This window comes from Canis aureus, chromosome 17 (genome assembly GCF_053574225.1).
Source record: "Canis aureus isolate CA01 chromosome 17, VMU_Caureus_v.1.0, whole genome shotgun sequence".
Taxonomy (NCBI): Eukaryota; Metazoa; Chordata; class Mammalia; order Carnivora; family Canidae; genus Canis; species Canis aureus.
Genome location: NC_135627.1, coordinates 41,336,485 through 41,580,277, shown reverse-complemented (window position 1 = coordinate 41,580,277; position 243,793 = coordinate 41,336,485). Strand labels below are relative to the sequence as shown.

Here is a 243,793-nt window from a genome sequence, read left to right as displayed (position 1 = left end):
AGAATGGGGAATCAGGGCATGCGCTGTGGTAGGAACATCAGAGCCCAGTAGGGCAGCAGAATGCATTCCTAGATGGCCACCTGGAAAGAACTGAATAGCAGGTGATGGAAGGTTGATCTGGGGTTAATGACTTACTATGGGCCCAGATCTGAGGAGCAGATGTGCTCAGACTGGGACCTGAGCTTTCTGTGCAGCTCTCAATTTACAGGAAGTGCATACTGGGCATAAATATAAATACTATTCTTAAGACCTGGAGTGATTGGACATGGGAGGAGGGGAAGGCAGGGATGTAGTCAGAATTAAGCTTGTGGAATCAGAAAATGGAAACTTTTCCAGTGCAGTAGAATTCTCTTCTTGCTTCAGCTGCCAAAAAATTTACAGCCAAGATTATTGCTGGATTGTTGTGTTCTATGCCAAGGACAGAGCTGGAAGTACCTGTCTACCCCCAGCCAGGTAGACCTTCTTTTATTCTTAATGAACCTATTATGCTTATGCCCTGAGTCACCTTGTGTTCTTTTGGAATTGGGTGGGACATGGTTCTTATATAAACAATGTCAGCAGTTCTGAGAAAACAAAAATCAAATTATTTAAGAGACCATTGAAGAAAAATTAAATGTTTATTATATGAAAAAAAGGAAAATAACATCATATGCAGAATATAATTGATTATTTTTAAAGCAATACTAACGATAACCAGTATAATTTCATAGAAGTGATTGAAAGATATCTAGGTCTAGTGGATATTGAATGCCTACTATGTGCCAGGACACTGTGTGGAGAGACTTAAAAATCACTTTTATTACCACAATGAATGGTTACTATTATCATCATTATCATTTTATTTTTACTCTGACATGTGAGAGGCAAAATGTCCAAATAACAAAACAACTATAATAATAAATAACAACTACTATTTAATGTTTCTTAAGCTTATAAATCTTGGCTTTGGAAGAAATGAAAACAAAATGCATTTATTATTATAATTTTCTTATGTGACCACTTATATATTTGACCAAAATCAGAAGGAAACTACTGATAATTCCTTCTCTTTCTTGTCTTATATCTAAATACTTATATAATATTAAGTACAGAAATAGTGGGCTGTGTCATGTAGCAATCAAAGTAGATTAAATGGCAAAAATTCTTTTTTAAACATTTTTATTTAAATCCAATTAATTAACATAAAGTGTATTATTAATTTCAGAGGTAGAGTTCAGTGATTCATCAATTGTATATAATCCTTTGTGCTCATTTTATCACATATGGCAAAAATTCTTATGCATTTACAGACTCATACATTTTATTTACTAAAATAATGTTCTACTGATTTTCCTGTTTTAGTCAGTAATAACTATACCCTCCTCAAATGCTCAGATTGGCTATTTTGATAGCAGTTATGAATGAATGAATTAGGTAGCAGTCACTCTATACAACAGTTGACAAGAACAATAGCAAGAACCTCATCATTAGGCATCATAGCAAAGCACTGAATGTTTACTTCAGTTGGTAGCTCAAAATTATGTGTTATTAGAAAAAGGATGAGGTCCAATGGCCCATGCTTTATGATACCATTTTACTAATGACAAAGTGAAATTTGCTAGCTGAATCAAGGAGTACAGAAAATTGGTGCTCAATACAAGATAGAAGTTAAGATTTGGCTGACTACATAGCAACTTCTTTTTTCTCCTAAGATACTGTAACTCTGGGTTCTTTCATGTAAACAACAGAAATTCAACTCATGGTTATTTAACTACAAAAGGGCTATAAAAATCTGAGTTGTTGAGGCACTTGGGTGGCTCAGCTGGTTAAGGGTTTGACTTGATTTTGGCTCAGGTCATGATCTCAGAGCTGTGATATTGAGCCCCGAGTCAGGCTCCTGTCTCTGCATGGAGTCTACTGGAGATTCCCTCCCTCACCCTCCCTCCTCTCCCCCACTTGCTCACATTCTCTGAAGTAAATAAATAAAATTTTAAAAAATCTGAATTGACTTTCATGGACCATTTCAGATATTTGGAAATGAAAAAAAAACTTTGGTAAAGCTATTACATGTCTCATAATTATTAAAAGGGCAAGAGGAAAAATGTTAGCTGGGCTTTGAGAATTTTTCCCAAAATCTAAAGACTGTCCAAAATGAGTGAACCAACTACACACACTTTACAATCTTGAATAGCAGAAAACCACCAGTGAGATTGGTGATTTCAAAACATATCATTAGACTCCTGATGCCAATCAACATGGCATAAGCTAATCACAACCTATCTTTCCCATTGATTACAATTAAAATCCCTAGACAATAGGAGATTGGGAGATTTGAAAGGTAAATAAAGAATAAATTCAGCAGATCCTAGATGTGACCTAGGAGCTCAACATCTTCTGAAACTGATTTGAAACTGAAGTGAAATATGTAAAATACTGGAATATAGTGGAACACATTAGAAACAACATATGTAAACTCCCTCTTTCCTTTCTTTTAAAAATGTTAATAATGTTAACCTAGTGATTGTAAATTCCAACTTCTATTCTCTTCACACACACACACACACAAAGCTTGCTCTAGATTCATCTAATCAGTATCTGAGAAAGACTGCATCCCTTGATCAATCCACATGTAGATTTGATTTTCGTTCTTATTGTTGATGGTGGCTGTAGGATCTGTGTTTGTTTTGTTTCTTGCCCTACATTGAATTTAAGACATTTTCAGCAGAATAAAGAAGTCTTCATGGATAAAAAGACCTATGAGAACCAGAAAAGACTCAGAAGAAGGAAGTTTTATTTAAAAATAGTGTTAGGGCAGCCCAGGTGGCTCAGTGGTTTAGCACTGCCTTCAGCCCAGGGGGATCGGGATCGAGTCCTGCATCAGGCTCCCTGCATGGAGCCTGCTTCTCCCTCTGCCTGTCTCGGCCTCTCTCTCCCTGTGTCTCTCATGAATTAATAAATAAAATCTTAAAAAAATAAAAAATAAAAATAGGATTAGATGGAGTGCCTGGGTGGCTTAGTAGGTTGTGTCTGCTTTCGGCTCAGGTCATCAACCCAGGGTCCTGAGATCAAGTCCCACATGGGGCTCTCTGCTCAGTGGGGAGCCTGTTTTTCTCTCTCCCTCTGCCTGCTGCTCTGCCTGCTTTTGCTCACTCTCTCTCCCTTTGTAAAATACATACATACATACATACACACATACATACATACATACATACATACATAAAATATTTAAGAAATAATTAAAAAAATAAAAATAGGCTTAGAAAAAGAGAGGAGTGCTATGATCAGAAACATTCGTAAGTTCAAAAGTTTCTGTTGAACAGGTCAACAAAAATGTACTGAGTGATAATTTCATACGATTTGTAAAAACTCTTTCATATATTTTTGAACAAGTAATTATACATAATATATATATACACTCTCTCTCTCTCTCTCTCTCTCTCTCTCTATATATATATATATATATATATATATCTCCATTATTTCTTTCTCTATTCTATCCATCTATCTGTCCATCCATCCTCACAGTGATGAGTACTTAGAAATTACAGATGAGAACAATTTGTGTGATAACATAGATATTGAGATTAATTGGAATAACTGATCAGCACCATTGGACAAGTTATCCAAGTTGGATCAAAGCAAGAACAGCAAATATTGCTCTTTACTCTCTTTGAACTTAACTACACCTTTTAAAGTGTTACGCATTGGGAGAGATGAGCTACTAAAAGGAGCCTATCTTATAAACAATAGAGATGGAATTACTACCACATAGCATATATTTAAGTAGGTTCGGTAAGTTAAAGGGGTTAAATATTAATTCATTTGTTAGTACTTCAGTTTTATTGTATAAAGTATGTCCATTTTGTTTCCATATAAATATTACTAAAAGTAAGGCTATCAATATAATTCTGTTCTTAGAAAAGAAAAGCTTAACGTATTTCAATTAACAATCTCCTAGATAATTACCATTATACTAAAATAAATACTAATTAACATGCTAATTTTGGCAATTAATTGATATCCAATCAACTCACTATAGTTGTTTTATTAAACACCAGTTAATTGTTCAAATTCTTTGCGAGTTTAATGTATAAATTTGGGCAATAAAGCACATTTAATGTTTTCCTTGTTGAGACAATTATATGGCAACTAAATTAACTTACTCTTACTCATTTAAGTTTATTACAATATCATGTATTTAGTGTACAATAAATGTGTAAACTAATTTAAATACTGAGTAAGTGCTAAGGTTTATGTAGTTCTTGACTATTTAAGCACAGTTCCATAAACCTTTCCTAGGAAGAATGATATAAACTGTTTTTTGTGGGTCTTATTCATTCTTTGATTATTTAAATTATAGTTATGAATGTGTGTATATTTATATATAGATATTTACAATAAATAAATTTAATGCTCTGGCCTTTGAAATTACTCAGAACTGTCTTATTCATAAAAGTAAGAATATTTGTCCTTCTAATATATGGTAATAATTTTAGAAAACTATCATCTATTAAGTAGATACCTTCAAATTATTCATTACAGTCTTTTATTTATCAGAAATTATTCAGAAGCAAATCTGAGTAAGCAATATATCTTTCTGGGATTGTTAACCACGAAAAGCTTAATGCAGTTAAAAATTACTTAGGAATCAAATGGAAACACAAACATGCTAAAAGTATTTTTTTCTTTTAATTTCTAAACTTTCACAACCTAAATTTAAAATAACTAATAAAGCCTTTTGCTGTTAGGTTTTTTTCCCTGATTAGTCATGTAGACATCTGCCTCTTATTCATATTACAAATACTTTAAGAAAAATTAAGATTTATTATACAAAGTATACATATTAGCCATCTATTTTTTCTGAAATCAGTGAAAATAGTAATATTCACTTTGATAATACAAGTTATTGGCTTCCATCCAGCCCAGCCTCTGCCTCTAATTTGACCTACCTAAAGCCCTTCCCTTCTAGGATGTGTCAGATGAGTAGTCAGCAATCTTGGGGAGATTGAATATATTTGCCTTACAAACATTTGGGCTTTTTCATTTTTATTTTGGGTCAGTTGTGTAAAGCCTATTTCACAAGTTCTTTATGTGTGTGTGTGTGTGTGTGTGTGAATAAAACTGCCTTTTATTTATTTCATAATAATGTAGACCTGCACTGATGCCCTTTTCTGTTATATAGTATATGCCCTGTTGGCATTCCACTTAATATTGGTTTGAGCTTTGTAATAAAAATAAAGAACCGACTCTTCTCACTCAATTTTTTTCCTCACAATCTCAGAGTTTTCTCTATGGGCAGAGGGCGTCATTCCTCAGTGTCAAAGTATTCAGCCAGAAACATTTGTTGAATGTATCCACATGAATGAACTAAGCGCGGCTGATGCAGAATTCAGGGATGTAGGTACCACTCAATCCTCAGCCTCTGGTCAGTTCCTAGGAATAAGTAAGGCCCCAAACACATAATTAATAGTGTGATATGGCCCCTGTGTGTTGTCAGGAAGAATCTAAAATATTATCAGGAAAGAGCATAAGAAGCCCCCCCTCCCTGATACGCAAAGTTTAAGCAAAGTCAAAGAAAGGAATTATTTTTCCAAGTTTCATGGTGAGCTCAGGAATAATACTGATTTTGACAGGCAGACAATGAAAATTTCAATGAAAACAGAGTCATATTGAAGCATAGTGATTTTGATTCTTAGAATTACAACATAGAAACTGGTTTTGTGTGAAATACAATGACTTTTGTTTTATAATGCTATCACAATCATGGAGGATAACTTGGAATGATCCTAAAGGCAAGCTATTATAAACATTTTCCATTTGCAGAAATGTAACTGCAAGGAGAAAAAATATATATATTTAGAGTGGAATATGAAAAATGAAATTATGGTAAGTCTATAAGATGTTTACATAAAAGTAGATTTTTTTCTATTGCATGGTATCTTAGGGTTCTCTAGAAAAATAAAACCAGTAGGAGACAGAGAGAAAGGGGGAAGCAAAGAGAGAAGAAGAAAGAGAAAGATTTATTATGAGGAATTGGCTTACATGTTTATGGAGGCTGAGAAGTCCTACAATCTGTCATCTGGAAACGTAGGAAAGCCAGTGTTGTCCTTTCAGTCCAAGTCTAAAAGCCTGAGAACCGGAAGAGCCAATGATGTAAATCCCAGTCCCAGGGCAGGTGAAGACCTCTGTCTCAGCTCTAGCAAAAAGGATGGAAGTCAAAGGAATGAATTCCTCCTTTCTTTATGTTTTTGTTCTATTTAAGCCCTAAACAGATTGGATGATTTACTCAGATTGGGGAGGAAAATCTGCTTTACCATGTCCACTTCTTCAAATGTTAATCTCATCTGGCTACATCTTCACAGACATAACCACAAATATAAGGAACCCCTCAGCTCAATCAAGTTGACACAGAAAACAATCTTCACACAAGGTAGTTACAGACTATTAGTGACCAATAAAAGCAAATTATAAATAGTATATATCATATGGTCACAGGTTTATATTGTGTATAAATGTCTTTGTATTCAAAGCCATACCTGTATTTATTTATGTCTTGAAGACATATATAAATTTTTAATAGTTTTGTCTCTATATATTGGGATTATAAATAATGTATTTTTTCTTCTCAGAATTTGTACAATTAACAAATATACATTATTTTTGTAATTCTTTGTATTTACCTGTTGCTTTTATGTGTTTATCTTTCTCTACTCAGAAAGAAAAATTAAGCACAAATGTATTTTTTTTTTTTTTTTGTAAGTAGAACATAGAGCCCAATGCAGGGCTTGAACTCACAACTCTGAGATCAAGACCCGAGCTGACGTCAAGAGTTGGATGCTTAATGGACAGAACAACCCAGGTACCCCACAAATGTACATTTTTAAATTACTTTTACAAAAGGCATCTCCAATTGAATCAAGAGTAAAAGAAATCTTGTCCATAGAAAAGAGGAGAGTGCCTTCTACATTGTGGATATTCAATGCATGTATATTTATATGAAATAAGATTTCTTATCACTCACTAAATTCCTTAGCCTGTTCTGGTGTATTTATTTACAGAGAAATTATTATTTCATAGTTAGCAACACTTTTGACAGTCCATAATTTACAAAAACATTTCATTTGACAATCTGTAAGTTATAGGAATCACAATACAGATTACTGAAAACAATAATAAATAAATAAATATTCAATAGATTGACATATATATTTCTCATGAATTGCTAATTTCATTCATCCTTAAACTCTGTTATACATCATTTGGAGGAAGTCTATGTATGAAGTTAAAGGGGCACATTTTCTTTTTCTTGATTAATCTTATTTTCCATCATTTATGTCAGGTGATGGCCATAACTCCCATGTAAAATTAAACTACTCCCAGGTTATAGTCATGCCTCTAACCAGAGGCTAAGAATTACACACAGAGACACACACATAGGTGCAGGTAGATATACACAGCTAATATTGTACCCAGATATACTTCATCAATTCTTTGTCAGGTTTAATTTCCATTTCTTTTTCCATAGTTCTTTCTACTTCTTCATAGTTTTTCTCACTTTGCTTATTAGTACTAAGAAATGTGACTGCAGACTGCCTCAAAGTGACACAGATAAATAGCAGGTCTAAGCCAGTAGAGGATTCCAGATTCTATTCTGTACAATGACAGAGGTGAGAGTATAATTAGCTTTTAAAAAATTTTATTGATTATCCATGCTAAAACAAGATGAGTTATTTTCTGAATAACTTTGGCCTTTCATTTTATACTTTAAGCTTTATGCTGTAACAGTGGTTCTACACAACTGTATGTTTAAGTCATTCTGTTCCTACTATAAGACATATAGATACTTGAACAAAGGCATACAATATATGGTACATTAAAAATATATAAGTGAAAATAATGTTTCCAATTACCTTGTGGATGCACCTTTGGTGCAAAAGAGGTCATTCATCATATGCTTAACACTTGAGAGACAAGAAAAACAAAAATATGTCATTGACTAACCCTGATTTTCCTTGCCCAAACCCAAATCAATTAACATTATGTTATTTTTAATTGGAGTCTTTAAATATGCATTTAGATAAGGAAAAACTTATATCACTGTAAGAGAGAAATCCAATAAAATTGTTTTATATTGTAATATTTGAGCAAACCTATAGTGGCCACATCCGAGGCAACTTCCTCTCTAATACATAGAATGGTGCTATTTTAGAGCTGCAGAAGACTTGAAGATTTTTTTTTAATATCATCATTATAAAAGGAAAGAAAGGAAACAATTCTATGAGAATTACCTGTTTTATCCTAAAGTTTTAAATGTGTTGGCCTTAGAATTGGAACTAAAACTCAGACTTCCTGACTCAATGTACATTAGATAAATCTTTTATGTAGCACATAAATACTTGAACATAAAATTTCAGAATTATGTGTCATCTTAAACATAGACTTCCAAAATTACATATGTTGATACATTTAAAAACTAAATCACACTTTCCCAAAAGTTACAGCTATTTTTGACAGTGAGATAAAATCTGGGCAGTTATGAAACTATAATAAAGTATCACCTCTACTATGAGACAGTAAATAAATAAATGTGTTGTATAAAACAATAAATAAGAGAAACCAACTGTTAATCTAAACTGACCAGTTGTTTATCTGAACTAGTGATGTTTTTAGATTAATATTTTAAAATAATTCTAAAAGAATTTATAAAACCCCAAAGGAGGTAATGCAGTGGGGAAGCAATGAGAAAGGCATTTATTAACTTGTCATTCTAATAAATCTATGTAAACTGTGTAGTCAAACAATTTTTAATAAACTCTTATGTCTATAGACAACTTAAAATTATAAAGATAATATACTTTTATTTATCATTTTCTTTCTTGTTTGAAATATTGGTGCATTTAAACAATAAACCTCCTCCCCCCAAAAGAAAAGAAAATGAAACAAATAAAAAGAAAAAAAATAATGACATGTATCTTTTGGTCCATGGGAAACGATCTTATTTTACTTCTCTTGTATTTCTCAACACAAGGCAAGTAAATAGGATGGCAAATATCATTATATTCTGAAAATTACACCTGGAATACAAATATAAATCATGTCAATATGATGCCACACATACTTGGGCTCAATTTTGTCTTCTAAATATCATCCTTCTCTTCATACTTTAAATGATATGAAAAACATCAGGTTATATTAAAATTTTTTAATAGTTTCTGCTTGGAACTAGGACAAACAAATGAATATAGAGAAGGTGGGCAATGAGTTGAATGAATACTAAAAATCCTAAAAGTAAATTTATGAAGCATGATGCACACATTCATTTGTTGACATCCACTCTATGTCATGTAGCCCAAAAGATAGTGATAACAAAATAGCATGAACAAAATACACTCCCTTACCATAAGAAGATACACACTGATAAGGGAGGCAGGCAAATGAGCAAGATATTACATATTGATGATGACTACAATCATAGAGGTATGTATCAGGTGCTGTGTGAGGCTGGAATGAGGACACTAATCACAGAAGAGGACAAAAGTAACAGTTACAGTCAGCCACTTCAAGAAAGGTGGTGATTTAGCTGAATTTTCAATAATAGTCACAGACAAGAAGAGAGGATACATCCTTCAAAGGAAGCAAGGGGAAAAAAGAAGCAGGAATGTGCAAAGACTGAAAGAGATCTGGGACGATATTTTCAAGGTCACCTAGAGGTCAAAACTGAGGGCCCAAATTAAATGTGTAAATAATGGGACAGAACCTGTCAGTATAGAAAAGTGTACTGTCTAGGGCTTATAAGCTTAAATTTTTATGTCTTCTATACTTGCCTTCAAATTCCTTTCATCTAGGGATGCCTGGGTGGTTCAGCGGTTGAGCGTCTGCCTTTGGCTCAGGGATCGAGTCCCACATCCGGCTCCTTGCAGGGAGCCTGCTTCTCCCTCTGCCTCTCTCTGTGTGTGTCTCTCATTAGTAAATAAATTAAATCTTTTTAAAAAAGCAAATTCTTTTAATCTAAATACTAGCTTTTTACAATAAGCAAGTAACAACTTTTTTCAGTGTTCTCAACTGCAAAATGGAGTGAACACTATATATAACTTGCATGTTGTTGAAAACTTCCATGGTAATGTTTTTATTTTTTTTTCATGGTAATGTTTTTAAAGCCCCAACTCTCCAACTAACCAAATCTGTTCATTGTAACCATGATTTATGCATTCCCAAATACAAAGGATAGCATTTATATTATCCTCAATCTCTCAATAGCATTGCAATATTTCACGCTCCTTCTTTCTGGAAGGCAATGTAGAGAACTACAGTTCCACTTTCTGTTCCTCAAACTTTTCTGACATCTTACACTTAACATGTCTTTTTGTTGGGTCATGTTAATTTTGAAATTTGTCTTTTTGCGTTCTCCTCATTTATAATTCTATATTTTTAGTTTTTTTTATATTTTTAGTTTTATGAATTTCTTTTATTCCCACAATCTCAAAAGCCATATACGTCTTACAAATATATATTCAAGAGCTTAGTTACCTTATCTGAGCTCTAGTCTACATGTCTAAATGTTCACTGAGTATCCCCACTTGGTATCTTGCTAGTATCTCAATCATGGTAAAATAAAAATTATGATATTGACTGCAAAAATACATTAATTTCCTTTGTCCTTTATTCTAGTAAGGACAGTTACTATTCAACCAGTTAAATTCTCAATTCTGAACGCTGGAAGCCAATATTGACAGCTTCATCTTCTTTCTTTCTATTCATTGTCAAATCTTGCTCATCCTGAACACAGTATATGAATTAGATTCCTCAATTTGTAACCATCTCAGCTTTCATAACCCTGTATTAGACTATTATTCAAATAGTCTTTGAACTAATCTCTTTCTCAACTCTTCTCCAATCCTGGCCACCATGTCAAACCATTCCTTAAGTATCGAATAAAATACACAACATCAAGTTTTTCAAATGCTCAATTATTTAGTGACTTTTCTCCACCTGGATAAGATCCTAAATTTTTTTAGCCAAGATTATAAAGCCTTATAACTCTACCTGAAAATATGCCTCCTGACCATTTTTTCCTAGCTAATATCTACAGCTCTGTTAATTACTGTTTCTACAAAGAGGCATTAAGTAACCCAATCAAATTTGACCCATCCCCCTTACTCTTCATAATGTCTATTGCAGTCTTGAATGTTACATGTATTTGTATACTTTATATTTATCCCCACCACTAGCTTATGAGCTTCAAGAGGTCACGGATTTTGTATGTGACAAAAGCACATAGTAGGTGCTCAAAACAGTCATTGAATATATGTGTGAATGAACAAATTAGTTATCTCTTGTAGGTATGAGTCAGCATGATCACAAGCATGAAATAGCTAGGATATATGAAAAGTTACTCTTTTTTCTTTTTTGCAACAAAGCAAATAAATTGTAAGCTAAATCCTGTGCCCAAGAGTTTTGGTCAGACTATGCTATATAAACAGTAAAATTTTTAAATGAGTTCCTTTTCTGTCCAGGAGAAAAACAAAACAAAACAGCAACAACTACATCATCAATTTGAGCATTGTTTCTTTATAGACAAAGTAATAGTATAAGAAGTAATTTTCCTCAGTTCTTCACCTTCAACCACTACTATGTAAAGGTAAAAACAATGTCATCCTATCTTTCAATTTTTGTAATCTAAGAAACCAATGTTGCTAGAAGTTTACTTTTCATCAGCAAGAGCTTGAGATATTGCTCATATAATATCAAATTGAAAGTGACAAGTTGCTGTTGTTAAGACTTCTGGTCTTTGTAGGTTTTCTAGTCTCAATGCAGATTTCTGACATCGGATCAAAAATAACCTGTTTTGTCAAGATAATAATAATGAAAAGATGGTCGTGGAACTGGTTTATTAAGGTACTTAATCAGATTTTCTCCATAAAAACAAAATAGTTCTATTAAATCTCTTTGGCTTATTTTTAACAGAAAAAAATTAATGTAGTATATGATAGCTAAATAACTTGTTACAGTAAATATTTTTTTATTTTTTCTCAGACAATAATAATTAGATACAAAATCTAATGTGATCTATGCTACATAAAAGTCTCAAATTTACCTATGAGTACATAGTTTCTTAAATGTATGTTGAAGAACCAAAGATGCCTAAGAGAGAGATGGGAAGCTTTCTTGAACTTGCAGAAAAAGTACTGTCAGACAGATGTTTATGTCTGTGTCTATAACCATTTTTACACCTATATCTATATTTAGATCTATATGTTTTTTCCCCTTCAGACACTTCTCAAACCTGGAAAATGGAAGGACCTTTTAGGTGATGACAGCCACAGGGAAGTCTTAGTATTATGCATGAAGGGGTTTCAAAAGGAAGGCATGAATTTTTTATGAAGTGTGAATGATGGCAACAGAAGATAGTGAATAGAGAGCCCAGGTCTTTTCTAGTCATAATTGTAGTGAGTCCAAAGAGGTACAGAAAACCAAGTAGAAGGGAAACAGGCAAAATTTGTCTCTATATTTTTGTGTATTATCATTGAACTAATTTGTCTTTTTTTTTCACCTGAGGAAATCAAAGAAAACAACAAAACAATGAAGGATTTGTGCTGATATCAGATTTTTTAAACTAATTCTTCTTTTATTTTTTACTTCAGTTTTTTCTGAATTCTTGCTTGTATAAATATTTTCAGTTGCTAATTAGAAAGTAACACATAATATTTGTTAAAATTGGCTTATCAAAATGAAATATACATTTAAAAGGATCACAATATAATACTATTTTCAAATAGATCTAGAAGTATATACCCTTAAGCATAATCGATTCACTTTTCATCATTTGTGTGTATATGTATGTTATCCCTAGTATGTACCAAAACCCTATCTTGTGGCTATAAAATGTACAAAAGTGAACACTACATAATCAAAATCAACTCACTGTATTGGCACTGCCACATCCCTGGAAGTATTCTGGAAATGTCACTGGTGAATATTTATTAGCTACATTCAATTGATTTTTAATTATAATACTTGAATCTTATCTGTCATTTGTGACTGTTTCTCCTCCTTAAAATTCTCTGTTTTGTCTCATTCCTCTTCTATATTTATGGCAGCTGATTCCCAAATTTCTGCTAGAAGTTGAAGAGAAATGGAAACTTTTATCTCAGGAGTGTGAGAGTTTATGCTCCTATCCTAAAAGTAGTCTTAAATACCTGCACCACAAAGAGTAAGGATTGGGGAGTGGCCAAAGAGTAGGTCCCGATGTTAGCACAGCGGCTAACACATATAGAAGTTCAATAAATTGGGATGCCTGGGTGGCTCAGTGGTTGAGCATCTGCCTTTGGCTCAGGGCATGATCCTGGAGACCTGGGATCAACTCCCACATCGGGGCTGCATGGAGCCTGCTTCTCCTCTCTCTGCCTGTGTCTCTGCCTTTCTCTCTGTGTCTCTCATGAATAAATAAATAAAATCTTAAAAAAAAAAAAGAAGTTCAATAAATTATAATCTCTCTCTCTCCCTCTCTGTTTTTTTCATACACGAATTATTTTATTGGGCTTTTTGCTTCAATTTTTTGTGTCTTCCTATTCTCCATAAGACAATGTTTCAAGATCTAAGTAAGTCATGAAAGATCCTACATTACTTCACTCATGAAGAGATTTCCTTCTTTATATCTGACTTCACCTACCTTTTCTGTTCTCTGCAACAGTGGTGCTCTCTCTCTCTCTCTCTCTCTCTCTTTTGATACATTATCTTATTTTATTCAAATACCAGTCTGATCACATATGGTCCAAGAACACTCAAATAATAAGCCACATAGAAAGATATGTTAAAGATTGGTCTTCAAACATTATAGCCAATGATGCCAATTGGACAGCCCTGTCCAATATGAAGTTCTGAGATGATAGAAATGCTCCACATCTGCATGATCCAATATGGTAACCCCTCATATTTGTAATTATAGATCCTCTGAGTACTTGTGGCTAGTGCAACTGAGGAACTGAATCTTTAATTTACATTTTTAAAAAGTTGTATTTATTTAAATAATCTGAACACCCAACATGGGGCTCAAATTCACAACCCTGAGATCAAGACTCTCATGTCTTCTGAGTGAGCCAACAGGTGCCCCTGAATTTTTTATTTAAATTTAAATAGCTACACGTGGCTACTAACTATCATATTGAACTGCACAGATCTGGAACTTTTATTTACTAGAGGGTTGAGAATTGCAAATGCATTGGACAGGTGTGCTAAAGGATTCATGATTTGTATAGTAAGTATTTTTCCTTAGATTTTATGTTTATTTATGTCACAGAAGGCAGAGATGATTACAATTATAGGTAAATTAAAACTTTCCTCCATGCTGTTACTAAAACTCCCCCAGTTTATATTCCAGGTATAAAATACTGCCTGCAGTTCCCTGAATTCACTATGCTGTTTCACACCTCAAAGACTTTGCTATTGCATATCCTCTAGAATGCCATTCCACCCTTGGCTGCCTGGTGAACACATATTTATCTATCAAAACACAGCTCATTGTCACTTTTTTTTTCATTGTCATTTTTTAAACATAGGTTTTCCAGAAACATCTAAAATATTTGAGATTCTCTCTAGAATTCCCTATTGCCCTTCATCCCACCATAACAACCTTATATTTCTTTCCTATTTCCATTCTATAGTTTCCTATAATTCTGTCAAGCAGATTTTCTTGGTGACTTAATGTTTTTAGGGAATATGATGACAGTCCAGATGTTACAAATGCTGATTTCTTAATGGCCACATGAAATGCATGCAATAGCTACTTCAATGAATGCAATAATAAAAAATAAGCAATACACAACTTCAGATAGAGTTCCATTAAAGTAGTTTTTTATTACACTATTTTCATTCAATTTGTTTTAATTTTTTGCATGACATTTCAGTCCTTTTTAAAACTTACCCAGAAAACTCGAAATGGTGGTAACGTTTTACATTTGATAAGTGTTCTATTACATAAGTTTTATAATAGAAGATATGAAATTTATTTCATCCAATATTTGTTGTTGTTGTTTTGTTTTGTAAGCATCGGTTGTCCTCTTTTCTTGTTTGAAAAGGGCTTACACTGAAGGAGGGCACTATATTACTTGGATTTATCTCTCTCCTTTTGCTAGCAAAACCTTTACTCTTTTATCTTCATCTTTTAAATCTGACAGTTTGAATTTAATTTTTATCAGTTTTGTCATTCCCATTTTTTAGCTACATGGGAGCTTGAATATCTCTCTACGGTGTATTGATTTTTGTCCTCATTTAAATATTGTAAAAATTACTATCGATTGTCTCAAGATGATCCTGATGCGCTTCCTCCCCACCCCAACAGTCTCCTTCATTACCAGTATCTTCATGCTAATGGTGTGAGGGTGACTTTGACTGGGAAAGAGCTAAATTAAACCAGGGTCGTGCTTACTGCTATGTCCTTGGAATACTTTCCTTTGGCAGCAGCACTTCCTTTCTTCCTCCCCCTGCTCTTCCTGCAGTTTTGTACAACAACTTGTTCAGATATGCAAGTATAGTACTGAGTCCAGCTTTGGTATCCATGGCAGCAATTTCTGCCCTAGTTTTATCTGACTTTTCATTTAATTCTTCTGAAAGGGCATTCATCCCTTTGTGGAGGAAGCTAATGAGGCGCTGGTACCAGAGCCCTGGTTCCTATGTGCCAAAAACAGCATCTTGCAAAGCTGCAAGACACATGACCTTGGGGAGTAAGTCTCGTTGAGTAAATTTTGCATTTCAAATATCTTCAAACATTGTCCTACAATATTAAACTTTTTCAAGTATCAGAAATAGAAGTGGATGAATAGATTTTTCACTGAAAATTTTTTTCACTATTAGGGGAAAAAAGCTCTTTTTCCCTCTCTACCCACATTTGTTGAGTTTTATCCACTTTTTGAGAAATACAGAATATTCCACTTCCACTGGATACAGTGCTCCAATGAAAATTTGATAGCTATGGTCAAGAAAACTTCTTGTGCTATTTTATAAATTACAATGGGATTTCATGGTTCATAGAACATTTAAACTCTATTGATACTTTGAAAGATCAACTCTGAAAAAGCCAATACTTGAGAAAAGTATAATACAAAATAGCAATTCATGTAGTAAAGTTATTAAACTTTACCAAATAATACATAAGCAGAAGTGATTAAAAAAATGGATCAATAGTAGTAATGTCTTTGCCATTGTCCATCTCCTTTTGTGCTAGTTAGCTCAGCTTTACATATTTGTGGCAGAAACAGTGGCTTTAGCTTCAGTTATACTCTTTTATTTATACTTTATGTAAATTAGTAAAGCTAAGCTAAATAAAGTAGCTTTTTGCCTCTGGATCAGAAATTCCAGGCAGTGTATTTTAAAAGTAATATTAATCTTATACTAATACAGAAAATCACCAAAATTGCTTACAGAAAAAATTACAAAATATTATGCACTTAGGATAAGCATAAATGTCAGTTTTTCATAAAAAAATAAAAAACAGTGACTATGTATCTAAAACGCAAATCTTATTGTCTTTGTTTTATTTATGGTATTTTTATTAGCATTTCTTACTATTTTCCGAAAATGCCACTATTTTTAACATACACTGATCTTATCATTCTAACATATAATTGTAAATAGTACATATGTTGTATGATATGCTTAGAGATACAAAAACTATTCAATAATATTTTCTTATTAGCACTTGGTATCCTGTATATTTAGAATTTTGAGAAATCCGGTATCATTGCCATAGCAATATAATTATATAGGGCCTTAATTTTCTTAAAATGTCTTCCTGAAAATTAAAAACATATGTATAAAATATACATATCTATTTTAAGAGCAGTTTTCACTTAGAATGCATAATACTATGCATAATAATGTTTGTTCTTTATTTAAGCAATAAAAACAACATTAAAACCAAGAACTCTTTTGTTGAATAGTAACCCAGGGTAATATGAGATAAGAAAGTGTCACTAAATTAATCTCTTAAAAAAAATTTAGATTTTAATGACAAGAGAACATACTTTGTTTCCTTTGAATAATATTTTAAGAATCATAATCTCATCTTTTGTATCAGAGACCATAAAGGAGGCAGGACTTGTGTGCTTAATAGTGAGATTTGTCTCCAATTTAATGGGTGGGTAATATTTTAGGTAGAATAAATTTAAAGGGTATTTTTAAACTAATTATTCATTGATGCAGTAATGCTAACTAGCAACCAGAAAAGGAAAAAAAATAGTAATGAGAAAAAAGTACATTCTGACTGAAAAAGTATAAAGGATTAGGTTTCAAGGAAAGGCAGTTGTCACAGTCTGAAAGAAAATATCTTAGAAAACTCTAGACAAGATAGGTAAAAATTACAGCTTTCAAGGTAAGTCATAAAAACTGCAATTGTTATATAAGATAATTTTTTGCAGAATGCATGTGACATGACAGAAGCCATCCTGCATGGTATGTGTCTCTATTCATACTGTCAGATGGTAAGCCCGTATAACTTGGTAAACATACTTCACTTAAGTTTTTACCCATTAAATTAATTTCCAACTGAAAATGCTTGCCTTTACCTCTCATTTTTCAATCATAGGTAACTCACTAAATTTCACTTGTCCTTCTCTCAGGTTTATCAAAGCCTTTCCAGAGATGCATCACTCGACACCACTAACCCGGTTAACTTGAGATTGTAACACTCTCTGACGTGAAATGGAGCCTCCCTGGTAATCCCCACACTGTCCTTGGGTTTGTGTTATCTCTGCTCCATCATCTTTCTTTCATCTTCTACGTACTAATGTGTTCTATTTGTGTACAAATTAGACTCTTTAAATCTTCTTAAATAACACAATTAAATGTTATTAGGTATTCTGATCACAGTGATCCTTTTTTAAAATAGCTGTTAGTTTAAAATCAACAAACATTTAAAGCACAGTATTTTATTCCCTCTAACTTTCTTCAGATGTTGAATAGAGAGCATGAAAATATGGTTTAGAAAAATAATGATTTTTCAACATAATCACCTCTTAATATGTGCACACCTACCAAGTTTTTCCAGACTGGAAATCCCAATTTATATTCAATGCAGTTATATCCCTCTTCATTTTGTTAAAATAATTGATACCTTGCATTAACTTCCTAATCACTCCCTAATATTCTCTATGCCTAATTAGCCCTGAATATTCTCAATGCATGCTTATACAATTTCTAACATCTAGCTAATTTTAAATACTTCCATTAGACATCAGTAGATAGCAACTTTTCTTCTGAAAATTATGTCTGCATTTTCACTGTTTACATTATCGTATATGTGAAAGATTATCTAGGCTGATATTTCTATTTCTGACTTGATAATGAATTGTCTTTGTTTTCGTAGCCCTGCTTCCCTGCTCTTTTTCTCAGAATCTTTGGTAAAATGAAATCATGAAAAATCATGAAAAATCCAGATAAAATATATCAAGTAGAATTCTTAAAAGGACATTTCAAAACTAAAACTCTACAGTGAGTTTACTCGAACAACCTAAGTAGTAGCTAACAAAACACAATGTAAAAGATCAGAAAATTAATAGAAAAATAATCTGAACCTGAAGAACCACATAAAAATATGTCTTGAAGCCCAGAGCAATGAATGTGTATGATGGCATATGATCTAGGATTTTGCTGATTTAAAAATGCTTCATAAATTCTATTTTCTTTGGTTTAATTAAAATAAGTGTTTTGGTAATTATGTGTAATGATCAAAGCATTTTTTCTTAATAAGTACTTTTTTTATTCATCATCATCTCTGTGTTCTCATCACTCTCATTCTGTTCTTTAAATTTTTCATAATAGGATTTATTTTATGACTTATTTTTCTCTTTGGGTGTTCCCTATATGTTTTCCAGACCATCAGTATGTTCTTTATAGAGAACAAGAGAACTGTGCCCCAGCTGTGGTTTAATCCTGCTTTATGATTTAAGTTCATGCCTGTGGTTGTATATCCAACTGTTGAATATTTTATCATTTTATGATAAAATTTGCCTTTTGTCCATAGTTCTTCTCTGGCAATTTTTCTGACATTGTTTTAGATCTGAATGCTTAGTGCCTCTTTTTGGCACTCGTATATGCATGCATCTTAAATAACAATGTGCATAATTACATAATTTAATTATATACATATTGAATGCTGTTCAGCTAGAACACATGATTGCAAATCTAACACAAAAAGGAGGCTGTTTAAAGTTCCAATTTAAAATGTTTGCTTCTCCCTTTACTAATGCATGTGCTAAAGCTGACTTCGTACCCTTTCGCCCATTCTTTTAATCTCTGCAGATTTTATTGAATCTTAAATCTTCAAGCATAGTATTTGCTTTTCCTCTCAATTTTGAATCATCTGCTTCTCAGCACTCTATCCAGATTGTTAATAAATATGTTAAATAGCTATGGGCCTGAAACTAATCCTAGAGGGTCTTACTAGATGCTATTTTTTGAAAGCCCAATATGGTTCTATTAATAATAATACCTATGCATTTTAATATGATTCTCCTTTTGATATCCACCATATTATGTTGTACTGGAATAAATTTTAATAAGATATATTTGATAATAGACTTCACAAATCCTCTATTTTGAAGTTATTATTAAGTTGAAATTGAAAGAATAGTATTCTTCATACCTATACCAAACACAACACGTGTATATAATCCTATTTAAATCCATTTTAAGCAAGTATAATAAATGAAAACATTAAGCCAATGCGGAATCACCCAGGAGGAAACCTCTAGGCAAGACACAGTCAATTACCTAATTTTCTGAACCTTCCTTGGGGTAACCCTGTAAAGCACAACAAGGGCCGTGAGCATTTGAATTGATTATCTTGAGATTTCCTCTTTGGTAACCTGAAAGTGTTGAACTCATATCGAAAGTGACTTCCTTCTTTAAAACCCACAGGGATTAATAAAATCAGCTCCAGAAAGGACACTTTTAGTAAAGACAGTCCCCTTGAAATTAAACCTGCATGTAGCTGAAAATGTTGGCAGTCTTAGAGACCTTAATTTTCAGAAGAAATTCTGTACATTTAAGGACCTGGAATTAAAGTTAACTGTAGCTGCAATAAGCTGCCTACAAAAATCTTATCTGGACCTTTACACAAATTACTCTTTCTTTTAGGGTCGTTTCATGTATATGTTTTTAATGTAAGCATACTTTATTTTTGTCTCATTAGCCTTTTCTTATACTTTGATGTCAAGTCAAATATATGGTTATTTCTTGATTATGCATTATTTGGGGGAAGAAACACAGATAAATAATCTGTGAAAACAGAAAACCCAAGACATTTATGTTGAACTTTAAGAGTGATTTCTTATTTGTATTTGCAATTATGTTTACACTAAATGTTCAGTACATGTACATCATGCCAAGCGATGCAGTCATAGCCAAGTCTAAACTTAAGAACAACCCCAGGATCTCTTTATCTTTATGTCTGAATACTTAACTCTTTGCTCTCCTCTATCATCCAGATAGAGAGAAGCAACATAGCTCAATCATAACGCAAAAGCAAAATAAAACACTACTTTCGTAATTCATATTTACTTTGAGAGAGGCAGGTTGAAGATATTTCGGCCAAAAATCCAGGCCCCTTCTCCCTTCCAAAGGGAAGAGATAACAGCAGGTAAAAGCAAAACTGGATAAATCAAGTTATAAAACTGAAACATGCTGGATGAGATTATACATGTAAAACAATCTCAGACATAAAATATTTCCTGAGCTGGAAAACAGGAAAGCAAGAGCCAGTTGTACCTGAAGGGAAACTGCTGTGAAAAGAAAATGTCTGTAAAATGGCAGATGGGTGCCATTGGTCTGTTCCTGAGGCAAGGAAAAGCATTGTTAATTCTGGTGGGTACATTTGTCACTAGAGAGTGCTTCCTCATTACAGGGCAGAGACTGCATTAGTCCAGAGGAAATACCTTTCAGAGATGCCTACTTTTCGCCTTTGCTCCGTGCAATGTTTGGAATGTTATTTTATCTTCCTTGTTAGTTCAATAGAAAGAGGGTGCCTATGTATGGGAGGTTGGATTAATATATTTCCTTTTCAATTGAGTAGAAAGGCAAATGAACATCCTGGACAATAATGCCCGAAAATTCTGAACTAGTGGACAAACATTACAAGGAATTGCATGATTAACTATGAAAGTTAAGTAGCTTGTGAGCAAATCTCAACAGTACTTACTGTATGATCATACTTGTGTTAAGTATTACAGAGGGCACAAAAAGAACATGGTTCACTTTAGTTTTATAAGCAAAAATGTATAGGAATTTGTAAGAAAAGGCTGAAATACACAGATGTTTTATAGAGGACAGGGAATTTAAGTTGGACCTTGAAGGATGTTACCACTTGTGCATTTCCAGCATGAGAAATGTTAGAAAGCTCTATCATGAGCTAAGTGTAACCTAATATGGTGATGAAGTACTGCTGCTATTATTCACCATTATTTTCTTTTTAAAGATTTTATTTATTTATTGATGAGAAACATAGAAAGAGAGAGGCAGAGACATAAGCAGAGGGAGAAGCAGCTCCCTAAAAGGAGTCCGATGTGGGACTCGATCCCAGGAACCCAAGATCACACCCTGAGCTGAAGGCAGATGCTCAACCACTGAGCCACTCAGGCGTCCCTCATTCACCATTATAGATGGCATTCTTTCGTGTTTGCATTGTGGTTGGTTGTTACGTAATAAATTAGGATTCAGACTGAGTACTGGGTCTAAACGACTAATGTTGGAATTGAGTGAGTGAACTGACACGTCACTCAAGTAAATAATATGGCACTTTGTTATGCCAAACCTAATATCTTTCTAAAAGAAATCTACTAAAACAACCATAGACTTTCTTTGGGTGGGGAAAAAAAAGGAGACCTGGAAATAAATTAATTCATTTTAGTCTAAAAAGAAAATAAGCTAGTGTTGCAATGCCACCCTCCCAGGAAATCCATATTAACTATTTTGTTTAATCACATATACATTTTTTATATATTAGCAATTTTTGTTTCCTCCTAGAATTGATTGTTGAGAGTTAAAAGCATTTATGACTAATTCATTCAAATCTTTGAGAAAAGCTTATGAAGCACTACTGATTTTAAATAATTCATTTACATAGATAACTTCAATTGCTTTACCTTTCCAATATGTTTATATTTCTTTATGTTTGTGTGTGTGTATGATTTTGTTAAATAAATATTATATTTAGCATTCTAAAAGATGCTTAGCTACTCCTAACTACTTTATTAAGGAAAAGTTCATATTTTGCACATTCTCTAAACTTACACAAGTTGTTTGGTGGGCTTTACAACTGTCCGTGTAATATTGGCTTTAACTATATCCAATATATTAACATATATTAAAAATACTAATTTTGTAAATGTTATATTCAGATCATTTATCTTTATCTGTGAATTACTACTCCTCTCTTTATCTCCCATTCCTATTTTAGTTACGTTTTAGCAGAAGTAGCATATAATTATAAAACATAGTGAGGCAACCTAAGTTTGGATTTCTGCTCTAACATTTCACTCTATAGTTCCTAAGAAGTTACTTATTTTGCTCTATCTTTGCTTCTTCATCTGTAAAAATGGATACGAATTTCACCTCTTGGGGTGCCTAGGTGGCTTATTCTGTTAAGTGCTGGATTCTTGTTTTCAGCTCAGGTTGTGATCTCATGGGTTGTGGGATCTGATGGAGCCTCACGTTGGGCTCCTTGCTTAGTGAGGAGTCTGCGTGAAAGATTCTCTCCCTCTGCCCCCCGCAATTAAATAAATAAATCTTGAAAAAAAATGTCAACTATCTTGTGGGGGTTTTGTAAAGTCTATTATTTTTTGGGGGGGTGGTTGTAAAGTTTAATAGGATCATTTATTAAAGAGCTTGGCAACTGAGGAGTACTCAATGAATATTACTAAGATTATGCTTCTTGTACTTAGAAATCTTTCCTTCTGTCCAGCATATTTGATTTCAGAACCTCATCATCAATCTGCTAGCATTTTTTTGTGGATTATAACCCATTAGTTGGCTGTAGAATCAATTCACTGGATCTAATTGAATATCTATTAAAATGAAAATAAAATCAAATGAAAAATATCAGATCACATCAAATATAGTAAGATTAATAATTTTTATTATGAGACTTATCTTAGTTATATGTGTGTGCATATAAAAATATTTTTTATATTCTAAATCACATTAAAATTCTAAAAATCACTTTCAGTGATCCTGTATCTTTCTGATACAGAAAGATATCTGAGTGTTTATGGAGTATTTAAAGTATCTCTATAACTTGGCGTATTTGAAGTATCCCTACCTATGGAGTATTTGAAGTATCCCTACCACTCCCAATTCCTATTTTTCTAAAGGCTGCCAGAGTTAATTCCCTGAAAGGTGAATCTTCATAACATAACAATCTATGTTTATTTAAAAATGAAGACAAAACATAAAAATCAGCCAAATTTGGAGCTCCAAACTTAGCATGCATACAGAATTCCTTCATAAATGAATTCCAACCTCTCTCTCCTAGGAATTCTATACTCTTGTCACACTGATTTTTGCTCATAACTTCCTAAATGCCATGCACTTTCACCACTCTGAAATACTTGCCTTTCCAATCGTTTGCTTTTATTCATCCTTAAGTCACAACTCAATTATTTTCTACTCAGGGAAGCCTTGGCTAACTTGAAAGACAAGTGCATGCCTCCCTGGCTATCTGTCAACAGTTTGCTCTTTGGTGTTAATACTGATATGTGATTTTGTCTATTTAAAACAAACAGTAAAGTTAATAGTAATGAAATAAATTTTAGCAGTGAATTTTTTCAATTAGCAATAATCGCGCCTCGGATAAACCTCATTGGCTACGATACTGCCACTGCGCAAAGCTAATTTTTTCTATTAAAATATTAAATTTGCCTTATATTCAATAGTTATCAGTAATAACTTTATTACTTTGGAGCTAGAAAATGATGTTATATTTATGACAACATGTTGTATTTTTCTCTCTTGCAAGTCAAATAACTTACACAAATAGACCACTAGGAGAGCCAAATTACTAAATCCCATTATTATATTGATCATTTAATTTACATATCAATACAATATTACAGAAATATGGTCACTCTGACACATCTCTACCACTTGAGAATTTAATATTTTCAAAAGCCCACTTAACTCATTTGTTGTGGCAATCTTTCTATTTCTTTCTATATTTAAATGAGTAACGCATATTTATTTTTCCATAGTACTTTACATTTTTTATAATTTGGGGATCAAGATTAACATCATTTGAGAACAAGACATGATCTTATTTGTGTTTAGCAGGCACGTCTTTATGTCTGTGCTTGTAAGTTTTGTTTTATTTTTTAAATTTTGTTTTGTTTTTTGTTTCAGTTGAAGTTAAAATATGTTTTATGTCACTCCTTTAGTGGTTAAGAGAAAAATGGGAAAAATAACAGACATAGCAATATAAAAGTAGATTGTCATTCTTCCAGGAATAAGTAGAGTTGAATTAAAATAATTCTGAGCCTGAGGACAATACTACACTCATATCCAAGAGGAGGAAAGGATGTAGATAGGACTTGAAAAGAAGGGGTGCCTTCTTATGCTTGACATAAAACATTTAAAAGCCCATATTTTTGTAAGAGGATCTGAGAAATACCTTCCTCACTGAATTTCACAAAGCTTCCAAGTTATTCTGTATCTGGATCCTTGGGGCTACCCCAATTTATAAAAATCAACAACTCAGAATCATATAACCATAAAGGCATTTTTTTGCATTTGAATGAAAAACTACAACCAAGGGAAGATACACTTCTTAGCTTGTATAATATATGCAAGAAAGAAAACTTACGTTGCAACAATGAGGTGGGGAGTGATACTAGTGTATGAAATACAGTATTCATTATTACTAACAAAAAAGTAGTCATCGTATAATATGTTGTCTTTATCATTTTATATATTTGTAAGACTTGTGAATGCACTTCCAATCTCAGTATAGCAACTCTAATGTGTGAGAAAGATTTTTAATTTCTCAATTTTATCATAATATGGGGATTTTTCAGGAAAATAATCCTTGTACAAATTGCGAGGAAGAAGGATATGCAAGATACAACACATAGTATTTATACTCACAGAACTCATAATTATGTGGAAAATAATAACATTTATAATGATGCAACAATTAGATAAAGGTAGCTGCTAACCCAAATGTATGAATATATAATGGATGGTCATTCAGAACAGTAGAAAAAGACAAAGTTTTCATGGTTGCTTTCAAGGTGATGAAGTTGAGAAATTTCCCTAAACTGATTAAGATTCAAATAAGCAGATATGAATATAAAGTACATATGTAATGTAAGTATTCAAATACCACTAATAAATTCAATATTTTAAAGTTTTTCACCATTAAAATGAAAAGCAATAGATTAACAGATGGCAATTTAATAAAATGCCTTGAGATATTGAATGTAATAATTTAACAACATAGATACAATGTTATAAGAAAATAAATGATTAAGACCAAATGTGTTTATTCATAAACTTTGTCCAGTTGAGAGAGGAATTATTTTGGGTAGAACATGGTAAAAAGTGTATCTTCATAGTTTTATAATTAATTCAGTTATGACTTACAAAGATATAGTGTGATTTGAGCTGTTCCATACAAAGAGAGTAACATAATTCAAATAATTTTAATAATGGTTTATTCAAAGGCATTGACCAGACTAGATTTGTTCATAAGGGTTTGGTTTAGTAGATAGAGGCAGATTGTCGTGGAATGCCAATGCCCATAAATCCAAACTTTGTGATTCACGATACCCATTGGGTTTATTATCATTACTAGTCCTCAAGTGTGTACAACTTTGCAATGTCAAAATGCACTTATCTATTTTATGTCAGTTTGTTGTTGGGTGACTCAGTTGGTTAAAAGTCTGTCTTTAGCTCAGGTCATGATCTCAGGTCCTGGGATCGAGCCCTGCGTCTGACTGCCCACTTGGCAGGGAGTCTGCTTCTCCCTCTCCCTCTGCCCCCTCCCCTGCTTGTGCTTCTCTCACTCTCTCTCTCTCAATAAATCAATAAAATTTTTTTTAAAAATTATTTCTGCAAACTAAGCCAGAGAAAGGTTAAATATTTGCAAGTTATACATCTAGTAAGTGGAGCCTGGTTTTCTTAAGGATTTGAAGGAATATTTTACAGAAGCACATTTTCCTGAACCTCCCTGGGAAACATGCATATTGTTGATAAAGTAACTAGAAGTGAAATGAAATTACTTTTAGACCAAGAAGACCCATCTCTTGAGTTGGTGGCAGAAAGTTCTCTCATGTCATATATCTCACGTCAGATATCTCATGAGGTAGATAATCTGAATGAAATTAGGGTTTTTTTCAGAAGGAAGAAGGAAGTATATGTGCTGTGTATGACTCAAATTGTCAGTCTTGTTCTGTGGTTTTTCTCTGCAACTATAAACATAATATGGTTACTAAATGATCACATACCAAGTGACTAAACTGATACAATGTGTGTGATCTTCATTTTTTTTTTTGTAGGCGCCATACCTGAATGGAGCCCAAACTCGGGCTTGAACTCATAACCCCGAGATTAAGACATGAGCTAAGATCAAGAGCCAGATACTCAACTGAGCCACCCAAGTGGCCTTGATCTTCTTTAAATTAATGGCATTTCATAATTGGAGGGCATTGGTTTCCTATAGATATTCTGTAATAACCCATCACAAATATAGCATCTTAAAATAACACTATTATCCTACAGTTTCATCCTTTAAGTTTTGTAATTTACAAATTACACTAAAATACATACTTAAAATGGTCCGAGAGTTGTTTGACTACACTGGATATTTGATGTGTTATTATGAAAAACATTAAGGTGCCAGCCACAACTGCATTTACTGATGTAGTGCAAAAACATTTGTTTGATAATGGGGATACTTGGATTTTGACTCAAATTATGTCGGGGGAAACTTTTAAACATTCTGCAAGCCAATTCATTCCTGTAGCACTCAGTTGTCTCATGTGGTGATTAGACATTATCATTTATGGACGCTTTCAGCTATACCACCTCTAAATGTCAATCTAAAATTCTGGAAAAAAATCCAAGTCTATAGGTCACCATATTATAATGATCAAACTATATGAATTGACATATTTTTATTAGAAGAATATGAATTTAGAACTGCAGAGACTAATAGTTTCTTATAGTTCCAATTCGAGAGATGTTATTTGTTGCGAAATCATTGACTTACCTTAAGTTTGCTAACACAAATAATTCTGTCTTGAGAATCCATTTTCCAAAATACATACTGTTGTTTAAGATCATCAAGGCCCTTTAGAAAACAACTTAGCAGGTACCATCACCCACACCTGCTTATTTTGTCTTAGATCAGATTTCAGTGTGAAGAAACAAGTTGAAAACAGGTGAGACACATTTCTTTTTAAGGCAAGAAAATTTATAATCTAAACTTACAAATGGGGGCAGCTGGGTGGCTCAGTGGTTGAGTGTCTGCCTTTGGCTCAGGGTGTGATCCCAGAGTCCTGGGATCGAGTCCCACATCAAGTGCCTTGCAGGGAGGCTGCTTCTCCCTCTACCTCTCTCATGAATAAATAAATAAAAATTAAAAAAAAATAAACAAACTTACAAGTGGGAATGGCAGAAGATGGACAGGGCAGATTTGAAAATGTAGAGAAGATTATTTACAAAGGCAGTTTTTCATGTAAATGCACCCAGACCCACACAGATATGCCTACATGCACTTTTCCAAATTTTTTCTCTGTCACACTAGTCCACAATTCAAAGTTTTAATTATTGCTATATCTTTCTAAATAGAATTTGTTTAATATTCAGTGTAGAATTATCTTTAATTGAAGAATTGTGTAGCCATATGATGAGTGGGTGTTCAGAATTACCAAATTCTATCAGTACCCTAATAATTCAGAAACATATAGGTAAAGGGATTGCTTTGCTTTGGGTCAAAATTGGTTGGAAGACTTAGTGTAGATACATTGGGATCTCTGGAATACAAAGATCAAAACAGAATGAAATTTGAGTATGTTGATTTCTAGGGTAGGGATACATACTATTTTAGATTTGACTACATTAAAAAATGCTCACATCACTAAGTCACCATTTATTTTCTTGCAGTGTGTAGGTACCCTTAGCTTTTATTTTTGAAGTAGCCAGTACACAATAAGCAAAACACAACACCATTAAAAAATAAAACATTTCTAAATAGAGATGTTCTAGCTCTATTTCTTTTTCAAAGATTTTATTTTTTTAAATTTTAGACACAGAGTGAGAATGGTGGAGGGAGAAGCAGAGGGGGGGTAAGAGGAGGGGGAAAAAAATCTCAAGTTCACTGGGCTCTGAGCACCAAAGCTGAGGCAGGGCTTGATTCCCCTACCCTTAAATATTGACCTGAGCCATGACCGGAACCAAAACCAAGAGTTGGTAGCTTAAACAACTGAGCCACCCAGGAACTCCATGTTACTGTTCTAGTTTTAAATAACCTCCATGGAGGCAACTGAGTTGCCCAGTTAGTTAAATGTCTGCCTTTGGCTCAAGTCATGATTCCAGAGTCCTGGGATCAAGTCTTACATTGGGTTCCCTACTCAATGGGGAGTCTGCTTCCCCCCTCCTGTACCTTTCCCCCCAGTTCCTGCTCTCTCTCTCACTCTCTCACTCTTTCTCTCAAATAAATAAAATTTTTAAAATAAATAAATAAATAAATAAATAAATAAATAAATAAATAATAAATAACTTCCATGGAGTTTCTTACTGTGTTGCTTTTTTATTCGGTACTGATTAAACAGTAATGTGAAAAGTTTTATTTCAAAACTGTCATGTGTCTATCAGGTAATCCATCCTAGGTGATATCTTATCTTTGATCAGTTACCTTTTTTTGTTGTTGTTTTGAAGCACAATGCCATAAAAATCTTTTCAAAGGAATAGTACTCTTTTAGATTAACTATTTTGATCCCTCATTATGGCTTTTATTAGCTGGACACATTTTTATTAGAGAAACTATCTTCCAAGAAAGGTAAAATTAAAAAAAAATTTAATGTGCAAGTGAAAATTTATTATTTATGATGAAAATTCAGCAGAAGAATTAGCAAGCAGTTTTCTATCTTTAGACTTTAGTTTTCAAAAGACTTTCCTAGTTTTATGGTCCTTTTACATTTCCTCTGATAGGAAAAAATCCTCCTATCCTTCTAGATCTGACTCTAATTAAAATGAGATTATTTAAACAAGAAATAGCTCTATGTGATGGGTTCTTCAGTTGCTACATTTTATTCACTTCAGATGTTTCCCTTCTCTGTGACAACATACTCAGAACTTCATATAGAATATTCCTCTCCCTGTGAAAAGTCACAGCTATTAATCCCCACTACAACACCAGCCTGTATTTCAATTATTAGGTTGTATGTCATGTAAAAATCTTTAAAATCTAAATTGTTTCTATTGCATAGAAAATGCTAAATATTGATTAAATGAAGTTATCAGAATTAAAGCAAAAAATTTATGGCAGGTTGAGCACTAGTTAAAAATACTGTAAGATTTCCATTACAATAAAACACAAGTCTTCTAAGCTACTTTAATTGTTGTTCCAGATTTGAGCAGCAATTGCAAATACATACAAGTCATTCTGCATGTTTCTCTGTATGTGAACAATGTAACTTACCTTTTCTGGTATTGTTTTTGAATTGTTTAAATGGCCCTTTAAATTATTGAGAAATTATCTGTGTTAAGAGAAGATGTGAAGGGTTCTTTGATTTGGTTGCACCTTAGATTTAATGTCCAGATAGAAGGTTTAGACAGAAGCAATTTTCAATCACAGTTTACATTTTCTTTCACAAAAAAATTTGTGAAAATGTCTGACATTTATAAAAATAACAATTGACGGAGAGTGTGGTATAACTATTATGATCATTTTTGTGTATTTTATGCTGCCTAAGAAATTGCGTCCAAAATTACAATTCTGTCAGACATTATGCTTTAGGAGGAAATAGAGTTACCAGGATTTGAGGCTGCTTAAACATATTCTCTAAATACATACCATTGGAATAGAACTGAAACGATATATAGCAGAATAAATCCACTCATTGTTTTATATCTGGGCTTTGAATAACTTTAACAAACATTTGTCAGAGGAAAATGTCAGAACTTAAGATTTTTTATTGTGGTCAGCTGTGAGTATTCATTGAAATGATAACAGTCTTTGTTCAATCTAGACTTACCATTATTCGAGAAAGACATTTTAATATCTTTTTTGAAAACTTTTATGTATGTTATGCAGAATCTGTATATTGCTCCATTCATTTAAGTCTACTTCACTAAAAACTGAATTCTTGTTGTATGAAAAGATTTTAAAATGGATCAATTAAGTCTTCCACATTATGAGGATAGGATATCAGTAAAACACAGAGAATTGAACAATGATTTCTCTAAAAGTAAATCATTAAAATAACCATCTGCATTTACAAATAGGAAGCACTGACTGGTATATCAATTATTTGCTGTATCAAAAGAAACTATTATTTTTGAAAATCATCAATTATATTCAAATTATTTAATATTTATTAATCTTATAAGACTGCTGGGGAACAGTAGCTTCACAAGGTTCACATAATTACTGCAGTAGAGGGTAGAAAAGTTGTGAGTTTCCCAACTTAAATTCAAAATGCCATGTGGGCTTCTGGTTTAGTAGTCACTTAATTAGAATAATGTCATTGAAAAGAAGTCTGAACTGAAAGGACACCCTAATTTTAACCAATTTGATGAATAATACACAAATTTGTACAAAATTAAGTCACAGTATTTTAACATTTAAAAAAACTAATTACAAATCCCTTTCCTATAAAACTCTCTAAAACCAGCTTTTCCTTCTTAACTCCAATTTGTTGGTTTCATCCAGTGACCAAAGACAGAATCTTATAATCATTTTTAAGCTCCTTTTGCTTCTACTCTCCTATGTCCCTTTATTCCTTACATCTCAGTAGTAAGTGTAAGAAGGTTATGAAAACAGTAATGTAAAGCACAAGTAAGTCTGATGGAAAGACATCCTGTAAATATCCAGGAAGTGGATATTAAACACTGTGGGGATACTGGTACGATTCAGTTGCAAGACGTGAGAGGCACCCGGCCAGTCACACAGCATACAATGTTCAGTCACGGTGGTGCAGGATATATTTGACAGTCCAGATGGATTCCAGCAGGCAGCTTCAGAGCAGGGAGTACTGAGACCCAAACCAGAAGAGGATTTAGAGACAGTATGCATCAAAAGACATAAGGCAGCAGGTATCAGAGCCCAGATTTTGGGCAGAGAAACAAGGGCAGGAGTCCAGAATCTAATAGGGCTGACAACATTTATCACAGTACTGATGATGAGGTATCCAATACTGATCATGGGGCTCTGAGCAAAGTCTGATTTTTTTGCAGAATTACTCAAGTGTCTGTTCTCAGGATCTTAGTTTGTCTCTAAGGATGAGCTCTGAGTTGTTCCTTTTTGCATTCAAAAGTTATTCAGGATCTTTAAAACTCTTCTTCCTCTGTATCTTCTGTGGAGGAACTCTCTGTTTTACTCCTGTTGTAACAACAACAACAACAAAAACCAAAACACAGTAAAGATTCTGTTTATCCTATTACCTATATTAGTAACCTCTTCAGTGACTACTGTACTTTTACTTCCTTTCTTCTTTAATCCAAAGCAGATAATGTTGCTTGGTTAATCTGCCTGTTAAATTCAGTAACTTTCAATTGCTTGAATTTGTGTACCAAACTGAGTGCAAATTTCTCTTTAGGATATTCAAGATTCTTTACAATAGAAACTCAATTTCCTACTTAAATCTCCTATCTTATTATCTTTAGTGCCATGCTTTACTCAGCCTTTACATGCCAGTTTGCTTCACCTATTTTGAAGAATTAGTATTTACTGGTTAGACATAGATTTTCCAAATGTTTTTCATTCATTCTTTCTGCTGAAAATATAGCCATAAACTCTGTTAAAATTTTCTTTCAATAAAAGTTGAATCTTCCCATAAATTACCACCTACCAAACCAACCTCTCCTTGTGTTCTTTCTTCACCTCCTATTCCAATAAAGAAATATTGTTTTGAACAGTGGAGGTGTGGCAGTAGGGGTTGTGAATTACTTGCAGATCCTTTTCACATATGAAAAAGAAAAATATGAGCTAGCAGAGTGTGGGGAGCATAACAGAACGAATTCAGTCTACATGGCTTCTTCTTAACACTGATTTTTGAAGTTATTTTAATGATGTGGTGATCCAGATAAACCAATGTGACCACCAACAAAAATCTTTATTGATTGATTTTGCTATGGATGCTTTCATTTTTCATCATATATATGTATTTTTTCATAGGTGTATACATACATCTCATACATACATTCATATATCCCCATACACATTAAGTTGGGGCTGTGTATTGCTGATTTCTACAGCTTTGGGCCGGATTTGTTTCTAGAATGACATCTGTAGTTAGATTTCTCAAGTTCAGTTGCTTGCCCAGAACTACTTGTTTATTTAATTTCAAATTTATACTCATACAGCTTTATACTTAGATTTCCATATGTTGTGCCATTCTGTCACTGAGTACAGTATGTTGAGTACAAGGTGTCATATATTTATCTCATTTCCATAACTTTTCTTATTCTTTATTAGTCCGGATGCCTAAAATTTAGGATTCTGTATAATTAAAACTCTGCAATAATTTTGGTAAATTAGGAAACATGATTAAGAACTATGAACAAGTGTTATCTACTCCTAATTTTTACAATAGTTAAATATTTCAAAGGAAAAGAATTGCATAAAGATCAGTCAATGGTATCCTAATAGGGCTGTTTTTATTAGTTAATATGTAATTCTCACCAAAAAAAAAAAAAAGTGAAAATTGAGCATAATCATCTTTATGGAGATCCAAGACCTAAATTCTAATGCATTAGTATGTAGATTTTAGTCAGTATCAAAAAAGGATGGAGAAAAAGGAAAATAAATATTAAAATACACAAAAAAGGGATCCCTGGGTGGCGCAGCGGTTTGGCGCCTGCCTTTGGCCCAGGGCGCGATCCTGGAGACCCGGGATCGAATCCCACATCGGGCTCCCGGTGCATGGAGCCTGCTTCTCCCTCTGCCTGTGTCTCTGCCTCTCTCTCTCTCTGTGTGTGACTATCATAAATTTAAAAAATAAAATAAAATAAAATAAAATAAAATAAAATAAAATACACAAAAAATTAATTTTGTTAGTGTTAACTGTCATTAATACATTTTGATTACCTGATATTCTTTATTCCTACCATTGTGTCATTTCTGTGTGAATATTTTAAATATTAATGTATTTTAACATCATTCTTGACCTCCAGTTTAAATTTCAATACAAAGTTCTGTTGTGCAAATATCTCCAAGAACTTCCAAAACAGAAATTCAGAAATAAATTCCTTTTCATCTGAAGGTAAGCAAATCTTAGGGGAAAAAAATTGTTAATATACGTACGACTGTCCTCTTATAAAAACATATAAGGGATTTTATCACAAACAGAACAAAGTATATCAAAACAAAGAAAGTTAGCTAGATGGGGTCAACAAAGAAAGATACTTTAAAAAAAAAAGAAAAGAATCAGCATTTCTGTCAGTGAAATAAAACCTACCAAGAAGATTTTAACCAAGGAAGACATGTTAAAACTTTAAACGCCAATAGGAATATTTATCAAATTAAGTACTTCAAAAACTCTATTTATGTCAGCATTTTTAAATGGTTATTTCCCAACCGTAAATAATAATGTCTTTGAATCACTACAATTCATTTGAATTTGGTTTGCTTATATTTCACAAGAAAGTTTCACTAGTTTTTTCACCGAGCAACTCACCAGACGCCAAGAAAGTGATTTGAGATAACAAAAAATTGCTTTCACAATAAAAATACAATCAGGACCTGGATTCCTGAATCTGAGGCTGTAAAATGATAAATGTATAACATGAAGAAGAAACATGGGACAACTGAGGTTACCAACAGAGCTTCCTGACCTCACTGGAGTGCTTTTTCATTTACAAAGTGATGCTCACTTAATTCTCCCTGTAACTGAATATCAGGACAAGTTTCCTCAATTGACAAAAGGGGGTAGTTTATACCAACAGCTTCGTGTTCCTTCTTTCTAAATTTATTTCAGAGGTTTAGAGATGCAAAGCACATTGACAAATTAAAAAAAGGACTGTGTAGAGATTCTACCTTTATTCCTTTGCATGAGGATATCCAGGGTCCTGGCATCATTTGTTGAAAAAGCTATTATTTCCTCCATTGAATTGTCTTGGCACTTTTGTCAAAAATCAATTGACCATAAATGTGAGGGTTAATTTCTGGATTCTCAATTCTATTCCATTAATCTATATGTTTGTCCTTATGCCAGTACCATACTATCTGGATTTTTGAAGTTAGGAAGTGTGAGCCCTTCAGCTTTGTCCTTTCTTTTCAGGATTGAGTTGGCTGTTCATGGGTCCATATATACTTTCACATAAATTTTAGGATCAGCATCTCAGCTTTTGAAAAAAAAAAAATCCAGTGAGGATTTTTATAGGAATTTTGTAGAACCTGTTTATCCGTTTGGGGAGTACTGACATTTTAACAATATTAAGCATTCTGATTCAGGAACTTGATGTGTCTTTCCATTTATTTAGGACTTTTTGAATTTTTTTTTCAATAATGTATTGTATACTCTCAATAAATAAGCCTTGTTCTTGTTTTATTAAATTTATTCCTAAGTGTTTATTAATTTTGATGCTTTTATAAGTGAAATTATTTTTTTAAATCCATTTCTGTATGGTTAATTGCTAGTATGTACAAATAAAACTGGTTGCTACTAGCTGCAGCAAGCCTTTTTATGCTTATAAAAAATAAGTGTAATAATTAAGTGGGCATTTTATATACAACCCACTAGAAGTCGAATTCTGTTTGAAGAGAAGAAGAGAAAAAAAATCAATTCTTGATTTATCCAAGCTCTTCAAGTTCTCTTAAAATAGGGTTCTTTTAAAGCCCTATAGAAAATACATAGTCATATGCACATACTAAATTGTTAAAAGAACAAAAATGGTGCAATAAAAATTATTCCAAATAAATTCTTGGTTACTTACTACCTTTGAAAAAATCTGATATATATATTAATTGATAGATTACTTTTCAATATGGCTTTTGTTTCTAAATATATCTGTTCAATGCTAAGTTCAACTACTATAACAAAATCATCAACAATCACTTGCTTAGTTTTCTGTATGTTTAATTTCCTAGGCCTAATGGAATTATTAGACTTTGTTCTCTAAAACTGTTGAACTGTTTTTAATTCATAACAGAGACCAGACATGTTGAGGTTAATTTATAAAGATTTGCAGTTGTACTTGTGGGTGTGTGCCTATGCATGTGTGTGTAAGTTCTTATACATATATAAGAAAATACACACATATATATGCATCTTCATCTCGTTTTTTCAAATGGATACAGAATCCTTGTCCTCATTTGGTAGCTGTTTTTTTTTTCCTTGGGATTTTTACTTTAAATCTATGTATAATTTTTAATTATAATTTTACCACTCAATGAACCTCACAATGGCAACATTTTAGCATCTATCCACCATGGCAGATGGCAAACTAATGAGGCCTGCTCTACTTGCATACTGATATCTTTTCTACATAACACTTCTCTGATCCATAGGGAGGTCAAAGAGCAATTCTTTTATAATCTTCTTTGTTTCATTTGGTCCTTAAAAATCATAAGGCTGATTATTAAAGAATGTATATTTCAGGCCTCTTAATTACACTCGTTGATGTTTATTTCATGCATTTGATGAATATGATTGAAGAAATCACTGTCAGTGCCGGAAATGTGTTTTCACAATTTGAAATTTTAAATGCAGTGTTGAGTTAACCTCAGTTACTTTCACATTAATTAAGTAGTCCTTCCGAATGCAGAAAATAAAATTATCTGCCAAATATGTGTGTGTGCATAAAAGACATGTACGTATTTGTATACATAGATTTTTAAAATACTAAGTATGTAATTTTTTGGTGGTGGTTTATTTAAAATGTATCTTATTAATAACTTGTAAATGACTAATCTTTTCTCAGGCTTTTTCAAGCTTTCACATTTAAAGACCAATCCATTAACAACCATTTTAGTCTGAAGATAGCCTAAAATTTATCTCCATAGTCAGTGAATACTCTCAGAAGCAAAATCATCATTAACTGAAATGACTTTCATGTGAGGAGGAGCCTTATCTAGCTTGTCCATCACTATCCTTTACACTCCTTGGCATAGGGTAGCTGTTCATTACAAAATGAAATAAAGTAATCTTAATATTCACTTATCTTGATACTTTTTCATCCTTTTCAAATGTTGGTCAAAGGAATAATTTTGTACAAGGAAGGGTCATCATGAAAAGAGTACAATATTAGCTTGAAGTTTCTTACAAGTATTGAAACAACTTACCTTAAGTCAGAATTACAGATTAAAGGTATTTCCAAACAATATGTAATAAAAACAGTAAAATATGCTGATTCATTTACTATTTCATGCCAATATTATACTTTCCCTCTGTTAATAATATATAATAAGTCAGGCAAAGAAAGTATTTCTATTTGTTTATTCACTTAACAAAATCTTTTTCACCCACTTCTTTTAGCATTTATTTGTTGTTCATGTCTGTCTTTTCTCTCCTCTTTACCTCTGAGCTTAGTGAAATAATTGTGTCTATTTTCTCACCTTTCTTTCCTTCTATGAGTCCAAGCACACATTACTTTCACAAGCTGTGCCCTCTAAAGTTACCAAGGGTCTTATTATTTGCCACTAAGTAGTAACATACACTAAACTTATCTTAAATGACCTCCATACTGGATATTATACCTGGCTCTCCAGTATTGTTTCCAATAATCCAGGTTTGTGTGGAGCACAGTCCCACATTCAGATCCTGAAAGGAAGTGTGGTTATGCTAAGCCAACAAAGCTAATGTTACCCACTCAGTACCCAGGCCTGGCCAATTATTGCAAGGCAATGAACTTGCACAATTGATTGTTTCAGAAAAATGACCCAAATCACAAAAATAAGACAGGAGGAGAGATTTGCTGAATGTTCCTGGTAAAGAAATCACCTCATTCCTCACGGAGAGTCAGACTATACATTGCTTCTGGATGTGGTCATGTGCAGATAAGCATTTTGGAACTGCTACAGTCATGAAGGCAGCCATCATTAGGGGAAAAAATTAAACACAGAGAAGAGGATAAACTGAGGGAATGGGCAGACAAACAGCAAGCCATAAGGAGAACAGTGTGCCATTATTTAGGTGAAAGATGAAGAAAGGATACATGGCCATATTTCAGTTGAAGGGTATTTCTTTCTTTTTTTAGAGAGGCAGAGAGAGGGAGGGAGGGGCAGAAGGAGAGAGAGAATCTTAGGCAGGCTCAGCCCACTCCCAGCATGGACCCCAACACTGGGCTTGATCTCACAACCCTGAGATGAATCTGAGCTGAAATCAAGAGTTCAATGTTTAACAGATTGAACCACCTAGGCGCCCTCAGTGAAGAGTATTTAAAACAGAATTAAAAAAATACATTATCCAAACAACATTCAATCCTTTATTATCTTGTCTTGACTCTCACTCAAAATATAACTGATCTTTTACTTCTCAGAGACAACTTTGTGTTACATACAAACCTATGTAATTGCACTAGCCTTTGATCTAGTTATTATATGTTTCTTTTTCCTATTAGAACCTGAACCTTTTAGGATAGAGGTCATGGCTTTTGCATCTGTGTACACCCACCTCATGGAACATAATTGACATTGAATCATTTTTACTGGTGACCCTAATGAATTAAAAAAAAGAAAACAGATCCATGAGAAATTGGTGCATGCTTTCACTAAAATAGCATTCATTCCTTAGGAAATTCAGTTCAATTCAGATTATTTATATATTTATTCATCCATGTATTTTCCAACTCATTTGAAAAAAGATGTGACATGGGTTCAGTCTGTAAATATTATAGATGACTGATATGGTTTCCTTGAGCCACGTTTTGAAAAAAAAAAGCCTCAAACAAAATTATGAATTTGATTTCATTAAAAGTATATTGATGTTTCTCTCCTTAGTAATTGCTAGTTATTTGGTAATGTCAATATTTTAAAAATAATATATTTTTCTCTATCTTAAGGCAAACAGAAGAGAAGGATAATGCTAAAAAAGGTAAAGAAAAATACATGCTATAAATTTAATATAGTGATTTTTCAGATTCTAAAGTCCTTGATATTCTTGCAAACTAAGAAGGTAATTATTTTCAGTGTTTTTTAAAAGCCTAGTGGAACTTTAATTAAATAGTAATGAATCTGTCCATAACACATCTTTTGCATTTTTTCTTTTTTGATGCAATTATATCAACTAGGTATGTTGATACAGAAAGAGAGAAAACAAATTGGTAGATTCATAAATAAGCAAATTCATAAATTATTGAATATTAGTAATAACAAATCCTGTTTCAAATGAAAGAATCAAATGAATAAAGTAGTTATTTGCTAGCAATTATGGAATTGTTACAAATTTTACTTTTTTAAAAGATTGTATTTATTTATTCATGAGAGACATAGAAAGCAAGGCAGAGACAGGCAGAGGGAGAAGCAGGCTCCATGCAGGGAACCTGATATGAGACTTGATCCAAGGACCCCGAGATCATGCCCTGAGCCAGAGAGAATATCAACCACTGAGCCACCCAGGCATCCTGGGAATTGCTACAAATTTTAAAAACATTTTTCAAATAATAGGATCTGTAATGCTTAATTATAGATTCAGGGGAAGTTTTTGGCTAATTTACTTATTAAAATTGTCAGTTCTGTAAAAAATTAGAAGTATGTAATCTGGCAACAGAGATAAAGCAAAAGTGTAAAACAGGTACAATAAAAGAAACATTCATACTTTGTCAGATGTCTTTGGAACTGAGTATTTATCATGTTCACTCCTGATTCTGAAGTAGTTATTTCTGGACATTCTCCACGTCAACAGGAGAAAAACTGACATAAGAATCTATTTCCTATTTCTCTCTGACTAGGTGATTGTGAAGGGAACTCAGGTGACCTAATGTAGTTCAAAGAAAGCTTACATTTGAAATGAAGGGGAACTTCACAGAGAATCCTGGCTGGTCTCCCAGAACACTGCATTACCTTGTTCTGTTCAACACAGTCTAAAATTGGCCCTTAGTTTAAAGGCTAAGAAACCTGCTTTGCCAGCAATTGGCCCTGGAGTACGAATCCGTCTGTGAGGGATGGATTCATGTTAGCTAACCTCACAGAAAGGGGGAATATCTCCTTCAGAGTGAGAAATGCTGCTGACATCAGGGCCAGAAGAATTGAATTTCTGTGACTAAGCTTGGTCATCTTTCCCTGTAGAAATTCTACACAAAAGTCAAATCATGCCTAATATGTAAGCACATTTGCATGTAAAGCACTGTCTTAAGTGCCTTGTCTGCATTACCTAATTTAACCCTCCCAATAATCATGAGGAATCTATTATTGGTAGCCTCATTTCACAGATGAGGAAACTAAAAGTCAGAGAGGTTAAGTGAATCCCAGGAAAATAGCTAGAAAATTGGAAGAGACAGAATTTGAATTCGAGTAGTAATCAGGTTCAAGAATCAGAGTTTTAGTGCAACATGCTATACTACCTTTTTGACAGGAAACATGATTTGACTGTTTTATTTTCACCTGCCTAATCCAGATTGATATTAACTTCTCCATGCGAGAGATACATCTGGAACCAGAAGAGCCCAATATTTGGATCAGAACCCTTTTATCCTTAGGCAATTATTCAGTAAGTACTACAAACTTGTGATGGTAATTCTCCATTTTCTAAATTTCCACCATAGATATGCTATTTTAAGATATTTAAATAAAGATATAGAGGGATATTAAATCAATATATATTCTAGTTTCAATTTTAAAGAGTTAAGAGGCAGTATCTGGTGGCCTTGTATATCTTTTCTTTGATCCATTGCACATTGACTTTATAATTTAACTCTCAGAGAGTTCTATTAATTGTAAATTATTAAGAGAAAAAACCTTGTGGAATTCTCCTGATAACTACTAGGTCAAGATCTCTTTAACCGTTTGTATGTTGCAAGGAAAGACGGGGAAGTCATCTTTTATGCTTTATCTGCATTAGGGAGATAGGAAGATGCACAAGAGAATATTTCTTTCTTAGTCAGTTTTCCCCTTCTCCATATTCTATGGTGATAGTTAAACCAATATGATAAGCAACTAGAATTTCAGCCTTATTCATTATTATAACCCCTAAGGGATATTCTGCTTGAGGTCTTTTAATTTTGCAATTAACAAAGAAAAATTTGACCTTGTCTGATATTGTGTCTAATTGCCCAAACTTCTAATTTAAAAGACGTTCTCTAAGGATTTACACAGCTGACCCCCCCACACACGTACACACAATCTCTTACTGCTACTGTGACCTCAGAATTTTATTGTATGTTGTGAGAGATTCGAGGTGAAATCGTAGATCTATATTGGCTCTCCCTTTTACAGATAGTATCTCATTGTTCTTTTTCTTTTCTATAAATAGAAGGCGTTATTCTCAAATTAAGTGCTGAACAACTAAAGAATAGAGCAATGAAAGGATTTAAATAACAAATATACAGTTTTGGGTCTTAAAAATATTAAGTATGTTCTATTCTAATATTTAATTTGGTCTTCTAATTTGACACTAGAGATTTAAATAGGCCAGATGTTATATTCAACTTACAAATGCAAAAACTGAGTTTCAGATATATTGTGATTGATTCAAAGCTATCAATTTCAAAAGTGAGGAATCAGGAATTTTAAACAATATCTTCCTTATTCCCTTCTTTCCCGATTTCCTCTTTCCATTACCTCAAGATCACACATCTGTTCAATGACATAGATAGCATAGTAGTCTTTTCAGAAACAAACAAAAAAAGCCCTGAAATTTCCAACTTGGATACCTAGATCATCTCTTTATTCAAATTTCTCACAAGTCTCAATTATTTTGTGATTATGAAAAAATTTCTTAAACTAATTGTAAAAATGTTGCAGTAATATGCTCCAAAGCTGCAAAATACAAAACTTTAACTGTGTAATATTCAGATGTGAGAGTAAAAGTGCAGATAAAATTCGCATGTGTTTCTGGGGATTAAAGGAGCATGCCTTACTATTCACATGATCTACATATTAGGAAAGAATCTACAAACAAGAAAGGTAAAATTCACTTCTGGAAAGCAAAGTGACTCTGGGGCGGGAGAAGGCTTAACAGAATTTGCTTAAAATACTGGATTAGATTTGAAAAGTCTTAAAGTGATAGCACACTGACAGTTAAAAAAAGGTCAGTAATTTATTCTCGACTTAAAAATATATGTATTTTGGTCTGTGTTTACACTAAAACGCCCAGGTTAAAAGTAAGAGCATGTTGGAGGTGACAAAAACTTGATGGAGGATCAAATTCGAAACATACATCTTACTTAAGGCAGTTGTGACTTAAGTTGCTTCCTTACTTTTGATTTTAGTTTTTAAATTAATGACAGGCAGTAAGTAATGTGGGATGCTCTCAACAGCCTTTTCCTTATCTGAATGGTTTTTTTCTCTCTGTTTTTGTCAACTATCATGCAGTCTCATGAGTCATGCCCACTAATCTGACTCCTAGTTTTCTGCACGCAGAAAAGGAAGGCATCCGTGCTCTGCTTCATTTCCCTCAGCAGTATTTGAATTATACCAATATTTTTCCTATGTTAAGCATCATACTAAATATTTTACATAGATTTCTATACACCTATTAAAAAAAGCTGATTTAGGTATAATTGCTATCCTCATTTTATAGATGAGTGAAGTATGCTTTAGGAAGCTGTAGCAACTTCCCTATATTTATTTTGTTGATGGTAAGCATAAGCTTTGGTCTGATAATATAACTTCATATGTGTGTGATGAATTTCTTAGAGTGAGCTTATTTTTATACATTCAGAAGGAATCCGATCTTACTCCAGGAGAGACAGAACTGGAAATAGAAAGGTAACTTGCTTTGAAGCCAGGTACACCTGGGTTCGAATTACATGTTTGTTATTTCAATAATTTCATTTTTATATTTATGAAAGAGAAACATATCCTACCTTGTAGATACTTTTGGTAGGGCACTGAAGGGGAATTGATATATAAAACTTCATGGACAGTAACCGAGACAAAATACACTACAAACTTGGGGCCAAAGGGAGTCAGTTCACCCCGTGCCTATGTTCTTAAAAGCACCTCATTGGTACCTTAACAATTTCATGGAACACAGATACTTTCTCAAGAAACAAGGAAATTAAAATGTCAAAATTAAGTATTATTTTGCTTGGACTACCACAATCTGTTGCATTATACATTCTATTTTAAAATAATAATATTAATTATTTCTAATTATCTGTTCAATTGAGAAAATAAGCCCGACCCCTTCACTATCATAACTCAGTAGAACAATAGCTATATTTCTGATTCATTGTGGAGTAAGATGTTCATATAATAGGGAAATTAGACTAAACTCCTTAAACTGATTGCAGCTTTTTCATCAGCTGCCACAAACTGAGAGACAGAATTGCTATTTACATTCATAAACCTAGAATATACTTCTGGTTTTACACAGAAAAAAAAGAAATATATATATATATATTGGTGATAATGAATAAATTCGTTTGAGCTTTAGGGAAGAAATTCTTCATGCCAATTTTGATTGCTCTATATTTTTATGTTTATATGCATGGTATTTAGGAGATTTTTTAAAATATATCTACTCAACATAAGAGGTTTTTATGAATATGATTAAATACACAGTAATCTATTCATTATCTTAATTATTTGCATGGAATGCAAATTATAGTCTGAAGCTGTTCAATCAATGTATTTTTGGAAAAGTCATGCAGAGAATCAACATTAAACAAGTATTTGCTTTCAATTAGGAATGTGTGACTTTCTTAGAGCCAATCATTTGGAAATATAATTTGCACACTAATTGTAAATTGCAAAGTCATCTTCTAGTTACATTGCTTCTTGGTCCTTATATTTTTATGTGAATTTTAACTTTCATCTCTAGATGGTGCTCTAAGTACCTGCTTTGCGGCCAAGCAGGTTAACAACACTATAAAAGGCAAAAGAAACAAAAGTTTAAAAATAAAAAGTGATCGAAAACCAAATAAATTGACTTAGAAAATTTCTGGAACTTTTGCTTTAGGCCAGAAAAGCATATGTTATCAGGTGATTAAGCCCATGACAAAGATGTCTGAGTACTGGCCTTATAAGAATGACGAAAACAGTGACTGTAGGGAAGTTTTTTACATCTAGTTAGCAAACTCAGAATTGGTATTTCCCCAACTAAATTATATTTCTTTTCTAACATCCACGAATTGTGGTGTTAATCATGTGGTAGAAGAAACTATACCCACATAAATTAACCATAAATCAACTTGTTCAAGTCCTTTAAGATATTTTGGGAGCAAAGCCACAGATTAAATGCATAGATGAAAACAGTTAATCAAAGCTTTATTTAACCACCCACTGGCAAACTAGGGTCTGAAAGCCAAATCCAACCTGCTGCCTGTTCCTGTGGGTCTCATGAGCTAAGAATAGTTTTTACCTGCCTAATATTGTTTTTAAATCAGAAGAGTATGATATTTTGAGACACATAGAAATTGGACCAAGTGTGAGTTTCAGTGCCTATAAGGTTTTATCAGAACAGTGCCATGCCCATTTATTTAAGGGTTGTTTTTACGCTAACAACAGAGTCTAGTACTGGGACAGACACCGTATGGTCGGCAAAGCCTAAAATATTTACTATCTGGCTTTTACAGAAAAAGTCTGCTCAGTTCTGTACTAAATGAAAGCCAGACTGTTGCATGATTTAGTTAGCTGCTGATATTTTTATTGGGAAGATAGCCAAAATAAGCAGATCAACTGAGCTTTAACCTGGCATCTTATATTAACATGACATAGTCAAGCCAATAGGAAATTTTTCATAATTTTAAAATTTGGTGTTTTAGAGGATTTCTCACTAAAGGAAATTCTGAATCTTATATCCTCCCAGGAACAAAATACTATGTTCAGAGATTAAAAGTCCATGTATAGTTATCATTTGGTATTGAAAATTGTCATTTGGTGTCATGTAGCTAAGACAATTCCAATGCAAACCACATAGAATTTTAGTGAATTTAAATAGGCTATGAATCTGCTATCTGGACTGTATATTCTCCTATAATTGTCCCCAGTGTGACACTTGCATATTAATGAGAATTTTGGTCTTCCTAAGTATGTTAGTTTTTATCAATTGTTCCAGCAATGTATATCTCTGGAAAGAATTACAGAAATAATGATTTTTGCTGCTACACTTCAGAGCCTTATCATTCCCCTCTCTTATAACCTCTATGGTCTTCATTCTTATAATTGTGTTATCATTACTTTTGGTTTCAAGTGAGTGAAACACAACTCAAAACTACTTTAAGAGAGGAAAAAAATAATTTGTTAGAAGGACACTCAGTCACTTTACGTAATAGAAATGGAAATGAGTGGAGAGATCAGCCTTATTCCCTGAGTGCCATGTCTCTCTTTGGCATTGCTGCGCTCCCTTTTTGCACTAAGGAATGAAATTTAGGAATGGTTAAAACATTAGAAACTAAGCAGAAAGAGCAACTTTGAAAGAAAAGATACTTTATCCCCAACCTATCTTTTGCAAAATGAGGTCTATGTAGAACAATGAATGGCAAAGCAATTATAGGAATAACTGAGACATTATATTTGCTGTTGTCTCAATTCTCCACTCCATTTTGTTACGACAAATTATTTTACTGGGGTTGGAATTGTCTAAATTATGGAAGCACAAGCTGGAAAATATCACATTAGACATTAAACTACTGAGGAGCCTTTAAATTGTGCATCTCTTCAACATAGAGCACTATCTTTGAGACAGATTTTGGAAGCTGCATCTACTGCATTTAATTTGTAGTAAGATTCTACTAGGGACAGAAATTCTAAGCTTCTTACTAGGAAGTTTTATATTAGAGTAATACATAGAAATTTATTGTAATAAATAGAAATTATTGACTCAGCCCATTTCTAGATAATATAAATAAACAGAACACAAGACTTCTGTTCCAGATATTTCCTTTGGCTAAATGGCCAATTCAGGTTGCCACACAGTCAATGTGATCGACTGGGTAGTAATTAATTGGCAATTAACATGGCCCCTAACATAAACAACCATGAACTAATTTGATGAGTGAGTACAGAAATGACCACAAATCTGAACAACATGTTATTGAGTAGAAATGTATGATTACCCTTTCGTAAGCATTCTATTAATCTATACTCATAAAAAATGTATCCTGTAATATGTCAACACAGTTTTTTCTTGTGCCTTTTACTAAGTAGTTTGGATCCAACCCATCGACATTATAAAAAAAAGTCCAATTCTTTTTCCTTAAAACAACATTTCTAGTAGTTGAACCAAAGATATTACATTTTCCTGATTTTTCTTTTTCCCAGAGTAAAAACTTCAATTTCTAGGTCAATTTCTATTGTGACGTGATTTTGTTTACTATTGTCTGCTATACAAATTCTAGTTTGTCTATGTCTCTTTTAATATGTAGTGCCTGGTAATTAAAATACAGACAGGTTATCAGCATCTCATTTTAGATACCATAATTCTATTAGTACTATACTTTTGGCAGTTACATTACACCTTGTTCACACAGTAACATAGTAGACTAAATTGCCAAAATATATTTCACACTTGCTTCAATTAAATCCTGACTTCCCCATCCTCATTTCTGCATTATTTTCACTATAAAATTAATTATGTTAAGAAAAGAAAGTGACGTCTCATCAATAGGTTACAGACATTTTGTGTACTCCTTGAACCTACTTCTGTTTGCTTTAATTGTGTAATGCATTGAGCAAAAGCCTTCCTGAAAACATTGTGTGCTTTAACTACAATAACTCCAAACTTTTGTGTTCATCTGAGGTGCAAAACATTGCTAAAAATCCACATGCAGAGAGTGAAATTAGACCCTTATCTGCACCATACATAGAAATCAATTCAAATAGATGAAAGACATAAATGTAACGCCTGAAACTACAAAATCCCTAGAAGAAAACGTAGGGAGGAAGTTTCCTAACATTGGTTTTGTTAATGATTTTTCTTGGATATTATACCAAAGCACAGGCAACAAAACCAAAAATAGACAGGTGGGACTCATTAAACAAAAACTACTGTGCAGCAAAGGAAACAACCAACAGAGTGAAAAGGTAACCTACAGAATGGGAGAAAATATTTTCAAACCATGTATCTATAAGAGGATAATAAGCAAAATATATAAAGGCTTACCTTGGCAATATTGTGGGTTTGGTTCCAGATCACCACAATAAAGCAAAATCACAATAAAGCAAGTCAAATACATATCTTAGCTTCCTAGTGTGTATAAAAATTATGTTTTCATATATCATTATTTATTTATTCAGTTAGTTTTTGTATATTGTAATTTATTAAGGGTACAACAGCATTATGTTTTTAAAAAACAATATACTTGGGGATCCCTGGGTGGCTCAGCGGTGTAGCACCTGCCTTTGGCCCAGGGTGTGATCTTAGAGTCCTGGGATTGAGTCCCACATGAGGCTCCCTGCATGGAGCCTGCTTCTCCCTCTGCCTGTGTCTCTGCTTCTCTCTCTCTCTCTCTCTCTGTATCTTTCATGAATAAATAAATAAACTCTTAAAAAAAAAAAACAACAATGTACTTTAACATGAATTAAAAATACATTTTTTGCTTAAAAATCCAAGCCATCATCTGAGCGTTCAATGTGTGTGTCTCAGGAAATAGGGAGGCTCAAGGAGAGGACAAGAGATGGAGGAGTAGCCACTCAGCGAAGCCGTCAGACATACAACATTTATCAAGTTCCTTGTCTTAACATGGGTATGGTTTGTGATACTCAAGAATAATTATAAATGTGACACTAAAGATCATTGATTACAGATCACCAGAACAATCAAAGTTTGAAATACTGAATTACCATAATGTGACACAATCATGATGTGAGCAAATGCTGTTAGAAAAATGGTACCAATAGACTTGCTCAATGCAGGGTTGTTGCAAATCCTCGATTTGTAAAAAACATGACACCTGTGAAGCCCAACAAAATGAAGCACAATAAAATGACATATGCCTATAAAGAACTCTTGTAACTCGATTGCAAAACAAGAAAAAAACACAACAAAAAACAAATAGCCTGATTAAAAAATCTTCAAAGGACTTGAAAAGACATTTCTCCAAAGAAAATACATAAAATGGATGCTGTCACTAATCATCAGGGAAATGCAAATCAAAACTACAATAAGATATTACCTCACACCTTTTAGGATGAACTTTATAAAAACAAAAACATAAAGTAATAAGTGTTGGTGAGAATGTGAAGAAACCGGGACTGTCTTTCACTGTTGGTGAGAACATAAAAAGGTGCAGCTTTTGAGTTTCCTCAAAAAAGTAAAAGTAGAACTATCATATTATGTAGCGATCCCATTTTTGGGTGTTTATCCAAAAGAATTTTTTAAAAGATCTCAAAGATATACTTGCACTCCCATGTTCATTGCAGCATTATTTACAAAAACCAAGAGGTTGAAACAACCTAAATGGTCACAAAAAGACAAATGGAAATGGAAAATAAAGTACATACATACAGTAGAATGTTACTCAGCTTTTAAAAAGAAGGGAGTCTTGTCTTCCACTACAATATGGATGAACCCTAAGGACATCAGACTAAGTGAAATAAGCCAATCACAAAAAGACAAATCATGAGGTTTGAAGTAAATTGAGATGTCTAAAATAGTCAAAATCATAGAAACAGAGAGTAGAATGGTAGTTGCCAGGGACTATGAGAGAGATTAGGGGACTGATGTGTCATAGGAATAAAGTTCCAGAAATGCGATAAAACTTTCTAGTGATCTGCTATGCAACAATGTGCATTTAAGTCAGCAGTCCTGTACACTAACAAATTTAAGAGAGTAGATTTCAGGTTATGTGTTTTTTATTACCTAAATAAATAAATACCAGATAAACAACAACAAACTCAGTTGGAGGAACTAAAGAAAGAAAATATTTCACTTTGAAAATTTTGAAAAATAATCTTAATTAAAATGATCAATGAAACTATGCCTAGTAACTTTCCCTAAAGGTGTACACAAATGATATGATGCACTCTTTCAGCAGTAGAGCATTTTGAGGTACAAAACGGTTCAGACAGGACAGATGAACTATTAGGGGAAAAAGCTCCAGATTTAACTGGTCAGCTTATTATCCAGGAAACCACTGGACAAATTCTTTAACCTTTAGCTTTCTCTTGTCAGATAAGTGAGAATAACACACTACCTGAGGTATTCTTAGATATTAGGTATTAGGTATTCTGTGTTTTTCTTAGATAGCAATGTCCTTCTAAAATTCCCTAAAATTTCTCACACAGCTGCTTCTGCCTGAACGGCCCTCATTCTCAAGTCTGCATGAAATATTTCATTGTATCCTTCAAGTCCCCGCCGCCCAAAACCATTAGTAATTTTCCCATATGCCTTTTGTGACATATGCAGGCACAATATTTCTATCATTGTGCTTTCAAAGACAAGTGAACTTCGAGCAGAGGATGGAAGAAAACATGACATCCCCACTAGGTGATAGATGTTGGTATAGTCATCTTCTGTACATCATAGAGGAGCCTGGTTAAGCCTTGCATTGGAGGACCAATGGGCAGTGGGAGGTGTCACCAGGAAAACCCTTTTGGGGATTATTCTTTGGAATGAAAAGTAAGTCACTGTAACTATTTTCAATAATATCATTTCAAATAAGTGTCACTTTTAATAATCATTTTTAGGCAATTGATTTACCTAAATGTGATGTTTCCAAGAGATCTTTCAGGTATCTGTAAAGTACTTCTGTTTTCACAGAAGTTAACTGTGGCTGCAGACTTCACAGTTCCAGCTCTCTGGGCAAACTTTTGTAGAATACTATCCTACTATTCTACACAAGAATTTCCTAGTAGTTATCATTTGCACAAAGTTTATATCTTAAGAATGCTTAGCCCCACGTAAACCACATATGTAGAATTTTTAGATACGTAGCTAAATTCATTAGTCTTGCCTGGCTTTTAAATGTGTCTTTAATATCCCATTTTAGTATCATTTCACACCCTGTAAACATTAATACATATAAGGTATGACTTGCAGGGTTATTAATTCAGGTCTATTAAATACATGACAGTCTTGTTTTCTTTTGATTTGATTTTCTTTTGACTTTCAAAGTATTTTATGGCTTTGTGTGTGTCGGCCGCGAAGTATTGGCTGAGAGAAGAAACACTATAGTCATTGGCATCAGACGGAGCTCTGGACTTAGATCAGCTGATCATTAGCTGAATGATCTTACTAAAAATCCCTCTGATAGTTTTATCCTGAATGAAGCACCCAGTTCCCTTCCTTGAGAATTCTATAGCTTAGTTTCCTTATCTGCAAAATGACTTGGTTGAATTAGGCTATTTCTCAAGTACAATATGAGTTTACCTGGGAGAGATTATGTACTTTATTCAGTACTCCCCAAAAGATAGTTTTGATTTAGTACCTTTAGTTAACATTAAATATAAAAATGTAAACAGAATAAGTACAAACTTGAAAACCATTCAAATACTGACAATTGAAGGCCTGAAGCAGAAGCCTCTCCTGTACCAGAAAGGAAAGAGCTGTTTGTTTTTCATTTAATAAAGGTAATGGAATACCTTGTAAATCCTACGCTTGTAAATTCAAAATTAAAACTCTATGTCTCTAACGGGTATGATAAGTTATTTAATGTAAAAGTTTAGATTGAATGAAGTTTCTTTAATTTGTATAGTACCTAACAGTGTAAAACACTTTTGGCCTGAATATAATTCCATTAGGTCTGCACAGTTACACTGGGGGAATGGAGAGAGGTGGAAGGGAGCCAAGGTGCTGAGGTTAGCTGAGGAATGCATGCTGGTTTTGTTTCTGACACTTTAGCAATGTGTGTGATTTTAGTGCATGCCGCCCCAAAGAAAACCACAGCTGTGGGAGTCAAAAGACTTGCCCAAGGGCATAATCAAATAATTGGAAGAGTTTGCTTTGATTAGAGTTAGGTATTCAGATCCCATATTCTGTTTCTTCCCCTAAAAGATAATGGATCTCAGATACACATGTAATTCTAATTCCATTCCTGTAGCTCAGAGAATGGCAAATCAGGTTTGAAACAAGGAGGAAAAAATGCATTCTTCATCAATGACTAACCTACCAACATCTTATTTTAAACAATTTACAATATAGAAATAAACAGCAAAAATCTCCTTCCATTTAAAATATGAGAAAGCTGTTTTAAATGAGATAGTAGCGATACATCACATGTAAAACAATCACTTAATATAGTTCTTAAAATGTAATTCCTGATGCATTTCAGAATACAGCCTGAATTCCTTGGCTAAAAACACTGGTTCCACCAATTGTTATTCTAAAGAGAAATATAAATGCATCAGTGAGGTGCATGACCAAAAATTTGAAATACTGTCAGGGACCATCATTTTTGCCCCAAATAGGAGCAGTTTCTCCAGTGATTTTGATTGGCATTTTGAAATGTGCTTGTGAATGAAACAGAAAGAAAATGGCATACCTCACATTCCAATGCCCACACAGAGATAATAATGGAAGCAATGTTTTATGGGTCATTGGGGAAGGCAATCCCATCTGAATGTTTGCTTCTGAGGATGATAAGAGCAGAGTGAATATTCTTCTGCATCACATAACCTGGACTAGAGGAAGAACTGATGGATGATGATTGATTTAATACAAAAAGGCTGGGCAACAGAGGGTGGAAGACAAGGGAAACAAACAGACAAACTGAACAGGAGTTATTCTAGATTCTTTGGTGTGATAAATTCAAAGCTCTGAATTTACTCAGCCCTAAGAGTACATCTATAACTTTGCCCCCATCTGTGCCCTTAGGTGTAAAAGGATAATGGAATTATAGAGTCAAGGCAGACAAAATGTTAAGAGAGACGAGTTTGTTTATTTGTTTGTTTCCATGACTAGAATAAGTGCTTCCTCCCCAACTTTCTGAAACAGATGGTTGTCTGTTCTAGGATAAAAGATTAGTAGTAAAGGAAATTCTTCAGCCCTGCCCAGAAGCACACAGTCTGTGCTGGCAGGCAGTAATCAGAGACAAACTGCCCCTTTTGAAGCAATGTTTTTAAGAAAGCTTGAATTTGAGAGGTAGAGCAGTAAATAGGATTATTCCATTTCTTACTGTTCTCTCTCCCATCCCCTGAAAACCGCCTTGCAGCCCCTTCCCTTATCAGTAGTACACTGAATTCACTTAAAATCCTTCTATGTCTTAGAGATCACCTGGAAAAATAAAATTTCTTTCTGTTTTCATACATAGAGTGTAAAACAGGATAAGCCGATCTTATGCATAATAATTGTTTATAAAAGTCATCTGATTGTTTACTATTTTTTAACTAAGAAGTGGAGCAGGAATTATGCATGGTCATAGTCTGAGCTACCTACATTGCTAGGAAGAAAAGAGTCATGTATTAAACACAATAATTACTTAGAACATAGAAAGGAATTTGCCAGATAATGCTTTCTCACAAATAAACACACTGGCACACACTTGAACACACATACATGATTTCATGTGATTTTAGGAGGCAATTTGGTGGGATTTTAAAGTTTGTGTTCATGCCACTTATGAGTTAAGGCCCCCTGACTATATTATAATTCTCATTCAACTTTTGTTATCGGTGACTTCCACATGAACAATGGACTTGTTAATTATCGGTCACTTTTAGGTATATATCTAGTGCATTTGATAATCAAACGTTGGCAAGTCAAATTTTATGACTTTGAGCGGAACTTCTGGGAACAGAGAAGATGTCAAAATAAAACAACAATGTGAGTGATATATGGGCTTAAAAAACAAGGAGTTTTGCTAGGTTTTATGGTATAGAGAAAGATGGACCAAGACATAAGTACTTGATCAGATAAGAAAGCAAACCAAAATGATTTCCTGATATTCTTTTTATTTTTTAAGATTTTATTTATTTATTTATGAAAGACACAGAGGGAGAGGCAGAGATATAGGCAAAGGGAGAAACAGGCTCCCTGAGGGGAGTCTGATGCGGGACTCAACCCCAGCATCCTGGGATCACGAGCTGAGCTGAAGGCAGACACTCAACCACTGAGCCACACAGGCATCTGATTTCATGATACTCTTATGCTTTATGTCTAATAAAGAAGTTGTGTCAACATGAGTTTGGTTTAAGTTCATCAGACATGGAAACTTAGTGTGGGCTGACCAGAAACCAGAAAAATGGGCTTTCTAAAAAGATAGCATAAAATCCAGGATTGTATCTTTCTCTTGGTTGGAGAAGTGCTTCTCACTGTCACACCAGGGGTGAGGCTGAATATCGTTTTGACAATATTGAGACATCTGTGCCATTCTACTTTATCTCTCTTGTTTTTTTTTTCCCCTTTTCTTGCATTCAGAAAATTAGACTAATCACTCTGAGAGAATCAGCATTATGACAGTAATATTAGCGTGACCTGTCTAAACATTTCACCATGGTTTTTAAATGCTATTATTTTACTTTCTTTTTTCTGATGTAGCATTAACATACATTCAGTTAAGTTGAAGTAAGTAAACTCAAAGTAAGTTTATAAGTATTTTTTAAATACTAAGTGGTAATTTTATTAATTTTTATCCTGGTCTTCTCCACTGTAGATTAAACAAGTGGAAGCTGTGTTATTCTTGGCCGACATTACATTTTCTGGTTTATAATTTATTTCTAGTACTTATACAACTTCTCCACAACCACATTAAGGAAATTAAAAAATCTTTGTTCAAAGACATGTTATACATGATTATAAAGCCTATGCTTTATTTTACTGAGACTTTAGACAAGAGGGAAAATTTGACCAGACTAGGGATTTTTTTTTTTGCATTTATTAAAAAAAACTGTTCCAGCAATGTCCACAATGGCCAAACTATGGAAAAAGCTAAATATCCATTGTGGGGTGAAAGGATAAAGAAGATGTGGTCTATACACACAATGGAATATTAATCAGCCATCAGAAAGGGTGATATCTTACCATTCACATCAATATGGATGGAACTGGAGGGTATTATGCTGAGCAAAATAGGTCAATCAGAGAAAGACAAATATGGTTTCACTCATATGAGAAATAACAGAAATAGTGCAGAGGAATGGGAAGAAGTCAGACAGACAAACTATGAGAGATTCTTAATTATGGGAAAGAAACAGGGTTGCTGGAGGAAAGGAGGTGGAGGGATGGGATAACTGGGTGATGGGCACTAAGGACGGCACATGATGTGATGAGCACTGGGTGATATGTGCAGCTGTTGACTTACTGAGCTCTACATTTGAAACTAATGATGTTTTATATGTTGGCTCATTGAATTTAAATAAAAAATAAAATAACTGTTCCAATAAATATTTTTCAACTTAAGGACAAAATATTATCTCCTTTTTTATTTGTTGAGTTAAGTCACTTAGAAACAGGTGCAAGTTCTTTTTTTTTTTTTTTTTAAGATATTTATTTGAGGAGAGAGAGGGGCAGGAGAAGGAGAAAGAATCTTAAGCAGACTCCTTGGTGAGTGTTGAGCTGGATGCGGGGCTCAATCTCACAACTCAGAGGTCACGACCCTGACAGCTGAGCTTAAACCAAGAGTCAAATGCTTAACTGACTGTGCCACCCAAGAGGCCCAACAAGTGCAACTTCTTGACACACCTAGCTATGTGCTTCCCTTTGGCATAGCTTTAGGGACAAAGTAAAAATAATTACTTGGGAGTTAGGTTTTCCCAAAAGGTCATGATTAAGTTGAGAAAGACAAATAAAACCAAAACCAAAATTCCAGAGATATTAAGATTGAGAGATCCTGAAGGACAATGGAATTAAGAGACGGCACAAGACATAAAGGTGAGGCAAATGACCATGCATTATTATTATTATCATCATTGAATATAAGGGAAGGGAGAAGAAATGTGTGGGAAATATCAGAAAGGGAGACAGAACATAAAGACTTCTAACTCTGGGAAACGAACTAGGGGTGGTGGAAGGGGAGGAGGGTGGGGGTTGGGGGTGAATGGGTGACGGGCACTGAGGGGGGCACTTGACGGGATGAGCACTGGGTGTTATTCTGTAGGTTGACAAATTGAACACCAATAAAAAATAAATGTATTATTAAAAAAAAAAAAGAAAAAAATAAAAAGAAAATCTCCAAATCTTGAAAATTTGATGGCTAGGATTTTATCTTTTTTCTTCAGTTATTTCAGACATTCATTTAAAACTGTCATACGACATGAAAGATGCAAATTTGTGATAGCTTTACCCTGCACCTGCTCAGTTGGAAATTACTGACTGATTCTTTTTTATGTTTAAGTGGCTTTGTGTAAGATATGGAAACAATGCTAACTCTCATTCTCCTCTAATAAGACAAATGTAAAATATTTCACTTACTTTGTATAATATTTGACCAAGAACAATTAATTAAAAAAAAAAAAAAGAATCCTTATGTTTTAAAGTTTCATAGCCCAGGGAAGAGTAAGAGATGAAGAAGAACAATAATTTAAGGAACAATAATAATGATATATGATACAATAATAGAAAACCTATGGAGATATTATTTTGTCATCGAACCTACAGGAAGACCAAAGAGTTCAGAGATTTTCCCTGAGTTTTGTCTATCTCAAAAAGTGGGCTCTCGCTTTCCAAAAAAAAAAAAGAGACCAAAAGAAAACAAAATGCTTACCTGTTGGACACACTGTGAGTACATTTTATAGGGGAAAAAAAAGGGAGAATAAGAGTTCACTTGAAAGAAAACTTATGGCATGATTTAGAGAGGAGAATTTATAGACCATTAAGGGAAAAAGTTTGTAATAAATAGCCAGGTACTTGTAAGCGACTCAGATTTGTTTGTTTAATTATTTCTGTTTCTGAGCAGCAGGGAAATATTTCTGGATTCCTGCTGCTAGTGAATATTTTTTAACATAAATATTTTCCTTCCTTCCTTATTACATGTATTTTCAAGACTGTTCATATAAATTAAAACTTTCCATTCTACTTGCTCTTCTAAACTTGGCTTTGACACAGCCCCCTTGTGCAGGTGAGTTTTCATGGTAGGAGAGAGTATTCTAGGTTCCTCTTCTTGAATCTGGACATGTCTGTGATTCACTTGCATCTAATTGAATGTAGTACAAGTGATGCTGTATGACCTGTAAGGTGAGACTATTCAAAGTGGTGCACTTTGTGTCTGGTTTCTTTGACATCTTGGGCATACAAGGAGCTCTGAGCAAAGGAGCTAGTGTCCTGAAGCCTCAATTCAAGGAAGCTGACACAAGCCCATGCTGAGAGGCTCCAGACTAGGGAGAAAGAGAGAGATGCCTTACCCACTCACTAACTGCTCAAGCCCCCTTCTCTTCCCGCGCTTACCACAGCCTATCAGCAACCTCATGAGACAGAGAGGCGGTACCCTTGAGTTGAGTCTTTCTGAATTCCTGAACCAAGAATTCTTGCTATTTTGAGATGATTTGTAAAATTTGAGATGATTTGTAATACAGAAATAAATACCAGTAAAAGATTTAGTCTTTCTAATGGGCCTATGATTGGAGAGATACAATGGATAGAGATAAAATGGGTTTGCATTTTCAATTTCTTACCATTTTAACTTTTTAAAATGTTTTCAATGTGTTTAGTTTCTTTCTTTTTCAACAGTTGTAGTTGTTTCTGTGATGAAAACTAAACCATGCAACAATTAGATTTAATTTGATTTTAAAGAATGACTTCAAAGATATGTCATTAATTGAATTTATAGTTCTTTATATTTATAAATCATTACAGTGGCGGGGCTAAAGATGCATTAAGTAGGTATGATACTCCAATAGTATAATGCCTAACATGCTAGAATATTACATTAATTTATCAAAAAGGAAAATAAACATATTTACTGAAAGCCTTCATAACAGATTTTATTCTGGGTATAAGAAGATAATGATAGTATGGACCTCAAGGATTTCTTAGTAAGTTCCAAGAAAAAAATACATTATGTATATATATGGATTATATATCTTATATATGCACAATATGCTACTACATGCCATACTCTATATTACATATAATATATAATATACATTACATGTCTATATAAGTATATGTACTATGCTTGTGCATGTAAATGTATGACACAATAGTATTATATTATATAATGCTTATATATGCAATATATGATGTATTATTAAATATACAACATATAGTTATATACAGCTATATACATTATATATTTATACTATATAATGTTATTTATTATTGTGTACTGTATATTATTTATTGCATATATGTTAGTATTATCTATAAATATAATACTTACATATATGTATTTAACAAATTCAAATAAGTTTTAACCTAGAAAAGAAGTGCTGAGAATCCCCAGAGCTGGGGAGATTTGTGGGGAAAGCTGTCAGTGCTCAGAACCTTGTAGAGCCACAGGGACAGAGGGCATGACTGCTTTAGAAACCAGTGCCAGGCTAAAACAAGATTAAAAGAACTCAGATTTGGCAGGGCTTTGAGAACAAACTTCATCTACTTTATAAATTGTTCTAGAGCTGGTTCCTCACTTCCTGATGGTCTTGATTTTACCTGTTATTGAAGTTAATAGTAACATACAGTGGCTGATTTTCATGAATTTGCATGAATTTATTCACTTTAACTTTACCATTTTAAGCCAAGCACATTTAGCTTGACATCTCATGTTCAGCCAGACCCCAGTGAGCTTCCAAATTGAATGTAAAACAGGTGAACTTCAGCCAGCTCTTTTGGGTTCACCAGGTTTTGACAAGTATTGTCATATTTTAAAAAGAAACCTGGTGATGAACTCAAAAGGAATCACAAAACCTTATGAATTCTCAAGAATTTGCTACAAAAACTGAATGACTAAACTAAATTGAAATAGTGAACCCAGGTTTCAGCTAATCCAGAAACAATGAAATACTTCATTTAGAAACCTAAGCAGGGTCTAGACAAACTTGACTTTTTTCTAAAATTGAACTCCAAGTAGCTGAGTTTGCATGCTATTGGATTTGAAATGAAATCTCTCCTTGACGTTTGCTGAGACTAAAAGTATGAATTTTTAAAAGCTCTAGGAAGAGAGAAAGAGGTATTGCTTAATTCCCTGATTAAACATTAAAGGGAACTTCAAGATCATTTGTCTAAAGAATTATAACTCGGTTCGTTTTTGGAGTAAAGATAGCCAAATAGTTTTCAATACTCTTCAACAGCTGGGTTTTATTTCTCTTCCAAATAAAAATGGGCCGGCCAGTAACCTCTGGTGAGTTCCATGAATGTAATTCTATCCCATTTTCCGCAGGTATAGCCTTCACAACAACTAGCAGGTTCTACGTCCACTATTTTGGAAAATTTATTTTTAGAGCACTGAACTTCATGAAAGTAGTATATTACTGAGGAGACCACTAGGAAAGTCCTAAAACAGGGTTCTAATTTAAGCGAGTCTTCCAGATGACCCTGTGAAGGCACTTGGCATGTAAACAAAATGTTCTCATATCTCTAGACTGGCCCAGAAAGCAAGCGAACAGCTTGAGTCATCATAGACATTCAACTCCACCACGTGAAGAAGTATTGACTTCCAAAGTGCTGCTGAAATTCCTGACCACACTTCATTAGGTGGCAAAATTTTGGGGTGCTCCCTTATGCAGCTTAGCTACAATGGATTATATTATTAAATTAACCTCATTATTACTCATTAGAAGGTAAATGAAATACCTTGATTTTAATAACAGCTGTCTTCAATGACATATTCTCCCAAAATTTGACCAGTTTTACAGTTTGCACTGAAAGTGTGAATTTCCTTCAAGGAAGCAATGATGCTAACCAAGAAATGTTTTCAATCTAAGTCACCTCTCAAAGGCAGTTCTCCCATGTGACATCCAAAATACCAGCCCAGAATTCAAAATCAACTTACATCAAAAACAAACAAAATTATATGAAACAATAATAAAAAATAGAGTGATAATATAATGTACGTGAATCATTGTCTAGGATTTCTTCCTGAGGTTATGAAAACAAGTCATCTTAATCTAATATGTGATTTCTCACAAAACTAACAGTCATAGTCAGCTGTTTTTCAATTGATTCTGATTTTTGCAATATAAATGACCAATTTCTGCACCATTGATTCAACTAGTCATGCAGTCAATAGCACAACAGAAAATGCCATGAAGAACAGACTATTTTGGAATCTTTTATTGTAAAAGCTTGGCGATAGTTTGTAAGACCATAAACTAAACTGATGTTTATTCCTTTGTAAAAGTATCGTCCAAGTCTTTGAGAATAATGTCCTAAGAATAACTTTAATATCCCAATAGAGAAATTAATTTAAAACATTTTCAGTTACTTCTAAGTAAAATTATCTGATAAACTGTAAAAAAAATTGTATTAATACAAGTGATATATTATAAAGAAGTCAAGAGAACATATAGGAAACAAATTTCACTGAAATAAAGAATAAACTATTATTCCTTTATAATATTCACTTACAGAGTTGGAAGGATGATAACAAAAGTTCTGAATCATTCTGTTTAATATTATGTTGTAATTTATCTCAATGATGATGATCATCATAATAATATATATTTTGATATTCTACAAGCTCAAATCACAAAACTTTGAAATCAACCTTTTTCCTTGTCACTGGGTCTAAAGATTTTACCTCTAGGTTCTACTTCTTCGATATTTTAAATTTATTTTTCATAAAATTTTCTGTGTATTGCAATCTAATGTCTTTGTATTTTCTAGTTTAATCTCTAATCCTTTCTTCAATCACTTTTATAACACCCCTGGGAAGAAGTGATGCAAATAATGCTTAAAACGCCACCCTAATTCCTGATGCACCTCTTTCTTCTTGTGGACAGCTCTGAATGTTGGAATGTTCTTTATTATATTGAGCAGAAATTCAATTATTTATTTTACTTCCATTTGTTATACAACCCTTAGAGACATATAGAACATTTTATACATCTTTGCGGATATTTGAGGATATCTATTATATACTTAGTATTGGATCCTTTCCCCATTAAAGATAATAAAATCCTCCAGTTCTTCTTCACTTGACAAAAGGCACTTCACCATCCATATGGCTATTCTGAATCTGATTTTCTCAAAACACAAAACTCAGAATTTATAACATACTAATTCTGACCTAAATAGCATTGGGTAGAATAGATCTATACCATTTTATTTTAGTACTCTAATTAATTAATTCATACAATAAACATTTTTAAGGAGTTATTCTTACCTTGCATTGTCCTGAAACTAGGAATCTAGCAATCTAAAGTGAAGGAGAAAACATCAAAAGTTCTGCTCTTACGAAGCATATTTAGTGTATGTATGTGTGGCGGGTGCTATGGAGGCAACACAATAAAGTGAAACTGAATGAATTATGTACTGTGCTAGAGAATGAAAAGTGCTACAGAAAAAAAAAAAAAGAGAAAATCAAAGGGATAGAGAACAACAGACACGGTGGCTGCAAATGCCATTATAGGAACCACAGTGATAAGAAGATAGTTGAGCAATGGCCTCAAGAGAATGACAAAGAAACATATAGAGGTTTGGGTTATCATATTCCGGGCAAGGAAACTAGTCCAAAAGTTATGAAGAGGGAGCAAGTTTGGCATGTTAGAAAAATGATAGGATGTCATTAAGTGCAAGATGACTGGAGAATGAAATTCTACTCTATTATTTTTAATACTCTCTCGTCTTGTGCCTCATTTTCTTTTCCCTTATTAGATTTGATCCTTCATTGCAAATATCGTCCCATATATTTGATATTCCTCTTGGAATTTTGTCACCAGTGAATGAGGTATTTTCTATGATGTGACTCACATCATTGATTATATTATCAAACATAATGCTGGCCAGGTCAGACTCCTGAATTATGGCATTAGAAAATGCTTTCTGCTTCTTAAGAGTTATCATCACACATTGATCATGGAAACAATTGTGTTTTTGAGAGCTTTCCCATTTTTTTTATTTAAAGAAATATTTAAATTTTTACTTATATGTATAATAATATCTCCCTATATAAAATTGAATGTTAAAAATAATCAGTAAAATCTTTGTGTAAAACTGTATGTATAATATTCACAGTATTTATATCTGCATATATATAAAAGATATATATTTCAAAGTAGGGTGAAATCACTTCTATTTTGAATAGTTAAGTAGAAAGTTCATGAGGTGGTTGATTATGAACAGGAACTGAAATATGAAGAGGATAACAATGACTATAAATGGAGGGCAGAACAAGAATCAAAGACACATAGATAGGAAAAAAAAAACGTACATTCAGTGGTTGTAAAGTAGAGCAGTTTGATGTCAAAATGTCACATAGGTAGCTCTGAGGCTAGAAGATATTTTAAGGCTACACTATCCTTAAAAACAACTATAAGGCATTACAACCTGAAAGAGTAATAAGAAGGTTTTGAGTTAAAACGAACAAAGGGAAAAAGAGAGAGAGAAACCAAAAATCAGACTCAACTACAGAGAACAAGTAGATGGTTACTAGAGGGAAGGTGGGTGGAGAGATGGGTGAAACAGTTGAAGGTGGTTAAGAGAGCACAGAGCAATATATAGGATTGTTGAATCACTATATTGTACATTTGAAATTAATATAACGCCGTATGTTAACTATACTGGAATTTAAAAAAATAAAGAAAGAAGATTTGAGTTGGATTCTAAGAACATTACTTAGTTTTTCTATAGTTAAGAATATGCAGGAGAATTTAGAAGGTGTAGTTACCAAGATTACAATAATGCGAAAGGTCTACTGTCAATTGCAATCAGAGGAAAAGATAAAAGTCACAAATTTGGAAGGGTGAAAAAGTTATAATCCCCAAAGACCAGTGTCTATAGTTCTCCTTAGGTTTTAGTAGATGGTTATGAAAAATAATGAATAAATTAATTAAGCTGACTGAATTAATTAGTCTTTGTTAAAATGAACATCAAGATGAAATGGAATGAGGATAAAATTAAATTTCCATGTAAATAAATCAAAACTACAAAAATATATAATGATAAAAATAATCAAGTTTTAAAATAAGAAATACCCAAGAATCTTCATGTCCTCTGTGCTCTGTGTCAGCCAAGTATGTGACATGCCAGCCTAGACACCTAATGCTATTTTAGACTTCAATATTATATAAATAGTACACAGATCAAAAAGGTTACAATCTCTCTGGGTATTGGTCATAGAGCATCTGGTAAACCAGGTATAGTATTTCCTCATATCTCTATTTCTTGTAGGATAAAAGCTAGAGGCATGTTTAAGGCTTTGTTGAATTTAACTCCAACCATTACTTGGAGCCACATCTTTAGTAGCCACCTGTCCTCCACTAATTTATCTGCAAACCTCCTCAGAGCCTTCTCCCTCAAGGCCTTAAAGGGGTCAAGAAGTTAAAGTAAAAAGGAGAGATTAGTGATGAATAATAGAATGAAAAATCCATCTGAAAACAGTCACTTTTTTGGGTAAGCTGTAGGCTGCCTGCTAGCCATCTGTGGCTATTAACTTTGCAAAGAACCTACTTGGCAGTATTCGCCATTCCAGAAATTGTCTTGTTTTCATTTCTTCTCTGATTACATTTATAGTTTTCTCTTACATAGATTTTAATTATTCTCTCAACATTCATGTTCCAAGAAAAATTGAAGCTATCCTATGAAGATTTCTTCTGGTGTACCAATCAGGAAACATCCCTCCTGTTATGTTGCTACAGCAGTTCATAGATAGGTTTGCTTGAAGGATCATAATATTATATTGTATTATTTTTACTTTAAAAAAATCTGTTAAATTTTTTCATTACAATTTCATATACACACACCCCAAATCAAAACTTAAATTCAATTAAAAATTAAAATAAAAGCATCTAATTGTTAATAACCTACAAAGATTTATATTCTTCATGGCTTCTTGTTTAGGAGTCAAAACAAAACAGCTTATTTTATTTTTTTAAGATTTATTTATTTATTAGAGAGAGAGAGAGCACGTGAACCTGAGTGGGGAAGGGAGGGACAGAGAGAGAAGAGAGAGAGAATCTCAAGCCAACTCCCTACTGAGCATGGCCTGATTCAGGGCTGGATCCCAGGACCATGAGATCATGACCTGAGCCAAAATCAAGGGTTGAATGCTTAACTGATTGCCACCCAGGTGCCCCAATAGTTTATTTTAATTTTGGGAAGAAAATCAATCTTCCTTAAAAATAAACCATACATCGTTTAGGGCTTGGGAGAATTGTAGATAATTCTGGGGCCTGTTTACTAGTGATTTTTTTTTTTTTAATACTGTGGATAACACATATAGGATTGGGTTCAAAGAGATGAGAACAGATCCATCTCAGGGTCCTTGCTGAGTTAATAAAGAGAGAGACAGAGACAGAGAGACAGAGACAGGGAGAGAGAATAAAATCAGAGTTATTTGTGTCTTGTGGACTTTAAATAAATGGAAGGACTTTAGTAACATAAGTGTTAAACAGATGTAGTGAAAGTGAAATAAGGACCAGCTAGAAAATGAAGAGTGTATGATTAGAAAGAGAAATGCTAGAGGTGAACTAAGTTTTAATTAACACAGAGCATTTGCAGATTGTGGCAACATCTAAGGTGGCGCCTTTGGATATAGAAAGCTACCAAGAAATATAGAGAAAGACATATGGGGTAGAAGATAATCAGAAATTCTTAGATTCTGGTGCTGTATTGGTCATTGACATGAGCAATACATCAACAAAGAGAATAGTATAACTTTAAGTAAAACAGAAATAATGAGCTGGGTGCCAAGTATTTCAATTAATTCTGGGAGTATTGTTAAAATGTCAGTAGATTACAGCAATAACTAGCATAGTGGATACTTGAGCCGCCTATCATGAGCCTCAAATGAGGGAGTTATTTTACACAGGTGTTAAAGAGTTTAAACATTTTAATGAGGAGCTAGGTGAATGCTAGCCACCTATCCATGAGACTTGGGAAAGTAAGTGAACTTATTAGATAGGATTTAAGTGAAAACAGTATCTAGGAACTGAACAAGATTTTTTTTTAGCAGAGGCAAGAGTCAGAAGAGTCAGAATTTTAAAAAACTTTAAGTTGCAAGTAGAATTGTTTAGTATGAAATGGATATTCTAAAATGCACTGTGGTACCATTTGGCAAGAAAGAAGCTGTGCAATTATAATTTTGGTAATAAAAGCTACAAAACATTTTGCAGACAAAAATAATAAAAATGAAAGAGGAATAGAGTCTTTCATTCACAGAAGTATGAATGGCATGAATATTCACATGTTGACCTTAAACCGGCCTCATATTCCAAAAGAAGTGTGGTCAAATTATGATGTACTCTAGATTTCCTAATATCTAGGTAAGAAATTTAGGATGCTGTGGTTTTTAATAGGCTGTCAGTAGAAATAGTTTACTATTCTAAATGTTCTCCATACTGGATGAGCCACTTTAAGTAATGATTTCACACTTGCAATTTTTTTATACTTTTTGAATTCATGAATATAGCAAGATGTTGTCTTTAAACATTTGTCTTCTCCAAAAGGCCTTATAAGAGACAATTTCCCTATTGATTCAGAGACATGATTATGGCCTTGAGATAAAGTAAGTTCTTTATAACATGAATACAGGAAAAAGAAACAGTGTCTAGTTTTGTACCTGCAAATTAGGTTCTAGAAGCTCATGTCAAATCCAACAAAGAGAGATCTCACAACATCTTTAATTTACCAATTTGAACATATGGAAGGGAAACAAAGACACAGAAACCATTGTGGTCATACTTAGCATATGATGCAGAGCCACATTAGCTGTTTTGGGGATTTTTTTCTCCCTATTTTTATATAATTCCCATTAACTATTGAGTGGCACTGAGCTCTGATCCAAGATCATCAAAGCCTAAGAGGGGACTCTGGCTTATAGAAACATACTCCTTTTCAATGGTTTGGGGTGCTTATAATTAGGATATTCATTCCTTACATTTATAATCTCAATTTCCACCAGTTTTCTTTCTTTCTTTCTTTTTCTTTCTTTCTTTCTTTCTTTCTTTCTTTCTTTCTTTCTTTCTTTCTTTCTTTCTTTTCTTTCTTCTTTCTTTTCTTTTCTTTCTTTTCTTTCTTTCGTTCTTCTTTCTTTCTTTCTTTCTTCCTTTCTTTCTTCCTTTTTTCTTATCTTGCACTTTCAAATGGGACCTGTTGCAGATAATTATCTGATCAGCCTATTCATGAAACGTCCCATCCTCAGTCCCTCTTCTTTCAAAGGAAAGAATTTGATTAAAAAGAATATATCTGACATAATAGTAGTATTAGAAAAAATGGCAATGTATTTATAAAATAATCTTTATAATTTATAAAATAATTTCTTTCTTAGTGTGACTGAAAACTCTGAAGCACTTAAAAGTACTGATAAAGTAAACAAAAATGTTTAAAAATAAAATCAAAGATTACCAACAGATCGTCCTCTATAAAGAGTTTATGAAAATGAAATATCCTAAAACTCACCAGATAACTGAGAAAAAGACATGACTAGAAATATACAAGGACTATAACAAAAATGAATAATTTTAAGTAAATCTTAACCATATGGAAAGATAGTCAATTTCACTCATGGAAAGGTAACTTAAAACTAAAATCAAAACCACTTTTCTCTATCAAATTGGCAAAAAGCAAAATGTTTGACTACTTCATCTGAAAAGACTCAGGGAAATTAGTGGGAGTGTACAAACTATGCTCCATATAAAAAAATATCAGTACAAATGTGAAGATATATTTTCTTCAAGAATTTGAGTAGTTTTACCACAGATATACTTAGCTTTCCGAAATAGCATGTGGTCAATACTTTTCACTGCGACTTTCTGCAATAACTAAACAAAACAGGCCTATCACCACTACATCATCCTGGTATAGTTCTTTCCTGATCACTACCCTTCTGAGTGTCAAGAATTTGATTCCTCTGTCCCATCATTTAAGGCTATTGCTGCCATGCTTGTTTATTCAAGTTCATACCAGCCTTAACCACAGTCCTCTTTCTACCTTTCATTTTTAGTATCAACTAAAATTGTATAAAAAAGGGAAAAATCACATAATTTGATTTTCCTTTGAAGGGAGAGGCACAGAGAGAGAGGCAGAAACGTAGACAGAGAGAGAAGCAGGCTCCTTGCAGGGAGTCCAATGTGGGACTTGCTATGGGAATTGTTGTGGGACTCTATCTGGGACTTAATTCCCAGACACGGGATCACACCCTGAGCCAAAGGCAGATGCTCAACCACTGAGCCACCCAGGTGTCCCTTAGACACCATTTTTATGAGCTCCTTTACACTTTGCATATTGCAACGTTTTCAAGAGTGCTAGGTCCTGTTGCTTCACTAATTATGTTACCGGTATACTGACCAGCAGGCTCCCCAACAAGCAGCACCATCACTTGAGAACTTATAGAAGTGTAAATACAGTGGCCTCAACCCAAAGTGATGCAAGTAAAGTTTGAGAACCACAGTTCTACATCATTAAATTGAATTAATTGACAGTTACCTAAGGAAAGGAATCTGTTTAGAGAGGAAAGGTACATGTAGTTCAAGGAGAAAGACTGTTACAAGTTGTAACCAAGTACCTAAAATGTTTTACCTGCTTCGCAATTTTGCTTAGGGCTACCACGTTTACATCAATGTTTTGACAAGGAAGGATTTTTCAGTATGATGGAAAATGATCACAAGGATTGTATAGGAGTTGCAAGATGAACTAGCTCTAACTATCTTTCCAGCAGGGTGGATAGCCAGATATAAATGAGCCTCAGCATTAGCTATTAATCTTAGCTAACTTAATTGGGATTATATATTACTTGTTTCTTATTTACACATCTAAATTTGTTCTTGGATTATACCTACCTTTTTTTCCCTGCTTGATTCTTTCTCTCCTTAAATGTTCAGAGCTTTACATTTTACATTTTATTTGTTGAAACTCAAGCATTTATGTAGTTTAAAATCCATCCACTCTAGTAGTGAAAGCTTGATTATATTAAATAAACAATAAAGCAATTTCAATTCAATTTCAAACAATACAAATTGATATCATCTTCTTTTACACTTTATTACTGTGGTACAGTGACCTTTAAATTGCAGCTTTGGAGTTAACGATAATATAGATGGTGTTGTCAGTGAAATAATTTTTACATTGTTTAATGCCAATTAACAATTTACTCCTCAATGAGTAAACTCTATATGGGGAAATTATTAGAAGGTTAGAAGCAGAGATCAAAGCAAGTACACTGACTCAGTCATACTAATAAACCTATATCAGTCGGCTGGTAGGTAATAGGCAAAAATAGGTGAAACTGGGGAAATTCAGATTTTCAGTTACTGGGCTGAATAACTCCCCAGATTCCTAGCCTGATTGCTGCCTGAAAACCTGCATTTCTGTTGATGAAAAATCAATAAATATATGCTTCTTGTTCTTGTACAAGTCAACATCAGGAATATGCTAATATTTATAAATCTGACCATTTCAAAGACTTTATTGTATTAAAAGTATTATTTGTTTCATCTTCAAATAAAAATGAGTTATTGGGTTTAAGAACTTAATGGAAAATATATGAAAAAAAAACCCACTTCATCGATTTAGATATATCTGTATTCTAGCATGTAGAATATTATTTCTAATTTAGCAGACACTAAATAAATAATATGTAATCCATCAATAGTTTTCTATGATTTTCATTTATCTCTACAAGTTTAATTGATGCTAAACAATGAATGGTAGTAAGAGGATTGTGGTTAGGGTTGATGTACACTTGAATAAATAACCATGGCAGTAGTAACAATGATAAATGATACAGAGGACCAGAAACAGAGGAAGGATTTCTTTTTCTTTTTTTTTTTTAAGATTTTATTTATTTATTCATGAGAGACACAGAGAGAAAGAGAGAGGCAGAGACACAGGCAGAGGGAGAAGCAGGCTCCCTGCAGGGAGCCCGACGTGGGACTCGATCCCGTGTCTCCAGGATCACACCCTGGGCTGAAGGCGGCGCTAAACCTGAGCCACCAGGGCTGCCCAGGATTTATTTTTCTGACGAGTTCTACATCATCTTGCAACTTAAAAACTATCTTTAGCTTTGGAATACTTGTACTGAGGCAAAACTGACTTGGAAAGACAAGTTTATGGATATTGTCAACAATAACAAATTAAAGTAGAAACTGATCATAGCAGCAGAAATTATCAAGTTAAAATAAGATGATCTGAGCTAGGATTAAAAAAATAATGCATTTAATTTTGAGGATACATGACCAGGAGTTTCAAGTCCAAAATTAATGTCATGACTTCATTGGGAAAACTTCCTAGGAGATAGTGTCAGCTGCTGAGAGAGAGAAAATAGTGAAGTTGGTCATCAGTCAGGAAACACAAAATTTTTATACAAACTGAACTGTAGTTTGAGAACAGACTCATTGGTCAATTTCAAGTTTAAAAAATTCTTCCAAAAAGATTGGATTTATCAATAATGTTTTGTCTTTTTTTTTCAAATGGATAGGGCTCTGTTTTGGGAGCCTAGCTAGAGGTAATTGATAGATCATGTCCTATTGACTAGAGAACAGTAATAGAAACTTCTTATGAAATTAAAGAAGATATGATCTTTATCAACCTCTTGCATCAAGCACAACATAAGATATAAGAGGTTTTTATTCTTAAATAGTATTCGCCCCTCAAATAAGGAGTGATTTATACAAATAATTTAATGTGTCTGAGTGCTTGACTCTTAGAAAGAGTGCCAATAAAATCCATTACTTACATTTTCATTAGTCTTTGACGATAGAACTGAAATTAATTTGCTCCAAGAGTACAAGATAGAGTCTTTCTTTACATTTTGCTCCATGTAATTTTGTCTTAGCATTTAATTAATCTTTTCAAATACATAGCAGTTAGATGAAAAATGTCTTGTTGATTCTTTTTACTGTAAAATTCAGAGAAACTTGTGCTTGATGTGTAATTGAATCCTATTAAACTAAACAAGAATTTTGTTTGATTCTTAAAGCCAAGAAAATGAAGTTTTAAATAAACGCCTAACAAAATAGAAAGATGTCACCGTCTTTTTTGGTCTCTTTTGTTTCTTTCATCATATTTTGGTTACATAAGAATATAAATAACTGATTTAGCATCAACTTCACTTGAGACAAACTTTTCCATATTATGAAAATAAAACTAAAACAGACCAAAAGACCCCCAAATCCTTGTAATATTTATTAATCATTTAAAATTTTAAAATTCAGAGTTTAGGTCTAAATGGAAAAGGAACATTTGTCTGATTTTTGATCATGTAACCAATACACTTATTCCTATGACATGCTTTTTAATGGAAATTAGCAATTATTATGGATTAAATGACTAGATTTGTTTTTTTGGGAAAAAATACAGTTACAATAATTTTCACTAATTTAGATTAGGAAGAAATGTATTGCCAAATGTATTTTTTTTTCCTGCTTATTTTTTGTCATTTGTTTTAGTTTGTTTTTCCATTTTAGCTGCTGTGGTCACAAAAAATTCCACTTCTGTAATATTGTCATTCACTGATCACTCATACATTTTACATGAAAAAAAAAAACCCCACATAACCTCATGTAGGATATATATTCCTTCTTTTACATTCTCCTTAGTTTTTCTATTAAATTTATATGGAAAAAAATTTGATCAGGTACTATTTCTTTATCATAGTGGACTTTCTAGCCCATCAATTAAAAACAGCTCTTTTTTTTAATATGTTTAAAATCATTCTTTTTGTCTCAAACAAAGATCTTTTTGCATAAAAAGATCTCTTAATTGTATGTCTGTCATAGAAATGAAAAGTCTGGTGGTTGCAATGAGGCATTGACAATTTCCTTAGCAACAGCCTGAGTCAGCACCTGCAATAGACACTAGATTGGTTTTACTACATGTAATAGTAGTCAAGCGTGAGTGTGTTCATTCACTATGAGATCTTGCTAATTTTTGTAGTAGTTGTTGTTGAATTTGGAAAAAGTTATCCCAAACTAGTACTCGGCAGAAGGATGGAAGGTAATCTGGACTGAGGATTAAGTGACACAGTCATTGTCCCCTCGGACACTGCTTTGGTAACATCACTGCTGCTTTCAAGATTATACTAAGTGCGTCTATAGCAGCAAACACTTCCTGCACACAGAGTTCAGTCACTTACACTGTACATTAAAAAAAAAAAACCCCAAGATATACCAAATATCCACTCATTCTTGATGTTTCTGCTGCCTTAATACAGAACTATGATATACAGAATATTGTGAAAAAGTAAAAAAAGGCTTATGAGAGGATATACTGTTTGAGCCATAAGGAAAAACAGGTATGAGTCAGATAAAGTCAGATAGATGTTGTGAGGAAATAGCCTTAACAAAGACTTATAGATTAAAAAGATGGCATAGAAATTGTCATAGGAGTTGATTAGGGTTCAAGACCATGAGCAGGGAGGTGAGACTGACAATGTGGGCACTTGTCAGAAGGCAAAACTTGAAGGACAGTCTCTGTCAGCTTAAGGAGGTGAAATTTGATACGAGATAAGGAATAATTGCAGAATTTTACCTGGAATGTGTTGGGATCATATTTGTTTTTGAGGTAGCTAATTCAGTAATTATGAAGAAAATCTATGATAAGAACCATAATGCAGGCAACAAAGAAAATTGAGACTTTTTAGTTATGCAATTAAGAAAAGTAAGTATTCTGATATAGGACATGGAAAGAGCTATATATGTGCTATGAATTTTGAAAATTTTTGAGTTTGATTGAACACTGTGAATATAATAGTGGGAAGAGTTTAACATAAATGTCAGTTTTCTCTTGAGTAACTGGATTGATGGAGGCATCTCCAATCAAGATGTAGAGTAGGGACAAGTTAAGAATAAAATGTGAAAATTAAGTTAATAAATGTCGATTATAAGATGCACATGGAAAATTCAGATATAGATATCTAGAAGCCAATCAAATCCATGGTTTGTGGTTCAGGAAATAGTAATGGCCTTGAGTACTGAATTGAGAAATCAGTAGAGTGTAGGCGGTGGTTGAAACAAAATGAGAATGGGTGAGATCACCTGAGAAAATATATTGCTAAGAACAGTGAGCTAAAAATAAAATTCTGAGTAATAACATTATTTAATGGGTCATGAGAGAAAAAAGAATCTCATCAAGATAAAATGAGGGATTAACCAAAGACATCTGAGGAGAACGAAGATAGTGTGGCAAAAAAAAAAAAAAGCCAGAGGAGTAGAGATTTATTAAGTGAGCAAGAAAAAAATCCTGACAAATAGCATGTGATTTACAATATTAGGATATTGCCGTCAAACATATTAAATTGATGAAAACTCAATTTAGTTGGCAGATGAGTTCCTGGGAAGTAAAGAAGGGAAAGAGCATGTGTGTACTACTCTTTCAAGAAATTTGGATAAAAGGAAACAGAAGTAGATTGGATCTATAACTTAATGCAACGTCCAAGCAGAGAAACTAATCAATAATGGATGAATGAAGAGTGAGACAGAATGGGAAAAAGGATGGGCATCTCTGGATGTTGCAAGTCCCACAGGGAGCCACATATTCAGAATCATTTCATGAGATTTCTGAAAACAAAACCAAAGGCATATGTTCTATTCAGCATATTTAAACTTTCATATCATTTGCTTATTTATGATGTCATATATCCATATAGCAGTTTTTATAGGCAAACTCGTCTATTGTATATTCAGAGTTACAGTTTTGACCAATAAATCTTTTTTTTTATTTTATTTATTCATGATAGGCACACAGTGAGAGAGAGAGAGAGAGAGAGAGAGAGGCAGAGACACAGGCAGAGGGAGAAGCAGGCTTCATGCACCGGGAGCCCGACGTGGGACTCGATCCTGGGTCTCTGGGATCGCGCCCTGGGCCAAAGGCAGGCGCTAAACTGCTGTGCCACCCAGGGATCCCTTGACCAATAAATCTAATCTTAATCAGAAATATAATGAAATAGAAAATTTATATTTAATTTTATTTTTTTTCTAAGCAATTTGAAATGTGGAAAGAAAAGAGGAGAGCCATAAAAACATATTGACAGAAAATGGAACTTAGCTTCCTTTATGGAATTCAAAAGTTGGTGAGATATTTTGCATCAAAAAATAGTAAACTATTACATGAGTTAATATAAATATTTAATAGACTGGCTGATATATTCTATTCAAGTTCGACTAGCAGCTTCACATCCCTTCAGTCTTTCCACTCCTGGCTGCCCTAACACCTGTTCTACTCAATTCTGAAATAAAATGTACATCAGATTTTCTTAGTGGATTGTAAACATGTTCAAAGGCAGTCCAGGGTGAGGATGTGTGCCTGGTGCAAATTGCTTTTTAATATTTCTAGATATATAAACCTCCCCTTAGCCATCCTCCTCACACAACTTCATATTAACCTAATGATCTGTCTATAACAAATTGTCGAACTACATTTTGCTGCCAAACTGTTTTACAGTTAAGCTGTTGCTTTGTGCTTGCCCCTTTTTGTTCAGCCAAATAATTTGCTACTCAGATCCATGGCATAGTAAAAAGTGATACACAGGGATTTGGAATGGATATTATCATGTACACAGCAAGACAAATACCACCAATTTATTTCCAATGTATTCCACTATGCATATTTTGTATTTAGGAGTAGGATTACAGCTTTACTGAGGAAACAAAATATAAAGAGACTTATTTTATTATTGTTTAACATTCATAAATAATATTCATAAGTATATCATGATAATTCACAATATTAAATATTGAATAGTATCTCCCTGTTCAAGAAATGTTTTGTAACTCTTAATTCCACCGTTAGATGAATACCTTATAATTATGTAATAATAATATTCATCATCTATGTACCTCAGATTTAATTTTCAACTTTGATTCAAATGACATTTGACCTCCAAAAGAATATAGTATTCCTCCCCTAGGAAGAAATACTATAAGCCACAAACACAACACTACAGCTGCATAATACAATAAAGGTAATGAAAGTTACCTGAATAATTTTCCAGCAGCCTTTGTTTTATGAGTTTCTGATTCTTAAGATCACCCACCATTCAATTATTGTATATTTCCTTCACAATTATGTTAACTTTCTCTAGCTTTTGACCAACTAAGAGTTCATATTAAATTATGCTTAACTATTCTTACTTATGTGTAATTTCTTTTAACCCATATTTAGATAAAGGCACAGTTTTCAACTTATTAAGGCTTTTAAAAAATATATTATCCTGAAATTTTCCCACTAATTATGACAAGATTGAATTGGCTGGTTACAATTCATGATTTGGGTGATTTCTGAAAAGACTTGTATCAGAAAATATAGTATCAATTTTCAGGGGGCTGGTTTCACTTATTTATTTTTTAGGTTGATAAATTTTTAATGAGGGGTTAATTTGTTCTTGGCTCTGTGTTAAAACACATTTGCTATTCTCAAGGACCTAATTCATTAAAATGTTCTTGCCCAAGGCTGAAACTAAAAACAATTGCTTTAAAAATAAATGCTCAAAATGAAATGCTCATATGGACATTTATTTATATAAATTATATACATGATACATAGGTAGAATATTTAATGATAGATAAGTCTTAATGAGAATAGAATTTTAGGTATAACAGATTTCTCATTTTCTTATCAATTAGCTCATCAGTTGCATTTTCTTAGTCTTATAAATTAAAATTCTGCCACTGTCTACAAGCAGAAAGTGTTTTCAAGAGCTCTTTGTTTTATAAGACCAGACTAATATTGCAATGAATTTCCCCCTCATCAGTTGATTTTTTCTGATTAACAAGTTCATTATTAATTTGCTAATCAGAAAATTCTACATTTTTTCACTTCTTTCCATTTTACTCTCTGCAACACTAACACTGTCCATAAACCTTCACTCAACAAACTTTCTACTCTTCACATCTATAACCCTCAACTAACCTTTATTTGATTTCTTTTCTTTCTGTTCTTATTCATCCCCTCACCAATTGGTCGGTTAGTCTGTCAATAATGAGAAATAATTAGAAATAAACTTTAGCCTCAAGGAATTCAAAGAAACATAATGCGATATTCCAAACCTCCTTCTTTCTATTAATTTAACAAAGATGTTCAGCCATTTCCACACCTCAAATTCTTTTTTTTTTTTAAGATTTTATTTATTTATTATTGAGAGACAGAGGGGGGAGAGAGAGAGAGAGAGAGAGAGAGAGAGGCAGAGACACAAGCAGAGGAAGGAGCAGGCTCCCTGCATGGAGCCTGACATAGGACTTGATCCCCGGTCTCCAGGATCACACCCTGGGCTGAAGGCAGACACTAAACCACTGAGCCACCCGGGCTGCCCCAGACCTCAAATTCTTAAAGACTCTCAAATATTTGTCTGTGGTTTCAAATTCCACCTGAAGTTCTAATTGCACCCAACTCTTGACTCTTGACAAAAACACTGAGAGCTTGAGAAATGAGTCAAGTGCTAACTTGCTGAAGCTTTAGTCAAGTCCCATAACATTTTAGTCCTCTTTTTCTCCACCAAATAAAAATGAAATTAAACTAGATTACCATTGAAACCCTTTATAAACCTAATATTATATAATGCCACAAGTGGCTTCTGCTTGAGTGTCCCAAACATGCCATCTCTTTCGCCATAAATTAGTCTCCCCTCATAAAGTCTCTGTCAGCTACGACTGCCATGATCTTCATTACTTCATATCTTCAGATAACTTCATATACAAGTTATCTCTTTTTTTGTCCTTTCCTAATCATGAAATCTAATTAGTTGCCCAAATGAAAGAATCAGGGATTTTATTACCTCTATCATTTTGGGCAAAATTCAAGATATCATTCAAGATATAAGACAAAAAATATATTTATTGAGTGATATATATGGGAACTTCCTGATTAGAGTTGTATTTATCATGTTACAGTGTTCATGAAATGCAAATTGGCATATAGTTTCAATCATCTTAGAAAAAAATAAACTTTTGGTGTTCAAGTTTTCTAGGGTTCTTTTCAAGCATATGACCCTATAGCTTAGTATATATAAAGTGAGTTTGGAGCACCTGGGTGGCTCATTTGATTAGGCATCCAACTCTTGATTTTGGTTCAGGTCAGGATCTCAGGGTATTGGGATTGAACTCCACATGGGACTCTGCACTCATCAGGGAGCCTACTCAAGGATTCTCTTTCTCTCTCTCTCTGTACTGCCTCCCACTCTCCCACTCTCTCAAATAAATAAAATCTTTAAAAAAGCTTCAAAGCTCTATATTATTAAAAAATAACAAACTAAACTAAACTAAAATGAAATAAAATTAGTTTAAGTCTGGAAAGAAAAGTGTGACATAAAATGAGGATAAAAAACAATGTAGAAGCAAATACTGAAGGACTTTATGTATCATATTATGGGATTTGATTTTTATTTTAAAGGCAAGGTGTTCCCATTGAACTAATTTGTATTGGATTGTGATATGATCATCTTCATTTTAAAAGATAAAATTTTACATCAAGTTACAAAATGAATTGGAGAAAAATGATTGTAAGTAGAAAGACCACTTATGAAGTTTTTGCTGAAACTCAGATATAAGATGATAAAGGCCTATCCAGGGTCTTGTTAGGAGAAATAAGCAAAAAGATATTATTGGAGAAATTTAAAGATCTATAATTAACAGGGCATTTTTATACCAAATTTTATGCGGGAAATAAGACAGGCAGGAGTCAAGGAAGACAACAATGTTATGGTGTAAGCCATATTGTAGTGGATGATTATGCTTCTCACCAAAGTAGGGGATTGATGAAGGGGAGACATCATTGAGGAAATAACTTGCTTGTAGATTTTGAGCTGGGTATGGGATGTGTAAGTAGAGGACTAGAATATGTAGCTGCATGTTTGTTCTCTGTGTCTGCTCAAGAGTTACAAAAGGGTAAATGGGAAGCCAAGTGGTCTGAATTGAGGTTCCCACTTCTACTTCAATAAGAAAAGCTCCATTTTTATATGTTAGATTTCCATGAAGTGTTTCCTATGTACAAATATTTCCAAAGCTTTAATAAAGTCAAATGAGATGACAAGTTGACAAGTTGTGACTTTCCTGCAAACACACATTTTCTGACTTGTGGTCCAGTAATCTCAAACTTATTCATATATATTTATAATTTTTAGAGAACTACACCTGAGTACTATAATGTGACAATAGATATATATCACTGGCAGAAAATCTGTGTGAGATATTGAGAAACTATTTCTATAAAAAGTCAGATAGGTACCCAGGGCAATTTACACATTCAATGCAATCCCTATCAAAATACCATGGACTTTTTTTCAGAGAGTTGGAACAAATAATCTTAAGATTTGTGTGGAATCAGAAAAGCCCCCAAATAGCCATCACAATGCCGGATTTTAAGTTGTACTACAAAGCTGTGATCATCAAGACAGTGTGGTACTGGCACAAAAACAGACACATAGATCAATGGAACAGAATAGAGAATCCAGAAATGCACCCTCAACTCTATGGTTAACTAATATTCGACAAAGCAGGAAAGAACATCCACTGGAAAAAGGACAGTCTCTTCAATAAATGGTGCTGGGAAAATTGGACAGCCACGTGCAGAAGAATGAAACTAGACCATTCTCTTACACCAGACACAAAGATAAACTCACAATGGATGCAAGATCTAAATGTGAGACAAGAATCCATCAAAATCCTAGAGGAGAACACAGGCAACACCCTTTTTGAACTTGGCCACAGCAACTTCTTGCAAGATACATCTATGAAGGCGAGGGAAACAAAAGCAAAAATTATTGGGACTTAATCAAGATAAAAAGTCAACAAAAACTAAAAGACAACCTACAGAATGGGAGAAGATATTTTCAAATGACATATCAGATGAAGGGCTAGTATCCAAGATCTATAAATAACTTATTAAACTCAACAGCAAAGAAACAAACAATCCAATCATGAAATGGGCAAAACATGAACAGAAATTTCACAGAGGAAGACATAGACATGGCCAACAAACACATGAAAAATGCTCTGCATTACTTGCCATCAGGGCAATACAAATTAAACCCACAATGAGATACTACTTCACACCAGTGAGAATGGTGAAAATAAACAAGACAGGAACAACACATGTTGGAGAGGATGTGGAGAAAGGGGAACTTTCTTGCGCTGTTGGTGGGAATGTGAACTGGTGCAGCCACTCTGGAAAACTGTGTGGAGGGTCCTCAAAGAGTTAAAAATAGAGCTGCCCTATGACCCAGCAATTGCACTGCTGAGAATTTACCCCAAAGATACAGATGCATTGAAAAACTGAGACACCTGCACCCCGATGTTTATAGCAGCAATGTCCACAATAGCCAAACTGTGGAAGGAACCTTGGGGTCCATCAAAAGATGAATGGATAAAGAAGATGAGGTCTATGTATACAATGGAATATTACTCGGCCATTAGAAACCATGAATACCCACTATTTGCTTCAAGGTGGATAGAACTGGAAAGTATTATGCTGAGTGAAGTAAGTCAATTGGAGGACAAACATTATATGGTTTCACGCATTCAGGGAATATAAAAAATAGTGAGAGGGATTAAAAGGGAAAGGAGAGAAAATGAGTGGGAAATATTAGAGAGGGTGGAAAAACAATAGAGACTCCTAACTCTGGGAAACGAACAAGGGGTAGTGGAAGGGGAGGTTGGAGGTGGTTTGGGGTGACTGGATGACGGGCACTGACGAGGACACTTGATGGGATGAGTACTGGGTATTATACTATATGCTGGGAAATCGAACTCCAATAAAAAAATATACCAAAAAAAGTCAGATAGGATAGGTACAAACTTCTAGTTATAAAATAAATGCCATGAAGATGCAATGTACATTATGACAGCTATAGTTAATAATACTGTGTTGCATATTTGAAAGCTGCTAAGAGAGTAAATCTTAAAAGTTCTAATCACAAGAAAAATAATTTTGTAACTATGTGTGGTAAAGAATGTTAACTTGCTGCGATGATTACATCATAATATATACAAATTTCAAATCATTGCTCTCCACCTGAAACTGGTATGATGTTATAAGTCGATTATACCTCAATAAAAAGTCAAGTAATAGATATTTTAGCTTTTTTCAAGCCAGATAGTGTCTTCACAACTACTCAAATTTGCTGTTTGTAGAGCTAAAGCATCCATAAAGAGTACACAAGCAAATGGGTGTGGCTGTGTTCAAAAAAATTTATTTTACAAGAAATTTTTTTTACCAGCAAGATTTGGCCCACAAGCTACAGTCTGCTGATCTCTGTACTATGTAATTCATTGGTCATGGACTCAGGCTGTAAGACTCATTTAAGAGTAGTTGAATGTGATAAGAAATAGAAAAGAGATTTCTGTTCTAATCTATAGAGTACTAGACTGTAAAGTCATTTTAATATGACAAAAAAGAGGTCTGCTCTTTCAAAGCAGACAGCATTGTAGTTAGGAAAAAAGGGGGAGAATATTGTATTTGCCACCAAAAATATGTGACCGTTATACATCCCAATCCTAGAAAATAGACTACCAGGTTCCATGAGAGGTATTAAAACCTTGGTTCACAATTCTTTAGATGGATAAAGACAAAATAATTGTCTATAAGCAACCAGTTTGAGAAAAAGAAAATAAAGTATCCTTAATAGACAACTCAGAATCACATTTAATTCTTACATATGAGTGGGATGAGAGAAATCATCTGTACTTGTACATTTCAGAAGAAATTTATCTTGAATTCATGAAAATTAAAAAAAAAATTGACACTAGAATGAGGGTGCTGTGTGTTCTTTGCCATTGTGTTGAAAGATTTAAGTATATTTAGCCACGTAGTTCTTTTAAAATTCAGCACTGGGTACTTAGCATTCTCTTCTACTACAACAGAGCTGTTATACAATGAAAAGAAATATGAGGAGGCTGAGGTATCTCTACTACACACTTTTTAATGTTTTTTCTTGCCAGAGAAGTGATTCTTTGGCCCTTCACTATTTGGCTTGCTTGCTCTTTTCTGTTTCCTTTTCAGGGCAATGAATAATGTGTCAAAGTGTGAGGTGCATATGAATTGAACCCAGAAAGGAGAGTTATTATTAACACTCAATTGTTAACATTTTGCATTGTATTTATTGGATTGGAAGGGGAAGGGGATATTTAGAATTTGGCATATATATATATATATATATATAACTTAATATTCTAACATTCTAGAATTGTTTCAGGAATAAAAATGTGCCTTTTCTTAAAAAAACAGCCTTCTAAATTTTCCCATTAAAAATAAGACAAAATGTCCTTAATACCAAAGATAAACTTAAAATGAAAATTGTGTATATGTAATCACTTAATTTAGGGAAATATATATCTTTGGAAGTGTGAAAAAATAATTCTGCCTTAACTAATAATGCTGTTTTGAAGATTAAAAAGGTAGTAACTTCAGATTTTCTTTTTCTTTTTTAGCAAGGTAAGACAAAAATCACCACAGAAAAAGGAAAATGCTAAAATGTCCTCATTTATCACTTGTGAGGGTAAGGTGTATCCTACTGTTATTAAATGTTTAATGTAGCTGTTGGCAGGTGTGTATAATGAGCTATGTTTCAAGTCTGGGACACTGTTAATATAACTATTTCTCATTCACCTGCTGCAAAGTGTGGATATTGTCCCTACTCTTTTGAAAATTCATTACAGTATTATTTCCTTATAGTTTAAATGGTTTGTGGCATACAATTGTTTTGGGATCTGTTCAATTTTATTTGCTTTAAATAAAATGGACATTTTTCTTTGTTGAGGAATATAAAACAGCCGCTAGTTTTACTGAATTTAAGACGACTTTGGTTATTAAAGGTCAAGTGCATTGAAGGGTACTTCTTATTTGATAAAACTTTACAGGACCTATTTAAGTCTAAAATTCCTCCAATGAGGGATCCCTGGGTGGCGCAGCGGTTTGGTGCCTGCCTTTGGCCCAGGGCGTGATCCTGGAGACCCGGATTCGAATCCCACATCGGGCTCCCAGTGCATGGAGCCTGCTTCTCCCTCTGCCTGTGTCTCTGCCTCTCTCTCTCTCTCTCTGTGACTATCATAAATAATAAATAAAAATTTTTTTTAAAAAGGGTAAAAAAAAATAAAAAAAAATAAAAAAAATAAAATTCCTCCAATGAAGTTATATGTTGTGTTGTGTCTTATTAAATTCATTTATTTTGGCGGCTCAGTGGTTAAGCATCTGTCTTCAGTCCAGGGCATGATCCTGGAGTCCCAGGATCAATACCCACATCAGGCTTCTGCATGGAGCCCGCTTCTCCCTCTGCCTGTGCCTCTGCCTCTCTCTGTGTCTCTCCTGAATAAATAAACAAAATATTTAAAAATTAAAAAATTCATTTATTTTAGTTTGACCATCTTTAGAACATCTTGATTTAATTCCTTCAAATGAATGCTATTCCATCAATTCAACTTGTACTCAGCTGAAATTAATAAATATATAATAGGAATTATAATTGGGAAATATTAATATGTCAACTTTTAAAGTAGTAAAATATTTTATAGTTATATACTTCACATTAAAGATTCCCAAACTGTAACATGTGTAAGTATAAACTATATAGGTTATTTTTTTTTTAAATCCAAGGTATCAAATCCAAAAGGTTTTTTATTCATGAGACTCAACAAAACATGCATTCCTATAAAGAAGTCCAAGTGATTCTGATGCAAAGTGTAAGCCAACTGAACAGAGAAGCACACCTAAATAAATAGTTATAAGGAACCCATTCTGAATATTAAAGACACAACTATAAAACCTCTGCAGAAAAACAGGGAGCAAGGTATTTGCACAAAATCTGTGCTGAACATAAAGGTAGTTTTGAAGAAAACACAAATATCTCCTTTCTCAGAAATATATTTCAATTTTGATGGTATTATAACACTGATGTTATTAATTTCTATAACACTTATTACTAGAAAAAAATAAAAAATAGTGATCTGTTCTTTTAAAGAAATAAAAGAAAAAATGGATATTTGAAGTGAACATCCTAAATTAGATTTTAACATAAAGTCTATATATTTACTCTTTATTTAAAATATGTACTGTATAGTATATCTATATATTCCACACTATATAATAATCACCTGTAGTACTCATTATAAGTGCAGTCTTGATCCCACATTCAAGGATTCTGATCTGGCAAGTATGGTCAGACAAAAGACTTGCATTTTGTAATCCTCCCTATAACATGGCCCTGATCCAACTGATTTGTCCACCACATTCTGAGAACACCGATCAGGGTAAAAAGACTGCAAATGAAAAAAATTATTCATAAAATACAATTGGTCTGAACTTTACCAGAATAACAAGAGGACTGTGTCTAAATCAAGAAGTAATTCAGGGATCCCTGGGTGGCGCAGCGGGTGCCTGCCTTTGGCCCGGGGCACGATCCTGGAGACCCGGGATTGAATCCCACGTCGGGCTCCCTGCATGGAGCCTGCTTCTCCCTCTGCCTGTGTCTCTGCCTCTCTCTCTCTCTGTGTGACTATCATGAATAAATAAATAAAATCTTAAAAAAAAAAAAGAAGTAATTCAGTTGTTTCCACTTTAAGACACTCAAAGTTGCCTAGCTTAACCTATTAGGAAGAATTTCCTACCTACTTCTCAGATATAGTTAAAGAGTCCTCAATAATTATTATAATATTTCTTGAAATAAGAGTATAAAATTAAAATTCATATTGCTTTTGCTTAAAAGCCCTACTCAAGGCCTAGGGGAAATGTGAATGAAATGCAAACAAAAGTAAGTCAAGCCTAGTTAGAAAGAAAGAACACACCATATATGGTCTAAGTTAATGCCCTTTTAGTTTCAAGTAATATAAAGTCAATCAATATATTTGAGCAAAAAAGAGTTTTACTATAAGCCAACAAAGTGTCTTACAGACCCAAGGGACAAACAGCCAGACCTCATCAGAAAATCAGGAGTTATGTTCTGAATTTCTCATTCTTTCCCTCTAGAACCACATAGTCTCACATACTCATATCAATTTTCATATTTACTTCTTACTTTTCTTCAAAATAAGCTTTCCCTGACCACCCACAAGAGTGAGTTTAAAAATAACCATTTGTAGCTCCTATCTTGTCAATTCTCTTCTTCCTTAGTTTTTATACTCTTAAGAATGATTTTTATCACAAATGTAATTTTTAAGACATATTTTAGGTCATATTTTGACAATATTTAAGTCAAATGTTTCCACAATCCTTCAGCCAAGACATTCAACATTTATTTATTTAAGAGACAGTATTTAGAATCAACAATGTTCTTGACATTTGTCATAAATTTGTAAGAAAAAAATACATAACAATTTGCAGTCTAAAAAAATTGCAGTCTAAAAGATAAAATAGAGTAGGAAGAGAAGCAAACAACTCAATTACATATAAGTTACACAGTAGGAGACTCTCAGAGAGTGTTCCTAAGTCTTTTTACAGAATGAAATGAGACATCACAAAGGCCATGTTTGAAAAGACATTTGAAGGATAAGTATAGGCTTTTTAGATGGACAAAGCAAAAGAATATCTGAGGCAGAGGGGAGAGAAGATATAAAGTCAAGTGGATATGAAACATCACAGTTTGTGAAGGGAAAGATAAATCTTATACTATGAAAGAGGCATGAGATGTAAATAAGAGAATAGCAAGGATTTTGGTGAGATAAGAAGCCAAAAATTATAGATCAGAATCTATGCAATAGATCAGTAAATCATGAGAATCATACATATCAATCAACATCTTTCATTTTCACACCTAGTATTCATATTATCCTTTTCTGATGTACTACAATTTTCTTCAGGATACCTCACCTCTATAAGCTTAGTCAAAGATTTGGTGAATATTCTTGGTATCCAGGCTCAGATATGTGAATCAATGTCGGTCAATTAGAACAAATACTTGCCAAACCACAATGACTGGTTAAGAGATGATATCATTACATACAAATTATAGAGATTTTTTTTTCTCTTGTGACTGCTGTGAAAGATATTGGCAATCCACTCAACCACCTGTATTGTTACATATATGAAATGCTTAATTCCTAGGAAATGACAGTGATTTTCATAAAAGAAGATTTTAGCCCTCCTTCCAAATTTCTACAAATAATTTTGTAAATGAAACATCTGGCACACAGTTAGAAATAACCATGCATATAAGGCGACAACAAAATATGAGTGAAAAGCGGAGGTAATAAAAAGAAAGAGCTATATAAAAGAAGACCCACAATGAAACAAATTAAGCAAACAATCACAAATTTCAAATTATATATCCAATGATCAAAGAAGTTAAAAAAAATGAGAATTTTGGTAGAGAACTGGAGATCATGGCAAAAAAAAAAAAAAAATACATGGAAACTATAGAATCCAAAAAATAAAATAAGTAGAAAAGTTCTGCTTCCAAACAAAATGATGTCATACAGAATACATTTTTCCTGGAAAAACCAAAGAGAAAAAAGAGAGGAGAAGAGAAAGGGAGGGAAGAGAAGAGGAGAGGAGAGGAGAGGAGAGGAGAGGAGAGGAGAGGAGAAGAGAGGAGGGGAGAGGAGAAAGAAAAATATTAAAATTATTTTCATCAGACAGGACAAGATGAAATCAACAATGGCCTTAAATTACAGCCTCGCTAGAGTTCTGGGCTGATGGAAGTGACAGGATAGTGAAACCAAGGAAGCTGGATTTTGCAGAACAAAGTCAGAGAGAGAACTCCAAAGTGCCACAGAAAGCCTACCATTTGTGAACACTAACACTTGTATATAAGGAAAGTACACAAAGCCAAGGAAGAAATCATCTACAAAATTGAGAGGGGAAAAAAGCCTGTAGTTCACACAGAGCTGGGAGAAGTGCCCATTCCCAACTAGAATATATTATTCATGGAGCACTGGTTAGAGTAAACAGAAGATCCTTCTACAAGTGGTAGGGAATAACTATCCCTACACTAAGCACTCTTTTTGGCTCCATTTAATGAATCTTAAAAGCAAAACCAAAGAGAATTGAACTGTTTCCATGTAAGTAAACCATGTACAAAAGATAAAGCAATAATATTTACAGGAATTAAAAATATTCAGCTCCAAGGGCACCTGGGTGGTTCTGTTGGTTAAGCCACCACTCTTGATTTCAGCTCAGGTCATGATCTCAGGGTCATGATCTCAGCCCTGACTCAGGGCTCCATGCTCCGCACAGATTCTGCCAGAGAGTCTTCCTCTCTCTCCCTCTGCCCCTCCCCCCAGCTCTCTCTCTCTCTAAAAATAAAATAAATAAATCTTTGAAAAAAATATCCAGGCCCTAATAGGGTAAAATCACAATGCCTGGTATCCAGTTAAAAACTAATAGGCATATAGGAGCCAGGCAAATGCTCCACATAATGAAGAGAAGAATCAATCCACTGAAACTGACCCAGATATGATACATATATTAAAATCAGCAGATAAGTTATTTAGAATAGTTAATATAACTGAATTACCTATGATCAAATATATAAGTGAAAGCTGAAAAAAGACAAAAATATAATTTCTAGAAATAACACTACACTATGTGAAATAAAAAACCACGCTGAAACATATCACAAGTAGAAGAGACACTGAAGAAAAAATCTTGATAAATTTTAGTCTTGAAGACATGGCAATATAAACAACCCAAAGTGAAACAGAGAAAAGAGAGAAAAAAAATTGGAATATCAGTGAGCGATGAGATAAATTGAAGAAGCCCAATATATGTATATTTTGAGTCACCAAAGGAAAGAAGAGGAGTTACAGAAAAATATTTTAAAAATTAATTGCTAAAAGTTTCCAAACATAATTTAAAAATTCACAAAAATAAGAAACTCAGTGAAACTCAAGATCCACAGACATGAAGAAAACTTCAAGACATCATAATCACATTTCTCAAAATTGGTAGTAAAAAGAATATCTTAAAAGCAGTCAGAAGAAGATGCCAGATTTTGTACAATGGAATAAAATAAGTAATTAGAACATCTGATTTCTTATTCAAAACAATAAGCAAACAAAACAAAACAAAACAATAAGCAAAATATTGTAAAACAACACTTTTAAAGTACTAAAAGCAAAAGACTGGCAACCTTGGGGTTCTATAGCCAGAAAAAATATCTTTTATAAACACAAGTGAAATAAGAACTCTTAAGACCCACAGAAGCAGAAATACTTTATAAACAGCATACCTACATTCTAAAAAATATTGTAAGAACTACTTCAAGCATGAAAAAAAAAAAGAGTACATGGTAGTACTCTTGTTATATAGGAGTAAGAAACATAGAAAATAGTAACTACTTAATAAAGACATAATGTATTTTTCTTATTAATTAAACCCCCTTATAAGAATTGGACTATATAAACAAAAGTAAGAATATAGCATAAAGATTATGATGACTCTAAAAGTAAATTATATGACTACAAAAACACAAAAGCTAGAATGGGAGAAATAAACATATACTCCTGTATGATCTTTTTATGCATAATGTGTTATAATATCTCTTTAAAGGAGACTGTCGTAGGTTAAGGGTGTAACATATACACTGAAGCAACTATCCACGCTTATTATCCAATAACCCAACTGAAGGGATCAAATGGAGTCATAAAAAAATAAATATGCAATCCAAAGGAAAGCACAAAAAGAGGAAAAAGGGAACAAAGAACAGATGGACAAATAAAACTATATAGCAAGCTGATAGATTAAAATCTAACCACATCACTAATCACATTAAATTTAAATAGTCTAAATACCCCAACTAAAAGAAAGATATTATCATATTGGGTAAAATCAAGCCCAAATCAAATGCTTCCCATAAGAAACAAACTTTAAATAAAAAGGCTCAAATGAAGTAAAGTAAAAAGAATTGGAAAATATATTTTATGCTTGCACTAAAAAGCTGGGATAGCTGTATTAATATTAGGAAAATTAGATTTCAGAGGAAAGAATATCACTGAAGATAAAAAAGTTTATAGTCAAAGGGAGTCAATTCATCAAGAATCATAATACATCAAAATTATTTATGTATATAATAAAGATCATAAAGTGAAATGCATAGTTTCAAGGAGAAATGGACAAATCTACCATTATAACTAATTCAATATCCTTTCTCAATAATTAATAGAGGTAGACAGAAAATCAGTAAATATGGATTTCAAAAGCACTATCAACCAACTTGTCTTAATTTACATTTAATAGTTTTCCCAACAAACAACAGCAGAATATAGCAAGATAATCCACATTCTGGCCACAATACAATTCTCAATGTACTAGATTTAAGTATTATGAGATATGCTTTCTTGCCACAATGGAATTTTATAAATACCTTTTATGATATAATAAAAATGTCAAATACTTAGAAATAAAAATTTTATTCTTCTGCATATAGAATATTATGGAACATTGAGAAAATAAAAGAATCAAAACAAAGGAAGAAATATGACATGCTGATAAATTCAAAGACTAAATATTATAAGCTGGATCAATATATCAATAGATTCTTTGTGGAACACTACAAGATGTAAAAATATAGAAAAATGAAAATAATAAAGATAAGGTAATACTGAAAAAATAGCTAGGAGGACTTATTCTAGTAGATATTGAGCCTTATTATAAAGTTAAAATAATAAACTGATCAGTTTATCAGTATATTGTAGGTATAAGAATAAGAAAATCTGTGAAAAAGGAGTTCAGAAATATCATCCCTCATATGTAGAAACCTGATTCATAAAAAACAAACCCTGCAAATTAGTAGGGAAAGTATAAACTTCTCATTAAGTGGTACCAAGTCAACTGGTAATCCATATTGAAATAAAAAAAAAAATCAACCCTACATCATTTTATATTGAAGAAGAATAAGCTAAGTTTGAGTGGATTTTAGATGTATATCAGAAAGCTGTAATATAAAAGCTTTTAGATAATCATATAGGAGAAAATTTTAGTGAAGTTATAGTATGGAAAGAGTTTAAAATAGTATCTAATCTGTGATAATCAAATAATAATACATAAAATGATAATAAATTTGGTGATACTCTACTTTGGCAGTTTTGATTATTCAAAAATAATCAAGGGAAGGGGTGCCTGGGTGGCTCAATGGGTTGAGTGGCTGACTCTTGTTTTTGGCTCAGGTCATGATCTCAGGGTGGAGAGATGGAACCCCAGAGCCCCAAGTTGGGTTCCTTGCTCAGCAGGGAAACTGCTTGAGATTCTTTCCTTCCTATTTTCCCTCCATCTCTCCCCCTGCTCCTTCCTCTCTCTCAAATAAATAAATAAAATCTTAAAAAGAGATCAAGTGAAAATTCAAGCCACAATGTCAGAGTAGATATTTTAACACTGATTAAAATATTGCTGATGAAAGCTGGCATCCGGACAACATAACAAACTTGTACAAAATCAAGAAGTAAAAAAAAAACAACTGACTAAAAAAAAATGAGCAAAAATTCTAAAAAGGTGCTTTACAAAACAACAACAACAACAACAACAACAAAAGAGATATCTGTATAGTATGATCTGTCTATTTACAAAATTCATTCAATCTCACTAGCAGGAAAATGTAAAGTAGAACAAATAGATTCCTCTTTCATCAAAATAGCTCAGATGGAAAACACTGACTATCTCAACTGCTATCAGGGATGAGGAGCAACTGGACCTCTTTGTATTGCTGCTAACAATAATCACTCAGCAGAGTGCTTTAGCATTATCTGGCAAAATTGAATATATGCACACTATGAACAATTAATTCCATTCCTAGGCATATCTTCTACACAAATACATTATATGCGCATTGGCGAACATTTATAGGAATATTCATGATGGTATATTCTACAATAACCTCAAAGGCAAACAATATACACCTGTACCAACAGTTGAAAAGATACATAAATAATGGTATAGCCATACAACTACATTCTACTGAAAATGAAAATGTATGAAGTACAAATATATATCAAAATGTGGATGAACCGCACATATGTAATATTAAGCAAAGAAAACAACACAAAGGAATACAAAATGTACCATTTTATTAATATCAAATTAAGATTGAAAAAATCATAATATTATAGAACATTCAGATTCATTTTCAAGTGGTGAAAGTACAAAGAAAAATAGCAAAGTTGGGCAGCCTGGGTGGCTCAGCGGTTTAGCGCCGCCTTCAGCCCAGGGCATGATCCTGGAGACCTGGGATCGAGTCCCAGATCAGGCTCTCTGCATGGAGCCTGCTTCTCCCTCAGCCTGTGTCTCGGCCTCTCTCTCTCTCTCTGTCGCTCATGAATAAATAAATAAAACATAAAAAAAAAACAGCAAAGTTTTTACCATAAACAGCAAGATAGTGGCTTCCTGGGAAGGGAGGGAGGTAAAGTGTAAGAAGGGATAATGATTAGGATAGGCTGCAAAGTAGAAGAGTGTTGTCCTATTTCTCAAACTGTGTTGCTTACAATGGTATTAATTTTGTGTGAAATCACTGAGTGGTCCTTTGTTTCGCTTTCTAAGAGGCGGAGGGAAGAAATAAATATTTCTGTATGTGTATTATTTTCATTAGTAAATGTTTAAAAATATATTATTTAATAATCTTAAAGTACACTTGTAAATCAGGAAAAAAATGCATTGTCAAACCATGTGATTGATTCCTAGTTTCTTTAATTCCAGTGTAATGAACTTGGACTTGATATTTATAACTTAGTTTGAAATGCTACACTTATGACCTATATATATATTTCTCCTAGTTACATTTCTCTCTCAGTCTCAGTTTTATCTTTAAGATGAAAGTTAAAACATTTTTTACAAGATAAAGATATATCAGGATGCCTGAGTGTATCTGTATCAGAATCAAGTCAATTAAGGGATTGCTCTTGGTTTCAGCTCAGGTCATGATCTCAGAGTCACAGGATTCAGCTCTGCATAGGGCTCCACACTCAGTGGGGAGTCTGCTGGAGATTCTTTCCCTCTCCCTCTGCCCATGCCCCTCCTTGTTTGTTCTCTCTTTCTCTTAAATAAATAAATAAATCTTAAACACACACACACACACACACACACACACGACATATCTTAGAAGTCATATGGATTGAATGGAGTAATGTTGATTTTAACTCAGAAATATATAGGTCAAAGCCTGACTCTTTTTTCCAGTTTTACTGCTAAAACCTTCCGTCAAGGCACCATGGCCTTTTACCAGAATTCCAACGTCTGCATTCCTATGTTTCAGGTGCATTTTCAAACTTAGTTCTCCTTTAAAAACATATTCATAACATCTTTTCCTTCATGTAGCACTTTACTTGAAAACCTTTCACTATAGGATGAAGTTCCATTTCCTTATTATGACAGAGAGGGTTCTTTCCCAATTCTATACATGACTCTCTCTCTATTCACGTTTTTTCACAAACCTGCCTCAAATCTATCCTTCCACCACAAGAACTTTTCACAGTCCCCTATGCTCTTGTTACTCCGTATCTTTGAACAAAGTGATATCTGGCTGAAATGTGTCCTTTCGTTGTCTCTGTCTGACAAATGCTTATTCTTCCTTCAAGATAAAGCTAAAATTATCCTCTTATATAAAATCTTATGGGTTTCCCTTGACATATTCAACATGAACTTCTCTCAGGACATCATCAGTATCTCTGCACAACTCCACTGGGAATTTGGCATGATCTCTTAGTCTCTATCTAGATTAGTAGTTGGCCAAATTTTAGTACTTTGCTGGCATTTCCCTAGAAGTATTTTTTCCCTTTCTCAAACAGGTCCAAGAATAAATAAAAAGGAAGAGATAAGGGCTGGCAAGCAGCAATGAGGGGGGGGGGGGAAACTATGTCAGTGCTATGGATGGGATGCTTGGGTGGCTCAGTGGTTGAATGTCTGCCTTTGGCTCAGGTTGTGATCCGAGATCTGGGATAGATTCCCTGCATTGGGCTCCCCGCAGGGAACCTGCTTCTCCCTCTGCCTGTGTCTGCCTCTCTCCGCGTGTCTCTCATGAGTTAATAAATAAAATAGTTTTTAAAAAATGCTATGGAGATAAGTCTAAAAGGTGTTTTGTTGTTGTTTTTGTTTTTGTTTTAGCTTTTGTTTTTGCTTTACCTAGCTCTACCCCCCAAATTTTGTGCTGTGTCAGGGTGTTCTCAACAGAAGCAAGTGAAAAAGGGATGATGGACAGCTGTGGTTTTACCACTGAACTTGAAGGAATTTAAATGCCACAACCCTTGAAAGAATAGAAATGAAAGTACTGCCAATGCAGGCTAGAGGCTTTCATACACTTAGACGTCAGGACGAGTCAATTTTGATGTTCAACACCCATATCTAATCTTTTTTTAACCATGTTGCATTCCACTGCTGCTTAACTGAAGATATCACTTCCTTTTAGAATACCAGCCATTTTCACTCTTTTTAAAATATCTGCCCACTGAGTAATGCTCAGGGGAATTGGAAAGCATTCTCCCATGAATAAATCTTGTTCCTACGCAGATAGGCCATACACGAGTTTTGTCCTTGTAAAAAAGAGCTCCATCACCAACCTGTAATTTGGAGTGTGAAATTTGGAAACCTTTTAATAGATTTATCTTTTTGAAGCCAATTCTTTTCACAATTCCAGAATTCTCACAATTAGCATTTACATAGGCCTTTTAGGGAAGCTCAGTTTCAGCTAATTTGGAAGATAATTGCTTATCTCACCTAAATACTCACCTGGGGCATGCAAAGTAAATTTTGGACACCCTATGTTATCCCAAATGATCAGACACAGTTCACCATGGGAATTTCATGTTTTTGTACATCTTGCAAGAGAGGCACTCAACCGCCCTTTTTCCTGGATTATCTTTCAGGATAGTTGTATTATCCTCATTTTTTTACTTTTTTTTTTTTTTAAATAATAGACTTCATTTTTTTAGAGCCATTTTAGGTTTATAGAAAGTTGAGAAGATACTACATATCTTCTACATACCTCCACTTCCTCATCTGAGTTTCCTCTGCTAGTAACATTTTGCACTAGTGTGATAATTTGTTAAAATAATGAACCAATATTGGTGCATTATTATTAGCTAAAGTCCATGATTTATGTTAGAGTTCATCCTTTGTGTTGTGCAATTCGATGGGTTTTGGCAAATGCATAATGTCATGTATCCACCATTAGAGTATCATGCAGAATAGTTTCAATGCCTTAAAAATCTCTGTGCTCTACCTTTTCATTCCTCTCCCACTTCCCAAAGCCCCTGGGAACCACTGATCTTTTTCTTTCTCTGTAGTTTTTGCCTTTTTCTGACTGTCATGTGGATCATACAGTATATAGCAATGATAATAAGAAATATACATTTAGTCTTTGTGCTCTTTTCCTGATACAGAGCTTTAAAAACTCCTGGAATTTCCTGTGTGATAGGGATTATGGGATCATCTTTTGTTATTCCTAACAAGTTCCTTTCAACCCTACCTGAGTTAATAAGGTGACTTTGGGTGGACTCCTTAGATAGCTTCAGGATTGGTGCTGATTGCTTGAGGAAAGAACTATGTGATTAAAGAGTTGAAACTTCATCACCCTGGATCTCCAGGAAGGAGAGTGGGACTGGAGCTTGAGTTCAATGACCAAGGACCAATGATTTAATCAATAATGCTTATGTAAGGGAACCTCCAGATAAACTCCTGAAGGATGGGAGCTTATGGGGTGGTAAACATTATTGAGGTATTGGGAGAGTAACACTCCCAGAGAGGGTATGGGAAGTTTTGTGTCCTTTTCACTATGCTTGCACTATGCAGATCAATTTGGCTATTCCTTTATAGCAAACCAGTAATAGTATATAAAGTGTTTTCTTGAGTTTTGTGAGGCGTTCTAGCAAATTATCAAATACACACAGGGATTTGTGGAAACTTCCTGAATTTATCACCAGTTGCTTAGAAGTACAGGTGGCAACCTGAAACTTCAACTGGTTTCTTTCTTTTTTTTTTTTTTAACATTTGTTTTTATTTAAGTTTGATTTGCCAACATATAGTTCAACTGGCTTCTAAAGTGGGAACGGTCTTGTGCTAACTCCAGGCAATTAGAGTCAGAATTGAACTGAATTACAGAATACCCACTTGGTGTCTGCAGAATTAGAGAATCGGTTGAGATCAGAAAAACCCACAGATTTTGTATCAGAAGTGTTGTGAGAAAAAACAGCCCAAAGTAACCTTTTCAGACTTGCTTCTTTCACCTAGTAATATGCACTTACTGTTTTTCCATGGTTTTTTTTATTTATTTATTTTTATTGTGGCTTGATAGCTCACTTACTTTTATAGCTGAGTAAAATTCCATTGTATGGAAATATTTGTTTATCTGGTCACTTTCTGAAGGATAATTATGAATAAAGCTGCTCTGAATATTTGTATGCAATATTTTTGTGTGTGGACATAAATTTTCACTTTGCTTGGGTAAATTCCAAGGTAAATCATTGCTGGATCACATGGTGAGAGTATGATTAACTATGTTGGAAACTTCCAAAATGTCTTCCAAAGTGACAGTACTGCTGCATTCCTACCAGCATTGAATGAGTGCTCTTACTGTTCTTCATTCTTGATAGCATTAGTTATTGTCAGTTTTTTATTTAATTTTAGTGATTCCAATAGTTGTATAATAGAATCTCATTTTTGTTTTAATTTAAAATCTCCTAATAACATATGAATTTGGGTGTCTTTAAATGCTTATTTGCCATCTGTATATCTTCTCTGGGGAGTTATCTATTCAGATCTTTTCCCCATTTTTAAATTAGATTGTTGATATTCTTATGGCTGAGTTTTAAGTGTTATTTAGTATATTTTAAATATAAGTGTTTTACCGATTATGTGTTTTGCACATACTCCCTCCAGGGCATAGCTTTTTTTCCCTCACTTTCGTAACAATGTCATTTGCACAGGAGAAGTTATCAATTTTAATGAAGTGCAACTTAACTTTTTCTTTCATGGATCATGCTTTTAGTAGGAACAAGTTCACATAGATTTTCTACTATATTATCTTCCAGAAATAATATAATTTTCTTTTTTATATTTAAGTCTATGATACATTTTGAGATAAATTTTGTGCAAATATAAGGTCTATGTTTAAATTCTGGGTTTTTTTTTTTTTTTTTTTTTTTGCATATAGATGTCCAATTAGTTTATCACAGTTCATTAAAAATACCGTTTTGTTTTTGTTTTTGTTTTTTTCTCCATTGTAGTACCTTTCTCCTTTGTCAAAGTTCAGTTAACTATATTTGTGACTCTATTTCTGGGCCCCTTATTTTGTTTCATTGACCAATTGATCTATTTATCTGTTCAACAGTGCCATGCTGTTTTGGTTACTAGAGCTATAAAATATGTCTTGAAATTGTAGGTTAATCCTCCAATGTTCTTCATTTAAGTATTATGGTGTTTGGTTTTGTTTGTTCATTTCTGATGAGCAACTGAATGTCATTTATATTCTGTCCTCTATAGGTAAGGTATGTCTTCCTTCTGGTTTCCTTTTAGATTTTTTCTTTATTGTTTTCCTGCAATTTTGATATGATATACCTATGGGTAGTAGATTTTTAAAAATTTTTATTTATTCATTAGGGATGCAGAGAAAGAGGCAGAGACATAGGCAGGAACAGAAACTGAGATAAATAAACCTTTCTCATGAGGGTTTATATTTATTGGGATATTAGTGACACTGTGTTTAGTCTTTGATGTAATTGTAGATGTCTGGAGCTTTAAACTTCTCCAGTGTTCCTATTTTTGTCTCTCTTGTGTTGGGGATTCTCTAGAAACTTTTGTTTTAAAGATTTTATTTATTTTATGAGAGAGAGAGGGGGGGAGAGAGAGAGAGAGAGAGAGAGGCAAAGACACAGGCAGAGGGAGAAGCAGACTTCATGCAGGGAGCCCAACCTGGGATTCCATCCCGGGACTCCAGGATCAGGCCCTGGGTGGAAGGTGGCGCTAAACAGCTGAGCCACCCAGGCTGCCCTAGAAACTCTTTCTTAAATAGAGTCTCAACCTTGTGGTTCTATCAGCTGTATCCTCTGCTATTATACAGAAGCCTTGTCAATGCGGTGGTGAAATGTAGGGGAGAAGCACTCTACCATTCTATGATTAATTCTCAGTGTTGTAGGGGGTGTATTCCCAGAGATGTGAATTTAACAAGTGCTCCTTAGCTTTTATTTTTCTTTTTAGGTGAGGAAGACTTGGGCAGACTAAAGTTCTTCTATTTTAGGCAGATAGTTTCTCTTGAGGGCTGATGGACAAAATTATCTGGTTATATTTCAGAATGTTACCTTTCCTCCTGCTGCTGCATAAGGAGATTTCTCTTTGGTTTTCAACGTAAGAATATGTTAGAGCTTCAGGGGATAAAGCTATGAAAGTGTGTGGCCCACCTAAGACTGGGCCTCCAGAAATCTTTAATTCCCAAACTACTCCCCATTTAGCCTCCAGTAGTTTATCAATTACAATTTGGATTTTTCTACCAGTTCCTGGCTCCTGCTAGTGGTTTTGTTTCCGCTAAGCTACAATTTTCTGTATTCTAGTTTATGGGGGGTAAGTTTGCCCTGTGACATCAATTCTTTGATGAACCTCCAAAAAGCATTGTTGAATTTTCAGTTTACTATTTTCTTGCTATGATAATGGAAGTGATCATTCCCAAGCTATTTACATGTCAAAGCGAAAAACAGAACTGAACTACCTTTTTAAGGATGTTTCTGTAACAAACAGCCTTGTAAAAAGGAGATAATGTTTCCTCCCCGGAAAAAAGGGCAGGTTTGTATAGCATTTGTGGAATAGTGCTTCCCTCCATATCAAATAGGAGGCATGCATGCAATCTAGAATTGAAAAGATAATATCTCCCTCCAGAGCAAAGGGCAGGCATGTTAACTACCCATTATAAGAGACTGAGATTCCCTATGCTCAGGGGTTTTCTGTAATGCTATCCACTGTGTCTCCAGTGTTATCTGAACCTCTTTCTGTCATTCTGTGAGAATTAGATCTCACAAAAATCATGCAAATATGCTTATACTTTGACTACTATTTTGTTTACAAATAGAGAAAAATCTCAGACACTTCACAGTTCCTCACACAAAACATACCTTCAAAAATTAGAGAAAGATTTTCCAGATATTTTCAGATGATGGCATAATAAGAATACAGACAATTAATAGTATTTACATTGAAAAATTCCAATACCTAGCATAATACAAGATGCAAAATAAATAAATGCCATTTAAATTTTGTGCTGATTAATTTTACTGTCAATTTGGAGGGATTTGGGGATAAGATTAATATTTAAATCAGTGAACTTTGAGTAAACAGATTACTTGCATAATGTGGGTGGGCCTCTCCAATCAATTGAAGGCCTGAATAGAACAAAAAGAGCAGCCTCCTAGAGCAAGAATGAATAATAGACTACCTTCAGACTTTATCTGGCCTACCTTAGGACAGGAACTGCACCATTAGCTCACTCTGTGTCTCAAGCCTGCCAACCCACATTGCAGATTTTGGACTTCCTAGCCTCTATAATCTCATGAGCTAACTCTTTATGATAAATTTTTTTTCCATCGATATCCACATGCTATCGGTTCTGGTTTTCTGGAAAACCTTGACTGATACAAATGTCTTGAAAATATATGGGACTGTGAGATATAATAGATAATTCAGAGAAATAGGTAGGAAGATGGCAAGTCCATTTGCTTCAGTTCTTTAGCAAAAGAACAGTAAGACAACATATTGAAAGCCCAAAAACTGTGTAAGTATGATTGACTTTTGAAGAGTTTATGAACCTATATACTAAAAAGAACTCACTTCATTTGGAACCTAAAATAAATCTGGTAACTCGCTTTTATTACCCCATTGTTTTTATCCATTTATGTATTAAATAAGAAGATACTAAAGGGATGAGTATACATATTCACAACTCCTCTAAGTGACTACAGTAAACTTGAAAAACCAAAAAGATGAAAAAGGTTCTTTTTTTAATTTAAAATTTATCAACTGGGGATCCCTGGGTGGCTCAGCGGTTTAGTGGCTGCCTTTGGCCCAGGGCGTGACCTGGAGTCCCTGGATCAAGTCCCACGTTGGGGCTCCCGGCATGGAGCCTGCTTCTCCCTCCTCCTGTGTCTCTGCCTCGCTCTCTATGTCTATCATGAATAAATAAATAAATAAATCTTAAAAAAAATTAAAAAAAATAAAATTTATCAACTTAGTGAGTTACTTATGACCTGATTTCTTTCTCCATGAGACTTCAAAGAACAAATACCTGCATAATTTGCATTTTTAATTGATAGTCTGCTTATGCTGGACATAGGAATGGAATTAGGTATCAGGATGAGACAGTGTTGAGCCACAGAGCATCAGACACGACCAAGAGAACCAGTTGGATGGCTATGAAATTGTGAAGCAAAGTAATTAGAATTTTACAAAACCATCAAACAAAATTCAGACATTTCCTGGAGAAAGAAGATTTTAGAAAATAAATTGTCATAAGTACATCAGTACACATAGAATTGAAATATTTATATGAATATGAAATATATCCCATTGAAATTTTGCTTATCATAGGCCAACTGTGATTTTAATAGATTCTTAATGGACTTATTTTCCTAGCAATGTTTAGCCTCCGAAATTCTTTGCATCATTGCTCAACTATTCAGATCCCAATATATGGCTTTATGGTCATATCAAATCTCAAAAAGTTATGTTTTTATATTAATAAAAGCTTAATGTTTACTTAATGTTAATTCAATCTTAAAATCTGTACTTTAGGTGCTTAAGCATGTACAATTAATACAGAAAACTAATGTTTCTGTTTTGAACAATCAGCAAAGAAAAAGCATGTCAGTGCATTCAGTCACTTTCTAAGAGTTTTCCAATTGCAATTTTTTGTTTTGATAACTTATAGTCCATTGATAATATGAAGCTGCCTTTATAGAATAATATAATCACGGTTTCTATAATGACTTCACTAGGTTACATGAGTCATCTCATTGAATCTGATGGTCCTCATCAAAATTTAAATTTGAAATATCATCATTGATATATTTTTCCATATTTCCTGATTAGATTGGTCAATGTACCAGTTTGTGGGAAGACTTCTGTTGCTCCTAACTTTAAGTAATTACCCACATGGGTTGCTGACACTTTTTACTTGAAAAACATAAAGGAGTTGGATGATATTTCTGGCAATCACTTCTAACAAATGTTTTCATTCTATTGTCAACCTCCTCCTCCTCCTCCTTCTTCTTCTTTCTTCTTCTTTTTTTAAGGAGTTATTTTAGAGAGAAAGAGAAAGTATGAGAGGGGCAATGGGCAGATGAAGAGGAAGAGACAGACTCTTAAGCAGACTCTGCTGAGTGTGGAGCCCAATGCAGGGATTAATCTCACCTCTCTGAGATAGTGACCCGAGCTGAGTCAGCTGTTAAAGTGACTGAGCCACTCAGGTGCCCCTTATTCTATTACGATTCTTACAAAGTAATATGGCACCCACTGAAGTCTTGTGGAGAAAAATTAAGGCCATCCCACCTAAAGTTTAGCATTAGCACAAGTACAGCCATCTTAGGTCCTTGTGAATAAGAACTGAACTTTACGGGGAAAACTGCAGAATGTCCTCAATGTCCTCGGCAGGTAATCCCATATCAGAAAGACAACAGAGCCCACACCCGTGGTAGAAAGTCCCATCTTAGAGTGAGAACAGAGCTCAATGCCCTTGAAAGCCCCATATCAGAATGTAAACAGAACTTGAGAAATTCTTCCATCCCTTCTGAAAGGATGGGATGAAGACCAGCCTAGACCTAGACCTAGACCAGCCTATAAAAAACCCAGCTGTAACCCACTTCGGGGTCCAAGTCCCTGCTCCGCTGTGTCGGGTATACTTGGACCCAAGCTCGAGCTTGCTAATAAACCCTCATGCGCTTGCATCGGTGTCGGCTCCTTGGTGGTTTCTCAGATTCGCAATCTTTGGCACAACAGTCTAACTTGAAAAAAAAAATTGTAATAATTCCTAAAATAACCAGTTTATAGTTAAAACTCAAAGTTATTAAGGTGAGACTTTGGACTTAGACTTTAAAGTTGATGCTGGAACTTTGGGGATAGTTGGATGGAATAAACTTATCTTGCATGTGAGAAGGATGTGAATTGTGGGGCAGAAGCAGAAAGCTATAGACTGAATATGTCTCCCTCAAGTTCTTATGTTCCAATCTAATCCCCAGTATGATAGTATTTGGGGGTGGGGCCTTTGGGGTGGTTGGGTCATGAGTGTGGACACCCCATGAATGGAACTAATGTCCTTATAAAAGAGACCCCGGAGAGCTCCCTTGCCCCTTTTGCCCTGTGGGGACACATCAAGAAGACAGCTGTCTATGAACTCACCAAACACTGATTCTGCCTAGGCTTTGATCTTGGGCTTCCCAGTTTCCAGACTGAGAAATAAATGTGTGTTGTTTATAAGCCACTGAATCTATGTTACTCTTTTACCACAGCCTAAACTAAGACAGACTTAATATTGCATTGTTGGGGGGCACCTGGGTGGCTCAGTGGTTGAGCTCAGGGTGTGATCCAGGGGTCCTGGGATCTAGTCCTGCTTCTCTGTCTGCCTTTGTCTCCACCTCTCTCTGTGTGTCTCATGAATAAATAAATAAAATCTTAAAAAATATATAGCATTTTTTAAAGAGTTAAAATGAAGTAGAATACTATTACAACTTGGAATTGTTTAGACCCACAATGCCTTATTGTAAAAGGCATGCAAACTCTGTATGAACCTTCATGCAAAGCAACTATTTAACAACCATGTTTATAGATGATTGGAAAATTATTTAAGTACACCCTTACATGAAAGCATGTTAGTTATACATAGTCGCTTTACCCAATTCAATTATCTTATGGGGAACTGGATGGGGAATTTATAGCTAAGAAATAAGACATTTCGTTTTTTTCCTTTTGAAGAAAATAAACTACCATTGGTGTGATGTTGGGCATAAGTGTCATCTATCCTAAATATATATTATTTTTCCTCTATTTGGATCTTTTAGATTTGCTACTTATCTAATTATTTGCACTGTACCAAAGTTTCTAAATGCTTATAGTATTTTCAGAAATTAAAGATTCCTATCAAAAAATAAAGTGGGGGCAGCCCGGGTGACTCAGCGGTTTAGCGCCACCTTCAGCCTAGGACGTGATCTTGAGACCCGGGATGGAGTCCCACGTCAGGCTCCCTGCATGGAGCCTGCTTCTCCCTCTGCCTGTGTCTGTTCCTCTCTCTCTCTCTCTCTCTCTCTCTCTCTGTGTGTGTGTCTCTCATGAATAAATAAAATCTTTTTTTAAAAAGTGGGCTTTGCACATAAAGAAATACAGTACTGCTTGTTTCCCATTTCTCTATTTCTTTCCAGTTAATTTTAATCAATATTTTATACAATGATATGCAATGATTTGATAGTACTAGGAAAGACAGCTTTAAATGTCCTTTCAGCTTGACTAAACTTTAGGTTTCTTCCCAATTGTAAGCATTTGATCTCCCTTTTCTTAGAAAACTTGCAATTGCAAATCCTCTCTTCCCCTTTGAGATGTAAATCTTCTACAAGCCTAGAGTGTCTTTCTCAAGGATCTGGGAGCCATCCTTTTGAAATGTAATCGTCAGGGAAAGAACCATGCCTATTTGCCAGCCTCTGTGGGAGGGTGGGAGCCTAACTTCAATGAGCACCAATTAGCCAGCACTGATGGCTTAATCACATTCACCAACCTATCCAGTAATGTTCTCCAGTACTTTTCCACTAACTAATTCTAGGGATGCAAGACACTTGCCTTTGTTTTAGAGATGAGTTCAATCTTCTCCCCCTTGTAATAGTCTTAAATAAATTCTTATTCATTATTTTAACAAGTGTCCGTTATAAATTTTTCATTGGTAATATGGTGCAAAGTCAGCCCATTTACTCACCCTTTAAAATTTTAATAATCTGAAATATTAATTTTAAGAGTAAAGGTATATTAGACAAAAACCAACACTGAAAAAACAATTTTTGTGTTTAAACTTTGAGAAATATATTTTTGTCTTGTTTTTGTCTTCCTTATTCTAAACTCAATTACATCTTTGCCAGTGTGTGGATCTTGTTGATAACAGCTACCAATTTGTGATAATTTAATTTGTAAAATTAAATGTTAAACCATGAAATTTTCAAAAAGAGGCTCAAAAAATTATTTTCTGGAAAATCCAGTGAGTATTAAGTAAAGTGACTACTTTTGGTGAAATAAAAAGGATGCTCTTTACATTACTAATTAAAATCTTTTGATTCATCTCTCAAAATGCCCAGTAGAATAGTCACCTTGTGAATTGTCATACAGACACGTGAGAATTCCCTCCACTGGGGCCATGGCATGTTCTTGCCATTTCCAGTTGTTCCCCTCTGCCCCTCCTAATTAAACCCAAATTATCCAAACAATGGCTGGCAATCAGCAAGAACCATTTCTTCCATTCTGTGAAATTTGTATGACATCTTCCTTCTGTTAAAGCCCTATAAACCATTCCCTCCCTTCTTCGGAGTCTTCTCATGTGGGTCTTTGTTGAATAAAGACTTAAACTGATAATACGTTACTTGATTTTTATTCCCCACTAAAAATATTTCCATGCAATATGTTGTTCTTGTAAAATTCAATTTGTGTGTGTGTGTATATATATATATATATATATAATTATATATTATCGTATGTATATTATATAATGCAATGTTATTCTGTTGTGAGGTTAAAAAATATTACATTGAGTTATAAATATGCTTACCTTTCCACACATTAGAGAAATGCAAAAGAAATTATCCTCAGCTACTATTTCCAAAGTGTTTTTGGCAGACTAATCTCAAGAGGAATTTTGATCAGATAACTCTGAGATCTACTAGAGATTGAAGGCCAGGAACACCAGTGTTGCCACATCACAGCACATGCCAAGTATGATGCTACTTGTGTGTCACAGAGGCTTCAGCTGAAGGCAGTGGGAAGCTTATGCTAGGAACTAGATAGAACCAGCCCAGGGTTGAAAAGGCCCCAGGACTCAACCCACCCCATCATAAGGCACAATTTACATTAGTCTTTTAAAAGCTCTAATAAATTCCGTCTTTTAGAGGAACTCTTTAACTCTTCCTATTGTTGTTTGCTTGCTTGTTTATTTTTTTAATTCCAGCCTAGGTTTAAAGTTTTCTTTTTCTATTTTTAAAATAAAACCTATTCTGGGAAAATATTTTGGAAAATACTGTTCTAATATTTTTATGGGAAATGATCTTTTTATATAAGTTATGACCTTTACTCATAAAAAATGAGAGAGAAAGAAATATAAACAACATTTTATGAAATGTCTTCAAATATTCCTTGGCTGCAAATTCTGGCAATTATTCAAATCTACAAAGGACATTGGGTCAACTGTAACAAATCTAATCACATCTATCCAACAGTTTTAGGAAATGGTCCTTTGCTTTGCAACACTCTACTAATTTCTTCTGTGTTTTTTTTTTAATATTGCATTTTCGTAATGCAATCTTCATATATCTCCTCATAATTCCTCATGCATTCCAGATATTATGTAGTTGATAGAAGGTATATTTGTGAGTCGATTAATGATTTTCCATTTTCTAAAGGAAAGCGTTTAGTGTTTATAGTGTTTTGGTATAAAATTTGCATATTTAAAAATGAATATATGATCACTATATATAATTTTCATTATTTAAGTATATAACATTTCATCATAAATGCTATTAGCACAATTATATTTAACTTACCACTTGTGGTACGAGAAATAATAAAATTTACAAATGTTATCTGTATTACAAGCTTTCTTACAATTCAGCCAAATAAACCCTTTTGATTGAACTTAAATTGAGAATATTTTTCAATGCCATAAATAATGCTTAAATGTTCCCAATTCCGCTAAGATTGCTGTAGAAATAATACATAAAATAGAGTGATTTGCTTTAACAGAGCACTTTTTAGTGAAATAAGACTTTAAAGCACAGTATAGCGAGAGTAGTTATTAAAAAGACATCGAAGCAAAACCAAATAGGAAGAATTTATGCTCTTGAGTGCTTTGCCGAAATCCTTTCAGTCGTGTTGAAGCAAGATTGAGTCTATGCTTTCCCAGTTTTGTGTGTCAGGTAAAACATAGCAGGGGGTGAAATGAATTCATCTTTCTGTCTTCAAGTAAACTAAAAGCAATTTTTGTCTTCCCATGTGGTCACTTGAGGTGCTTGTCATGTTCAAGCTAATGATATCAGGCACCCTCAGGTTGTTTAAGTATTCATGAAGTAATTAAATTCTCATTAACATATAAATAAAAGAAAACTGAAAACAAGTTTAGCAGGCACCTAACATCTGTTCTAATGCTTTTAAGTATTAAAATGTGCCACACACAGAAGGAAAAGTGCATTCTGTTCTGGGAAGTATTTTGCATAGATTATTTATAGAAACTGTAATTAAACTGATTTGGCATATTAAAAAAAGTTAACAGCCGAGCATTATTTAGATAGTTTGTTAGTCTCTGTCACCTCAATAAGGAATTAAAAATAGATATGGGAAAAGTAAAATTGGGTTTTGTTTGTTTTACATTTCAGATAAAATTATCAGAATAGTTGAAGTTTATTTCCATCCTGAAACAAGATGGTTAAATTTCGCTCTATACAGGCGTACATCCCATTTTGCAGCTGCAACCAAAAGCCCTTTTCACTGTAAATTATAAAATGGCTTGGGTGCTTGTCCAAACATGTCACATAAATCTATAAATTTACCTTATTCACATATACAGATGATTTCCTCTTTAGTGCCTTTTATATATGGATTTGTCAAATGGTAAAGTGAAATGTATTAAAGAAAATCTTACCTTTCATTATTAACTGTTTGATTTCATGTTATTTGCCACTTATACTAGATTTTTTTTCATGCCATGTACTGTATTTTAAAATTGCACATTTCCCAAACCTTTTGCTGTTTCTTAATTTTTCCAAACAAATCTGCCATTCAAATAAAATAAGTTAACTTGTCTGACCTGGAATTATAAAATCTGTATGTTCACTAAAATAAGGAGGCCATGAGATCAAAATACTGTGCCCCAAGTATGAGTGGGAATTGTAGGAGAGGGAAAGAAATTTTCCCTCTACCCTTCTAAATTTTTGCTTGGGACCCCTGCATCCAATACAGATTAACAAGAGAAAACCATTGGATGCAGGGGACCAGTAAAGGTACTATAGAAACAGTCCACGTGGAAATGATGGCTTGACTATGATGATAGTGGGGAACAGATAAGTTGTCAAATTTTGGTTATGTTTTGAAGATGAAGGCAATGTTACCTGGGGCAGAAGAGGAGTAAAGGGAAAATCCAAGGTTTTTTTTTTTTTTTTTTTTTCTGAGAAATTTGAAGAACAGTCATCATTTAATGAGATTAAGACTGGGTAGAGTAGCATTAAGGATCAGTTTTGAATGTGTCACATTTTAAATGTCTCTTATCCAACCAAGCACATTAATCAAATAGGCAATTGAATGTATGGGACTGTTTCAGAGGCAAGATGCAGACCAGTGATATAAACCTTGGTAGGTAGGAGAAAAGTAATGGCATTTAAAATCATTAGACTAGAGGAGATCACAAATAAGATGGATGTAAATAGAGGAGAAAAGAGGCTTGAGGGCTGAGCTATTGAGCACGCCAAAATTTTAAGGTCAACGAGATTAAAAGAAATGGTCCAGGAGGTCAGAAAAAATACCAGAAAAATGTGGTTTCTCAGAAGCCCTGTGAAAAAAAGGGTTTCAAGAGGAGGAAATAATTAACACTGCCAAAGGTCAAGTAAGGTGAAGACTGAAAATTTATTATTGAATTTTGCAACATTGAGCTCACTGGTGATTTTGATTAGAAAAGCTTTGTTGAAAGGGTCCAGGTTAATGAGTGATTGAATGGGATAAGAGAAAATGTCAAGAGAAGAATCTGAAACAGGGAATGAATATAGACAACTGAGGATTAGTTTTTAAAAAGTAATATATTAACACATCTGTTTTGTGTAAATCACGTAATCTGCTTAGATAGGTACTTGGGGCACAACCACATGTCTTAGTGGAGCCTCCTGGTGGTCCTAGGACCGCCACCAGCAGCTGTGCCTTCAACAGAAAATTGAAAACCTGTTTCTGGACTAAAGACCATCAGTGGAAAGTTTCTTTATTTTGTACTTGCAATCCATTTCTCCTTTTTACCCCTGAGCCACCACTTTCCCCTGCCCCCCTGCCCTTCCTCTTTTGCTCTCTTCAGTGTATTAGTACACAATTCCCTGTTTTAAATTCCCTGGGTTAAATCCTTCCAGTTGGAATATCTAGCATTTCTTTCGTTCCTGACTAGACCTGAATGTTAAAATGGCTAATTGTGGTCTTCATTTTCATACCTTGCTTATGTTTTCCTTTTTCTAGGAAAGTCTTATAGTTTTTCCCCCTATGAATTTAAAATTTAGAGTACTTTAAGTATTCTGTTATTCTTTTGTGTAGATGTAGAGCTTTCCCCAGTAACTCCAGGTAGGTCACATGGACATTTCCTTCTCCAAACTTGAATGGCAGTCATTAGTTGAAATGTATAACATAGCAGTCACACTGTACATGGATAAACAAAAATATACACCTTTTTAATATTAATTAGATGAATTATTTGTGGAAAATAAAATGTTGTCCTGTAAGTTCTGTATGGTACAGTAATTTAAAAAGTTCTTTAGGTAAAGTTACTGGATTTCTCTGTATCCTCCCCTCCTCACTCTCACTCAAAACTGTTGCTTGGTCTTAAAAGGTCTTGTAGGGATTAAAGAGAAATAAATGCCCAGATCCATACAATGTCCTCTGTACCCTGGTCTCTCTGTCCTAACATCTGAACTGATTCTTGGATGGGTGGCAGATTCCATGCACATAATTTTTTTTTAAAAACACTTTATTTATTTATTGATGATAGAGAGAGGCAGAGACATAGGCAGAAGGAGAAATAGGCTCCTGACGGGGACTAATGCAGGACTCGATCCCAGGACCCCAGGATCACGACCTGAGCCGAAAGCAGAATCTCAACCACTAAGCCATTCAGGTGCCTCTCATGTGCATAAATTTTGTTTGTCCCTTATAGCTTAAGTCTAAGGATGATATGTTTCAGGTCCACATCTCCCTTTCCCCAGAAATTTCCTAATTCCCTATCTATGTGACTTGACCCTTTCTTTCTTCACTCTCACTGACAGGCCACATGTTTCTTTGCTTGCCTGTCATTTGGCATGAGAAGTGAAACCAATATAATTTCCCTTTTCTTATTTTAAACAATACTCAGAATAATGAAAGGAACTTAGCTACGTTCTCTAGGAGATTATTGCTATTGGACAATAAGATTGTGTATCATCTAAAATAGCTTATGTAAGATGACTTAACAGTTGGTGTATCACAATTTTAAGACCTTCATCTCTAGGTTTTTTTTAGCAATTCAAAGATATTATGTAATGATATCTGGCCAATCCCAAACAAAATATTCTGACAGATAACTTCTTCTGAAATATTAGTAAGATTCCATTAAGATAGTATTTTCCCTTACTACCAGGAGTCTAATGAACTTAACTATGCTTGATCAAAAATTATTATTTTTTTATCCTAGAGGTCTTTTAGGAAATCAATTGACTGATAATTAGTCCTTTCTGTTTTAGACAGTCTTCATGATATACCCACTGGGTTCCTGTATAGCTACTCTCTACATGGGAAATGTAGGAAATTCAATGTTTTATAGACAACAAACAAGAATGGTGACTTGAAATAGCTAAATTCTGACCTTACTGCCTATCCACTCTACACCAGCAAGTTTAATTTGATGTGGCCAAGTACAGATTAGTATGAACAGTTTGTAAGGTGGTCTTTTTCCAAAATCTCAAACATTTTGGTGGGGAAAACCTTCTGTCTGTAGAAATGCTCCAACCCATCTAGCAAGTCTGTTTCCTTTGGAACAAAACTCAGAGAGAAGTCAGGCTGGGATTTAGCTCATTATTTCTATTTTTTAAAAAATATTTTAATTATTTATTGATGGGAAACACAGAGAGAGAAAGGCAGAGACATAGGCAGAGGGAGAAGCAGGCTCCATGCAGGAAGCCCAATGTGGAACTCGGTCCTGGGATTCTGGGATCATGCCCTGAGCCAAAGGCAGAGTGCCCAGTCAATGAACCCTCACTACTTCTAAATTCTCCTCCTGATAATCTCTGTGATCAGAAATAAAGATAAGTCTCCATTTCCTTTCTTTTTTACTTCCTTTAGACAAAAATCCACTGTTAAATCCAGTCATTTAATAAACTCAAGAGAAATTTTTGTGGTCAAAAAGCTCAACTTTGAGAGTGATGATAATATATTATGATTCTTTTCCCCCTCCCAAAACAAGAAGTTTTCTACCACAGATAATTTTGGCCTCTGAGGATATTTGGCAACATCTGGAAACATTTGATTGCCACAATTTGGGGGATGTTATGGGTATTTACTGATAAATATTCTTAAATTCACAGAACATCCCCCAACAATAAGGAATTATCTAACACAAAAATGTTGAGGTTGAAAAACACTTTCTAGACAATACCACCCTTTCTTAAAATAGACCATACATTTAGGTAGGGATGCCTGGGTGACTCAGTCAGTTGAGCAATGGACTCTCAGTTTGGGATCAGGTCATTTATCTCATGGATTGTGAAAGTGAGCCGCATGTTTCAGGCTCTGCACTCAGCAGGGAGTCTACTTGAAGATTCTCTGCCCCTGCCGCTCCCCCCCAACACTCATGTACACACTCTTTTTCTCAAATAAATAAATAAATCATTAAAATAAATAAATATATTTACATATAGTGATAACTTTTTTTTTTTTTTACTTTATGGACAATGAGGACATTATTTGTTTTTTCTTCATTTATGTATTATTTTTGTCTAGTGTAGCTGAAATATTGATGTATCAAAGTGATTATAATGTATTATTCTTTTCATAAGACTTTCCAGACAAGCAGTATCTTAATTTGCAACACAATTCAGTAAGTATTTACTACACATTTATTATGCATAACTATTCCTGGAGGAACCAAATATGTCTAAATGAAAGTTTCCTTCAGTCTAGGGGCTTAAAATCAGTGAGACCTAATCCAATAAGAACTATAATTAAAGTTTAAAAAAATATATTTGAAAGGAGAGGGGAGCAAAAGATTAATTCTTGCTGGGAAGTTATGGGAAGGTCTTATTCAAGCAATAAGATTTAAGCATGCTGGGAAATAATGTCAAAGTATTCAAGAAAAAGAACATGGTGACAAATGCAGCAATCTAAATTCCACAGTAAAGATGAGTTAATTCTAATCATCTTAACTCATTTAATATGCTTCATATGAGAAGTGAGGATTAAAAGAGATTTAAAGGATATTTTAAAAAGGTAAATTGTCATCTGGGTATTGGAGATTGTCTTTAAGCATATGGTTGCACATGAAAATATGCACAGAAAATGGAAGCAAACTTGGACATGCATAGAAATGGAATATTTGAATTTCAGATTGGTTGTTTTACATGTTGTACACTAATAAGTATTCATTTTGCATTTTCTTTGGAAGAGCAAATTGAAAGCATTTGCCTAATCAACAATATAGGTGTATCTTCAAACTTGTATTTTCTTGTAGACCAAGATTTGATTTAATCACAGGTTAATAAGATATGTTTGGCCTATTCATATGTAAGTTTGATTTTATAGGGTTTTGGAGGCTGTTTGTTAAGATTTTGCTTACATTATGTGGTAAATTAACAAAGATACAGCTAAATTAATTCATTTATACAAATTATTTTTTCCATATTGTAAACTTTGAGAAGTGTAAAAGGAAAATGTTTTCTTTTCATGCTATTATAGGCCAGTAGAATCTCATCAAAAATTTTCTCAAAGGTCAGTAAGTTGTGTTCATAAAAGCAAATTTCAATCATCTTGGACATACTCAGCAATTGCCATGCTTATGTATTATGCTTGACTATTCAAGTTCAAAAAAAAAAAAAGCATTTTGAGGTCCATTAGATTGTTTTTAGATGGGACAACCTATAAGCTAATTTCACCTTTGAGGAAACTTTTGAGGAATATTTGCTTATTTTATATTACATAATTTGAAACAAAAAATTGCTTATTAACTTCAATTTGCAATCTAAAAATCTTAACATTGCTATTGAAACTATTGTATTTATTGTTTCAAAATTCTATTTTCAAAATTGTTAAATCAATTTTGGAATACTGAGATTTGTAATATTAAAAGTGATAGTAAATAAAAATTTAATAATGTTCACACAAAAATATGTTATTGTAGTCAAATGCTACATGAATTATAACCTGTATCCCTTAAGCAACATTACTGAATAAAACATTATTTTAATAATAACCACTAGTTTGCACATGCTTACCACAAATTTCATATTGATTTAAATTATTTTAACAGAAAATATTTGACAAGTTTAGAAAGCAGCTATTCCTGAATGTTCATATAACTCCTCTAGGTCCATAGAAAGATATTTATCATTTTGAAATATCGGTTTCTGGGAGAAGCAGAATATTTTCTGAAATATGTGTGATCTGTGACACCCAAGACATTTCTATATATGGCTAGCAGAGTGGGCTCATTCCTAGTCAATCCATTTATTCTTGATATTCAGTGCTAAACACTGAACACAATGATTGAATTACTCAAGTATATATGTTACCTGTTCATGACAGAAATTATCAGATGTGTCTACGTCACAGACATTTGTTCTACACATATGCTGGGCCTGATGTTTCCATTAGAGACACGTTAGCTTTTCAGGTCACTGGGTGAACACTTCATATTTATATAATAGAATCAGAGTTTCTGAAAATATGAATTATGCCATGAAAAAAATCAACATCTTTGGAAGCATACTAATTCTTTTATGAGAGTAGAATATTTTTAAGCAATTTTTTTTGCAACTGCAAAGGTGAGGCAGCAAATAGTGTAAAAATTAACCTTAGTAGTTTAAAATAATTAACTTAGAACCAAATGGTAACTCGATCTCTGTGAGTGGCTCAGTAGTAATTATGTACCATTTTAGAACTAGACTTAAGAAAGCCATTTTAAATGAAATTGATCATAATCATAAAGTGAGTAAATAGGAAAAAAGGGATTTGAACTTTTAGCCTTAGTGACTTTCCATTAGAATCAGAAGAGCTCTTACAATAAAGGCTTTCTTATTTGCCACTTATAGAGGGTCAAATACCCTCTTTCTATTGTCTTATTATCCGGCCTTGTTATTAGAATAATGGTTTTCATGAGAGGTCTGCAGGTTTCCCATTATCAAGCATGGATACAAGATATGTGAATAAGACAACTTGAGTTTTCAGCATCAGAGTTCATGAGGTCACTTAGTTTTGAGGAGGGGGAGCTTCATTTCGGACTAGAACTTCTCAGTTGACAGAATAACTGAATACTTATAGACTGGGCAGCAGTATGAAAGGAGGTTATTATTTTCCATTCTTATTATGTATAAGTATGCAAATCAGGAAAAGATATTTTCTCCTTCTGGGTAGTTCTATAGTTCCTAAAACAGTATTTTGTCTATGGTTACCTATAACGTATGTATGCACACATACAGAAACATATACAAATGTGTATATGTACACACACATACATACACACATATATATGGAAGATGCTAGGGATAATTGTACTAGATAGATGTTTCGATTTTGTTCTCATTCAAATGCCTTTATTTCAGTAAGATGGATCTATTGAATTTCCACCACATGTTCTCTTCTTACCCAAAAAGTTTTAAGAGAAACCATCTCTGTGTACAGTTATTGCTGTGTTATGGTCAAGCATCATGCATTGTAGCAGACAGGAAACAGATAAATTGCACATAACTCATATGTGTCATCTAAGCCAGAGCACTGTTATTCTTTTTTCCAAATGAAATATAATTTGGACCCATATCTAAATAAGTGACTTACAATGAATAAAATGGCACATACAAACATGATTAAAATATATCAACAAAATATATTTAAATTATTTTATTATTTTGCTCATTAAACAAAGCCTGTAAGCACAATTTAAAATATCATTTACGTAAATGATATTTCTTTAGAATATTTTTTTTCAGAGATGTATAGAAATAGTATGAGAATACCATTGCCTCTGGTTTATGTTTTCTTACAACAACTTCAGGGTTCAGTGAATTTTAATGAACACAAATAATAATACCCATATAATAAAATAAATTAAAAGATATAGGCCCAAAGCAGTTATCTGTAACTTAAGTGCATTTTCTTAGAATACTAGGAAAACAAGACTCAGAATAGGCTGCAAATAATTTAATTTGTCTGTAGTTCATGAAAGGCAAATTGTATTTTCCTTTATGTTTTTCCATTTCCTGAATGTCTACTTTTAAAATATAAGAATGTATTTTAAATATATTAAAAATACATTTTTAAAATGGGTGGCATATATTACTATGCTTTTAAAAGTAGGTCTTTCATAGTTGAAATAATCTGCATGTCTATTGGGCTTTCACTGTCTTAAAGTTCTACTGGAAACCAGAATATTCACTGACTAAATTCATGAAATTATATATAGGCTTGACTCTTACTGGCTTCTCTGTGACTCTGTAAGTAACATGTTTTACGTGTAAATGTCTGCTATATTATTTACCTATATAAACTAGCATAATTCAGTAGTTATTTGCACAACTCTAGAGTAAGTTAACTGAGTTCCAAAAGCTTGTCCTACTACACACTAGCTCTTTACAAGCAGTTACCTGTAAAATACAGAAAATAATTATACTAGGATTATTATAAAGGTTAAATAAGGTAATAAATGTAAAACATTTAGAATAACATGTAGCATATGGCAATCTGAATATAAATATTAGCAGTACTTCATTTTCATTTTTAAAACTGAATTTAGTGTTGAACATTGGGGTGGTGAACCCAAATGGGGCATCCTGGTAAGAAGTCAGTGATACTTTGCCAAATATTGAGGTGCCCTCCCAATAGCAGCTACATTGTAGTTATATATCCTATTTTTATATGCTATTGAACATCTTTACGCATCCTTAGACCTATTGCTTTGAATTTTAGCTCTAAAATGGCACACGCCATAGAGCATCTATCCAGATAGTTAACAAATTGTTCTTTGTCCTTAATAAATATCATTGTAGAATCCAAAAAGATCAAAACTAAGACCTATACTATGAGAAGTGGCATAAACTCTGCATGTAGTATAGGGAGTCAGGACAATAATCCAGAAGAAATAACGTTAAAAATAGTTACCAACAGAGAATTATCTACACAGGAAACCTGGTATGGAGGAACAAAAAGATAATGGTCCTGAATAAGGGGTTAAGGACTTGAGGAGTCTCAGGGGTAAGAGAAATCCAGAACCTGTGGAAAAACATCTAACAGTTAATTGAGGGGACACCTGGGTGGCTCTGTGGTTGAGCCTCTGCCTTCTGCTCAGGACGAGATCCTGGGGTCCTACGATGGAGTCCTATATCAGGCTCCCTGCAGGGAGCCTGCTTTTCAGTCTGCCTATGTCTCTGCCTCTCTCTCACTGTGTCTCTCATAAATAAATAAATAAAACCTTTTAAAAAAAGTTCATTTTGGAGTGCAGAGTGTGAGAAGATGGAAACAGATAAAGCTATGTCAAACTATTTAAAATGCACCACTAGAAAGAGAAGATGTTGCTGAAAGAAGTTATACATAAAGGGAAATGGTTAAATTTACCTTTAAGAAAGAGCACTCTAGGAACTTTGTGGCAATAGGCTATGAAAGATAGGCAAATCACTTGGACAAAGGATCAATATTAGTCCTTTTACTGCAATCAGGACTGATTGCTCTCCAGGTCTTCAGCAGAGAAATCAGGTTTGTGATATCCCTTCATCACTGCATTGGGAATCTCCTCAGCCTTTATAATGTAGATCGCTGGTTTTCAGGATCTCAGGACTTTCTCTGTTGCTTTATTTGCAGCTTCTTGAGAACATTCTTATGTGTTTATGTGTTGAAATATCTGAGACTTGCTTGTTTTAAAGTGTCGCCATTTATTCTAATGGTGATTCTATTTTAAGTAGGTATAAAATGCATAGTATAATAATTGGCTCTGATTTAGGAACAGTATCAACATTCAGAAAGTGAAATTTCATTCTCTGTATTGAACCTTTGTTTGGACTAATTTTGGTTCTTGTTATTTTTTTTTCTTTCCCTAGAAGATTTGAAAATGTTATAAAATTATAAAATTTTATAAATCTTTGAAACTTGAATTCTGAAATTTCAATTGATGGTCTTTAATGTAGATATTTTCTATCCATTTTACTGAGCACACTTTTAGTCCTATCAGTGTTGAAAAATATCTATTATTTTAATTAGTTTAAGAGAAAAACACAGAAGTGATATACTTGGGGGAAAATTGGCAAGGAGCTATCCACAACAGGATGGGCTCAGTCATGATAAAAATCAATATATTTCAAGCCTTACACAACAAATTATTCTCTGGGGATTTAAACTTCTTTGGTTTACAGAAAAGGATGGATGGTGTCCCAATTCTTTTTAAGAAGTTATCATATTGATATCGAAAAGCTTGCATCAAAAATAAAAGGAACTTAAACATATTTAGAAGTAGAAGTGCTAAAACACTAATATTAATGATTTATCTACAAGATACTATAAAAACTATAAGACATAAGTATTAGTAGGTTAATTAGCATAACGCAAATAAGAGTATTAATATATACTCTTTTAATGGATGTAGAGTAGATCATTTGATAGATTTCACCACTAAGATTAAAACTCATAAAAAAAAAAAAACTCATAATAAGGTGATCACCTTGGCAATCAAACCTTCTCTAGAAGTCTGAGAAACTCCAAGAATTTTACCTTGTTTGATCTCTTTCTTTAATATAATAAAAATACATATTCATTCGAAATCAACATATACTGTCATATTTAGGTTTGAAACATTGAAGAGATTTTCATTAAAATCTCAAGTAGGCCTTTCTAAACACGATCACAGTTAGAAACTTTTAATTAAATTGAGTGACAGTGTTGACTGCTACAGTAGACATTGTCAGTTGCTTGCTCAAAGCTGTTTTCTCCCACTACTTCAAATTGCATTATCACTGATTCCTCTGAATGCCCATCTGGGTTACAGAGACTGGAGAAGCAATCTTTTGCTGAGCTTCTGGAAAGCTTATAATTCTTAAAAAAAAAAAAAAAAAAAAAAGACCCAGAATTGAAATCATACCCAGGATTAATATAATTTTGTGAAATCTAGAACGGCTGCAAGAATTTTTGCAGGAAACCATGTGAGAAGACAATGCTGAACATTTTTATGTTTACAGAAGTATGCTATATCAAAGATGGACGAATCTTGTCAGAATGCTTCTGCTACCACCACTAAACTCACCAATTTTGCTGGAAAATATCATAATCGCCAATGTTTGCTATTACTGTTAGAAACAAAGGCCAACATTGTTGTTGAAGAATGTGGATGTGAAATATTCTAAGCATTTAAATTGTTGTTTGAATCATTTTAATAAATAGAATAGAAAGTCCAAGTCTATTAGCAAAGTTAGGAGTTACATATAAGTGGACCCACACAGGTTATTTTGTGTGACTTTGTGTGTACATCCTTTGGTATCTGGCTTCTAGCACTCAGCACATTTAATGTTCGATAATGCTGTTGTATGTTTGAGGAGCTTGTCAGTTTTTTACAGCTGATTATTTCTAATTGAATGTACATATCACAGTTTATGCAACTCCTTATGTTGTTAACCATTTTTTTGGCTATTATCTGGAATGCTGCTATGTTGTACTGTTTTCATGTTTTTGGGTAAGCACCTAAGAGTGGAATACCTGAGTTACAAGGTAGATACATGTTAAAGTTTTTAAGAGACCAATTCTCCAAAGTAGTTGTACCATTTTATACTTCCACCACCAATGTATGAGGGTCATGGACTTTTCTAATATTTGGAGTTATCATTTTTTAAATTGATTTAGTACGTGGGTGTATTTCATTGCCTCATTATGATTTAAGCGTTTTTATTTCCCTGATGACTTAATGGTGTTGAACAATTTCTCAAATTCTTCACCATTTTCATATATTTTGTGAAATGTTTTGCTCATTTTTATTGACTTGTCTTTTATAATTGAGTTTCAATAGTTCTTAGTATGTTTTGGCTATAAGTACTTTTTGAGTCTTTAGAATATCTATGGATTTTTTTTAAAGATTTTATTTATTTATTCATAGAGATGCAGAGAGAGAGAGAGAGAGAGAGAGAGACAGGCAGAGGGAGAAGCAGGCTCCATGCAGAGAGCCTGACATGGGACTCGATCCTGGGTCTCCAGATCACACCCTGGGCTGCAGGCGGCGCTAAACCGCTGCGCCACCGGGGCTGCCCTATCTATGGATTTTGTTAGCGATTTTTTTTTAATGAGGAAAAATTTTGTAATTTTTGATTAAGTCTAATCCATCCTTTTTTTTTCTTTAATAGTTATCTCTTTCTTTGATTGGTTTGAGAAGTATTTAGCTATGCCAAAGTCATAGAGATACTTTCTCCTTCTCTTCTAAAACATTACATTTTTGGTTTTTACATTTATGACTCTGATTCATCTAAAGAGGATTTTTTATTTTTGTGCATGGTGTGAAGTAGAAGGCTTTTTTCCTCCCCATATTGATATTCCAGCACCATTTGGTGAACAGATTTTCTATTCCCCAGTGAGTTGCTTGGCATTCTTGAAGATTACTTGACCATCTATATGTACATTTATTTCTGTACTCTCTATAGTGCTCCACTGATCAATTTGTTTATCTTTCTGGGAGACCACACCGTATGGATTACTGTAGCCTTATATTAAACCTTGGATTCCTAGGGTACCTTGTGGCTCAGTCAGCTGGGTCTGCCTTTGAATGAAGTCATGATTCTGGGGTCCTGGGACAGAGACGCGAATCAGGCTTCCTGCTCAATGAGTAGCCTGCTTCTCCCTCTCCCTCTGCTGCTCCTCCTGCTTGTGCTCTTTCTTTCTCCAATAAAGAAATAAAAATCTTTTTAAAAAGTCTTGGATTCCTTCAACATGTTGTGTACATTTCTCTAAATTGCTTTAGCTATTCTTGATCCTTTATCCATTCAAAAAAATTTCAAAATCATCTTCTCAATTTCTAGAAAACAATCCAGCTTGGATTGTGACTGAGATCAGATTTATGCTATAACTCTATTTCAGAAGAACTGATATCTTAATGCTGAGTCTTCTAATCCATGTTATAGAATATGTTAGTTCAAGCCAGAATATTATTATTAAATTTTTAAAAAGTAGAATAAACTTAATTCTAAAAAGTAATAAACTGCACAAAGCTATTTGTGCAAGATATATATTGAACATTGTTCCTAATATTTGTAAGCTGGCACCAATTAAAATCAATAGTAGAATGTTTAACTTTCAGACATTGATATGGAATAATGCCATATCATTAAAATGATGGTAAAGAATAATTGAGTGTGAAAATAGGGTTATGATATGTTCATATGGAAAAAATAGGAAGTAAAACAATATGTATATTATGTATACTTTTTTTTAAAAGGTTTTGTTTATTTATTCATGAGAGACACAGAGAGGCAGAGATATAGGCAGAGGGAGAAGCAGGCTTTATGTGGGGAGCCCAATGTGGGACTTGATCTCAGATCCCTGAGCCGAAGGCAGACACTCAACTGCTGAGCCACCCAGGTGTCCCAATGTACACTATTTTTGTAAACACACATGACTACTGACTACCTAAAATATGATTCTCTTTGATGTTTAGCTTCCAGTTTTTTCAACTAGAAATGCCTTTTGTATATTATAAATGCTTTCAAATTAGAAGTATTTTTACTTTGCATAAAGCCGTATCAGTGCAAATTTTGCTGTTTACAATTTTTTTACCTATAATTTCTAATAGAATATAAACTCCCTAGAATGATACACACACCTCCACACATATTTCAGTTCTGCTGAATGAAACCTACATATTTCAGGTACAACAGGTGATATGTAGTTTTCTAAATTAGCTACATATTTACATACCAGCACAATTTTCTATTTTTAAAATAATTTTATCTGAAAAACCATTATATTCATATATATTCAGATAATCTGAAAAACCATTATATCAATATATATTCAGATAAACCTGCTTCCTTTGAGATAGTTTATTCTCTCATCTGGCAGAATTAATGGCTTCGATTGCCTTTCAAGATATGAAAGAGCCATGTGATATCGGTTATGCATAAGAATTGCAGACAGCATTTCGGGCCCAACTGAGTTTTTTAGATTATGAATTAGTAGCAGCAAAGCTGACAGAGTGAAGTACTTTAGTTTTTGGACCACCAAGTGTTCTGAAGATAGGAGGGATCAAACCATTTTACTGATTCAAGGTTGGGTTGTTTTTTTATTTTTAGGAGATAGCACAAAAGGATAAGGAGAAGAACAGAAGTAACGGTATCAATATGAGAATAGTTTTAATACTCGGTTATAAGGATGAGCACAGGAAAAAGTAGAAGAGAAGGTTTAAGGAGACATATGAGAACGGTCAAAAGTATGGAGTGTTTATGTTTAGTGTGATACAGAAGAGGGGTTCTGGTCAGAGTGAGAAATCTTCAATTTAAAATTTCAGAGATGAACCCTTATAGAGGCTGCTGAAAATCAGTTTGCATAGTTGGGAGTAAGTGGTTGAAATTAAGTGAGCATGAACATTTGTATGTAATGAGAATTTAAGAATCTCAGTAATAGTCATCTGTGTGAATATTGTAGTCATTCGAATTATTTAAACGTTGGAGGCCAATCAGGGGCAGACAGAAGGAATCATAAGAAAGCAGAAATCAGAATGCATGTTGTGGGAATAGTCAAATTGCATGATCTTAAAGGACAGAAGATGTTTTTACATATGGCTAGATGCATCACTGTGCAGAAGGAGCCATGAGGTAGGAGGAGAGTGTTCCTCTAATCTCGGATTATCTCAGATGCCAAAAGATGAGGGATGAAGGAAAATAAAAAATAGTTCCTTAAGAAAGCTGCAAAAAAGATGAGACTTGTTTCCATCTGAATTTCAGTAAGACAACAATAAGGGATTATTTGGAAAGAATTATGATAATGTATGGGAGTTTTATTTATTTCTTTTTATCTATGGAATAAGATTCTAAAAAACAGTGAGTTTGGAAAGAGAAAATATCAGTTATGGATTGTCTTCAGCTGCACAAAGTAGATAACAGGTAAAAGTGGCTTGAGAAATGTTTTTGTTTTTAATATAGAAAGAATATCAGAGTTAGGAAGTCCTTCATTAGCTTCAGGAGGTTACCGTTTTCACAGACTTCTTCAATCTCCATGCTCCACCATTCATAGTGACTGCTATAATTCTCATAGTCACCTGTCTCAAGTTGACCTTCAGCCTTGTATTACAGGCTGTAATAAGACACTAACAAGCAAACAACAAGGAAAAAAAGGATGATGAGTATATGAGAACGTAAAACACATCCAAATGTTTCAGTGGACTTCCGCTGATACCTTAGAAAATGTTGCAGTGGCAAGGGAGGCTGGAAAATATAGTTTTATTTTGTTTTATCTTGTTTTAATTTTATTTTTAAATTTTTCTAACAAGGCCCATTGTCTTGTTAATTAAATCAGGAATGTTTACATCTAACTCCACCTTACCTATATGTTTTAACATTTTCATTTTAGGATTTTTTTCCCCACTAAATTTAAATATTTAATTACTGAGACTGATGATTCTTTGTTTCCTACTACCATCCACAAGAACAGAAAAAAGGAAACGATGGGCAGGAAGGTACAGAGAGGACAGAAGAGAGGGGAGAGGGAAAGATGTGATCCTTCATTTCAGCCAGTGCTCCAGTATGTGAAAAATATAGTCTGGTGGTAATGATTACAAGTGTTTTCTCAAAAAGAGTCACAGTGTTCCTAATTTGAATTGATTATACTCTCAACAGATTTGAAGTGTAAGAATTCTAATGAATGCTGTTGAGGATAGGGATGGGAGACAAAAAATTTCCAATCTCAGTAATGAAATATTTAAATTTGATGGGAAAGACCCTAAGATAAAAATGTAGATCTCTAGGTAAGATGAGGTTGATTCTAAGCATCTTGTTTCCCCTTTTACACAACCCCATACTTTTCCATAACCTCATACTATTATAGATTACTTCCTCAAAACCATAGCATAATTATGAGAAATTAGCAGAGGATTACATAATGCTTAAGTAAGAAATAAAATTTAATGATACGGAAAAAGTGTTATAGTATGTTGTTAATGGTAAAAGACTATTACAAAAAAAAAAAAAAAGCTTACAAGACTGTGTGTACCTTCTAATTCTTTCTAATTCTTCTCCCCTCTGTACACATAATTGGAGGGATATTTACCCAACTATCAAAGTTTTTTTTAAACTTTTTATTTAAAAATCAATTTAAATAACATATTGTATTATTAGCTTTAGAGGTAGAGTTCAGTGATTCATCAGTTGCATACAACGAGCACCCAGTGCTCATTACATAACGTGCCCTCTTTAATGCCCATCACTCAGTTACCCCATACCCCTATTTCTCTTCCCTCTAGCAACCCTCAGTTTGTTTCCTATAGTTGAGTCTCTTATGGTTTGCCTCCCTGTTTTCCTCTTATTTTCTTTTTCCTTCTCTTCCCCTATTTTCATCTGTTTTATTTCTTAAATTCCGCATATGAGTGAAATCATATGGTATTTGTCTTTCCAACTATCAAGAATAGTTACACTTGAGTGGAAATAAATTTTATTGTCTCCGTATCTTTTTGTTCTTGCCATATTCAATATGAGTTATTATTTTAATAAAAAAATTCAGCATATATACTTTTAATAAGGGTAAATATTTAAGCTTTTGCTAATTGACACTTTCTGAAAGGTATTTTCCCCTTTAATGACCCATGTCATACATATTCTTTCCTACATTTCTGAGACCAGATCTGATTGCTACTCCTTAAATTGCACTATTTTCAATCATAATCTAATGAAACACTTTATTTGGGGTTAGAGATTAGGACACATTGCTAAACCTTGGGACAGTTTCAGGAAAACTGGTAAATCTAGCTACTTAGTATTAGGAGCCAGAGACAGCTCCATTCTTGCTCATTAGGAAGTTGGAGTGATTACTTGCATTCTAAAGAAACCAAATGTCTTTGAATATTTTATAAATAAGACAAGCCACATAATATGCTATTTTGAATGTTCTAGTGTTGTTGATACTGCATAATGTGATGCAGCCTGACATTACAGAGATCAGCTTCTTTTTTGTTTGATGCTGTTCTTAAAATGTTTTATAGCAAATCATTATGCAACATGTGCATTTATCTTCATATTACAGTGACAATATATTTGTAAATCACAGAATCACTGCATTATATTTGCATTTATTTCCTTTGGTAAAACAATAGTTATATATTTTATTCTTATAATTTATACAACCTTATTCATGCACACACTAACTAAAACAGCAACAAAGAACCCTAAACTTCTTGTAATCACACAGCTATAAACACACTAAGAAAAGGATGTGATAATTAAATGCTTTTGGGTATACAATGAAGATGCTACTGGGAGAGACTCAATAGTTCATTTTAGAATTTCCATTAATTTTTAGGCTTGCTGAAATCTAAGCGGAAGCCAGGGGAAAAATACTTATTTAGTCACTGGGTTGTTCATTCCACAAATAGCTACTGAATGCCTACTATGTGTTATGGTTCTCTATAAGCTCCAGGAATAAGTACAACACTAAAGTAAAAGTAATTGTCCTCAGGGGCATTGCAATTTTTGGCCTCTTTTTACATTTTTTTTCTTAAATAGTGTTTATATTTTATTTATTTTTTTTAATTTATTTTTTATTGGTGTTCAATTTACTAACATACAGAATAACACCCAGTGCCCGTCACCCATTCACTCCCACCCCCCGCCCTCCTCCCCTTCTACCACCCCTAGTTCGTTTCTCAGAGTTAGCAGTCTTTACGTTCTGTCTCCCTTTCTGATATTTCCCACACATTTCTTCTCCCTTCCCTTATATTCCCTTTCACTATTATTTATATTCCCCAAATGAATGAGAACATATAATGTTTGTCCTTCTCCGACTGACTTACTTCACTCAGCATAATACCCTCCAGTTCCATCCACGTTGAAGCAAATGGTGGGTATTTGTCATTTCTAATAGCTGAGTAATATTCCATTGTATACATAAACCACATCTTCTTTATCCATTCATCTTTCGTTGGACACCGAGGCTCCTTCCACAGTTTGGCTATCGTGGCCATTGCTGCTATAAACATCGGGGTGCAGGTGTCCCAGCGTTTCATTGCATTTGTATCTTTGGGGTAAATCCCCAACAGTGCAATTGCTGGGTCGTAGGGCAGGTATATTTTTAACTGTTTGAGGAACCTCCACACAGTTTTCCAGAGTGGCTGCACCAGTTCACATTCCCACCAACAGTGTATGAGGGTTCCCTTTTCTCCGCATCCTCTCCAACATTTGTTGTTTCCTGCCTTGTTAATTTTCCCCATTCTCACTGGTGTGAGGTGGTATCTCATTGTAGTTTTGATTTGTATTTCCCTGATGGCAAGTGATGCAGAACATTTTCTCATGTGCATGTTGGCCATGTCTATGTCTTCCTCTGTGAGATTTCTGTTCATGTCTTTTGCCCATTTCATGATTGGATTGTTTATTTCTTTGGTGTTGAGTTTAATAAGTTCTTTATAGATCTTGGAAACTAGCCCTTTATCTGATATGTCATTTGCAAATATCTTCTCCCATTCTGTAGGTTGTCTTTGAGTTTTGTTGACTGTATCCTTTGCTGTGCAAAAGCTTCTTATCTTGATGAAGTCCCAATAGTTCATTTTTGCTTTTGTTTCTTTTGCCTTCGTGGATGTATCTTGCAAGAAGTTACTATGGCCGAGTTCAACATCCGTAAAACAATCAATGTGATTCATCATATCAGCAAGAGAAAAACTAAGAACCATATGATCCTCTCATTGGATGCAGAGAAAGCATTTGACAAAATACAGCATCCATTCCTGATCAAAACTCTTCAGAGTGTAGGGATAGAGGGAACATTCCTCGACATCTTAAAAGCCATCTATGAAAAGCCCACAGCAAATATCATTCTCAATGGGGAAGCACTAGGAGCCTTTCCCCTAAGATCAGGAACAAGACAGGGATGTCCACTCTCACCACTGCTGTTCAACATAGTACTGGAAGTCCTAGCCTCAGCAATCAGACAACAAAAAGACATTAAAGGCATTCAAATTGGCAAAGAAGAAGTCAAACTCTCCCTCTTCGCCGATGACATGATACTCTACATAGAAAACCCAAAAGTCTCCACCCCAAGATTGCTAGAACTCATACAGCAATTCGGTAGCGTGGCAGGATACAAAATCAATGCCCAGAAGTCAGTGGCATTTCTATACACTAACAATGAGACTGAAGAAAGAGAAATTAAGGAGTCAATCCCATTTACAATTGCACCCAAAAGCATAAGATACCTAGGAATAAACCTAACCAAAGATGTAAAGGATCTATACCCTCAAAACTATAGAACACTTCTGAAAGAAATTGAGGAGGACACAAAGAGATGGAAAAATATTCCATGCTCATGGATTGGCAGAATTAATATTGTGAAAATGTCAATGTTACCCAGGGCAATATACACGTTTAATGCAATCCCTATCAAAATACCATGGACTTTCTTCAGAGAGTTAGAACAAATTATTTTAAGATTTGTGTGGAATCAGAAAAGACCCCGAATAGCCAGGGGAATTTTAAAAAAGAAAACCATATCTGGGGGCATCACAATGCCAGATTTCAGGTTGTACTACAAAGCTGTGGTCATCAAGACAGTGTGGTACTGGCACAAAAACAGACACATAGATCAGTGGAACAGAAGAGAGAATCCAGAAGTGGATCCTGAACTTTATGGGCAACTAATATTCGATAAAGGAGGAAAGACTATCCATTGGAAGAAAGACAGTCTCTTCAATAAATGGTGCTGGGAAAATTGGACATCCACATGCAGAAGAATGAAACTAGACCACTCTCTTTCACCATACACGAAGATAAACTCAAAATGGATGAAAGATCTAAATGTGAGACAAGATTCCATCAAAATCCTAGAGAAGAACACAGGCAACACCCTTTTTGAACTCGGCCATAGTGTTTATATTTTAGAGCACATTTAAGGTATCATCAAAATAGAGTGGAAGGTACAAAGACATCACATATATAGGTACACACAACTTTCCCCATTATTGACACTTCTACCAGAGTGGAACATTGTTACAATTGATAAACCTACACCATATCATCTAAAGTTCACGTTTACATTAAGGTTTACTTTTGGTGTTGTACATTCTGTTGGTTTGAACAAATTACATTGGTTTATCATGATATGTACCCATCATTGTAGTGTATGTACAGAGTAGTTTTACTACTCTGAAAGTATTTTATGCTTCTGTTTCTCCCTTCCTTCCTCCAAACCCTATCACAGTTTTAGCTAAGAATTCCAGTAAGATGTTGAAAAGAAGTGTTGAAAGGGAACATGATTAGCTTATACCTGATCTCAGTGGGAAAGCTTCTGATTTACAATTAAAAAGTGAGCTATATAGGTTTTTGTATATGTTCTTTATCAAGTTAAGAAAATTCTCCTTTATTCCTAGTTGTTCAGAATTTTTACAATAAATGGGTATTATGTTTCATCAAATGCTTTCTTTGCATCCTTTTTTTGTTTTACTTGTTTTGTGGTTGTAATGTCTATTTACAATGTGTGCAATATACATGGCTATAAACATTAGCAACTAATCCAAATTTGATAATTAACTTTGTGTTAATTTGATGAGCCAAGGGATGCTCATTAAGCTGGTAAAATATTATTTTGGGGTGTGTCTGTGACAGTGTTTCTGGAGGAGATTAGCACTTTATCATTAGACTGAGTAAAGAAGATCCACACTTACCAATGTGCATGGGTATCAACCTATTGGTTGAGGGCCTGAATAAAACAAAAAAAAAAGTAAAGGAAGGGTACATTCTTGCTCTCTCTACTTAAGTCTGATGCTTATCTTCTCCTACCCTCTGGCTTTGGAGCTTCTTGCTCTTGGGCCTTGAGATTTGGAATTTACATCAGCAGCCCCCCTTTTCTGAGGCTTTCAGCCTTGGACTGGGAGTTACACCAGTATGAACCCTCTGGTTCTCAGGTCTTCAAACTTGGAGTAAATTAAACCTCTGGCTCCAGGTTTTCCAGGTTTCAGACAACAGATTGTGGAACTTCTCAGCCTCCATAGATGCGTGAGCTAGCTAGCTAACCTAGCTAGCTATCTACCTACCTATCACTTAACCTATATTATCTATCTTCTTTGTATACACTTTTGGTTCTGTTTCTGGAAAACCCCGACTAATACACAAGTCCACTTTCAAATAACACTATACCACTGCACAAATGAGTACTTTATAATACAAAAGAATCCTAATTCCTCTCTTTCATTCCTTGTTATCATTGCTGTCATTTATTTCACTTAATACATAAGCATACATGTGTATATTCTAAAAATATATAATAAATGAGCACATACATTGTTGCTATTATTTTGAACAAACCATTACCTGTTAGACCAATTAAAAATAAAAGTTTTTATTTTATTTTCACTGATTCCTTCTTCAATGTTCTTCCTTTGTGAATAAGGATAATTTTTCAATGTACACAAGTCTATGTCGTTCTCTCAACACTTTAAATATTTTACTTATCTCTCATCTTGCTCACACCAATCATGCAGGAAAGTGATATGTAATTCTTATCTTTGTTCCTCTATAGGTAAAGTGTTTTTCTTCTACTGGCTTCCTTCAAGGTTCTTTTTATCTTCGATTTTTGTTTTTTTTTGAAAATGGTATGCCTAGGTGTGTGTGTGTGTGTATGTGTGTGTGTGTTTCTTTGCACTTAACTTGCTTGGCATTTTTTGAGCTTCCTGGATCTATGGAGTGTTGTCTGAATGACTGGGAAAATTCTCAGCCAGTATTGTTTCAAATATTTTGTCTGTTTCTTTCTTCTTCTTATTTTATTCCCATATGTGTATGCCATACAGTGTACAGTTGTCCCATGGTTCTTGGCTATTCTATTTATTTATTTTTTAGTCTTTTTTTTAAATCTGCTTTTCGGTTTTGGAAATTTCTATTGTGAACCTCAATGCCACCTCAAGTTCACCAATTCTTCCCTCAGCCAGTCTCCTAGTAAGCCTATCAAAAGCATTCTTCATGTCTGTTACAATGATTTTGACCTCTAGCATTTTCTTTTGCTACTTTCTTGGTAGTTTCTATCTTTCTGCTCACCTTGCCCATCTGTTCTTACCTGCCCTATGCTTCATGCATTACAGCTATTAGCATATTTATATAATTATAGTTGTTATAAATTTCTGACTTGACAATTCCATCATCCTTGCCATACCTGTATTTGCTTCTGATGCTTTCTCTGTCTCCTCAAACTATGTTGTTTTGCCTTTTAGCAGGTCTTGTGCTTCTTTCTTGACTCAGGCATGATATACTAGGTCAAAGGAATGCGCCCCCTCTTGCCACCCCCCCCCAGCCAAGCCACATAATGCAGCCTCAGGCTCCAGCTGCACCTTGTTTGCCCTTCTGTGAGCACCCTTCCTCCACTCCTCCTCACCAGACTAGGCCCCAGCCCCAGCCTGTGAGCCTCCCTTACGGAAAGAGAACATTTTCTGATGTAGGTAGGGGTGTGGGAGAAGGGGCCAGCTACACTACAGCAGGGTGCTGACGGTCAGGCTTGGTCAGAAAGAGTCAGCAATGCCGTAAGGTTGTTCTTCCAGTGGCAAGATGTGAGGAAGAGGCAGAGATAGTCTCCCGGGTTGAATTCTCGACAACCTGGAGCTGCTGCGGCGGCGGTGGGAACAACTGGCCCGAGAATGTGCAACGGAATGTTGTGTTTAGATCGTCGAGGCTTTGGACCTGGGAGGATGGGGGAAGGGGCCCCGAGTTTCTGATTCAAAACCCTGTGTCCGGGGGATCCCTGGGTGGCGCAGCGGTTTGGCGCCTGCCTTTGGCCCAGGGCGCGATCCTGGAGACCCGGGATCGAATCCCACGTCGGGCTCCCGGTGCATGGAGCCTGCTTCTCCCTCTGCCTCTCTCTCTCTCTCTCTCTCTGTGACTATCATAAATAAATAAAAATTAAAAAAAAAAAAAAAAAAAAAAAAAAACCCTGTGTCCGGGATCCCTGGGTGGCGCAGCGGTTTGGCGCCTGCCTTTGGCCCAGGGCGCGATCCTGGAGACCCGGGATCGAATCCTACATCGGGCTCCCGGTGCATGGAGCCTGCTTCTCCCTCTGCCTGTGTCTCTGCGCCTCTCTCTCTCTCTGTGACTATCATAAATAAATAAAAATTAAAAACAAAAACAAAAACAAAAAACCTGTGTCCTTTCACTGGGCCCTCAGTTCTCCAGGAAGGCCAGACTTGGGCCTGTGCCTGTTCACGCCTCCCATTCTGGCCTCAGGCAATAGCTCCCGGCCCCGGCCTTTGCCTTTGCGCCACCGTCTTGGCAGCAAGCACCCTGGGGCTACGTGCCGCTACAGTGTGACACTGAAGGCGACAGGGCGAGGCATCTACAAGGATTAGGGTGTGCCTGACAGACGCTGTGAGGCAGATACCTCACTACTGACCTGGAGAGGACGGTTTTCCCGGCAGCCACTGCACACACAGGTACTGCTCACTCACTGTTCCTTGCGAGGCCCCGCAGATCTCTCAGCATCTCGCGAGATCGGGTTTCCACGGTAGTAGAACAGGGACTGCACAGGGTTTCCGGCGGGAAACTGCAGGGTTTCCGGGTCTCCGGCCTCTGAGGCGCCTGTGGTTCCGCGCGTTCCAGCCGGTCCTCTCCCAGCTGCCCGGTACCCAGAGGTGAGGAGCGGAGGCAGGAGGGGCTTTCTGTTGTCCAGTGATTACGTCTGAGTTGGTTTTTGTTGTTGTTGTTGTTGTTAAGATTTTTATGTATTTATTCATGAGAGACAGAGAGAGAGAGAGAGAGAGAGAGAGAGAGAGAGAGGGGCAGAGACACAGGCAGAGGGAGAAGCAGGCTCCGCGCAAGGAGCCGGATGTGGGACTCGATCCCGGCTCTCTGGGATCCCGTCCTGAGCCAAAGGGCAGGCGCGAAACCGCTGAGCCCCCCGGGGATCCCCACGCCTCAGACTTTTAGCCCGAATCTCTGAATTATTAACTTCGTTAGGTGCTTTTCTGTTTTTAAGACCCTTAAGTGGGGACAGAGGCCGCAGTGGGCTGCAGATGAGGACTTCTTCCCTGTGGAGTGATGGAAGGGCCTGGAATTGCATATGTCCGTTTCCGCAGGGTATTAGAGCTGTGGTAAAACCTCACAAGATCAGGCTCTGGTTAAACAGCTTCTCTCAGGGCAGTCCTTGTTAACAAGAACAAAATGCTCTGGCATCTATCGATCTCTGGCTTCTTTCTTTCTTTCTTTCTTTCTTTCTTTCTTTTTTTTTGTTTCTTTTCTTTCTTTTCTTTCTTTTCGATTGATTGATAAGAGCTCATTTTTCTCAAGAGGGTGGGCAGAGGGAGAATATCTTCAAGGCCACTGGCTGCTTAGCAGGGAGCCATCTGGGGGCTGCGATCCTGGGACCCGTGAGAGAAACCTAGACTCTCACGGTTGGTTGGACTGCCAACCAACGGAGACACCCAGTAAAGGATAATTTCTGGGAATTTCAACACTGCTTTGCAATGCAGTTTCTTATTCTATCTGTATTCTCGAGGACAGACTATCAAACAGCTACTAGGAAATTCTAGGCAGCAGAATAAAAGGGAAAACATACCCATAGCAGCTTTAATCAGAAGAAAGAAAAAATAAAGGCCTAGTATTACATAGCTGAAATTATAAAAACCAGAGACTTAGCTGACCCGCAAAATATCCACTATCATCAGGCCTGTGTTTGAATGCTTTTCTATGAGAAGCGGTACACTTGGAGGAGTCAGAAGGATGCATATAACTATTAAACGTTTATCACTTCAAATTTTTCTTTCCTTTTACTTTTTTTAAAAGATTTTATTTATTTATTCATGAGAGACACACACAGAGAGAGGCAGAGACACAGGCAGAGGGAGAAGCAGGCTCCATGCGGGGAGCCCGACGTGCGACTCGATCCCGGGTCTCCAGGATCACGACCTGGGCTGAAGGCGGCGCTAAACCGGTGAGCCACCCGTGCTGCCCAAATTTTTCTTAGCTTTGAGGTCAGGAGCATTTGTTGTAATTTAATAAAGTTGGTAAGAGAAGATTGGAGAAGAAAAAGCTACAGTCATTATTCTGTAGCATTTTACACATGTAAATATGTATTTGTAAGGTGTTTATCATTTATGCATAAGCATCTATAAGTGAATTTATTAGATAACAATTCTGTATGTTGTCTTGTCAGTGAATATTTATTTGAATTCTTACACATATAATTGCATTATGTAGCACTTATATTTGTTTATTTTATTCTCCTTGTTTTAGCATACTGGCTCTTGGTCTGACTTGTATTGGCTAATAGGGAGCTGGATAACAACCATCCTGTCTGTCCTTTTAAAAATTAAATATTGTTAAAATTTAATGAAGTTTTAAAAATTAAAATTTAAATAGGAGATTAAGAATGTATTTTTAAAAGAGGAGTATATATGATAGTCTATAATCAATAAGAAAAAATATTTTCATCGAATCAACTAAATAACAGGCAGTTGAGAATACTTGCTCAAAACATTTAATGTGATTTATTCTATTAATTAAAGTATAATTTAGTTTTTGTTACTTGTTTTACAGAATAATTTCTGCATGTTTTTGTTAGTAAATTGATAGACAGTAATTGTATATGGTATCTGTAATCAGTTATTCTGTTTTTATATAAAAATTTATGAGTGAGGGGCACCTGGGTGGCTCAGTGGTTGAGCATCTGCCTTTGGTTCAGGTCGTGATCCCAGGGTCCTGGGATCAAGTCTCTCATCAGGCTCTCTATAGGGAGCTTACCTCTCCCTCTGCCTATGTCTCTGTCTTTGTGTGCCTCTTATGAATAAATAAATAGCATCTTTTAAAAAATTATGAGTGATTTTAATCTAAAGTATTAGGGATAAAAGTTAGGTTTTGAAATAGACTAAAAATGAAATACAGTCATCACACAACTTTTCACTCATGCATTACATGTTAGAGGTCAAGTACTTATTTTTATTTATAATATAGTGATGCTTGATCATTGTTCATAAAATTGCCACTGTATTTATGATTTGGTACTGTTGAGACTGGTGAGGTATGTTCTTTTAGCTATAACTTAAATCAGTTTCACAAATTCTCTAAGCCTCATTTAACTCATCCATAGACCAGCACTACATCTTGAAGTTCTCTAACCTTCTTTTATCTTTTTCCAAGATTTTCAACTATATTAATGAAGAAATTTTAGGTAACAATGATTAGAAATATATACATAAATTATATATGTATATATTTAAAAAATGGCTTTGATAAAAAAATATAAATACATAGTATTACATAACAGACATTCATAAGATAGGGCAAGTACCTACAAATTTATTTAAGTCCACATCCCAATTTACTTCATTAAGGATCTAAATTCTTTCCTTCCTATAAATATATTATTCTCAGGGTATCAATTTTGTTATTGGCTGTTTTTCCCTAATAGTTACAAAATGGCTGTCACAGTTTGTGGCGATAAAAGAAAACAATGTCCAATGTGTCCAAATACACATTTATATGTTTGTATTTATTCTGTGTGTGTGTGTATGTGTGTGCGTGTGTGTGTTGGGAAGTGTCTTTTATTATGTTTCTTTCCCCCCCCCCCCGCAGTCTTGAGGTATACTTGCACATATTTAATGTGTACATTTTGATGAGTTTGGCATAAGCATATACCTGTGACATCATCACCACAGTCAAAGTAAAAACATTCATCACCTCCAAAAGATACTTCTTGTGTTGTTTATTCTTTGTTTCTTCTTCTTTGTTTCTTCTTTTTTTCCTTCTTCTTGTGGTGGTGGTGGTGGTGATAAGAACATTTAGCATGGAAACTACTCTCTTAAAAGGTTAAGTGACAATACCATATTGTTAACTATGTTGTACAGCAGATCTCTAGAATGTATAGCTATAACTTTATACCAATGAAATAAGTCAGTCACAAAAGGACCATTCATGATTCCATTTTTAGGAGGTACCTAAAATAGTCAAATTCATAGAAGCAGAGTATAGAATGGTGGTTGCAGGGGATAGGGGCATGAAAATAGGGAACTTGTTAAGTGGTCATTATGTATTTTTAAATTTTCATCACTAAAGATTTCTAAGAGGTCACTCAACAAATTTCCCTTCACAGATTACTTGCCAAACAGCTGTTGATTCAAGCCCAACCAGTACTTCTACAACCCTATTCTCAGCAGCTTCTGATAGGCAGTTCTTCAGACCTCCAGCCATCAGCCCCTTGTGGCAAGGGGCTTCCAAATTTCCACTCCTATGTTGAAGTAGCCCTCCACTCTGCCTGTGGATGCCTTTGTAATACCAGTTGCTACATATTTTAGAGGTGTACTAGGGAGGAATAGAGTCACTATGCTTCTTGTGAGGAACCCATAGATTTAGGAAGCCAGTGGGTTCCCTGATCAAATCAGAGTTCTGTTGTAAAAGTAGAAAGGAAATGGATGGCAACTAAGCCATCCACAGTATATGCTATAGCACTAGGTGATATAGAAGTCCTTACTATATGTGATAGCACTACGAATGATCTTTTATGTGTGACCTTCCCCAAGGAATTCCTACATGTTTTATAAATCCTGAGTGTTTTTCACTTATAAGTTTAGCTAACAGCAACAATAGGAAGCTGTGCTGTCCCTTGCAAGTCACTGCTTATTATTCAGTAACTGTTCTGGCTATTGTTCTCAAAATATAGATATATTCCTTATCCATATACTCTTCAATCCTTATACTGGATAAGACCAGTATAAGACAGATAAGACCAGTCTTTTTGTTGTTGTTGTTGTTAAAGATTTTATTTATTTATTCATGAGAGACAGAGAGAGAGAGAGGCAGAGACACAGGCAGAGGGAGAAGCAGGCTCCATGCAGGGAGCCCAACATGGGACTCGATCCTGGGTCTCCAGGATCATGCCCTGGGCTGAAGGCGGCGCTAAATTGCTGAGCCACCTGGGCTGCCCAGATAAGACCAGTCTTAAAGTCCAGCTGTACTTTACTGAGAAGTTAAAGAGTGCAAAATAGAATGCAATACAGGAGTTTTTTTTAAGAACAATGAAAATATAAAACTGAATATGTTTCTTAGAATCCATGAACTGCACAAGATTTTCTATTGCCTTTCTTTTCCTTAGACTTTTGACTGCTGTTTAGTTATAGAAGTCAGTGTCTTTGAACCTTAATGAGATTCCTTAATCATTTCCTCCCTAGTTGGAGCCCAGCCTCTCAACTCTACTGTAAGGTGAGGGGGGTGGGGAAGAATCTTCTACCCCTTGTGTAATTTTGTAAAATAGACTTCAACATCATAATCATCTTCCTGGCAGAGGAAATTTTTCCCAGAGGAAAACAATTCTAGACATTAATATACAGAGCAATTTGATATTGTTTCAGATCCTTATTTTCATTAAAAGAATCTTATTTCTCATTTATATCATCAAAGGCCCATTTAAGCGATTCCCACACTCCCACTTCTCCTAAAAGATGACCTTTTCCTCAAGAACTTTACCTCTAACTAGTAAAACTTAAGAATTACATTTCTCTTAATTCTAGCCATCCGTTATCAGATATTGGGGACAGGTCTCGGAAGACCCTCTGTAACAAGTTCCTTATAAAATGCATCTAGAATTAGTCTCTTCAGTAGAATATAGCATATATTTAGCCTTAAAGATAGCTAAACTGAGGAAGCCTTAAAGCAATATTGAGTATGATTAAATATATCACCAGATTTGCTTACCCTAGACAATAGATAGGAATATCTTTCTAATTCCAAAATCTTTTCAGAAATATGCCAGAAGTGTCCTTTCTTTGGCCAAGACATACACAGGACTTAATAAAGACAACAAAGGAGATTGTTGAGAATGACTCTATACACATAAACATGTGGGTGTTGAGTATATAAGTTTAAAATATTAATAAACTTTCTGATGTCTTCTGATCTCTTTTGTTCTTCATCCATTTCAATGGAACATAAAGTGTTCAATGCTCACTGTTCCAGGAAAGAATATGTTAGCCTGAAGCAGTTTCTTCTAACTTTTGAATTTTATGTAACTAGTCCTGAGCAGAGTAGGAAGAACCCAGGACATGAACAATAGGCTTTTGGAGAGCTACAGGGAGAAATAGAGAGTGTACAATGCTCTTTCAGACTGGGGAAGAAAGTGCCCAAATTATAGTGAGAAGGAGAGGATCATGTAAGCGGTAATGGGTAGATGGAAGCAATTTTCTTTGAAAAGCCTTTGTTTTCCTCTCCCATAATTCACGTCCAAGAGAGATAAAAATATACCAGAATGTTTGCACAGTCTAATAGCAAGAAAACATATACTTTGTTTTTCAGGTAGATCTAGGGGAAGAAGGAAAAGTTAGGGACCCAAGAAAAAAATGGATAACTTTATGAAGAACCTTAGTAGATGATCTTACACAATGCTATAGAGTTTTCTGTGTAGACACATAAGAATGATTTCCTTCAGTGGGACTTTGAGGATTGAAATGAGGGATGATTCAGTGTCAGCCCATATGCACTGACAACTAAGAACATGACAGGATGATGAATGTATTGGTAAATACCATCATGGACAGATGATGATGAGAACCAGATGGCATTCTTTCAGCAGCCAGTAACAAACAACCCAACTGACAATGACTTAAACAATAAGGACATTATTTACCGTTAGCAAGAACCCCTGAGGTCTGGTCAGTTTAACAGGACAATGATGTCATCAAAACCCTGGGTTTTTATATTCTTCCCAGTCACCCTCAGGTGTTGGCTTTAGTTCTGTTTTTGCCTCAAGGACCATTGGACAGCTACCATAGATCTTGGCATCATATTTACTAAACTGCCTCCAAAGAAAATAAGGTTACTGTCTTGAAAATTTACCTTTATTGGTGAGAGAGAAGCTTGCTTAGGATACCTAATGAAGTTTATCCATTTGTACTTTAGAGGACATGGTATACCTAGCTGAAGTGCAGGCAAAAATTAGTGAATTCTGTTGGCAAGAAAGCAAGGTAAAGGGAGTTTGGGGGAAGAGGAGAGAATGTATCTGGCAGGTAAAAATGTGTCAGCCATATTCATCATTGTGTACTTGTATACCACAACTATGGAATACACACAACCATGACCCTGAGAAAAAGCGAATAATTTATTCATTGACATTTATTTTTTAATATTGGCAGAATCATTTAAGTAAAAACAGAAGCAAGCCAAAAAAATACAGTAAGTTATATGAAAATATAGCTGTATTTCTTACACAATTATATGGAAAGGGAATCAAGATAAATATAATTGAGAAGGTAAAAACATGAAACCCTATGTATCATGTATTTTTGAGAGGGACAAGTATGCTGACATATTAGCTTATTACTTCCTATGGTGAAGGAAGAAAAACTGTCCATAAGTGACCCAAGATTTTTTTTTTTCTGCTTTGTCTAGATAATGAAGTAGCAGGGATTGAGATTCTTCTTTCTCTTAGCAGCAGTGAGGCTACACCTATGCCCCAGTGTCTTTCTCTGTATTATGGTTATAGTATGGTTGCCAGGTAAAGCACAGGAAGTTCAGTTAAATTTTAATTTCATAAAAAGCAACAAATACTATTTTAGTATAGGTATACCACTAATATTGCACAATGCATATTTAACTAAAATATTTGTCATTGATCTGAAGTTCAAATTTAACTGGGCTTTTTTTGCTTTTATTTGCTAAATCTTACAACCCTACCTTAACCAGAGAAATTGGAATCATCACAAGCTACCCAAGTCTCCAAGGGCTCCTAGGTATCCAGTTTTCCCAAAGATTACTTTTCAGCAACAATCACCTTAAATTCACACAATTTGGCCTAGAGGTAGCTGCAATGCAGGTTGTAACTATACCATTTTTTGTACTTGCCCTAAAAAAGGCAAAACTGTAGGGTGAAGGCTCCTTTCAATGAACTGTGTCCAGCGGAGTACCCTAGTGTTTATATCCTACTTTCTAAGATACTGGGAGATAGAAGCACCATGCCTTCTCTTGTCTCACTGACAAAGCCTCATATACTTTCCTTGCCTCCCTGATTCCAATCCCCCAAGAAGATATCTCTTACTTTTATGAAACTATATTCCACTCTTGAGCCAAGAGACAGGTATGATGTATGTCTGCTCTTCCCACATAGACACAGACTCATACTTTATTTCTTTATAACACATACAAAAAGACTAATTCTTAGGACAGTGCTTGACATATATGAAGCACTTAATAATTTTTTATTGAGTGAATGAATCAATTCATTTTACTTTAGGACTGGGCGTAACTCAAAGGAAATACATTTTAGAAAAATAAGGCTTTTGATATTTCTTAACTGCTTTTAGAAATGATAGGCTGAAGAAGCTCATATATAACTCCTACTAGACACTGATTTACTCTGATGAAGCATAACTTTATGGAGCTGAAACCTAAGTCTACTTGAATCCACTGATCAGAATTAATGCCACCTTTGATGGAAAAAATGGACAGTAGGTGAAACTTAGTAGATTTCAATAAGAACACTGCATTATTTCTGTGATATTCCTGCTAAAAATGCATAAAATGAATCTAAACTGTAATCCTGGGCAGCCCTCGTGGCTCGGTGGTTTAGCGCTGCCTTCAGCCTAGGGCCTGATCCTGGAGACCCAGGATCGAATCCCACGTTGGGTTCCCTCCATGGAGCCTGCTTCTGCCTCTGCCTGTGTCTCTGCCTCTCTCCGTGTGTCTCTCATGAATAAATAAATAAAATCTTTAAAAAAAATAAACTGTAATCCTGAGGAAATATCAGACAAACTCAAATTAAGGGACATTCTCCTAGTCCTGTCATTTTCAAAATTCTGAGTAACTGTTATGAACTAAATGACACTAATGAAAACCCTAACAAAAGCAAAGCTTGATCTTGAATTGGCTTATTTCATTATTGGAGCATTTAATGGAACTTAAATCCAAGTGTTAGATGGTAGCACTAACTTAGTACTAACTTCCTGATATTGATGGTTGTGCATTAGATAAATAGGAGAGTAGGTAGGAGACCCTAGTTTTGTCTGGTCCCAGGAATTCAGCTGGATAGCTATTAAGTCACCCTGAATACTGTGAACTCAACCAGATATCTAAGATAAGAACTGCTGCAGTTCTGCAAATAGAAAAGTGTCCACTTCTGTAAGAATGACAAGACAGAAAAACTCACCCCAATAAAAGAAAACAGGAGGTAGTACTGACTGCTAGGCACCTAATCAGTATGGATATAAGAAAGATGTCAGAAGTAGAGTTCAGAATAACAATTATAAAGATACTAGCTGAGCTTGAATAAAGCATAGACGACCCTAGAGAATCCCTTTCTGGAGAAATAAAGGAACTAAAATCTAATCAAGTTGAAATTAAAAAAAAAGGCTATTAATGAGATACAACAAAAAAAATGGAGATTCTAACTACTAAAATAAATGAGACAGAAGAGAGAAATAGTGATATAGAAGACAAAATTATGGTAAATAAAGGAGCTGAGAAAAAGAGAAATAACTACTGAATCATGAGGGGAAAAATTTGAGAGATAAGTGATACCATAAACAAACAATATAAGAATAATTGGGATCCCAAAAGAAGAGGAAAGAGAAATAGGAGCAGAAGGTATATTGAAACAGATTATAGCTGAAAACTTCCCTAGTCCAAGGAAGGAAAGTGGCATTCAAGTCCAAGAGGCACAGAGAAAGCCCCTCAAAATCAATAAAAATAGATCAATATCTTAACATTTAACAGTGAAGCTTGCAAATGTCAGAGACAAAGAGAAAAGCAGATCGGACAAGTGGTCCATAACCTATAAGAGTAGAAACATTAGAATGGCAGCAGACCTAGCCGCAGAGACCTGGCAGGCCAGAAAGAATGGGCATGATATATTCAGCACGCTAAATTTGAAAAATATTCATCCAAGAATACTTTATCCAGCAAGGCTATCATTCAAAATGGAGGGATAAAAAGGTTCCAGGACAAACAGAAACTAAAAGAATTTGTGATCATTAAACCATCCCTGCAAGAAATATTAAAGAGGATCCTTTAAGCAAAGAGAGAGCCCAAAAGTCACATAGACCAGGACAGAGACAATAACAGAAACAGTGATTTTACAGGCAATACCTTGGCATTAAATTTGTATCTTTCAGTAGTTATTCTGAATGTAAGTGGGTTAAATGCTCCAATCAAAAGACATAGCATATCAGATTGGATAAAAAAGACCCATCCATATGCTCTCTCCAGGAGACTCATTTTAGATCCTAAGACACCTCCATATTGAAAGTGAGGGGTTGGAAAATGTCCATGCTAATGGACATCAAAAAAGTAGCCTTCCATATATCAGATAAATTAGATTTTAAACCAAAGACTATAATGAGATGAGGAAGGACATATCATAATTAAAAGGTATATCCAACAAGAGGATCTAACAATTATAAATATTTATGCCCCTAACATGGGAGCAGCCAGTTATATAAACCAATTTATAACAAAGAAATACATTGATGATAATACAATGACATTAGGGGACTTTAACATCCACTCATAGCAATTGGACAGGTCATCTAAACAGAAGATCAACAAGGAAACAAGGGCTTTGAATGACACGCTGGACCCCATGGACTGCACAGATATATTCAAAGCATTGCATCCTAAAGCAACAGAATACATATTTTTCTCAAGTGCAAATGGGACATTCTCTAGAATAGATCACATACTGTGTCACAAATCAGGGCTCAGCTGGTCCCAAATGATGGGGATCATCCCCTGCATATTTTCAGACTCCAATGCTTTGAAACTTGAACTCAATCACAAGAGAAAATTTGGAAAGAACTCAAATACATAGAGGTTAAAGAGCATCCTACTGAAGAATGAATGAGTCAAGCAGGAAATTAAAGAAGAATTAAAATTAAATTAAAGAAGAAAAATTCATGGAAGCCAATGAAAGTAAAAACATGACAATTCAGAACCTTTGGAATGCAGCAAATGTGGTCCTGAGAGGGAAGTATATGGCAATACAGGCCTTCCTCAAGCAACAAGAAAAGTCTTAAATACACAACCTAATCTTACACCTAAAGGAGCTAGCAAAAGAACAGTAAATAAAGCCTAAATCCAGCAGGAGATGAGAAATAATATAATAAAGATTAGAGCAGAAATCAGTGATACAGAAATGAAAAAAAAATAACAGTAGACAAAGATCAACGAAGCTAGGAACTGCTTCTTTGAAAGAACTAATAAGATCAATAAACCTCTGGCCCAACTTATCAAAAAGAAAAGAGAAAGGACCCAAGTAAATAAAATCATGAATGAAAGAGGAGAGATCACAAAAACACCAAAGAAACACAATTATAAGAACATATTACGAGCAATTGTATGCCAGCAAATTAGGTACTCTGGAAGAAATGAATGCATTCTTAGAAACATATAAACTATCAAAACAAAACTGAAGAATTAGAAAACCTGAACAGACCCATAGCCAGCAAGGAAATTGAATCAATTATCAAAACTCTCCCAACAAATAAGAGTGCAGGGCCGAGTGGCTTCCCAAGGGCATTCTACCAATCATTTAAAGAATTAATACCTATTCTTCTGAAACTGTCTTGGAAATAGAAGGAAAACTTCCAAACTCGTTCTATGAGGCCAGTGTTACCTTAATTCCAAAAGCAGACAAAGTTCCCCCCAAAAGGAGAATTATAGACCAATATCCCTGATGAATGTGAATGCAAATATTTTCACCAAGATACCAGTAGGATCCAACTGTACATTAAAAGGGCTATTTACCATGACCAAGTGGAATTTATTCCTGGGCTGCAAGGGTGATTGAACATCTGCAAATCAGTCATTGTGATACATCACATTGCTAAAAGAAATAACAAGAACCATATGATCCTCTCCATAGGTGCAGAAGTATTTGACAAAGTACAGCATCCTTTCTTGATTAAAACTCTTCTCAGTGTATGGATAGTGGGAACATACCTCAATATCATAAAAGCCATGTACAAAAAGCCTATTGTAAGTATCATTCTCAATGGGGAAAAACTTGAGAGCTTTTCCTGGAAGGTCAGGAACATGCAGGAATGTCCACTCTCGCCATCTCTGTTCAGCATAGTACTCTAGAAGTCCCAGCTTCAGCAATGAGACAAGAAAAAGTAATAAAAGGCATCCAAATTGGCAAAGAAGAAGTCAAACTCTCGCTCTTCACAGACATGATATTCTATGTGCAAAAGCCAAAAGAGTACACTCTATAATTGCTAGAACTCACAGGAATTCAGCAAAGTGCAGAATGTAAAATCATACACAGAAATCAGTTGCATTTCTATACATTAACAATGAGACAGAAGAGAAATTAAGAAATTAATCCCATTTACAATTGTACCAAAAAACTTTAAATTACCTAGGAATAAACCTAACCAAAAAGGCAAGCGATATGTATTCAGAAAACTATAGAACACTCATGAAATAAATTGAGGAAGACACACACACAAAAAAAATGGAAAAACATTCTATGCTCATGGATTGGAAGAACAAATATTGTTAAAATGTTTATGCTACCTAGAGTAATCTATACATTCAATGTAATCCCTATAAAATACCATCAAGTTTTTCTTTTTTCTTTTGCAGGGTAACTCAGAAGCCAGGTTTGAAGGTGACTTCCTTCCATTAGCCACAGTTTGAAGGTCTCCTGAAAAGTGTTGTCCTCATTGTTTGTGAAAAAGGGATGTAAAAATTAGTAAAGATTACTGATTATATTTCTTATAAAAATAACATTTAAGTGTTTTATTATGCAAAGATACTGTTTGTAATGTAGCTGCTTCTGCTGAGGGGAATCGACCGGTTAAGGTCTGGGAAAGGGGGATTTTTACTGTGTGTATGAATTGTGTACTGTGTGCATGCATTTCCCATTCACAAAAATAAATAATAGTTATATAACAATAGTCATTTTTAGTAGATATATGTCTAAATAGAGAATCACTGTCTCTTTTTGTGGTTCCAAGAGAAAATGGATTCTAAATATGGGAATATGTGGTGAGAAAAGAAACAAATGGACCACATTTCTTGTCTCCAGACAAGTTTAGCGTTTTGAGGTTGTGGATACTTTAAATCTTGGTATGCTTTCTTCAATCTATTTACTATTAGCCTTAGGACTAGTGTATATTATGCCTAAATTCCGATACTCTGCTGCCTTTCAGTTTTAGCTTTGTGTGTTATTTTCTATTTTAGGAAGTAACTATGAGTATTTTGTTATTTATTTATTTTTTATAACTGAGTATTTTAGATACATCCTGATTATGCATCATAGGCTTTTAGCCAAATGCTATTATATGTCAAAATTCATAGACAAATTATTAGAATTGCAGAACAAATGGAATTGACTTTAAATTTTGAGGTTGGAATGAAAAAAAATCTTTAATGATTTCATAAAGAACAACTCCAAAAGTGTAGCATGTAATTATAGAATGTTAGTAAACATACATAGATTGAACACTTTCGATAAAATCATGTGTAATGAAATGCTTTTAAATCATGTTCCAAATTCATTATAAAGTTATTAAATACCTGAAAACTGCTCTATGAGTAGTGAATATTCTATATATTGATTCAGATATATAAAAATCAGTTGACAGTCCACTGGTTTTTTTAGGCACACTCAGATTCTCTTTAAATATGAGAAATATAGCAATATGCTTCCTGTTATTCTAGGAATCAGATTCATAAAATGTAGTCCCAACACTGTCACTTAATATCTATGTTAGCAACAGGATATTAATAACAGGGCAGCCTAACTTACAGAGTGTAGTGAGCATAAAAATACATTTCACATATAATTTTGCAGCTGTGTTTTGAAAATCTTCTCATTCTATGAATATATATGATGATAGGAAATATAACACTGTATGGAGGAGTTTGTAGAAATTATAAACTGAAAAATTATCTGAATAAAATCAACTTCAATTCTCAGAATATTTTCTCATATATTAGCATGTGTGTATTCATGTGTTAAGCATGTCTCACTTGTTTTGTTTTCATTTAAATTCTCAGTTCTGATAAATCATACTAAATATCTTAATATGACTTTTTTATTGTGAAAATTGTTAATTTATTAATTGCTATAATTTTTTTCACTCCTTTCTATGTCATGCTAAAAAACACATAACATAAAGTACATCATTTTAACCATTTTTAAGTGTACAACTTAGTGGTGTTATGTATGCATATTGTGAAGTGGATCTCCAGAACTTTTTTTCCTGCAGAACTGGAACTCTCTACCCTTTAAGCAACAATTCTCATTTCCGCCATCATCCAGTTTCTGGTAACTACCATTTACTTTTTGTTTCTTTGAATTTCACTACTTTAGAGATATCATAAAGAATTTCAACTTGTAGTTTCATTGATGTTTTGCTGCTGTTTTTTTAATTCCTATTTATCTCTGCTCTAATATTTATTATTTGAGTTTTGATAGATTTTGGTTTGGTTGCTTTTTCCCCCTGCCTTTTCTAACTTTTTTCAAGTAAATTTAATTGTTGGTTTGAGATCTTTAATCTTTATTAAATTTGCACTTACAACTCAAAGCTTCCCTCTTCACACTGCTTGTGTGCTGCATGCAGTTCATAAGTTTTGTGATATTGTGCTTTTTGTTTTCATGTGTCTTAAGGTACTTACTACTTTTTCTTGTGACTACTTTAACTCATCTAAGAATGTGTTGTTTAAAAATGTATTGTTAGGTTTCCATGTATTTGTGGATTTTCCTGTTTTCTTTCTATTGATTTCTAGTATCTAGAAGTGATAATTTGCAGTATTACAATCTTCTAAAATTTGTTGAGACTTGTTTTGTGGCTTAACATAAGGTGTTTACTGGAAAATATTACATGTGTCCTTGAGAAGAATGTGTATTTTGCTGCGGTTGAGTGGAGTATTCTGTGTATATATTTGTTAGATTCTTTGGTCTATATTGTTGAAGCCCTCTATTTCTTTTTCTCTAGTTGTTGTATTCATTGCTGAAAGTGAGGTACTGAAGTCTCCTGCTATTCTGTTGTTTTCTATTTTATGTCAAAGTTATTTCATATACTAAGGGTTCTGATATTTGGCACATAAATATTTATACTTGTTACCTTATTTTATTTAATCATGTTATTTTCTTTTCTGTCTTTTTTAAGGTTTTGACTTAAAATCTAGTGTATCTGATATTCATGTGGTGACTACTGCCCTCTTTGGTTTACCTTTTGTATGGAATATCTTTTCCATCATTTCACTTTCAGCCTTTATGTGTTTTCATTTCTAATGGGTTTCTTATTAATGGCATTTGGTTGGGCTTTTTAAAATCCACTTAGCCAGTGTATGTGTTTTATGTTGGGGAGTTTAATCCATTTACATTTAAACTAATTGTTGATAGAAGACTTATTATTGCTGAGTTTGTTGTTTTCTGTTTTGTAGCTTCTTTGTCTTCCATTTCCTCTTACTGCCTTACTTTAGTTTTTAATAGTTTTTGTAGTGACATGCTTTGATTCTCTTTTCATTTCTTTTTATATATATTGTATAAGTATTTTGTTTGTGGTTACCATTGAATTTATATAAAATATCTTAAGGTTATTGCATTCTATTTTAAACTGTTAACAGTTTAACTGTAGTCACCTACAAAACCCTACTCTTTTACAGCATCATCCCCCCACATTTTGTTATTGATATCACAAATTTCATCTTTAAAGATTGTAAAATCAAGAGCTCAAATTTATATTTTTTAATGTTTTTGTAACTTAAGCTATATTTAAAAGTTAAAAGTGACCAATATTAAAATAAGAGGTTTCTAATTTTTGCCTATGTGTTTATCTTTAATGGAGAAATTTATGTTTTTGTATGGCTTCATGTTCTTACTAGTGTCTTCTCATTTCAACCTGAAGGACTCCTGTTAGCGTTTCTTGTAGAGTAGGTCTGATGGTAATGAACTTTCTCAGTTTTTGTTAATCTAGGAATCTTAATTTCTCCTTTTGCATTTAGTATTTTTTTGCTTGACAGTTTTTTTGTTTGTTTCTTTTGTTTTCTCTCAATACTTTGAATATATCACTCTCCCTTTTGGCCTAAAAGATTTCTGCTGAGAAATCTACTAATTATGAAATTTCCCTTATATATAATAAGTTGCTTTTCTCTTGCTACTTTCAAGACTCTTTCTTTGACTTTTGGCAGATTGGTTATAATGCATCTTTATGTGGATCTCCTTGAGTTAAATCTAGTTGGATTACATTGACCTTTTTAAATTTTTATATTCACTTATTTGTACAGATTTGTGAACTTTTTCAGCATTATTTCTCTAAATAAGATCTCTGCCCCCTTTATTTTCTTCTCCTTTGGTGATCCTATAATACATATTATAATACTTAATATAATAATGAAATTATGAATGTCATAATGAAATTATGAATAAAGCTGTTGTAAAGATCTATGGGGGAGCATCTGAATGAAAATATATTTTTTTAAAAGATTGTATTTATCCATTCATGAGAGACATACAGAAAGAGGCAGAGATGTAGGCAGAGGGAGAAACAGGCTTCCTGCAAGAAGCTTGATGTGGGGCTCGACCCTGGAATTCTGGGATCACGCCCTGAGCTAAAGGCAGTCACTCACTCAACCACTGAGCCACCCAGGCATTCCGTGGAAATAATTTTTTAAGTTTATTTGGGTAAATACCAAGGAGTGTGATTGGTGAATTCTATTGTAAGAATATACTTAGTTTTATAAGAAACTTCCAGATTGTCTTCCAGAGTGGCTCCACTATTTTCCCAAGACCAAAAAATTTGATTCCCTTTGATCTGCATCATTGCCAGTATTTGATGTTGTCAGTGTTCTGGATTGGCCACTCATAGCTATATAGTGATATCTCATTGTTTTAATTTCCATTTCCCTGATAACCTATGTTTTGGAGCAACTTTTCATATGCATTTTTGCCATATTTTTATCTTTGATGAAGTAAATGTCTGTTAAGGTCGTTGGCCCATTTCTGAATTGTGTTGCTCATGTTCTATTACTGAGTTACAAGAATTCTGAGTATATTTTGAGTGATAGTCTTTTATCATATATGTTGTTTTGCATATATTTTCTTTCAGTCTGTGGCTTTTAAAAAAACACCTCTTAAAAAACAAAAGAAACCTATTGACTGTCTTTTGCAGAGCTGAAGTTTTTCATTTTAATTTTAATAAAGTGCCTCTTATCAGTTCTTTCTGTCATGAATTATTCCTTTGGAGTTGTATCTAAAAAATCATCACCAAACCCATGATTATATTGATTTTTCCTGTGTTATCTCCTAAGAGTTTTACAGTTTTGCGTTTTTCTGCATGTGTATATACAGTTTTTAAAAAGACTACTCATTTGTTGAAAATGCATCTTTTTCCCCATTGTTTTGCCTCTGTTTCTTTACCAGAGATCAGTTAACTATTGTTTATGGAAGTCTATTTCTGTGCTACTTTGTTCCATTGATCTGTTTGTCTATTCTTTCACCAATACTGCTACTGTCTTGATTACTGTATTAATAGTAAGTGTTGAAGTTGGGTAGTGTCAGTTCTTTAAGTTTGCTCTTCTCCTTTAATATTGTGTTGACTATTCTGGATCTTATGCCTCTGCATATAAACTTTAGAATCAGTTTGTTGATATCTACAAAATAACTTGCTTAGGTTTTGATTGCATTGTATTCATAGAATAACTTGGAAGAACTGATATCTTGGGGGAGGGGCAAGGTGGCAGAAGAGTAGGATCCCCAAGTCACCTGTCGCCATCAAATTGCCTAGATAACTTTCAAATCATCCTGAAAACCTACAAATTCGACTTGAGATTTAAAGAGAGAACAGCTGGAATGCTACAGTGAGAAGAGTTCACGCTTCTGTCAAGGTAGGAAGATGGGGGGGAAGAAACAAAAGGCATCCAAGGGGGTGGGGCCCCGCGAGGAGCCTGGCTAAGGCCGTGGGGAGTGCCCCCATACAGGAAAGCCCCGTCCTGGAGAAGCAGGAGTTTCACCAATCTTCCCGTTCGCAGGGAGTTGGAGCAGGATCCCAGGAGGGGCGGGGATGCCCTCAGGCTCCCAGGGGCACTAACAGAGCACCTGCGCCACAGGGAAAAAGGGCTGTAGCGGGCAGAGCAGGATCCGGGAGCAGCTCGGGGGCAGCTCGGGCAGAGGCTCTGCACAGACAGAACTGCGAGGCTGGGCGCGCGATTCCAACAGCGCAGACCCGGGAGCTGCAGGGACACAGCCCAAGATCCGGCGCTCCCCCCCCTCCCCCCCCCAAGCAGAGGCTGGGAGGGCCCAGGACAGCAAGGACTCTCCAGCCTCTGGGGCGGCTGGAGCGGAGCAGATCAGTGGCCCCGCCCCCAGAGCATCCAGGCCCCTGCAGACTGAGAGCTCCATAGTTACTGCAGGAGCTGAATCCAGGCCTGGAGAGCTGGCCGCTGCTACTGTTGTTCCTCCTGGGGCCTCTCAGGATAAATAACCCCCACTGAACTTCACAGTGGCCTCACGGGATAAACAGGTTAAACTACTATCACCGAGCCCTGAACCAGGCTGAGGGCTGAGCAGGCCCCTCCCCCAGAAGACCAGCTAGAACGACAGGGGAAAAACAAATTATTGACCAAGCAGCACTGGAAAGTTCCAGGGGAGGTCGAGGGATTTACAGTATACAGAATCAGAGGATACTCCCCCTTGTTTTTTGTTTTTTGATTTGTTTGCTTCCCTCCCCCTTTTTTTTCTTCTCTTCTTTTTTTCCTTCTTTTTTTTTTTCTTTTTCTTTTCTTTTTTCTCTTCTCTCTCTTTCTCCTTTTCCCAATACAACTTGCTTTTGGCCACTCTGCACTGAGCAAAATGACTAGAAGGAAAACCTCACTCAAAAGAAAAAATCAGAAACAGTCCTCTTGCCCACAGAGTTATAAAATTTGGATTACAATTCAGTGTCAGAAAGCCAATACAGAAGCACAATTATAAAGCTACTGGTGGCTCTAGAAAAAAGCATAAAGGACTCAAGAGACTTCATGACTGCAGAATTTAGATCCAATCAGGCAGAAATTATAAGTCAGTTAAATGAGATGCAATCCAAATTAAAGGTCCTAATGATGAGGGTTAATGAGGTAGAAGAACGAGTGAGTGACATAGAAGACAAGTTGATGGCAAAGAGGAAAACTGAGGAAAAAAGAGACAACAAAAGATCATGAGGATAGGTTAAGGGAAATAAGTGACAGCCTGAGGAAGAAAAATCTACGTTTAATTGGGGTTCCCGAGGGCGCCGAAAGGGACACAGGGCCAGAATATGTATTTGAACAAATCATAGCTGAAAACTTTCCTAATCTGGGAAGGGAAACAGGCATTCAGATCCAGGAAATAGAGGGATCCCCCCCACCCATAAAAAAAAAAAAAAACCGTTCAATACCTCTACATTTAATAGTGAAGCTTGCAAATTCCAAAGATACAGAGAAGATCATTAGAGCAGCAAGGGACAAGAGATCCCTAACTTATATGGGGAGAAATATCAGATTAACAGCAGACCTCTCCACACAGACCTGGCAGGCCAGAAAGGGCTGGCAGGATATATTCAGGGTCCTAGATGAGAAGAACATGCAGCCAAGAATACTTTATCCATCAAGGCTCTCATTCAGAATGGAAGGAGAGATAAAGAGCTTCCAAGACAGGCAGGAACTGAAAGAATTAGGGATCACGAAACCAGCTCTGCAAGAAATTTTAAGGGGGACTCTTAAAATTCCCCTTTAAGAAGAAGTCCAGTGGAACAATCCACAAAAACAGGGACTGAATAGGTATCATGACAACACTAAACTCATATCTTTCAATAGTAACTCTGAATGTGAATGGGCTTAATGACCCCGTCAAAAGGTGCAGGGTTTCAGACTGGATAAAAAAGCAGGACCCATCTATTTGCTGTCTACAAGAGACTCATTTTAGACAGAAGGATACCTCCAGCCTGAAAACAAAAGGTTGGAGAACCATTTACCATTCAAATGGTCCTCAAAAAAAAAGCAGAGGTACCATCCTTATATCAGATAACTAAAGTTTATCCTGAAGACTAGTGAGAGATGAAGAGGGACACTATATCATACTTAAAGGATCTATCCAAGAAGAGGACTTAACAATCATCAATATATATGTCCCGAATTGTGGGAGCTGCCAAATATATCAATCAGTTAATAACCAAAGTTAAGACATACTTAGATAATAATACACTTATACTTGGTGACTTCAATATAGCACTTTCTACACTTGATCGGTCTTCTAAGCACAACATCTCCAAAGAAACAAGAGCTTTAAATGATACACTGGACCAGATGGATTTCACAGATATCTACAGAACTTTACATCCAAACGCAACTGAATACACATTCTTCTCAAGTGCACATGGAACTTTCTCCAGAATAGACTACATACTGGGTCATAAATCAGGTCTTAACTGATACCAAAAGATTGGGATTGTCCCCTGCATATTCTCAGACCATAATGCCTTGAAATTATAACTAAAACACAAGAAGTTTGGAACGGTTTCAAACACATGGAGGTTAAGGACCATCCTGCTAAAAGATGAAAGGGGCAACAAGGAAATTAAGGAAGAATTAAAAAGATTCATGGAAACTAATGATAATGAAGATACAACCATTCAAAGTCTTTGGGATACAGCAAAAGCAGTCCTGAGGGGGCAATACATCGCAATACAAGCATCCTTCCAAAAACTGGAAAGAACTCAAATACAAAAGCTAACCTTGCACCCTAAAGGAGCTCGAGAGGAAACAGCAAATAGATCCTACACCCAGCAAAAGAAGAGAGTTAATAAAGATTTGAGCAGAACTCAATGAAATAGAGACCAGAAGAACTGTGGAACAGATCAACAAAACCAGGAGTTGGTTCTTTGAATGAATTAACTTAGATAACCATTAGCCAGCCTTTTAAAAAGAAGAGAGAGAAGACTCAAATTAATAAAATCATGAATGAGAAAGGAGAGATCACTACCAACACCAAGGAAATACAAACTATTTTACAAACATATTATGAACAGCTATATGCCAATAAATTAGGCAATCTAGAAGAAATGGACACATTTCTGGGAAAACCACAAACTACCAAAACTGGAACTGGAAGAAATAGAAAACCTGAACAGGCCAATAACCAGGGAGGCAATTGAAGCAGTCATCAAAAACCTCCCAAGACACAAATTTCCAGGGCCAGATGGCTTCCCAGGGGAATTCTATCAAACCTTTAAAGAAGAAACCATACCTATTCTACTAAAGCTATTTGGAAAGATAGAAAAAGATGGAATACTTCCAAACTCGTTCTATGAGGCCAGTATCACCTTAATTCCAAAACCAGACAAAGACCCCACCAAAAAGGAGAATTATAGACCAATATCCCTGATGAACATGGATGCAAAAATTCTCAACAAGATACTGGCCAATAGGATCCAACAGTACATTAAGAAAATTATTCACCATGACCAAGTAGGATTTATCCCCGTGACACAAGGCTGGTTCAACACTCATAAAACAATCGATGTGATTCATCATATCAGTAAGAGAAAACCAAGAACCATATGATCCTCTCATTAGATGCAGAGAAAGCATTTGACAAAATACAGCATCCATTTCTGATCAAAACTCTTCAGAGTGTAGGGATAGAGGGAACATTCCTCAACATCTTAAAAGCCATCTACGAAAAGCCCACAGGAAATATTCTCAATGGGGAAGCACTGGGAGCCTTTCCCCTAAGATCAGGAACAAGACAGGGATGTCCACTCTCACCACTGCTATTCAACATAGTACTGGAAGTCCTAGCCTCAGCAGTCAGACAACAAAAAGACATTAAAGGCATTCGAATTGGCAAAGAAGTCAAACTCTCCCTCTTCGCCGATGACATGATACTCTACGTAGAAAACCCAAAAGCTTCCACCTCAAGATTGTTAAAACTCATATAGCAGTTTGGTAGCGTGGCAGGATACAAAATCAATGCCCAGAAATCAGTGGCATTTCTATACACTAACAATGAGACTGAAGAAAGAGAAATTAAGGAGTCAATCCCATTTACAATTGCACCCAAAAGCATAAGATACCTAGGAATAAACCTAACCAAAGAGGTAAAGGATCCTACCCTAAAAACTATAGAACCCTTCTGAAAGAAATTGAGGAAGACACAAAGAAATGGAAAAATATAATATTCCATGCTCATGGATTGGCAGAATTAATATTGTGAAAATGTCAGTGTTACCCAGGGCAATTTACACGTTTAATGCAATCCCTATCAAAATACCATGGACTTTCTTCAGAGAGTTAGAACAAATTATTTTATGATTTGTGTGGAATCAGAAAAGACCCCGAATAGCCAGGGGAATTTTAAAAAAGAAAACCATAACTGGGGGCATCACAATGCCAGATTTCAGGTTGTACTACAAAGCTGTGGTCATCAAGACTGTGGTACTGGCACAAAAACAGACACATCGATCAATGGAACAGAATAGAGAACCCAGAAGTGGACCCTGAACTTTATGGTCAACTAATATTCGATAAAGGAGGAAAGACTATCCATTGGAAGAAAGACAGTCTCTTCAATAAATGGTGCTGGGATAATTGGACATCCACATGCAGAAGAATGAAACTAGATCACTCTTTCACCATACACAAAGATAAGCTCAAAATGGATGAAAGATCTAAATGTGAGACAAGTTTCCATCAAAATTCTAGAGGAGAACACAGGCAACAGCCTTTTTGAACTCAGCCACAGTAACTTCTTGCAAGATACATCCACGAAGGTAAAAGAAACAAAAGCAAAAATGAACTATTGGGACTTCATCAAGATAAGAAGCTTTTGCACAGCAAAGGATACAGTCAACAAAACTCAAAGGCAACCTACAGAATGGGAGAAGATATTTGCAAATGACGTATCAGATAAAGGGCTAGTTTCCAAGATCTATAAAGAACTTCTTAAACTCAACACCAAAAAACCAACAATCCAATCATGAAATGGGCAAAAGACATGAAGAGAAATCGCACAGAGGAAGACATAGACATGGCCAACATGCACATGAGAAAATGCTCTGTATCACTTGCCATCAGGGAAATACAAATCAAAGCCACAATGAGATACCACCTCACACCAGTGAGAATGGGGAAAATTAACAAGGCAGGAAACCACAAATGTTGGAGAGGATGTGGAGAAAAGGGAACCCTCCTGCACTGTTGGTGGGAATGTGAACTGGTGCAGCCACTCTGGAAAACTGTCTGGAGGCTCCTCAAAGAATTAAAAATAGACCTGCCCTACGACTCAGCAATTGCACTTTTGGGCATTTACCCCAAAGATACAGATGCAATGAAACGCCGGGACCCCTGCATCCCGATGTTTCTAGCAGCAATGGCCACAATAGCCAAACTGTGGAAGGAGCCTCGGTGTCCATCGAAAGATGAATGGATAAAGAAGATGTGGTTTATGTATACAATGGAATATTTCTCAGCCATTAGAAATGACAAATCCCCACCATTTGCTTCAACGTGGACGGAACTGGAGGGTATTATGCTGAATGAAGTAAGTCAATCAGAGAAGGACAAACATTATAGGTTCTCATTCATTTGGGGTATGTAAGTAATCGTGAAAGGGAATATAAGGGAAGGGAGAAGAAATGTGTGGGAAATATCAGAAAGGGAGACAGAACATAAAGACTCCTAACTCTGGGAAATGAACCAGGGGTGGTGGAAGGGGAGTAGGGCGGGGGGTGGGGGTGAATGGGTGATGGGCACTGAGGGGGGCACTTGATAGGATGAGCACTGGGTGTTATTCTGTATGTTGGCAAATTGAACACCAATAAAAAATAAATTTATTATAAAAAATTATAGAGGATTAGCATAATTTCTTCCTTAAAATAATAAATTTCACCATAAAACTAGCTGGGCATTTTTTTTTTTTTTGGAAGGTTTTTAGTTACTGATTCAATGTCATTAGTCTACATAAGTCTATTCCATGTATGTCTTCTTGTGTGGATTTTTGCCTGTTGTGTTTTTCAAAGAATTGTTGTTACGTTTGATGTTAGTTATCAATTATGTAGGCGTAGAATTGTTCATAGTATTCTTTATTATCCTTTTAATTTCCCTGAGATCTGTAGTGATGTCCTTTCTTTCATTTCTAATGTTAGTAATTTGTATACTCAATTTTTTTTCTTAATTAGCCTGGCCAGAAGCTTATCAATTTTATTGGCCCTTTCAAAGAATTATCTTGGTTTCAGTAATTTTCTACATTAACTTCCTATTTTCAATTTTACTGATTTTGCTGTCTTTTTAATATTCTTTTATATGATTCTTTTAATATAATGAATTTTAAAATATGTTTTCCACTATTGAGCCTTCTTATAGTCCTTGAAGTTTGAACAATACTTGGCATTTTAATGATTCTGTTGATGTAATAATTTTTTCTTTAGTTGTTTATATCTACAGTTGTAATGGAAATTGATTTTAGAATTTTGCCAAAATCTTTGCTTGGTTTGGTGTTTTGTGTAATGGCAGAATTTCCAGAGGTAAATTAAAAATTCTATTTTATCTTGTATTTTATTTGTTTATTTTTCAAAGATTTTACTTATTTATTCATGAGAGACAGAGAGAGAGAGAGAGAGAGAGAGAGGCAGAGAGAGAAGCAGGTTCCATGCAGAGAGCCTGATGCAGGACTCCATCCCGGGACTGCAAGATCATGCCCTTCAGTTGAGCTGAAGGCAGAAGCTCAACCGCTGAGCCACCCAGGTGTCCCCACTCTATCTTGTTTAAGCAAAAAATGCTTTATAAAAAGCACATTAGGTAGCAAACTTCATTATGGAAAACCATCATAAAGTGGCTTGGAGGTAGTTAGAATAACTCATTAAGATAGATAATTCATTAAGATTTTCTGTTTGTTAAAGAGTGTGAGATTAATCACAATTCAGTGTGAGGTGTGCCAACTCAGCAGTGTTTCCAGAAATCCTATAGCCTATAGCCTATAGCAGATAGAAGAAGGAAGGGAGTCAAGTGCAGGAATGATAGAGGAGAAATATGTTGGGTCCATGATGAATATGAAACAGTTAAACTCTCAATTGATGGTCTACTTTCTGAATTTTTGTAAGAAGGAAAAAGTAAAGTAAAATTTTCATCTTATTTAAAGTTTGTTTTTATTTATTATTTTAAAATATGTATTTATTTATTTGAAAGAGAGAGAACATGTGAGCAAGCCCATGAATTGGAGAGGGGAAGAGGGAGAGAATCCTCAAGCAGACTCCCCACTGAGCATGAAGGTAATTTGGGGCCAGTCCCATCACCCATGAGATCACAACCTAAGCAGAAACCAAGACCTGGTCACTTAGTCAACTAAGCCACTCAGGTGCCCCTGAGTTTTTATTTTATTTTTTATTTTATTGGTGTTAGTATAGCAGCTAAACTTAATCATAATTGTTACAGATTTCATACCAAAACCTGGCTATTTTTATCTTTTCCTGATTGCCAATTTTGAATAAGTCTTAGAATCTAGAATAATTTCCAGGAGGAGCCAAGTGGAAAGAGCTATAAATCTTCCTATTAATAAAAGAGCAATCCAAATAGACTAATGCATCCCTTTGGGAATCATGGAGATTAATAATCAAAATTTTGAGTAGTACAGCTATAGAGATATTTATACTGTACCCATTAATTTTCCTAGTTTGACCTATGTAGCAATCTGATAGGTTTTAGAAACTGACAATAGATTATAAGGATATTGGTTGGGTAGTGACTGCAATTATAGCTTCTTTTTAAGATATAGTCTCTTTTCTTGGATAATGTGATAAACCGCTGGCATTGGGAGGGACTTATGTGCCTACAAACTTGTTTCTTTTTTTCCTTTCTTAAAAACTTGTCTATTCTCGTAAGTACAGATCACGAGGAATTAAGCCTTTGCATTCCTGCTGTAAGAGTAGATGATACTCCATTTTTGTGTCATATTATGGTCTTAAATGACATTTGATAAGTCATTTCTGCAGATCATCATCATGGGACACCTGATTAATAACTTTTTAGTGGACTGTGGGAAAACCAGGAGATCAGGGAGCAGCAAGTTCAAGCCCCCCAAGAGTGGGGTGACATAGTAGTAGTTAATAAGGGAACTATTTATAGATCTTTGGAAGTCATGGAAAAAAAAAAAAAAAAACCAACAAAGAGTATGGAGGCATCCTAGGGTAGCAAAGAGAGGGATTTTCTACATCAGAAGGAATAAAAGTGAAAAACAGCTGTAGAAATCCAGAGATAGTAGCTATACCTAATGGAAGATGTCAGCTTGATAGAAGCTATGTGGTCTTTGTTGTATGGATGTAGCCTTCTCAGAGCAAATAACATGGAATATGCTGTGGAAAACATACTTGGCAAACAGTTAATATCCAGTAATGGGAAGCATACACATCAGTAAGTCTCTATGGGTTTTTGAGGCTAAGTAGATGATATCAACTGTCTAGCTCCTATTCATTGTCCATTTGCTGGATATTAAATTATTAGCAATAGGAACCTTGGGAACCATGCAGCTTTAGCTGACTTTGTGAATTAAGTACTGTCTGTTATTTATCAGCTGAGCTTATTTAGTAGTATTCCATCATCAAGTGCAAGTGGTATGTATTCACAGATCCAAAACAAAAACAAGACTATGGTAAACCACACTGTCCCAGCCTACTTGTTTATGCTATCATCCAGCTGTCAATCATATGTCTAACCTCAGTGATACTCCCATGTGATGCTTACATGAAATAATGGCATTACTTCATTAGTATCTAACTAACCCTTTGGGGGAATAAATGGTCATGATATTGATAATTATTTTCTCTTGCCGAATGATACAAATCTTTTGATCCAGTGAACAATATATGGCACTGTCTCTCTAATTGTCTGGGTGGATATGTATGTGTGTGTTTGCTTGTATATGTGTGTATTTACAGTGACCCAAAACTAGAAGTGTGGGTGAATTTTTGCAAGAATATATTAAATGACTCACTTAAAAATTTTGTCTATAACCTTCATGACTCTGACCTCAGTTTTTTCGGGGGTGTTCACAATCAAATTGTGAGAAAAACTTTCACCAAAGAATATAATTAGAAGCCTGATAAAGTGGCTGAGATTGCTGCCTGGCATTTCAGACAACTATTGCCAAGAGGGAAGTGATGAAAGAGAGGATAGAGAGACAGGCTAAAGTGATTGTCATGCTTATTTGAAGAGAAATAGCATGGTTGCTACACAGTGGTGGCAGGAAAGAGAATAGAACCTGGAGGAAAATCTAGTACAATAACATGCTCATTGAGATTTTATTAAAAACTAAGCTTGCAGTAATTCCAAAACCTCAGATAGAAAACTTCAGAAAGTACTCTTAGATAAAGAATTTTAACTTGAACAGATAGGTAATAGGGGAAGTCATAGTTATTGGCTATAACATTGTAAATAGTTACACAATTTAGAATTATCTTTATTTCTAGCTTCATATGGATTATAACTGAAAATTATAAAAAAATTTATCCTTCCATATTAATTATATATGGTGTTGGGTATGGTTAAACTTAGTCTGCAGTTTTCCAAATATTGTAAATTAAGAAAAATGAATAGGTAGCTTTCAGAGACCTTGTGTTTGAAGCTGGATACCATCACAGAGAATGACTTTGGATTGCTTATTTTTAGAGAAGGAAATATTGTGTGTGTGTGTGTGTGTGTGTGAGTGAGAGAGAGAGGGAGAGAGAGAGAGAACTACATGAAACAGAATCTAACAAGATAGGGACATTTTAATCGCATCTAAAAATTGCATATGTATTTGAAGGTCTATTTATATGAGGAGTGAAACTTACTCTTTCCCCCCTTTATATACGCTCTGTTCTTACGTTAATAACAACATCATGGGAGCTACATTTTTAACATTCCATGAAGTCATATTGAGACCATCAGTCACCATGCCTCAAGTACCACCAATTTGCCTTTACTAAAGAATGAACTGTGATTCAATCTACTTAGTTTCCACTTCTGAGTATTTGAATGTGGAGTATCACAGATTGCATATACTTTGGAGCTAAATAGAACCAATGATAGTAGCTTAGAAGAGATTCTCCATAAGTTTTTGCAACTGTTTTTTAAGTCTTAATTTTATCTTTTCTTTTGATTTGCTGAGCTGCCAAGGAGTATTCTTTCACTAAATTCCTTTGTTTTTCCAGAGACAGTTTCTATTTTTTTTTTTTGAGGTATCATTGAAATACCATGTATTTTTTTTAGCTGAACCACATGATTCCACATTTGTTTATATAGCAAAATGATCACAACAAATCTAGTTAACATTCATCACTATACACAGTTAAAAAAGTTTTTTCTTGTGATAAGAATTTTTAAGTTCTGTTGTCTTAGTAACTTTCAAATAGGCAATATAGTATTATTAAGTGTAGTCACCATGCTGACATTACATCTCCATGACTACTTATTTTGTTATGGAAGAGTGTACCTTTTGACTCTTCTTTGCTCATTTGGCTCATCCCAATTCTGTTGTCTTTCTCTGGGAACCACCAATTTGTTCTCTGTGAGCTTCTGTTTGTTATTGTTCTTAAAAGTGCACATATAAGTGAGATCCACATATAAGTGAGATAAATACTTAAAGATAAGTAAATACTTAAAGATAAATACTTATCTTTTTCTGATCTACTAATTTCAATCAGCATAGTGCCCTTAAGATCCATTCATATTGCCACTAATAGCAGGATTTCCCCTTTTTTATTGTAAAATAATATTTCGGTATATGTGTTTATGTGTGTGTGTCTGTATGTATATCACATTTTCTTTATCCATTCATCTATTGATGGACATTTAGGTTATTTCTATTCTTGACTTTTGTAAATAATGTTTCTTATTAATTAATTAATTAATTTGAGAGAGAGAGACAGAGAGACAGAGAGATGGAGAGAGGGCATGCATGAGCAGGGAGGAGGGGCAGAAGGAGAGGGAGAGGCAAACTCCCCATTGCGCAGAGAGCCTGACACAGGGCTAAATCCCAGGACCCTGAGTTCATGACCTGAGTTGAAGGCAGACACTTAACTGACTGAGCCACCCAGGAGCCCCATAAATAATGTTTCAATGAATATAGAGGTTCATATATTTTTGAATTAGTGTTTTTGTTTTCTTTGGATAAGTACCCAGTAGTAGAATTGCTGGATCATATAATAGTTTTTTGTTGTTGTTGTTGTTGTTGTTGTTGTTGTTGGAAGTCCATCCTCTTTTCCATAGTGGCTGCACCAATTCTGCATTCCAGACAACAGTATACAAAGGTTCTCTTTTCTTTACATCTTTATCGACACTTGTTTTTCTTGTATTTTTGTTAACATTCATTCTTACAGTTATGAGTTGATATTATAGCTTTACATTATTTTATTTTCTTTAAAGATTTTATTTTTACATAATCTCTACACCAAGGTTCAATTTAACCTTTCAACCCTAAGATCAAGAATCGCATGCAAAAAAAAAAAAAAAAAAAAAAAGAATTTGCATACTCTACTGACTGAGCCAGCCAAGTGCCTCTATGTCTTTGCATTATTTATAATCAGAGATTCCAGGTTATATTATTGGCCTTTCTTTACCATATAAAGTCGTTACTGTGTTCACCTGCAAAAAACAGAGATCTTACTATAGTGGCTTAAACACAGAAGAGTTAATAATCTTATCTAAAATAATGCTGGTGATAGGCACTTTGAGGCTAATCTGGTAGTTCTACAGTTACCAGTTATCAGGGAAGCAGGCTCCTGTGTGTGTGCATTTTCTTTGCTCCACAGCCCTAGAATCAATCTGATTTCCTCTAACATATAAGTTGGCTACCAGAACCTCATGATTTCTGTATTTGAAGTAGAAAGAATAAAAGGAGAATGAAAAAAAAAATAGCACCTTTCAACAAAGTCACTGTCCTAATATACTTCCTGGTATATCTCATTATCTAGAACTTAGTCAGAAGGCCACTCTGAGCTACCAAGGGAGCTGGGAAATGTGGCCTTCAGTGTGTCCAGCAATGTGTTTAGCTAAAAAACCAAGATTCTGTTACTAAGGAGTATATGGAGAATAGCAATTTTTCTGCTACTTTCTTCCTGAACAATCTTTCTAATTTGTTGTGTGTCTTTTTACTATAACTAAAATGTTTCTGTTTTACAACTCTTACTGCATACTTGAGGATATTCTTTCTTATGCATCTGATCTTAGTTACACTTTGGTAGTTGTATAAATAATGTGTGGAATTCCAAAATAAACCATACCAGAAAAAAAAAAATTCAATTCATAATTTCTTACTTGAAATAAGTTTTGTGAGAAAGAACAGCCCAACATGTAATCATTGTTTCAGAAATTGGGAATAATTATTGATGACTCTGTTGATTATGTTTTTTTTTGGGAAAAAAGAAACACATTTTATCTCATTTATATTAAAAAAAAGCTATGGGTACTTGTATTTTACCATTTAGACGTTTAATTATTTTATCATAATATTTTCTTTTTTTTATAAATGTATGTTTACCTTAAAATAACTCATTTTTAGTAGAAAATTAAAAATTTAGTTTTAATTTCCTAGGAATCAAGGGGAAAACTTTACATAGTTTTTTTCTGTACCGTCTTACTATTAGCTGGTAAAGCATGAAGACAATAGTAATCAGTGATTGATGTAGTATAGTGTATTACTATACCAATAGAATGCTAACATAATTGGACCATTAAGAATGACTTTTCTATGTTGTTTATTCTACACACTCATCCAGTGGATGCAGTGCTTTTAATTTGCCATTCTGGGGACAGCTCCTCCATCTAATGTTCTACCTTTATATGCTTTTACCTGTTGTAGTCTGTCTTAAAACATGTTCTCATTTGGCTTTTCCCCCTTGGCCTTTTTCCCCTTGGCCTTTTCCCCCTTGGCCTTTTTAACTTTTCTGCTACTGTTTTCTCCCATCCAAGTTGTCAGTCTTTCCCTTTCGTATGATTCCATGAATAGGTTTACTAAATAAAGGCTGTAAGGGAGATAGAGGGAAGGGAGGATAAGCTGATATTTTGATTTAGCACACAAATGGATTATTTAAAAATCATCTTTTCACATTTCACAAGGCAAAGATTATCAAATTCTACTCTACCTTCTATAGGCAATTATACTCACATAAGTTCTATTATAAACAGTTCCCAATTATAAATAGTGCTAGTTGCATTAAGTCGGAGATGAGAACAAAAAGAGTGCTCATTTATTCTAGGGTGAGTCTACATGTGTATAATATTGGGGGTATATACACACACACATATTTATATATTTATATATATTTGTTTTTATAAAAATGATTTTAAGCAAAATCTTACAAATACACAAATACTACATTTATTATGTTCTCTGCCACCTTTATTGTGGAACTTGTATTTTAAGAAGTGAAGTTTTGGCCATGTAATTTTGAACTGAATTAAGTGCATATGTGGCTGATGACAGACTTAATGGAAGTACTAATGAATGCAGTTTGAATATTTTGTTTACCTTAGTAATCAGTTTTTCCAACAGTCTAAAAGACAAATTTGAAGCCTAAATACTATGGCATATATTTTCCTATTCTAGTAATACATACATTACAACTCAAACTAGAGCTTCAGGTTCTATGGAAAATATCCTAACAAACATTGCTGATTTAAATATTTTAAAGGTGAAATTCATCCATTTATCTGTAAGTACTTTGTGTTTTTAAATTGTAAAATTCAGGTTTCACAATAACCAGTTGGTCCAGAAAGTATATTATTATTTTAATTAATTAATTAATTTTAAAGATTTATTTATTTGAGAGGCAGGGAGAGGGATTGAGGGAGAGGCTGAAGGAGAAACCCCAGCAGACTCCCCACTGAGCACAGAACCTGATGCAGGGCTTGATCTCACAACTCTGAGATGGCATGCTGAGGCAAAATCAAGAGTCAGAAGCTTAACTGACTGAGTCATCCAGCTGTCCCCACCCCTTATTTTAAAGCAGGGCTACAGTGTAGTAATTTTTTCTTCTCTGAATTTTTATGCAATATATGATCCTTTGTAGGATATATTTGAAAAGATGTGAAAGTTTGTATTTTCCCTACGATTGAATTATCCTCTATTTGAAAATTTAAAAAGAAGAGAAAATCACTATATTGTATACCCCAAACTCATATAACATTGGATGTTAACTGTACTGGAATTAAAATAAAATGAAATAAATAAAAATATAATGAAGAAAAAGAGAAAAGTACTTCAGGAGCCTTTCTATGGCATTTTTCCTCATGATTGAGTTCTCATACTAATAATCAAACTATGAAGTGAATATTAATTAAAATAGACTATATCTGAAAGTAAAAAAACCAATTAAGTAAATAAAATATTTATTTTATTCATTCAAAATATGCCTCTCTGTTTCTATGGGAATTTCAGAGATTCAATTAGATTAACTCAGACTTTGTGGGAAGAGAATTTGTTGCTGAGGTTCAATAAAGGTTATCTAAGCCTGTAAATTTACTTTGAAAATCATACAGCAAATAGTCTATTTAGTCAGCCAGAAAACATCACTCAGCTTAGTGTTGAGCTTTAAGAATAATAAAGAGCTCAGCATCCCAAATTTATTCACATATCTTATATGAGTGATTAACTTTAACTTCAGAATTATATTTCAAGAATATATGTGTCATACTTTTTTGTATAGTTTTTTCTAATAACCATTTTATAGTGACCCAAATAATCTCATTTCTATAAAATGTCCTTTATCATATATGATTTTGAAAAATACATTCATAAGATTATACCAGATTTTAACAAGAACTTTTCAATTAAAGATGAGGTATCATATTGAATGAGGAAGGGATGTGCATCATCCATGTCAGCTCTAAAAAATTCATAATAGCCTTTTTGTCTAAATTCTAATTTTGAGACATTTTTTGAGTTTTAAAGTTCCCCAGCTTCCTTTAATGTTGAGACAATCAAATATAAATCAGAGACATTTTATTGAGAAATAATGGGCATGGCATTTTTGTGTAAGTGCATTAGTTTCCATGGAAACATATAGCAAATATTCTTTATGCTATTTCTTTTAACAGAATGTGTTACAAATTATTTTTAAAGTTACTTTGTGTGACTTAGATATTATGGTACTAATAGAAGTGTACTGTTGGACTTCATAATAGGCGGCTGTGGCCTGCTAGTGCAGGAAATAATAAAATCCTTTCTTATAAACAATCTTTCAAACTTACAAACATGGCTTCAGTCTTAGGTTTTTCTTTTTTCTTGAACTTCAGTGAGAAAAATAATTTTTAACAAGGAAATTCAACTCTGTTTTATGGCTAACTCTTTAAGGCTGGCTAAGAACAGATTCAGTAGAGTGAGAAATCACCTCATGACTCTTGAACCTTCATAAGCTAAATAAAATTGTTTGTGGTGATCCCTTGAAAACTTTATCTGAGACTCAATACTAGTTGAAGTGGAAAAATCATGGCTCAAAATTCTATAATGCTGTAAAGAAGAAATTGGGTCATATTGGCCAGGGTTAGTGAGGGCATGATTGAAAAGCTGAACAGGAGCGTGGTTTGACTCTGGTGAGATCTCACTAAGCTGTTAGGTCAAAGTTGTGCTGACAGTGAGCTGTACCTGAGAACCAGACAGGACTTTAGCATTTTACTGTGGATTTGCCCAAATAATTTTTCTTAGGCCAGCCAATTGGATAGATTGCATCTAGGTGCGTGTAAATATGTAAAGGATTTGATATATAGTGTTTAATGGTAATAGGAGTTGGTTTGACAAATTATATGCCTCTCAAGATTTCTTATTCATATGGGGAAGTTGCTGAGAGGTTGAGGAAATAAACTATATGCAAACATACCCGACATATAAAATGTCATATGGATATTTAAGCATGTGAGTTGGAATGTGGGAAAACTATGTAGTTGTTAGGAATTATTCTTCAGTGGACAGTCACAATATTTAAATTGGATTCTGAGATCTGAAGCCTTACTTTTGGCTGCACAAAGAACATAAAAATACTGTTTTTTAAATATATATTTTACTATTTTTTCTCCATATGCTACTAGACACTAGATGGAAAGAAATGGCCAACACATTTTATTTCATTTTAAATAGACTTTATTGACTTTATTATGTATACATATACATACATACCCAAATGTGTTTAGTTTAATAAATCTTGATACTATCTCTTTAATGAAACCACTACCATAATCAACATAGTCAACATTTCCTTCTCCTCAGAAAGTTCCTTGTGATGCTTTGCTGTCAGTCTTTCTACCTTTAGTCAATAACCAGCCTGTTTATGTTATTTTTGCTTTTATTTTTCCATTTTTTATTTACTTCAAGTTAAGTTTTGGGCACAGTGTGAGGTAAGGGTTGAGGATTATTTTTGAGTTCCATACAGCATTATTTTTTTTTAAAAGACTGTACTTTCTCCAATAACTTTCCTTGGCATATTTGTAAAAATTAGTTGTTGCAGATGTGTTTCTGTTTGTAGACTCTCTTTGTTTTGACCTACATGATTTACCTTCATGTTAATTCTTTTTTTAAAAAAATTTATTTATTTATTTGTGAGAGACACAGAGAGAGAGGCAGAGACATAGGAAGAGGGAGAAGCAGGATCCCTGCAAGGAGCCTGACGCAGGGCTCAATCCCGGACCCTGGGATCATACCCTAAGCCAAAGGGAGACACTCAACTTCTGAGCTACCCAGATGTCCCACCTTCCTGTTAATTCTATACCATTTTTATTACTGTAGCATTTCACTCAAACTTGAAATCAAGTAGTTTAAGTTTTTTAGCCTTACTCTGTATTTCAAAAGTCAAATAAGTTTTGAAAGTGAACTATACAAAATTATCTGCTTATTAATGGAGGACTTCATAGAATTTTTAATATGTTGTGCTTTGTAAATTCTAAGAGGAAGTATTCAGTAAAAGCATTTCCCACGATTATTAGAAACTCATATTTCTCCCCTTCCACATACACAGGATACATTATAAGCTTCTATTTCTTACAAATACACTTTGAAAGGTTTGCATTGGAGGGGTAGTGGCATGCAAAGTGATAGAAGGTAAACAATGCATTTGAATCTAGCAATTGGTGACCTATTCCTATAAGATTAAGAACACATTGACTGTAAGTGGAGCGCAATACAAACTAGTGGGGTAATATCATTTGTGTATTTAACATATGCAAATTCAATTACTCTTGTCTGGCAGAAAGGGAAGAAAAAAATAAGTTTGAAGGAACAAAATAAAAATTTAAATATTGCCGTAGATTCCCTCTTATAGTAAGCCTCCAAAGCAAATATGAACTGAGAAGCATATGTTCCTACATGAAGAAATAAACTGTCTTGAACTTACTGTGAGACAATATGTTTGATGGTATACTTTGTATGGATGACTGAAGGGTTATTTATAATTTTAAGTATATGTGAATATGCTTCCATATACTGACTTTAACATCTGTAGTAATAAAATGCAACTCATATCGGATGCCTGGCAAATAATCTCTTTATTAAGTGAAGGTCTGGTGCTCTGAAGACTTGGTCACAAAGTCAAGGTAGATAAAGGACAAAATCTGTCTCCCAGTAATAAGAAAAGAGGCAAAGTGACACTGAGGGCTCTGTCTTGATTTAAAGTAATTTCAGGAAGTCCAATACAAGGTCACTAAGATATTCTCTTATGTTTTCTCTAAAAAGTACTGTATTTTAGGTATTGCATTTAGATCTATGATTAGTTTAGATTGTATATATTTTATACATTGTAAGGTATAAGTTAAGTTTATTTCTTCCCATATGTATGTTCAGTTGTTGAACCAAGTGTCCTTTTCTCCATCAAATTGCCTTTGTATTTTACAAAACCAATTAACAAAGTGAATGTAGGCCTATTTTTAGGTTCTCCTTGGCTAATTACTTGATTTATGTGGCTGTCCTTTCATCATTACTATACTGTCTTAGTAATTATGGTTGTAAAGTACATTGTAAAATCAAACACTATGAGACATCAACTTTATTTTTCTTCTTTGGAATTATTTTGGCAATTCTAAGTCCTTTGTATTTTCCCTTAATTTTAGATTAACTTGTAAATTTCTACAAGCATTTCTTCTGATATTTCAGTTGAGATTAATTGGGGAAGAATTGAGACCTTGCCAATAATGAGTTTTCCAACTAACGAATACTGTATTGCTCTCAATGTATTTAGATCTTATTTGACACAACACGTCATTGCTATTGAGTGGGAAGGTGAGTGTGGATGCCATTGTCTTGTTTCCAATTTTGGGAAAGGGGAATTCTATCTTTCACTGTAAAATATGATATTCACTGTTCTATTTTTATTGTTATCGTTTATCAAGTTGAGGATAATTTTTTAGAATGGCTTACAGAAAAATTTAAATACAAAATAAGTAAACTGATAAAATGGACATCACCAACACTTTAAAAACATTTAGCTTTCTGAAAGAAAATAAAAATATTACAGAATACGCAAAAATATTTTTGCAAAGTAGATAAATATTTGCAAAGGAACGCTACTCATAATATGTAAAGAAATTTCATAATTTAACAATAAGAAAACATATTCTAATAAAATTGAGACAAAATTTTAAACAAATGAAGATATGTGAGGATAAACACATAATAAAATGCTTAGTATTAGTCATTAAATTAGACATTAGTCATTAGAAAAAAAAATAAAAACCACATTGTTATACCACTGAAGAACAACTGGAATGATTAATATGAAAAATGGACAGTACCACAAGAGTATGAAATTGTGGAGTAATTACAATATTCATACATTGATGACAGGAGTTTAAAATCAAAGAATCACTTTGTAAAGTTGAAGTTTCTAATACAGTTATGCATATACATATGAGATAGTCATTCTACTTCTATGTATTACTTGATCTAAATGAAAGCATATGCTGATATAGAACTTTGTATGTGAATGTGGATAGTAGTTTAATTCATAATTGCCAAAAGTCTAAACAAATGTCAGCAAGTTAATGGATAACCTAATTGTAGTGAAATATTGTTTAGTATTAAAAAAAAATGGAGTGGCCTAGATTACTATCAAGAGCATGTGCTGAGTGGTTATATTTATATGATATTCTGGAAATGACAACTATAAGAACAAAACAAATCAATGCTTGCTTACAGTTGGGGATAAGAAGAGGGAATTCAGGGATCCCTGGGTGGCGCAGCGGTTTGGCGCCTGCCTTTGGCCCAGGGCGCGATCCTGGAGATCCGGGATCGAATCCCACGTCGGGCTCCTGGTGCATGGAGCCTGCTTCTCCCTCTGCCTATGTCTCTGCCTCTCTTTCTCTCTCTGTGACTATCATAAATAAATAAAACTTTAAAAAAAATATTTAAAAAAAAAAAAGAAGAGGGAATTCAAAAATTTTCAAGAGGGAATTGTTCTATATCCTGATTGTGTTATTGGTTACATGATTACATGAGTTTGTAAAAAATTCATAAATTTGACCAAAATGGATGAATTTTATGATATGAAATTTAATCTCAATAAACCTTACTTTTCAAAAAAAGAAATGGCTCAAATTGTAAAGTCTATTAAAGGTCATTTTGTTTAATACTACATTTGAGCATGCCATGCCCAAAATTCCATGCTCAGTTATGCCTGTGTTGTGATTAAGTTCTGGTGCAACAGTGGTAAACCATTTAGACAAAAATGCTTGGTCTTATTGAGCCACATTCCAGTGAGGAAAAGACTAATAATAAACATATACTAGTTACATATATGATATTTAACATGGTGATAAATACTATAAAATTTTTTTTAAAAAGGGGGATAGAGAAGGTGTTAGGAAAGCAGATTCAGTAGGAAGAAATCATGTGGCCATTGGGGAATTAAAAACTTTCAGATGGAGGAAAAAGAATATACAAAGATCTTGAGTTTTAGCAGATTATAAAAATAGTGTGGAGGTGATGGTTACTAGAATAGAATGAGATACTTTGTATATTTATACACATATACATATTTTCATACTTGGGATAGGATGAACTTACTGTGAGACAATATGAGTATGGTTTAGATAGATGATGAAAGATAAATAATATGATGTATGTGTATATTTTTTCAAGACTCCCAGTTCTTGCATCTTAGATCCCATTATGCATGCTCTTAACCTCACGATAACAACCCAGTGTAGAGTTTCAATATTTTTTCATGATGCAAATAAAGACTTTTATTATTTCCAAAAATAGAATCATAGACTACATGTTTCCCTATGTTTTATTTTCATTTAACTAAAATCACATTTTGATATATCTCTAAAATTCCAGCCTTTGATATAATGTCCCATGCACTCACTGAAGTGAATTAGGAGTAAATTGGTGGAAAGATACTGACTTGCACTCTGACTGGACCTCCTTGGCATCCTAATCTGTTACATAAGCCCACACATGACTGATAAAAAGATACTTAATTAACAGTTCATTTCTCCTTAGTCCCATTTCTGTCAGATTTCTTAATTGCCCACCACTTCATCAGAGAGTAGAACAGCTGTTGGTCTTTTCTTTGAGGGCACATCCTACTTTGAAATTAAGTTCATTTATGTATCTTTGTGTCTTTAGCTCTTTAATTTTCATTTTTTTAAAATCTATGACACTGTAAGTTTATTCAATTTGTTTTAATTCTTAGGCTGAGAGTGAAAGTTTCTTCAAACTTCTAACCAGAGGTCAGTTTGCCTTCTTTGACTTTTTTACCCCCATTTCTTAGTCATAGTAGATTTCTTACAATCATCAACAGCTACAAACCTTAAAAAAGCTTGATTTCAACCACATATTTCTCTAACCATGATCCCTCTTCTTAAACTTAATTGCTCTGGCAGTCCCACTCCGGTAATCATTTCAGTTTGTAAGGAACTTCAGTTCCTTGCAGTGAGATGACAAAAAATATATACATTGGTCTCTGCCTCCTGGCACAGAGCTCTTAAAACTCATGAAATTTGCTAATTGCTAACACTAAGAGCATCTTTTATTCTAATGATGCAACTCCTGGTGGGCATCTGGATGGGGGCTATTCAGTACACTAGAAAGACCAAGCCATGATTAGAAGCTTGGAATTTTAGGCTCTCCCCACCCCTCCTCCACCCCGTAACTTCTCTATCAAGGGGAAAGGGATTGGGAAATGGAGTTAATAGTTGGTCATGCCTATAAAAATCTTAATAGTATGGGGTTCAGAGAGCTTCCAGGTGGGTAAACAGATTCACACCAAGAGGGTGCTCTTGCAAATTAACTGAACCTGAGGAGTGGGTTATAGGAACCTCCAGTTGGTAGCCAAGTCAGACAGAAGCTGTGGGTAACATGGGGACTGAATTCTTGTAACTTGACATCTGAAGTGAGGGTCTTGCCTTGTGGGACTGAGCCTCTAGCCTGTAGTATCTGAAACTATCTCTAGGTATATAGTGTCAGAATTGAGTTAAATTGTAGGACACTCACCTGGTGCCTCAGCGAATTTCTAGATGGGGGAAAAATCTTCATATATTTGGTGACAAGTGTCAGACATGAAATGTTCTGTGTGAGAGTAAAGACACAGTGGGAGAAAGATTGAAGTTTTTCCTAACATATTTGCCACTGTCACTTTTTAAAAAATTTCTGATCCTGTTCATGTTCTCGCTTCTATCCTAACCCTCTGTTTGGAAAGCATGATAAAAAATACAAAGAAATGTCATAGAAAATCTAGTTTTTATAGGTAGAGTCACCTCAAGGCAATGCAGAATTATTCACCAAAACAACCATAAGTGAGCTAGGTTATTCATGCATGTGTAGCAGTTCTCTAGGGTGAGTAACAGAAGGGATTTATTTATTCAAGAATGGTTCCCATTTCCTTTGAGTATGCTTGATTGGCCAGCTGTTTATAAATATGTAGGATTATATTACAATATCAAAGTGGAAAGTAAATCTAGTAATCATGAACCAGAACAGAAACAAGAACTCATATTAGGAACCAAAACACCTAATTTCTCAAAACCTCTTCAAGGAGTCATGGTCTTGCTTGTTTCTCTGCTTTTCATGGGGAACATGTGTGTCACATCTACCTTGTTCTTTGCAATTCTGTATGCACATGTGCACACATGACCTATTGTGCTCACCCAGCTCGAGATAATCCTCAGTTCTATCCATGACTTCAAACCAATTCCAAATTTTTGGAAATGATCCAGTTGTCTCTGTTTGGGCCAGATTTCTAAGCCTGGACTTCTTCCTTTGGCCCAGGAACTGTTAAATGGAACACTCTGGCTCTAAAAGCTCAGTCCTGGGATCCCTGGGTGGCGCAGCGGTTAGGTGCCTGCCTTTGGCCCAGGGCGCGATCCCGGAGACCCAGGATCGAATCCCACATCGGGCTCCCAGTGCATGGAGCCTGCTTCTCCCTCTGCCTGTGTCTCTGCCTCTCTCTCTCTCTATCATAAAAAAAAATTTAAATAAAAAGTAAAATTAAAAAAAAATAAAAAATAAATAAAAGCTCAGTCCTTTGCAAGGGGATAAGGTAACAGCACAAGAGGGTTGGTTGGTATGGACAAGGCAAGAGCAGCAAGAAGTTTCCATTTGGGTAGCATAAATAATGGTTTTAATTTTACTTGATTATAGATTTAATTTATAGATTAATTATATATAATCTCTATATATAATCTACAGATTATAGATTTATCAAGTATGAAATCAAAATAATTAAAATAATTTTATTTTCAATTTCCACAAGACCTCTCACATCTACATGTAGGTGTAGACTCAGTTGGTTTTATGAAGTTCTTAATTTTTATGCTGCTATATTATTATTTTTTGTTTTAAACATTTTTATCACACCTTATTGGGCAAGAATTTACAAAACCTCAGAAAAAGTACAACAAAGAATATTAAAATATGGACACTTGTTGCTCTGCTATATGCCTACATTTTTTTAAACTGAAATGAGGGCAGCCTCGGTGGCCCAGTGGTTTAGTGCCACCTGCAGCCCAGGGCGTGATCCTGGAGACCCTGGATCGAGTCCCATGTCAGGCTCTCTGCATGGAGCCTGCTTCGCCCACTGCCTGTGTCTCTGCCTCTCATTCTCTCTCTGTGTTTCTATGAGTAAATAAAATCTAAAAAAATAAAATAAACTGAAATGAAATGAGACTGAATATTAAGGTGGGCTTAGTCTTCTCTGCTACTATAGTTTTATATGAGAATTATTTTCTTACATTCTTAATTGATTCATATCTTTTGGTTTATTGTACTTTATTTTCTTTATTTCTTTTTATTTCAAGATTTTATTTCTTTATTCATGAGAGACAGAGACAGAGAGAGACAGAGACATAGGCAAGCCCTGACAGAGTCCTACAGGGAGCCCTGTGCGGGACTTGATCCCAGAACCCTGGGATCACGATCTGAGCCAGAGGCAGACACTCAACGACTGAACTTGAGTGTTCAGGTGCAGGTGCCACTGTACTTTATTTTCAACTAATTTTTATATCAATAAAACGTCATTTTATCTTCCCATATGTAGGTCAAACAACTAGGTATGGAAATTTGTAGAAATAACGTTTTTTTTTCTTTTTTTGCTTTTAAGACAAGACTTCCATCATGAGAATTTTAATTCCATCATGAGAAAATTGTTTCCACTTAATTTTAATAATAATGTTATTCTGCCTGGTGTTATATGTTATTTTTCCTCATGACTGAAGTATAAACATAACATTGCATGTATATATAACTATGTATCTGAATATGTTTCTGAATATGTTTCATAGGAAAGAGAGGTTCACAGATGATAGTACTGAAAGTGGTTTTAAGCATTTCCTGAGACCCTAACCTTGCCAGAGAACAGGGATCATATCTGTCCCCATGTTATATATAGTAAATATATAACAAATATAGTGGATATATAATAATTAAATGAATATTGTATAATAAATATTAGATATGATAAATATAGATATAAATGCTTATTATAAATATACATATTATAGATTAACAAATATATAATGACTATTAAATAAATATATATAATTTCCTTGGATAATCAGTCTGTGAGTAATTTATTGAAAGTTATCTCATTTTGTACAATATATGCAAGGCATATTTTAATTACTATCTCCAGATGAAAAGACATAGGAGAAAGTTTATGTAATTTTGTTAAGGTCAAACAGTAAAGTATAAATTAATAATACCATTCTTTAATTCAGTTCAAATGGTTTTGAAAACCCTAGTGCTTTATTATATTAATAGGTGTTATTTTGTTTTTTTATTTTATTCTCTACATTGTGTTATCTCCCTCACTTTCAGAACCTCCGTCCAACCACCTGTGCAGTGCTTGAACTGACTTTAAAACATCCTTTGAAAGTGTTTATCCGTTCCAATAAGTCTATATAAAGTGTAGTGAGTCAGGCCATGGATATTAACCTCTGAGAAAGGTTGGTTTGATCCTGGTTCTATATCCTCATTAGCTGTGGGCTTGGTTTCACTTTCCAAAGGCTCAGATTTTTAATAAATGGAACAAAACAGTAGCACCTACCTGATTAGATAGTTTTGAAGAGAAAAATCATACAAAATGCCTCTCATTACTATCTCATAGCAAGCACACAGTAATTTTACTTAGAGGTAACTCTAATATCTCTTCTATGCATATGTCCTCTAAAAAAAAAGTGTGATGAAATTAATTTCTTAGGTCATAATCCTCTGCAAGTTACATATTTTTTCATGTAATCATTATTTTAGAGTAAAAGAAAAACCTCAGGGAACACAAAATAACTGACCCATTCCTTTCAGTTACCCTATAACAGGATTTTTCCTAATGGCACAAATGTAGTTCATTCTTAAAAGTTCCATTTTATTCTTTAACTTATAGTTATTCATATTCTGACTCATGTCATTTCCAAATGTTGTGTTATCCTGTGTTCTTTAAGACATCTATCACTATTTCAATTACATGTGCTTACTTGCTTGCCTGTTTCATTTTAATTATTCCCCACTAAAATTTAAACTTCATCCAACAGGCTAGTCTGTCTTTATGTCACTGTCTCATTTGTGTTTAGAATTGTACCTGGCACACTTCTGTCATTGTGGTTAAATCTTTATAATTTTATTTAAACAGATTTAATAACAATTTTTTCTTCAGCGTTCATGCTTGTTTGTATATGACTATTTCTCTCTTAGAGTTTCCATAAATGAATAAATTCTCTAGCTAAAAGGAAAACATGATCATCTTATTCCTTTTCCTAAATATTATATAGCTATAGTTGTATCCAAGTTTACATGAGCAATTTTGGCTATGCATCATATATAGGCAAGGGATGAATAGGGAGAAATTGAATATTCAAGGAAGAATTGAGAATATTAATGGAATATAATCCAAAAAAGGTAGGAGGCTATAATTGTAAACATAGGTGATAAGATTAGTCTGAGAAAGACATTGGGCCACCTCTTTTCTGAGACAAAATAATTGGGGAACAGGTAAAATAAAACTAGTGATCTAACAAAGAGGAGAGAAAAGAGATTGCATTATATCATTTTTTTTATTGCCATTAAACTCCTAATGAATGTATAATAGATTTTACACTCCCTTATTGCATTGTAAACCTTTTGGGGCAATGAGTTCAAATGATAACACAAGCCACAAGAGAAACTCCCAATAATAAGAACAATTTTAATATATATATGTATATAATAGCTGATATTAATTATTTGTTATTTGTAAGACATTTCTCTGTAGACTTTAGTGGGTTATTTAATCCTTGTAATAACAGCATGACATAGTTTTTAAAAAATATTTATATGTCTTTAAATATAGAATACAAAGGGCTTTCAGTCTTTAATATAGGTTATTTATACTTAAGAGAATTATAATTGGTAGTGGCATAGGCTATTTTAAAACAACTTGGATTTGGAATTACTGTCTTTTTTACACTAGTTAATTATTTCATAGATTCTGGTCTTGCTTGTTTACCATGATGAACTATCCCACTTTTTATTCAGCACACCTTAAGGTAAATGATTTAATAAAAATGAGAAAGTGGTTTCTACAGTTCTTATTTCACTGTTCTGAGCATATCAATATTGTGCTTTCTGCTATAATTATTGTCATCAGACTTTCAGCTTCTCTATATAATTAGATGTTATTAGAATGCATATAGATTAGAATTTAACTATAGAATTTTCTGTAACTGGTGCTAATAACTCACAACCTCAGGTAATTTTATTTTATTTTTTTTCCCTATTGAAACTTTCAGTTGCTTCTGAACTGATTTGAGTTTGAAATAATGCCAGGGAACAGTGGAATGCTTTATTTCTTTTTTCTTATTCAGTTTATTACCTTTAGATTCTTTTGAAAAAAAATCAATAAAATTTCTATGAAGATTCAAAGATAATTTACAGAAAATATAATGGTACCTTTTATATTAAAAAAATAACTTTTAAGAACCTTTACTCCTACTAGTGTATTGAAGTGGTGGTCTTTTCTGAAAGGCAGCAGTAGTGCTATCCACAGGGCACACTTCTTCATTTCAATCATTCTTCCTAAACTGCCATTATATTCAGGCTATCACCTCCATTTCTAATGGCTCATTGATTTTGGAAGTCATATCCATTTCTTCCTTCATGTTTCTGTCAAGATAGTTGTGTAGAATAATAAAAATTAGGTAGCCTTACAAGGAATAACTGAATTTGCATACATGACGCATTTTCTCAGGAGACTGAACTGTGAGTGAGAGAATTAGGAATGTAAATCAATGAGACTGATGTTACTGGGTCATATTTTAAGAAATAGGCATCTTTTTAAAAAAGATTTTATTTATTCACTTATTTTGAGAGAAAGTAAGAACGTGCAGGGGGAGGGGCAGAGGAAGAAAATCTCAAGCAGATTGCCTGCTGAGTGCAGAACCCGACTGGGGTTCAGTCTCATAACTCCAAGATCATGACCTGACTTGATATTGAGAGTCAGATGCTTAACTGACGGGACCATCCAGGTGGTTCAGAAAAAGGCATCTTTTATTTATTATTTTTATGTTGCCAAGTAATTAATTATCATTAAATGCCTTTTTTTGAGATCCTTCTTATTTTACTACTGTATATTGTTATGGCCTTGATATTCTACAATACTTAATAGTTGAATTTCTATTCAAACTATAGATTTAGCACTGAGATATTTTATTATTTAATATTATTTATAATATTTTATTTATGTACATATTATTTAATTTCAAATTATAGAATTTAACATTTAGATATCAGCATGCCAGAATTTGCTTCAGACCTAAATGTCACTTTCAGTACTTCCACTGTGAGAAATCATTAGAAAAATCTGGGTACAGTGGTCACAACAGCAGGGAAATAGTATATACTCACCAACTTCAACTTCACCTAGCATTGCCACAGATAATCTTTCATAAAGTTTTACCTTGTTATGAAATGATATTTATTATACATATACCTACTTTTAAAATAGAATTGGATTGGGTGCCTGGGTGGCTCAGTCAGTTAAATCTCTTGATTTTGTCTGAGGTCATGATCTCAGGGTTTGGAGATGGAGTCCCCGGTCTTAGGGCTCTGTGCTCATTAGGGTGTCTGCTTGAGCTTCTCTACCTCCCTCTTCCTCTGCCTCTTTCCCCCATGCTCTCTCTCTCTCTCAAATAAATAGTATATAAATCTTAAAAAAAAAGAAAAGAAAAGAATTGGATCACAGGCAGAGAAAGTTTGAATCTATAGCCCTTTCTTATCCAGTGTTGAATCTCCTCAAAGTAGATTAGCAGTACCTATCCACATATTTGCATAATAGCTTTCCCTTTCCCTTTTTGTTATTCCAATTGATTGCTTGAAAACACTACCTCTCTTCCATTAGTCCCCTGATAAAAACCAGCTGCCTGTTATGTAAAATTCATTTAATTTGCTGCTTTAAAGACACTGTCCAAACTATTAGCTTTGGTTTTCATCCTAAAATATCAAAGGAGACAAGGTTCCTGACAAGATTCTATCAGGGATTTCTTCCTTTTCTTAATATTGGTGTTTGAAGGACAAAGTACAGTTGATAAAAGAAGAGAAGTCCTTATAATATTTGGTATTTATAATATCTGATTACTTATCCCCATAAATTGCTGCTTGATTCTCTTGGTGTTAGGGTCAACATATGCCAGTGAAATGAAAACTCTACTGGTCCAAAAATTTTTCTTTGCATTATTCCACAAGTCTCTTAAGTTATGGTTTAATAGGAAAAATAAGAAAACTTCATATTACCTTTGAGATACAGTTGATGCACCTCAACATTTTCCAATATTGTAATCAGGCAATATAGGTATTAAACCATTAATGCAATATGTGTTTGTTGATTATAGAAGTCTACTTAATTTTTTAAAGTATTTTATTTGTTTATTTGAGAGGGAAAGAGTGTGGAAGTGAGCAAGCAGTGGGGAGGAGCAGGTAGAGAGAAATAAGTGGACTCCATGCTGAATGCAGAGCTCGACTTGGGGTTCATGGACACTGAGATTATGACCTGAGCCAAAATCAAGAGTCAGAGGCTTAATAGGCTGAGCAACCCAGACTCCCCTATAGAAGTCTACTTTAGATTGAGAAATACAAAAAAAGGGTAAGCTCTGGTCATTTATTCAAAGAATTTAGTAAAAAAAAGTTAAGAAAAGTAAGATGGAGCTAAAACAGTATCAAGTTGATGGTGCTTAGGTAATAAGAGAGAAGAATATGGTTAAGGAGGAATAGCAGAAATTGTTATTTACAATTAAGCATGTGTGAACACTTCATGAAAGTGAATAGGTATCAGAGTCCCTAGGATTTCAAATTATAGATGGATGCATCCCCATAAGCAGAACATTGCATAAAAATACAATTACAGAAAGGGTAGAGATATATTTCAGAATATATCTCCTTTGTTTGAAATATAGGGAATATTAAAAGCAAAAAGTGAGGCTAGAGCCAAAAGGGTTTGGACTTTTAGGCTAAGGGTTTTCTATGGGCAAATGGCACTTAACAAAAATTTTTGAGTTGAGAAATGGCATACTAAGATCTACATTAGAAAATTTTATTTGTAATCCACTGAAATATTCAAAGTGGGGTGAGGGTTTTGGAGAATGGTGAAAGACATTAGAATTAGGAAATAAAGGACAGACTCATGAATTAACAAAAGACTAAAGAATAGATAAAAATCTTGCAGTTTGAATTTAATTGAAAAAAATATTATATTAAAAAAACTGGGCATTATGTTATAACCTGTTGTCAAAAATAAGGATATAAAAGATAACAAGAAGTATGCCTTTATTTTTCAAGATACCTTTTGTCTAAAAATTGATAGAAGAATTTTCTCTATTCATTGTACTAGGTACATGAATACAACAGAATGGAAGGGGTTATGGATATAATGATGGTCAACCACTCACATCTATCATTGATTAAAATGCCAAGTACTTCAAGGCCCCTGGGTGGCTCAATTGGTTAATAAGCATCTGCCTTTGGTTCAGGTTCTGATCCCAGCCAGGCATCCAGCCCCATATTGGGCTCCCAGGGGCTCAGTGGGGGGCCTGCTTCTCCTTTTCCCTCTGCTGCTCCATCTACTTGTGCTCTCTTGCTCTCTCTGTCAAATAAATAAATAAAATCTTTTTAAAAATGCCATGTACTACTTCTATGGGTTAAGTTGTTGAGGACCTGCCTTTATTGCCACATAGTCACAGCAACACTTCTGTTCAAACAGAATTTTCTAGACTCCTAATGCTTCATTTCAACACCATGAGGATTGATTGTATATGGTTTCTAACTGTGCTATAATACCTTCTTTAATGTATATAGCAAACTTATGTTATTTATTTTGTTAATATGTATGTCTGTGTTTGTTCCAGAAAGGATACCTTATTCTGGAAAGGTTGTAAAGTGGCTTCTAATATGTAACTAACATATTGGGTGAAAAAATTAGGAAAACCAAGGTTGTAAGTACAAAAAATAAAATATCAAAAGGAATTAGACAAATGTAAAATATGCCTTTCATGAAAACCTATATACTTACTTGATTTAGTTAAAACTTTGTTCATATACTTTCTAGTAGCAAGTATAGAGAAAAAAACCTGACCATTACAGGATTCACAGAAAATGACTAATCAATTCCAGAGAAACAAAATTATTCCTGATCTTAAGTACAGAGCTATCTCCTTAGAAGTCCAATAAGGAAGATACAGCTCTTATCTATCATTTTCATATTTAGTTGACAGCACAATCACTGAATTTTATTGTAATGTCATGTACTTTCAAAGATGAAAAAAAGTTTGTTGAATTGTAATTAATGGAAGGTACTGGCTACTGAGTGGGGGGAAAAGTGGTAAGAGAATTTGGGGGTTTTGTCATTTATTTAAAATTTCCTACTCTTATCAGGGCTCAAATTAACCCCATACTTAATATTTTATATACTTCAGTGTCTAGATAATTAATTCATCTTCTCAAAGTGCTTTAACTTTATAAAGTATTATTTCTTTGGGACATAGTTTTACATTCAAAAAGAAGCCCAGAGAAGTACAGAATGAAATAGAGAAAAAAGAGGGCAGAACATACAAATGCTGGCAGACATTTTGGTCTTTATGCCATGACCATTGGTTTTATGTTTTGAAAACAAAAAGTTCCAGAAGAGAAAATTTAGCGATAGAAAGTTCTAAGCTGGCTCTTGCATTTGTTGAGTTTGATGTTTCTCAGAGATATGTAAATGAGAATATCAAGTTGGATTGATGAGAGTAGACTCATTGTAGACAACTGATGATATTGATTTGGGGACCATTGAAATATATATTTTATTAAAGTCGTGACTAGGGAGGAAGTCATCACAGATGACATTATTTTTAACAGGTTCTTCATGTAAAATGTTCCTCTCCTGTGTCTTACATCATTACTTCTGCAGAGAGGTCTCCATGATAGAACTGAACTTTAAATTCTGTCTTGAAAGAAGAATAAGAATTGATAGAGGAGAGCAGATGAGCAAACTAAGCAAACTTCAGTGCTATAGCAGTTTGAATGGGCTTTCAGGGAAGAATGAATGCCTCAAAATTTTTGATGTTCCTCACATATGTAGAAAAACTCTCAAAGGTGAGCTAAAGTATTGGATATAGTTGTTTATTTTCCCCTTGAGTAAGATATTGAAACTTTTTAAAAAGATATATAAACTTTTGGTAAAAAAGTATACCTTTCATGGTCTATATTCTTTTTTAACTGTATATTCAGAATTTACCTGACGTTTATAATTGACAAGCCATTACTTGTGTTCTAATTTGGTAGATTTAGGTCCAGTTTATATTTATTTTAGCAATGCTTTTATTCTGTTTCATTCCCAATCCAATCAATTTAGTCTGATTAACAGAAAAATAATATTCTGAGAATGGAGAGGTGAGTTGTAAGATGGGGAGGAGATAGATGGTGAAGATTTGAAGAGAATAAAAACTTTGGAAAATGTCTTTAGGAAGAACGAAAGGAAAGAACTGTGTGGGTAAATAGATTAATTTCAGTTGAGACAATGGGGACCTAGATAGGGTTCTGATTCCTTTCTATATAGATCTGTGATTTTATATTCCTTTCTACTCATTAATCTAAGTGCATATAAAGAGAAGGGAGTTACTCTGCTGAGTTTTTAATTTCCATGTTCGTCCATATCCAAGGTTGAAGAATAGAATGACATAGGGAAAAAGAATTAATAGCACCAGAAAATTCTTGGTTTTATGTTACAGGTCCGTGGCTTAGAATTGGACAAAGAAAGAAGAGAAACAAGTGATTAATAGATAATGGATATATACCTAGAAAGATAGGTATGGAGTTAAGAGGTAGAACCTAATAGGTCCATTGAAATTAAATAAATAATGACATGGTAATTATTGAAATAGGAACCATGGTAAGTGTGCAGAGTTTACAAGTCAGTTAAATAGTAGTTAGAATTGTTCCACTACAAAAGAAGGTACACTGTATAGTGATGAAAATGGGGGGCGGGGGGGAAGGTGATAAAAAGGAACAGAGGTCAAGCAAATGAAAGAGCAGACTTTAAGTGAATTGGCCATTTAACTCTTACAAGACCTTGAGTCTCTATGAGTGTGTATGCATGTGCGTATATGTGACTGTGTGCTATTATTTTTTCTAGTTTGTATTGATAAGGGTGATTTTTGCTGCAAATACATTATGAGAGATGAACAATTCATTGAATGGGCTTACTGTAACATTAAAAATTTAGAAGGAAAGATTGTGAACTTGAAAACAGGACAATTGAAATGACCTAAACATTAACTCTGAAGGAAAAATAAATTAAAATAAATGAGCAGATTTCAGTAACCTAATAGCAAGTTAGCTAGAATATGTCTAATTGGAGTCCAACTATTATACTCTACTAGAAAGTAGAAAATTTTGAAAAAATAATGCATAAAATGTTTTAAATTTTGGAGAAGTCTAATAGTAGAATTGGTTCAGGTTTTATTAGGTCAGGGACTCAAAGTCATCAAGTTAGGGGAATTTTGTCTTTTTCTTTCTGCTTTCTGAGTAGTATGTTCAACTCAGACTAGTCATTCTCATAGTCAAAGAACAGGTCCCTTAGCTCAAAGCATTAAATATATATTTAAAAATGTACACAGAAATAAAGAACTATTTCTCACTTCATTTTAAGGAGAGTGTGAAAGAGCACAAGAGAGCCAAAGCAGGTCAGAATACTTTCTTTTTATGTGTTTTTGGTCACAGCCAAGGCACATACCCATCCGTAACTGAGTTTATCAATGGAATGGAAAGGGACTGTGGATTTCCTGAGACCTCCAGTAGAGGGTAAACAGTGCAAAAGTATTGAAGACTTGCCATATCAAAATAGAAGAAAATGGCTCATGAGCATGCAAATTATAATGTCTGCCATACTCCGTTTTCTTTCCCATTTGGTCACCCATTGGTTTATACAGAGCAACCTCAGATGGTGTCTGCAGACTTGTTTCACTCTTTGATCTCCTTACATTTCTATCTTTTCCTTGACTTCTCTACCTATCCCACTTCCCACTGTATCCTGACTTCTTTTTGCCAAGATTTCAAATACATGAAGTATATATGTCATTGAAGGTTATTTTTCATCATTCATATTCTTGGGATGAATGACACAAAAACACGATAACCATCCACTTGCTAACACTGACTTCCTTTCATAGCATCATTTCATTCATCTTAAATCATAAGATATGTTCCACAATACTCAGTAGAAGTCTTGGAAAAAGAAAAAGCATTAGACTGAGAGGAAAAAAATAATGTGGAAATGAATTCTTACACTTTAGATGGCAGGCAATATGGTGAGTTGGGGATATGTTAACAAATAAACTATGTGAAGACTTAACTTGAAATAATTATATTAAAATATGGGAGAATAATGGAGAATTTTAAAGACCATTCCTAGGAGATAAGTTCAAGACTACATCAAAGGAGTAAAATTTCAGCTTATTCTTTAAAAATAATAATTCACTATAGAGAGAGATGTAAGTTAATTCTTTATTAAAAGAAAAATTGTGAACCAAATACATGAGAAGGATTGTCATTAATATTGAAATGACATTACAGCATTTCAAGAAGTGGGAGATGATGAAACCAGAGAGGTAGATTAAATAATGGTTATGAACTTAATCTTACAACTATTCCAAAGGTATTTAAATTTCTGTTAGAGATGTGAGATCTCATTTATGTTACCGTTTATTATCTGTCAATACTATCTATTCTTGCAACTAAATGCCATGATGTTTAACACATTGTACTTCCTGAACTTGACACATTTGTTACAAAACTTTCTAAAATAAAGACCCGTATATCTTTCATGTGTGGCTATCTCATCATAAGTAATATTTAGTAGTGTACATAGATTGCTTGTAATGTTTTGTCTGTTGGCAGAGGGATGGTTTACTTGTAAAGGTCATTTTTACTATATGGCAATGGCTAGCTGTACATTAAGCTAACATATTCAGAAGGGAGTCTGATACCATTTTGTATGCACTACATGCTTTGGAGAAAAACTGCACGTTGGTAAAAAAGATGGGAGAAGGCCTTTGGAAAATGTGAACTCTAATTTGATTTGGCACATAGCAGTGTTCTAATCTTTGGTAGGCTTGCAAAAATTAATTTAAAATGTACATTTAAAATAAGAAAGCTTGTGAATAGAATCCTAGATTGGGGTTGGAGCTGCATATACTTACTCATGCACGCGCGGGCGTGCGCGAACCCACACACACACACACACACACACACACATACTTAGAGATTGAATATTGAGTTTAGGCATTTAAAATTCAAACATTCCACTCAGACCAACTCATACTTTTAGTGCTCGGTATTGCTTTGTAGATTGTCAAGTCCACCTAAGCTTAGGTCCTTATCTTGATGGGAATATAATGGTCTCCAAGTGATTTCCTTCTTTTCCTCAGTAAAGCTGAAAGATTTTCTTTAGTTTTATAGAAAGAAACATTGGCAAAAAGAATGTGTAAATAATTGTGATATACACTAAATGGCTCACAAAAATAGTAAATATACAAGGAAACTGTAAATTTTAGAGCAACAAAACTATTTTTAAAATCTGGAATCCTTTTGGCACACTTTATTTTTTTAATATCATACTTAACTATTGTTAAATATATTTTAAATATGTATGTTACATTCAGTGTATAATTAGTTTTATGCTTTATTCTAGCAAAGACCTATAGAATTTTAACATATTTTGAATACTGAAGGCTATTTGTGTAATTAATAGTCCATATGTATTGCCCATGAAGATTTAAGCAGATTACCTATACATGTCATCCAAAACAAATTATGATATATGTATTTTGCTAAAAATCTATTTTGAATTAATTTTGTTGAGACAAAAAGGTGTGCTCTTTGTTTTAATTTAAGGTGCGCTTAATGGTTATCAAACTGAGCATCTCTTTAAAGATTAAATTCATCTAATTGATGAAAGTGCTGCTTCTTATAGTCATCACAGTATGATTCAATTTACTAGTGAAGGCAGGATGCCATTATGAAGAATTTCTCAGTGGGGTTGAAGACTTATTCCCAAACAGTTAGTGTCTATTTTTATACCTGAGTAGGAACAAAAAGAATTCCATGCTGAAAAAGAATAAGAAGTTAGAATACAAAGCAAAAATTGATAAAATTATATGTATTATATTTATGTTTTGAATCGATTAACTTTTGAGAAAATGTTAACCAAGTAAAGATGTATGTTGCTTTCTGCTTTGAATTAAAAATTTTTGATTGAAAGTATATATTTTATTATAACAAAATATAAAATTGAAACGAGCAAATATTCATTATATTTATTTTTATAAAAATTGTATTTTTTCATAAAATGAAAATAAGAGGCATTCCATTATTATAAATGCTTAATGATGTTTTCTTTATCCTAAAAGTCAAATTCAGATAACTATCACTAATGGAGGAAATGTAGTCAATTTAGAGAATTAAAAAAATACAGTTTTCTTCAGAAGAAGGATTACTTAAAATATGGCTAATGTTAAAAAAATAGAGGAAATGTCACCATCATATTCCAGCATATTATGACACAGGGGCTGATACACCATATCTATACTCCAGTGTTAAGGCTACACAAACTGAATGGAAGACAGTAAAGAAAATATGGACAGATATTGTATATTTTGTGGTTGACCATCAGTGATAACAGAATGTTTCAGTTTTTCACACTAAATGTATAGTTTAATGTAATTAAAAGTGAAGCAATCTTACTACCCAGATTTATAGTTTATCCTAGAACATTCTTGACTCTTATTGGTTGACTGAACTAGTTCATAACTAGGAATGGTAACTTTTCTCTGAAAAAGAAACATCTTTCATGAAGAAGACTAAAATAGTGTGGTTTTAAGCAGATTCAAGAACTATTATTTTCCCTGTTATTTCAGGTGGATATTAAGTTTTGATTAGGATTGAATATTATTTAATACAAAATATTTTAAGAATGGCTTTGAAATTTGTAATTGGTGTTTTGTGTCCTTACATTATTCAAATAGTAGAGAAATATAGATAACTTGTTGCAAAAACAAAATATACTTTAATTTTGGAAATAAGCCTTTATAAACATCTCTTTGGTAGTGATTAACATTTAATATCTGTGGCTCTACCATGGAGAATAGATTTAAAACATTTCTTTAAAAAGACTGTGATTTGAAAAGGAATATGCAATAGAAGATTTAATAGAGTAAGATTCAACAAGCAAATGCATGTTGAAATAATTCCATGCTTTCATTTATGCCTGTAACAGATGCATCCAAATGATAGGAGTGAAAGCCTCTGAACACTGTTTTGACATTAAAGAGCAACAGATTCAGCTACAATGCGTTAATTTGTTTCCACATTTGCTTCTTTGTTGTTTGTCTCAGACTAAAAAGATTGAATGATCTTAAACTTGTGAAATAACTGAATATGCTTTCTCTTATATTTATAAAGAAAGAGTCTTTTTCAGCATGAATGCACATTATTGCTGATTGATATTGTGGCCACTTTTAATTTTGTACACAGTAGCCTTTTCATAAACAATTAGCTTTTGTTTTTTTTTTTTTTTTTTTTTTTTTTTTTTTTTTTTTTTTTACAATTAGCTTTTGATTAAAACTGCCATGTCAGTGTCTTTCAGTGCTTCCATATTAAAGAAAATATAGCATGATATGCTGCCAGATTTTTCACCAACATTGAAATGTACAACACCAGTTGTTTTATTGTCAATTAACAGTTCAGGCACATGTAAAACTCTTCTTTAAGTACCGTATGTATATAGTAAGTTACTATCTTTTAGAACTTTCATGATTGACTAGGGAAATGGGATTGGATGTTAATCACATCAAGAAGAAAATTTTAACTTTGTTATTTAAGTACTACTAGAGAATGAGAAATGTATTTATTCTTTACTGGGAAAACTGCAAATCCTTCGCTCTTCTGTGACTCTGAGAACTAGGTCACACTAATAATCAATATCCTTGTATTTGATTTTGTTCATTTACATAAATTAGCTTCCATTTCCAGAAATAATGGGTTAGATTATTTGGGAAAACTTTCCTGCTGACAATAACTGGGAAAGTTGGATAACATTTATTTTAAAAATCTTATTAAAAGCATTGAGGGCTGACAAAATAGTAAAAATTATTTGACCAAATTCTAGGGATTGTTTTTGCCTGTCCAAAAGACAAACAACTTGACAGTGCTTTTGGTGCATATTTTACTTACCTTTTGTTGTAAAGAAAGGGCAAACAAACATACGAAAACACCCAAAATCAAAGTCATGAAAAGTGGTACTCTAACAGAAGCCCCATTACACAGAACAAGGATCTCTCGGGGTTAAAGCCCCATGTAAGTGGGCAAGTCTTAGTGAAAAATGAAAGACTAGGTTTTATTTATTTTTTATTTTAATTAATTATTCATGAGAGACAGAGAGAGAGAGAGAGAGAGGCAGAGACACAGGCAGAGGGAGAAGCAGACTCCATGCAGGAAGCCCGATGTGGGACCTCATCCAGGGGTCTCCAGGATCACACCATGGGCCGAAGGTGTCGCCAACTGCTGAGGCACATGGGAGGTGGGAAAGACTAGGTTTTAAAAGTCTTTGTGATGTAGAGATAATTGTGCCCTCCTTTGACTTGAAGTGATTCCAGGCTGGTAGTGTCTCTAGGAGATTGGTTGAAGCAAATTTTTAAATATCTTAGAAGAGAGTAACCTCATTCATGGTTGCACATTGTTTCACATTTTTAAAAAATGATATGATAAACATATCAGATAGGAATTGTTGGCACACAAGCAAATTTGACCCCATTATGGAGATCCATTAATAAAGGGAGACAGCCCATGAAAGATACAAAGTCAAACATTAAGAAACCTCATAGATCCCTGTAAGGCTACTCTAAAGAAATTCTAAATTATCTTATTGAACTATAGAAGGTAAATGACAATTAGAAAATCTTAGAAGAATCTGAGTAGTGAGGGTTAATAAAATTACTTGTAAAGGAACAATAGTGAGGCAGTTGAAGGATTTCCCATACGCAACAATGAAAACAAAGAAGAGTGGAATAATATCTTCATGGGCTAACAGGAATAAATGCCATTCTACAATTTTTAATCTAGAAAATATCTTTCAAGTGTTAAACTGATAAAAGTGTTCTCAGATACCAACTTTAAAAAGTAGACTTTAAATTAAGGAATTAAAAAAGTGAGTTTAAAATTAAATTTCAGATAAGCAAATAATGCCATTGAATTGAATGTAAATAAATGTATTTATCTATACAATAAATATTCTAGTTTAAAGAAGGTGGGTTTTACTCTATGTACGCAGAATAGGACAGTTGAGTCAAGAAATAGGAGAAGACTTAAACAAAAACTCACAAAAGCAAAAGACAACCATTATAACTACATGTGGTGGACATAGAGATTCTTGATCCACAATTCTTTCAAAGGAATGACATGTTGCTCTAGTTGCTGTGAATGTTGTCAGCCTACAGGCTTACAGGTCTCAATGACTTCAAGAATTGTTTCAGCTGCAAACAGGGACCTCATGCAAATCATGGCCTTCCAGACCTAACACATCAGATAACATTAAGATAGAGGTATTAAATCCCAGGTAATTTAGCATGAATTGAGTCATTTCAGCTCCAGGGCTCCCTGTAAGGTTTGCCTGAGAATGACAGGCCTGTATCTTTGCTCAGTTTCTCCTTCTGATCAGTCTGGTCCACCCATTATTTCCTTCACAGGGAATTTCTTCTGGAAGCTATAAAAATGAAAAAAAATGTATATATCTAACAACATGCAAACTAGACATGATGAAGGAGAGCCAGCATGTCAAAGAAACTATAAAACTGAAAAAAAAAAAAAAAAAAAAGAGCCCTCTTTCTTTATGTGGGAGATTTTAATGAACTTCTGTCAAATTCATCTGAATACTTAAGTGCTGCACAAAATCTTTCAGGGTAGAAACAGAAGGACCACTACTTAACTGATTATTTAAGGGTTAAAAACAGAATTAAACTAGAACCAAATAAAATAAAGGAAATTCACAAGTATAGGGAAATTAAATAGCACAGTTTTAAGTAGCCCATTCATCAAAGAGGAAATCATAAGAAAACTTATTAAGGTGAGAAAATCATTCATATAAAAATCTAAATAATGGTTGACCTTGGTGTGAGGTCAGTAGAGTATGGGTGTGATGAGAGATACACACTTGAATCTTATGAATTGCTGCCACAACTGCTTTTGTTGATGGACCTGGCCATCATATTAATGCTCATTTATCAAGTATTCATTATTCTGTAATATTTCTATGTATGTTTTATATTTACTATATCAAAAATACTAACATTTAAGGAATTTTTAATCAAAATATAAACTCCAGACAAAAGAAAAATAATCCTAATTATCCTGACATAACTTGAGAAATTAAATATTCTGAAGTTGAGGAAGAAAGAACTGGAAAGGCAAGGGAATTGTCCAGTTTTCACCTGGGCTCTGGGTTCCATAGACATGGACACAGAAAGCCTCCATTTTAGGAGAAGTAATATTAGGGCTATACTAAAAAAGCTTATCCCCAACCTAGCTTTGCCTCCCGAAATTTCCAAAAAGCCCTGTGAATTGGCAAGTTACCAGAAGTATTCTTGTATTACTAAGCAGTAGTACATATATATTACATGGCCCCCTTACACAAAGTTGACATATTTGTGAATCATATACTACAAAAGCTGTACCATTCCGTTCCAATCTACTGATCTCTGCCATTTGACTACACTCCTAGTTAAGTCAGTTATTAAGCCTTTCAACTTTTATGTATTGAAGATGTTTTAAAAACAATATCAAAATTTTAAACAGTACATTTTTAAAGTATTAGGAGCTACCATATTAAAACAGTTTTCTACTATAGTTCTTTAGTGTAAATACACCATTCCATCATTTTAGTGAAGAATCAAAACACCACCCTCTACCACTGCTCCTAAACAAAAAGGATTCAAGTGGAAAACTTGTTTCCTTTAATTAAAAATCACGATTAGCTCTAGTTTTATTAAAATACTTAGAGTTTTCTGTTTACATGTTCTTATTATTATCATTGTTAACATTAACTGCAGTTTTAACACTGACAAGTGTTAAATGACAAAATCAACTTTACCTTGAAATTCCTAGCAATATCAGGAAAATCATAGATTTCTTCTATACTTTGTCCTATACATTGTGATGCTGTCATCTCTGGGATAGGTTTTTTTTGTGTGTGTATGTTTTTTGTTTGTTTTGCTTTTTTTAAGTTTGGGATAGACAGCAACATTTGAATTTTAATACAATTGTCAGGATATATAAGTTCTTGAGATAGGTACTTGTCTTAAAATGACAAAAAGTTCTTGGAGAAATACAGTAAACAATTCACATTGAGAAAGTAAAGTGCTATTGTTTGCCCTCTGGGTGGATTTAGCAGTAAGTGAAATCTTCAGACAACTCCAAAAAAGAACTAATGTATCTAGTCACTGGTTTGTCTGCAGTAGAGTATAGGCCATCATGATTGCTTCATGTTAAAGGAATTATAAACAAAAGGACTGGAGGAAACCAATATTTTGAGCAATTTTGACAGGCATCCCATGAAGGAGCACATGTATTTACTTTATACCTGTCAGATGCCAGCCGGGTTAGTTCCTTTATCAGAAAAAAAAAAAAAATTCATGCTGAAAAACTGAGAACAGTTTTCTGAAACATGATGATAGTCACTATTTTTTGTGAATGCATTCTCAGTAGTGGACCACTGCTCTAACTCCTTTTTCTGGCAGGATAATAACAGATTAGAATGAATATTAAAAGAGTTTTCTACCATAGCTCTTTAGTGTAAATACACTATGCCATCATTTTAGTGAAGAATCAAAACACCACCAACTCAATTAGAGGAAACCCTCAATTGAGGAAAGCTTCCTCAATTAGAGGAAACTCTTGTGCATTTCTGGAATGTAAATGCATTGTTTCAGTTTACCTGTGGATATGTAAAATCTAGGATATGTAAAATGATAAAGCCTGTATGTTAGTGGTTCACTTAGACATAATAATGGCTTAAAAAGGAGTTTGGTAAGTGATATTATAGATTATTTCTAGGAAGTGTCTCTGCAGAACAAATCATATATTCTATACCAGTAAAAAAATCTAAATATAAAGGAAGTATTTTGTCTCATGTTATTACTATTAGGAAAAGAAAAAAAAAAAACGTGCTATTATCTAGGATCCCTTTGCATTTCATAGCAAGCATGTACCTTACTCTTAAAAAAAAAAAAAAAAAAGATTTATTTGAGGGAGAGAGAGGGAGAGAGTGTGAGCTGAGGAAGGGGCAGAGGGAGAGGAAGAGAGAGAATCTCAAGCAGATTTCCTGCTGAGCATGGAGCCTGATGCAGGGCTTTATCTCACAGCCCTGAGATCATAACCTGAGTCAAAACCAAGAGTTGGATGCTCAACTGATGGAGCCACCCAGGAGCCCCTTACCTCATTCATTGTAAAAAATAAAACATAAAAAAATAATAGAGGTATAAGGAAAACTTGTGATTTATAATCATAGGGCATTAAGAAAAACAAGTGATTTATAGTTGGTTCCTCTGTGAGGCTAAAGTGTTGACTGTGTAAATTTTACCTATGGCTCTATAGAAGTGAAATAATTGAGCAAGAGGGATGACTGGGTGAATTATTTTTGAGTAGCCAGGGAATGGTACCTCAAGTACACTATTGCCATGGACATCAGCTAGACACTGAAGAATGAGAATTTGGAATTATACTTGCCTTTGGTGGGTTTTTAAAGAGTCTCATTTTATCATTTTTGGGAAATGGGAGGTTGAAACTCACTTGACAACTTGCAATCTCCATCCTCACAGGAGAGCTGTTTGATTTTAAGTGAGCAATTGAAGAAAGATGTTGGACTTTTTTATAGGCTGCTTCACAGACTAAAGTCCAGAAGTTGAAGTCCACAGTTACAATTAAATTTATCTTAAGCTCTGCCAGGGACAAATCAAAGTGGTTTATATTACGTGCTTTAAGGATACACTTTGTAAGCTACAATAGCAACTAGAAACATGACATGGGAGTATATATGTTTAAATATATATAATCTGTAATGACTCCAGTTTACAGTTTACAGTATGATTGCAGATTCTCTGAAAATTTTTGATTAAGAAATTTGTACCATGGACATTGGTGTCTTTGACAAGCCTTGAAGTGGTTTCCCTCATACTCAGGGTTTCAAGCATGTTTAGTCAGGAGTTGTATTATAATGCAGAAAAAAATAGCAGTTGAACTAAAATCTGCTTATTTATCACTTATCATTTGAAAGTATTTATTTGAAATATGGTATACCAGAACTTATGATATAGACACAGATTGATCAAACTATGATATATTATGATCTCACTACCATTGTGATCATTATGTAGATGCATGGATAGGATATATTATTTACTTCTCAGAGCTTAGGAACTCAGTAAAATTCCTTTGTGTATGAATAAAGTAAGTGAATGTTATTCTTTATGCTTTAACATTTAGAAAATCCTTGGTTTATGATTTTGTCTCAAAAATATCTCTTGGAAATGACTGAGTGCTTAGTGGAGGGAAAAAAAGGAATATTTAAAAAAAGATTTAAGAATAATTACTACAATTGTAATCAAGTGAAATAAAAAAATAACTTTCTAAGTAAGTGATCATCAGAATAGTTCTCTAAAAGGGAATTAATCTCCCCCCCCCCTTTTTGCTGTTGTTTTAATTGTTTTACTTCTTTTAATTTGTCTAAATACAACATTATGAGAACATTATGAGAATAACTAGAAAATGTGAGTATGTTTGTGGGAAAGATGTAGATTTTAGGAAAAAGTTGATTTTGGTGAGCTCATTGCAACTTGGAATTGGCCTGAGGACAGCTAGATAATTGAGGGTAGGTAGACAAAACTAAATATTGAGAATGAAAGAAATGTTTTTTTTTTTTTTTTTGAAAGTCACAAAAAAATATATTAAAACAGCTGTTTTCTTGTCTCTCAGCACTGGCCTCCCTTCCCAGTGACCTTTGCCCACCACTCGCCACAGGCTTTCAGAGAAAAAGGTGCCCAGGGCAGGAAAACAGAGGATCCCTGCTGTAGCCCAGGGTCTGAGGAAGTCCCTCCAGCCTGGGAGTGAGGGTGGCTAACAGTCTCTACAGGCTTATTGCCACCATGAAGGAAGGGGCTGCTGTGAAAGAAATGCTTTAAAGAAAACTGGCTTGATTCACAATTTTACATCACTGTAAAAAGTGTAATTCAGTAGTTCAAAGACAATTGGCAACTGAAAAATACAGGTTCTATAAATATACACAATCTTTAATTTCCAGAAGTCATCAAAGTAATACAACATGTTTATGATATGATTTTTACTCTTGAAATAGATGATTATTACAAAGTATAATAATTACATCAAGGATGGGATAGGAAAATTGTTTGCTAGAGTGTTACTGATAAGTAAGTAATTTGATACATACTCTGGGTTATAATCTGGCAGTATGATAATCAAAGTGGTTTAAATCCCAAACTTCAGAAGTAGGTTTTGGTTGAAAGCAATTCCAAGTCTGTCATGTACTCTCTCCATGATTATAGGCAAATTATTGAAGTTCTATTTCTCTCATTTTCCTCATATGAGGAATGGAAGCAGTACTAATACTACAAACTTCATAGGGACATTATGAGGTTAGACATGTTAATTTGCATAAAGTCATTAGAACAATGCCTGTCCTGTAATATATGCTCAATAAATGTGATATGGTATTGATAATCTTTAAATGTTCCTACCCAGCAATTCCATTATGTGGACTTGTTTTTGAAAGAAAGGTGTCAGAATACTTACAGAACTATAAGAACAATGCTGTTTTGAATGGTATTTGTATATTATAAACTGAAATAGAAACATCCAGCAATAGGCAACTGGCTAAGTGAATTCATCTATGGAGCCATTAAGTTTTCTCTGTAGAAGAATTTTTAAAATGCCACAGTACTGCATTTTAAAAAAGAACATAAAGAGTATGTATAGAAAAACATATCTTTGGTTAATATTATTATATATTATATGATTATATGTAACACAACAGAAATGGAAGGAAATGCATCAATATGTGAAGAGTAGTTACATTTGGTCAATAGATTATGGGTGAGTTTTCACCATATGCATTGCATATCTAGTAGCACGTTTCTGTGTTTTATGAGTTGAATAGTGTCCCCCCAAATTCATATGTTAATAGTGTCCTAACTTCCTATATACCTCAGAATGTGACCTTGGAAATAGAGTCATCATCCATCTATTTAGTTAAGATGCAGTCACTCTGGAGTCATTGGAGGCCTAATCCAATATGACTAGTGTCCTCATAAGAAGGGAAAAGTTGGAAGTGTAATAGAATAGTCTCCCCAGGCCTTATTCCTCAAGTCACTCTTAAGCTTGATTCCTTGGGTGACCTTAATTCTCTTTTACCATGTGTACAAGAAAAAGTAAGCAGCCTGGATCATGCACACTAGCAAGAAAATCCCGTTTTCAAGACTGGCCCTTGGTCGGCTCCTGAGAAGTGCTACCTAATCTCCCAGACTGTGTAACCTGATGTGAGTGTTTTTTTGTGTCTAAGGCCTTGTGCCACACTGTTCCAGTTTGATCAGATCGTTTAACATTATGGTTTATAGTGACCATCTGATTTTACTCTGGGAGTCTGAAGGCTGAGTTGATGGAGCCAGTCATGCAAGTACTGCCTGCCTATGTGAGTGATCCCCCAATAAAACTGTGGAAATCAGGGATCAAGTGAGCTTCCTTGTTGATGACACTTAAAATGTGTTGCTACACATCATTGCTGGGAGAATTAAGTGTATCCTGTGGGACTCAGCTCTGTGGGAACATCTGAAACATATTGCCTTCTTTCTCCTGACCATTGCTGATGTTAATCTGTATTCTTTCACTGTAATAAACTGTAACCAAGTGTGTGACAGTATCTGAATCCTGTGAGTTCTAACAAATGATGATCTTGATGGTGGTCTTTGTAACCCCAAGGTAGAGCATGTAAATTGATATAATCATAGGTGCCAGGGATTAGGACATGGGAATATTTGAGATCTGTGGTTCTGCCTATAACATAATATTGTTGAATTTTTTTAGTTTACAAATTATGTATGAACATTTTTCTTAACATTAAAACAAAGTCAGACTTCTGATGCACAATCACATGAAGATGTGGAAGCTATTACTGTGATCATTACAGTAAAAATGAAGAAAGCGGAAGGGAAACATGGCAGGGAAAGAGACAGAGGGACAGGGAGAAAAGGGAATTTGAAATTTGCATCTACAGAGTATATTGTAAAATCTGTATTTTTGTATAAAAAATTTAAAGGTAATAAAGTGGACAGTAGTAAATGTCATTGCTAACAAAAGCATAGTGAATTTGATAAGGAGAGTGAAAAAAGACAATGACTCACGGAGGCAAACACTAGCTTTCATGACCCTTTAAAATCTATTACAAACAGAATGTGAGACTAGAAATATTGATCATTTGGAATTTGTTCTAAGTAATCTGACACCCACTATGGGAAATAGGGAATTTAGTATGAATGTCAAACCACAAGAATAGATACTTTGTGTCTCCTTTTCAATATATCATTTTTTATCATCACAGAAACAATAGTTCTCTTGTTAGCTGTCAAGTATTCCAGTTCAATTATCCTCCTCTTTCTTCTTTGAGAGACTAAACATTGTTTAACCTTTTAAATTTCCTAAGTCAAATGTTAGGAAAGCTGTTTGGAAAGGCTATTTCCATGGGCTATAAACATCAACTCAACTCTCTCCTTGAAGACAGTCTTTTTTTTTTTTTTTCTACTAAGAAATTATGTTTAGGATAAATAAAGAATTTTTATCAGATATTAAGAACTGCTAACACTTTGTACCCAGTCAAATTCAACTCTGAATGAATCCATTTCTCCCAGAAATGGGATACCAAGTAGCATCTTTGAGATCAAAGGTGTTAATGTATATTATCAAAATCCTGCAGTGGATCTGCTTAATTATAGTGGTATATGAGTTTTCCTGTCCATTTTCTTGCCACTACCATATTTTATCCCTGTGTTTCCTAAAAGTTTTTAGTTTTTTGTCCATTCTCTAATCCAGTCACCCTTGTCTTCCTCCAGATGTCTATACATTTCTGCAAATGGGCTCATCTGACCTCGGCCTATAACCTTTTAATGACTTCCTTTAACTTTCATATCAGTCTAGATATAGTACACAATGATGTGATTTAGATACCAGTCATCATTGCAACTCAGTGTCTTCACACATTTTACAATAGTCCCCCCCACTTATGCAAAGGGGTCATGTTTCAGGATCCCCAGTAGATGACTAAAACTGTGATAGTCCTGAACCTTATATATGTTATGTTTTTTTCTTATACATATATGTGTATGGTAAAGTTTAATTTATAAAATAGGCACAGTAAGAGATTAACAATAATAATTACTAATAAAATGGGATTATTTTAACAAAAACACTAATAAAAGTTATGTGAATATGGTCTCTCTATAGATATCCTACTGTATAGTACTTATACTTCTTGTGATGATGTGAGATGATAAAATGCTTACATGACAAGATGAAGCGAAGAGAGTGATGTCAGTATTGTGACTAATATTGACCTTCCAACAGTTTGTCAGAAGGAGGATCATCTATCTGTTTTTGGACTACAATTGGCCCTTGGGTCACTGAAACCACAGAATGCAAAACTGAGGATAAGAGGACTCTTAAAATTCCTATTGGGTGGTCCTTCTTCTTCCTCTTCCTCTAGCTACCTGTTTTTTGAATTGATGTTCAAAACTCAAACATTTCTTTTTTTTTTTAATTGGTTACTTAATTTTATTTTTTTATTGAAGTTTGATTTGCCAACATATTGCATAACACCCAGTGCTCATCCCATCAAGTGCCTTCCTCCATGCCCGTCACCCAGTTACCCCAACCCCTCACCCACCTTTCCTTCTGCAACCCTTTGTTCATTTCCCAGAGTTAGGAATCTCTCTTGGTTTATCTCCCTCCCTAATTTTTCCCACTCAGTTCCCCTCCTTTCCCTTATAATTCCTTTCACTATCAGAAAGGATGAATACCCACCATATGTGTCAACGTGGATGGAACTGGAGGGTATATGATGCTGAGTGAATTAAGTCAATCAGAGAAGGACAATCATCATATGGTTTCACTCATATGGGGAATATAAGAAAACTCAAACATTTCTTTCGCAGTTTTCTTATGAATCACATGATTTATATTCTCTTACTGCTCTACCATCCTTGAATTGTCTTGTGGTTCTTTTTTTTTTTTTTTTTTTTTTTTTGTCTTGTGGTTCTTAATATATTTGCCACTGTTTTCCTTACAACAAAATGAGTCTTTCAGGGCATGTGTCATAGCTTATCAGAATTTTTGTTCCTAAAGCCCTCACGTCTGGCGAATATTAGCTATTTAATACACATTTGATAAATGCTTAACAAATACTGGTGAAGTGTTAGAATGCAATATTAAGATTGAAAATGGAGTCATCAACCTGAATTAGCTCCCGAGCTTTCTTTCCCCTTTTATGGATGCTGACACTCTGTGCATATCCCCAAGTTTCTTTAGCATTGTTTCTCAGTTGTATAGGTTATCTATCTACTTTAATCAATTTCAGCAGTGCTTACTACTGTAAAAAGTAGCAATTATTTTAAAAAAGGAAGCACTTGATTACAGATAAAATAATCTGGCACAATGACTCACTCTACAGAATAACTGAATGAACTTAGTATGATGTTTAATTTATATGTTTATAGGAAGTGAAAAGGGGAGAAAGAGAATGAGAGAGGGAGTTTCAGATCCAGGGAAGAATATAGAAAGGGCTGGAAGTGGGGGCCTAGGCCTCTGCACGATCAGTGTTTCTGTTTTTTTTTTTTTTTCTTTTTTTTTTTAGTGTTTCTGTTTCATGTGGAAACGAATATGAAAAAAAAAAAAAAAGCTTTTACCCTTTATTTGAGTGTCACAAGATCTTTTTTTTCCCACAGTACTTCCTTAATGAGTTTCCATTATATATATTTTAGTTTGTCTTAACTTGTTACCTTAGAAATGTTGTAATTTTAGAGGAAATGTGGTCTGGCAGGACACCTGGTCTGGTTTCTAACAGTCCCCTCAGGGGAAGGTGTTCCTCAGTGCATTTGGCACCACTGCAGTGTGAGTATGCAGGTCTCAGCCATTCTGCAGTCAGCGGCAGTAGCACATGTGAAAGCAGATTTGAGAAAAATGGCAAATTCTCAGACCAACACAAGGTACATCGTACACAAGGCAGAGGGTACAAGAATGAGGCTGGAGAACCAAACAAGCCTTGCTAAAAATTGGGTTGTGTCCATATCATTATATCACTGGAAAGAAATGAATATTTCCATAAATAGATGTTTGATGTGATCATATTTTCTTTTTATTGAAAGAAGGACCAGATGCAAGGAGATTTTAATTTTGATGTGATGAAATTAACAGATTTTCATCACATGTCTACTGTATTTGTTGCAGACACTATGCTAAACAAAGTTATGAAGCAAGAAATTTTAAGGGAATCTTTTAAGACAGTTACCATGAAGGTGGAGAGAAACAAAATAAGAGTTACCAATAGAGTTAACAAGATCAGTTGACCAACCAAGACAAAGTATAAAGAAGAGAAAGGAATTAGGGGTAAAAATCAGGTTTTTCTCAGGGGTAGATACATGACAATCTTTAAGATAAAAAAATACAGTTTTATTCAAAAGTTGTAGTAAAGAAAATTTAGTTTTGGACATCTGTGGGTGCAGCATATTTTCATAGCCTGAAGAACATGTAGGCCTGCAATTGGATGTAAGTTCCTGGTACTTCAAAATGAGGAAAAGCTGGGAGAAACATGTAGATTTGACAAATAGTTAAAAAAAAAAAAAAGCAAAGAAGATGTGTATAGTACTTACAAATCCAAGAGTTCTTTTAATACATGAATTATGGCATAAAATACATTTTATACATGTAAAAATTTTAATAATATTTTGATACATGGATATAAAACATAAAGATAAAAAATATCTTGATGAGAATTTTTTGATTAATTTCATCATTCCCCAGAAACTCTGAATTGGTATGACTTCTTAGAAGGTAATTTGATAATTTTATAACAAATTAAAAATATTTATATTATTTCCTATTTCCTATTATTGATAGGAATCTTTTCTGTTTAAATAATCAGATACATAGCATCAAATATTATTTATTATTTTTATAGTATAGCAAGAATTGAATCAACTTTTAAATAGAGGAATTCTTAAATATGGTAAATATTTCTAATAAGGTACCATTTCACAATTTAAAAATTATAGTTCTAAATAATTTTGATGACTTGTAAAAATGGATACATTGAAAGTATCAAATGTATGGTGAAAGAATTAAATTAATAACATGGTAATACAAAACTATATCACTGTGATCCAAAATCTGTCCAGTATAAAATGTTACATATATGCAATAAACATGCACATAGGACAAATAGGTGGGATTTTTTTGACTCATATGGGTGATTTTAATTCCCTACACTATAGTTTTTTGCATTTTGTAATTTTCTTTTCAGAAATATCTGCTAATTTATGAATTAAAGTTTTATACTTCTCTGATACATCATCTTTGTTCTCTGTAGGTAGACTCATAGTAGATGTTAAGATACTAAAATAATGTAAGTAAATTTATATGGGTTTGCAGTCTTGTTTTTCTTAATGAATATGCTGTTTCCATTTGACCTGAGTAATGAATCAGAGTGGGGAAAAGCCTTTGGCAGAGGCCTCAGAAGAGGACGTTCTCTGAAGGTATCAGATAAAAAAACTAGAAATAAGGGTAATTGGGTGAAGAATACAGATATGCAGAAGAGTATAATCAGTTAGAGAAGCCTGAGTCCCTCATTATAATTCCCTTTAGAGACTGACATATATGGTCTGTGTACCACATCTGGTGTGGAGAGGGCAGATGTCTCTTGTGAAATCAGCTAGGTAAAGTGTTTTTTTAAGTTCTTAAGGGCATGCTTGAAAAATCACATAGATTGTTAAACCAGACTCCTCAAAATGAAATTTTGAAATATATTTTGCCATAAAAATTTTCACAAATTATGCTGTAGTACCCTAATCTTTGGGGTGATATTCATATCATCTTTACCCATTTGGATATCTTCCTGAAGGAGATTAGCTCTGAAGTAATAAGCAAATATGACTGATTTCTCTGGAAGAGGAATAGGTGTAGAGTTCTACTTTGGGTGTTATTTAACAGACATTTAGTGCTGCATGTTTTCCTTGAGAAAGCAATGACTCATAATTAATAGTAGTACTCTCTGAACAGGGAATGCCAATTTTTCATGATCTGGCAATCATGCATATTAACTCTTAAGGCTAGAATTAAATTAATGCATCAGTGTTACTGAAGGCCAAGTGGTAGTTTATTTCATGATGTAAGATTTAAGTCATTTGTCCATTTGTACATGAGGATGTATATCCTATTTCATGACCAACCAGTGTGACATATTTAGCTTCATGACTGAAATGTGACCTCAGTTTTATTCTTTCTTCTGCTGTTCCTAGAAATTATTATTCACCTATTTCCTAATGGAATGTTTCAATTAGATTATCCCACGAAATTGGAACTCAATAAGATATTTTGGAGTAGCCAGATGACACTTAGAGGTTGAAGGGATTCACAATCTAGCAAATTTATTAGAAACACGAGAGGAAAATATAAAAAATGAACTTTGCAGTTATTACAGTCTAAACTCATGACCTGTTAGATGATCTGAAGAAGGATTTAAAAGTTTAATATTTGTGATATTCTCTCCCTCATTAGTATTCCATTGCTTGACCTATCTACTGTTTTCTTACTCAAGCAGAGCTTTTTGTAACAGTGTGACTCACCATTCATCTTTTAAAGTTAATTACTGAATAGTGTATTCTTTTAGAATGAACACCTAGACAATTTAGATATTAGTAATCCATTAAATTTAAAATATTGGTATGATGTTCCCTAAAAGAAAGAACAGGTGATAGTACTCACTGCCAGGGATTTAATCAATACAGCTATAAATAGGATGTCTGAACTAGAATTTAAAATGATTACAAAGCTACTAACTGGGCTTGAAAACAGCATAGAAGACACTAGAAAATTCCTTACTGTAGAAATAACTAAAATCCAGTCCGACCAAAATTAAAAACGGTATTACAGAGATGCTGTCCAGATGGAGGTTTTAAAAACAAAGATGAATGAGTCAGAGGAGAGAGTCAGCGATATAGAAAATAAAATGATGGAAAATAAGGAAGCTGAAAAGAAGAGAAAAGGAAAACTGCTGGATCATGAAAGAAGACTTAGAGAACAAAGCAGTTCCACAAAGTGAAATAATATCTGGATAATAGAGGTCCCAGAAGATGAGAAGTGAGAGAGAGGAACAGAAGGCTTTTGGAACAAATTAGAGCTGAGAACTTCTGTAATCTTGGGAAGGAGACCAGCATTCAAGTCCAGGAGGCAAAGAGAACCCCCTTCAGAATCAATAAAAATAGGTTAAACACCTTGACATGTAATAGTGAGGCTTACAAATTTCAAAGATAAAGAGAGAATTCTGAAAGCAGATCAGAAAAACTGGTCTGTATCCTACAAGAGTAGAAACATCAGAATTGTCCACAGAGACCTGATAGGCCAGAAAGGACCAGCATGATATATATATTCAGCATGTTAAATGGAAAAAAATATGCAGCCAAGAATATTTTATCCAGCACAGCTGTCACTCAGTATATAAGGAGAAATAGAGTTTCCAGGACAAACAAAAAATAAAAGAATAAAAAAAAAAAAGGAATTTATGAACACTAAATCAGGCCTACAAGAAACACTAAAGGGGATCCTTTGAGCAGAGAGAGAGCTCAAAAGTAACAAAGACCAGAAAGGAACAGAAAAAATATACAGGAACAGTGACTTTACAGGTAATACAATGACACTAAATTCGTATCTTTCAATAATTAGTCTGAATGGAATAAATGCTCAAATCAAAAGACATAGGGTATCAGAATATATAAAAAACAAAACCCATCGGGATGCCTGGGTGTCTTAGCAGTTGAGTGTCTGCCTTTGACTCAGGGCATGATCCTGGAGTTCTGGCATCAAGTCCCACATTGGGCTCCCTGCATGGAGCCTGCTTCTCCCTCTGCCCATGTCTCTACCCCTCTCTCTGTGTCTCTCATGAATAAATAAATAAAATCTTCAAAACAAAATAAAACCCATCCATATGCTGCTTACAAGAGACTCATTTTAGACTCAAAGACACCTCCAGATTGAAAGTGAGGGCATAGAAAACCATTTATCATGCCAATGGACATCAAAAGAAAGTTGGACATCCTTATGTCAGACAAAATAAATTTTAAGCCAAAGACTGTAATAAGAGATGAAGAAGGACACTATGACATAATAAAAGGGTTTATCCAACAAGAAGATCTAACAGTTGTAAATATTTATGCCCCTAACATGACACTTCAGAAACTTTGAAATGCAGCAAATGTACTAAGAGGGAAGTATATGGCAATATAGGCCTTCCTCAAGCAACAAGAAAAGTCTCAAATACACAACCTAATCTTACACCTAACAGAGCTAGCAAAAGAGCAGTAAATAAAGCCTAAATCCGGCAAGAGAAGAGAAATAATAAAGATTAGAGCAGAAATCAGTGATACAGAAATGAAAAAAAAAATAACAGTAGACAAAGATCAACGAAGCTAGGAGCTGGTTCTTTGAAAGAACTATTAAGATCGATAAACCTCTGGCCAGACTTATCAAAAAGAAAAGAGAAAGGACCCAAGTAAATAAAATCACAAATGAAAGAGGAGAGATCACAAAAACACCAAAGAAAAACAATTATAAGAACATAACACGAGCAATTATATGCCAACAAATTAGGTACTCTGGAAGAAATGAATGCATTCTTAGAAACATATAAACTAGCAAAACAAAACTGAAACAGGAAAAAATAGAAAATCTGAACAGACCCATAGCCAGCAAGGAAATTGAATCAGTTATCAAAAATCTCTCAACAAACAGTAGTCCAGCGTTGCATGGCCTCCCAGTAGAATTCTACCAAACATTTAAAGAAGAGTACCTATTCTTCTGAATGTGTTTCAAAAAAACAGAAATGGAAGGAAAACTTACAAACTCATTCTGTGAGGCCAACATTACCTTGATCCCCAAACCAGAAAAAGACCCCACTAAAAGGAGAATTACAAAGCAATATCCCTGATGAACATGGATGAAAACATTCTAAGATACTAGCTAATAGGATCCAAGTGAAAGAATTATTCACTACGACCAAATGGGATTTATTCCTGGCCTGAAAGGGTAGTTCAAATCCATGAACCAATGTCATTGATCACATTAAAAAAGAAAGAACAAGAACCATATAATCCTCTCCAAAGATGCAGAAAAAGCATTTGACAAAATACAGCATCCTTTCTTGATTAAATTTATCTTGGGCAGCCCCAGTGACACAGCAGTTTAGCGCCGCCTGCAGCCTGGGGTGTGATTCTGGAGACCCAGGATCGAGTCCCACATCAGGCTCCCTGCATAGAGCCTCCTTCTCCCTCTGCCTGTGTCTTTGCCTCTCTCTCTGTGTGTCTCTATGAATAAATAAATAACATCTTAAAAAAATTATCTGTCATGGAGGTTAGAGGGAACATATCTCAATATCAAAAGCCATATATGAAAAACCCAAAGCGAATATCATCCTCAGTGGGGAAAAACAGAGCTTTCCCCCTAAGGTCGCAAGCATTCAGGGATGTCCACTCACCACTGTCATTCAACATAATACTGGAACTCCTAGCCTCAGTTATCAGGTAGCAAAAATAAATTGCAGAGTAAAGGCATCCAAACTGGCAAAGAAGTCGTCAAACTCTCACTCTTCATAGACAACATCATAGTCTTTTGTAAAACCCAAGGGCTTCACTCCAAAATTGCTAGAACTTATTGATAAAGGGATTCAGCAAAGTGGCAGGATATCAAATCAATGGATAGGATTCAGTTGCATTTCTATACAGTAACGAGACAGAAGAAAGAGAAGTTAAGGAATTCCCATTTACAGTTGCACCAAAAAACCATGAGATACCTAGGAATAAATCTAACCAAAGAGATAAAGGATCTGTACTCTGAAAACTATAGAACACTTGTGAAAGAAATTGAGGAAGACACAAAGAAATGGGAAAACATTTCATGCTCATGGATTAAAAGAACAAATATTGTTAAATTTTGTTAAAATGTCTGTGCTACCCAAAGCAATCTACACAGTATAATCCCTATCAAAATACCATCAGCATTTTTCTCAGAGGTGGTTTAACAAACCATCTTAAAATTTGTATGGAACCAGAAAAGACCCTGAATAGTTAAAGGAATGTTGAAAAAGAAAACCAAAACTGGAGACATCACAATTCTGGACTTCAAGCTGTAATACAATCTATAATCATCAAGACAGTATGGTATCGGCACAAAAACAGACACATAGATTAATGGAACAGAATAGAGAAACCAGAAATGGACCCTCTATAGGACCAACTAATCTTTGATAAGCAGGAAATAATACCAGTCAGAAAAAAATCAGTCTCTTTAACAATTGGTGTTTGGAAAATTGGACGGCCACATGCAGAAGAATGGAACTGGACCACTTTTTTACATCATACACAAAAATAAACTCAAAATGGATGACAGACCTAAATGTGAGATAGGAATCCATCAAAATCTGAAAGGAGAACATAGGCAGCAATCTCTGTGACTTAGGCTGCAGCAACTTCTTGCTAGAGAGGTCTCCAAAGACAAGAGAAAGAAAAGCAAAAATGAGCTTTAGGGACTTCATCAAAATACAAAGCTTTTGCACAACAAAGGAAACAGTCAACAAAGCTAAAAGGCAACCTACAGAATAGGAGAAGATAGTTGCAAATGACATATCAGATAAAAGGCTAGTATTTTATTTATTTTTTTTAAAGATTTATTTATTTATGATAGAGAGAGAGAGGCAGAGGCACAGGAGGAGGGAGAAGCAGGCTCCATGCCGGGAGCCCGATGTGGGACTCGATCCCGGGACTCCAGGATCGCGCCTTGGGCCAAAGGCAGGCGCCAAACCGCTGAGCCACCCAGGGATCCCCAAAAGGCTAGTATTTTAAATTTGAAGAACCTATCAAACTCAACACCCAAAAAAGTAAAAATCCAGTTGGGAAATGACAGAAGACATGAATAGACATTTCTCCAAAGAAGAAATTAAAATGGCCAACAGGACACATGAAAAAATGCTCAACATCATTTGTCATCAGGGAAATCCAAATCAAAACCACAGTGAGATACCATCTCATATCACAACTGCAAAAATTAACAGCTAAGGAAACAATAGGTGTTGATGAGGATTCACAGAATCTGTTGATAAGATTCTGTGAATCTTATTCATCACACAAACTGTTGATAAGAATGCAAATTGATGTAGCCACTCTGGAAAACATATGGAGGTTTTTCAAAAAGTTAAAAAATAGAGCTAGCCTATGACCCAGCAATTTCACTACTAGGTATTTATCCAAAGGATACAGATATAGTGATTTGAAGGGGCACATGAACCCCAAGGTTTATTAGCAGCAATAGTCAAAATAGCTAAATTTTGGAAAAAAACAGGATGTCCATTAGTAGATGAATGGATAAAAAAGATCTAGTGTATTTCTATATACAATGGAACATTACTCAGCCTTTGAAAAGAATGAAATCTTGCCATTTGCAATGACATTTATGGAAGTAGAGGATATTATGCTAAGTAGAATTAGTCAGTGAAAGACAAATATATTGATTTCACTCATATGTGGAATTTAAGAAACAAAACAGATGAACATAGTGGAAGGGAAGGAAAAATAAAGTAAGATGAAAGTATGGAGACAAACCATAAGAGGCAATGAACTCAAATAAGCTGAAGATTGCTGAAAGGGAGGTCAATTGGGAGAAGGGGTAATTGGGAGATGGGCATTAAGGAGGAAGCTTGAGCGCAGCCCCAGTGGCGCAGTGGTTTAGCGCCGCCTGCAGCCCAGGGTGTGATCCTGGAGACCCTGGATCGAGTCCCACGTCAGGTTCTCTGCATGGTGCCTGCTTCTCCCTCTGCCTGTATCTCTGCCTCTCTCTCTCTCTCTCTCTATGTGTCTCTATGAATAAATAAATTAAAAAAATCTTTAAGGAGGACACTTGATGTAATGAGCAATGGGTATTATATGCGACTGATGAATCCCTAAATTCTACCCCAATAACTAATAATATAGTATATGTTAAGTAAATTGAATTTATTTTTTATTTTATTTTTTTTAGTAAATTGAATTTAAATAAAGAACTAAAAAATATTGCTATGTTATTAGTCATTTATGGAATGATTTTCTTTTTTTTAATATTTTTTCCTTTATTTATTTATGATAGTCACACAAAGAGAGAGAGGAGAGGCAGAGACACAGGCAGAGGGAGAAGCAAGCTCCATGCACCGGGAGCCCGACGTGGGACTCGATCCCAGGTCTCCAGGATTGCACCCTGGGCCAAAGGCAGGCGCCAAACCGCTGCGCCACCCAGGGGTCTCCAGGATCGCGCCCTGGGCCAAAGGCAGGCGCCAAACCGCTGCGCCACCCAGGGATCCCTGGAATGATTTTCAAAATAATGCAAAATATTTCTTCATTCTAGGTGTTTATACTCTATTAGAAAGAAACAAAAAACCCAGAGATATTTATGAGAGATGATGGTTTTTTACTTCTGGGTGGTAGGGTATAGGATTCTTAGAGGTGATGCCCTAAGATAAGATTTTTATTCATATTATCTTGAAAATAGACAAGATATTCCTAGGGCAGTGAAAGATTACTTATTACTTACAGGCATAACGACATGCATTCACATTTGCCCTAGGTGATTTGATAAGAGCCAGAGGTCTTTGTACACCTACATGTGTCAGTAAGGAATCTCCTATTAGTGAGGAGTACCAGAAATACGAATCTAGGAATTATGTAGATCAGGGACAGTCATCCTTTCACTTTTCCTGAGGGAGGAAGAGAAACTACTGTTCTATCCCATAAACAAGTTCTCTGGAAGGAACAGTGACAGCTTCTTGGTTCTTATTATTGGAACATAAGACAGTATCTTCAGGGGGAGGATAAGACAAGAGTTTTCAAATTAAAAGTGAGATTCATCTCTTTTGGAACATAAATACATAGAAAAATAACTCTCTAAACCTTTCAGGAAGATTCTTGGCTACTCAGTTAGTTGCCTTTTCCATCAATCCTCTGAACCTAATTGTCTAAAGGAAATAAGAGAAGGTTTATATCTTTCGAATGGGACCAAATGGCTTTACCATTAAGGAAACAAATGGCTTCCAGTCCAATCCCCATAGCATGTGAGAAGCAAATGTTTTTGGAGAACTAAAAGCAAACATTCTCCATCTTCTAGCATATCCCTTTTGATAGTTCTGGAGGCCAGAACTTTGAAGGAACATTCAGAGATATTTGTCTCCCCACAGTGATACACTTGAATTCAATAAAAACGTTTTTTAGATGGTAATGATAATGAGTAAGGTAATTTCAAGGCAGGTATACTTAGGGAAAAGGGTTTTGCTGTGCTCTTCAATTAGAAACAGGGACATCAAGCTAGTTTGCTTAGTTGTTGGATAAACCATATAGGAAATAAGAGAAACTTTCCCCTTTTTTGGAAGTGAATAGAAAAAAGGTGCCATTTTTCTCTGGAAAAAAAAAAAGAATATTTTCCTATATTACTTGGATTAATTACAAAGAATTAGAAATAAGCTAATATTTTTATGTCTTTTAATGTAACTGTACTAACATACAGATGTTTTTTAAAGAGCATTAGGTATTATCAGACTGGTAAATGTCTTATAAGTTAAAAAAAAATCAAGCATACTTCTCTAACCCATAAACAGTTATGCTGTTTGACTCTGCACAAATTGCCAGAGCCAGAAAATTTCTGTGAAAAGGCATTTTTTAAAGATGTAATACTGAGTCTTATGATCACAAGGGCATGTATTGTTATTGTGAGCTTGTCAGATGATAAATGAGGATGTAGTTCCAGAAATTAATTAGCTGAAAAGAATATCTACCTATTTCAGTAACTTTCCATGGAAAGTATGCATTCAATTTTATGCCAAAAATTGTCTCTTCTTATAGCTATTAGCTAGTAATTTTTTAGAATCCTAAATCTGATAATGAATAAGTGTTAAGCCAGCTAAAAAATGTAATTGATATTGTTTGAGTAAAAATATCATTATGAGAACATAGTTTTAAGGTTATAAAAATTGATTTTTTTTGCCTTCTAAGTGTCTTTCATATGAAGGTGAATGTGTAATTAAAATGCTTCTTTTTAATTTTTTCTGTCTTCCTAAATGTCATTAATAGTCTACTTAGTGTTGGTTTAAAAAAATGCACAAAATTTCTCTAATCTCAAATTTACCATGGCTTTGTTGCTGTCTATCATAATGTATTATATATATAACTATCACTTAACCTATTCCTCTATACATTTTAAATATTCTGAACTTATGGGTGATAAACTATGTATTTCATTTAATAAAAACATTCTCTTAAAAAACTTGGGCCTTCTCCAAAATGAATGTAACTGATAATAAATAATACTAGATTTGATTTTTCTGGTACTTGATTATGTATCAATCTCATAATTTTTTGTTAGTTCATAGGTAAATCTTTGATAAAAGAATGTTTAAGGATCTGCTATGTGTCAGGGACTGGATTAGGTAAGGCTTTATGAAGATGACAGAGCCTAGAAGCAACTATATAGCACAATAATTAATCTCAATGGCTTTGAAACCAAGTAGACTTGGGCACAATTCTGATCCTATCACTTAGTGTTTATGTATTACATTCTGGATGATAATTTTATTATTTTTATTAATTTAGTTTAATCATCAAATAAAAATACCAATAGTACCACTATTAAAATCAGAAATATTACTTCAAGTAAATATAGTCACAGACTTTTTGCCTTTTACAAAATCAACTCAAATGTATTATAGACTTAAGGTAAATTCCAAAAGTATGAAAATCTTGAAAGATGACATGGGCTAAAAACTAGGTAATATAGGATAAAATCTTGACCTGTTGAGCACTTTTTAGATAAAATAGTAAGTACTCAATTCATTAAATACGGGACAACTGGGTGGCTCAGTGGTTGAGCCTCTGCCTTCCGCTATATAAATGATAATGCTAAGAAAATGAAAAGACATTGGGAGAATACTTTTGCAAAACACATTCAAGATAGGCAAAGAACTCTTGAAACTCAACAGTAAGAAAACAAGCAACATAGTTAAAACATAGACAAATGATCTGAACAGACATTTCACCAAAGAAATATGTAGATGGTAAGTAAGCATATGAAAAAGTGCTCAATATCATGTATCATTAGGAAATTGCAAATCAAACAGCAGTGAAATATCACCATGTACCAGTTTGAATGGCTAAAATTCAGAATACAACAAATGCTGAAGAGGATGTGGAACAACAAAAATTCATTCATTAATGGTGGAAATGCAAAAAGGTACAGGCCCTTTGGAAGACAGTTAATCAATGCTTTACAAAACTATACATATTCTTTTTCTTTACTTTTTTTCAAAACTACATATATTCTTACCATACAGTAAAGCAATCACACCCCTTGGTACCCACATGTATTGGAAACTTTTGTCGGGGGGAGGGGCAAGATGGCGGGAGAGTAGGGTCCCCAAATCACCTGTCCCCACCAAATTACCTAGAAAACCTTCAAATTATCCTGAAAATCTACGAATTCGGCCTGAGAATTAAAGAGAGAACACCTGGAATGCTACAGTGAGAAGAGTTCGCGCTTCTTTCAAGGTAGGAAGACGGAAAAAAGAAGTGAAGAAACCAAAGGCCTCCGAGGGGGAGGGGCCCGCGAGGAGCCGGGCTGAGGCCGGGGCGAGTGTCCCCAGGACAGGAGAGCCCCGTCCCGGAGGAGCAGGAGCTGCACCGACCTTCCCGGGGGAAAGGGGCTCGCGGGGAGGTGGAGCAGGACCCAGGAGGGCGGGGATGCCCTGGGGCTCCCGGGGACACTAACAGACACCTGCGCCCCGGGAGAGCCCCACACCCCCAAGGGCTGCAGCGCGCACGGCGGGACCCGGAGCAGCTCGGGGGGCTCGGGGGCGGCTCCGCGGAGGGGGCTGCGGGGCGGGAGCAGCTCGGAGGGGCTCGGGGGCGGCTCCGCGGAGGGGGCTGCGGGGCGGGAGCAGCTCGGGGGGCTCGGGGGCGGCTCCGCGGAGGGGGCTGCGGGGCGGGAGCGCGAATCCAACAGCGCAGGCCCCAGAGCACAGGGCGCCGGGACACAGCGCAGGATCCGGCCTCCCCCGGGACAGGCAGAGGCCGGGAGGGCCCAGGACAGCGAGGACGCTCCTGCCCCAGCTGAGCACATCAGCGGCCCCGCCCCGGAGCCTCCAGGCCCTGCAGACAGAGAGCTCCGGAGTTAATGCGGGGGCTGACTCCAGGGCTCCAGAGCTGCCGCTGCCACTGGGGCTGTTGCTCCTGGGGCCTCACGGGGTAAACAACCCCCAATGAGCCCTGCACCAGGCAGGGGGCAGAGCAGCTCCCCCAAGTGCTAAGACCTGAAAATCAGCACAACAGGCCCCTCCCCCAGAAGACCAGCTAGACGGACAAGTTCCAGGGGAAGTCAAGGGACTTAAAGTACACAGAATCAGAAGATACTCCCCCGTGGTTTTTTTTTTTTTTTTTTGCTTTTTGATTTGTTTCCTTCCCCCACCCCTTTTTTCCTTTCTTTCTTTTTCTTTCTCTTTTTCTTCTCTTTTTTTCTTTTTTCTTCCTTTTTTATTTTTTCTTTTTCTCTTTTCATTCCTTCTTTCTCTCTTCTTTTTCTCCTTTTCCCAATACAACTTGCTTTTGGCCACTCTGCACTGAGCAAAATGACTAGAAGGAAAACCTCACCTCAAAAGAAAGAATCAGAAACATCCTCTCTCCCACAGAGTTATAAAATCTGGATTACAATTCAATGTCAGAAAGCCAGTTCAGAAGCACTATTATACAGCTACTGGTGGCTCTAGAAAAAAGCATAAAGGACTCAAGAGACTTCATGACTGCAGAATTTAGAGCTAATCAGGCAGAAATTAAAAATCAATTGAATGAGATGCAATCCAAACTAGAAGTCCTGACGACGAGGGTTAACGAGGTGGAAGAACGAGTGAGTGACATAGAAGACAAGTTGATGGCAAAGAGGGAAACTGAGGAAAAAAGAGACAAACAATTAAAAGACCATGAAGATAGATTAAGGGAAATAAAAGCCTGAGGAAGAAAACCTACATTTAATTGGGGTTCCCGAGGGCGCCAAAAGGGACAGAGGGCCAGAATATGTATTTGAACAAATCATAGCTGAAAACTTTCCTAATCTGGGAAGGGAAACAGGTGTTCAGATCCAGGAAATAGAGAGATCCCCCCCTAAGATCAATAAAAACCGTTCAACACCTCGACATTTAATAGTGAAGCTTGCAAATTCCAAAGATAAAGAGAAGATCCTTAAGAGACAAGAAAGCCCTGATTTTTATGGGGCCGAGTATTAGGGTAACAGCAGACCACTCCACAGAGACCTGGCAGGCCAGAAAGGGCTGGCAGGATATATTCAGGGTCCTAAATGAGAAGAACATGCAACCAAGAATACTTTATCCAGCAAGGCTCTTATTCAGAATGGAAGGAGAGATAAAGAGCTTCCAAGACAGGCAGGAACTGAAAGAATATGTGACCTCCAAACCAGCTCTGCAAGAAATTTTAAGGGGGACTCTTAAAATTTCCCTTTAAGAAGAAGTCCAGTGGAACAATCGACAAAAACAAGGACTGAATAGATATCCTGATGACACTAAACTCATATCTTTCAATAGTAACTCTGAACGTGAACGGGCTTAATGACCCCATCAAAAGGCGCAGGGTTTCAGACTGGATAAAAAAGCAGGACCCATCTATTTGCTGTCTACAAGAGACTCATTTTAGACAGAAGGACACCTCCAGCCTGAAAATAAAAGTTTGGAGAACCATTTACCATTCAAATGGACCTCAAAAGAAAGAAGGGGTAGCCATCCTTATATCAGACAAACGAAAATTTACGCTGAAGACTGTAGTGAGAGATGAAGAGGGACACTACATCATACTTAAAGGATCTATCCAACAAGAGGAATTAACAATCATCAATATATATGCCCCGAATGTGGGAGCTGCCACATATATCAATCAATTAATAACCAAAGTTAAGAAATACTTAGATAATAATACACTTATACTTGGTGACTTCAATCTAGCTCTTTCTATACTCGATAGGTCTTCTAAGCACAACATCTGCAAAGAAACAAGAGCTTTAAGTGATACACTGGACCAGATGGATTTCACAGATATCTACAGAACTTTACATCCAAACTCAACTGGATACACATTCTTCTGAAGTGCACATGGAACTTTCTCCAGAATAGACCACATACTGGGTCACAAATCGGGTCTGAACCGATACCAAAAGATTGGGATCGTCTCCTGCATATTCTCAGACCATAATGCCTTGAAATTAGAACTAAATCACAACAAGAAGTTTGGAAGGACCTCAAACACGTGCAGGTTAAGGACCATCCTGCAAAAAGATGAAAAGGTCAACCAGGAAATTGAGGAAGAATTAAAAAGATTCATAGAAACTAATGAGAATGAGGATACAACCATTCAAAATCTTTGGGATGCAGCAAAAGCAGTCCTAAGGGGGAAATACATTGCAATACACGCATCCATTCAAAAACTGGAAAGTCCTCAAATACAAAAGCTAACCTTACACATAAAGGAGCTAGAGAAAAAACAGCAAATAGATCCTACACCCAGCAGAAGAAGAGAGTTAATAAAGATTCGAGCAGAACTCAATGAAATCGAGACCAGAAGAACCGTGGAACAGATCAACAGAACCAGGAGTTAGTTCTTTGAAAGAATTTATAAGATAGATAAACCATTATCCAGCCTTATTAAAAAGGAAAGAGAGAAGACTCAAGTTAATAAAATCATGAATGAGAAAGGAGAGATCACTACCAACACCAAGGAAATACAAACGATTTTAAAAACATATTATGAATTGCTATACACCAATAAATTAGGCAATGTAGAAGAAATGGACGCATTCCTGGAAAGCCACAAACTACCAAAACTGGAACAGGAAGAAATAGAAAACCTGAACAGGCCAATAACCAGGGAGGAAATTGAAGCAGTCATCAAAAACCTCCCAAGACACAAGGGTCCAGGGCCAGATGGCTTCCCAGGAGAATTCTATCAAACGTTTAAAGAAGAAACCATACCTATTCTCCTAAAGCTGTTTGGAAAGATAGAAAGAGATGGAGTATTTCCAAATTTGTTCTATGAGGGCAGCATCACCTTAATTCCAAAACCAGACAAAGACCCCATCGAAAAGGAGAATTACAGACCAATATCCCTGATGAACATGGATGCAAAAATTCTCAACAAGATACTGGCCAATAGGATCCAAAAGTACATTAAGAAAATTATTCACCATGACCAAGTAGGATTTATCCCCCAACACAAGGCTGGTTCAACACCCGTAAAACAATCAATGTGATTCATCATATCAGCCAGAGAAAAACCAAGAACCATATGATCCTCTCATTAGATGCAGAGAAAGCATTTGACAAAATACAGCATCCATTTCTGATCAAAACTCTTCAGAGTGTAGGGATAGAGGGAACTTTCCTCAACATCTTAAAAGCCATCTACAAAAAGCCCACAGCAAATATCATTCTCAATGGGGAAGCACTGGGAGCCTTTCCCCTCAGATCAGGAACAAGACAGGGATGTCCACTCTCACCACTGCTATTCAACATAGTACTGGAAGTCCTAGCCTCAGCAATCAGACAACAAAAAGACATTAAAGGCATTCAAATTGGCAAAGAAGAAGTCAAACGCTCCCTCTTCGCCGATGACATGATACTCTACATAGAAAACCCAAAAGTCTCCACCCCAAGATTGCTAGAACTCATACAGCAATTTGGTAGCGTGGCAGGATACAAAACCAATGCCCAGAAATCAGTGGCATTTCTATACACTAACAATGAGACTGAAGAAAGAGAAATTAAGGAGTCAATCCCATTTACAATTGCACCCAAAAGCATAAGATACCTAGGAATAAACCTAACGAAAGATGTAAAGGATCTATACCCTCAAAACTATAGAACTCTTCTGATAGAAATTGAGGAAGACACAAAGAGATGGAAAAATATTCCATGCTCATGGATTGGCAGAATTAATATTGTGAAAATGTCAATGTTACCCAGGGCAATATACACGTTTAATGCAATACCTATCAAAATACCATGGACTTTCTTCAGAGAGTTAGAACAAATTATTTTAAGATTTGTGTGGAATCAGAAAAGACCCCGAATAGCCAGGGGAAGTTTAAAAAAGAAAACCATTTCTGGGGGCATCACAATGCCAGATTTCAGGTTGTACTACAAAGCTGCAGTCATCAAGACAGTGTGGTACTGGCACAAAAACAGACACATAGATCAATGGAACAGAATAGAGAACCCAGAAGTGGACCCTGAACTTTATGGTCAACTAATATTCGATAAAGGAGGAAAGACTATCCATTGGAAGAACGACAGTCTCTTCAATAAATGGTGCTGGGAAAATGGGACATCCACATGCAGAAGAATGAAACTAGACCACTCTCTTTCACCATACACAAAGATAAACTCAAAATGGATGAAAGATCTAAATGTGAGACAAGATTCCATCAAAATCCTAGTGAAGAACACAGGCAACACCCTTTTTGAACTCGGCCACAGTAACTTCTTGCAAGATACATCCATGAAGGCAAAAGAAACAAAAGCAAAAATGAACTATTGGGACTTCATCAAGATAAGAAGCTTTTGCACAGCAAAGGATACAGTCAACAAAACTAAAAGACAACCTACAGAATGGGAGAAGATATTTGCAAATGACATATCAGATAAAGGGCTAGTTTCCAAGATCTATAAAGAACTTATTAAACTCAACACCAAAGAAACAATCCAATCATGAAATGGGCAAAAGACATGAACAGAAATCTCACAGAGGAAGACATAGACATGGCCAACATGCACATGAGAAAATGCTCTGCATCACTTGCCATCAGGGAAATACAAATCAAAACCACCATGAGATACCACCTCACGGCAGTGAGAATGGGGCAAATTAACAAGGCAGGAAACCACAAATGTTGGAGAGGATGCGGAGAAAAGGGAACCCTCTTACACTGCTGGTGGGAATGTGAACTGGTGCAGCCACTCTGGAAAACTGTGTGGAGGGTCCTCAAAGAGTTAAGAATAGACCTGCCCTATGACCCAGCAATTGCACTGTTGGGGATTTACCCCAAAGATACAGATGCAATGAAACGCCGGGACACCTGCACCCCGATGTTTATAGCAGCAATGGCCACAATAGCCAAACTGTGGAAGGAGCCTCGGTGTCCAACGAAAGATGAGTGGATAAAGAAGATGTGGTCTATGTATACAATGGAATATTACTCAGCTATTAGAAATGACAAATACCCACCATTTGCTTCAACGTGGATGGAACTGGAGGGTATTATGCTGAGTGAAGTAAGCCAGGCGGAGAAGGACAAACATTATATGTTCTCATTCATGTGGGGAATATAAATAATAGTGAAAGGGAATATAAGGGAAGGGAGAAGAAATGTGTGGGAAATATCAGAAAGGGAGACAGAGCGTAAAGACTGCTAACCTTGGGAAACGAACTAGGGGTGGTAGAAGGGGAGGAGGGCGGGGGGTGGGAATTAATGGGTGACGGGCACTGGGGGTTATTCTGTATGTTGGTAAATTGAACACCAATAAAAAATAAATTAAAAAAGAAAAAAAATAAACTTTTGTCTACACGAAACCTGCACACAAGTATTTACAGCTTCGGTTTCTGTGATTGTCAAAACTTGAAAGCAGTCAAGACATCCTTCAAGAGATGAGTGTACAAATAAACTGTGGCACATCTATACAATCGAATATTTTCAGTGATACAAAATAAATGAGCTATCAAGCCATAAAAAAACATGAAGGAAACATAAATGCACACTGCTAAGTGAAAGAAACCATATGAAAAGTCTGAATCCTATGTAACTCCAATTATATGACCTCCTGGAAAAGATAACATGGAGACAATAAAAAGATCAGTGGTTGGCAGGGCCTTGAGGGAAGGGATAGAGAGGTTCAACACAGATTTATAGGGCAGTAGAATAATTCTGTGTATGCAGCAATGCTGGACACATGCCTTACACATTTGTAAAATCCCACAGGATGTACAACACAGTGAACTCTAATGTAAACTATGGATTTTAAGTAATAATAATGTATCAATATGTGTTCAGCAGTTGTAACAAATGCATCAAACTAATACCTGTTATAAATAATAGGACAAACAGTATGTGGGGACAGAAGGTGTACATAGTAACTTTTTGTACTTTCCAATTTTTCTGTAAACCTAAATCTGCCCTAAAATATTCTAGTTTTGAAAAGGGTAAACATTTAGAGAAAAAGTGTAAAAAAATATACAGCTTTATGTTAGAATTAAATGAGACTTTTCATCAAGCTTTTAGCTCAGAGCATGGCACTTAATATATATAAAAATTGGAGCTAAATGATAGGAGTTGTGATGATGAATACGATGATGATGATTGCAAGGAAAAAAAGAATATGATCGGTATGATAGTACCTATTTGCCAACAACAAAAACAACAAAACCCACCTCAAATTCAGATTAAATGAATATTTACATCAGGCTTGGGGACTGAATACAATTGTGTAGAAATTTTCCACAGAAATGAGTCATTTGAGCTTAGATTTGAAGGATAAATAAATCTGACTAAAAAGAGCAGGAGATAAAGAGCTTTACAGAGAAGAAATGGCATTTGCAAAGTAATGGATATATCATGTAAACTGGAAAATTTGGGAAACTGACTAGAAAACATGTCTAAAACACTGGATTCATGGCAAAAATGGAGATGAATCTATAAGCCCAAGAGCCCTTGAAAGATGTGCTACAAATTATTACTTGATTTAGATTTTAAAAGCATAAACAAGGAGTATTGTATTCCTTTTATTATAAATTAGCTCCTTGCTTTACATATTCAGATAAATGAGTTATTATAGAAGATTTCTAGGCTGCTTATCCACTGTGCTAATGCATTTATAAAAATGCATTATTTTAGAAGTGATCTTGGATTAAGAATTTTAGGATTAATAGTGACTAGACTAGATAAATATAACTCGAAGTATTTAGCTAGTTAAGTACTTCAGGAAATTTTCATTGATCACTTGAGCACACACACACACACACACACACACACACAGTGTGTTCAAGTATTTTGCCTACTTTCTTCATTAAAAACTTCACTGAATGGGCACCTGGGGGCCTAGTTGGTTAAGCATCAGAAACTTGACTCCTACTTGGGTCATGATCTCAGGGTCATGGGCTCCAGCCCCATGTTGGGCCTCACTCTCAGACCAGTGTGAACCTGAGATTCTCTCTCCCTTTCCCTTTGTCCCTCCCCCTGTTCATGGACACAGGTTTTCTCTCTCTCTAAATAAAATCTTAAAAAAAAAAAAATTGAGAATGTTTTATGTTATTGTTGCTATTAATCTTAAATTTTATTAATATAATCACTGAAGAGGCATGGATGGCATTTTTTGTATGGAATTTGCTACAGAAGTAACTTCTGAGGTTTACATGAAAAAAAAAGCATTCTCCATATATGTATGTATATTCAGAAACATTGAATAGAGGTTTTCCTGTACATGACATACTGTATTTCATAGATCAGTTAGTGATGAAAATATTTTATAATTATACTTTCATAAAGATTCTCCAACATTCAATTTCCTGATTACTAAAAATGAAAGTCATTAAGAAATCTGCTTTTAAATGTGACATATGCTATAAATGTGTGCTGTGCTATATAAAATATATTTGTTGTTCCTTATACTTTATTATTAAAATTTATGTATTTTTGTTGATAGTTTCTTTATTGTACTATTTTTCTCTTAAGTATAATGCTATCAGCCTCAAAATTGTTAAGCTTTTTTTCTTTTTTTTTAACTCTAGTAGGACCCTAATAACAGTGATGCATGACTCAAAGATCACAAGGTGACTGATGGCTTCCTATAGGTCTGATAATGACACAGACTGAAATGAAAATACAATTTATCTGGTGTGAAAAATACAGTGGTCCCTAAAGCCTCTAAAGTATCAATGTGGATGTTCATAGGAAGTAGCAGTAGTGATTATGGTTCAAGTTTACCACAGTTAAATTTAGTCTTTGAGGCACCATTTATTACAATCCCAAGTACTTTTTTTTATAGTATCCATAAGCAGAATTCATGGTCATCCAAGAGAGACCAAACTTATAAGTTACTATATCAACTTCTAAAAGTTAACGAGTAGCCTGGGGAGTTATGATTTACTGTCAGTCCAGCAAGAAATGTCAGTGCCCTAGAATATGAGGAGGCAAGTGTCATCTAGCCAGATTTGTGAACTTTTCACTTTGCCATTCACCAGACAGCAAACAGAAAATTAGTCTATAAATAATTGAACTTGAAATTTTTTTAAAAATCTATCACAGCATGTTAAAAGCAATTTTGTTCTCGAATTAGCTCTCCACAAGTAGTAAATATGTCAAACAGCCTTTAAATAATGCAACATATAGAGCAACAGATAAGAAGGTTTAATAAGAATAAGAGAAAAGAAGACATTAGAAAATATACATGATGTATGATTTTGTTGGTTGTATTTTCTTTCTGAGAAAATTGGAATATAAATCTGATTTTAAAATGCCCATTAAAAGTAGACAATTTGCATAATGATGTTTTAATATTCTAGGAAAATGATACAAATTTGTAAATAAACATTTCTAATATGCTTTCCCTATTCTGTACACAGAGAACATATGTTTAAGCTTTCTGAAGAATGAAAACAGAATTGACTCAACTTTCACAAAAATATAGGAAAAGATGAAGGGTGAAATGTTTCAATAAAAGCTGAACTGTGTGGTTCTGTAAAAGTGTTCTGATCATATATTCAAATAAAAGGACACCACGTTTTTAGGTAGTTTTAGGAAAACCATCTTCATAATACTAACATATTTATTTTTTTATCCTTTTTATATTTTGATATCTTTAATAGAGAAAAAAATGTGTCACTTAACCCTGATGTTAAAGAAAGTACAGTTGGTTTTGGTATCTGGTATACAATTAAAATTAATTGGCATCAGTAGTAATGAGTATTTTTGAAAACTAAAAGTAACATGGAGTGCTGCATGGCAATATCTACCACAGGAAACATTAGTTTGTATAATAATGCTTATTAAGTTTATTTTAATGGTAAACAATTTGAAACTTACCTGAAATGGTAAGAATAGAAGAAATAACCTTCTTATATACGAACGTGCTAAAAGTAAGTTACTGACAAAATGCCCCATTTACCAAAGAATACTTGAATGTATTTTTTTTTTTTTTTTTACAAATGGGGTTATTCTATTATATAACCACATATAGCCATCATTGAGGAAACAAACTCACATTGAGGAAGTGATTTAAGACTCTGAAAGTATCTTACTCCTGATCAAACTTTATTACTCATTTTTTTCTTTTTTCTTTTCTTTGCTTTTTTCTTTCTTTTCCTTTCTTTTCTTTTCTTTTCTTTTCTTTTCTTTTCTTTTCTTTTCTTTTTTCTCTTTTTTCTTTTTTCTTTTCTTCTTTCTTTCTTTCTCTCTTTCTTTCTTTCTTTTTTTTTTTGAGAGAGAGAGAGAGAGAGCACGCACGTGTGAGCAAGTGGTTGGGGGGGCAGGGCAAAGAGAATCTTAAGCAGGCTCCACAGCCAGCAGGAGCCTGATGCATGCTCCACCTTAAAACCCTGAGATCATAACCTGAGCTGAAATCAAGAGTTGGACATTTAACTGACTGAGCCACGAAGGCACTCTTATTTACTCATTTATTTTTATTAGTCTGTTTCCATACATGCCTATTTTATTAATCATAATTCCTTATTATCATTATTTTGATACCTGAACTATTTCAGATTTGGACATTGAAAGCCTCTCATGGTTCCTTTTGTGCAATGTTGACATGCCTGCATCATTCTTTGAGCAAATCTTAACTTTGTCAGGAGTGTGCATGTGTATATATGCATACAATACACACACACACATGCATGATGTTTCAGATCATTTTCTAATTTTTTGCCTCAGTTCTAGAAACAACCCTATTCTCCAAGGAGCCTTGGTTCCTATTAGGGGAGAATTGTATTTATAAACTATTATCCAAGGATAGTTGTGCTCTTTGCTGTTGGGTTGTCACTGCTTCTATGCCTTCTCAGTGGAAAAGCCAGGGATTTCAATATGTATATAAATGTGCTCACACACATATGAATATGTATGTAGTGTGTATAATTTATACATATAAAACTTAAATCCGTGTGTGTGTATGTGTGTGTATACATATATATACATACATATATATATGGATGTACATATATCTAAAATACACCACTGCAGATTCACACTATCATCTCCAGTTCCACCCAGTACAATAATGTTTATTTTAATTTTCTTCCTTAACATATTTATGTTTTCTCTATCAGTAAGAAACTGGCTATAATGATCTTCAATCAGTTCTCTTGTTTGATAAATCTCATTGTATACAGTTAATCTCCCATTACTGCCGTCCGTGCTCCTTGTGGAAATACCTTTTCAGTTTATTCAGGTTCTATCCTGCTCCATTCTGCATGACAGTTCATACGTAGTTCCTGTATTATACCTAGTAAATGTGGGGATAATTGAGAAGATAAATTGTGGGTGGATAATATAGGTTAGTGGTCACCATTCATTTTCAATATTCTTCTGACATTCTTTCCTCAGTGGCAAAGTTGAAAATTTAAAAACTACATTTTCAATACTAATTTGCAGTTATTGTTCTTGGTGTAATTAACTGCTACCAAATAGGTTTATTTAAACAGTTTTGGCCAAGGGAAGGGAGGCCGATTTTATACACCACTCTTTCTGCTATTTCTGCAGATTCTGGATGCTCCTAGTTTCTTATCATGGTGCTTCTAATCATGACTGGCTTATTTAGGTTATGCCCATTTAGTCGTAGTACTGTAGCCAGAAGTTGTAATGGCAGCTTCCAGAATGCAGGACAGGCTACAACTGTCTTAGTTACCTGGTTCTTTATAATAAACTGAAAGTCATTTATTAAATTCAAACCAGAATTTGTTTCTTTAGAATTCCTAATGGCATTAGAGAGAGAGAAAGTTAATCTTTCTGATATAATCTAGAGTAAGAATAGAAATTTCTTCCACTGTATAGACTGGTATGTCCAAACACTTAAAACAGTGCTTGGTCCTAAGACTGTGCTTAAGATGGTGATGTAAGATCTAAACATAATCACTAGATATAATTTTCTTTTCTGTAAAGAACCCAGTGCAATTAGAAATTCAGTCTATCCCATTCACTGTGGTGTCCTTCTTTCACTATAAATCTTTCAGAGCAGACTTTTGATCTGTTTAAGCCACTTATTTCAAGAAACCAAAGGTGAGCCATTGATTACATGACATGAGATGCCATGTTATCTATAGATACATAAATTTAGGTATATGGGGTAGCAAGATTCTGTTGTGACTTGAAAGCTGTCTATGTAAGGTCAGGATCTAGCAAATTCTGAATATAGTGATAATTTACATGAGTATGTGACTTATGTTTCCAGTGCACCTACCCAGGGGCCCAAGAGAAATTTATTATGATCTGTTGCCTGAAGAAGAAACAATTGGCTTTGATTTATGTGTTCTGCAAATATGCAGGTACCAGCTGGGATTAGACTACTAGAGCATTAAAACCTCACTCAAGGGTTTTTCTTCTTTTAAACTTATGTTAGTAGACTAAACTTAAAGATTTATATCTTTGCTGTCTACTTTGGAAGGGAAATTGTGTAGTAGTATCAATCTATAATGATTCATGAATAGTTAACTGTTGTGTAAACCATCTAGAATTTGCAGTAATCAAGGATGAAGAATTGACTACAAGGAGGTTTGGGTTATGAGTGACATATTTAAATTAGTTTTAGAATAGGACTGTTTCCTTCCAATCTGAATGTTCATCAATTCATGTAATAATTAGATGGACAAAGAAGACCTATTCTGTGAACTATTTCAGCAATTTAATGAGTAGTTGCTATAGACTAGGCATTGTTCTACATCCAGGGATACAGACATTACATAAAACAGACAAAAGTACCTATCCTCATGTAATGTTCATATAATTGTGGAGACAGATAAGCGAGGGACACCATCAATATGAAAATATGCAATACATTAGATAATATTTAGTATGAAAGAGAGGAACTAATGTTGGATGTGGCTGTAATGTTATACAAGGTGCTTAATGTAGCTGAGCAAAGGCTAGCAAGTGGCTAGGGAGTAAATTATACTGCTACCTGAGGAAGAAGCATTCTCCGAAAAGAAAGAACAAGTACAAAATATTTGAAGGAGAGTAATATTCTAGGAATGTTGAAAAGGCTAGTGTGACTTAAGCAGGATGTGAGGCAAGAGAAACTTAGTATACTGGACACAAAATGAAAGAGAAAACATGGTTAGACTACTTATCTTTTGAAGTTCACTAAAAGATATTTGATGTTCTTTGAGTGATCTGAGAAGCTCAGTAAAATGCTTTTGTATAGAGATGTAACCTGATACAAGTTAATTTTAACAGGATCACCCTGGCTATTATGTAGAGAGAAAGATGGAACAAGAGAGACAAATTGGCAATAATTCAGGCAGGCGATGGTGATGTTTTAGATCTTCTTGGTTTAATGGACTTGAGAAGAAGTGCCAGTTTTGACATGTAATTTGAAGGTAGAACCGAGAACTCTTAATGAGAAATCTTTCACCCTCTCTTCTTGTCCCCAGCACAGTGGTACCTCAATGGGATTACAGATATCATTGTCATATGACTGAGAGAGTGGTTATTTATGAACTCAACAATACAGACTTCCTTTCAAGTAGGCTAAATTGGCCATATCTACTGTCAGATACTCAATCTGCTAACGACTTCATCTATGCTATGATAATAGCACTACTCTGCAGATGGATTCATCTGTTTCTTTTTCTTTTTTCTCTTTCTTTCTTTCTTTCTTTCTTTCTTTCTTTCTTTCTTTCTTCTTTTTGTCTTCTTTCTTCTTTCTTTCTTTCTTTCTTTTCTCTCTTTTTAAGATTATTTATTTATTTATTCATGAGAGACACAGTGAGAGAGAGAGAGAGAGAGAGAGAGGCAGAGACACAGGCAGAAGGAGAAGCAGGCTCCATGCAGGGAGCCTGATGTCAGACTCGATCCCAGGACTCCAGGATCACGCCCTAGGCCAAAGGCAGGCTCTAAATCGCTTAGCCACCCAGGTGTCCCTCGTTTGTTTCTTATATTGGATTCTTCCATTAATAAGGATATAATATTATATCCATACCATATTAGATAATTAATCTGGTTATGTATGTGCTTTCCCTAACCACTATACTTTTCTACCACCATATAAGAACTTACTGAATATTGCACTACTGGTCACAGTAAACCAAAACAAGATTGGTTTTGAGCATACAGATTATTTTATACCAAACTGTGAGAGAGAAGTAGATGCTTATGGATCTTATGAAGCAGAAGCAGCTATTCATATAATAATTTTTACTGATCTATTGAAGACTTAACTTTCATGTTTATATCCTTTAGTGTTTATTATGCTTCTTTAAGTTTATTTCTTCTTGAATATTATACCTTTGGTCCTTGCTTCTTGATTGACACGATTGGTAGGTCTGGGGAATGTAGAAGACAATCAGGAATGTTTAATAAATGGGTGACTTTCAATAACTTACAGATCTTACACTGAAGTAAATTTCCATTTAGAAATAATATTTATACAAACATGTGCATCTACTACATGTCTGTTTTTTTAAAAATAGATTTTTCCTATAATTGCAGTAATAGAACTTGGAGACCTATGAAGAAAGAGTAACAAGGCTAACTTATTTTCCTTTTCATAGGTAATGATTCTTATACACTTAACAAATTTAAGATTTGTTAAGGAGATGACACAAGTAAAAAACATAATTTCTGGAATATGGAAAACATTTCAAGATAGTCATAAAAATATAGTATAGACAAAATAACAAAAATAATAGAAAATGAATTAAAATTGATAATACAGAAAGATACATAATAAAGCATAATAAATGTTAAATGTCATACCTTTTTAAAGTATATTTTATAAATACTTTAAATATTTTATTTTTTAATACTTTAAGTATTTTAAACAATGTTGCACCAAGACTTTGAAAAGAGAAAATATATAGCCTTTGAAATTACTGATCCCTATAAGTCTTTTACTAAAACAAAAACAAAAACAAAAAAATCAACAAAAATGTGTTATAAAATTAACTTACCAGCACCTGGAAGAGAAGAGGTTACTTTGAAGGGCGATATTACAACAGAGAGTGATTGTTCATTTATTTAGTGACCTAGAGAATAACTGGCACTTTTTGCAATTTTCTTGGGTGGAAGGGAATAGCACTTGTCTGCTTTTGCCAGCAAGTTTGCCTCCTGGCCAGTCAGCAGGGGAAATATTCTGGTCTATTTTATGGAGGTAATTTACCCCTGGAATTAGTTAATAACAGCAATGGCTCCATAAAATACAAGTCCTATCAAACCAATCTAAACTTGATCAATCAAGGGAAAGCAGTAGAAGCAATCTTTCTTGACACGAGCAATGATTTTGGTGCTACTGCACATGACATATTTCTTAGTAAACTAGGAAAACATGTTCTTGTTAGTGTTTGACTTTTAGTTGAGTGCACAGCTCTGTTTGATCCCGTCTTAAAAAATATTTGCTTCTTTTTTTTGTTAATAAGTAGATAATAACAAGAGTAATAAATAAGCATTCAAGGGGAAAAAAGGAATATTTTTTATATATAAACGGAGTCCAGTTTCACTCACTAACAATAATGATATTATCAGTTATATTTTGCATACTATTTGTTACTTTCTGTGCAAAATATACATTGGTTCACATTGACCCAGCCATATCCGTTATAATGATAATAAGGCCAAATTTATTCCTGGCTAGAACCCAAGATTTGTAAACCAAAATTTCTCTAGATCCTAAGCTAATGCTTATTACATTCTATTCTATCACTTCGCAATGCATCATTTTTTAAAAAAGATTTTATTTATTTATATGAGAGAGAGAGAGCACAAGTGGGGGTAGGGGCAGAAGTAGAGGAAAAAGCAGACTCCCCACTCAACAGGGAATCTGACATGGGCCTCTACCAGGACCCCAGGATCATGACCTGAGTTGAAGGCTGATGGCTTAACTGACTGAAGCCCTCAGGCACACCCCCCCACACACCAACCCATGCATCATTTTTAATCTTATTTCTTTTGTTTACCTCTATTGAAACAAAATAATGTTGCACTTTTTCAATATATTTATTGGAAGGGGTAGATAATCCCTATTCAGGTCACTATGTTTACTGGTAGGCTAACTAAAATGTATACATAAATACAGATAGCTTTGATTGGCATGGAATACACATTTATTAACTGAGCAAGCTCATACTTCTTGGACCTTTTTTTCTATTCACTTGGCTTGTCCATTTTTATAGCATAAATATTCCTTTATTAGAAACAAGTCCAAATCCATAATTATGGTATCAAATAATTATTTTACTCCATTTCAGAGTTGAAAGGGATATTTAGGTTAATTTAATTGCCCTTTCTATGCTTGAATTCCCTCTATAACATTGAATTAAACTTCTTTGATTGTAATTTTATTTATTGAGTACTTTCTCTTTAGCTGGCACTATGCTAGGTTCTAAATAAACAAAGATCTGTTGTAAGCCTTACAAGGAGCTCAAAAATTAATGAAGAGATAGGGAAAAGATATAAATATGAATATAAACAAATTAACACAATAAAATTAATGTATTAAAAGTTTCCACAAGATATAATAGGAACATGGGAAATAAAGACCCTCTCTCTTTCTGAGGGAGTCAGAAGACTTTCAAATAGTTAATCCTGGGATAGAAAAATTATGAAGTAAGAGTCAGAAAAGAAAGGCACAGAGACTGAGAAATAACAGGTTTGATAGAATATATTATGTACATGTAATGACAAGTAGCTCAGTATACCTGGGCAGAGCACTTGTCATAGCTAACCAAAAGTATTTTGCTCCAATTTTTTCCCCAATAGATTGGAAGGTTTTGGAAAAAAAAATACTGATCCATCTTCATAATTTTAGTTCCCAGCAAAACATCTGCTAACTTGAGAATTTTTAATATGAATTCTACCTGCCAAATTAAAATTTGGAGCTGTAATCATTAATGGTGTAGTAGGAGCCATAGGTTTAGGTAACCTCTCATAATGTCTGTGTCGAGTAAGAAGTAAAGAAATCCAAAGATCTAACTTGATAAGTATCAGTACGAAAGGTGAATAGGAAAAGAAGAACCCATGCAAGATCATGAAAAAGAGTAGATATATTAGGAGATAATATGTACAGGATACATATGAATGTATATTATATATTTAATATTTAATATCCCATTTATATGTGTGTAGACACAAATACACGCACACATACACACATTCATAAGTACAGAGACAACCAAGAAGGACCAGTATTTCAAGATGTGTGTGGGCACAGTGGTAGCAAAATGTCAAGTAAGGTAAATATATTTATAAATTGTAGCTGATTAGAGGTAACTGCAAATATTTGGGGGGTTGTTTCATGAAGTGATTAGGCCTAACTCATTATGTTGAACTGAAGAATAAACTGATGGTAAGGAATTGCATCTAGTAGTCCAGAGAGTAGTCCTATAGACTACTATGTAAGTTCTATGTAGAGCCCATTTTTAGAAATGAGAACACTATAGTTAAAGAATTAAATAAATAACCCAGAGCATTCCAGCTAATTATCTGTAGAGCTGAGATATAAATCCAAGTGACTGACTTATAGTGTTGGACCTGGCCCAAGCTTTCTGGAGCCATTTAATAAATGTTTCACAAATTTGAGAGTCAGTTGTCAAAACATTGGTAGCATGAAATAGGCCATAATGGGAATATTTACACTACAAAAATTGGCAAACACCTTGTCAGTGATTTTCTTTAATTGGAGAGTCAGGTTAGTGGCAAATCATTACAGGTCCAAAGTTATTAAATACTGAAATTTAGGCCCAAGGATGGATTATTATGAAAGGGATTTATCTGTTCTTAAGCTTAAGGTGAGCGTAAGGTGATACTCTATCCATGCATATATTATTATTTGGTTTATATATTATAAAAATGCTAGATAACTTAGCAATCTAGAAAATCTAGATGTTCTAGATTTATAAACTTCTGAATTTATTACTAATAATAGGAATTTATCTTATAAATAAATATTACTACATTAACATTTTCATAAATGCAGGTATATTCATAGTAGTATTGCTTAATATTAAAAGACTATCTACAACCTAGAAAAATCCTTCCTTCAAACATGGAATATTATGTAACTGTTAAAAAGAACAAACAATTGTATATATTTACATAAGGAATGATCTCTAAGGCATTGTGCTCTAAGGCACAAATAACTAGAATAAAGTGTACAGCAATACATATGATATGCTATTTGTGGTGAATATTTATGTGCATGTCTCTATATGAGCAGAGTATATATGACAAGACATACGAATCTGGTGGTAGCTTCTTTTGGTAAGGAATATTAGGCAGCTAAAAGAAAGAATTTGGTGGAAGACTTACTTCTAATGTATTGTTTTATGTGTGGATTACATATATTATTAAAATCATTTAGTAAAAACATTGAGAAGATGCATACTTAAGGAAAACTGGTTAGTGAATATAAAAACATTCTAATTTTAGATTTTTAAACATTTCCCTAGATTAACAACGTGTATGTATTATCTTCATAATTGGATGCCAACTGTACTTATCTACCCCCTTATTCCCTCACTTGCCCCCAAGAAATTGTCAGAAGCCACCTTTAATCATTGCCTTGAAAGTTTTTTTACCTTCATACACTTATTGATAAATAAACTTAAGCACTTTTTACCTTGTAAGATAACATTGTTCACAGTAGCACACATTATCTCTTTGGTAATAACCTAAATTTGCTACACAACAACTCTTGTTCTTTCTTTTTACAAGGGCAAATGTTTCCAGCTGCTGTATTCTCATTCCTGCTATATTAGGTGATGCTCTTTAGGATCACCTAAAGGATATGACTATCTCTTTTTCCTTACTTTGTATCATCCCGCTGTAGTCTATATTTAAGCTGGTTACCACACTTATTTTTGAGTCTTTAATTTGTTCATGTTACTCAGTTAACTAAAATGTTCAATCAGTGGCTTCCTATTCTACAAAATAAAGAACATATACTCAGTTTCCCAATCAGATCCTTTCATAGTGTAGTTCCAAGTTCCAGTCTGGTGTATTTCAGGAATCATTATGATCAATTGTTCAAACCAGGATTAAGTACATGAGAAGGTCAGCCAGGTTGTGAATACACTTACGTAGAATCAATCTGAAAACATATTAAAGGTAGAGTAACATGCAATAGAAAATAATATGATCAAAGGGCCAAAGATTATTATAAAACGTGAACTTGAGTAGATCAGAGTGATCCTAAAATTTTGGCAAATGATCTGCCTTTTTTTTAAAGATTTTATTTATTTATTCATGAGAGAGGGAGAGAGAGAGAGAATGAGAGATATAGAGAGAGAGGCAGAGACACAGGCAGAGGGAGAAGCAGGCTCCATGCAGGGAGCCCGATGTGGGACTCAATCCCGGGACTCCAGGATCACGCCCTGGGCTGAAGGCGGCGCTAAACCGCTGAGCCACCCGGGCTGCCCCGATCTGCCTTTTTTTTTAAAAGAAAAAAAGTAGCGTTCTTATGCCTGTAAGACAAGTATCTTTATTACTCACGACAAAGCAAGCAGTATGTGTGTTGTATTTGTGTACAATTCCTTTGTTCCAAGTCTCATGGGTGCCACACAGAAAGCCAGATGGTTCCTCTACATGCATTGGATTGGATTGGAAAACAACTCAGACCCAAGGACCTGGCACTTTTCGAGCAGGCCACACACATTGCAGTTAGCAGAAAGCAAGCCAGTCAGTTCTCTTCCCACCAAGAGCACATAATTACAAAGTTGGCTCACTGTGGTTGCTTTGATCTATTTTTACCTATGTGACTAGCCACACAAATTGCTCACTCTCAAGAGTGGGGTAAGCCTCACAATCTGGTATACTCAGCAAGAATGTTCAGGGATGCTCAGGGCCCATGGTAGATTGTCCCTTCCAACAAAACCCTTTCAATAAGTATTTACCTGCTTCCTCTTTCATAACTTCATTAACTTCTTTCCCTCTTACTCATTCCACTCCAGCTACCTTGCTGTTTCTCTGAATGATAGGTATATGCTTCCAAAATAAGGCCACATAAGTGCAGTGCTTTCCAGTAGAATTTTCTGCATGGATAGAAATGGTATATAATCTGTACTATGCGTATATGGTTACTAAGCATTGACATTCAAAGAATTAGATTTTAAAATTTAATTAAATATAGTCAATAAATGTAAATAGCCACTTGTAGTTAGTGAATTGTGTAGCTCTAAAGGTTTCATCTACTTGCAGTAACCTTTCTTAAATATTTACATGCTTAACTCTGTCATCTTCTAAGTTTTTGTCCATATTTATACCTTCTTAGTGACACTTTTTTTGACTTCTTCATATAATGATGAAACTACTTCTCACCTCACTCACAACCTTCATCCCCATATGTTCTTTTTTTTTAACTTAATCTCTCACTTTGTGATACAGTATTTGAGTATACGTTATTATATTTAAATTTATTTAAGGCTTTTTGGAGACCTTTCACTGATGTTGTTTCCTCTGATGGTCATTTGAGCAACTTCTAAAGTCAAACATGCTACTTATTGTGCTAACATAGACTAAAACAATTCCTGCATAGTTAATTATCATTCTTGTCTCACTATTTAAATTTTATTTACCATATAATTTAGTTTATGTCATCATAACAAAAGAATGAATGAATTATGCTTATGAGCACTTCATGCTACTGAACATTTGATATAATTGAAGAAAATGTATCAAGAAGTCAAACTGTGTGAAACAGAAATTAAGATTTGGTCCTCAAAGAGTTAAAAATATAACTACTGTACCACGCAGCAATTGCCCTGCTGGGCATTTACCCCAAAGATATGGATGCAGTGAAACATCAGGACACCTGCACCCCAATGTTTATAGCAGCAATGTCCACAATAGTCAAACTGTGGAAGGAGCCTCGGTGTCCATCAAAAGATGAATGGATAAAGAAGATGTGGTCTATGTATACAATGGAATATTCCTCAGCCATTAGAAACGATGAATACCCACCATTTGCTTCAACATGGCTGGAACTGGAGGGTATTATGCTGAGTGAAGTAAGTCAATCGGAGAAGGACAAACATTATATGGTCTCATTCATAATGAAGGGGAATAGAGGGGAAAGGAGAGAAAATGAGTGGGAAATATCAGTGAGGGTGACAGAACATGAGAGACTCCTAACTCTGGGAAAGGAACAAGGGGTGGTGGTAGGGGAGGTGGGTGGGGGTGATGGGGTGACTGGGTGATGGGGACTGAGGGAGACACTTGACAGGATGAGCACTGGGTGTTATGCTATATGTTGACAAATAGAACTCCAATAAAAAATATACAAAAAAAAAAAGATTTGGTCTGAGAAATTATCATTAGTTTGATCATTGTACTGAACATGATGAGGATGATGAACAGTTAAGGTGAATAATGGATGCAGGTTTATAAGCTGATAGCAATATAGAGAACTTTTGAGTGTGGAGAAAGTAGAGTTTTAAAATAATGATCTAGAAATGGGAAAAGATTGACTTCAACAGTTATCATCTGTTTCCCTTGTAAGATTGAAGGTGTGCTTGAGGTTGGTGGTCATCATGTCTTGTTCTTCAGTCAAATTCCACCGTGAAGAATTTTAAGGAGTATTGTCTTTCAATAAGTTAATGGTTTTGCCAAGCAAGGCAAGTGGAGGCAGTCAGTCAAGAGTTTGGTGGGGGAAAAAGGGAAGGAAGGAAGATGATATTGAAGCCATGTGGGAAAGTGGAAGCTGTTGGGGTAGAAAGACTGACCGTGTTGATGTAGTTCAAAGATTACTGAATCCATCTATTTTAGGAATCATCTGGAAACAGAAGATGGTAGTCAGAATTAGGATAAATCTCATTTATACCCTTAATCCAGGCATGTAAAATTCATAATAGTTTAAAAATTGTTTACTTATATATCTGCTAATCTTTTATTCTATGATATAATTTCCTTAATAATAGAAAATATTATCTTTTTAAATCTTCTATTACTAGGTGCCTCATGAAAATGTAACTAAGGCACAAATAATACTTAGGTGATCTTGGTATGTAAATTATCGGGTATGTAAGTTATTCAGTGTAAATCAATTTTATATGTATGCTTATGAAAAGACACTCAAAATTATTAATAACTTCAATTTTAAGTGTGATACAGTAACTACTCTCAATTAACCAGCACACTTAGTGGTGATTTTGGTAAATACTAAATTTTACCTATTTAAAACTTTTAAATCTTATTTAAAGATGACTTAGAGTAGAACTTAATTTCATATACATCTTATGGTCTGTAACTAAAGCATTTCCAAATGAACAGCTGTATAATAAGAGATGAGGAAGCAGGGGAGAGAAATGGGGACAAGAAAAGAAAGATAATTGGTGAAAAATGGTGAACATAGACCATACTGAGAAGCTTTTATAGGTAGAGAATACACTAAGTATCTACAGCATAATAATTAAATCTAATATTCTTTAAAAATCCTTCCTTGTATATACATATATTATTTTGTTCTTATAATATATTACTTTGTTATAATTTTTAGAAGTTTCTACTTTCTTGTTTTTTCTTCCCTAATGTATTTTGGAAACTCCATGAGATATTCCATCCACTTTATTTTATACATTCTATAAGCATCGCTAATAAAATTGTGGCTCAATGAAGATGTGAAATGAAAATCACTTAATGTTTTTCTCAATCTTAATTTTCTAATTTTTCTTCATTTTTCCACTTTCCATAATGAATAAATACATAGTCTATATTTTGGCCTAATTTTAAATAGGGTTATTTTGGGAAATGAAGTTTTATACATGTAGATGATCCCTCCTGGCTTCAATGATATAATGGCATTGATTCATCTAAATGGAACTTTTAATGTCACTGTACATTTCCTGCTAAATGGAATGCATGAATTTTTGTATATATTAAGTTTTGGCATGGATTTAACTTTTTTCTAATTCTATATATGTATAGGTATATATATGTAATGTGTGTGCATATATAATTTTTCTTGTTTGCTTTTCCATATCTCCATGCAAATGGAAACACATGAACAAATTTTCATAATAGCTGAATTAGAGTTAAACCCAAGTACCTGTTCACTAAGACAGCACTTGTAGTCATTAATTTCTTTTATCACAACCTCACCATTAACCTTAATTTTCCTCATAAAAAAAATTGACTTGTACTAAATAATTTCTAGGGGCACCTGGGTGGCTCAGTCATTTAAGCATCTGCCTTCAGCTTAGGTCATGATCTGGGAGTCCGGGGATTGAGCCCGGTGTCCTACTCCCTGTTCAGTAGGGAGTCTGCTTCTCCCTCTGCCCCTCACCCAACTTGTACTCTCTTTTGCTTGCTCTCTCTTTTTCTCAAATAAAGTCTTTAAAAAATAATAATTTCTAAATTTGAATTACTTATGATTTAAGGTTATGGATTTTTTAAAACTTTAAAAGAAAGTTCAAGAAAAAGAAAATTATATTAAAAGAGTAGTTTCCATGACAAAGAAACTGTTCCCATAGTACTTTTATATCAAAAATGAGTATTTGCCTTATAGTACTCATAATGTGGGAATCTTATGGAATTACACACACTAAAGGAAATAGTTCATCTTTGAAGTGCTCTTATAATATTTAAGGATGATAATATATTATTAATGAGAAAAGATGTATATTCCCTCTTGGTTTTCCAAAATACCTACATTCTTCAGAAATATAATTTGAGTTTATTTGAATTTATTTATTCATATTTATTATGAATTAAATAATTAAACACATGATACATGTGTAGATTGTTGAGCGATTATTTTCCATGGATGTCTTATATTTCTGCATGTCTTGAGAATGAAGCAGTTCTGCTTATTGTTCTTGACTATGTTTTTAAAGAAGTCTATTTAGTAAAAAGGCTTGGACCATATGGACCATATATGTGTTATGTGTAATTATTATAATATATGTAGTTACATATATATGTAATTCCTTTTTTTTTTTCTTTTCTTTTTTTTTTTTTTTGCTTTGGGGCAAAGGGCAAGTTTGCTATAGCCTTGGAATGTAGAGATAGTATTTCCATCTGAAGCAAAAGATAGACATGTTCACTGTCCAGGGTAATACGTGAAATATTTCCATCCAAAGCGAAGAGTAGATGTGCTAAATGATCAGTGAGTGCCCTGTAAGCTCAGGGGTCCTCTCCTTTGATGCAACCGAACACATGTATAGTTATCTGTGTTTATATTTCATTGCACTTATGGACTTTGGCTGAAAATCGCATGTTGATTCTCATGCTGCTTGCTGTGCTGTAGTATATATTCTTCATTTCTGACCCAAGTCTTGGGTCCTACACCAGCATTTATGAAATTGTGGCAGGCTAAGTTATTAGCTGGCAAATAGGATAAGATCTCAGAGCATTGGCATTTCTTGACAGTTTTGATGTGAAGCACTGGATACTCACAAACACATTTCTCTTCAAGAAGAATGAGGACCTGTTGGGAAATATCTAGGACTTGAGGGAGATCATGGAGATCAGTAGTAAACATGTAGATTGATTTTATGGACACTTGGTAATAAATATTTCCAGCATTTTGTTGACTTTTACTGAGTAGGAGTTGAGACAATGACTACAGATTGAGTTACAGAAAATGGTTCAAAAATCAGCCTTCTGAAAAAAAAAAAATCAGCCTTCTGAATGGTGGCTACTTGTGGCTAACTTTTCTCTCAGCAGTGGGACACTTTCTTGCTCAGGTCTACCCCATTGTAATAATTAGTACCCAAATTCATCCTGGATGGACATTAAGTTTTTTACTTATTCCTTTCCCTCCCTCATCTAACAGCAGTTACAGGGATGGGTTATCTACACAAAGAAATGAAAGAAGAAAATTCATGGCCACTTTGGTTTGAAAACGAGAGCATTTTTTTAAAAAAAGATTTTATTTTATTTATTTTAGAGACATATATCTCTGTCTCTAAAGAGAGAGAGACCACATGTAAGTGAGGGGAGGGAGAGGGACAAGCAGACTCCGAGATGAGTGCAGAGCCCAACATGGGACTTGATCTCATGATTCTGAGATCATGACCTGAGTGAAACTAAGAAGCTGAAACTTAACTGACTGAGCCACCCAGGTGCCCTGAAAACCAGAGCATTTTTATAACCTTGGATCATTGCAGGATGAAAAAGTAGACACACAATGCTTGTATAGTAAGATTAGTAATGGTTGGGTTGTTTTATAGCTTAAAACCTTCTATAATTTATTAAGACAATCTCAGATGGGGCACAGGTGGCTCAGTTGGTTAAGTGGCTGACTCTTGATTTTGATTAAGGTCATGATCTCAGGGTCATGAGACTGAGCCCTGCATCAGGCTCTGTGCTCGGCTTAGAGCCTCAACATTCTTTATCTCCCTCCTCCTGTGCCCCTCCCCCCTGTTCACACATGCATGCTCTCTAAAAAATATTAATTAAAAAAAAGATAATTTCAGATTTATTCAGGAAAAAACTCCAACAAAATGTCATAGAGTTATTGGCATTGAGTGTGGGCTGCTGTAAGGCAGATTGGCACCCTGAAGAGATTTCCTTGCGACAGACTCCCAGGTGAAACCACAGATAAGGCAATGAATAGTACTTTTTATTTTATTGCCCCAGATTGGGTTTAAAATACCAATGAAGAGGACCCACTAGGGAATAAGAAACAGATCCAAATAAATCTAGATAAATTCATGCATTCAACCCTTCTGATACAAAAGACGCTTCCGGTTCTTATGATAAAAATGGCCAGAAATGTAAGCGATACTATTATGAGAATGAGACCAAAAAATGACCTGGATAAAGGTGAACTTTTAAAAAGCCACCACTGTGCGAGAAAAGCCTTCGTAAGCTAAAGAATTCAAACTTTGTAGTACCACTGGAAAATCATATGTATTTCCGATTAATAAGTCAGAGGATCCTCAAAGTTCAAACTGATGCTATTAGTTACAGCCAATTATGGGAATTTGGGTGGAACAAAAATATTAGAAAAGTAGTTGAGCATCAGGCACCACATGCTTTAAACTAAATGTCCCTGTTCACTTTCTTGGAGACATTCTTTTCCTCCATGCATCCCTAGCCCTTTCACCCTTTCTTTCTGTCTTTAGCTGCTTTCATGTGATAAATGATTAGAAGTATGGCTGAGTTCTCCTTATTCCCAAGATTGACTGATGGCCATACATACCTTGCGGAATTTAAGGACATAAAAGAATAAAATTTTTATGGCTCTCTTAGATGTAAGGATCCTATGAAAAGAGGAGTTAAACAAATTCATTGATGAGGTTTGAGCAAGTTTTTTTTTAGTGGAGAAAGGACACTAACAAGAATTGTGTGTTTGTGTGTGTGTGTGTGTGTGTGTGTTGGGGGAAACACTTTATTTATTTTTTAAAAGATTTTATTTATTTTTTCATGAGACACAGACAGAGACACAGGCAGAGGGAGAAGCAAGCTCCACACAGGGAGCCCGATGCGGGACTAGATCCCGGGACTCCAGGATCACACCCTGGGCTGAAGACAGGCGCCAAACCGCTGAGCCACCCAGGGATCCCCACAGGAAACACTTTAGACCAGTAGAATATATGTTGTTGTTGCTTCTGTCTCTGAATGTATAGTAAGAATTGATGTATTATCAGTCAGAATGGCTAAATGTAACAAGTCAGGAAACAACAGACGTTGACAAAGATGCAGAGAAAGGGGAACCCTCTTACTCTGTTGGTGGGAATGCAAACTGATGCAGCCACTCTGGAAAAGTGTGGAGATTCTTCAAAAAGTTAAAAATAGAGCTACATTATGACCCAGCAATTGCACTACTAGGTTTTTATCCAAAGGATACAAGCATAGTCATTCAAAGGGCACATGCACCCCAGTGGTTATAGCAGCCATGCTGTCAATAACCAAAATATGGAAAGAGCCCATCTGTTTATTGACATATGAATGGATAAACAAGATGTGTGATATATATATATATTTATATATATATATATAAAATATTACTAAGCCATCAAAAAGAATGAAATATTTCATGTGGATGGAAGTAGATGGTGTTATGCTTAGTGAAGTAAGTGAGAGAAATCATATGATTTTACTCATATGTGGAATTTAAGAAACAAAACAGATGAACATAGTGGAAGTGAGGGAAAAATAAAATAAGACAATAATTAGAGAGGGAGACAAACCATGAGATTTTTTACTATAGAAAACAAACTGAGGGTTGTTGGAGGGGAGGAGGTAGGGAGATGGGGTAACTGGGTGATGCACATTAAGGAGGGCACATGATGTAATGAGCACTGGGTGTTATATGCAATTGATGAATCACTGACCTCTACCTCTGAAACTAATTAATATACTATACATTAATTAATTGATTTTAAATAAAAAGAATTGATGTTATATGCACTTTCTTCTCCTTTACATAAGTGTCAGTTAATGTTGCTGATTGAGAAAGACTGTATATACATTTGGAGCTCTATTATGCTAAGGATACTTTTGAATTTTTGTTACTGATGTTTGAATGATTTGAACCTCTGGCAAATGGAGGCAACTCCCACCAAAAAGCATCCTTAGGGTTTTGGACATATTGCCCACCTGACATACTCAGTTATGGATGACAATTAAGTACACCATTTTTGAAAAGTATCTTTTGGCTTATCATTGGAATCTTGTTAAAACTAAGGAAACCATTGGACTCTCTAGTTTAATATTCCCATTTTGTGACAGGTCATTTTGGGATCAATGAGTGACATGGTGAATAATATCTAACAGGTCTCACTAGTCAGATGGGAAGTGGTATATTCAAGAATGCAGCCAGACTGGCTCCAGTAGGAATTTGGTTACACATGCAAAAGTATCTAAATTATCTCTTTGGTGAAAGTTTTATTTCCCATTCCATCATTTGAAGCAGAATTGCTAGATCACTGGAGCCCTCCATTTAGTTTTACCTAAGTGGGTGAAGCAGGTTCACTGATGGTGAAGCAACACTAAACTCAGTGGGGTTTACAAGCTGCCGTAGTTGTTTAACTTGGGTAGTTTTTGTTTGACTATTATGAATAATTCTGCTTTAACTTTCAGTATGAGATTTTGTGTGAACATATGTTTTCTTCACTCCTGGTACATACTAGGAGTAGAATTGCTGGATCATATGGCAACTATGTTTAAACTCTTTGAAGAACTGCCAAACTACTTTCAAAAGTGGCTGCACAATTTTATATTACTTCCAGCAATATTATGAGGGTTCCAGTTTTTCCACCTCCTCTCCAACACTAATTTTGTTTTTTTTTCTTTTTTCTTTTTTTAAGATTTATTTATTTATTTATGAGAGAGAGAGAGAGAGAGAGAGAGAGAGAGAGAGAGAGAGGCAGAGACACAGGCAGAGGGAGAAGCAGGCTCCATGCCGGGAGCCCAACGTGGGATTCGACCCCGGGACTCCAGGATCGCGCCCTGGGCCAAAGGCAGGTGCCAAACCCCTGAGCCACCCAGGGATCCCCAATTTTGTTTTTTTTTTAATTAAATTTTAAAAATATTGCTGTCCAAGTGGGTATAAAGAGATATTCCATTGTGGTTTTGATTTTCTTTTTTCTTTTTCTTTTCTTTTCTTTTCTCTTTTTTTCCTTTCTCCTTTCTTTCTTTCTTTCTTTCTTTCTTTCTTTCTTTCTTTCTTTCTTTCTTTCTTCTTCTTTTTCTTTCTCTTTCTTTCTTTCTTTCTTCTTTCTTTCTTTCTTTCTTTCTTTCTTTCTTTCTTTTTTCTTTCTTTCTTTCTTTCTTCTTTCTTTCTTTCTTCTTTTTTCTTTCTTTCTTCCTTTCCTTTCCTTTCCTTTCCTTTCCTTTCCTTTCCTTTCCTTTCCTTTCCTTTCCTTTCCTTTCCTTTCTTTCTTTTCAAGATTTTGTTTATTTGTTCGTGAAAGACACAGAAAGAAAGACAGAGACATAGGCAGAGGGAGAAGCAGGCTCCCCATGGGGAGCCTGATGCAGGACTCAATCGCAGGACCCTGGGATCATGACCTGGGCCAAAGGCAGACACTCAACTACTGAGCCACCCAGGTGCCTGTCATTTTGCTTTTCACTTACCTGATGACTAATGATGTTGAAAATCTTTTCATGGTTTTTTGGGCCATTTGTATATGTCTCTGGAGAAATATCTATTAAGATTCATTGCACATTTTAATTTTTTATTTTTATTATTGAGTATAATTTATATATTCTAGATACAAGTGTATTATCAGATATATGATTTGCAAATATTTTCTGATTATCTGGGTCATTTTTTCACTTTCTGAATGGTCCTTTTGAGGCAAGAAAGTTAAAAAATTTTTTTTAAAATATTTTATTTATTTATTCATGAGAGACACACACAGAGAGAGAGAGGCAGAGACACAGGCAGAGGGAGAAGCAGGCTGCAGGCAGGGAGCCCGACGTGGGACTCGATCCCTCGTCCTCAGGATCACGCCCTGGGCTGAAGGCGGCGCTAAACCGCTGAGCCACCTGGGCTACCCAAGTTTTAAATTTTGATGAAGTTCAGCTTAATCTATTATATCTTTTGGTACTGGTACATTTTGGTGTTCTAGTTATGAAAGATTTGTCTAAACTGAAGTCATATAAATTTGTTTCCAAACTTCCTTCTAAGAAAAAAAAAACTTTGTAATTCTACCTCTAACGTTTACATCTTTGATCATTTTGAGTTAATTTTCTGTATATGATTTGAAAAAGGAAACAATTTCATTCCAAATTTCATGAGTTATTTTGCATTTGTCTGCCTTTAATTAGGTACTATTTTAATTTCTTTCAGTTATATTTTATAGTCTTAAGCATGCATATCTTATACTTTTTAGTTAAATTTATTCCTAAGTATTCTATATTTTTTATAATATGGTAAAAGTAATTTTCTTACTTCAATTTTCAGTTTGTTCATTATTAGCATATACAAACAGACTTTGTACTTGCATATTGATTGTGTATCCTGTAACCATACTGAGGTCATTTATTAGATTTTTTTTTTTTTTTTTTAGAGGATTCCTTAGGATTTTCTGAGGTTATGTCCTGTGCAAATAGCGATTGTGTTACTTATTTCTTTCCACTTGGATGCAGTTTATTTTTGTTATCTAATTTCTCCTACCATAAACATCTATTACTCTGTTGATTAGTAATGGTGAGAGAGGACATCTCTATCTTCTTCCAGATAAAGAAAAACATTCTGTTTTTTCCCTTTAAGTAAGATGTTAGGTGTAGGTTTTTGTAGATGTCATTTTTTTTTTATTCCTCTTGAGTGTTTTATCATGAAAGGTATTAGATTATGCCAAAAACTATTTTTTGCTGTTTCTCTTTTGAGATCATGTGGGTTTTACCTTTATTCTGTTGGTATAGTATAGTAGATTAGTTTCTTCTGGAATGTTGAAATAACCTATCTTTCTTGGAATAGTTATTATTTAGTTATGGTGTATAATCCTTTTTTAAACATTACTAAATTCAGTTTACGAGTATTATCTAGTATTATTTTTTTAGGATTTTACAATTACATTCAACTGGTGTATCCAGATAAACTAAATTTGGAAATGTCTCCTCCTTTTCTATCTTTTGGAGAATTTGTGAAGAATTGGTGTTGCTTCTCCTTTTAATGTTTAGTAGAACTCACCACTCACCAATGAAATCATGTGAACCTAGACTTTTCTTTATGAGAAGTTTTAAAATCACTAATTCAGTTTAATTCAGTTTCTAGTTATACATTTGTTCATTTTATATTTCTTCCTGAGTCACTTTCAGCAGTTTGTCTAATACAAATTTTATCTACTTTATCGCATTTGTTTATACCATGCATTTATAATTTTTTTTTTATTTCTGTAAGATCAGTATTGATGTCCCCTCTTTCATTTTTGGTTGTAGTAATTTGAGTCCTTTCTCTCTTATTCTTGGTTGGGTTAGTTAAACTTTTCGCTTTATTGATCTTTTCAAAAACCAAATTTTGATTTTGTTGATTTTATCTATTGTTTTTTATTATCAGTTTCATTAATTTACGCTAATCATTTCCATCTTTCTTTTTCTACAAGGTTTTTGTATTTCCTTATACTGTGTTAAAGTGAAAAATTCAGGTTATTGAGATTTAAATTTATAAATATGAACTAAACTTATTATAATTCTTATCAAAATTTTCCTTTTTACGAAATGTTCTAAATTGTGCCTGCACCTACTCTTGAAATAATTTAAACAAATAACTTCTTTAAAAAAAAAAAGATTTTATTATTTATTTGTGAGAGATACAGAGAGAGAGAGGCAGAGACACAGGCAGAGGAAGAAGCAGGCTCCATGCAGGGAGCCTGATGTGGGACTCGATCCCAGGCCTCCAGGATCATGCCCTGGACCAGAGGCAGGTGCTAAACCACTGAGCCACCCAGGGATCACCTAAACAAATAACTTCTTGGTAATATTGAGAAATATGGTGATTAACTCATGAAGAGAGCCATCTGGCAGAGGGATAGCAGACCCAAAAGTCAGATAAAATTAAGGAGCTTATAATAGTTCTGGGGAGCCATATCAGGGCCTTTCTGAGAAAAAGCTTAAGAAATAGATCTTAAAGACAAAAATCCATAAATATGCTTCTTTCTTCCATATCTCTCAATGTCTAAGAGTTTCTTTTATAGGTGCCTAAATTATTGTTCCCCTTCATTCACAACAAAAATTGTGTTCTCTCCCAGTAACTATTATTTAATTTTCCCCAATGATCATATATTCACACACATCTGCCACATGAAAGGGTTGGTTGCAAAAGGAACAAGTATGATGTGCAGAGATCCATTATTTACCCAGTCTTTTCCCATTTTACCTAGTTTAACATTGACTTTGCAGTCTCAGCTAACTACTTAATCATTTGTTTTTATATTTGGGATCATGTCAATTAAATAAGAGAATCCAGATGTGTGAAAGAATCAATAAGAATTGAATCCTCTAGGGCCCAGTTTTGCTGAGCTGTTGTTTTGGAATGTCAGCATCCAGAATGGTCTAGGTGTGCTATTAAGGGTAGAAATAGCATTGTAACTAGAAATAGTAATTGTGTAATCTTCAATATTTAAGAATAATTGTATAAAATTGTTTTATTCACTTTTCCATTAGAGAGTGGCAAGAGAAAAGAATCACTTATTTAGGTCAACTACATACACAGACCAAAGTAGTTCACTAAGGTTTTAGACCAAGAGGAAGTAAGAAAGGCAGCAGCAAAAATCTTTTAGAATGGTGTCTGGTGGCTTAGTTGGTTAAGCATCTGTGTTCGGCTAAGGTCATGATCTTGGGGTCCTGGGATTGAGTTCCATATCCGGCTCCCTGATCTACGGGGAGTCTGTTTCTCCCTCTTCCTCTCCCTCTGATCCTCTCCATCCCACCCTGGCCCCTGCCACTCATACTCACTCTCTTGCTCTCTCTCAAATGAATAAATAAAATCTGAACAAAAATTTATATTAACATTTGAGAAGGCAGTCTGAATGGTGAAAAGACTAGAGACTGAAAAAAATAAAAAAAGACTTGGGATTGAATGACTGATAGAGGTTATGGAGGTACATCAAATATGCTGACTACCAATCTATTGTTGAGTGACTGAGGTTACACCATTATCAAAATGAGTATGTTCTAAGAAGTTGAAAATGTGGAGTATTTTTTTCAAGGGACACAATTATGTGACTGAAGTCAACAGACAGAACTGGAGTAGTAAAACTCTGTATCTAAAAATGTGTCAACAGTGTTGAAACACCACTAATACCCATGGTGGTGTCAAAGAAATCAATTTGCCAGGAGACTCTTTAGTATCACATCAAAGTGATTAGGCCCCACTAACTGCCAGCTGATTGCTCCATTGTTTTGGACAATTTTCTGTGGCATACATTGCTTCACAGTCTTATCTAATTATTTTTCACCCCTTTGAAAGAATAGTTTTGAGGCCAGTTTTTGAGGTTTGTTCTGGAGTCAAAGTAGAAATCACAAAGAAAATTAGAAAATACTTTGAAATTAATGGAAATGAAAGCAAAACATGCCCAAACTTCTGGAGTGTAGCTAAACCTGTATTAAGAAGAAATTTATACCTATAAATGTTTACGTTTAAAAGATAAAAATCCCAACGACCTGAGTTTTTCACCTTAACACAGTATAAGGAAAAGCAAATTAAATCTTGTAGAAAAAGAAGGATGGAAATGATTAGAGTGGATATTAATGAAATTGATAATAAAAATCAATAGATAAAATCAACAAAATCAAAATTCGTTTTTTGGGTATAGAACAAAGATAGACACATAAATCAATGGAACAGAGTAGTCTGGAAATAAGCCCATGCTTTTATTGTGAATTATCCTATGACAAAAGAGGCAAGAATATACATATATACACTTGGAAGAAGTTGCTTCAACAAATGGTCCTGGGAAAACTGGACAGCTACATGCAAAAGAATGAAACTGTACACCATACCCAAAAATACTCTTACACCAAACACAAAAATAAACTCAAAATGAATTAAAGACCTAAATGAGAGATGTGAAACCATAAAATTATTAGAAGAAATTTAGACAGTAATCTCTTTGTTTTCAGCCATGCAAACATTTATCTCCATATGCCTTCTCTGGGAAGGGAAACAAAAGCAAAATGAAAATATTGGGATTATGCCAAAACAAAAGCTTTTGCACAGTGAAGGAAATTATCAACAAAACAAAAAGACAGCCTACTGAATTGCAGAATATATTTGCAAATTATGTATCCAATTAGGGGTTAATATCCAAAATATGTAAAAAATTATACAACTCAACACCTAGAAACACAATTAATCCAAATGGACAGAGAACCTGAATAGACATTTTTCCAAAGAAGACCTACAGATGGGCAGCAGATACATGGAAAGATGCTCAACAATACTAATCATCAGTGAAATGCAAATTAAAACAGCAGTGAGATATAACCTCATACCTGTCAGAATAGCTAAAATAAAAAAACACAAGAAATAACAAATGTTGACAAGGATATGGAAAAAAGGAATCCTTATGCACTGTTCCTAGGAATGCAAATTGGTGGTTACTGTGGAAAATAGTATGGACGTTCCTCAAAAAATTAAAACTAGAATTTCTACATGATCTAGTAATTTTATTGGGTGTTTCCACAAAGAAAATGAAAACACTAATTCAAAAGGTTATATGTACCCCTAGGTTTATTGCATCTTTGTTTATAATAACCGGGATATACAAGCATCCTAAGTTTCCATCGATAGATGAATGGCTAAAGAAAATGTGGTATATATTGGAATATATTCAGCCATAAAAAAGAATGAAATCTTTTTTTTTCTTTTTTTTTTGCAACAACATGGATACAACCTAGACGGTATATTGCTAAGTAGAGTAAGTCAGTCAGAGTAAGACAAATACCATATGATTTCACCCATATAAGGAATTTAAGAAACAAAACAAATGAGCAAACAAACAAAAAATCAGACTCTTAAATACAGAGAAGAAATTGGCTTTTGCCAAAGGGGAGGTGGATGGGGGGAATGGATGAAATAGATCAAGGAGATTGAGTATGCTTATTGTGATGAGCACTGAGTAATGTATACAATTGTTGATTCATTATATTGTACACATGAAACTGATATAACACTGTATGTTAGTTATTCTGGAGTTAAAAAAAGACAATGCATTTCTTTATTTAAAGACTTAAATTCCTTTGAGGTATTCACAGAAAAAAGAAATTTCCCTCAGGATTTTAGGGTGATATATAGGGCATTATAAATGTTCAAAATAACAGGAAACAAGAAATATGGACTTTATAATGATTTGAGTGCCTATTCTTGAATGCTTTAGTAAGTATATATTTACATATTCATTTGAACTATTTCTGTCTCCTAAGAACTATGATCTTTCCAGTTTATGGCTCTTGTAACACCTTTTATTTAATATGCTTTTAGGTAATATGACTTTGATGTCTAGGTGTAAAATTAACAGAAATCTAAGTAACATTTTTGATATTCAATTCTTTGTTTTAGAAAATAAATGCTAAAGTCTGATTTTCATAGTTTCAAGATACACATTTTATTTTTGTATTCTTAGAGGTCCTTTTGCTGATGACCACCCAAATAGTTGTTTCATCAAGCATGAAAGGCAATACCTGCAAAGAATTAAAAGATTCTTTTCAATTCCCAAGGGCAACTTTTTAAGCAAGTAGTCAATGTCATAATGTTATAAAGCTGGTGAAAATGAATCTTCAAATAAGTGTTTAACACTACAAGTTTAAGAGCTGAGCCAACACATTTTTTTTTCTTTTCAGATTATTTGAATATTATGGTAAAATTATTATACTCTGCTAAATCTACTTTTTCTTTAATCTGTAGTCCAAATTCATTTTTAAATTGAATTTACACCACTTATTTGGAGTTCACATCTAATTACTGCCTAATAATAAATCATACCATGATAGCAGTTTGAGCATTATATCAGAACTCATTAGACAAGCTATCTGTGACTTAGTAAGAGGTATGTAGATGAAAAGTGACCTTATTTGCAAGGTTCTAATACATATATTTGATTATGCACAGTGGTCTTAAAATATAGACAAGTCAATCAAGCCAATATTTTAATACCAAAATGAGTGCTGGAAAACATAAGTTTTATTAGGATCTTTGAAGAAAAAATGGCTTATTTTATAAATAAGTAGCAAGAGTGTTCTGTAATATCTTAAAGTGTTTAAGATTTGTTTTTTCAATATTTTATTCAATAGTTATCTTAAATAAGATAACTATATTTTGAAGCTGAGGTAATTAATCAAAGAATGATTAAGAGTCTTAAGTCTAAACATTAAGAACTAATAAGGTAGTAACCAAGGTTTTTAGCTTAATTGGTGACACTCAAGACTCTCATCTTAAAAACTGTGCTATATGCTTTCTCAGAATCACATACAAAGGGAGAAGTTACTATATTAAACTACATAAACCAAGTCACTATCATTCAGTAGAAATCTCTATTTAGTAGTAATATAATTTTTGTTCATGACATTTGAAAAGTGTGTTTTGAATTGCTTTTAAAAGATTTCTTATCAAAGTTAAAATAAAAAGCTATAGAGAATGAAAGAAGTCACATATTACCAGTTGATATAGAGAATTTTTTACCAAGTTGCTAATGGATTTTAAGTTGTTTCCTTACAGAAAATCAAGTTTAATATCTCAGAATCTTTAGATGGAAAACAACAATTTTAAATACAAGTAAACTATTCCAGGCATTAACAAGCTATATGTAAAGACTAACATTACACATATACCATTAAAGGAAAGATAATTTCTTGATTGTTGTGAGAATTGAAAATAATTTATTCCAACTATAACTACATTAAAGATCATAGTTTCTGAAGCTATTATTCTAACTAAAAATGCTAAATCACTGAAGTTGATCTTTAAATATAGTTCTTCCATTTTTGAGAATATGATTTCACTAGATTTTCTGCATAATTCTATAAAGTTATGTGTTAATGAAAGCTGTAGTAATATAGACATAAATTATCTTTTTACTACTTCACTGTCTTAGGTAATTCAACAGATTTCACAGAGAAAGATTTGTGCTATTTAAAGAGAATAGACTAATTTTCTTGAAGGGTTTCAATAATAGAAATATCCCACATTTCTTCAGGAAATCACACAATGAGTGTGTACACCCATGTTTGTAATACTTACCATAAAAATTGTTAAAACATGAGGCTGCTGCGTGGCTCAGTTGGTTCATCAGCTGGCTCTTTATTTCTGCTCAGGTCATGATCTCATGGTCCTCAATCAAGCCCTGCTTTGGGCTCCTGTCTCAGTGGAGAGTTGACTTGAAGATTCCCTCTGTCCCTCTGCCCCTCCCTGAGTTAGTGTGTCTCTCTCTTTCTCACTCAAATAAGTAAAATAAATCTTTGAAAAAAACTGTTAAAACATCTCATAACTCCAATAATCTTGTTTATTAACTATTCCCATTCTCTCACATTTCCCCTGACCTCACCTCAGGCAACTACTACCTATATTTTTCTGTCAGTCTTTTATTTTGAGATAATTTTAGACTTACAGAGAAATCATCAAATTAAGAGATTAATGTTGGTACAGCACGATTAACTGAACTATAGACTTTACTTGGATTCCACCACGAAGGTTTAGTTTAGGGGCCAGGATCCAATCAGAATTGGTCTATTTCTCTTGTTTCTATGATAGGCAGAATAATGATCACTTTTACCATTGCGCTCTACCCCCACTACACCAAGATGTCCATGTCCTAGTCCCTGGTACCTGTGAATATGTTACTTTCCGTGATAAAGGGACTCTGCAGTGATTAAATGTATGATTGAAGGGATAGGCCTTGAGATGAAGAGATTGCTATTGATTTTACAGGTTGGCACTTTCTTATCACATGAATTCCTTAAAAGCAGAGAACCTTTTATGACTATGTTCAGAGGAGGGATGTGAAGATAGAAGGGAAGTCAAAGAGGTGATGTTGCTGGCTTTGTGTAGAAAATGGGCCAACAGCCAAGGAATGCAGGCAGCCTCTAAAAGTTCTGGTCATGGACCTCCAGAAAGGGACTCAGTCTTACCAGTATCTTATTTTAGCCCAGTGAGTATTGTGGTAACTTGATTTGCAGAACAGTAACATAATAAATTTGTGTTGTTTCTAACTACTACATTTGTGATAATTTGGTATAGTAGCAAAGAAATCTAATTACAATTCTTCAGTATATTACAGCAACTTCAGTGTTTCATTATATTTCATGACTTTGACAATTTTTTAAAGGACGAAGTTCAGTTTTTTATAGAATATTTCTCAATTTTAATTTATCTAAAGTTTGTTTCTGTCTCATGATGAGATTGTGAAAGTACCAGAGATATGTTCCTGTCACTGAATATATCAGGGATTACATGGTGTCATATTATCAATATGTGATGTTAACCCTGAGCACTTGGTTAAGCTGGTGTCTGGTAGGATTTTACCCTATAAATTTATTTGTTTTCTCTCTATAACATAGTTTATAATTCTCTCTTTGAAACTATATATATATTTCCTGTTTTAGCTTAAGCATTTGTCTATTAATTTCTGCATTCATTGATGGATCTAGCCTGTGCCAATTACTTCTGTGGTATTCTACTGGTGATTTTTCCAGTCATGCTTCTTTCTACATTTTTTATGGGAAATTTCTCTAAGAAAATGTTGTCCCTTTTCCTTTTTCCTTCCTTCCTCCCTCCCTTCCTTCTTCCATCTGCTATCAAAATAGACTCATAGATGTTTGTTTTTGTCTTTTGATTATAATCTAATGCTGTCATTATTTACTTTGTTCCTCATGGTATTTCAATGTTGGCCATGGGGAAATCTTTCATGTAGGTTCCCTGCGTCCTTTTGACATTCCCTTGTCTTTTTTTATCTTCCTAATCTATCATTGGAATCAATGAATACTACAGAGTCCCTATCTCTTTCTCCTGGTGAAAAATAAAGATTTGGGCTGTAGGTGTACTTGTTATTACTGGGGTGTAATTGCTAGATTTTGAACTGTAGAAGGAAAAAATATTCTATACTGGTTTTTGCTCTTTCTGATCCCAGCATGAGTCTTGGATTAGAGAAATAATTTACAGGGTAGTTTATTAATAAATTTAAGTTGAATTTTGTTCAGTCTTTGGTTATTTATTTTTATATTTTCATCAATCTGGAATTTAAATCAGACATCACAGTTTCTACTGTGGTTTTGTTATCAGTGTGCAAATGAAATGAGCACAATACCATAAAATGAAGATTCAAGAAAATTATTATTACAGATCATATTGATGATTATATTTTGAAGCAAGGTTAAATTAAGCATGAAATCCCTACTTTAGAGAAGAGTAGACTGAAATAAAATTAAATATCAAAAACAGTTCTAAGCAACTGTGGAATATTATTCTTGAGGAACTTAAATCTTGGCCAGTCTAGTTTCACTGTCAGTCCAAAGGGCAGCCATGGATATCTTTGAATGTGTTTGTAGTACTGTTTTTGTAATGGAGCCATTGGTAATTTTACTCATTGCATCAAAACTGTTTATTATAGTGGCTTAGGACTTGACATTTTAAAATATATCTTGGCTTGGGGGAAAATTCTTGACATCTAGGTAAAAAGTATTACAGGGAAAGCACAATCATAAAATTTATTATCTGTACTTAACAACTAAAAAACTTGATTTCAGATCAAGAATATAAGGGTTAATTTTGCAGAGTACACTCTTGTACATCTAACTTGAGACGTTTGAAAGGGATTGTGATTTTAATTTTGGATATCTAAGAGAAGAGGCCCCCAAATTGCTGTTCTTCTTTTATGAATTACATAATATCAATAACCTAATAGTGTATTAAAAAGACTTTTAAAATCAAACTACTTTCTTTTTTTTAGCCTATACTACCTTTTAGAAAATCATCAAATCTTAATTTCTTCTAGGGAAAAAAAATACACCACTTAATCTTATTTCTTTAGTTATCTCCGGAATTGAGAGCTGAGCTTTTCTATACATGAATGAATGTATTTCAAATAACTATAATTTCAATATAATTTAATACTATAACTTTAAATATTTTTTGCTAAAGTTACTTCAATAAATATGTTGTGCCTCTCTCTCTCTCTCTCTCTCTCTCTCTCTATATATATATATATATATATATATATATTTATATATGCACTTTCTTATCTGTAGTATAGTTACCTTGGGATTGCTTTGTATTGCTCTAATCTGGTGTGGAATTAGAATACACTAGATAAACAGACTTCTTTGTTTTGTCTCCCTAGTAAGATCAGAGATATCTTAGAGAGAGCCTAAGGATGTCTTCCATGAATAAAGTGCATGGACTTTAGTTCTTAATCCTTATAATATCTAATTTGACAGTTCAGAGAAATTATTTTTTCCATGCTTCTTATTTGCCCCAAATTGAACTCTTTCATGCTTCAGTGGGTGCTCCTAATTCTAATGTACTTTTGGTTGGATGAATAAGCCATGCTTATCCTATCCACGTGTTCCATTAGTTTATTAAAGACTCGGCAGTCATAATTTTAAAAGGCTTAATTTTATTAGATGAAACAGTTTTAATGTTTTCAGCCTCTCAGAAGTCAGTTGCAGCATCTCTCTGCCAATGCTATATGTCAGGTGACCATATAGACTATCATCCATAGTAGGACAATATTGAGAGTGAAAGGGAGTACAATTACTAATGACTCCAGGACAAGTAAACTTATTCACCATCCAAGCAACAGGTGATCATGCTGCATATACTCTTCTCATAATTTTAAGTAGCCATTTTTAATGTTTTTCAGATTAATATTCACATAAAGACATACAGTGATTTATTTTTTTTAAGATTTTATTTATTTATTCATGAGAAAGGGAGAGAGAGAGAGAGAGAGAGAGAGAGGAACAGACATAGGCAGAGGGAGAAGCAGGCTCCATGCAGGGAGCCCGACATGAGACTCGATCCCGGGTCTTCAGGATCAGGCCCTGGGCTGAAGGCACGCTAAACCGCTGAGCCACCAGGGCTGCCCCATATAGTGATTTATATAAGGGATCAAATTGCTTTCATTTCACATCCTTTTTTTTTTTTTTTTTAGAAGAGGGAAGCCCTACCAAAGTCCCTGTCTCTGTGTTAATCTGTTTTATTCTATCAATTTCCAGTGGCTATGTTGTGCACAAGTCACCTATGTATTTTTCATTTAATTGTCAAACACATGTATGATGTTCACATCATAGTATTTTTTTTTCAGATGGGAACCTGAGGCTCAGAAAACTTGTCTATTTTCTAAAGCTTCTGATTGAGCAGAATTTCAGATTTGCAACCAAGTCCCTTATTACTTGAAGTATTTATTCACAAGTACCATTGAAAAATTAATATTATTATATCTATATTTTAGGTTTACTCTAAATATACTTTTGTTTCTTCCATTTGAAGCCCATTTAATACTTTGTTAATGACATGCACACCTTCATTGAATATTATATTTTAAAGAAAAAGAATGTGTTGGATAAGAGATTACATTCTAGAGTCTGATTCCTAGGATCAGTAGTTGGCTCTGCTATCCACAAGTTTCTGGTCTTGGGAAAGTCATAGCCTCTCAGCTCCAAGTTTCCTCATTTTTTGAACCCATCAAACAAGGTCTATACTTGTTTTGAAAAATAAGTAAGTTTGTAGGTAAAGTGGTAGTATATGTTATAATAAATTAACATAGGTGAAGTATTAATCATTACTATATTTGCATTATTTTACTGTTTATAAAAATATAAATGTATTTATATGTGTTACATATGTTATTTTATATATGTTCATAAATAATATATGTTCATAAGTGTATCTATTTATATGTATATAAGTAACTTTATAAACAAATATAAGTAACAATCATTTATACTTATATTTACACTTATATATTTATTATATTTACATTTTCTCATATTTATAAAGTAAACTACTTTTAATAAATCAGGTAACATAGGAAAAGTAAAAATCATTATTACATTTTAGTTACTTTGCTCTTTAATTACTAGGAAAACTGCTACGTGATCTACAAATTTACAAGTTTCACTGTAGTATCATTTCTATACTACCGATAAAATGTTAATAACAGATGTTTCAGAGAATGGGACAAAGAGGGAATTCTGTTGTGTACTTTATTTAGATATTGTGATAATTTATATATGTTCTTTGTTACCACCTCCCTATCTTTTTTTTTTTCTTTTAAAGATTTTATTTATCTATTCATGAGAGACACAGAGGGAGAGGGAGAAGCAGGCTCTGTGGGGACCCTGATGTAGAGCTCGATCCTAGGACTCTGTGATCACTCCTGAGTCACAGCAGACGCTCAACCACTGAGCCACCCAAGCATTCCACTTCCTCTCCTTTATCAATTTCTTATTCATTAGAATGTGGCTTCATTAAGTTT

At 34.4% G+C, this 243,793-nt stretch overlaps 3 long non-coding RNA genes and 1 pseudogene across 7 annotated transcripts; 1 reads left to right on the top strand and 3 right to left on the bottom strand.

Annotated features, from left to right (window-relative positions):
- Window positions 1-700: 700 nt before the first annotated feature.
- Window positions 701-124,929, bottom strand: LOC144287930 (uncharacterized). 4 transcript variants are annotated; one of them, XR_013355759.1, is made up of 5 exons: window positions 124,812-124,915; window positions 122,104-122,138; window positions 7,890-7,940; window positions 6,022-6,175; window positions 701-5,412 (listed from the first exon to the last, which is right to left on the bottom strand). It is a non-coding gene; the product is annotated as an uncharacterized LOC144287930 (long non-coding RNA). The 4 variants fall into 4 exon arrangements; XR_013355761.1 differs by lacking the exon at window positions 124,812-124,915 and adding an exon at window positions 123,585-124,154; XR_013355758.1 differs by lacking the exon at window positions 122,104-122,138 and having other exon boundaries at window positions 124,812-124,929.
- On the bottom strand, window positions 23,732-23,857 carry LOC144288174 (U4 spliceosomal RNA; annotated as a pseudogene).
- LOC144287931 (uncharacterized) lies at window positions 71,771-100,365 on the bottom strand. Its single transcript, XR_013355762.1, has 4 exons — window positions 99,862-100,365; window positions 80,267-80,431; window positions 73,098-73,157; window positions 71,771-71,826 (listed from the first exon to the last, which is right to left on the bottom strand). It is a non-coding gene; the product is annotated as an uncharacterized LOC144287931 (long non-coding RNA).
- A 32-nt stretch (window positions 124,930-124,961) lies between the features above and the next one.
- LOC144287542 (uncharacterized) lies at window positions 124,962-198,902 on the top strand. 2 transcript variants are annotated; one of them, XR_013355327.1, is made up of 6 exons: window positions 124,981-125,049; window positions 126,200-126,347; window positions 136,979-138,668; window positions 142,132-142,231; window positions 149,543-149,625; window positions 198,798-198,902. It is a non-coding gene; the product is annotated as an uncharacterized LOC144287542 (long non-coding RNA). The 2 variants fall into 2 exon arrangements; XR_013355326.1 differs by lacking the exon at window positions 126,200-126,347 and having other exon boundaries at window positions 124,962-125,049.
- Window positions 198,903-243,793: the final 44,891 nt, after the last annotated feature.